The 243,793-nt window shown below is 43.4% G+C and overlaps 3 protein-coding genes and 1 long non-coding RNA gene across 17 annotated transcripts; 1 reads left to right on the forward strand and 3 right to left on the reverse strand.

The window, feature by feature from the left end:
- Positions 1 to 27,988: 27,988 nt before the first annotated feature.
- Positions 27,989 to 35,338, reverse strand: LOC132404276 (uncharacterized). Its single transcript, XR_009515483.1, has 2 exons — positions 35,288 to 35,338; positions 27,989 to 28,729 (listed from the first exon to the last, which is right to left on the reverse strand). It is a non-coding gene; the product is annotated as an uncharacterized LOC132404276 (long non-coding RNA).
- Positions 35,339 to 38,133: 2,795 nt separating this feature from the next.
- On the reverse strand, positions 38,134 to 69,286 carry tcn2 (transcobalamin II). Its single transcript, XM_059988429.1, has 10 exons — positions 69,116 to 69,286; positions 62,789 to 62,872; positions 61,280 to 61,463; positions 59,447 to 59,592; positions 55,598 to 55,732; positions 54,194 to 54,390; positions 50,712 to 50,883; positions 48,637 to 48,832; positions 47,035 to 47,156; positions 38,134 to 39,341 (listed from the first exon to the last, which is right to left on the reverse strand). The coding sequence occupies exons 2-10, from the start codon at positions 62,844 to 62,846 to the stop codon at positions 39,280 to 39,282; spliced, it is 1,272 nt and encodes a 423-aa protein (XP_059844412.1). The 5' UTR covers positions 62,847 to 62,872; positions 69,116 to 69,286; the 3' UTR covers positions 38,134 to 39,279.
- A 3,750-nt stretch (positions 69,287 to 73,036) lies between these two features.
- ccdc117 (coiled-coil domain containing 117) lies at positions 73,037 to 149,322 on the forward strand. 4 transcript variants are annotated; one of them, XM_059988432.1, is made up of 10 exons: positions 73,037 to 73,340; positions 74,206 to 74,325; positions 98,495 to 98,928; positions 103,143 to 103,261; positions 113,338 to 113,448; positions 128,417 to 128,769; positions 131,802 to 131,855; positions 138,035 to 138,283; positions 144,350 to 144,487; positions 148,471 to 149,322. In XM_059988432.1, exons 6-10 carry the CDS (start codon positions 128,465 to 128,467, stop codon positions 148,676 to 148,678), a joined length of 954 nt encoding a protein of 317 aa, XP_059844415.1. In that variant the 5' UTR covers positions 73,037 to 73,340; positions 74,206 to 74,325; positions 98,495 to 98,928; positions 103,143 to 103,261; positions 113,338 to 113,448; positions 128,417 to 128,464; the 3' UTR covers positions 148,679 to 149,322. The 4 variants fall into 4 exon arrangements, with proteins under 4 accessions (XP_059844415.1, XP_059844416.1, XP_059844413.1 ...); XM_059988433.1 differs by lacking the exons at positions 73,037 to 73,340; positions 74,206 to 74,325; positions 98,495 to 98,928 and having other exon boundaries at positions 103,128 to 103,261; XM_059988430.1 differs by lacking the exons at positions 73,037 to 73,340; positions 74,206 to 74,325; positions 98,495 to 98,928; positions 103,143 to 103,261; positions 113,338 to 113,448 and adding an exon at positions 121,824 to 122,174.
- On the reverse strand, positions 122,470 to 243,555 carry si:ch211-102c2.8 (uncharacterized). Of its 11 annotated transcripts, none has more exons than XM_059988427.1 (18): positions 243,476 to 243,555; positions 216,141 to 217,709; positions 215,204 to 215,285; positions 209,850 to 210,012; positions 206,156 to 206,268; positions 204,085 to 204,202; positions 201,172 to 201,288; positions 199,804 to 200,052; positions 198,366 to 198,467; positions 197,487 to 197,669; positions 195,530 to 195,661; positions 194,406 to 194,647; positions 187,639 to 187,750; positions 183,732 to 183,818; positions 180,797 to 180,996; positions 171,796 to 171,868; positions 170,170 to 170,389; positions 122,470 to 122,607 (listed from the first exon to the last, which is right to left on the reverse strand). In XM_059988427.1, exons 1-17 carry the CDS (start codon positions 243,492 to 243,494, stop codon positions 170,195 to 170,197), a joined length of 3,756 nt encoding a protein of 1,251 aa, XP_059844410.1. In that variant the 5' UTR covers positions 243,495 to 243,555; the 3' UTR covers positions 122,470 to 122,607; positions 170,170 to 170,194. The 11 variants fall into 11 exon arrangements, 10 of the variants coding, with proteins under 10 accessions (XP_059844410.1, XP_059844406.1, XP_059844409.1 ...); XM_059988423.1 differs by lacking the exon at positions 243,476 to 243,555 and adding an exon at positions 236,198 to 236,468 and having other exon boundaries at positions 206,156 to 206,265; XM_059988426.1 differs by lacking the exon at positions 243,476 to 243,555 and adding an exon at positions 236,198 to 236,468 and having other exon boundaries at positions 204,109 to 204,202.
- Positions 243,556 to 243,793: the final 238 nt, after the last annotated feature.

Genomic DNA, 243,793 nt, shown 5'->3' on the forward strand with positions numbered 1-243,793 from the left:
TCGCTCTGCTATGCTACCAGAGAGGAAAGAGCCTATCACTGTGCCCGGAGGATGTTGCCCAGGTTTCCTGCATTGTGGATGTGGACTTGGACTGTGGACTTTTATCAGTCTTATTGTCTTTCGTATTCTGTGTTTTTCACCCAAATCTTTTTCATGTTTATTTTGTGTGGTGGGGTTTGGATTTGGGGGGGGGGGTCAATGTGCCTGTTTCATTTTTGTTTGTTCTTTGTGTGGGAGGGATCTGGAGGTCGATGTTCCTGTTATGTTTTTGTTTGTTTTTTTAGTGGGAGGGAGATGAGGGGTTGATGTTCACACTGCCTTTCCTTTCTTTCTTGGTTTCATGGCTACCCGGAGAAGAAGAATTTCAGAGTTGTTTACTTTGATAATAAGTGAATCTTTGAACCTTTAATGCATTGCCTAGGAATGTTTGAATGAAAAGGCATTCAGTCTTGATGAAGGGTCTCGGTCCGAAACGTCGACTGTTTGTTCTTCTCCATAGATGCTGCTTGACCTGCTGAGTTCCTCCAGCATTTTGTGTGTGCTGCTCTGGATTTCCAGCATCTGTTGAATCTCTCGTGTTAATGGAAAGGCATTGCATGGTTTATTATTGTAATTTTCTCTTATTATCAATAAAGTTTATTTTGATACAGTTCATTTAAAAAAAATTACACTGGAAGCATTTCCTCACTGTGGGGTGAGAGTGGTGAGTTTTTGCCCTGGTCTCTGGAATGAACGTTGAAAGCTTATTAAGAATCTATCCATATCCACCTTAAAAATCTTCGCTCTGCTTCCACTGTTCTTTGAGGAACAATTGCAAAGACTCCCAACAAAAAATAAGCTCTTCTGTGTCTCAAATGGGCAAGTCCTTATTTTCAAACAGTGACTCCTGCTCGAAAACTCTTTCACCCTCACCTGTTTGTACTCTTATCTCCCCTCCATCTTTTTCAGTTCAGGTAAGGACCTCTGCCCTTTTTTTCTCTGTTAGTATCTTGTTAGTGTGCTGAGAATGGGTCCGGAGGTAGAGTTACGTTCTGTCAGAGAGATATGGGAACTTTGGGCGAACTCTGGTCTTCATGATAACTACGTCTCTACAAAGTACATCTGGCTGTAGCTCCTTAAAGTCCGTGTTATGGAACTGAAGCTGCATCTGGATGACCTTTAGCTCATACGAAGGTGATAGATAGGAGCTACAGGGAGATAGTCACCCCTAATTTGCGGAGGCAGGAGAGGGAAAGGGAATAGGCAGTCAGTGCAGAGAACCCCTGTGGCTGTACTCCTCAATGATAAGCATAACACTTTAGATGCTATTGGAGGTCGTGGGGGGGGGGGGCAGGGGAAGCTGCAGCAACCGACTCTCTTGTACTGGGTCCGGCTCTGCGGCTCAGAAGGCAAGTGGAGAGAAGAGGTGTGCAGTAGTGAAAGGGGATTCCATAATTTGAGGAGCAGAAAGCAGATTCTGAGAACATGAAAGATACAGACAGATGGTATGTTGCCAGGTTCAGGGATGTCTCCGATCAGTTCCATGCCAATCTAAAGGGGAAGGGTGAGCAGCGGAAGTCGTGGTACATATTGGTACCAGTGACGTAGGTAGGGAGAGGAAGGAAGTCCTGAAGAGAGAATTTAGGGAGTTAGGCAGAAGGCTGGAAAGCAGGACTTTCAGGATGGTAAACTCTGGATTGTGCCATGTGCTAACAAGGGAAAGAAAGGATGGTTTGGCAGGTGAATGCATGGCTGAGGAACTGGTGCAGCAGGCAACAAGGCTTCACATTTCCGGATCATCAGCATACCTTCTGGGGAAGGCATAACTTTTACTGAAAGGATGGGTTACACCTGAACCCGAAGAGGACGAATATACTAGAGGACAGGTTTACTAGAGCTGTTGGGGAGGGTTTACACTAAACTTGCAGAGGGATGTGAACTGGAGTGGATAGGGCCGAGGATGGGGCATTTGGTATACAACTAGATTCAGTGTGCAGTGAGACTGTGAGGACAGATGATAGAGCGATATTGCAGTCTGTGGGCGCATACATCAAAAAAGATGATGAATACAGAATGGAAGGTGTTATATTTGAATGTATACAGTAAACAGGATAAGGTAGATGATCTTGTAGAGCATTTAGAGTTGTGGCTGAAAGAAGATCACAGTTGGGAGCTTAACATCAAAAGATGCACATTGTATTGAAAGGACAAGCAGGTAGACAGAGGGGGTGGAATGGCTGTGTTGGTAAAAAATGAAATCAAATCCTTAGAAAGAGGTGACATATGATTGGAAGATGGAGAATTCTGGTGGGTAAAGATAAGAAACTGCAATGGTTAAAAAGAACCTGACAGGAATTATATACAGCTCTCCGAACAGTAGCCTGGATGTGGACTACAAATTGCAGCATGAGACAGAAAAGTCATGAAGTAAGTGCAATGTCAGGTTAGTGAAGGACTGCAAGAGAGGGAATTTTTAGAATGCTTACAAGATGGCTTTTTAGAGCATCTTGTGGTTGAGCCCACCAGGGGATTGGTCATTCTGGATTAGGTGTTACATTATGACCCAAAATTTGATTAGGAGGATTAAAGTAAAGGAACTCTTGGGAAGCAGAGATAGAATTCACCCTGCAGTCTGAAAATGAGAAGCTAAAATCGGTTGTATCAGTAGTACAGAGGAATAAAGGGAATTACAGAGGGATGAGTGAGAAACTGGTAAAAGTTGATTGGAAGGGAATACTAGCAGGGATGATGGCAGAACACCATGGCTGGAGTTTCTGGGGCAAATTCAAAAGGCACAAGAAGATACATCCCAAGGATGAGGTATTCTAAAAGGATGACGCAACCATGGCTGGCAAGGGAAGTCAAAGACAGCATAAAAGCAAAAGAGAAGACATACAGTATTGCAAAAATTAGTGGGAATGTAGAGGATTTGGAAGCTTGAAAAACCAACAGAAGGCAACCAGAGGAGTCATAAGGAGAGAAAAGATGAAATATGAATGTAAGCTAGCCAAAAATATCAAAGAGGAGACCATAAGTTTTATCAGATATACAAAGAGTAAATAGAGATCAGACAGCTGGAAATTAACACTGGAGAGGTAGTAATGGGGGACTAGGAAACAGCAAGACAAACTGTAAAAGTATTTTGCATGAGTCTTCATTGTGGAAAACACTAGCAGTATGCCAGAAATTCAAGAATACCACAGGGCGGAAGCGAGTATCATTGCTATTACGAAGGAGAAGATTGTTGGGAAGCTGAAAAGTCTGAAGGTAGAGTAAGTAAGTCACCTGGACCAGATGGACTACATCCCAGGCTTCTAAAAGAAGCATTAGTGATGATCTTTTAAGGATCACTAGATTCTGGAATGGTTCCAGATGACTGGAAAATCTTTAAGAAGCAAGGGAGGCAGAAAAAAAGGAAATTTTGATCAGTTGGCCTGACTTCAGTGGTTGGAAAGATGTTGAAGTCTATTATTAAGGATGAAGTTTTGGAATATTTGGAGGGACATAATAAAATAGGCCAAAGTCAACGTAGTTTTCTATAGGGGAAATCTTGCTTGACAAATCTGTTGGAATTCTTAGAGGAAAGCATGTTGATGTTGGGCCAATTTGAGGTAAAGACTCATGGAGTTACGTAGCACAGAAACAGGCCCTTTGACCCAACTCATCCACGTCAATCATGTCAACCAGCTTGCTTCCCTGAGCTAATCCCTTTTTTCATGCAGTTGGCCCATATCCCTTTAATAAACCTTTCCTATCCACAATTACAAATGCCTTTCAAACATTGGATTGTGCCCACTTCCTCTGGCAGTTCGTACCATATACCAACCACCCTGTGTGTGAAAAAGTTGCCCTCAATTCTCCTTTAAATATTTCCTCTGTCACCTTAAACTTCTACCCTCCAGTTTTAGATTCCCCTATCCCGGGAAAAAGACTGACCCTTCACCATTTCCATGGCCCTCACATCTCATCTTCCTATTATACAGGGAAAAAACAAGCCTCTTCTTATAACTCAAGTCCTCCAGTCCCAGTAACACCCTTGTGAATCTTTATGGCACCGTTTTGAGCCCAGTGACCTCCTCCCTAAGGTTGGGCGATGATCTGCACATGGCATTCCTAGTGTGGTATCACTAACATCCTGCACAGTTGTAAAATGGCATGCCAACTCTTGTAGTGAAAGTTAGTCAAAGTAAATTTATTACCAAAGTATGTACATTATATCACCATATACTACCTTGAGATTCATTTTATTGTGGGTATATACAGTACAGGAAAATCAAGAAATGCAATAGAATCTATGAAAAAATCTATATGTAAGCAAAGACTGAAGAACAGCCAATGTGCAAAAGTCAAATTGTGAAAATTAAAAAAAAAGAATACTGAGAACATAACTAGTAGAGTGTGTGAAACTTTATAGCTTGTGGAATTGGTTCAGAGTTGAGGTGAATGATGTTATTCACACCTGTTCAGGAGCCAATGGGTGGAGGGTATTAACTTCCAGAACGTGTGGTGTGGGACCTCCCGACTAAGGGTAGTAGTGAGAAGAGAGCATGGCCTGGATGGTGCAGGGTCCCTCATGATTGATGGCAGCACTCCCTGTAAATGTGCCTCGCCTCATTTGGGAAAATGGAAAATGAGGAGGTGATAGATAGGATCTACAGGGAGCTAGTCACCCCTGAGTTGCAGAAAGCAGGTACCTGGGTGACTGTCAGGAGAGGGAAAGGAAGTGGGCAGGCAGTGCAGAATGCCCCTGTGGCTGTTCCCTTCAATACCATTCAGTGGGAAGAGCTAGCGGATGGGTGGGCACAGTGATCGGGTCTCTGGCACTGTGGCTGAGAAGGGAACGGAGAAGAGAACTGCAGTAGTGATGAGGGATTCAATAGTTAGAGGAGTAACACAAGATTCTGTGGACGTGAAAGAGATACCCGGATGACACGTTGCCTCCCAAGGGCCAGGGTCAGGGATATCTCTGATCGGATCCACAACATTCAACATGTCAATAATGACATAGGTAGCAAAGGGGAAGAGGTCCTGAAGAGAGAACTTAGGGAGCTGAAAAGCAGGATCTCAGTGTGGTAATCTCTGGATTGCTGCCTGAGCCACGTGCCAGTCAAGGTAGGAATAGGCTGAGTCGGAGGTGAGGAAGGCAAATGCAATGTTAGTATTCATTTCAAGAGGAGTAGAATAGAGAGTCATAGAAAGTATAGTGCAGAAACAGGCCACTCAGCCCAGCTAGTCTGTTCCGAACCATTTCAACTGCCTACTCCTACTGAGCTGCACCAGGACCACAGCTCACCATATCCCTACCAAGCAAGGATGTGATGCTGAGGCTTTATAAGGCACCGGTTTTCGACTCCTTATCTCAGAAAGGATGTGCTGGCGTTGGAGAGGGTTCAGAGAAGCTTTACAAGAATGATTCTGGGAATGAAAGGATTATCGTATGAGGAGTGTTTGATGGCTCTGGGCCTGTACTCACTGAAGCTTAGACCGATGGGGGGGGGGGGATCCTATTGAATATTGAAAGGCCTTGATAGAATGGATGTGGAGAGGATGTTTCCTGTAGTGGGAGAGTCCAGGACCAAAGAGCACAGACAGCTTCAGATTAGAGGGATGGCCATTTCGAATGGAGATGAGGAGGAATTTCTTTATCCAGGGAGTGGTGAATCTGTGAATTTCATTTCCACGGGCAGCTGTGGAGGCCAGGTCATTGAGTGTAGTTAAGGTGGAGATTGATAGGTTCTTGATTAGTCAGGGCATGAAAGTTTACTGGGAGAAGGCAGGAGAATTGGGCTGAAATGGAAAATGGATCAGCCATGATGAAGTGGCAGAGCAGCCTCAAATGGCCAAATGGCCTAATTCTGCTCCTATATCTTATGGTCTTATGACATTGCCTGTACTGGACTGGGCTGTAACCACCTTGTCCACCTGTGTCAACTCTATCACTGAACAATGAACTTGTATCTTCAGATCTTTGTTGTACAACACTCTCCAGATCTTGCTCCCCCCCTCTCTCTCTCACACACACACACACACTCAATCACACATATACACCACACACACATACTCTCACACACACACACACACACACACACAAACACACACACACACACACACAAACACAAACACACTCACACACACAATCACACAGACACACACTCACACAATCACACACACACACACACACACACACACTCACACACACATTCACACACACTCAATCACACATATACACCACACAGACACACACATACACACACAGACACACACACAAGGCACTTGCATGAACTACACACATACATACCAACATTCAGTGCACATACACACAGAAGCACGTGCAACTGTAAACATATTTGCAGACACACACCATCATGGTATACACACTAACACACAAGGTATACTCACGTACACCTGTATCCAACAAAGACAAACTTTTAATCATATCAGAGGAACGCGATAAAGACAGGTCCAAGCAGACAGTGAGCACTGCAGAGACAGAGAAACTGTGAGGTTGTGTGTCCCTGGCTTCTCTGTAACGTGGCCTTTACTACCCTATATCTAAAACATGTAGGGCACAAGCCTCCATCAATAAGACTACCAGTTAACTTCACACTGGGACTGTGGGGGGTTTCAAGAATCTGCAAGCCCAGTTCACCTGGGGCATCATGCTTTGGAATGGGAAACTGACTGCTCACCCTTCAGGGCCGAGGTGAGTGTGGGGATTCATCGCCGGTGAGTGGGCATATTTAAAGAGGTTTTAAGGTTTAAGGTTTTAAGGTTCTTGATCAGTAAGTGAAAGCAGGAGAATGAGGTTGAAAGGGATAATAATTCAGCCGTAATGGAATGTCAGAGCAGACCCGATGGGCTTAATGGCCTAATTCTGGTCCTATGTCCTGTGATGTAAAGCTCAGAACCATCAATGTCTTGCTTTAAAACTGATGGTTTGGCTATAATTAAGGAAACACAGCAGCCAGCAGACAGACAGAAAAGGATCTCAGACCACCATGTGGGGGTGGGGATGGGTTTCACTGTGTTAGCCGGACGACCACCATGGGCCTGTACCTTTTGGTTGTCTGCCGACTATTTTCCACTCACCCAACTGAGGGACAACTTGGGGCTGTCTCAATATCTCAAAGCTCAGCTCGGCTGATGTTGTGGCCTCCAGCTCTGGGATTGGCACCGAAAGGCACAGAAAGGCCATACAATATTGGAGCAGAAGTAGGCCATTAGGCCCATCGAGTCTGTTCTGCCATTTAATCATGGCCGATTTTGTTTCAACCCCATTCTACTGCCCTCTCTCCATAACCCTTCACTCCGTTATCAACCAATAACCTCTGCCTTAAGTACACCCAGTGACTCCCTGTGTGTCACCAAATTCCATAAACTCACCACTCTCTGGCTGAAGAAATTCCTCCTCCTGTCAGTTTTAAAAGGACATCCCTTTATTCTGAGGCTGTGTCCTCGGATCCTAGATTCTCCTCACTACATCAACTCTCTCAAGGCATCTCAGTATCTGGAAGGCTTCAATAAGATTGGGGAAAACCTCTTAACTCACTTGAGACCAGGCCCAGAAACACAAGCACTCTCAGAATGGTATAGCATGGGAACAGGGAGTAGCCATCGAGTCCCTGCTGACCAGCTACAACTCCCCCTGCACTGACCTCATTCACTCGACGATGCCCTCAGCTTCCCCCGTTTCTCCTACTTATCTCCACGAACTTCTCCCGAGGTCAGGATCAAGCCTGAGCCGTGGGATGTGTGGGGCAGCAGCCCTACCTTTGTGCCACTGAGCAAACCGGAATATCCACGGGACACAAAGCGGAAGGCAGGAACGCACAACATTCTTATAAGCTGAGTGATCTTTTTTATGGGAGTCCCATCAACTCTGGAGACTTCCCACAACCTTCAGAGAGAGTCAGGGGCCAGGGGCCAGCCCTGCGGCCCTCTGCTGACTAGATGAATTTGGACCGGAATCTTCTACAGTCAATCCATCATGGTTATAGAGCACAGAATCTGACATATTACACCACACTACAGGCCCTTCGGCCATGATGTGCCAACCTTTCACCTACTCTAAGATCAATCCAACATAGCCTTCCATTTTTCTATCTTCCACCTGCCTATTTAAGAGTATCTGCCTCTACTAGTAGCCCTGGCAGGGTGTTCCATGCACCCACTGCTTGTTGTGTAAAAACTTACCTCTGACAACCCCCGTATACTTACTTACTGCCCATTACACTGCTGGTGCTGAGGGCAGCAATGAAGGTCCTCCGTCTCTGGTTGTGGAGAAGGATTCTACACTGCTGTTTCCATAACACTTGTTTCAATAGGTTCATTTAACATCAACGAAATGGAAACAATATCCACCCTGTTTTTTTGCCCAGTCAGGATTGTTAGCCCTGAGCTGAATCCATGAACCTGGAGACATGGTGGACCACTCTTAGTCTGGCCTCTACCCTCTGACCTGTTTGGCATGGGTGACCCTACCAAGTGCCAGAGCACAAGGTCCTGACTCCAGACAATATATCTCTCTGGGTCGTTGAGGCACGTAAGCCTCCAAACCCCACGACAAGGTAGTGGTCCTTTTGGAGGAACCTCCTCCCCGTACTTTCCTCCAATCACCTTAAAATTATGCTCTCTTGTGTTAGCCATTTCCACCCTGGGAAAAAGACTCTGAGTGTCCACTCTATCTATGCTCTTATCTCCTTGTACACCTCTATCAGGGCACCCAGTCTTAGCCGACATTCTCAATGAGAGCCCCTGAGGCAGGGGTACGTGCCTTCAAAGCTTTTGTATCTTCTGAGGGGCAAAAAGAGAAGGTCCCTGATTGTACTGGCCATTTTCCAGAAGCATGAGGAATTGTAAACAGAGTCCATGGAGGGGAGGTTGGTTTCCGTGATGCACTGCGTTCACAACTCTCTGCAGTTTCTTATGGTTTTGGGCAGACCAGATGCCAGATCCAGCTGTGATGTGTCCAGATAGAATGCTTTCCATGGTGTATCAATAAAAGTTGCTGAGCAATATCAGATAGTAACTACAGTCAATATAGGTGGTAGGAGAGGAGAGCAGAATGCAGAATACAGTGTTAAAGTTACAAAGGTGCAGTGCGGGTAGATAAGTAAAAAGCAAGGGTCACAACGGGGTAGACTGGGAGATCAAGAGTTCAGCTTTACATGTACGGGACAGAGGTCATTTAGGAGTCAGAGGATTCAATGCTCATTGTACGTTCCTGTACAAATCATCGATGTCACTCGTGTTTCTTCCTTACACAATACACCTGTGAAGGGTTAGAGAGGCTGTTACACAGAACCCAGCCCCTGAGTGTCCAGTGACATCAGCAACTTAGACTGTGGCAAATGATACACACAAGAGCTTCTGCAGATGGTGGAAATCTGCAGCAACAACTGGCTGTTAACGTAAATGACACATTTCAGTTCATGTTTCGATGGATCCTGAGCTTGAATCTTGAATCTTGAAAATGCTGAGCAGCACACACAACATGCTGCAGGCCAGGCAGCGTCTGCAGAAGGGAATAGTCATCATTTTGAGCTGAGATCCTTCGTCGGGACTGGCCTGTTCAGTTCCTCCTGCATTTTGTGTGTGTTACCTCGGACTGTGCTTCTTTTAACCCCTTGCAGTGCCTGCACTGAGCTTCAGCGCGTGCTCCTTCACCCCTACCACAGTAAGTCCCATTACCACAAGGCTTCTCCTGTGCTGTGTGAAGGAGGGATGGCTGTGGTTACCACCCACTGGAAAAATATTCCTCAGGTTTGAAGGTGGGTTTGTGTGTGGGCTGCTGGTTGTACTTGTCCCCTGACCGAGAGGAGGGAGGAAACTAACAAATACGCTGTTGGATTGGTGAGTCATAGAATCAGTTGCATTTGTACAGCACCTTCAATACAGCAGAACATCTCAAGGTGCTTCAGTCTTATTGCAATCAGATATCTGCTGACACCCAGCCAGAGCAGGTGAGCAAATCTTGGGTTCCTGAAGGAGAGATAAGCAGAGAGATGAAGAGAAGGTTAGAGGAGGGGATTGCCAGGCTTTGGATAGAGATAGCTGAAGGTTAGATCAGGAATAGTACAGTATTGAGGAAATGTTCGAGGTCCAAGAGGCCAAGTCTAGAGAGACACAGAGATCCCTCCACCCACCCTCCTCCGCCACACTCAGATAAAAGGCTGAAATCACATATCACTGGGGTCAAGGACAACTTTGGATTCTGCTGTTATAAAACATTTCCCTAGTGCAATAAGATGGACTGTTGACCTCACAGTCTGACCATGCACCCTACAATCTCCCTCCACTATACTTCCTCTGGAGCTGTTACACTCTATTCCATACACTGATATATTTTACCTTGTTCAACGTTAATCCACTGTTAGTAATGAACGGTATGCAAGACAAGCTTTTCATTCTATCTCAGTACACGTGACAATAATAAACCAATTCCAAAATGGCATGGGGAAGTGACTGTGTTGAAATGGAGGACTGGGAGCTCTGCCCAAGCTGATTCCCTGCCCTTCCTCCAGGGTTACGTCCGTGCCCGGATGTCCCCAGAGAAGGAGTGAGTACACCCCACCCACGGGTACAATAAGAGATTTCCGGGAACAGACTGCTTGAGAAGAGTCCCTGAGAGCCATGCTGTGTTCTCCCTACTACAACCAGGCAGGAAGTACAGGAGTATTAGGTTCCACACCACCAGGTTAAGGAATAGTTATTACCATTCAACCAGCAGGCTCCTGAACCAGTTTAGATAACTTTATTCACCTCAATGCTGAAATGATTCAACAACCTACAGACTCACTTTCAAGGACTCTACAACGTATGTTCTCAGTATCATTTATTTATAATAAAAAAAATATTTGGACCTTAAGACTTTTAAGACATAGGAGCAGAACTAGACCATTCAGCTCAACAGGTCTGCTCTGCCATTTGATGATGGTTGATCTATTTCCCTCTCAACCCCATTCTCCTGCCTTCAGCCTGTAACATTTTAGACCCTGATTTATCAAGAATCTATCAACCTCCACCTTAAATACACACAATGACCTGGCCTCCACAGCTGCCCATGGCAATGAATTCCAGAGACTGACCACCCTCTGGCTAAAGAATTTCCTCCTAATCTCCAATCTAAATGGATGTCCCTCTGTTCTGAGGTTGTACCCTCTGGTTCTAGTCTCCTCCTACAGGAAACATCCTCTCCACACCCAATATTCAATGAAATCCTCGCTCATTCTTCTAAATTACAGTGAGTAAAGGCCCAGAGCCATCATACGCTCCTCATATGATAAGCCTTTCATTCCCAAAAAAACTCTTGTGAACCTCCTTTGAACCCTCTCCAATGTCACCACATCCTCTCTGAGATAAGGGGCTCAAAACTGCTCACAGTACTCCAAGTGAGGCCTCACCACATCCTTGATTTTTATATTCTAGTCCTCTTGAAAGAAATGCTAACATGGCATTTGCCTTCCTCACCACTGACTCAACCTGCAAGTTAACCCTAGAGAATCCTGCACAAGGTTCCCAAATCCCATTGTACCTCGGATTTTTGAGCTTCCCCCCCATTTAGAAAATATTCTTTTCTTTTAATCCTTCTACCAAAGTGCATGACCATACACTTCCTGATACTGTATTCCATCTACCACTTCATTGCACATTCTCTAAGTTCTTCAGCAGCCTCCCCCCTTCATCAACACCACCTGCCCCTCCACCTATGTTCATATCAGCTGCGAACCTGGCCACAAATCCATCAACTCCATCATCCAAATTATTGACGTACAACATAAAAAGAAGTGGTTCCAACACCAACCCCTGTAGAACATACTAGTCACCAGCAGCCAATCAGAAAAAGCTCCCTTTATTCCCGCTCTTTGCCTCTTGCCGATCACCCAATCCTCTATCCATGCCAGCATCTTTCCTGTATTACCATGGGCTCTTACTTTGTTTAGCAGCCTCATGTGTGGCACCTTGTCAAAGGCATCTGAAAATCCAAGGACACAACATCAACTGATTCTCCTTTGTCTATCCTGCTTGTTATTTCTTCAAAGAATTCCAACAGATTTGTCAGGGAAGTTTCTCCCTTAAGGAAACCATGCTGACTACGGCCAGTTTTATCATGTGCCTCTGAGTACCCTGAAGACTCATCCGTAACAATCAACTCCAACACCTCCCCAACCACTGAGGTCAGACTAACTGGCCTATAATTTTCTTTCTTCTGCCTCCCTACCTTCTTGAAGAGGGAAGTGGCACTTGCAATTTTCCAGTCTTCTGGAACAATACCAGAATCTAGTCATTCTTGAAAGATCATTACTAATGCCTCCAAAGTCTCTTCAGCCACCTCTTTCAGACCCTGAGGAATAGTCCATCTGGTCCAGGTGACCTATCCACCTTCAGATCTTTCAGCTTTCAAAGCACCTTCTCCTTAGTAGTAACAGTGGCACTCTCCTCTGCCCTCAGACACTCTCTAATTCTGGCACACTGCTAGTGTTTTCCACAGCAAAGCTGATGCAAAATACTTATTAAGTTCATCCACCATTTCCTTGTCCCCCATTACTACCTCTCCAGTGTCATTTTCTCATGCTCCAATATCTACTCTTTTACTCTTTCATTCATTTGTTATGTTTATATTCATTTGTCATATGACTGTGATTGTTCTTGGCAATTTTTTCTACAGAAGTGGTTTGCCATTGCCTTCGTCTGGGCAGTGTCTTTACAAGACGGGTATTCAATACTCTTTAGAGACTTTCTATCTGCTGTTAGTGGTCACAAAACCAGGACTTGTGATATGCACCAGCTGATCATACGACTATCCATCACCTGCTCCCAGAGCTTCGCATGACCCAGATCAAGGAGTTAATCAGGTGCTACACCTCGCCCAAGGGTGATTTGTAGTGTAGCGGAGGGAAGAAGCATCTTACACCTCCTTCAGTAGAGATGTATCTTCATCTCTGTGTTACCTCTTTTACTCTTTACATATCTGGAAAAAAGTTTTGCATCCTCTTTTATATTATTGGTTAGCTTACTCCCAAATTTCATTTTTTCCCTCCTTATGGCTTTTTAATTGCCTCCTGTTGGTTTTTAAAAGCTTCCCAATCCTCTAACTTCCCACCAATTGTTGTTCTATTATATGTCCTCTCGTTGGCTTTTTTGTTGGCTTTGACTCCCTTGTCAGCCACGGTTATGTCATTCTGCCTTTAGAATACTTCTTCTTTGGGATGTATCTATCCTGCACCTTGCAAATTGTTCTCAAAAACTCCATCCATTGCTGCTCTGCTATCATTCCTGCTAGCGCCCCCTTCCATTCACCTTTGGTCAGCTCCTCTCTCATGCCTCTATAATTCCCTTACTCCACTGTAATACTGATACATTTGTCTTTAGCTTCTCCCTCTCAAATAGAAGGGTGACTTCTATCATATTATAAACACTGACCCCTAAGGGCTCCTTTACCAAATCTGGTTCATTGCACAATACCTCAATCCAGAGGTCGTAATCCCAAACTGCTCCAAAAGCCAGCTCGTAGGCATTCTACAAATTCCCTCTCTTGGGAAACAGCAACAACTTGATTTTCCCAATCTACCTGCATATTGAAATCCCCCATGACTATCGTAACATTGCTCTTTTGACAAGCCTTTTCTATCTCCCACTATCATTTGCAGCCCACATCCTGGCTACCGTTAGATGCCTGTATATAACTCCCATCAGGGTCTTCTTACCCTTGCAGTAGCATAATTCTGCCCAGAAGGATTCTACATCTTCTATGTCCCCTCTTCCTAAGGATTTGATTTCATTCTTTACCAACAAAGCTACCCCACCCCCTCTGCTTACCTGCCTATCCTTTCAATACAATGCACAACCTTGGATTTTAAGGCCCTAACTATGATATTCTTTCAGCCATGACTTAATGATACCCACAACGTCATACCTGCCAATCGGAAACCCTGCCCCTGCACCAATTCCTCAGCCACATATTCATCTGTCAAATCATCCTCACTGACTCGTGGCATAGGCAGCAATCCAGAAATTACTACCCTGGAGGGCCCACTTTTCAACTTTCTACCTGGCTCCCTGAGAACTCTCTTCAGGACCTGCTCCCTTTTCCTGCCTCTGTCATTGGTGCCAATACGTACCAAGATTTCTGGCTGCTCACCCTCTCCCTCTAGAACGCTGTGGACCTGATCTGAGATATCCCTGACCTGGCACCCAGCAGGCAACACACCATCTGGGTGTCCCTATTGTGTCCACAGAATCTGCCTTCTGCTTCTCTGATTATGGAATCCCCTTTCACGACTGCAGTCCCCGTCTCCCTCTTTCCATTACCATGATTTGTCTCTTTTTATACATTGATTATTTGTCAGTCTTTGTTATTTATAGTTTTTCATAAATGTTATTGTATTTTTTTAATTTCCTGCAAATACCTGCAAGAAAATGAATCTCTCGGTTCCTTATAGATATATATATGTACTTTGATAATAAATTTACTTTGAACTTTGAGTGCATGGTAGTTAGTAATAATCAGATTTTAATTTGAAATTGTAAAGAGATATGATGGCTTGATTATTGTATGGTGCTTATTGCTAGGGAATGAACTTTTGTAGTAGAAAATGGGTGACTGTTGAATTGGAAACCAGCTTGGGGTGGTGATCGTTGGGGTGAAGTTAATCATCTAATGAAAATCTCTACTCAGGTTTCCAATCGGGTGCAGGTATCAATGATAACCAAATCCCTGATGTAGAGATGGAGTTTGTCATCAAACCATCAGTTATAATCGAATTGAATTAATTTTATTACTTACATCCTTCACATACATGAGGAGTAAAAAATTTCATGTTACATCTCCATCTAAATGTGCAACGAGCAATTTATAATGAATAGTATGTACAACAGGATGGTCCTGAATAGTGGGAAGTTTACATCTACATATACAGATGTGCTGGGCTGTCCACAGATTCCTGTGATTGAGGGAAGTACAGTTCCCATACCAGGCAGTGATGCAGCCAGTCAGGATGCTCTCAATTGTGCCCCTGCAGAAAGTTCTTAGGATTTGGGAGCTCATCCAAACTTATTCAACAGTCTGAGGTGAATGAGGTGTTGTTGGGCCTTTTCACCAGCCATGCAGTATGTACAGACCACGTGAGATCCTCAGTGAGGTGTATGCCGAAGAATTTAAAGCTGTTCACTCTCTCAACCACAGATCCATCAATACTTGTACCCAGCTGGAAGCCCAAGAAGAGTTTATTTGTCGTATATGCCAGGGATCCTTTTTTGAATCATCTAACATTTGCCTTCCACAGACAAGCAGATGCAGTAACCTCTGCTCACACCTGATCACATGAAGATGGAAGGGTTACAGTCAGAGGACCCAGGGACAAGGCATAGATGCTGTCACAGGGACATGGGTGAAGAATTGTACTGGAAATGGCTTGTGAAGCTCTTGGACCAAAACCGACTGAGGTTTATAGGATGATTGCCTGTTCTGTTTGGAGACGGACCTGAGGCCTATATTACTGCCTAGTGGTAGTGGAGAGGTAAGGGGTAAGTGATGCTATCAGAATGGTTTGTGCAAAGAGTGCTGTGGGATTTTACAGATGCTTTCTACTGAGGAACCAAATGAGACTTAATAAACATCTAACAACTATCTAAATTCTTCCGGGTGGGTGAGGGGAGATGTCTCAGGACACACACCAAGCGCCTGCAACCATCCAAACACACTGGGAGCCCAGACCTTTGGCTTGGTCACTGCAGCTCCAGTCAACCTGGGAGAACACCACTGCCCTCTGGTGGGAAATGTAAGACTCCTCATCCATCGGGTGGGTCACTGAGGAATGTGTCCTCCGCTCAATTGTTTGCCCTGCTTCCCCCCTCCGGAATTCCTGCAAATCTCAGCCCAGTGACTTGAGTGAAACTGAATCTAACCCACCCACCCCCCACTCCACCCTCCTCATTCCTCACAAAACTCTTACCGACTTTTTGAAACATTCTTAGCAGAGTGGCCCAGAATTGACCAGGAATGTTTGGATGTAGGGAAATTTATTGCCAGTCAGAAATGGATATTAAAGAAGCTGTTTCTCCCCGACTTCCCATGAACACTGTGACCTGCCAGAACCTGAAAGAATTGGAGGGGAGGCAGGACAACAGAGTGAGGGCAGGGAGCCCTAAAGTGAGCCCTCGGCCGATGGAGCCAGTGAGCTCCAGTCCCCTACACGCCCCTCATAACCACCCTTCCTCCCCCGTCACCCCTCCAGTCCCCTACACACCCCTCATAACCACCCTTCCTCCCCGTCACCCCTCCAGTCCCCTACACGCCCCTCATAACCACCCTTCCTCCCCCGTCACCCCTCCAGTCCCCTACACGCCCCTCATAACCACCCTTCCTCCCCTGTCACCCCTCCAGTCCCCTACACGCCCCTCATAACCACCCTTCCTCCCCTGTCACCCCTCCAGTCCCCTACACGCCCCTCATAACCACCCTTCCTCCCCCACCAACTTTCCACCGGCCCACCATTCAGATTCAGATTTATTTATCACCCGTACAATGAAACAGATGGTGAAATGTGCTGTTTGTATTAACAGCCCAACACCATTATGGCCAGCTCCATCATGAGCAGTAGCCTCCCCACCATCGAGGACATCTTCAAAAGGCGATGCCTCAAAGAGATGGCCTCCATCGTTAAAGAGCTTCACCACCCAGGACATGCCCTCTTTCCATTTGGAGATGCAGGAGCCTGAAGACCCACATTCAACATTTCAGGAACAGCTGCGTTCCCTCCACCATTATATCTCTGATCGGGCATTGAACCCGCTAACGTTCTGCACTACTTATTTAATTATATATACGGTGTCCATTTGTCTATCTATCTATCTATTTATTTATGGTAATTTTCAGCATTGCAATATATCGTGGCTGCAAAACAAATTTCACAACATTATGCTGGTGTTTGTAAACCTGATCTGAATCACTACCTGAGGATATGCTGGGGGCAGCCCACAAGCGTGACCACACATTCCATCAGCGTGTTCTTACTACCTTCTCCGGACCACAGGAGTCTGGAGAGCCTTAGAACAGTACATCTCATCCAGCAGGCCATTCAGCCCACGATGCCAGTCTAACTAACCCCATCTGTATGTACATGCTCTGTATCCCTCCATGCCCTGCTTGATCAAGTCTCCATCTAGTGATGCCCGCACATTGTTGGCATGTCTACTTCGACCTCAACCCCTGGCAGTGCATTCCAGGTACCTACCACTCTCTGAAACATTTGCCTTGTAATTCTCCTTTAAACTCTCTCCTTCTCACCTTAAGCCAATACCCTGTGATATTTGACATTTCCACCCTGAGAATGTAACAGAGGGGCACTACCTATGCCCCTCAGAATTCTAAATAATGTACTTCCATCAGGTTTCCCTTTCGTCTCTGATGCACCACAGAAAACAATCCAAGTTTCAATAGGTACATTTAATATCAGAGAAATGTGTACAATATACACCCTGAAATTCTTTTTCTTCACAAACATCCACGAAAACAGAGGATTGCCCCAAAGAATGAATGACAGTTAAATATTACAACCACAGAACAACCCCCCCCCCACCACAGACTGTTCAATCTCTCCTCATAATTGACATTCTCCAATCCAGAGAAATCCTAACAAACATCCTCGGCACCCTCTCCTGAGCCTTCATGTTTCCTGTTTTGCAGCGACCAGAAGCCCCCTGTTGGTCAGGGTCGACCATGGACGTTGCTATAAATTTGCTGATGATACAACCATTGTTAGCAGAATATCAGACGGATATCTGACATACAGAAGTTTTGAGGAGTGAGATATACCAGCTAGTGAGTGGTGCCGCAGCAACAACCTTGCACTCAACATCAGAAAGACCAAAGACCTGGCTGTCAACTTCAGAAAGGGGAAGATGAGGGAGCACAAACCAATCCTCATAGAGGGTGAGCAGTTTCAAGTTCCTGGGTGTGAATATCTGTAAGGTCCCAACCTGTTCACAACATACCAATGCAGCTGTAATGAAGGTAAGACAATGGCTCGATTTCTTTAGGAGTTTGAAGAGATTTTTTGGTTTGTCACCTAAGACACTCGAAAACTTCTACAGATGTACCATGGAGAGCATTCTGACAGGCTGCATCACTGTCTGGTATGGGGGTGGGGGCAGATCTGCACAGAATTGAAGGAAGTTACAGAAGGTTGTAAAATTAGTCAGCTCCATCTAGCCTCCATAGTATCCAAGACATTTTCAAGGAGCAGTGCTTCTGAAAGGCAGCATCCATCATTAAGGACCTCCAGTCACCCAGGACATGCCCTCTTCTCATTGTCACTATCAGGAAGGAGATACAGAAGCCTGAAGGCACACACTCAATGATTCAGGGACAGCTTCTTCCCGTCTGCCACCTGACCCCTAAATGGATAGTGAACCCATGAACACTACCTCATTTTTATTATTTCTGTTTTTGCACTATTTTTAATTTAACAATTTAATACACATATATACACTTCCTGTAATTGATTTACTTATTATTTTTCCCTATATTTATCAGTCCACTGCTTTTCACTCTGCTGAGCCTACTGGGCCTGAACACCTCCCTCTGCAACTGGATCCTAGACTTGCTGACTGGGAGACCTCAGTCAGTCCAGATCGGGAGCAGCATCTCCAACACCATCACACTGAGCATGGGGCCCCCCAGGTCTGTGTGCTCAGTCCACTGCTGTTCACTCTGCTGACCCACGACTGTGCTGCCACACACAGCTCGAACCACATCATCAAGTTCGCCGATGACACGACCGTGGTGGGTCTCATCAGCAAGAACGATGAGTCAGCTTACAGAGAGGAGGTGCAGCGGCTAATGGACTGGTGCAGAGCCAACAACCTGTCTCTGAATGTGAACAAAAGAGATGGTTGTTGACTTCAGGAGGGCACAAAATGACCACTCCCCGCTGAACATTGATGGCTCCTCAGTAGAGATCATTAAGAGCACCAAATTTCTTGGTGTTTACCTGGTGGAGAATCTCACCTGGTCCCTCAACACCAGCTCTATAGCAAAGAAAGCCCAGCAGCATCTCTACTTTCTGCAAAAGCTGAGGAAAGTTCATCTCCCACACCCCATCCTCATCACATTCTACAGGGGTTGTATTGAGAGCATCCTGAGCAGCTGCATCACTGCCTGGTTCAGAAATTGCACCATCTCGGATCGCAAGACCCTGCAGCAGATAGTGAGGTCAGCTGAGAAGATCATCGAGGTCCTTCTTCCCGTCATTATGGAGATTTACACTACACGCTGCATCCGCAAGGCAAACAGCATTATGAAGGACCCCACGCACCTCTCATACAAACTCTTCTCCCTCCTGCCAACTGGGAAAAGGCTCTGAAGCATTCAGGCTCTCACAACCAGACTATGTAATAGTTTCTTCCCCCAAGCCATCAGATTCCTCAATACCCAGAGCCTGGACTGACACCTTACTGCCCTATTGTCCTGTTTATTATTTATTGTAACACCTGCACTGTTTTGTGCACTTTATGCAGTCATGGGTTGGTTTGTAGTCTAGTGTAGTTGTTTTTTTCCCCTCTGTATTGTTTTTTACGTAGTTCAGTCTAGTTTTTGTACTGTGTCATGTAACAGCATGGTCCTGAAAAATGTCATCTCATTTTTACTATGCACTGTACCAGCAGTTATGGTCGAAATGACAATAAAAAGTGACTTGACTTATGTACTACATTGTAGTGTTGCTGCTAAGTTAACAAATTTCACGGCATATGCCGGTGATAATAAACCTGAGTCTGATTGTGTCCTAGCTGTCACATGAAAACCAATACACAAGCCAGGGCAGTACGATATGGAGAGCAAGCTGGTGCCCACGCAGCTGAGGTTTGGGATCAGAGATTTCCTTCACCCAGATGAGCTACCAGCCACAGCTGACGTACTCCATCTGCATAAAGCGATTGGTTGTAAAGTGCCAGAAACCCACCTCGGCCCCTCCGCCTGTTGGTAGGAGTGGTTCCACCAGGCTCAGCCGCACATGAAGGCCAGGAGCTGGACTTGGTTGTCAGAGGCTATTTGGAATGCACGTCATTGAGAGCTTTATTAGGTAGTGGGAGCTATTCCCACTATACCCCATCCCACCCCTGCAAATGGGATTAATCCCCATCCCACCTATCCTCCGCCCCCCCCCGCCCCCCACTTGACTATGACAGCCTTAAGGAACTGCAGTGACTGGAACTACACACAGATGTGGACTGACTAACACTTTATCTTGCTGCAAGATGACTTCCTGACATTCGTGCTCAATGCGTCAACCACTGAAGCCAAGCATACCACATGCCTTCTTCACCACTGTACCCTTCTGTTTTCCCAGTATCAGGGTGTACTGGACCTTCACCTCAAGATCCTTCTATACGTTAATGCTCCTCAGCACCCTGCCATTTACCGTACACTTTCCTCTTGCATTTCACCTGCAACACGCCACACTTTTCTGGATTAATCACATCTGCCTCAATTTCCAACTGATGTATATCCTGACACCCACAGCTCCGTCAACTTTCGTGTCATCAGCAAACTTACTAATCAGACCACCTATCTTATATATGTTTATTGACTACAGTCCAGTAAGTTATGTTATGTTGGTGTCACTCGCAGGCTACCCCCAGCACATATTTGGACAGCATTGGTTGTTGATGTATATAACACATTTCCCTGTATGTTTTGATGTTTTGTTGTACATTTAGCAATTGAAGCTAATCTTTACCATTATTCCATGCAAACTCATCATCAAACTCCAGACCCTCAGAGTTAATGCCTCCTCCCTCTACAAGTGGATCCTTGACTTTCTGACCAACAGACTGCAACACCTCTGCCATGATTATTCTAAACACTGGTGCACCACAAGGCTACATTCTCAGCCCCCTTCACTACCAGTAAACTCACAATTGAGTGGCCAGTTTCTCCAACGCCAGCAGGAGGTGATACCACTTGTAGTGGGCCACATCTCAAATAATGACGAGTTGGAGTACAGGAAAGGGAAAGAGACTTTAGTGACGTGGTGTCATAAAAACACCCTTTCACTCAATGTCAACAAAAGACTTGGTCATTTGCGTCAGAAAGAGGGATGGTGCACGTGATCCTGAAAACTGTATCTCAAAGGTGTTGAGGTTGAGAGCTTCATGTTCCTAGGTATTAAGATAATCAATAGCATGTCCTGTCCAATTATGGTGATTTTACAGACAAGAAAACTCACTAACTTCTCTACTGACCCAGGAAGCTGAAGAAATTTTGCATGTCACTGTCCAGTCTTGCCCATTTTTATCAAACATTATTCCTGGATGTATAACAGATCGGCATGGCAACTGCTCTGCACGTGAGCACAAGAAACTGCAGTGTTATGGACAGTTCAGGAACAACCTCACTTCCAAGTACACTCTCTATACCTGTCACTGCCTCGGTACAGCAGCCCGTGTAATCAAAGACCCCACCCACCCTCGACATACTCTTTCTCCCCTCTCCCATCAGACAGAAGATGCAAAAGCCAGGTTCAAAGATAGCTTCTATCCCACAGTTATCAAACTCTTGAATGGAGCTTGTGTGAGGACTCTTGGCCTTACCTCATTATGATCTTGGACGTTACTGTTTCTCTGCACTGCACCTTTCCGTAGCTTTTACATTTTATTCTGCATTGTTAACTTTATTCTAGTTCAGTGCACTGGGTACTGATTTGATCAGTATAAACAATATCTTGGTATATGTGACAATAGTAAACCAATACCACTACCAAATAGTTTCAGTTTATATTGTGCGCAGTACCTTGTTACAGTGCCATTAGGCAACACTTCACTTCACTGGCATGTTCACTCAGATCTGTGCTATCTCGTACATTATACAGATTATATTACCCTTTTGAAATTTGAATTTGGAATTGGTTTATTATTGTCACGTACTGAGATACAGTGAAAATCTTCATCTTGCATGCTATTCATACAGGTTAATTCATTACACGGTGCTTTGAAGTAGAACAAGGTGTTGGACAGGATTGTAGAGTTGTTATTTTTCTTGTAGTTGAACATTCCTATGCTTCTTATATTTTCATATAATCCTCCGGATACATGTGAATTCATGATACATGTGAATTCAGTGAATTTCTCAGTAATTATGGTCCAGTTGCTTCTGTATTTTTCTAGAAATGTCGTTTTCAGAAGCAGATGTCACGTCACTTGAATCTGGCTATCTTGCAGGTTAATTGTTATCACTGGAATTTTTCTTATTTCTAATCTGAGGGTGAGACAACAGTGACTGCTTTTCCCTTTTTCTTTTTTGTGCTCTCTCAGCTCCTCTTTCTTGTTCGGCTCCCACTCTTGTGACACAAGGTAAAACAATTGTAGACAATGCCTTTTATGCCTCATTCTTGACTTCCAGCTCTGGAGGACAGGCACCAGAAAGAGGTGATGGGCAGGCCATGAGGGTGGGGAGGGGAAGAGTATGGGTGAAAGGACCCCCAGAATGAGGGAGAACAAAGGGGACAGGGAATCAGAGGGGCATGCTCTATATATAGAGATAGATAGATATAGAAATCTATATGTATATGCAGATAGGTACGTACAGATGGATATATAGATATAAATATACAGTGGATATATAGATACAGATATATGGTGGATATATAGATATACAGTGGATATATAGCTATATGGTGGATATATAGATATAGGGTGGATATTTATAAATAGATATACGGTGGATTCCAGTTAACATCGAGACAAATACATTTTGGCCCAATTAAGCAGCTGCCAGAATTAGCCAAAGTTTCATGGAACTAGTTAAAAAGACAAACTGAGTAACAAATTATGTATTTAAATGAAGCACAGAACAAATTATAAAACTACCAACAGTACTACAGTAGTTTAAAACTGTATTAGTTCCTTATAGTTATTGACGGAGGAATTCATCCAGTACACCCAATGAGCAAAATCAGCACAATCCATGGTGCAGATAATGGACTGGCTTCACACAATGATATCATCGATTGCGTCCTCTAAACCTTCATTTTCATTGTAACATTGTAAATTGACATACACACAGACAGTGTGGCCATCTTCGGCAACTCCCTGTGGGATGGAGAGAATTGTTCCTCTTTTGAATTGCTTTTGCTGTACTCTGCAGCTTGTAATTTCCCTCCAAACAATGGACTAATAAATCACCTCGATGATCCTCAGATCTCACGATCGACTGAAGAACCTGGACCAGTCAGGCATGTTGCCATGGCCTGAAGTGTGGCAGAAGAGGGGAATCCATGCAGAGAGGTAAAACCCCCTCTACCCAGCATCTTGTTGGCAAATGGAAAGATACTGGAGAATCAAACTAAGGATCTGAGGGCAAGACTCTGTATCAGAGGCAGATGAGAGTCAACTCAATTGTATGGTTTATCAAAACTTGCTTATATGTGGACACAACAGTCAGACCAGAAGGATTTACGATTTACAGAATGGACTGAACTGCAGATTCAGGGAAGAGCTGTGTGCTTTATGCTTAATTCTCATTGGTGCTTTGACATGGTGGTTTGGTGGAGCATGTGTTTCCCCAACTTGGAACATTTAATAGTGAAATGCCGTGCATTCTATTTACCTTGGGAGTTCTCAAGGTAATCCTGACTACAGTGTGTATACCACCAGTGTCCGACTATCATCAACCACGCCATGATGCCATCTCTAAACAAGAAACATCCCATCCAATGCATCCAAATTATAGTCAGAAACTTCAACTAAGCTTGTTTGAAAAAACCTGCCTAATTATCCACTGGTCCCAACATACTGGACCACTGCTATATTAAGATAAGGAATGCCTTACCCAGACAGATTTTGGTAAATTGGATCACTTGGCTGTCCTTCTCCTCCCTGCATATCGACAGAGCGGAAAAGGAAAGGTTCCAGAGGTTAGGACAACTGAGAAGTGCTCACGGGAGGCAGAGGAACAATTATGGCATTGATCTGAGTCAGTAGACTGGACCGTGTTGAAGCGCTCATCTAGATAACTGAATGAATACACCATGGTTATAGCAGACTTTGTTAAAGCAGCTGTAGATGAATGTGCCCCCACAAGCCCTGGATGAACCATCTGCTGAGGGCCAGATCAGAGAGGCTCAAGTCTGGAGACCAAGAAAGCCACAAGAGGAGCAGGTCTGATCTCCAGAAAGCCACCTCATGGGTGAAGTGGGAATTCAAGACCAAACTTGAATCAACGAAGGATACTCATCAGCTGTGCAGGGCTGGAATGCTATCACCTCCTACAAGGTTAAATGGGGTGACATGGCGGATAGCAGGGCTTCACTTCCAGATGAGCTCAGTGGCTTCTAAGCTCACTTTGACCATTAGAACATAGAGAAACCATCACAAACCCCCACATCCCCTGATGATCCAGTGATCTCAATCTCTGAGACTGACGTGTGGGCTGTCCTCAGGATGGTGAATCCACGGAAAGCATCTGGACTGGATGGGATAACCTGGCCACAAACTGAGGACCTGTGATAACCAGCTGGCTGGTGTGTTCTCTGAAATCTTCAGCCTCTCACTTCAGCAGTGTGTGCTACCCACCTGCTTCGAGCAGGCTTCGATTATGCAAGAGCTTGGTGACCTGCCTCAGTGACTATCTCCCAGTTGCACTGACAACCACCAAATCAAAGCAAGAGACTGAAAATTTGGCTGAGTGGTGTCATATCAACAACCTCTCTCTCAATGTCAGCAAGACCAAGGAACTAGAGAGGGGAACGAGAGGTCCATGAGCTAATCATCATCAGAGGATCTGAGGTGGAGAGGTTAGCAATTTTAAATTCCTAGGAGCTACCATTTCAGAGGACCTGTCCTGGACCCAGCACATAAGAGCAATGGTGAAGAAAGCGCAGTGGGGCCTCTACTTCCTTAGGAGTTTGCAGAGATTCCGCATGACATCAAAAACTTCGACAAACTTCTATAGATGTATAGTGGAGAGAGTATTGACTGGCTGCATCATGGCCTGGTATGGAAACACGAATGCCTTTGAACAGAAAATCATACAAAAGGTAGGGGATTTGGCGCAGTACATCAGAGGTAAAGCCCTCCCAACCATTGAGCACATTGACATAAAATGCTGTTGTAGGAAAGCAACGTCCACCATCCAGGTCATGTTCTTTTTTCATTGCTGCTATCAGGTCGAAGGCACAAGAGCCTCAGGACCAAACCACCACGTTCAAGAACAGTTACTACCCTTCAACCATTGGATTCTTTAATAAAAATGGATAATTACGCTCACTTGCCCATCATTGAAATGTTCCTACAGTTAATGATCTCTCTTTAAGGACTCCTTAGCTAACTATCTCATGTTCTCATTATTTGAACTTTGAGCATTCAAAATTATTGTGATACCTTCAAATTCTTTGTAGTTTCTAACTTGTAGTGAAATCATATCCTTTTCACTCCTGGTCATTTCTGGTATCTCCAAGCCTGAATGCTTGAAACCACAGTGAGCAAAATGGTTCCGAATTGCCTTACTGCTTACTTCTCGACAGCTATCAAAGGTTCAAAGTTTCATTTATTATCAAACCATATATCCATATACAACTCTGAAACTCATCTTCTCCAGATAGACACGAAGCAAAGAAAGAATGTGAAAGTCATTCAGAGAGAAACATTGAAAGCCCACCCCCGATCCGCACAAAAAAGAATGACATCCCAATCATCAACCCCCAAAATCCATCCCCTCACACAAAATGGAACAAGAACATTGATCCCCAAAACAACCCCTCTCCCACAAAAAAAAGCACTAACACAACACAGAAGAACATCAATCTTCAACCCTCCTTCCCTCACACAACAAAACGGAAAAGGAACGGGCAATAAAAGCACAGAATATAAAAACCATAAGTCAGAAAAAGTCCGTGGTCCATAAACGCAGTAGTCCAATCCGTAAACACGGAACCACAATACCATCCTCTGATATCACCGACATTCATTGAAAGAGAGGGACACCACACGAGGCAGAGGGGCCTACCTGCCTGCCACACTGAGCCACACAGTGATTAGCCTCTCATAGATTCCTTCTCTGGCAGTGACCAAAAGGAAGGCAGTTGGTGCTGAACTCTTGCTCACCATCTACATCATCTTGATGTCTCAATCTTCTTTAGTGTTTTAATTGGTAAGGAATGGATGCTTTAATCAGTGAAATGAGGTTGAACATTGGCTCACATCCTGTCTCGAAGTTTCTTTGCCTCAAGGCTGTACGAGTACACGTTCACTTTTCAAGTCAACTCATGTTGCTTTTATTGTCATTTCAACCATAACTGCTGGTATAGTTCACAGTAAGGATGAAACAATGTTCCTCCAGGACCATGGTGCTACATGAAACATAGGAAACATCCCAGAGACAGGAAAGCGCTGATTACTCAAACCATCTCCAGTCTGTAAATAACAGGCTCTAATACTCTTAGAAACACAGTTAAGGTGAACAACAGACATTAAGAAAGTAAAATTGACACTTTTGTGGCAAAACTATCAGTGACAAAAATCACCGCGTTTTAAACACAATCACGTGTAACTTGTGCTGTTTAAAAACTGTTTTTTTAAGCATGGCTTAGCATCTGATGGCTGCACAAGTGGGGGCGAGACTGACGCTAGTTAGAAAATATTCGGCAACAGTTTCTTGCACCACCTTTTCCTTCTCTTTCCTCTTTGTTCATGCTACTCTCCATTTCCAATTCCTTTGTTCTGTTAACACTTTAATAAAATGATCATGAAGCAATGCTTTATGCCCTGTTCAACTTCTGAAAGGACCTTATAGCAAAAACATCAGAATACAAAAAAACTTGGCGTAGTCAGCAGGATGTCAACGAAGATTTAACAACTCAGAAGAATCCCAGCTGATATGGGAATTTTTTGTGCAAACTTAAAAGAAGGTAAGAACTTCCCCTGATTCTAAATCACCTAAGGAACACTGCTTAGTCCTGCTTCAATACACCATCTGGTGAATGTAAAAGAGTGAAGAAACTACTATGCATTGCTGTTCTAGAAAAAAAAACAGATCTGAATTATGCTTGTGGAACACTAAATTTGTACATACTTTTACCCAGGTAAAATATTTCAGTTTGATAACATTAATGAAAAATTCTGGATGAAAAGTATCAGAATGGGCAACTAATACAAGAAGTTATGGATGTCAATAAATTGTTGTCAGTAGTTGCCCAGTTAGAATGTAAAAAGCACTCCAAAATGGTTTAAATGGAAAGCCATGGAAATGCATTCTCAGATAAAAATTGTGAAAGGAAAGATGTGAAAAAGTAAAATAAGTTAAAAGGGTCAAAGAATTAAAAGTACCAAGAACATATGCAGTGGATGTGACAACTGAAATCATGGAAACCAAGTTGGACAATCATAGAGGATGTTTGAGAGATGCAAGCTCAGTGCTCTAACCAGGAAAATTAATTCTGGATGGGGAATGGTTGGAGGTTACGCAGTGATGCAGCATGGAGTTATGGCACTAGTTATAGACTAGCAGCTCCACTATGTTGCTTCCTTATCTGGCACAGCCGATACACTCCCCAGGACACATTGGAGTTAAAAAAATAATCAACATATCTTCTCAATAGTGGTGGAATCCAAAGTTCAGGGCACAAGCTCAACAAATGTTTGAATGTTCTGATAGAACCTCAGATCAAAAACATTAGAACATCCAACATTCCCCAGATCATTCTCGTGAACCTCCTCTGGACCTTCTCCAATGCCAGCACATCCTTTCTTAGATATGGGACCAAAGCACAGGAGTGTATGGCATAGAGCAGAGTGCACCTTCTGCAAAGTGAAACAAATTGGTCCTCTTCCAATTCTGGTGCATCCTCAGCACAATGCAGATAGGCACAGAGCGAATAATCTACATAGCCTTTCCTTTCTTTTGTCTTTCAACATGCTGCTTAGAACTATCTCGTGAATCAAGCTTTCGGTCTAATATCTCCTAACATGGCTTGGTGTTCATTTTTCTTTGGGAATGCTGGACATTTTCAAGATCCAAGATTTAAAAATCAAGTTTATTTATGAAATGTACATGGAAATATACAATGAAATGACTCACTGGCATTAACAACCAACACACCTAAGGGTGTGCTAAGGGCAGCAGGCAAGTGTTACCACACATTCTGGCACCAACATAGCTTGCCCTCTGAGATGAGCAAGATCTATTAATGCTATTAAAGTAAAGGATCAAAGTCAAGGTAAATTTATTATTGAAGTACGTATCTGTCACCATATAGTCCCTTGACATTCATTTTCTTGCAGGCATTCAGATGAAAATAAAGAAATACAAAATATTTTATGAGAAATTATATATAAACGAGTTTGAAAAAAATCAAAGTGCAAAAGAAGATGAATTGTGCAAATAAAAAATAAGTAACACTGAGAACATGAGTTGTAGCATCCTTGACAGGGAGCCTGTATGTTGTGGAATCAGTCAGAGTTATGGCGAGTGAAATTATCCCACTGGTTCAGGACTCTGATGGTTGAGGGGTAATAACTGTTCCTAAACCTGGTAGTGTGGGGCCTAAGGCTCCTGTGCCTCCTGCCCGATGCTAGAAGTGAGAAGAGAGCTTGGCCTGGGAGGTGGCAGTCCTCGCTTTCCGGTTACAGCAGTGCATGTAGATGTGCCCAATGCTGAGGATGGCTTTTCCTGTGATGAACTGGGCTGTATCCACAACATTTCCATCTCTGGGCATTGCCGTTCCCTTGTCCAGTTAGGAGACGCTCCACTGTGCATCTATGGAAGTTTATCAAAGTTTTAGATGACATGCCAGATCGATGCAAACACATTCTCCAGTTTCCTGATCCATCATCCAAGATCATCTTCTGAGGAAATGTTAGACAGACTAAGCTTATACTTGCTGGAGTTTCAAAGAAAGAAAATGGACCCTGAAAGACTCTGGAATGTACTGACAAGATGGATGTGGATGATTCCTCTTGTGGGAGAACCCAGAACTATGGATCATTGTGTTATCACCAGTGAAAGATGGAAACATGATGGAAGCAGTTCTGAAGAAACTTACCGGACTAAAACCCAGAAGGGGTTATAAGCAAAGGTCAGAATAAGACCATCAGATATTGGAGAATTAGGCCATTTGGCCCATGAAGTCTGCTCCACCATTTCATCATGGCTGATCCTCTCAACCCCAATCTCCTGCCTTCTCCCTGTATTCCCTTATGCCCTGACTAATCAAGAATCAATCAGCCTCTGCCTTAAATATACCCAATGCCTTGGCCTCCATAGCCACCTGTGCAACAAATTCTACAGATTCACCACTCCCTGGTAAAGAAATTCCTCCTCATCTCCATTCTAAAAGGACTCTCCTCTATTTTGAGGCTGTGTCTCTAGTCTTAGACTCCTCACCAAAGGAAACAACCTCTCCAAATCCACTCAATTGAGGCCTTTTAACATTTGATAGGTTTCAATGAGGTCACCCCCATTCCTCTGAATTCCAGTGAATACAGGCCTGGAGCCATCAGACACTCTTCACTTAACAAGCCTTTCAATCCTGGAATCATTTTTATAAACCTACTCTGAAACCTCTCCCGTTTCAGCACATCCTTTCTTAGATAGATAAGGGTACTCCAAGTGAGTCCTCACCAGTCCTCAACATTACATCCTTGCATTTATATTCTAGTTCTTTCAAAATGAATGCTAACATCACACTTGCATTCCTCACTTCCTCACCACCAACTCATCCTGCAAATTAGCCTTCAGGGAATCCTCTATGAGGACACCCAAGTCTCTTTGAACCTTAGCTTTTTGGATTTTTTTCTACGCTTTAGAATTAGTCTACGCTTTTATCGTCTGCCAATGTGCATAACCATGTATTTCCCAACACTGTACTCCATCTGCCACTTCTTTGCCCATTCTCCTAATTGGTCTAAGTCCTTCTGCCTACTTCCTCAAAACTACTTGCCCCTCTACTTGTCTTCATATCGTCTGTAAACTTAGACACAAAGCCATGAAGTAGTCATCCAAATCATTGACATATAACATAAAAAGAATCAGTCCCAACACAGACCCCTATGGAACATCACTAGTCACTAGTAGTCAAGCAGAAAAAGGTCCCATTACTCCTATTCGGTCCCCTGCCAATCAGCCAATGTTCTATCAATGTGTGTATCTTTCTGTGATGTCATGGGCTCTTGTTATCACTGACGTCTGTCATGAAATGATAATTGGATTATAATTGCTGTGTGTGAAAAGCCTGCCTCACATACTGTTAGTAGAGATCAATGCATTACACAGTGCTTTGAGGTTTGGTAAATCAACAAGGTGTAGAATAAAGTGTAATAGCTACAGAGGAAATGAAGTACAGCTAAGATATACAGAGCAAGATCATAATAAGGTGGATTGTGAGGTCAAGTGTCCATCTTTCAGTTCTAGGAAACCATTCAGAAGTCATATAACAGTGGGACAGAAGCTGTCCTTGAGATATTTGTAGTCCTGCCCTTTGCTCTGCAGAGGCAGTGCAGGGCAAAACATGAAAATGTACAGTGCCTATAAAAAGTATCCACCACCCCACTCCCTTGGAAGTTTTCATGTTTTATTGTTTTACAACATTGAATCACAGTGGATTTAATTTGGCTTTTTTGACACTGATCAACAGAAAAGTGAAAATAAATCTCTACAAAATGATCTAAATTAATTACAAATATAAAACACAAAATAATTGATTGCATAAGTATTCACCCCTTTAATATGACACACTAAATCATCTCTGGTGCAGCCAATTAGTTTTAGAAGCCACATAATTAATTAAATGGAGATCACCATGTGCAGTCAAGGTATATCAATTGAATGTAGTAAAAAATACACGTCGTACATTGTCTTTTGCCTCTCTTTTGGCCAGATGTGCAGTCCTTCTTAGTTCGAGAGATGTTGTCTCACCCACTCATGCTGAGAGACATTAAATCCTGCTTAGACCTTGAAAAGATTCATTATTCACTTCTTAATTCGGACATAAAGTTCCAAAAGGTGTGGGAACCTTTTCTTGAATATTTTCATAATTCCCGTTTAGATTAAGGGTTCATCCGTCCTTTTTTTATTTCGCATTTAAGTCCCTTCCAGCTTTTTGCAGTTAAGATTTACGGTTTGTTTTTGATGTGTAAACATATTATAGCTCAGGTAGGAGACAATATACCTTCTTTTTATAAATACAGCTCTGTGGTGATAAAAGTTCTGATTAACTTTTCTATATATCGTAAGGCTGGCTTGGAGTTGGGTAGTGGGAGGGTGGGGTGGTAACTAACTTTATACGATTCTACTACAGGTGCTTTTCCTTAACTGTTACGAACTGTACATTTGATACGCTTGTTTTGCACTGTTTAAACCTCTTTTTTTTTACTTTTGTTGTTGCATTGTAGAAACATAAAAAAATTAATTAAAGAAAACACCTGTATCTGGAAGGTCCAGCTGCTGGTGAGTCAGTATCCTGTAAAAAACTACACCATGAAGACAAAAGAACACTCCTGGCAACTCCACAAAAAGGTTATTGAAAAGCACAAGTCAGGAGAAGGATACAAGAAAATTTCCAAGTCACTGAATATCCCTTGGAATACAGTTAAGTCAATCATCAAGCAATGGAAAGAATACGGCACAGCTGCACAAGAGCAGGCCGTCCCCAAAACCTGAGTGACCGTGCAAGAAAGGGGCTAGGGAGGGAGGTCACAAGAGACCTAGATAACTCTGGAAGAGTTACAAGCTTCAGTGGCTGAGATGGGAGAGATAGCACATACAACAACTGTTGCCTGGGTGTTTCACCAGTCACAGTTTTATGGAAGAGTGGCAAAGAGAAAGCCACTGTTGAAAAAAAGCCTTACACGAAATCTCAGCTAGAGTTTGCCAGAAAGCATGTGGGAGACTCTGAAGTCAGCTGGAAGAAGGTTTTATGATCTGATGAAACCAAAATTTTATGGCCATATGACTAAATGCTATGTTCAGCATGAGTCAAACACCACACATCATCAAAAACACACCACCCCTACCGTGAAGCATGGTTGCGGTTGCATCACACTGCAGCAGGCCCTGGAAGGCCTGTGAAGGTAGAGGGTAAAATGAATGCAGCAAAATACAGGGAAATCCTGGAGGAAAACCTGAAGCAATCAGGTTTTCTGAAGAGAACTGCAATTTGGGAGAAGATTTGTTCTGCAACAGGACAATGACCCCCAGCATAAAACCAAAGCTACGCAGGAATGGCTTAAAAGCAACAAAGTTAATGTCCCGGAGTGGCCAAGTCAGAGTCCAGACCTCAATCCACTTGAGAATTTGTGGCTGGACTCACAATCCCCATGCAATCTGACAGAGCTTGTGCAGTTTTGTAAAGAAGAATGGGGAAAAATTGCAGTGTCAAGATGGGCAAAGCTGATAGAGACCTATCCACACAGACTCAAGTCTGTATTTGCTGCCAAAGGTGCATCTACTAAATACTGACTTGAAGGGGGTGAGTAATTATGCAATTAATTGTATTGAGATTAATAATTGTAAGAAATTTAGACCAATTTGTAGAAATTTGTTTTCACTTTGACAGAAAAGAGTCTTTTTCTGCTGATCAATGTCAAAAAAGCCAAATTAAATTTACTGTGATTCACTGTTGTAAAACTTCTGGGGGGGGGGGGAATACTTTTTATAGACACAGTAAGTTGCTAAAGTAAATAAATGGTGCAAACAAACGATAATGAGGTAGTGTTATTGTAGTATGGGTCACCACGCTGAATGACAAGGCACCTGAACTGTTATGGGTTTAGAGATGTCCCTTTTACAACAACCTATGGTCTCACCAATCTACAACCTGACCAATGTCTACTCCTCACAAGAGTGATGTCCAGGCTGCTATGCTTTCAACTTTAGAATCATCAGGTACATAGATCATGTGATTTTAAGGAAGCCGTTCAGAGTCTCTGACCTCAGAGAACTATCTCGCTGAGCTTCAAGCAGATTCCTGTCTCATTGGATCCACCTGTGCCTTGAACATTGATGAGACTTGTCCCTCAGACAGACTCATATTATACAGAGTGAGTCAAACTGGAGAAAATCCAGCATAGGATCATAACTATCCCTCACCACAATTCATCAGCCACACCAAAAATTAACAGAGGCATTTTTCAGGAAAATACCTGGCATCAAGCCTCAAAACGAGAGGATGAACAGCCATTTAACATATTGGAACCAATGACATCCATAGATGGGAAGAGGGATGAGGCCCTGAGGAGGGAGTGTAGAGAGCTAGTAAAAAGCTACAAAACAGAGCCTCAAGGATGGTAATCTCTGGATTACAATCTCTGGTACCAGTGTAAGGTTGATTTGGCAGATGAGTGCGTGGCTGATGCTAGTACAAGGTGCAGGATTTCAGATTTCTGAACCATTGGGATCTCTTCTGGGGAAGGTATATCGTTTACAGGAACGATGGGTTACACCTGATCTCAAGGGGGACCAATATCCTTGTAGGTAGGTTTGCTAGAGCTGTTTAGGGCATATCCCAGGAAATAACATCTGGCACCCAGTCACATAGCAAGATCAGTAGGGGCAGATGACCAAGTGATCTATCACTGAGTTGATCCTAAAGGTGGTGATGGTTAATGAATTTCAGGAGTTTGGGGCCGGGCTTGGTGAAGGTCGCGCTGTCAATGCTGAGGTGAAGGGAAGTTGAGCAAGAGGGCTCATACTTGGAGGAATGAATGGATCTGTTGTTGGAATTGGAAATGGTAAATTGGTTTATTATTGTCACTTGTACCAAGGCAGATCCATGCAGATCACTTCAAAGCACAAGTAGGTTGAGTTACTGCAAGGGAGGAGCGATAACAGGATGCAGAACATAGTATTACAGTTACGGTTAAAGGAAAGTGCAGCTAGATAATAGACATGCTGAGCTAGATTGTGAGGTCAAGTTCTCTTTTTTAATGTACAGGTCATCCAAGAGCACGGTAGAAGCTGTCCTTGAGGTTGGCAGGATGTGTTTTCAGCTTTTTCTGCTCGATAGGAGAGGGAGGAGAGAATACCTGAAATGCGAGGGCCTTGATTTCGCTGGCTGCTTTCCTGAGCCAGTGACAACTGTAGACAGGGGCTGCAAAGGGGAGGCTGTCTGGTTCTTGTGATGTATTGTAACCGTAACAAGAGGCAGCGAGCTGAGGTATGGGGAGTGAATTAACACAAATGGCCTGTGTGGCACAACCCACGTCTGGAAATGAAAGAAGGCACCACAGGACTCCTATCCAGAAAAGGGGTAGCCCAGGTTCAGCTGGAGGAAAGGTTTCGGTCTCTGGCTTCTGGCAGCTGCTATGCCCTGCAAGTAACTGGCTCCTGGATCAGCTTAGTGATGACTGGCTTTGTGGCTTTAGTTTGCAATGTTATTTGCTTACTTTTATTGTTTGCATAATTTATTTTTTCCCTGCACATTAGGTGTTGGATGGTCTTTTTTTAAACTGGGTTCTATTGGGTTTCTTGTTTTGTGGCTGCCTGTAAGGAGATGAATATCAAGGTTGTATATAGTATACATATTCTGATAATAAATGTATTTTGAACTTTTTTTAAGATTAAAGTTTTTGTTATACACAACACCCTATCAAAGGGACATCACAAAACTGAAGAAAATGCAGAGCATCAGGTTTCCCTTTGATTTCACAACCCACAAGCAAAATCTTATTAACGATCCTCTTCATTCTGCAGACTCAGTGATAGTGGCAGGAAACGTGTCTTTACAATCACCAGGATCTCCCAGCTTCACTCTAACCATCACAACAACCAGGATCTCACAGTGGCCACCCGTTTCAACTTCCCATGCTCATTTTAACATGTCTATCTACGCTTCCTCTACTGCCATGATGAGGCCAAATACAGACTGGAGGAGCATCACCTCACGTTCTTCTGGGTAGCCTCCAACCTGATGTCACGAAGGTCGATCTCTCTGACTTCCACGAATCACTCTCACCCGTTCTCGCTTTTTCCATTTTACCCTCTAAGCCCTCCTCTTCACCTTCTCCGCCCTCATGGTGTTCCTGTCACTCCCACCCGTTCTCGCTTTTTCCATTTTACCCTCTAAGCCCTCCTCTTCACCTTCTCCGCCCTCATGGTGTTCCTGTCACTCCCACCCGTTCTCGCTTTTTCCATTTTACCCTCTAAGCCCTCCTCTTCACCTTCTCCGCCCTCATGGTGTTCCTGTCACTCCCACCCGTTCTCGCTTTTTCCATTTTACCCTCTAAGCCCTCCTCTTCACCTTCTCCGCCCTCATGGTGTTCCTGTCACTCCCACCCGTTCTCGCTTTTTCCATTTTACCCTCTAAGCCCTCCTCTTCACCTTCTCCGCCCTCATGGTGTTCCTGTCACTGGATCTGGATCTGCTCCTCTTCCCCTTCATCCATTCTCCTCTCCTATTGGATTCCTTTCCACCTATCACCTCCCAGTTTCTTACATCCTCCCCCTATCTCCCCCACCCACTCACCTTCCTTCTTACTTGGTCTCACCTATCACCTGTCAGCTTGTACTCCACCCTCCCCCTCACCTTCTTAATCTGGCTTCTGCCTCCTTCCTTTCCAGTCCTGATTAAGTGTCTCGGCCTGAAACGTCAACTGTTTATTCCCCTCCATAGATGCTGCCTGATCTGCTGTGTTGCTCCAGAATTTTGTGTTTGTTGCTCAATACAACCCCATTGACAATTGTGCTTCTTCATTTTAATTTTGTTACGTATTCTTAAAATGACTGTAAAATAGTAATTGCAATGTGATGTGTAATGAAGGTTTAAGTATAACCATTTAAATTCAGTTAAGAAAAATATATTAATCATTAAACAAAAACATTCCAAGCATTTTCCAAACTCACCAAGTGCTTAGTTCTCAGCTCACAGGTCACCAGGGTCCTCAGCAAGTGTTGTCTAGCTTGCTGCCTGTTTAAAAGTCAGGAGGCTGCCTCGTGCCCGGGACAGAAACATTAAAGGGGAGCACAGGGGCCAAGATGGATCCCTGACCTGGAGCTCATGTGAAATCCCTGGAACATCGGTCATATCTGGAGAGTTCCCAGCCTGGATAGGGCCATGGCTTGAAACTGGTTCCAGTTCAAATCTGAACAGAGTGAACCGAGTGTGTGGATTGCTTCTCGGAACTGGGATATTGTGGCCATCACAGAAAAGTGGCTGAGAGGAGACTGGCAGCTCAGTGTCCCTGATGCTTCAGGTACGATAGAGGGACAGGTAAGAGTGGAGGGGAGTTACCATTTAGATATGGAGGACATTATTGCTGAGCTTAGAGGGGATATGCTTGAAGGTTCATCTAACAAGACAATTTGGGTAGAAGTTAGAAATAAGAAGGGAATGGTCACTTTTATAGGGTTGTATTATAGACACCCCCTCCACAAGCAAAAGCTGAAGAGCAGATGTGTTGAGGAAGTGCACGTACTTGAGAGAATAGTAGGGTAGTGCTTGAGGGAGATTTCAATTTTCCTGGGCCACCCAGAATGCAAAGGGTCTGGATGGGGCACAGTCTGTACCGGGCATCAAAGACAGTTTCCTTACGCAATATGTGGAGAATGACGTGGGCCAAATTACCCAAGTAGCAATTGGGCAGCACATTGGGTCTGGTGACCACAGTCCTATTAGATTTTAAATAGTTATGGGAAAAGATAGAACAGGTCCACAGTTTGAAGTCCTGAACTGGAGCAGGGGCAACTTTGAGGGCATCAGGCAGAACCTAGCTGGCATCGACTGAGTGACTCTATTTAAAGGCAAGTGGGAGGCTTTTAAAAGGGTCACATCACTGTTAGGAAGAAGGGTAGACATACCAAGTTCAGGGAAACCTGGCTGTTCAGAGACACCATGACTTTGTCAAGGAAAAAGAAAACAAGCATCACATTAGACAGCTGGGTACAAATGAATCCCTTGACAAATATAAAGAGTTTAAGGCCAGGCTTAAAAGGGAAATCAGGAGGGCAAAAGGAGAGTTGGAGATGAATTTAGCAGGCCGGGTAAAAGAAATTCTCATGAGGTTCTTCAGTCATATTAACATTAGACGGGTGACTTGAGAAAGACCAACTCCCCTTAAAGACCATCGTGGCTGCCTATGTATAGAGCTGCAGGAGATGGCTGATATATTTAATGCCTATTTATCTTTGATGCCAAAGAAATGAGGACAATAAATAGTAACGTCTTGGATCTTATGCAGATTACAAAGAAAGAAGTAAATAGGTACGGGAAACCCCAGAGCCTGACCAGATACAGTCCTGCACATTATGGGAGGCCATGGATTAAATTGTGGAGGTCCTTGTAGAGATAATTTCTCCATCATTAGCACTGTTGAAGTTCCAGAAGACAGGAGGGTGGCTAACACTGTGCCATTGTTCTAAAAGGGTAGCAAGGGCAGACCAAGGAACGAAAGGCCTTTGAACCCAAGTTCGGTTATAGAGAGTTTACTGGAGGTAATGCTGAGGGGCACGATCTGCCATCACCTGGATAGTAATGGCCTCATTGAGAGTTTATGTGACATCATGGTTTTGTGTGTGGGAGGTCACAATGATGAGTCTTTTTGAGGTTTTTCGGGGACAGGTGAATGTAGGACAGTGTATGTTGTTTAATATGGAGTTCAATAAGGCCTTGCGTGGAAGGCTGATCTGAAAGGTCAGGGTTCATGGGATTCAGAATTGCCTTGATAGTAGGAAGCAGAGGGTGATGGTTGAAGGTCAGTTCTCCAACAGGAGGCCTGTAATGAGGAGTGTGCCTCAGGGGTCAGTGTTGGGACTTTGGTCATACCTGGGGGATGCAGAAAGTAAGAGGCATTGGAGGAAACACGTTAAAAAATTTATGGTCGGGGGGGGGGAGCAATAGGATTAGGTCTTGGATTGCTGGATGGAAAAGAAGTCTATGTTCATTTATTTCATCTTCTACCAGCTTGGGGCTACATTGCACAACCATAATACAGATTATTGAAAGTGTACCTCATCAGCCAGAGACCTGGACCAGTTAAGGGCAGCTTTGGAGACCAGGCACCTTCACTGACCACCATACTGATTTGGAGATTAACGTGGTGTAGATGCAGGGGAAGTGAAGATGTCAGCACAGCATTGTGGGCCAAAGGCCTGTAGATTTTATAAATCATGGAGATGAAATAAGAGCAGAGATATAGTCACAGGAACATGGCAAAAAAAGGTAGTCATTCATAACACTTTAGTATTTAATATTACAAAAACGTGATGACAATATTTATCAATAACAGTTAAAGCATCAAGCCCTCAGTTAAATCAATTTCCCTACCTTCTTTGCCAGTATGCTATTCAACATAATGCTCATGGCTCAACAGTTCTTTTTATTTATACATTTGCTAATATTAACCAAAAGCAGGTTATTGAAGAAAAATCACTGAAGGAGAATCAATATGTAAATATGGATGCTGTGTGGAAGTGAGGAAGTGGTTATAAACTTGGTTGTTCTGTCTGCAGGCCAGAGCAAGGACACAGTAGGCGGAGCTGCTGCCCCTGGGCTCCAGCAACCCAGGTTCAATCCCCACCTCTGCTGCTGTTTGTGTGCAATTTGCAAATTCTCCCTGGGAACAGGTGAAGGGTAGAGTTGTGGGAGAGTTAATGGAAGTAAGTTATAGGGAAATTTCATGGGAGTGCAGAGAGCCGGAATGGACTTACTGGCCAATTAGCTCCCTTAACGCTGTGTGGAAATACAGCCTCGAGTTCCATCCTGCACCCTGGGCTGCAGACAGCAGAGGCAGTGGGAGTATTAGAGATGGCACAGAGCTAAAGGCCAAAGGGCATATGCTGGATCGGTAACCAGGTACTCCTGTACATCACACCGATTGGCAAGGAGACCTCCTGTCTCGGCTTGGTGCAAAGGATGAAGGGAACCACATCCCGGTAAATTCCCAGACAGCAGCGGGAATAATCAAGCGTGGTAAGATTGGTTTGAGTGGCCATTGGACAGACTGTGGGCTGGTGAATCACAGACCGCTCCAGATGCATTAACGGGCTCAGTAATGGCCAAAGGAAAGGAAGTGGGCAACAGAAGAGAAGTGTACTCAGTGTCTGGGATTTTACTGGCAATGATAAGGCGAGTATCTGCCTCTTCGTCCATTTGCCCTTCGGTTAGGCTGTGACAGCCCAGGAATGACGGTTTTAGGCTTTAAAAATCCCTTATTAATTCCTTATTGTTTGTTTCTTGCCACAGACGCTCCCTGACCTGCTGAATGCCTCCAGCGTTCTGCATGTGCCCCTTAATGATTAGCCTGCTTTTCAGGGCTCTGAATTAACTCATTAATGATCAACCGATTGGAAGACGGGAGCTGCGGATGGCTGAGCTGGCTAGAAGCTGCTGGGCTGCAGGAGGATGTGTTCGCCTTGATGGGGGTGATAATCCTGGATTCCTGCAGGGAGAACACAACGTGAGAAAAGTACATTCTCCCCTTGACCATGTGGATTTCCCCCATGTGCTACGGTTTCCTCCCACATTTCAGAGATGGATGAGGGTTAGTAGGTTCTGAACGTCCTACGTTGGCTTGCGGACTGCCCCCCCCCCCAGAATATCTCAGACTATGTTGGTCATTGGTCAAACAATGCATGAAACTGTATGTTTTGATGTTTCGATGTGACAAATAAAGCTAATCTTAATTGTGAAGCAGTTCTGCATTTGGAAGTTACTTGCTTGCAACAAGCACCAGTTATTTGCACTGTGCAGAGTAATGCAGTACACGTTGTCTTCGGTGCGTGACCAGTACTAGTGTTCCTTGCTGGCTTTCCGCTTCACCACTACAAATACTGAGCGTTAAGTCCATCCTCTGAGCACTTAATGCAAGTTCATGCAGTTCAGAAGGAAAAAAATCACCTGGTCAAAGGAGTAACCTTTCCAACACACCTCCCAGGGCACCATTTTGAAAAAGGCAGGTCCATTGTCTGCAACCAGTATCACAGAGAACAGGAATCTCACGTTGCTGTTCGGCTTGGTGTGTACTGGTTGCTGCATTTTATGTTAGAATGCCTTCTTCACCCATTCGCTTCCTGAACTGAGTAGCACGACCCTAATCACCACAGTGTAATTACACTGCGATCATTTTGCACAGACATGGGCTGCTTTTTAAAAACCCTGATTGTGTTCTTGTAAAACCGGTGCATAACATATCCCATTTATGTTTTCCTTGTGAATGCTGCTCCTCTATTGCCACGTGCCAGTGATGTTGCTGCAAGTACGATTTTTTTATACTTGGACATAGGACAGCAAACTCGACTTTGACTGTAAGTCGGTCGGGACAGCCTGTGGATGTGATGTATAGTGCAAGTGGGGGTCAGTGCCTACTCCGTGCTGTATCAGTCTTTAGTCATAATGCAGAAGCAATGATTTCTTTCCGGAACAGCTCACTTGGGGAAGGTCAGTGCGCCGGAGTTTCATGCCAGTTGCGGGGCCGGCAGCTCCGAGCACCCCGGCTCTCTGCACTCAGAACGGGCAGGGACCAGCTGAGGGCCCGCTGCTCAACAGCGACCCCTGCAGGAAGGCGCGCGTACTGCAGGCCATCAGGCTGAACTGCGACCAGTAAAACCACTGGGCTGAGTTTGCAAACTGCCATCGATTTTCAACCCAGCTGCCGACTGGGAACGCAAGACCAGGGAACCATTATTAAATTCTAAGGGAGCTTAGGATAAACCATAAGACACAGGAGCAGAATTAGGCCACTTGGCCCATTGAGGCTGCTCCACATTTCAATCATGGCTGATTTATTATCCCTCTCAAACTCATTCTCCTGCTTTCTCTCCATAACCCTTGACACCCTTACTCATCAAGAACCTACCTTTCAAATTCAGCTTAAAATATAATCAACACATTCCACAGATTCCCCATAATCTTGCTAAATAAAATTCCTTCTCATCTCTGTTTTAAAGGACATCCTTGTAATCTGGGGCTGGGCCCTCTGGTCCTGGACTCTCTCTATAGAAGGGTGCCCGCTTTGAATGGGAGAATATAACTACAGCTGAGATCCCTGCTGCACCTGGTGACCCTGTCATCTCTGTCTCAGAGGCCGATGTTAGGCTGTCTTTCAGAAAGGTGAATCCACACAAGGCTGAAGGTCCCAATGGAGTACTGGGTAAGGCTCTGAAAACCTGTGCCAACCAACAAGCGGGAGTATTCAAGGACATTTTCAACCTCTCACTGCTATAGTCAGAAGTTCCCATCTGTTTCAAAAAGGCAACAGTGTAGTATAATGTGCCCTAATGACTATCGTCCAGTAACACAGTGATGAAATGCTCCAAGAGGTTGGTCCAAGAGACTGAACTCCTGCCTCAGCAAGGACCTAGACCCATTGCAATTTGCCTATCGCCACAATAGGTCAGTGGCAGACACAATCTCCATGGCTCTCCACACGGCTTTAGACCACCTGGACAACACAAACACCTACATCAGGATGCTGTTCATCAACTATAGCTCAGCATTTCATACCATCGTTCTCACAATCCTGATTGAGAAGTTGCAGAACCTGGGCCTCTGTATCTCTCTCTGCAATTGGATCCTCAACTTTCTAACTGGTAAAACGCAATTAGTGCGGGTTGGTGATAATATCTCCTCCTCACTGACGATCAACACTGGAGCACCTCAGGGATGTGTGCTTAGCCCACTGCTCTATATACCCATGACGGTATGGATAGGCATAGCTGGTGATACAACTGTTGTTGGTGGAATCTGAGATGGAGATGAAAGGGTGTACAGGAGAGAGATATAACAACTAGATGAGTGTTGTTCCAGTAATAACCTTCCACTCAACGTCAGTAAGACAAAAGAGCTGATTGTGGACTTCAGGAAGGGTAAGATGAAGGAACACAAACCAATCCTCATAGAGAGATCAGAAGTGGAGAGAGTGAGCAACTTCAAGTCCCTGGGTGTCAAAATCTCTGAGGATCTATCCTGGTCCCACATATCGATGCAGCAAGAACGTGGCTCAATTTCATTAGAAGGTTGAAGAGATTTGGTTTGTCACCTAAGACAATGGAAAGCTTCTACAGATGTACCATGGAGAGCATTCTGACAGGCTGCATCACTGTCTAGTATGGGTGGGGGGGGGCACCGAAAGAAGCTACAGGTAGTTGTAAAATTAGTCATCCCCATCTTGGGTACTAGCCTCCATAGTATCCAAGACAGCTTCAAAGAGCGGTGCCTCAGAAAGCTGACGCCTGTTATTAAGGACCCCCTAAACCCAGGTCATGCTTTTTTCTCAGTGTTACCGTCAGGTAGGAGGTACAGAAGACTGAAGGCACACACTCACCGATTCAGGAACAGCTTCTTCCCCTCTGCCATCCGATTCCTAAATGGATATTGAATCCTTGGATACTACCTCACTTTTTCAAAATACATCATTTCTGCTTTGCTCTATTTTAAATCTAACTATTTAATATACATATATACTCAGTGTAATGGATTTAATTATACATTGCATTGTACTGCTGCTGCTGCTAAGTTAACAAATTTCACGGCACATGCCAGTGATAATAAACCTATTCTGATTCCACAGGAAACATCCACTCTATCTGGGCCTTTCAGTATCTGCTAAGTTTCAATGAGACCCCTCCTATTGGAAAACAGGTTACCAGGGTAGTGACAACCTTCAAGAGGTTCAACTCTTTTCCAATGTTTATAACTCTGCATACACATGGTTCCATAGTTGTATTTGCATAATATTGGCAGACGCCTTTACATGTGTAATGTCAGGGCATAGGTCACATCTGCACAGAGACACACGTACACGTCTGTGCATGCTGGTTACAGGGGTTGAAGAGAGTGTAACAGAGTTGGGGTACTTCAAGGCCGGAAGCTGTAGAGGCAGGATTTCAGGAGGAAACGAGGTCTGTGACCACATCAGAGTCACGTACCGGGAGGAGGTATCCGAGGGCTGCCGTTTGCTCTCTGCAAAATGCAGGTCACTTTGCCAGACCCCAACTGCACCTCCTTGTTGGGAGTTCTGACTACAATATTAGGCCGAGTTCTGAATGAGTGGAGGGGCTGCAAGTTCGGACGGGGGCAGGTCAGAGCCAGGACAGCAAAACAAGGAAAACAACTAATTACTTTGCTAATCATGATTTTTCTGGCAAATGATCATTGCAGGTGAAGGTCTGTAACTTCCCTTTGGACTCGAAGGCAATTTGATGTGGCAGAACTGAGGCGAGGACGGCCCGAGGTTCAATCGATTTAACGCCGTGCTGAAGGCTGAATTGGGGCGGCAAGGTCCAGGCACCAGAGCATTTCGATTTGACTGAACTCGATGTTCGGCTGGGGACTTAAATGCCAAATCGGAAAGGTCAGTTACAGGCCGAATCAAGGGGGCGACGTCCAGGCACCAGAGCATATCAAGGCAATTGTACCTGATATATGGTTGTCGATTTAGGTGCGGGGCCAGATTGAAAAGGTCAGAGTATCGGGGCCCGAGGCAAGGGCTGGGCCGGTTCAGACCGCTGCTCCACAATGCTCTGCGCTGAACTACTGGGCTCTTTTGGTGAAGGGTCTCAGCCCGAAACGTCGACAGCGCTTCTCCCTATAGATGCTGCCTGGCCTGCTGTGTTCCACCAGCATTTTGTGTGTGTTGTTGTTTGAAATTCCAGCATCTGCAGATTTCCTTGTGTTTACTGGGCTCTTTTGCTGACTTCAGCTCAGAACTCTATTTGCCTGCGTTTTCTTCTCTGCGTATCGGGTGTTTGATGGGCATGACATGTCTTTTTCCTCACTGCACAATAGGTGTTCTACAGTCTTTTTTTGGAGTTTCTTTGTTTCATGGCTGCCTGTCAGGAGACGGATCTCAAGGTTGTACAGTGTATACACACTTTGATAACAAATGTACTTTGAACTTTGAAAATCAATGCAATTAGCAATATAGAGGGTAAAGAGGACAGAGGTGCCCTAATTTGGATTTATACATCTGTACTATGTAGGAATCAGTATGCACCTGGAACCCACTTCACACAGTGTCTGTTTTCCACCTACACCTCTCTTGGTCTCTGCTGCTCCCATGGAAGAGCAAGTTCGCTGGGGCTTAAAAGTGTAAAGTTTATAAATCTCCTTTAGCAAGGGAATTTGTAGTGCTTAAAATTGCTCTGCTGGGGAACCACTCCCTCTGGCGGTGAAGGTGGGAAGTGCAGGATCTACTCCTGCAATTGTCCAGTTTACACACAAGAGGCAAAGGAAAAGAGGAACTGTGCCTCAGAGAGACACAAGTGCTAGGCAGGAATCTGCAGGAACTCTGTCCTTCAGAGAGATACAGGTGCTGGGCAGGAATCTGCAACTGCAAAGGAACAGATTTTTAAAAATTCAGTCAGGTTATCTGGGATATGACATGTAAATGAAAGTTCTCATATTTTGTTGGAACACAGAAGGGTCATTCAGTCCACTGAGACACGCCAGCACTCAACAATCCCACTTCCCCTTTATTTCATCCTAACCTATCCTCTCTCCCCACTCACCTACACACAAGTGACAATTTACTGTGGGCAATCAACCCACCCAGCTGCACATGTCTTTAGGATGTTGTGGGGGGAACTGGAGCCCAACCCCACCCAGGCAGAACATGCACATTCCACACAGAGAGCGTCAGAGATCAGAATCAAACCAGGGTTATAGAGTACTACAACACAGAAACAGGCCCTTTGGCCCATCCAGTCCATACTGACCTGATCACCAGACAAAGGAGCAGAAGTAGGCCATTTGGCCCATCGAGCCTGTTCCACCACTCCACCATGAGCAAAACTATTCTCCCACCTAGTTCCAATTTCTGGCTTTTTCCCCATATCCCTTGATACCCTGACTAATTAGATACCTATCAATCCCTTCCTTAAACACCCTCAATGATTGGGCCTTGATTGATTGATCTTCCAGATTGATCTTCAGTCTAGTCCAGCCTACCTGAACCCAGATTATTTCTCACCAAACCCTACCGATCCTTGCCCCTTTCCGAACTTCCCTTCAATGTTACAATTGAACCCGCGCTCACTACTTCCACCGGCAGCTAATTCCACATTTACAACACCGAGTAAAGAACCCCACCTGATTCTCCTGAAATATTTCATCTTTTACCTTCAACCATGACCTCTAGTTCTACTCTTAGTCTTCACTTACATTCATTTTCATAAATTCTATTGTACTTCTTTATTTTCTTGTAAATGCCTGAAAAATTCATCTCAAGGAGATGCTGGCGCTCAGCAGGGAGAAGGAGAAGGAGAAGCTGATGCTTGGGTTGAAGGGGGAGCCGGCGGACAGCTGGAAGAAGGTTGGGAGGAGTGACCTGAGTGCGGACCCTGTTGCTGCCAGCTACTTGAAGGCATCGGAGCTGGTGCATGAAGGCAGCGTGCAGTGTAACCATGAGTGACTGTCTTTGATGTTTCTCTTACAATCACAAGATCCTGTTGGACATTGGTAATGTGAGATGCTGCAGCCTGTTTCCCCTGTTTGGTGGAGAGAGACAAATGACGAGGCAGCAGCGTGGCTTTGGCTGTAGCAAGGACTAGGCCTCAAGCTGCGGGCTTGCCTGCTGCTGCAGTCCAGATGAGAAGACGCTGGAGGCGGTGTAGCGTGGAGTCTGTGCTTGGCTGAGAGCTGGTCTCTCCTGTCAGTGCTGCCCTCCAGTGTTTGATCAATAGAATGACAGGCTAGATTGCCATCAATTTGCACGTCTGTCAGGGACTTGGACAAAATTTCTGCTTTCTTGCATAACAATGTGCTTTTTTTCTCTCTTGCTATTTTGAACTATGCCCCAGGGAAACACTGTCTTGTTTGACTGTACACCCTATCCTCATTACACGCGTATTCAGACTGCGGATTCACAGTTATGTGAGGAGCACCCGCCTTCCCGCCAATACAAGTCACATGCGCACGCCTCACAGTCTCACTGTTGGGATGAGAAGCACCCGTCTTCCCACCAATACAAGTCAGGTGCGCGTGCCTCACAATCTCACTCCCGCCAATCTCGCATTGGTTTTGGCAACTCTTATTGGTTTTACCTACGGCACAGTGATTTTGTGCTTGAAATATTTAACGATGCCTCCTAAGCGTCCGATGTCACATCCTGGGCCATCAGTCAAGCGGCAGAGAACAGCTTTAACACTTGAAAAAAAGTTGGAAATTATAAACAGCGCGGCATCAGGTGAAGGTAACACAGCCCTGGGACGCTAATACCGGGAACAGAATCTTGCCTTCAAAGATCTTTTGTTGCTTGAGAATGCACCAGCCCATCCGAAACATTTGGACAACATTCACCGTAATATAACAGAACGTTTCCTGCCACCGAACACAACATCGCCGATTCAGCCACTCAACCAGGGTGTGATCCATATTCATTTCTTTTTTATGGCGAACTATCTCCCAGATGCTGCAAGCAACAGATGATTTTGAAAATCCCGGAAGTTTACCAACGTTGAGGGAATGGAGGAAGTTGGAACACTTGGTACAAATGGCGATGGACATGGACTCAAGTTTAGAATGGAGTCAGCATTTCCGTCATTCCCTGCCGTCAACCCTTCTTCCCTACGAGGAAATTCATGCTGGAAAAACAAAATCCTGCCAAGCAAACAACCCTCACCACTTTCTTCAAACCGGTGTCATCTCCTGCTGCCGGGAGTTCTGTGAGTCTTCCTTCACCCCTTGCCGTGCTCGATATGATCCCGACGCCACAACAACCACTCATCTCCCAGAGCGAACACACCTGCCACTGTTGGTGAGTACTGTAATCCATAGTATGTTAACTTTCTATGATTTATTACATTGAATATTACCTTAAATTGATGAAATATAATACGAATGTGCCTTGTGGTACTGCTTTTGTGTCGTATTAGTATGAAAATGTGAATAAATTACATATAAAGCACATCTGGAACCTCTGGAACGCATCCCTATTTTCTCCATTTAAATAATTTATTCACATTATGCGATTTCACATTATGCATCGACTGCGAGGAATGTATCCCCACATATAACGAGGATAGGGTGTATCGTGTATGGCTTTAATAATTAAACTTGATTTGATTTGTTCTGTTCGGCTCCCCAGCCTAACTAACCACATAGCTCAGTGCCTTCACCACCCAATGACCTCTCACCTTGAATCAGTGGTGTGTGTGTTTCCGAAAGCAGAGTCCAGTAGGTCCTTGTGCTATCCTGTCCTGCTATGTGGTTCACTGAGGTCAGGAAAGGTCCCCACAGGGTTGGCACGGTCTCAAAACTGGAGCAAAGAGGAGGGAAACAGAACAGATTGAGATTTACTTATCAGATGCACATCAAAATACAGTGAAATGCGTCATTTGGGTTAACAACTTAACGTAAGGCTGTGCTGGGAGCAGTCCACAGGCGTCACCAAACATTCCGGCAACAACAGCACGTCCACCGACACAAGCAACAAAACAAATGCCTCAACACACACACACACACACACACACACTCACACACACACACACACACACACACACACTCACACACTCACACTCACACACACACACACTCACACACACTCACACTCACACACACACACACTCACACTCACACACACACACACACACACACACACACGTACACACACACACACACACACACACACGTACACACACACACACACACACACACACACACACACACACACACACACACACACACACACACACACACACACACACACACACTTCTTCCCCATTTGCAGAGGACATCCCAAAGACATGTGCTGGTAGGTGAACCCGTCCTCAGTGTGTAGGTGAATGGTGGAATCTGGAGGAAGTTATGGGAACATGGGGACAACTCACTGAGCTTGGGGAGAATGATATAAATGGGTGTTATGCTGGTCAGTGTGGATTCAGTGTGCCAATGGGCCTCGTTCCATGCTGGGAGACTCCGTAACTTTACCCTTAAATCATGACTTATGTAATTGTTTATATATTTCTTATTATAACTTAAAGTATATTTTATTTATTGCACTGCGCTGCTGCCACAAGTTCTGAGAACTCAGGGAAGCATTCAGACTTCAGGGGAGAAGGTGCCACATGAGCCCTGCAGGAGAGAAGGTGCCATCGTAACCTGCAGGGGAGAAGGTGCCACCCGTAACCTGCAGGGGAGAAGGTGCCACCCGTAACCTGCAGGGGAGAAGGTGCCACCCATGCCCGGGAGGGGAGAAGGTGCCACCGTAACCTGCAGGGGAGAAGGTGCCACCGTAACCTGCCGGGGAGAAGGTGCCACCCGTAACCTGCAGGGGAGAAGGTGCCACCGTAACCTGCAGGGGAGAAGGTGCCACCCATGCCCGGGAGGGGAGAAGGTGCCACCGTAACCTGCAGGGGAGAAGGTGCCACCCATGCCCGGCAGGAGAGAAGGTGCCACCTGTAACCTGCAGGGGAGAAGGTGCCACCCATGCCCGGCAGGAGAGAAGGTGCCACCGTAACCTGCAGGGGAGAAGGTGCCACCCATGCCCGGGAGGGGAGAAGGTGCCACCGTAACCTGCAGGGGAGAAGGTGCCACCCATGCCCGGGAGGGGAGAAGGTGCCACCCATGCCCGGCAGGAGAGAAGGTGCCACCGTAACCTGCAGGGGAGAAGGTGCCACCGTAACCTGCAGGGGAGAAGGTGCCACCCATGCCCGGGAGGGGAGAAGGTGCCACCGTAACCTGCAGGAGAGAAGGTGCCACCGTAACCTGCAGTCACACGTAGGAAACCACAGCCTTACTTGAAATTGGTGTCATTTCGTTTAGCTTCACGCAGGACTTCAAGGAGGGACATCCCGCTGTGCAGCGGCACCGTGGCCCTGTAAATCGTCTGCAGGCTCTTATCTTTCACACTGAGATAGACCACTCCTGGCGGTGGGCTCGGTTCAGGTTCATCGGCAGTGCCGAGCGCTTCCAGATCATTGCTCCTCAGGTCTCCTGTCAACAGAAGAATAAAGTTTCTTGGTTTCCCGTCTAGAAGTGGAACATGCTTTGTACAGAACCTTTGGGCAGTTTTGAGGAAGGCCGATCCCTACAGAGGGAGCATTGTGCTTATCGGTTTTTTGGAAGCGTAGCATGGAATAAACATTTTGTAAATGATTTGGATGAGGAAGTGAAAGGATGGGTTAGTAAATTTGCTGATGGAATTGTGGATAGGGTGGAGGCCTGTTGTAACCTTCAGTACAATATTGTCAATATTGCGGAGAAGTCGCAGATAGAGTTCAAGCTGGAAAAGTGTTCGCTGATACACTTCGGAAAGTGAGTGAGATGATTCTTAGAGTAGCCAGCACAACATCGCGGTTTGAAGGGCCTGTCCATGTTAATGAAACAGAGTGTTCTCAGGTTGGTGGACAGCAACTAATGAGGCATTGCAAAGATGGGTCTAGGGGCCCATCTCTTCACTACCCGTATTGTTAGATTAGGGTGTAGAATTACTACTTTTCATGTAGTTTAATTTTCCCATGCTTGCCTGTATTCTAATATAATTATTTATCATATACTTCTGGTAAAGATGGCATTGACAAGACATGGCAACACTTCACAGGCAGCAAACAAAAGCACTGACTGTTCTATTAAACACACTTTTTCTGGACTATGATCACCACAATCCACCACCTGGAATTTCCCTTTGCAAGTTGTGCCTTTGAACCGTTTCTATGGACTGACATTTTTACGGCATCCTGAAGGATTCAGGGAACCGGGCTGTCAAGAACACCGATACAGCCGCTGTGGCCATTGTTGAAGCAGATCGAAGCAGCAGGGCCCAAGCACAAGAGCGAAAATCAAAGCAATATTTGGCCGATTTAAACACCTGGCCAGATTAAAAAGAGGAGGCCAAATTATTGTGTATATTTAAGGCAGAAGTTGATAGGTTCTTGATTGGTAAGGGAGACAAGGGTTGCGGGGAAAATGTGAGAGAATAGGGATGGAAAAGAATCTGCCAATATTAAATTGCAGAAGGGTCTCGATAATTATGTTCCTATGTATTATGGTCTTATGGGATAGAACGTGGAAAGATATGAGGTCTTCAATTTTGGTGCACAGCATTGTGAGAAGTTGAGAGATGGAGAGAAGTTCTTTGTTCATTGATCAAAGAGACCCAGGTACGTTTGAACACAAGTAACTCAAGGCCAACTTGTAGATACATTAAGTGATAATGAGGGCAAATTAGAGGGACATGATAGCATTTACCATGAGAGATTCAAGAGCAAAGATGTCTTTATTGCAGTTATACTGGCCCTAGTAAAATCTGGAGTTGGGCCCACAATTTTGGACTCCTTAGCTAAAAAAGGCAGGCAGAGAGCTGTGAACAATCACTGAAGGTTTACTGTGCGGAGGAAGGCAGAGCAGGGCCTCATTCTATAGAGCTTAAGGGTCTGAGGGAGATATCATTGGGACATAGAAATTTCCTAAAAGGTTCAAAAGCCAGAAGGAGGGAAGATGTGTTTCCTTACTGAGAAATCCAGGGACAGGGACAGTTGAAGTGAAACATGCAGTAATTTCTTCACTCGGGGGTGGCAAGTGTTTGGAATTCTCTACAGAACTGTGGAAGTTCAGCCATTTTCATCCAAAACAGGGATTTCTGGGCAGTAAGGGAGTCAAGGGAATATGGGACAGTGCAGGGAAACAGCACCAAGAGGAAGTTTAGTCACTATTGCACTAAATGGCAGATTGGTGACTCCTGCTCTTATCTCCTACATTATTAACATGTTGCACACACTTGGAGATATCTAGTGGATCTGCTGACTGCCACTATTTGCTGGGCAACCAATCACTCATATCCATCATCACTACTGTAGCAATGGAGAGCCCTTACCAGTCTCGTTGTGGCAGTCCATTTGGCCAACATCTAGGTAGGTTTTCTGGTAGAGAACAGGTAGCAGCTGAGACAGGGCCATTGGATTCTGAAAGGCTCCTTGTTTGGCTTGTTGCAGTAGATAACTTCTTCCTTTCAACCATTGTTCCTTGTCTCCAGTGGCTAAGAGAGCCTGGTAACGACAGATCGTCAGAGCTCAGTGATACATTGCAATTACTTTTACATCTTGCATTGTAGTGCTGCTGTGCTCTGTGACAAACTCTGTGATAATGAACTTTAAAGTTCAAGACATGGGTGGCATGGTAACATAACAGTCAGTGGAACACTATTACAGCGCCTGCAACCCGCGTTCAATTCTGCTGCTGTCCGTGAGGAGTTTGCACGCTCTCCCTGTGACTGGGTGGGTTTCCTCCTGCTGCCTCGGTTTCCTCCCGCAGTCCAAAGACACACAGTTAGAGGGTTAATTGATCACATGGACGTACGTGGGCGACGCAGACTCATTGGGCCTGTTACTGAGCTTATTTCTAAATAAATAATAAACCTAATTCTGATTCTGACACCATCAAATCCCGGCAAACATCATCAGGTTAACCGTAGACAACGGACTATAACCTACACGCTTTGAACTTGTTCACTGTCACAGGATGAAAGGTGAGAGGATGAGCCCAGGTTGTGGGACACATCGGTCTAGGGAGGGAACTGTCAATCAACCTTTCTACAGACATACCAAGTGACACAGCCACCGCCAACTCTATTGATCTTGCATTGAGCCAGCATCAGACTTGATGAACCAAATGGCCTCCTTCCCGTTTGTAACCTCTTTGGAAATGCCCAGTGTGACTATTATCATTTCCAAGGGCCCTGAGGCCAAGAATGAGGAAGCAATGGCAAAACACCTCGACCCTGGTCGTGGTGCCCAAGGGAAGCCACTAGATTCAGCATGTCCCTGCTGTTTCATAGAGTCCATCGTCCCACTTGTCCACTCTTCCCATATGAGGTCCTGACACAGGGGTTCAATCTTCCCCTTCCCTCAACCAGAGAGTTCCTCCAGCAGATTGTATATTGCTACAGAAAGGAAATTCAAAAGCCAGAGAATGTCTGGGCCGTATGTGAGTTTGTAAGGTCTTGGGGTCGAGGTTTCAGTGATAAGTGGTTAAAGCAGGCAGGATTATGAATGAGATGGTGGTGACAGTAAGGTGAGCTGTGGCCTCGGTTGTCCTGGGAAAAGGTGGAGGCAATGGCTAGAGTGGAAAGGCTGTGCCAGGAATAAGCTGACAGCTTTGACCTTCTCTGTGCTTATGCAGCCCAAGCAAGCCAACGTGAGGGGAACATGCCGACACCACAGGGATGATGGAAGGGCTGAGAGAGCTGGAGGGGAGGTAGAGCTGGGCAGACCTCACAGATGATGCCAAAGCTTACACAAGGAAATCTGCAGATGCTGGAAATTCAAGCAACACACACAAAATGCTGGTGGAACACAGCAGGCCAGGCAGTGTCTATAGGAAGGAGCACTGGAAGAAGTCAGGATGAAGGATCTCGGCCCGAAACGTCGACAGTGCTTCTCCCTATAGATGCTGCCTGGCCTGCTGCGTTCCACCAGCATTCTGTGGGTGTTGCCCAAAGAGAAGCTTGTTGAGTTTGAGAAGGAACACAAGGTTATAAAAGACCTCTGAGTAGATCTTCAGGCTCTTCAGCCTGTCCTGTGTTTCAGAAACATCACAGCATGTCAGAGGTAGGCTTTTTTTTTACATTGAGAGAGTGGCGAGTGCTTGGAACACACTGGCAGAGGTGGTGCTGATGCATTAGGGACATCTAAAAGATGCTTATGGATGAAGGAGAAGGTTATGGACTATGTAGGAGGGAAGGGTTGGATTGATTTTAAAAGGCTGGCAGAGCATCCTGGGCCGAAGGACCAGCACAGCCATGCTGTGCTGTCTTATTCTCTGTTCTATGTCTTCAACACCATTTTCCTGCCTTTCATCCCTTAAATCACAAAATCTATTGATTGCAGTTTTAAATGCTGTAGATGACTAAACTCCCACAGCTCTCTGCATTGGAGAATGCCAACAATTCACCATTCTCCAAGCAAGAAAATCTCCTCTTAAATTTTAGACCCCCAGCTCTAAACTCCTCAACCAGGGGAAGCAGCTCCCCACATCTACCCCACCAAGCCCTCTATAGATAGTATTTGTTCACTTTACTAAGGGCACCCCTCCTTCCTCTGAGGGACCAAGAGTGAATCATTGGGTGGAATCACTGAAAAGGAAGCCTTCATTTGAGAGCCTGCATTTGGGTGAGTTCAGCGTGGGGACAATCCCAGGAGAGGTATTAGAGATAGTCAAGCAGAAGGGAGGACAATCCCAGGAGAGGTATCAGAGATAGTCAAGCAGAAGGGAGCTTGTCACAGGAGAAGGTTGGAGAGCACGGAGCATTATAGCACAGTACAGATTCTTCTTGGGCCAACTTTTTAACCGACTCTAAGATTAATCTAATCCTTCCTTCCTACAAAACTCTCCATTTTTATATCATCAATCACACACCTAAATTCAACTAATGTACCTGCCTTTACCACCAACCCAGCAAGATGTTCCATGCACCCACCACTCTCAGTCAAAGACTTGCCTCTGACATTCCCCCCACCACCATACTTTCCTCCAAACACCTGAAAATTATGCCTCCTTGTATTAACCATTTCCACCCCTCTGGCTGTCCACTCAATCCATACCTCTTATCATCCTGTACACCTCTATCAAGTCACCTCTCATCCTCCTTCACTCCAAAGAAAAAACTTATCCTCATAAGACATGCTCTCTGATCCAGACAGCATCATGGTAAATGTCCTCTGCATCCTCTCTAAAGCTTCCTCCTTTCCTATAATGAGGTGACCAGAACCCTAGTGTGGTCTAACTACGGTTTTACGGAACTGCAACATTATCTTGTGGATCATGAACTCAATCTCCCATTAACAAAGGCCAATACAACATACTTAACAACCCTATCAACTTGCATGGCAACTTGGAGGGATCTATGGACGTGCACTCCAAGATCCTCCACACTGCCAATAACCTTATATCTTGCCTTCACAGAGACAGGAAGAGGCCACAGATTCCCCACCAACACCTTTTTGTCACCAGTTGTGTGAACCCTATTTATTGTATGCCACTTACATCTAAAACTAGGAAGACACTGCACCCAATAGATACACCTGGAGGAAATCTGTTCAACAGGCACTCCGCTACGTGGGAATGGCCTCTGCTGCGCTACGTGGGAACAAGTGGCAGCTATGGAAGCAGAGAATGAACACCAAGAGACTCAACCACTAACCACAGCCACCACTTACTCTTGCCCACACTGCACCAGAATATGTGGATCCTGGATCGGCCAACAGACAATGCCTTAGGATAACGTCATACTCAGCTCCAGTGATCACACTTCTACTGCTTTGTACGTCAGAAACACAAAGCCAAAAAGCTTTTAAGTACCTGCAGAGCGAGTGGTGTGCTGTAGGTGTTCCCAATCACCCCAGTGCTTTCTTGCTTTCTCCGTATCATTTCCATTAGCTCGTTCACTTCATTCTGTGCCTTCTGCCTTCTGTGCTGACTGTACATCCAGCGATTACTATTGGGCGCTTTCGACTCCAGTACACACTTCAGTGCCAACACCACCAAGGCTGATGTGTCTGCCAGTGAAAGAGACACTCATGTTAACCATTAGCAAAGGCTGCTGGGACGTCATCAGGGATTTCATGAAATGATCTGATTGCACTCTTCATAACATTAGAGTCAGAGTCAAAACACTACAGCACAATTAGATCTCACCAACATCTTATACAATTTCAACATAACATCCCAACTGCTGTGCTTTAATTTATGAAGTTCACCACATTATTGTCCAGATCGTTGATATAGGTAACAAACAACAATGGACCCAGCATCAACCCCTGCAGCACTCCTGAATCGCTGAGTGTGTACCTTCAGGCTTCTGTACCTCCTACCTGATGGTAACAGGGAAAAAAGGACATGCCCTGGGTGCTGGAGGTTCTTAATAATGGACACTGCCTTTCTGAGATTTTACTATGTCTTCGCCTTGCCCCCACTCTCCATTTTCCACAGGGATTGCTCCCCCATGATTTCCTTGTCCATTCATCCATCCCATAATCTCTCTCTGGGCACTTGGCCTGCAAACAGCCAAAGTGCTACCCACATGCCCATCACCTCCTCCCTCACCTCCACTCAGGGCCCCAAACAGTCCTTCCAGGTGAGGCAACATTCACCTGAGAATCTGCTGGGGCCATCTATTGTGTCCGGTGCTCCCAATGCGGCATCCTCTACATTGGTGAGAGCCATGATAAAATGGGGGGGTGGGGGTGCATCATCGAACGTCCACACCAGCACCACAAGTGGAACTTCCCAGTGGTTAAACATTTTAATTCCAATTCCCATTCTGACATGTCAGTCCAAAGCCTCTTCTTGTGCCTCGGTGTGGATATTTTGTCTGGGTAGCTTCCAACCTGATGATGCAAATGTTGATTTCTCTTTCCAGTAAAAAAAATGTTTCCCTCCTGCTCCCCTTTTCTTCCATTCTGCACTCTGGCCTTTTACCTCTCGACACCTGCCCATCACCTCCCTCTGGTGCCCCTCTTCCTTCCCTTTCTCCCATGGTCCACTCTCCTCTCCTATCAGGTTCTTGCTCTCCTGCCCTTTACCTTTCCCACTCATCTGGCTTCACCTATCACTTTCTCATCATCCTCCTTCCCTACCCCCAGCTTTTTATTCTGGCATCTTCCCCCTTCCTTTCCAGTCCAAAGCGTCGACTCATTGAATGTTGCCTGATCTGCTGAATTCCTCCGGCAGTCTGTGTGTGTTTCAGAGAATAAAAGTGCTCACCGACTGAGTGATGGAGGTGGCGGTGATGTGGCACCAACCCAGAGAAGACCATATGATGTATCCGTATGTTGTTCACACAGAGGGCCAACACTCCCAAACTGTATTGGTAGTGGCTGCTCAGAGGCATGTGGTGATCTGCAATTCCCAGATAAAACGGGTTAGTGACACGGCAGCAGTGACTCACCCCAAACCCACAACCTGGACCTTTCAAAGTTTCCTTTTAGATTAACGCTTCAATTAACCATTGACAAGCAGTCAGCGTCAACTGGGGCTGCCCTTACTGTATTTTTCAAACTGCAAAGCACAAATTATAGTTTAGAGTGCTTTATACTTGCACATTTGTACAGAGAACCCACTCGATGCACAACACCCACACACCACAAGACACAGGAGCAGAATTAGGCCATTCAACCCATCCAGTCTACACTGGCATCCCTCCATAATACTCAAGCAATCCTACAATCCACACAAGCTGCATCGTACCGCAAGAATACGCCATGGCTGGGCAGTGGCGGTACTGATGAACCGTGTTTGCTACGACTGTCAAGAGGCTGCGGTGACTCCTCGCCCCTCCACCCTCCATCTCCAAAGCCTCAATATCCTCCATCAGAAAGTATGTGGAGGGCTTGAAGAGGCTGCAGAGGAGGTTTATCAGGATTCTGCCTCGATCAGGGAGTGTAAGCTATAAAGAGGTTGCACAAGCTTGTGGAGTGTCACGGACTGAGGCCTCATAGAATTTTACAAAATTACGAGAGGCTTAGATAAGGTAGATAACCAAAGTCTTTTTCCAAGGGTAGAAATGCTGAATACTAGAGGGAATAGCTTTAAGGTGAGCAGGAGGGGATGTACAGGACAAATTTTATTTTACACAGAGAGTGGCAGGCCCCTGTAACACACTGCTAGTGGTGGTAGTGGCAGCAGATATGACAGTGGTATTCAAGAGGCTTTTAGACAGGCAGATGAATGTGTTGGATATGGGCTAAGTAGGCCATGTCTAGCAGAAGGGATTAGTTTAAATTGGCATTATGCTTGGCACAGGCATTTGTTACGTGTAGGCCAAGCAAGAACGACGACGAGGTAGCAGCATTAGTTTCTACTGTGTCACGTTGGCCACGGTACACAATAGCCAACTTACACTGCGAGAGTGACAAACTGGGCCCGCCAAGATGAAAAGGAATATGCGCACTCAAAAGCCCTTCGAAAAGGAGAAGGCCTTCCGTAAGTGGGAAGCCCAGTGAATTCACCATGTGATCAATCGGCTGCACATGCAAACGCCATATTCTCGCAATCAATCCAATACGGTTCAACATTGTTGGCCCGAGGTCCTGTCTCTGTACAGTGCTGTAAACGCCGTCAGGTACCTGTAGGGCTACTTGTGCAACGGTGGGGTTTGCAATCCAGAAATCCTCATGCTTACAGTTCATTAACCCTTCAACATCCGGACATTCTCAGCTACTTCTTCGTGGAGGGAGAAGTCTCTTCACGGGTACCAGTACGTCAGACTTCAGGCCCTCCACACGTTGTAGACCCTTGGTGATTCCTGTGCCCCGGTTATCTGAGAGAAGAGCCAAGTCCGGTTCACAGAGTGGTTTGACACTGATCTTCATGTGGCCCCTGTCCTGCTGACACTGATCATTTAGGCCAGGTTAACGGAAATAATAGAGCAGATCAGGTGGCGGTTAGATCTGCAGCCACGGGCGATGCAGATGGCTCTGCTGACCCATGCTCAGGCAATGTGCCAGTTCCTGGATGGGGCGTTGCCATGACATCTTGTACTTGTCTCTCTAGTGAAACGAACTGTAGATGAGGATAAGTCTGTGCTGAGGAGGTAGACAGTCTGCCTAAGCTGACACACCAGCACTGTACCTAGGGATTCAGCATTGTTGAACATTGCCACCCTAGGTGTACGTTAGGTTCCAATGGCAACATTTGAACAGAGGCAGAAATGTGCACCCAGTATCTATTCTGTAACTTGTCATAAAACTAATGATGTCGCCACCAACCTGATAGCATGCACATCGATCTCTCTAACTTCTGGTTAATTCTCTTTCCATTTTCAATTCCCCATTATGGCTCCCCTCTTACGCCTTCTCTTCTGCTCAACAGCCTATCCCCTCTCTCTGGAGTCTTCCCTCCTTCCACGGTCCACTCTCCTCTCCTATCAGATGCATCCTTCTTCAGCTCTTTACTCTTCCATCTAGCACCTCCCCGCTTCTTATTTATCCCCATTACCCACCTATATGGGAGGCAGGGTTTGAGGGTTGGCACAACATTGTGGGCCAAAGGGCCTGTACTGCGCTGTATTGTTCTAAATTCTACCTACGTTCCTCCACCTATCACTTGCCAGTTTGTGCTTCTTCCCCTCCCTCCAAACTTCCTGTTCTGGTTTCTTCCCCTTCCTTTTCTAGTCCTGATAAAGGGTCTCAGCCCAAAACACTGGCTGTTTGTTTGTTTATTTATTGGGATACAGCTCAGATTAGGACTTCTGGCCCTTTGAGCCACACTGCTCAGCAATCCCTAATTTAATCCTGGAACAAGTTACAATGACCAATTAACCTACCAACCAGTACAACTTTGGACTGTGGGAGGAAACCAGAGCACACGGTCATGGGGAGAACATACAAACTCCTTACAGGCAGGGGTGGGAATTGAACCCGGCTCCTCTGTAAAGCAACATGCTAATCACTATGCTACTGTGCTGCCCCATTTATTCCTCTCTATAGATGCTGCCTGACCTGCGGAGTCCCTCTAGCATTTTGTGTGTGTTACCATTTTCAGATGTCAAATCTTGTTGACAGTTGTATTTTTTTTCGTGACAACCATACCTAGTTCCCAGGTGTTTTGGTGTCTATAAAACATAGTAAGGCATCTTAAGATAGCACAACAGTGTAGTGATCAGCACAATGCTATTAAAAGCTCAGGGTCAGAGGTTATAGTTCAATTCCAGAGCTGTGTGCAAGGAGTTTGTACCTTCTTCCCGTGAAAGTGTGGGTTTCCTTCAGGTGCACCAACTTCCTTGCATAACCTAAAGATGCAGCACTTAGTAGGTTAATTGGTAATTGTAAATTGTCCTGTGACCAGGTTCCTGTTAAACAGGTGGGTTGCTGTGTGCAGCTCGTTTGGCTGGGAGAGTCTGTTCAGTGCTGTATCTCTAAATAAAATGAAAAAAAAAGCAAAAAGCAAAAAGCAAAAAGCAAATGCAAGTCCTTTTCGTTTTGTCTTTCTTTGTCTGTGTGATAGAACAAAGTGCCTAATCATCAATGGTCCATTTTGCAGTCAGAGACAGAGAGAATCAGCACATTGAGGATGGTCTGTACTGCATCCTCCTCACCACCAGATGGCAGAGGAGGCAGTAACCAACAATAATCCAGGTGTAAGAAGTTCCCAATGATTGGACATGACGTTTGTTGGGTTCCTTGAAATGTTCCCGGTCTGTTTCTCAACCTCCGGGCTCACTGGAAACTCTATGGTGCTGGATAGGGTAGGAAATCTATTAGTACAGCACCCAAGTACTGAGTGTGGCTAATTAACAGTCTCTTACAGAATTATGAGTAACACACACGTGCCCGAAGATATGCATACACACGCACAGAGACACTGATCAAGTATACTGCTAGGGAGCCAGAGGTAACTCAGACCCATTCCCCTCTCTGTAAGCATGTTAGGTTACATACAGAGTCACTATACAAGCTGTTAGTCTGATTTAATTCAATTAACAGGAATTTTATACCTCTACGTTGAGATTTGAAGTCATGATTTCAGAGAGTTAGTTCAACCTGAGAATTAGATTACAAACCAAGCAACATGAGGACTGTGTGAATATACCCCAAGGGAGAAGAGAGCACGTACATTTGGTGTAGTTTCCTTCAGCATCAAGTTTGTTCTTCAGGTAGAGCAGTGCTGGCTGTTGTGCTCGCATATTCTGGCAGGACGCACGCAACGCCAACAGGTACAGAGCTACGAGGCCAGTGGAGAGCTTAGAATCCAGCCGTGATCTGGGGGAGCCAAGGGAGAGAACCATGAAAGTCGGGCAGACTTAGATTCTGATTTACTTATTTATTGAGGTACAGAGTGGAATAGGCCCTTCTGTCTCTTCGAGCCACGCTGCCCAGCAGCCCCTGGTTTAACCCCAGACTAATCATGGGACAACTTACAATGACCAAGTAACCTAGTAACTGGGACGTCTTTGGACTGTGAGAGGAAACCAGAGCTTTTGCAGAAAACCCAGGCGGTCACGGGGAGGAGAGATTCCTTACAGATGACGTGGGAATTAAACTCTGAACTCTGACAGCCCAAACTGGAAAAGTATCGTGCTAACGACTGCCCCACTGTGCTTTTCCCTCTGGAGTGGAGGAGGAGGAGTGATAGAGGTGCACAGAGGCATTGATGAAGTGGACAGTTAGCACCTTTATCTCAGGGCAGAAACAGCCAATAAGACGCAGCATAATTTTAAGGTGATTGGAGGGAAGTACAGGGGATGTCAGAGGTACATTTTGTTTTTTACCCATAGAGTGCTGAGTGCATGGAAAGTGTTGCCGGCTGTGTGCAGAGACAGATACATCAGGCACTTTTACCTCATTATGTTCTTGCACCTTACTGTCTACCTGCACTGGAGTCTCTCTTAACACTTATTCTGCACCTGTTATTGTTTCATCTTGTACACTTCAACACACTGTGTAATAACACATCCACAAGGATGGTATGTAAGACAAGCGTTTCACTCCATCTTGGAAAATGTGAGAATAATAAAACAATTCCAGCTCCAAACTAATTCCAATTCTAAGTTAAATGTTAAGGTCCAACACTGTTAGAGAATAGGGGAGAACAGGGAGGGAGGGAGACAGAGAGAGAGTTAGGATGGGAGTGAGAAGGGTGGGGATGGGCATGGAGAGAAAGAGAAAGAGAGAGAGAGAGAGGGCTAGAGAAGTTGTTTCCACATCTGAAATTAGTGGCACAACTGTAACAATATAAAAAATAAAATCTGAAATAAAAACATGAAGTATTTGAAACACTTGAAAGATCCAACAGGTAGAGGCAGCAGCAGGTCAGTCAACCCCCATGAGAAATGAGAGAGGAAGTGAGGGTAGGTGAGGGGGAGGCTCTCTCTAAACCTTTGGTTAGAGGGGTAGGCTGAGGAGGGCCAGCAGTCCTCGAGGTGAAGTCATGGTTGATAACAATGAATCAGAAATATTCATAGCAGAAGCACAGATTTTGCAGAAGCTTGTATCGTTGGAGGGGTTCAGAAATAATGAGGGCAAGAGACCATGGAGAGGTTTGAAGAAGAATAAGCATTTTCAAAATGAAGGTATTACAGGAGCCAAGGTAGATCAATGAATAAGCAAATTAACATTTGATGTAAGTCACAAAAGGGAGTTTTAAATGAGCTCCACGGTACAGAGAACGACATTTTGACTAAGAGAACTCTTGACTTGTTGGGTCTGGAAGTTGTAAAGGGATTGAGTAAGGATGGCAGTATCATTTTCCCACATTGGCACGAAACTGGCTTTAATGCAAAATAAATTCAACATAATCCCAGGGTTATCTTGCTTAAATCCTTCAGACTGTCACCAGCCCTGCTTCCTTCACATATGAGGCATAATTTACAAGTACTAGGTGGAAGGGTTGATGCCTGGTGCTCTGGGGAGCAAGCTGGCCGGTGTACAGAGCAAGTGGGGCAATTACCTGAAAAGCTTCCTGTGGAGGTCAGACTTCAGCCGGTGAAGGTATTTCCGTTCAAAGCCGAGGCCATGGTGCTCCGACAATCGCAAGGCAATGTGGATACTGGGATTGGCTGGCAACGTACCCGTAGATCTAAGGAGACGGGAGTTCAAGGCCACGATGGTCTTCTCGTGACTGGCTTCCAGTTCTGACATAGACAGAGCAAGTTGTTGACAATGTTGTTTATTTCTTTATTTAGTGACACGGCATGGTAACAGGCCCACACACCCAATTACACCCATGTGACCAATTAACCTACCAACTCGTACATCTTTGGAACATGGGAGGAAACCAGAGAACTGGAGGAAATCAACTCAGTCACAGGGAGAACATATAAACTCCTTTCAGACAGCAACAGGAATTGAACCTGGGACAGTGATGCTGCAGAAGTGTTACAGTAACTGCTACGCTACCATGCTGCCTGAAGTGTTCTAACACTGCCCCCCCCCCACCAACACAGAGCACTCATTGACAAGACAAGATAACCCTCCGCCCCACACATGTCAGAAGGGATTCACCCCGGAGTGTGAGCTTTGGGATAAAGTTGGTGCAGGATAGGGGGAAAAGTCTCCTGTAGAACAAATTCCCCCACAGTTTCCTCTGGATATCAGTCTAAGATCTCAGCCACAGCCACGTGTATGTTTGCTACATGCTGGACATTGAGATCCAATAGCCTGCCGGTGACCACTCAGACATATCAGAGTGGAGGATGTGTTCCTTGAAACTACCACAGAGCTGGGGGCACAAAAGAGCATTATTTTGTGTAGCAGCAAACATTCAGCCCCTCAAATCTAATTTGTTGTTCAAAAAGATCATGGCTGACATCGTCTTTAATTCCATTTACCTTTTCACTAAAGTCATAGGGTTGCAGCGAGGACAGCCCACCAGTTCCACCTTGACCATCCAGCATCAGTTTCAGTTTACACTAATCCCACTCTAACTTGGGAGCCCACTCTGTGTCTTGTCATCTCTAACTGCCTACCCAGACATCAACCACCAACTTTCTTCTCTCCTGTTCAAACCTCAATGCCAGTCCTGATTAAGTGTCTTGGCCTGAAACTTTCACTGCTCATTCACAGATACCACCCGACCTTCTGAGTCCCTCCAGTGTTTTGTGTACGTTGCTCTGGATTTCCTGCATTGACGAATCTCGTGTTTATGTGTTGCACCAACTGCTTCTGTCTCATTTTGACACAGAACAGCCTCATCCTATCCCTTCTATACACTAGACACTCTCTGCAGATTTCCAAATGTCCAACAGAGACTGCAGAAATGTACATCGCCTGCTTTGCTCCTGATCAAAGGCACAGGAGACTCACAAATGTAACAAAGCAGAAAAACAAAATCAAATCTGCTACAAATTCTAGTATCAATACACACACACGCTCGCTCGCTCGCGCGCACACACACACACACACACACACACATTAAGCATGGGGTGGGGTGGGGGGGGGAGAGAACAATAATACTTACTGACTGTGAGGAAAAGAATCCCCGTGCAGGATATCAACAGCAACAGTCTGGGCTGCATGATGTATTTTACAGAAATGCAGTGTTCTGGGAAAAACAGGAAGGGAAATATTTGATAAAATGGAAAAGATATTGAAACAATCATAGAAAAAAATCTGGACCTAAACAAATTAGTAGCAGTGTTTCTCATTTCCCAGAAAACATAAGTACATAACGTCAATGTACAGATTTGAAACTGGACCCTCGACTCTATAGTTCAGTTCTGCCCTTAGATAACCTCACCACTATCACCGGGTGAAATCCACATCCTGATGAACTCTTTTGACATTTAACCCCTTGCTTTTCAAGAAGATCAGATACAGCAGGAGATGGTCAGTCAGTCCCTTGAGCTGACTCCATCAGTAAGGCCATGGCTGATCCAGTCATAATTTCAACATCACTTTCCTGCTCTCTCTCCCATTACTCAGAATCAGAATCAGACTTTAATCGCCAAGTACCTGTGCACATACAAGGAATTTACTTCCGGCAGATGTTGTCTCAACTCTTTTGTATGTTAAATGTGAATTTTCCATAAATATATTTGTAAGGGGGTTTCTTTTTTTGTTACTGCGTATGTTAATCAAAATGGCTTCTTTGTTTTGTTAAAAGTAGGAATGCTTCTTTGTTATGATAAGTGCTTTCTCTCGCAGTTTGTTTGGGTTTAGCGTTGCTAATAACGAGAATTGTATTCCTTTGTGAACCAGTTGGAATTAATGTTATTCTCTCTTCTGAGTCTGTAAGCTATTGTTGGTGGGCTTTTGGGGAGTCGGCGTGAGAGGGTGAGAGAGAGAGGGCGTGATGCTGTAAGCTGGGCAATGGAACGGACCCCGAGCGGGAGTCCGAGGCCAGAAGGTTCAGCGAGGAGAGGAGACGAAGACAGAGATGCAGGTTGATCACTTCGGGTGGTCCTGAGCTGCAAGTCGAGGAGGTCTGAGGGGATTGAATGGTGGCCAGAAGACATCGTTAACTGAGCTCCAATGGTTGTGCACAAAATGGTTTGGACTTTGATACGTTTTGGCACCTTTTCTTCCCCGCAGCCTGCATAATTTAAAGAGGGTGATCACACAGAATTCCACAGAATGCAATCCCGGACAGAGCTCCCCCAATGTAACCCCCTGGGTCGCCTCAGGCTCACTCAGCTCACTTCTGTCTAGGGGCTGCAGCCTTCAGCCCCGACAAACTGGATAATCAGTTTGTGTGGATGCTGTGTGATGTCAACCACCTCACCAAATAACAGGCAGTATACTCCATGCGATTAAATGATTACACTTTATAGAGATTACTAGAACTACGTGATTAATAATGATACAGTATATATGAAGGAAATGAAAATAAAGAAAAGGCGCGAAAACTTATCAAAGTCCAAACCACTTCATGCACAACCGTTGGGAGATCAATTATCGATGTCTTCTAGCCACCATTCGATCCCCTCAGACCTCCTCGACTCACAGCTCAGGACCTCCCGAAGTGATCAACCAAGCACCCCCGGCACATCTGTCTACGTCTCCTCTCCTCGCCTAACCTCCTGGTCTCGGACCCCCCCCGCTTGGGGTCCTTTCCGTCACCCAATTTACAGCATTGCGTCCTCTCCCTCTCACCCCCTCGCGCCGACTCCCCAAAAGCCCGCCAACAATAGCTTACAGACTCAGAAGAGAACATAGAACATTGAATAGTACAGCACATTACTGGCCCTTCGGCCCACGATGTTGTGCCAACCCTCAAACCCTGCCTCCCATATAACCCCCCAAGAGAGAATAACATTAATCCCAATTGGTTAACAAATGAATACAATTCCCGTTATCAGTAAATTCTAAACCCAAACAATCTGCGAGAGAAAGCACTTATCATAACAAAGAAGCATTCCTACTTTTAACAAAACAAAGAAACCATTTTGATTCACATACACAGTAACAAAAAAGAAACCCCCTTACATATTCAGTAATGTCACCTCACATTTATTCTTTTAACCAGATCCTTAACCTATCTTTCTTTGCAATCTCCTGTTGTCCTTTCCACAAACTACTTCTCCCACCCTTCAGCCCATTTATCAGTTGGAGCTTTGGTACCTTCATCCAAGGCATCTGTAATGAATAATGTTAAGGCACTCATGGGATGCCTCGCCTTGTGTTCTGCCAACCAAAAATCCATTGATGCCTATTCCAGTTCATCACCTACGTCGATCTGCAATCTCCAACACAATAATGTTCCACAGCTGGAAGAAGTCTTTGAAGAACTACCACCAACACACCACCCGTGGAACAAGGAGAGCCAACACACTTGACCACTGTTATACCATCATCAAGAATGGTTACTGTGACATCCCACGCCTGCACTTTGGGAAGTCCAATCGCCTGGCATAGAGGCAGAGGCTAAAGACCACAGCATCAGAGGTAAGGACAAAGAAGGTAAGGTCAACCGAGGCAGAGAAGCACTTACAGTATTGCTTTGAATCAGTGGACTGGACAATATTCAGGCATTCATCTTTGAATCTGAATGAAAACGCTACAGTTGTCGGATTTCATCAGAACCCGTGTGCATGAAGATACCCAAACCAAAAGCCATGGATGAACCAGGAGATTTGTGGCCTGCTGAGGGCTACACCTGCGGCAGTCAAGACCAGTGATCCAGAATTCTACAAGAAGCCCAGATGTAATCCTCGGAAGGCTATTTGAAGAGCAATAAATCAATTCCAGGATGCGTGTCAGTTCTAACAGGCTATTACTTCCTACAAAGCAAAACTTAACATTATAAATAGCCATGACGTTTCACTCACAGGTGAGCGAAACACCTCTCATGCACACTTCGAAAGGGTGAATAAAACTACACCTGTGTGAATCCCTGCAGAATCTGATGACCCCACGACCTCTGTCTCAGAGGCTGAAGTCAGAACATTTTTCAAAGGGTGAATCTTCGAAAGGCATTAGCCTCTGATGATGTACCTGTTACAGGGCACTGAAAACCTGTGCCAACCCGCTGGTGGGAGGGCAATTGCTGCAGATGAAGGTTCCCACCTGCTTCAAAAGGACAATTGTACCAGTGCTCAAAAAGAGCAGTGTGAGCCACCTCAATGACTATCGCCCAGTGTTGGCAGAATCAGCTCCTAACCAAGCAAAGAACTGGATCTGTTGCAATTTGCTCATCGCCAGGACAGATCCCACTGGGTCTCCAGTTGGCCTTGAGTCAAGTGAACTACAGCGATACCTACATCAGCTGCTGTTTGTCAATTACAGCTCAGCATTCAACACCATCATCTCCTCAGTACGAAACAACAAGCCCCAAAACCTGGGCCTCTGTACCTCCTCACCGGGAGACCACAGTCTGTGTGGATTGGAAGAAGGATCTCCTCCTCACTGACAATCAACCTCAGCCCACTGCCCTACTCTCTCTACACCCACAACTGTTGGATAGGCACAGCTCAAATGGCATCTACAAATATGCCAATGACACAACTGTTGTTGACAGAATTCCAGATGGAGTGTACAGGAGTGAGGTAGAACAGCTGATTGAGAGCCTCGCACTTGTTAGAAAGACCAAGGAATCGATTATGAACTTCAGGAAAGAGAAGTCAAAGGAACACACACCCATCTTCATAGAGGGTGAGCAGTTCCAAGTTCCTGCGGGTAAACATCGCTGAAGATCTATCCTGGGCCCAACAGATTGTAACACTTCATTCTGTACTCTTACTGTTTTACCTTGAATTACCTCAGTACAAAGCAAGTTTTTTCACTGTACCTCTGTACCTGTACAATATAAACCAATGTAAATTTACCAGCATACAGGTGAACCTTCTCTGCATTCTCTCCGGGCAATCATCCCCGCTACTGCGTGGCAACCAGAAATGCACACAATACTCTCAGTGCACCTTAACCAGACATGGTGTCCCACCTACCGAGTCTGGCATGCCAACACTCTACCTGAGTTGCCAATTTCAGTGCACAATAGACAAACTCCCAAGTCTCTTTGCTCAACAATAGTCCTTAGCACCTTACAATTCACTGTGTATGTCCTACCCAGATCTGCCTTCCAAAATGCGCACTTCCTACTTGTCTGGATTGAGTTCCAGCTGCCTAGTACAGTACATACAGTACTCCACATACAGTACTCTACATACAGTACTCCACATACAGTACACAGTACATACAGTACTCCACATACAGTATAGTTCATACAGTACTCTACATACAGTACAGTACATACAGTACTCCACATACAGTATAGTTCATACAGTACTCCACATACAGTACTCTACATACAGTACTCCACATACAGTATAGTTCATACAGTACTCTACATACAGTACAGTACATACAGTACTCCACATACAGTATAGTTCATACAGTACTCCACATACAGTATAGTTCATACAGTACTCCACATACAGTACTCTACATACAGTACTCCACATACAGTATAGTTCATACAGTACTCTACATACAGTACTCCACATACAGTATAGTTCATACAGTACTCCACATACAGTATAGTTCATACAGTACACAGTACATACAGTACTCCACATACAGTATAGTTCATACAGTACTCTACATACAGTACAGTACATACAGTACTCCACATACAGTATAGTTCATACAGTACTCTACATACAGTACAGTACATACAGTACTCCACATACAGTACTCCACATACAGTATAGTTCATACAGTACACAGTACATACAGTACTCCACATACAGTATAGTTCATACAGTACACAGTACATACAGTACTCCACATACAGTATAGTTCATACAGTACTCTACATACAGTACTCCACATACAGTATAGTTCATACAGTACACAGTACATACAGTACTCCACATACAGTATAGTTCATACAGTACTCTACATACAGTATAGTTCATACAGTACTCTACATACAGTACTCCACATACAGTATAGTTCATACAGTACTCTACATACAGTACTCCACATACAGTATAGTTTATACAGTACTCCACATACAGTACAGTACATACAGTACTCCACATACAGTATAGTTCATACAGTACTCCACATACAGTATAGTTCATACAGTACTCTACATACAGTACAGTACATACAGTACTCCACATACAGTATAGTTCATACAGTACTCTACATACAGTACAGTACATACAATACTCCACATACAGTATAGTTCATACAGTACTCTACATACAGTACTCCACATACAGCACACAGTACATACAGTACTCCACATACAGTATAGTTCATACAGTACTCTACATACAGTACTCCACATACAGTATAGTTCATACAGTACTCCACATACAGCACACAGTACATACAGTACTCCACATACAGTACTCTACATACAGCACACAGTACACAGTACATACAGTACTCCACATACAGTTCATACAGTACACAGTACATACAGTACTCCACATACAGTTCATACAGTACATACAGTACTCCACATGCAGCACACAGTACATACAGTACTCCACATACAGTATAGTTCATACAGTACTCTACATACAGTACTCCACATACAGTATAGTTCATACAGTACTCCACATACAGCACACAGTACATACAGTACTCCACATACAGTACTCTACATACAGCACACAGTACACAGTACATACAGTACTCCACATACAGTTCATACAGTACACAGTACATACAGTACTCCACATACAGTTCATACAGTACATACAGTACTCCACATGCAGCACACAGTTCATACAGTACTCCACATACAGTACTCTATTTGACCTTTGTCACTTTCTGCCCCACCCACCACCAGTTCTGGTGTCAGAGGCCAAATTCACCAGATCCATGAGGAATGGGACCTCAGGATTAAACTGATTTTTGCTGCAAGGAAATCTTTAAAAAAGCTTTATTTTGTTTAATTTCGGACTGGATAAGTACATCTGCTTACTAAAACACAAACCCACCCTGCCTTCCTATGAAACTCAGAGACCAATTTAGATACACCAAGACCCCACGATGACTAACAGGTTACCTGATAATTATAGCAGGGATAACCCGGATCCTCTTGTGCAAGATCTTGCACACTAAGGATTAGTTTGTTGTCCCATCGAAGAGGGGCGGGCAGGCGGGGATCACGGACGGAGCAACCCCCGGCACATACCCCGTCCCGATCCCTCTCCGCCCTCCCAGTCGGCGGATTAGAGGAGGAGAGCAAACCCTTGTATGGGGTGAGAAGCGATAAGTCAGAGCTAACCCACCCACCGGGACCCAGACCGTACTCAGCACTCCTCCGGTTCGGGCAGCCGAGTTGGGATCCACGGGACTGACTGGACTGAGCCCACTCCGTACTCACCCTGTCCCGCACCGTGAACCGGCAGCAAACTATTTCGCAGCGAAAGTTGACACAGTGCGTTGTTATCGCCCCGGCTGAGACTGCCCGATGTAGCGGGGCTGCTCGGTTGGCGGCTGGTCAGCAGGTCAGTCCGCTGCCCTGTTCCCTCTGTTCCGGTTGGAGGCGACTGCTGTCACTCAGCCGGTCATGTGAGCGCTCAGCTGACCGACTGTCAGCAGGAATGGAAACAGGGAGGGGAGGATCGAGGATGGAGCAGGAAGGAAGGGAGGGAGCGGAGGATGGGGGAGGACGGGGCCGTCGGAGAGGCGGGGCAACTAGCGGTGCGGGGGAAGAGAGGGAGCCGGTAGGGTAACTGGTTGTGGAGGGGTAGGTAAGGAGTGGGAAGAAAGGAGAGAAGATGAAGGCTGGGGGGTAGAGGGGGAGGGAATGCGGCAATGGAGAGGGGGAAAAGGATCGGTCAGCGGGACTGGGAAGAACGTGGATGTCCCTAAAGGTTAACTTGTAGGGCTAGTCTATAGAGAGAAAGGCAAAAGGTGGGATTTGTCTCAAGAGGATTAGAATATAAAAGCAATGGTATTAAGCTAAGCAAAAACACGAGATGCAGATGCTAGAAATCTTGAGCAACAGGCGCAAACTGCTGGAGGAACTCAGCAAGTCAGGCAGAATCTATGGAGGGGAAGAAACCCTTCAATATTTCGAGCTGAGACCCTTCATCGGGACTGATGAAAGGTCTCAGCCCGAAAAAGCAACTGTTTACTCCCAAAGAAGCTGCCTGACGCGCTGAGTTCCTCCAGCATTTTAGAGGCTTTATAAGACATTGTTCAGATCACATCTCAAAGTTCAAAGTAAACGTATTATCAAAGGACATATATGTCACTATATACAACCCCGAGATTAATTTCCTTGCTGGCATACTCAATAAATCCATAATAGAATAATGATAACCACAATAGCGTTGATGAAAGACCACACCAGCGCGGGCGTTCTACCAGTGTGCAAAAGACAACAAATTGTGCAAATAAAAATTAAATGTAATAAATATATCGAGAACGTAAGCTCCTGTACTTTCTTCCTGCAGGCAGCCACCAGAAGAGAGCTTGAGGAGGGTGGGTGGGGTCCTTGATGATGGATGGTGATTTCATGCAACAACACTCCATGTAGATGCGCTGGATGGAGGGGAGGGCTTTACCTGCGATGGACTAGGCTGTATTCACGAGGAAATCTGCAGATGCTGGAAATTCAAAGAACAACACACACAAAATGCTGGTGGAACACAGCAGGCCAGGCAGCATCTATAAGGAGAAGCGCTGTCAACGTTTCGGGCCAAGACCCTTCATTTTTTGTAGGATTTTGCATTCAAGGGTTTTTCCATACCAGTCTGTGACACAGCCAGTCAACATAGTCTCCACTACACATCTGTAGAAATTTGTTGAAGTTTTACATGTCATGCTGAATCTTCGCAAACTCCTAGGGAAGTAGACATGCTACCATGCTTTCTTTGTGATTGCACTTCCGTGCTGGGCCCAGGACAGGTCCTCCAAAATGATAACACCGAGGAATTTAAAGTCGCTGAACCTCTCTGCCTCTGATCCTCCGATGCAAACTGGCTCATGGATCCCTGGTTCCCTTCTCCTGAAGTCAGTAATCGGTCTTGCTGACATTGAGTGAGAGGCTGTTGTTGTGACACCACTCAGCCAGATTTCCAATCTCCTCCTTTCTGCTGAGTCACCACCACCTTTGACTCAGCCGATGGCAGGGGTGGTGTCAGCATACTTGAATATGGCATCGGAGCTGTACTTAGCCTCACAGTCATAAGTGTAAAGTGAGCAGGGCAGGGGACTAAGCACACAGCCTAGTGGTGCACCTGTGCTGAAGGAGATTGTGGAGGAGATGTTGTCGGTCTGAACTGACTGGGGTCTGCAATTGATGGAATCCAGGATCCAATTGCACAAGGAAGAACTGTGGGCAAGGTCTTGAAGCATTGATTAGTTTTGAGGGGGGGATGGTATTAAATACCAAGCTGTAGTTATTAAGAGCATCTTCATGCATCTTTCCTATCCAGATGTTCCAGTGTTGAGTGAAGAGCCAATGAGATTCCACCTGCAGTAGACCTGTTACTCCAGTAGGCAAATTGGAGTGAATCCTATCACTTCTCAGGCAGAAGTTGCTATGTTTCATCACCAGCCTCTGAAAACATTTCTTCACTGTGAATGCAAATGCTATTGGATGATAGTCATTGAGGCACCACGTTCTTCTTCAGCACCAGTGTAAGTGGAGTCTGCTTACAGGCGGTGGGTACCTCAGACTGCCCAAGCGGAAGGTTAAAGATGTCAGTGGACAGTCCAGCATAGGACTTTGGTACTTGACCAGGTACCCCGTCTGGGCTGGATGCTTCTTGTGGGCTTATCCTCCCGAAGGCTGCTCGCAGGTCGGACCTGAAACAAAAATCACAGGGACTGCGGGAATTCATGATGGTTCTGACGGTCAGAAGGAGCAAAGGAGGCATTGAGCCTTTGAGACATTTGGAGAATTGTGAGCAGTATTGAGCTCCATACCTAAGAAAGACTGCGCTGGCTTTGTAGATGTTTCAGAGAAGATTAATGAGAATGATCCTGAGATTAAAGAGTTAACTTATGAGGAGCTTTCGATGGCTCTGGGTCTGGAGCTCAGAAGAACAAGGGTGGCTCTCACTGAGACGTACAAAATATTGGAAGACATGGAGAGGATGTTTCCTATAGTAGGGAAATTAGCACCAGAGAGGACAGCCTCAGAATAGGAGGACATCCCTTTAGAACAGAGATGAGGAAAAATTTCCTCAGCCAGACAGTGGTAAATCTGTGGAATTCATTGCGCACACATACAGCTGTGGAGGCCAAGTCATTGGGTGGTCCATAGGTTCTTGATTAGTAAGGGTGTCAAAGAGTTAGGGAGAGACAGTAGAATGGAGTCGAGAAGGAAAATTAATCAGCCGCGATCGAATGATGAAACAGACTCGATAGGCTGAATGGCCCAATTCTGCTCCTGTTTCTTATTATGGAATGTTGTGTGTTTGGAGAAGAGAAGGGGAGAAGGAGGGGAATGTTACTGGATAGAGGATGGAGGGGAGGGATTTAGGGTCTGGGGATAAGTGTCCCACGTTTTAATCTTCCACACTGGTCTTTTATATGGGATTTTACCAAAAGCCTTTTGAACATCCATGTACACCACACCCACTAGTTACAGCTTTATTCACCTCTGTCTTGGAAATAATGCTGTAGTCCAGATATATAACTGACCATTGGTCCTGAGTCTGCAAGCCATCATTATAAAAAGATTAAAATGTTTTTCAGTATGATACATTGATAAAATTCAACCTGTGAGACGTCCAATATGAAATAGTTCGCTACTGATATTTAACTATAAAGCTCAAAACACAGCAGAGATTAAATAAACCATTAACAAAGGAAGATTAATTTCATTGGGAGATTTTAAGTTTATCATAGAATTGGATGCCTCGTAAATTTAGAAATGTAATGGTTTTCTTGAGCACATTTAAGAGTTTACTGCAATCTGTCCTTGAATCCACAAGGAGACAATTTGTATTTGAATTTGTATTTGTAACGAATAAATTGAACTCTTAATGATAATCATATGATCAAATTAAGTACAATATATAGTGTTAAGAGTTGAGAAAAAGGTAAGATTCTCCATCTAAGATTTCTCCCCAAGGAATGAGGAAAACACTGTCCACAATAACCTTATTACACTCTGAGGTGTAAAACAGTGAAGGATCAGGGAAAGCATTTCATGAGTTTATAAGTTGTGTTATGAACCGCAGTTTCAATTCCTGGGACAGGACGTGATGTACTGGGAATCTGTGACTTGGTTTCCTGTAGTGTCACGCGATGACCTACCCCAGCAGTATAAAAGCAGCCACGCAGATTGCTCCAGAGACCAGACATTCCGCCCCGCCACCGATCCCACCTCTCTCCTGGAAGGCTCCCACAAATTGATAGCGGCTCCCTGACGCCCGCAAATCATATACAATATCCTGGAAATCAATTTTTTTGAGAGGGAGAGGGAGCATCCCGATTGGTCTCTCTTCGTGCTAAGTAGAGCTATCAGTTCTCTCTGCGGGCGGGCTTTACAGTCGATCTCAAAAATAATGAGTGTTGCTCGCTGCACTGTTTGCAACAGTGACTTTTCTATTGCCCACGGTGGGTTAAAATGTAAAAGACATGTTGAGGTGAGTTTAACAGGTGTCATTCCTTTATCAGCATAGCTAATGTTATTTAAACTAGCTGGCCAGCTGCTAAGAAGCTACTCTATTGGTGTCCTACATGATGAGGCCAAACTCCCTGTAGACTTGCTTAAGTTGTATTGGCATAAAAACGTGATAAAATACTACAAGTACATATTTTAATGTCACATTTTCTGCATATACCCAACTTGGTTTTCAGATTAGACAAAATCTCTAAACAAAGTATTACATACACCCTTGGAGGTCGACGACGGGAGGGGGGGCGGGGGTGCTACCTCCCTGAAATGATTTTTTGCAGGGTGGGATGTCACTTTGGTGGCGAGTCGGTGTGTTTGGACAACAGAGCTGTCACTGCGGGTGAAGATCGAACCCAGAAGGGAGAGGCTAATCGATAACGCTGTGCTTTTCGGAGGTGGCTGACATTTCGTAATCCAAACGGGGATTTTTGGCACCCACTTTGGTAAACCCTTGCAAAGTTTGGGGTGTGTGGTAAAGGGACTTGTCCCGTCAGTTACCTGGTGAAATTCCCACTTCGTGCGGACTCTTCGAAAGAGAGCGCATGGGGAACACGCTTCCGCTGTGAGGCCGCTTTGTGAGACCAGCCTTCGAGATCGTCACTTCGCTACACTTCGAAACTAAAAGTCTGTCCTGTCACTGCCCCCGCGAATCCCTGAAACTTTCTGAACTGACATTCTGAGACTCTGCTCCAGTCAGACTCTTAACAATTGTTTCTAAGTTTGATCGTTTGGGTGCTATAGACGCATAGCGCTGTTAATTTCGTTTTAAGTTAATCGCTTCTTTAATTTTCTATGTTTCTGCTCGAGTGTTAATAAATTCTGTTGTTTTGCAGTAATATCTTGACTCCATTCCACATCTATCATGGCTGGTTCTACGTCACAGTTGCATGCAAGTAAAATCAAAATCACCTCATTCTTATACAATTTTCTCAAGGAAAAAGCTTATAAGTATGGTGAGATTCCATAAATTGATAATTGTAAATGAAATTAAATTTAAAAAGTAGACGTTAAGAATGATTTTAGACATGGGAGCAGAATCGGGCCATTGAGCTCATGGAGTCTACTCCACCTTTCCTTCATGCCTGATTTATTATCCCATTCTGCCTTATTCCCATAACTTTTGATGCTCTTACTATTCAAGAACCTATCAATTGCCTCCTTAAATGCAGCCAATGACTTAGCCTCCATAGCCATCCATCTGTGGCAATGAATTCCACAGATTCACCAACCTCTGTTCTGAAGAAATGTCCTTCTATTCTGAGTCTGTGCCCTCTGGTCATAGACTCACCCCCTAAGAAAACTAATATTGAATCAGAGGATTTATCTTTATATGATTAGTAAGTGCAAAATAATAGTAATTAATAACATTAATGAGATATTACAAACAAACTGACATTTTTCAGTTGTGTTACTCTGATTAAATTCATAGGCAGGCTCTTAATTAATTTCTAATTGATGGTGTAAAACTGAAACACATAATTAATGGAAATTATATCATGGCTTAGTAAGCATCATAATGCATCCAGTCCATTTCTGTGCCTACAATTAATCCTTGGTTGCTTTGGGTAAATTGGCTTAAGTCACTAATTTCATAATGCTGACATGAAAGCCAGGAGTTAACAAGTGCAGAGCGTTAAACATGTGGAGGCAGATTCTAATTAAACTATGCATTAATTGGAAGTTGCAGTCAGATAAATGACTGACTATAATAATTCAATATTAATACATTCCAGTAGTACAAAATCCTCTCTCCTGAGCCTATCTGCAGTATTAATCAGTATGGTTTTGATGTACCAAGAGAGACCTTAATAATGGCAAGAAATTACAGCTGGAAAATACCTCCACATATTATGTTCAGCTCATGAACAAGAACACAAGAAAATGGAAGCAGAAGTAGGCCCTTCAAACCTGCCTCACCTTTCAACATGGCTGATCTGCAAAGGCAAATGAGAAAATCTGCAGATGCTGGAAATCCAAGCAACACACACACGATACTGGAGGGACTCAGGGGTGTGTGTGTGTGTGTGTTGATCTGCAAAGGCTTCTGTTCTACATTAGTTCCCCAATAGACCTCCAGAACAGAAGCCTGAGCAATGAAAGGGTTAACATGTGAGGAGCGTTTGATGCCTCTGGGCCTCTACTCACTGAAGTTTAGAGGAATGGGGGGGGGGGGATCTCACTGAACCCTGTTAAATAACTGTAGGATGTCTCCAATAATGGGGGAGTCTAGGACCAGAGAGCGCAGCCTCAGAATAGAAGGCCATCCCCTTTAGAACGGCCTTTAGACTCCATGGTAGAGTAACAGTTAGTAGGATGCTATTACAGCCCCGGGCGTCGGAGTTCAGAGTTCAATTCCAATGTCACCCGTAAGGAGTCTGCATGTCCTCCCTGTTCTAAGTTAAAAGTGAATTTATTATCAAAGTACATATATGTTACCATATACAACCTTGAAATTCATTTACTCATGGGCATTCACAATAAGACAGCAAACACTATAGAATCAATGAAAGACTGTCTCCAATAGGATGGACAACAAACAATGTGCACGGGGCAACAAACTGTGCTAATACAAATGAGAAAAATATAACTAAATAAATAAATAAACAATAAATGTTGAGAAAATGAGTTTAAAGTTATTAATGTGGTTGTTGGAAAACTCAGTGAACCCATGAACGCGTGCATTTCCCCCGGCTGCACCAGGTGTTCCTCCCACTGTCCAAAGGTTAATTGGTCATTGTAAGTTGTCCTGTGGTTAGGCTGGGGTTAAATTGGTTGGTGGCTGGTGGCAGGGCTCAAAAGGGCAGAAGGGCCGATTCCACACTGTATCTCTAAGTAAATAAATATGCAAACAGACAGATAAATAACTGAATAAACAAACAGATAGATAAATAAATAAATGGAAATAAACAGACATGACGAAGAATTCCTTTGCTAGATGGTGGTGAATCTGTGGAATTCGTGGCCACAGAAGGCTATGGAAGCCACATCATTGGGTCTGATTAAATTGGATGTTGATAAGTTTTTGATTAGTAAGGGCATCAAAGGTTATGGGAAGAAGGCAGAAGAATGACTTTAAGAGGGATAATAATCCAGGGAGGGGGTGGGGTTGTTACCTTACTGCTGCTTATGTGGGGGAGCTGTGGGGGGCTTTGGGGTTCTAACATTTAACTGTCATTCATTCTTTGGCGTACTCCTTTGTTTTCGTGGATGATTGTGAAGAAAAAGAATCTCGGTGTATATTGTATACATTTCTCTGACATTAAGTGTACCTATTGAACACGAACTCACACACACACTGCATTTGCATTCAGATTTGTAATCAGATGTAATTGCATGTTGTGGGACAGGAGATGATAAGGGTGAATTAGTGTTGCAAAGGCTTTGGCAGGGCTCTCATAGAAAGTTATATAACCAGTGTTATTCACAGAGTTGGAACAGTAGATAAGATAGGGTTTCAGGTTATCTTTGGATAAAGAGCAATAGTGTCATGAGTCTAGACTTTGGCTGACACTAGAAATATTGCACAATGGCGCCAGAACAATAGGATAGCTCTTTCCTAAATCCTGCCCAAAGCAATAAACCTCTTGTAGGAGGGCTGCTCACACATAAATGTTTTTCTATGCTACAGAGGTGGCTGTAGATCAACAACTGTGGACATTAATATGAAAAAAATCATCCTGACCCAGACAATGCACTTGACAAAGTCTGAATTCATACCCGACCTGATAAAAAGCCAGTCCAGTTAGTTGAGTTCTATCAAGCTCAACCAGGGAGCCAGGATCTGCTTTCCATTAAGCTAAACCTGCTAAATATCCTCTATTAATTTCTTTAGGAGAGGAATCCCAAACATTCACAACCCTCTGAGAAGAAATTCCTCGTTATTTTGATTTCAAGAGGTGACACGCTAACCTCAAGCCTATTTACTAGATTGAGGTATTCCCTCTAGGAGAAGCATTCTTTCACCACCTGTTTCATCACCTCTCGCCCTCCTGAACTCATGGAAAATGTCTGCTCTAGACAGTGTACACGGCTGAGTACTGAAGACCTGTTCTAATCAATTGGCCGGAATGCTTATGGACATCTCGCTTCGGCAATCTTCAAGCAGGTTTCATTCATACCGATGCCCAAGAAGAACGTGGTAACCTGCCTCAATGCCTCAATCCACTGTGATGAAGTGCTTTGAGAGGCTGGTCATAAAGCATATTAACTTCTGATTGAGGAGTGACTTGGATCTGCTCCAATTTGCCTTTCATAACAACAGGTCAACAGCAGATGCCATTTCATCAGCTCTTCACTCAGTCCTGAACCATCTGGACAGCGAAGATGTATACCTCAGGATGCTCTTCATTGACTACACCTCAGCAATTAATACCATCATCCCCTCAAAACTAATCAGTACGCTCCAAGACCTAGACAAATACCTCCTTGTGCAACTGGATCCTTGATTTCTTTACTTGCAGACCCCAGTCAGTATGGATTGCTACAACATCTCCTCCACAATCACCATCTGCACAGATACACCACCAGGCTGTGTGTTTAGCCCACTGTTCTATTCACTTTATACTTATGACTGTGAGGCTAAGTATAGTTCCAATGCCTTACTTAAGTTTACTGATGACATCAGTCATGTCCAAATTCAAGGTAGTGATGAGTTGAAAATCTGATTGAGTGATACCACAACAACAATCTCTCACTCAACGTCAGCAAAACCAAAGAGCTGATCATTGACTACAGTAGTGACACTTGCGGGATACCCAGCACAATCCTTATGTGAATATGTGAATAAATGTGAAGTTATGTGAATAAATGTGAAGTTACCCGCTTTGGAAGCTGGAACAAGAGGGCAGAGTATTGTCTGAACGGTGTCGAGTTAGGTAAGGGAGAAATGCAAAGAGACCTAGGAGTCCTAGTTCACCAGTCAATGAAGGTGAATGAGCAAGTGCAACAGGCAGTGAAGAGGGCAAATGGAATGTTGGCCTTTGTTACAAGGGGAATTGAATACAAGAGCAAGGATGTTCTTTTGCATTTGTACAGGGCCCTGGTGAGACCACAACTGGAATATTGCGTACAGTTTTGGTCTCCAGGTTTAAGGAAGGACATTCTGGCAATTGAGGAAGTGCAGAGTAGATTCACTAGGTTGATTCCTGGGATGGCAGGGCTGTCTTACGCAGAGAGATTGGAGAGATTGGGCTTGTACACACTGGAATTGAGGAGATTGAGAGGGGATCTGATTGAAACATTTAAGATAATTAAAGGATTTGATAGGATTGAGGCAGGAAATATGTTCCAGATGTTGGGAGAGTCCAGTACCAGAGGGCATGGATTGAGAATAAGAGGTCAGTTATTTAAAATAGAGTTGAGGAAGAGCTTCTTCTCCCAGAGAGTTGTGGAGGTGTGGAATGCACTGCCTCGGAAGACGGTGGAGGCCAATTCTCTGGATGCTTTCAAGAAGGAGCTGGATAGATATCTGATGGATAGGGGAATCAAGGGATATGGGGACAAGGCAGGGACTGGGTATTGATAGTGAATGATCAGCCATGATCTCAGAATGGTGGTGCAGACTCAAGGGGCCGAATGGTCTACTTCTGCACCTATTGTCTATTGTCTATTGTCTATTGTCTTACTGATCTGATGTAACACAGAATGTCTTATTCACTGTACGGTTCATAGTGACCTATAAAGCTAATCTTCAAATCTTCCTAAGAGTGTTATACTTGCACTAAAAACAGTCCCCTACTAGATCCTTGCACAGTTCCATATCATAGCTTTATTTTTGCAGAGTTTTATTAGAAACTCATTCTTATAAAATAACGAACCCAGATATCCCCTTGTCTCACATTACCCAATTTGCACAATCCCACCCCAGACTGACACTTTTCTACAATCCATTACAGACCACTGCACTTCCCCAGTGTCACTTTGGGGATATCACTGATGCAAGACAGAAGTAACCACATTTATTTTATGGACAGTACAAACCATAGATTGAAAGCCAAGTTTTAGGGAAGATATAATCGATGCGGGGGTAAGGTGATGGGTCTGGTGAGAGGGTAAGAAGCTGCCTAACTGATTATGCAACAGGAAAATGTGTAATTTTCAAAAGCAGGACAAAGAGAGTAAAATTGCAGAAAGCTGCAGCAAAGGAGAAATTAGGTGTCCTTGTGCATGAGACGCATGTGGGGGTGGGGGTGTTTATAGAATGTTGGTCCTTATTTCAAGATAGATGGAGTATGATAGGAGGGAAGTCTTTCTATAATCATACAAAGACCAAGTCTAGAGTACTGTAAATATTTTTGGCTCTCCTCTTTCAGAAAGATAATATTGCATTGGGAGTGGTTCACAGAAGGTTCACTGGGATGATTCCTGATTAACAATTAAACAGAGTAGGACTCTGCCCATTGGTGTTTAGAACATTGAAAAACAATCTTACTGAAACATACTGAATTTCTAGTGGCCTTGACACAGCAATTGCTGAGGAAATACACACAAGAACTCTATCATATACATATGGTCTCAAAATAAGAGGGAAACCATTTAAGACTGAGATGAGGAAAATTGTTTTTCTCTCAGAGAGAACTTTTTGCCACAGACAGCTATGGAGACAGAGTCCTTGTGTATATTTAAAGTTGAGATTAGATAGATTTCTAATCAGAAGGGGAATGAGTGATAATGGGGAAAGGGCATGAAAATGGACTGGCAGAATGTTGAAACAGTCATGATCCAAATGAATGACGGGGCTGATTCAAGTACCCACTGCTGTTCCCATTTCTGGAGGTCTCATCCTCACATAGATTCAAAATGCTTCACGTCAAAAGAGCAACACTGGTTAGTAACATCTCTCTGATTGCTGAGATTTTACAATTCTTCCCTCTCCAAAATGGACAATTCATGAGCTGTACCTAATGGAAATACAACCCTGTCATTCAGTTTGTTATGAATCTGGGGTGGATTTCATGCCCTGAGTTCAAAGAGTTAGGTTATTTGAAGGAAGGAATCAGTTTTACAAAAGAACCATAATGAAAAGATCACCTGATATACAATGAAGGGAGCATGCCCTCATTACCTTACATGTCTGAAGGGTGAATCTCTTCACTGGACATCTGAATAGATAGGCTGCCTTTGCTGGAACAGAAAATAAGACAGTTTTACCAGTATCTTTCATCGTTTCCTCAACAGCTGCTCTGCACAAGAAACTACGGAGAGTTGTAGACATAGCTCAACTCATCATCAAAACCAGCTTGCCCTCCATGGAGTCTGACTATACTTCTCACTGTCTTAGTAAAGCAGCCAGAATAATGGAACCACCCACCTCGGACATTATCTTTTCTCCAACTGGGCAGAAGATACAAAAGCCTGAAAGCATGTACCACCAGGCTCAAGGACAGCTTCTGTGCTGCTATTACCAGACTTTTGAATGGACTCTTCTACGATAAGATGGACTCTTGACCTCACAGTCAACCTCACTATGATCCTACACTCTATTGCCTACCCACAATGCACTTTGTCTATAGTTCTTACATTTTATTCCACAGTTATTGTTTTTCCTTGTTCTTCCTCTATGTTCAGTGTAATCTGAATTGTATGAACAGTACGCAAGACAAGATTTGCACTGTATCTTTGCACGTGACAGTAATAAACCGATACTTCTCAGAATAAGAATCGTTTATTATCACTGACTTATGTCATGAAATCTGTTATTTTGTAACAGCAATATATAAAATTGTTAATTAAGAAATATCAAAAAATAAATTAGAGTACAAAAACAAGCTAACCGAGGTAGTGTTCATGATTTGATGGTTTGTTTAGAAATCGATTAGATTTAGTCATCTTATTTTAGTAACCTTACAATTAGATTTAGTACCACTGACATGAAATTTGTAGTTTTGTGGCAGCAGTACATTGCAATACATTGTAATAAAAACTATAAATTGCAATAAGCAGATAAAAAATAAATTAAATAAGTAGTGCCAAAAAAAGGGAAAAATACTGAGGAAGAGTTCATGGGTTCAGCATCCATTCAGAAATCTGATGGTGGAGGGAAAGAAGCTGTTCCTGAAATGTTGAGTGTGTGTCTTCAACCTCCTGTACTTCCTCCTTGACGGTAGAAGAGAGCATGTCCCGGGTGATGGTGGTCCTTAATGATGATGCCACCTTTTTGAGGCACGGGCTTTTGAAGGTGTCCTAGATGCTAGTGCCCGTGATGAATCTGGCTCTGTTTACAACTTCCATAGCTTTCTCCAATCCTGTGCAGTGGCCCCTCCATACCAGACAGTGATGCAACCAGTTAGAATGCTCTCCACGCTACATCTGTAGAAATTTGCAAGTGTCTTTGGTAACATACCAATTCTCCTCAATCTGCTAATGAAGTATAGCCACCATCTTTGTTATTACATCGATATGTTGGGCCCAAGATAGATCCTCGGAGATATTGTCACCCAGGAACTTGAACTGCTCACCTTTTCCACTTCTGATCAAATCTGATGGCACAGTGGAAGAAACTGTTCCTAAGTCATTGAGTGTGTGTCTTCCTCCCTGATGGTAACAATGAGAAGAGGGCATGTCCAGAGCCTCTGTTGGAGCAGCCATTTTGTGAGTGGACAGTGTTAAAGTGGCTTTGGCTCAACAGGCTTGAGCGAGAACAGGCACAGGCTAGAACTTAAGTTAGAGATGTTAGATGTATAATAGGTGTAGGCAGGATGGTAGTTCAGGCATCCTCCTGTGAGATGTGGGATGTCTGGGTACCTAACTGTCTTCCCGATGACTCCATCTGCAGGATGTGCACCCAACTTTAGCTCCTGTGTGACAAGGTTACAGGACTGGAGCTGGGTGCACTCAGGACTACCCAGAAGGCTGAAAACTTGACAGATAAGTCTTTTGCTGAGGTGGTCACATCCCAGTGCAGGCTTCAGATAGCAGATGGGTGACCACCAGGAGAAGTGAGGGGAGTAAGCAAAGAGTTCCCCTGTGGTCATTCCCCTTTGAATAGTGCAGGGGGTGCGGTGGATGACTTATCAGGCCACAACAGCAGCAGCCAAGGCAACGAGACTCTGGCCACAAAAAAAAAGCCAGGATGGTGTGTTGCCTTCCATGTGCTAGGGTCCAGGATGTCTCAGAGTGGCTGCAGAAGATTCTCAAGAGGGAGGGTGAGTAGCACGTTGGCACCAATGACATCGGCAGAAAGGGAGATGAGGTCCTGTGCAGTGAGCTGACAGTAGGGAGTTTGGGAGAAGGCTGAAGAACAGGAGCTCCTGGGTAGTTACCTCTAGATTATTCGCAGTACAACATGCAAGGCATGGCAGGATTAGGATGACGGTACAGATGAGTGAATTGCTGAGGAACTGGTGCAGAGAGCAGGGTTTCAGATTTCTGGATTGGGATCTCTTCTGGGGAAGGTATGACCTGCACAAAAAAAGCACGGGTTACAGCTGAATGTAAGGCAAACCAATGTCCCTGCAGGCAGGTTTGGTAGAGGATTTAAGCTGTCAGCAGGGTGTGGGACCTAGAGTGATGGGGTACTTGGTTTACAAGTCAATGCACTGTAGTGAGACTGTGAGGATGGATAAGCAGATGATAGGGCAAAATCGCAGACAGTGGGATGAGATGAAGAGTAACGGGGGTCGAAATCAAAAAGGATGATGAATACAGGGGCAAAGGTGTTATACCTAAATGCTTGCAGTATACAGAATAAGGTAGATGATCTTGTAGCACAGATAGAGATTGGCAAGAATGATGTTGTGGGTATCTGAGACACGTTTGAAAGAAAATAATAGTTGAGAGCTTAACATCAAAGGATACATCTTGCATTGAAAAGACATGTAGGTAGGCAGAGGGGGCTGGGTGGCTCTGTTGGTAAAAAATGAAATCAAATGCTTAGAAAGAGGTGACATAGACTAGAAGATGTGGAATCCTTGTGGGAGCAACAGGCAGGATCAACAAAGGAGAGTCAGTGGATGTTGTTCACTTGGATTTTCAGAAGGCCTTTGACAAGGTGCCACACACGAGGCTGCTTACCATAGTATCACAGGAAAGTCCAGGGATAGAAGATTGGCTGACTGGAAGGAGGCAAAGATTGGGAATAAAGGGAGCCTATTCTGGTCAGCTGCTGGTGACAAGCAGTGTTCTGCAGTATTGGGGCTGTTTCTTTTCACGTTGTATGTCAGCAATTTACATGATGATATTAATGGCTTTGTGGCCAGGTTTGTAGATGGCACAAAGCCAGGTGAAGGACAGGTAGGCTTGAGAAAGCAGGGACTCTACAGAATGACAGATTTGGAGAAAGGGGAAAGAAGCGGCAGATGGCATAGAGTGTATGGTCATGCTCTTCAGAAAAAGAAATAAAGGCATGGGCTACTTTCTAAACAGGGAGAATTTTTAAAAAAATCAGAAGTGCAAAGGGACTTGGGAATCTGTGGGCAGGATTCCCTAAAGGTTAACTTGTGGGTCGAGTCGGTGGTAAGAAAGGCAAATACAATGCTTCATTTCGGAGGTCTGAAATATGAGAGCAAGAATGTGATGCTGGCTTTGTAAGGCATTGGTCAGACCACACTTGGACTATTGTGAGCAGTTTTGGGCCCATTGTCTAAGAAAAGATGTGTTGGCACTGGCGAGAGTCCAGAGGATGTTCACAATAATTATTTCAGGATTGAAAGGGTTGATGTATGAGGAGCATTTGATGGCTCTGGGCCTGTGTTCACTAGAAATCAGAAGACTAGGGGTGCAGGGGAATCTCACTGAAGCCTATTGAATATTGAAAGGCCTAGATAGAGTGGATGTGGAGAGAATGTTTCCTATAGTGGATGAGCCTAGGGCCAGAGGGCACAAGCTCCAAATAGAGGGATGACCAATTAGAACAGAGATAAGAAGGAATTTCTTCAGCCAGAGGATAGCAAGGCTGTGAAGTTCATTGCCATAGATAACTGTGGGGGCCAGATCATTGGGGAATTTTAAAGCAGAGGTCAACAGGTTCTTGGAAAGTGAGTCCATAGGTTATGGAATCAGTTCAGTGTTGACGTGAGTGAAGTTATCCATGCCAGTACCGGATCCTGAAGCTTGAAGGATAATTGCTGTTCCTGGACCTGGTGGTGTGTGACCCAAGGCTCCTGTACTTCCTTCCCAATGACAGCAGTGAGGAAAGAGCATGGATGCTGCTTTCTTGTGGCAGCACTCCTTGTAAACATGCTCAGAGGTAGGGAGGCCTTTTCCTGTGAAGGTCTGAGTTTTATACAAATACACTTCTATATATTTTAATGTCATATGGTAAATAAATCTGAACCTGAGTCTGAATCAATGGGATTATGTTTTAAAGAGTTGAACCCCATAGGTCTATCAGGTAATTTATTTTCAGCTACTACAAGGTCATTGCCCCTTTGGGTTGTTGTGGTTGCATTTCTACAGGGACAACGTCAAGGGGAATGTTGCTGCCACTGGAGGAGCAGGGCCTGGCAGAAGCAGGCCTGTACCTTTAGTGTGATGGGGCATGATACGTATTCATGAAATTAATCACTGCTCTGCATGGACAACTGTTGAAGACCATAACTGTCCTATGCCAGAGATGTGGATTAAGAAATTCATCCCTAGCCTAACATATACACAAAGAAAAGAGATTCTGCAGTTGCTGGAAATCCAGAGTAATGCCAAAATACTGGAGGAATTCAGCAGATCAGAGATGAATAAACATTTGATGCTCTGAGCTGAGACATTTCATCCGGACTAGAAAGGAAGGGGGAAGATGAATATTGACTCTCTAACTTCTGATAATTCATTCTTCTCCCACTTCTTCCTTTTTCTTTTCCCCATTCTGGCTCCCCTCTTACCCCTTCATTCTCCTCTTCTGCCATTACCACCCTCTGGTGTCCCTCTTCCTTCCCTTTCTGCCATGGTCCACTGTTCTATCCTATCAGATTCCTCCTTCTTCTGTCCTTAATTTTTTCCACCTTTTACCTCTCAGTTTCTCACTTCACTCCTCTCCCCTCCCCACTCAACTTCCCCCTCACCTGGTTTCACCTATCACCTGCCAGCTTGTACTTCTTCCCCTCCACCCACCTTTTTATTCTCCATATAACTATATAACCATATAACAATCACAGCACGGAAACAGGCCATCTCGGCCCTCCTAGTCCGTGCCGAACTCTTAATCTCACCTAGTCCCACCTACCCGCACTCAGCCCATAACCCTCCACTCCTTTCCTGTCCATATACCTATCCAATTTTACCTTAAATGACACAACTGAACTGGCCTCTACTACTTCTACAGGAAGCTCATTCCACACAGCTATCACTCTCTGAGTAAAGAAATACCCCCTCGTGTTTCCCTTAAACTTCTGCCCCCTAACTCTCAAATCATGTCCTCTCGTTTGAATCTCCCCTACTCTCAATGGAAACAGCCTATTCACGTCAACTCTATCTATCCCTCTCAAAATTTTAAATACCTCGATCAAATCCTCCCTCAACCTTCTACTCTCCAATGAATAGAGACCTAACTTGTTCAACCTTTCTCTGTAACTTAAGTGCTGAAACCCAGGTAACATCCTAGTAAATCGTCTCTGCACTCTCTCTAATTTATTGATATCTTTCCTATAATTCGGTGACCAGAACTGCACACAATATTCCAAATTTGGCCTTACCAATGCCTTGTACATTACATCCCAACTTCTGTACTCAATGCTTTGATTTATGAAGGCCTGCATTCCAAAAGCCTTCTTTAGCACCCTATCTACATGAGACTCCACCTTCAGGGAACTATGCACAGTTATTCCTAGATCTCTCTGTTCCTCTGCATTCCTCAATGCCCTACCATTTACTCTGTATGTTCTATTTGGATTATTTCTGCCAAAATGTAGAACCTCACACTTCTCAGCATTAAACTCCATCTGCCAATGTTCAGCCCACTCTTCTAACCGGCATAAATCTCCCTGCAAGCTTTGAAAACCCACCTCATTATCCACAACACCTCCTACCTTAGTATCATCGGCATACTTACTAATCCAATTTACCACCCCATCATCCAGATCATTTATGTATATTACAAACAACATTGGGCCCAAAACAGATCCCTGAGGCACCCCACTAGTTACCGGCCTCCATCCCGATAAACAATTATCCACCACTACTCTCTGGCATCTCCCATCTAGCCACTGTTGAATCCATTTTATTACTCCAGCATTAATACCTAACGACTGAACCTTCTTAACTAACCTTCCATGTGGAACTTTGTCAAAGGCTTTGCTGAAGTCCATATAGACAACATCCACTGCCTTACTCTCGTCAACATTCCTCGTAACTTCTTCAAAAAATTCAATAAGGTTTGTCAAACATGACCTTCCACGCACAAATCCATGCTGGCTACTCCTAATCAGATCCTGTCTATCCAGATAATTATTAATACTATCTCTAAGAATACTTTCCATCAATTTACCCACCACTGATGTCAAAACAGGTCTATAATTGCTAGGCTTACTTCTAGAACCTTTTTTAAACAATGGAACCACATGAGCAATACGCCAATCCTCCGGCACAATCCCCGCTTCTAATGACATCTTAAAGATCTCCGTCAGAGCTCCTGCTATTTCTACACAAACTTCCCTCAAGGTCCTGGGGAACATCCTGTCAGGATCCGGAGATTTATCCACTTTTAAACTTCTTAAAAGCGCCAGTACTTCCACCTCTTTAATTGTCATAGGTTCCATAACTTCCTTACTTGTTTCCCACACCTTACACAATTCAATATCCTTCTCCTTAGTGAATACCAAAGAGAAGAAATCGTTCAAAATCTCTCCCATCTCCCTCGGTCCCACACATAGCTGATCACTCTGATTCTCTAAGGGGCCAATTTTATCCCTCACTATCCTCTTGCTTTTAATATAACTGTAGAAACCTTTCGGATTTACTTTCACCTTATTTGCCAAACCAACCTCGTATCTTCTTTTAGCTTTTCTAATCTCTTTCTTAAGATTCCTTTTACATTCTTTATATTCCTCGAGCAATTCCTTTACTCCATGCTGCCTATATCTATTGTAAACATCCCTCTTTTTCTGAACCAAATTTCTAATATCCCTTGAAAACCATGGTGCTTTCAAACCTTTAACCTTTCCTTTCAACCTAACAGGAACATAAAGATTCTGTACCCTCATAATTTCACCCTTAAATGACCTCCATTTCTCTATTACATCCGTCCCATAAAACAACTTGACCCAATCCACTCTCTCTAAATCCCTTCTCATCTCCTCAAAGTTAGCCTTCCTCCAATCAAAAATCTCAACTCTAGGTCCAGTCCTATCCTTCTCCATAATTATATTGAAGCTAATGCTATTGTGATCACTGGACCCGAAGTGCTCCCCAACACATACTTCTGTCAGCTGACCTATCGCATTCCCTAACAGGAGATCCAACACTGCCCCATCTCTAGTCGGTACTTCTATGTATTGTTGCAAAAAACTATCCTGCACACATTTCACAAACTCTAAGCCATCCAGCCCTTTTACAGAATGAGCTTCCCAGTCTACGTGTGGAAAATTAAAATCTCCCACAATCACCACCTTGTGTTTACTACAAATATCTGCTATCTCCTTACACATTTGCTCTTCCAACTCACGCACCCCATTAGGTGGCCTATAATACACTCCTATCAGTGTTACTACACCTTTCCCCATTCCTCAACTCCACCCAAATAGCCTCCCTAGAGGAGCTCTCTAATCTATCCTTCCAAAGCACCGCCATAAGATTTTCTCGGACAAGCAATGCAACACCTCCTCCTCTGGCCCCTCCTACTCTATCACACCTGAAGCAACTAAATCCAGGAATATTTAGTTGCCAATCACACCCTTCCTGCAACCATGTTTCACTAATAGCTACAACATCATAATTCCAGGTATCAATCCACGCTTTAAGCTCATCCACCTTTCTTACAATGCTCCTAGCATTAAAATAGATACATTTAAGATACTCTCCACCTCCTCCTCTCTTTTCATCCCTAACAATGCATTCAAATTTATTATCCTTTTCTTTTTTCTCCCCTACATCTTCGGGCTGAGCGCATCCCTTCTCCATCACCTGCCTTTCCTCCCTCACACACCGTCTCTTTACTTGCTCTACTGGTGAACTAACCTCCTCTCCCATAGTTTCCTCAAATTGATTCCCACCCCCCCACCATTTTACTAGTTTAAAGTCTGCCCTGTAGCCCTAGCAAACCTCCCCGCTAGGATATTGGTCCCCCCAGGATTCAAGTGTAACCCGTCCTTCTTGAACAGGTCACACTTGCCCCAGAAGAGGTCCCAATGATCCATAAACTTGAATCCCTGCCCCCTGCACCAATCCCACAGCCACGCATTCATCCTCCACCTAATTCCATTTCTACTCTCACTGTCGCGTGGCACAGGCAGTAATCCCGGGATTACTACCTTTGCGGTCCTTCTTCTTAACTGCCTTCCTAACTCCCTATACTCACGTTTCAGGACCTCTTCTCCTTTCCTACCTATGTCATTGGTACCTACATGTACCACGACCTCTGGCTCCTCACCCTCCCACTTCAGGATATCTTGGACGCGATCAGAAACGTCCCGAACCCTGGCACCAGGGAGGCAAATTACCATCCAGGACTCCCGATCACCTCCACAGAACCGCCTGTCTGAACCCCTGACTATCGAGTCCCCTATTACTATGGTCCTCTTTCTTCTATCCCTACCCTTCTGAGCTACAGGGCCGTCCTCTGTGCCGGAGGCCCGGCCACTGTCACTTCCTCCAGGTAGGCTGTCCCCCCCAACAGTACTCAAACACGAGTACTTATTGTCAAGGGGTACAGCCGCTGGGGTACTCTCTAGTACCTGCCTCTTCCCCTTCCTGACTGTGACCCACCTATCTGCCTCCCGTGGCCCCGGAGTGACCACCTGCCTGTAACTCCTCTCTATCACCTCCTCACTCTCCCTGACCAGGCGAAGGTCATCGAGCTGCAGCTCCAGTTCCCTAACTCGGTCCTTCAGGAGCTGCAGTTCGGCGCACCTGGCGCAGATGTGGACGTCCGGGAGGCTCGGAGACTCCAGGACCTCCCACATCCGACACCAAGAACAACAAGCTGCCCTCACTCTCATACTTCCCAAATAACTGAAAATAACAAGAACTAAAAGATAAGCCTACTGTGCCCTCTTCCGCCTAAGCCCCCTGAGCCCAAGCCCTACACTCTGTTCCCGGCTCACTCCGCTGCCCGCTTCTTAAGACTGCGTTCTTTTTATATCTTCCCGCCTTCCCGGGCCTCCTCATGCGCCTGCGCAGTCCCGCCTCTCAGAACTCCGATCTGAGACGCAATTGGACAATTTGAAAATGGCCGCCGCCGCACTTCCTCTCAAGCCTCGCTGTCCTCTTCCAAAAGACTCCCTCTTTATTTTCCATTCCTTTCCAGTCCTGATGAAGGGTCTCAGCCCAAAACTTTGACTCTTTATTCCCCTCCATAGATGCTGACTGATCTGCTGAGTTCCTCATTGTTTTAAAGCATAGTAGAATGAGAGAAGTTTTTCATTTCACCCACCAATACAGGATGAGGTTTGGTTCATTTGTTGGTGCATGCAATTAATTTATAGGTCTGTCCACAGTGAGTTATATAAGGGCAGTTACTTTACCTTCATGAAATTAAATTGCATCATGATACAGCAATCAACTCCATGAACTGGATTATCTTGTTATTTCATGCTCGTTATTTATCGCTACTTATTTATATTTGCATTTGCACAGTTTTTTGTCCATTGATCCTGTTTACAGTTACTGTTCTATAGATTTGCTAAGTATGCCGGCAGAAAAAGAAACTCAAGGTTGTATGTGGTGACATGCATGTACTCTGATAATAAACTTTACTTTGAAGAAAGCAGTAAGAGTGAGGTAGTGTTCATGGGTTCAGTGTCCTCTCGGAAACCTGGTAGTGGAGGAAGAGGAGCCTTTGCTAAAATATAGAGTGTATGTCTTCAGACTCCTGTACCTCCTCTGCAATGGTAGTAATGAGAAGAGGGGACGTCCTGGGTGGTGGGGGTCCTAATGATGGATCAGATTCAGAATCAGGGTTAAATCACCAGCATATGTCATGATATTTGTTAATTTTACAGCAGTGGTACACTGTAGTAGTGAGGTAGTGATTAAGGGTCAATGTCCGTTTAGAAATCCGATGGCAGAGGGGAATGATGCTGCTATCAGTAAGGTCTCCTCTGTGTTTTAATAAGTCAGATAAGGAACACAATGACATCAAGTGGTAGTGAGATGATATAATTGCAACACTTGCTTACCAAATAGAGAACAAACTCCCAACCATTTTACAGAGCTGCTTTATAAGCTTTTGACTAACCTTATCTCATGTCAAGCTAATGCAACTGTTTCGATCAACTGCTGTATCTGGAACAAGGACAATCAAGAGATTACCATCTTGAGTCATACTATGAACCTTCCAATGAAATTCATTTACTTAATTAAATCTTTGAGGTGAATGGCCCTCTCCAGTGAAACAAACAGGTCAATAATTTACAGCAGCACATGATCGAATGCTCCAAAGCAGCTTACTCTATTTCCATTCATAAGCCTGTTGAGTGTAGAATTTAATGAGTGAAATATTTAAAAAATATTTTTCAAAATATGTGGCAAAGCAAATTGTCATTTCAAAGTTTACAAATAACACCATACAGCAGAGATAATTAATTTAGTTCAAGAAAGACAATTTAAAATAAGCAAAGTCCTTTAATGAGTTATAAAATTTTAGAATCAAAAGAGAAAGCAACTGAGGAATTTATAGGAGATAAATTCTTTAAAATATTAAGCTAACATGTAGGTGATTCAATTGTTCATTATGTGCCTTATCATATGATGTAGGTGATCATGGACTTTGACCATGATTGTTCTTGGCAAATTTTCTACAGAAGCAGTTTGCCTTCTTTTAGGTAGTGTATTTACAAGATGGCTGACTCTTCAGAGATTGTCTGCCTGCCGTCAGTGGTCACATAACCAGGACTTGTGAAATGTGCCGGCTGCTCATATGACCATCCGCCACCTGCTCCCATGGCTCCAGGTGACCTATCAGTGGGGGGGGGGGGGCGGAAACGGGGACAAAGCAGGTGCTACATCTTGCCCAAAGGTGACCTGCAAGTCAGCAGAGGGACGTAACACCTTCCACCTCCTTTGGCAAAGATGTATCTCCACCCCACCAGAATTGATTGCTTAAAAGGAAGTTAAAGAAAAATAAGGACAGTTAACAGAAATGATCCTATTCGTATGTTGCAGGTTTGGGTTTGTTTTTAGAATATCTATTAAGATGGTTGCTAGGCATAATATAACCATATAACAATTACAGCATGGAAACAGGCCATCTCGGCCCTTCTAGTCCATGCCGACCGCTTACTCTCACCTAGTCCCACTGACCCGCACTCAGCCCATAACCCTCCATTCCTTTCCTGTCCATGTACCTATCCAATTTTACTTTAAATGACAATACTGAACCTGCCTCTACCACTTCCACTGGAAGCTCGTTCCACACAGCTACCACTCTCTGAGTAAAGAAATTTCCCCTCATGTTACCCTTAAACTTTTTCCCCCTAACTCTCAACTCATGTCCTCTTGTTTGAATCTCCCCTACTCTCAATGGAAAAAGCTTATCCATGTCAACTCTATCTATCCCCCTCATAATTTTAAATACCTCTATCAAGTCCCCCCTCAACCTTCTACGCTCCAAAGAATAAAGACCTAACTTGTTCAATCTTTCCCTGTAATTTAGGTGCTGAACCCCAGGTAACATTCTAGTAAATCTTCTCTGTACTCTCTCTATTTTGTTGACATAATTTGGTGACCAGAACTGTACCCAATACTCCAAATTCGGCCTTACCAATGCCTTGTACAATTTTAACATTACATCCCAACTCCTATACTCAATGCTCTGATTTATAAAGGCATACATACCAAAAGCTTTCTTCACCACCCTATCCACATGAGATTCCACCTTCAGGGAACTATGCACCATTATTCCTAAATGACTCTGTTCTACTGCATTCTTCAATGCCCTACCATTTACCATGTATGTCCTATTTGGATTATTCCTATCAAAATGTAGCACCTCACACTTATCAGCAATAAACTCCATCTGCCAGCCACTGTTGAATCCATTTTACTACTTCAATATTAATACCTAACGATTGGACCTTCCTAACTAACCTTCCGTGCGGAACCTTGTCAAAGGCCTTACTGAAGTCCACATAGACAACATCCACTGCTTTACCCTTGTCAACTTTCCTTGTAACCTCTTCAAAAAATCAATAAGATTTGTCAAACATGACTTTCCACGCACAAATCCATGTTGACTTTTCCTAATCGGACCCTGCCTATCCAGATAATTAATCCAGATAATAATATAACTTGTACTATGGTATTAGTTAACTAACATAGTTACCTATTAACTCAGCAGGCCAGGCAGCATCTATGGAAAAGAGTAAAGAGTTGATGTTTCAGGCCAAGACTCTTCATCAGGACTGGAAAGGAAGAGGAGCAGTCAGAATCAGAAGATGGGAGGAAAATGTACAAAGTGGCAGGTGATAGGTGAAACTGGGAGAGGAGAAGAGGGGAGGTAAAGAGCTGGGAAATCGTTTCATGAAAGAGATAAAGGACTGGAGAAGGGGATATGATTGGAAAGAACAGAAGGCCCTGGAAGAAAAGGAAGGTGGAGGAGCACCAGAGGGAGGTGATGGGCGGACAAGAAGCAAAGGTATGAGAGGGAAACCAGAATGAGGATGGTGAAGGACGGAGGGGGGTGTGGGCAATTACAGGAAGTTCAAGAAATCAATGTTCATGCCATCAGGTTGGAGGCTACCCAGATGGAATATAAGGTGTTGGTCCTCCACCCTGAGAGTGGTCTTATCATGGCAGTAGAGGAGACCAACCAGAGGCACTCTGTTAAGAATAAACTACATGCACGATACTTGAACTCCTTGTGTGTACAGGTCTGTACGTTCTGCAATGCACTTTGTTAGAAGAGAAGAATCCACCTGGCATACAGGAATATTTTTAGATGAGGAGTTCAAGTTGCAATAGATTTCAGCATTGGGGTAAGGAGTTGTCAGCTGGGAATTATTAGGATTAGGAATGGATTATTTTAGAAATGGATTTGAAAGGTCTTACTGCAAAACAGAACCTTAGCTTAAATTCGAATTCCAGTTAGACTAAGTCAGTGTTAAGGTTAGTAGTGTACGTTTTTTAGCACAGGAAAATTCTTTTTGGGTTACAGTTTAAGCTCACGTTCTACATTTCCACTGGTTTGAGTCAAGTTGGTGTATTGTGAGACTAGGATAAAAGGTGAGGTAGGCTCTGTTTTGGACAGCAACTTCTTTGCAACGAAAACATAACATCGATGGGATGAAGGATCTGGACCCAACATGTGGACAGTTCATTCCACTCCACAGTTGCTGCCTGAATTGCTGGGCTCCACCAGCAGTTGTGTGTGTTGTTCAAGATTTCCAGCATCTGCAGAATCTCTTGTGTTTACAGTAGCTTTGAATAAATAGTTTAGCTGCCTCTCTCAAATAATGTGCGCATGCTGTTTCAAGATTGTTTAATGTCATTTCCAGTACACTAGTGCAAAGGAGAAAAAATTGTTACTTTAGATCTGATGCAGCATTAAAAAAACAGAATAAAGAACACAATAATGAAAAAGACACAATAAACATAAATATATAAGATAGCTTATATACATAGATTGACTGTATGTACATAAAGTGATGCCAGGCACAGGAGTGTCTCCAAATAAGATGACATTGACAGGAAATGATAAAGTAGTGGTGGTTGGGGGTGTGGAGGGGTGGGTTAGTGGGTGGAGGTGTTGATCAGCCTTACTACTTGGGGAAAGTAACTGTTTTTGAGTCTGGTGGTCCTGGTGTGGATGCTATGTAGCCTCCTCCCTGATGGGAGCTGGACAAGCAGTCCATGAGCAGGGTGGGTGGGATCCTTCATGACGTTACTGGCCCTTTCAGTATATACATCCTTGATGGCAGGTAGGCTAGTGCTGATCTGTAGACAGTTTTGACCACCCGTTGTAGAGCCTTCCCGTCTGCTGCAGAGCATTTGCCGTACCGAGCAGTGATGCATTGTTTCTTCCAAGTCTGTAATTCTCTTATCCATTTTGTCCTGTCTTTTTATCATTTTGTCGAACATAATCTTCATATTTTAAATATTTTTTATTGCTTTTAATGCATTTAATTTTTCTAATTTATGCATTATTTGCATCAAAGTTTTTCCTTTATCTCCAGAAACTTTATCATTGATGAAAGATTTAAATTTGATTGATATATGCAGAAGAATGAATCCAAAAGAAACAGGTTATTCATTTTATTCAAATGGACACAAAACTTATTCAAGGATAGATTTTTTCCTATTATCAATGAATATTCAAGACAGAGTGAAAAATATGGAATATAAAGCAAGAATATTGTCAGATCATTCTCCCTTGATAATGACAATGATAATGATAGATAAAGAGGAATCGATTTACAGATGGAGATTTAATTCAATATTATTAAAACGTCAAGATTTTTGTGATTTTATGAAAAAGCAGATTCAGTTTTTTTTAGATACGAATTCACATTCAGTTGATGATAAATTTATATTGTGGGAAGCAATGAAGGCATATTTGAGAGGCCAGATAATAAATTACACTTCTAAAATTAAGAATTATGATAGAAATAGATCAATTGGAAAAAGAGATTACAAAATTAGAAAAAGAATCTCAAAGATATATGACAGAAGAAAAACGAAGACAAGAAGTTACAATATAATACACTTCAGACATATTGAACAGAAAAAGCAATTATGAGAACTAACCAGAGATATTATGAACTAGATGAAAGATCACATAAGGTTCTTGCCTGGCAGTTAAAAACAGACCAGACTTCCAAAACAATAAATGCAATTAGAACAAGTGTAAACAAAATTACTTATAAACCTTTAGAAATTAATGAAATTTTTAAGAATTTTTATTCTGAACTGTATCAATCAGAATCACAAAATGATCATGTCAAGATAGAAAGGTTTTTATCACAAATAACTCTTCCAAATTGAATTCGGAAGAACAGAAGGGATTAGATATGCCTTTTACATTAAAAGAGGTCGAAGAAGCTCTAGGATCTCTTCAGAGTAATAAATCCCCAGGAGAAGATGGTTTTCCACCCGAATTTTACAAAAAGTTTAAAGATTTACTAATTCCTCCTTTTACGGAGTTAATACATCAAGCAGAAAGAATGCATAAACTTCCAGAATCTTTTTTGAGAGCTATTTTAATAGTATTGCCAAAAAAAGATAGAGATCTTCTAAAGCCAACATCATAGAGACCTATTTCTTTGTTAAACACTGACTATAAAATAATAGCAAAAATTTTATCTAGCTGATTATCTAAATACCTACCAAAATTAATACATATGGAACAAACAGGATTTATCAAAAATAGACAATCGGCAGACAATGTAACCCGGTTACTTAGCATAATTCATTTGGCACAAAAGAGGGAGGAAATGAGTGTGGCAGTTGCTTTAGATGCAAAAAAGCATTTGATAGATTGGAATGGGATTTTTTATTTAAGGTATTGGAAAAATATGGATTAGGAGTATCCTTTATAAAATGGATTAAAACCTTAAGTACCAATCCCAAAGCTAAAGTAGTGACAAATGGTCTAATTTCAACACCATTTCAGTTAACAAGGTCAACTAGGCAAGGTTGTCCATTATCACCTGCTTTATTTGTGTTGGCGATAGAACCATTAGCTGAATTAATTAGAATGGACCCAGATATTAAGGGTTTCAGAGTTAACCAGGAGGAATACAAGATTAACTTATTTGCTGATGATGTTCTGCTTTATTTAACAAACCTATTGTACTTGCTGCGTAAATTATTTTCTAGGTTGGAAGAATATGGGAAAATATAAGGCTACAAAATAAATTGGGATAAAAGGGAAATTTTACCTCTTACTAAAGGAGATTATAGACAATGTTGATTAATAACTCAATTTAGATGGCCGTTAAATGGTATAAAATATTTAGGTATAAGAGTTGATAATGATATAAAGAACCTATATAAATGAAATTATTTACCATTATTGAAAAAAATTCAAGAAGATCTTGATAAATGGATGATATTACCAATAACATTAGTAGGCAGAGTAAATGCTGTAAAATTGAATATTTTCCCTAGATTACAATACTTACTCCAAACACTACCAATACAACTACCCCAGAAGTTTTTTCAAAAGTTAAATAAATATGTGAGGAAGTTCCTTTGGAAAGGTAAGATGTCAAGAATATCGCTGGAAAAATTGACATGGAAATTTGATCTAGGAGGGTTACAACTTCCAAACTTTAGGAATTATTATAAAGCAAATCAATTCAGATTTATTGCATCCTTTTTTGATAAAGATAAGCCGGCATGGATTAGAATAGAACTAGATAAAAAAGGAGAAAATACACCAGAAGATTTTATATATAAATGGGAATCTAGATGGATACGGGAATAGAAAGAATCTCCTGTATTAAAACATTTGATTGTTCTATGGAATAAAATAAATGTTGATGATGAGATAAGGAAATCTTTATTAGCAAAGAGATCTTTAGTTCAAAATAAACTTATTCCTTTTACAATGGATAATCAACTTTTATACAATTGGTTTCAGAAAGGGATTAGATATATAGGAGATTGTTTTGAAGGAGGTATATTAATGTCATTTGATCAATTAAAGAATAAATACAAAATATCAAACAACACTCTTTTTTGTTATTTCCAATTAAGGGCTTATTTAAGAGATAAACTGGGTCAAACAATGTTATTGCCAAAACCTAATGAAATAGAAATTTTAATTCAAAAAGGAAAAATTAAAAAAATTATTTCTTGCATGTATAGTTTGATTCAAAAACAGGCAATTAAACTAGGAATCCATAAGTCAGGACAAAAATGGGAAACTGACTTGAATATTAAAATTGAAGAAACAAGTTGGTCAAGACTATGTCTTGACAGTATGACAAATACAACAAATGTCCGGTTAAGATTAGTGTAATATAATTTTTTACATCAATTATATATTATATCACAAAAATAAATAAATTAAACCCAAATTTATCTGATTAATGTTTCCGATGTAATCAAGAAATTGGTACTTTTTTACATTCTACTTGGTCTTGTTCTAAAATTCAATCTTTTTGGACAAATTTAAGAATTTTGCTGGAACAAATTATTGGAATACAACTTCCACATAACCCAATATTATTTTAATTAGGTGATATTGAAGGGATAAAACCGAAACCCAAATTGAATAAGTATCGGCAAGAATTCATAAAAATTGCATTGGCAGTAGCCAAAAAGGCTATTGCAGTTACTTGGAAATCAGATTCATACTTAAGTATAGATTGTTGGAAGAATGAAATTTTCAGCTGTATTCCACTTGAAAAAATTACTTACAATTTAAGAGATAAATATGAAACATTTCTGAAAATTTGACGCCCTTATTTACAAAAGACAGGATTAAATAATAGGTGCTCCGAAGATAAAATTATTGGTTATTTGGGGAAATAAATAAATATATATACTAAAGCTATTATGAACTCAGTGGAGCATGTGGGGATCTTCCGATATCCAGGCATTCTTTCTTTCTTTCTTCTTCTCTTTCTTTTTCTTTCTTTCTATAGCGATCTGTTAGGGGGGAGGGGAGAAGGGTTGATAATTTTTTTCTTTCTTTCCGTAATCATTTGAAAACTCAATAAAAAAATTTTTTTAAAAAAGAAAGTTAATTAACATTGTCTGGTTTGCAATCAACTTCAGTGCACAGCCCCAGAAAAATTATTATTCAAGGCTATTACTCAAATTACAATCCACATTCATGCCTATGAATTGGTTGCTGGTAAAATTAACATTTGCTATATATCCTAACTCCAGAATATGCCCTAACAGGCCTCCTAGCCATAAACAAATCTGTTCCAGGAAAGTCCAAACTTTAGGAAGGATCTAATCAAACTGAGCAGTAGAAATGCCCTGTACTTTGTGGGCAGAACTAAAGGTGGCACTAGAGAGCAACTTCTCCCAGCTCATCAACAAAACAGTTAAATAGTTCCTATTCTAATGTCCCTATTTTCCTTTCAGGGTTGCTGGGTCCTATCGGGATGTTTGATCAACAGCAGGAATCAAGGACTGCAGTTCTGCACGACAGTCTGTTGCCATTCTTGGGGCTCAACAATCGGCTGCATTTCGGCATGTCCAGGGTCAGCCTGAAGTCGGACGTCTTCGGGGCCTGTGCGGCCCTGTGGACACAAGTTCTCAACTGTGTCACGTACTGAAGCATAGTGGGAGCAGGAACATCGAAGACTGAACAAGTGATTATCAGAGGGCTCTACAGTCAGTAATCGATTTGCCAATTCTCAAGTCAGGGAGCTCAAAGAAAAAGCAATTCTTCAGACTGACTGCAACATGGAAATAGCAACTGTTGTCTCCTCTGTCACTGTGGAAGGAGCAATATCTGTCTCTACCTTGTTAGTGAGAGAGAGTGTCTGAAGGATGACGAAATGTCGGAGTGAACAGTGAGTTTTCGATGGACTGTCGACCATGATCTCTCTTTGGGGACTTTGCCTTTGGTTTCATGGTGGGTGGTGGGAATGCTGATGCTTTATGCTATAACGTGGGGGGGGGGGTGCAGGGGGCTTTGCGGTTCTAGTGTTTTTTCTGTCATTCATTCTTGGGTATTCCTTTCCGTTTCAAGGATGTCTGCAGAGAGTAAGAATTTCACGTTGTATGTTGTATACAATCTCTGATATTAAATTGAACTATTGAACTAACCCCTTCCTCAGTGACCTATCACCTCCCTATGTGCACCTACATCTACGCTATCATCCCTAATTACTACCTACAAGACTCTAAGCAGAGATTGTTCCAGAAATTTGGCCAGCATTATTTACAATGCAACTGTCATTCATATGCCTGATGTCTCCTTCCCTGCTGGTCAATTGCAGTTTTATCTCATTCTTTATCTTCACCCCTTCATTCTCTGATAGCTAGAGCTCTAGCCAGGGACACCAGCAAAGTACGTCTATCAGGCTCACATGCCCTCTCATCGACGTACAGGAGAGTTTGCAAGGACCTCAACCCAGCAGCATCCCAGTCCGGACTGTCTATTCGATCACTGGCCCAACCTTTCAGGCTAGAGTGACTGCTGTCAGATGCTGTGTATTCTCTTTTCTTGCCACACCATCAAAGTTGTGGAACCTGATGTCTCTGCTGTAACTCAGATCCCTTCCCATCTATTTTCCCCAATGTTTTTTCTATTCTGAGCTATACAACTAATCATCTATCTGCAGCAACCAGACTTCATTTCAGAGCACAGTTACTGTTATACTTTAATATGCTATCCACGGCTTCCTGCCACTCTCTCGGTGTGCTGTGCCTTTGTGTTTGCTGTGGGTCTGCTTCCATCAGCTGTGGTCAGCGCTGATGCAGCCGGCTGGTGTTCATCGTGTCAGTTCTCTGCAAAGACACTGTTATCATGTACTCTTGATCTCTTGTGAGGGAGACAAGAAGGTGGGTCCAGTGTTTTCACTGCCTGCCTCGCTGGGACTGTACGCCAACATGGACGTCGTTCATCTGGAGTACCACCTGTGGTTCTATCCAGCTGGCAGTGAAATCTGTCTTTTCAACCAGCTCCCTCACCTTGACTCGATCATCCTGGCAGTGGGAGGTCTACCTTCTCTCCCTCTGGCTCCTTCTGATCCGCAATATGTCAGTGCTGCTTTGCTTGATCACTCTGTGTTACCCTGGTTACAGTGGCCTTCACATAGTTTCTTCCTGAACACTTGGAATTTCGGTTACTTCATGTTCTTCTGCTGCTCTCCCTGTACTGACATCTGCCCACTTGTTCACTTCCTGCTCCTTACTGCTGAGCCTTTACTGTAATCACTGCTGCCTCTTCAGGCAGCTGCACTACTTCAAACAGCCCCTGACTGTGCTTGGCTCCTACTCTTGGGATCTCCTGACATGATTCCCCCACACCGCCCTGTCTCTCCTCCCTGCCTCGGGCTGCTGTCCCTCAGTGGGCCATGTTAGCTGCTTTGTGGGTCACACATGTTTGCTGTCCCTGTCTTGTCCATGTTATTTCTCCTTTTCCTGAGTCTATGATCGCACCTGCCTTACTCAGTGTGTCTTTCCCCAGGATAGAACCTTCATTGTTTGGGCCCACCCAAAAATCCACAGGAAGCTGCACTCTCTCAAAGTACCTGGAGCTGACTTCCCTCCACTGGTACTGCACTGGTAATGTTAATCTCCTCCACAGTTGTGGTGAAGGGTAGATCAGTTATAATTACTGACAACCCTGTGTCACGATGCTGGCCCCCTAATAAACCTCTTGAGGCTACAGTCAGGTGTTTGTCTAACCTCACCACCTCTATAAACGGGTCAGCAGTCATATCAGAAAGAGAGGGCACTGCTGTGGATTCTGTCTATTTTGGTGAGTGATTTTCTCTGTTCTCAGGACACTGCGATGACCATGACCTGAGATGCCACACCAAATACCAAATATCTCCTTCACCCTCCCATGTCTATTCAACCAGTTCCTTGCTACGTGCTGCAGTTGCTGCACAAAAAATCAAGTTCTCTGTAACGTCACAGCAGCTACATTCACTGCTGCCACTTTATGACTTCTCTCCCCCTCTTCTCTGATCTATCTCATTGGCTGATGATACTATCACAGAGTAGGCCACTATTCTCAGATCTAAAACTTCCTGGTGGGCTCTGCACAGGCTTTCCTTCAGCATCTCAGGAAGACTGGTTCATCCTCCCTGGATTATCTGACCCTAAGTACTCCTCATATGCTTGATATTTCCATTCTGCATAATCCAAGGCAGGCACATCAGCTCTCTGAACCACTGGCATTATTACTCCGCCCAGTCGCTGCCTCACTTCCCCTTTAAAATCTTTCTTCATTGCTGGCATTCCTGGTAGTTGCCCATGTACCATCCTGTGCCACGTATTCCTCGGGCACTTCACTTTTACCGAACATGTATATCTTTAGGGCGCATTTGGTGAATTTCAATCATTTCCTTGAATTTGCACCAGAATTCTGCATTCCCGCCAGTAACCTTCAATGAGAAAAACCCTGATAAAATGCTTTTCTTCTCCCCAGGAGTGAAGGGCTTATGGATGGTCATGATCAAGGTCAAGGGCTGGCTAAGGTCATCAGGGTTCTCAACCTGACACTGCCTAGACTCAATCGATGCCATTCCATCAGATATATCTGAGTATAACCTCTCCCTCACTAATTCCCAAACTATGCAAAATATGAATAATAGATGAAAATTAAACAGTGCATACTGAAAGCCATAGAGGACATACTCTGCACCTGCCACTTAGGTGCGTCTGAACTCATAATGCCTGTTGTATTCTTTTGCATATAAAAACCATTGCACCAAGGTTACAGACTTATTTTAAGACAGTCAAACACATTTGCAAATGAGTTTCCTTGAACAAATATACACACAACCCACTGCTGACCTTGTCTCACCAAATTAACACAAAAATATCTACTCCTACATAAACACATGCAAGCACCCAGACCACACTACTTTAATATCTACCAGTCCAGCTGTCCATCATATTCGTGATACATATTACCAACCTGAACAGAACCAAGTGTCAGTGCTAATTTTGAAAATACTCACCTGCTTAGACAGCTGAGATCGCTGGCCACATGATGGGTCACAAACATATCCTGGATGAGCCCCCAAATGTTGTAATGTGAACAAAGTCACCAGAGAGACACTGAAGCGAGAGGATATAGAAGTGTTTTGTTCAACAAAAAATGAGCAGCAGGCATCATATTGAGCCATTCTTGCTGGAAGAGGCCTCCTGACCCAATATTTCATGACGTTTTATATGCTAAAGATCAAAGTTAACGGCAAGATAATTCTATAGTTACCATCTATCTACAGTGCTTCCTTTGAATTACATATAATTTTCGCACCTCCTTCACATCCACACTTCAGACACCCAAAATGAATGTTCATCAGCATTGTCTGGTTTGCAATCCACTCCAGTCCACTGCTCCAGGAAAACTATTGTTCAGGGTTGCATTTTAAATTCAACCTACAATTTACATTCATGTCTGAAGATTGGTTGCTGGGGCCATACCCCAGTTGGTTTGGAGACTAAAAAGAACTGAGACAGAACAAAAACATTGAACCGTGAGAGTAGAATTTGAGGCACTGGTTAAAAATTAGAGAAAGTTAATTTTAGGATTGACATTAGGAGATTCTACACATAAAATAGTTAACAAAGGAACAATCTTTCAGATGGAATAATGGGATAAAATACTGTAATAATTTAAAATTGCATTCTGATTAGGATCTCTACAAAAGGGTGAATTAATTTGGATTTTAACAGTCTTTCTCATCTTAATTAACTGGCAAGTGAGTAAGTGGATTAGGTGCAAGTATTTAAAAGATAGGATGTACTGGCAGGCAATCAGTTTCTTATTTAGCTTACTAAAAGAGTTTAAGTACCTTTGATCTCTTCACGATCTAATTGGACATATGTCTTGAAGGAAGAGCTTCAATTTTGTTGATCTTATGGTTCACTCTGCATAAATCAGCCAGGATATTGCAGCTGAGCCAGTGGGAGACTGGTGGTGGAGTGGAAGTAGGTGCTCTCATAAGCTTGATTACTTTGAGGAAATAAGTCAGTTTATTTGTAGTGTTAGCAATGGGATAGCAATTTACTAATTTAATTTTTACACTTTCTATTGCAACAGATCTGATCTTTTGGAATAGGAGGAATTTCATTGTAACTACGTTGTGTCAAGATTGCCAATCCTGGAATTTGATCTCGCCAACCTATTATCCTTAGCAACGGAGGATGAAAAAACGTCAGGTAGGTAATCGATACAACTCCAGTCTAGAAATGCAAAAGTTTCCACCCACTCCAGTACAGATGAAGGAAGGGTTGGTGGTCTAATTTTCCTTTTCAAATTCCCATGGAACTCATATGTGATAATTGGGGATTGGTTTGTATTTTTGTGAGTATTAATCACCAGCCAAGGCACCATAGCTACAGCTATTGTTGAGTGCTTACATAGAACACAGGCCACAGAACATTACAGCACAGTGTAGGTCCTTCAGCTCATAAATTTGTGCCTATTTTTAACCTACTCTAAGATCAATCTAACCCTTCCCTCCTACAAAGCCCTCCATTTTTCTCTCATCCATATGCTTATCTACGAGTTTTTTAAAATGCCCCTAATGCATCTACTTCTATCACTACCACACATTCTGTTCTCTGTGGTTAAAAAAAAACTACCTCTGACAACTTTCCCCTATATTTTGCTCCATTCACCTCAAAATTATGACCCTTGTATTAGCCATTTCCACCTTTGGAAAAAGTCTCTGGCTATCCATTTGTTCTATGTCTCTTATTATCATGTACATCTCTGTCAAGTCACCTCTCACTCTCCTTTGCACTGAACAGAAAACCTCAACCTGTCCTCATAAGAACATGCTCTCCAATCCAGGTAGCATCCTGGTAAATCTCCACTGCATCCTCTCTAAACCTTCCACATCCTTCCTAGAATGAGGCAATAATAACTTGAACCAATAATTCTGATCGTAAGGTAGCTGTTTGTGCATACGGTGTCATATATATGGTATCAATGCTTTCATATGGAAAATCAGTGGAGGTGGATGCTACATATGGTAAGAGTCATGCATTTTGCTCCCCATGAAGGAAAAGAAGGTGTCCCTCACATGCAGGTCATGGCAAGTTAGGTAAGATACACCTTTTAATTAAATTAAAACAGAAAATGCTGGAGGAACTCGGCAGATGAAACGGCATCTGTGGAGAAAGAAACAGTGTTAATGGTTCAAGTCAAAGACTCCACTGGAACTGGGAAAGAGCAAAAAATAAGTTACATTTAAGTTGCAAAGAAGATTAGTGTGGGATGGACACTGAAATTGCCCAGTATGTCTATGGAAAGAGAAAGCTATATTAACCATTCATTACATGTGGGTAGTCTTACAGCAGAAATTAACAGTTCTGATGCAAAATGAAAAAGTGAGTTACATAAAATTATTTGGTTTGATGTTGGAAAGGTTGCAACATGCCTAGGTGGAAGATGAGTTGCTGTACCTCAAGCTTTCAGAAGGCCACAGGCAAATGGGTCAGAGAATTACAGCAATAAGCATTTCGAAGCTCAGGAGCATCCCAGTGGCTGAGTGGAGATGTTCCACAAAGCATTTGGTTCAGCTGCAGCTCTGACCTGCATTTCACATGTCCCTTTGTTTACTTCCTCTCTCTCCAGATGTCTTTACAATCTGTTAACCAGATATCACTGTAAATATTGAAATCACATGGGCAACTACAGCCTTATCTAAGAGATATTTCTTTTGTCTTATCTGAGGTATTCCACTTTTGACCTATTCCCCTCTATCTTTTTACAACTTAACATTTACATTGATGGATCAGTTTAATTTGACATCACGTTCGGCACAGTTTTCCGTGTTGTAGCATGCTGCGCTCTATGTCTATGATATCTCACCGTAAATTAAAATTAAAAAGGTGCACTCGCTGGGAGTCTGAAATAAGAATAAAAACTGCTGGAAACACTCAGCAGGCCAGGCAGCACAAATGGAAGTTAATGTGAACTCACTGATGCTACCAGACCTGCTGCATTATTCCAGCATTTTCTGTTTTACTTCAATTTGTTATCATCCACAGTTATTTGATTTCCAGCTTTTAATATTTGTGTTTTTGTACAATACATTTAAAATTTGTTTAAAGCATCACGGAGGGACCATTTTTTTCTTTTAGAAGCCAGTCAGGTATGTGTTGACATGAATTCTCATGTTTGGTTTTCCCAACCATTTTGGTCGGTTGGGGAAACCATTAAAGATCCCTTTGACAGAATTTAAGTTAAAATATTTGTGATGTAATCTGTACATGATAATCATTTTTCCCACCGCAATACACTTTAACAATACATAAACCAGGACATTAATGTCATAATGTACAGTGCAGATGGAACATTCAATTTTATGATAAGGATTCAAAATATTATTTTTTTCTTTCATTTTCATTCCCTGAGAAAATTTTCTGAAACAAAACATTACTTTCTTTACATTAAAACTTCCAGATTGAGATAAGGAAGAAGTGGACAACCCTCTGCATTCATAACTAACCTCAACCTAGAGGCCAGTTCCAGATGGTTCTCCCATCTGTGAGGTCACTTTTAAATCAAATTTGAAAATATCAGGTTAAGAACATTAGAAATAGGAATGTTAATAAGACATCCAGCTGCTTGAGCCCACTTGACTATCCTTTAAAATCCTGAACATTGCTTCACTTTCTTGCCTGGTCCCAACACCACATGTAAACTCTAATGCCAAAATCTATTGATCTTAATCTTGAGTAAACTCACTAACTGAGCGTTTACTGTGCACACACATTGGAGAATTCCAACTGCTGCAATGATTTATGACCTGCTAAGCCAAGTAATTCCTGTCTCAAATATTAAATGGCTGATCTATTATTTCAAGACTTGCCAGTTACAGGGATTTTCTTATTCATTTTCTGCCCATTGGGCAACCTGCAGACAATCACAAGTGGCAAAAGGGCGTGATCAGGAATGAATGAATTGTGTACGTTAGAATCCTTAGTGAACACAAGATGGTAAATAAGTAATCTATTATGGACAGATCTGCAGAGTCTCCATGTTAATATTTAATTGACACCTTGAGAGCTTTTGAAGAAAATAATCCTAGATGTTGCCTTTCACAAGCTCTGAATATCGCTGAGTTCTGTAGTTGAACAATACTGAAATCAATTTGTACAAGTCACCCAAAAGGAAATACTATAATAACCAGAGTTATTTTAGTGATAACTATTGGTCTAGATCATGGCAGAGAACTCTGCAATTCTTCATTGTAGTGCCATTAAATCTTAAATTTATGCACTTGAGAGAACGAACAGGGTCAAAATTCTACAGCACATTACAGGCCCTTCAGCCCACAATGTTGTGCCGACTATGTATCCTTCATGGAAGAGGTAAGAAAGGGAATATCATGGAGGAGGTCGGAACCAGAGGGAGGTGACAGGCAGGTCTTGAGAGAGGGGGAATTGTAGAGAAGGGGTGAGAGGGTAGCCACCCACCTTCTTATTCTGGTTCCTGCTCCCTTCCTTTCCAGTCTTGATGAAAGTTCTTGACCCAAAACACCTATTATTTATTCCTCTCCATATATGTTGCTTGACTTGCTGAGTTCCTCCAGTATATTGTGCATATTGCCCTCATCTCTTTATCTGTAAGGTCACTAATTGCCTACTACCTAGTCTTTGCAAAAAGAATAATGACCAAACTTCACTAGCTCCTGAGGAACAGGGAGTTCAACCAATTCCTGCAAACTCTTTGGACGAACATTTCCATAACTCACTCTAAGCTCTCAATCATAAGAATAGTAATGCTATTTGGTTACCACTTCAAAGTTCAACAACTGATGCAGCTCCCCAAACCCATTTACCTCGTGTGCAATCCTTCGGCAGAATATCTGTTGAAAACACTGTGATTTTGTTGCTTTGGAACGTGTTACTCTCCTCACAATAAACAATTTATAGCACAGCAAACAAAGTCAAAGTTGAGTTCGCCATTATATACACAAGTACACATGCAATTTAAAGCTTACTTGCAGCAGCATAACCGGATAAACAGCAATCACATGGAAAACCCTCAATGTGGACTGCTGTGTGCCCCACTTCCCCTTACTGAAATGCACAGTCAATTCCTTGGTCTTGCCGACATTGAGTACAAGGTTGTTGTTGCAACACCACTCAACCAGTCAATCTCTCTCACTCCTGTATGCCTTCCGGTTGCCATGTGAGATTCTGCCAATGACAGCACAATCAGTAGGGAATATGCACTAGCTGCATCCTATGTCTAATGAAATGGACACTGAGTGCTTGTTCCTGATCTTCTGCTGTTCTAGCCCATCCCCTTCAAGGTTCAACATATTGTGTGTTCAGAAATACTCTTCTTCACACCACTGTTGCAATTCATGGTTACTTGAATTACTGTCAGCTTAAACCAGTCTAGCCATTCACTGACCTCCCTCATTAACAAGGCATTTTTGACACAGAATTGGTGGTTTTTAGGTTTGTTTTGCACCACTCTCTGTAAACTCTAGACTGTTGTGTCTGAAAATTGCAGGAGATCAGCAGTTTCCGAGATGCTTAAACCACCCCGTCTGGCACCAACAATCATTCCACGGTCAAAGTCAGTTAGATCACATTTCTTCCCCGTTCTGATGTTTGATCCAAACAACAAAGGTTCAAAGGTTCATTTTATCATCAAAGTATGTCTCAGAATACAACTCTGAGATCTCTATAAAATACAGAAAACCATCGAAGTAGTTGAAAGACATCTTGCATGAAAAGAAACAAAAACTCGCAAATCTTAACCTCCCCCAACTCCTCCCTCACACAAAAACTAAGGGATCACCCAAACCCCCCAAACGTTTCTACAGATGGCTGTGGAGGCCAAGTCATTGGGTATATTTAAAGCAGAAGTTGATAGGTTCTTGATTAGTCAGGGTGTCAAAGGTTACGGGTAGAAGGCAGGAGAATGGGGTTGAGAGGGATAATAAATCAGCCATGATGGAATGGCAGAGCAGATTCAATGGGCCAAATTTCCTAATTCTGCTCCTATGTTTTATGGTCTTATAATTATGCTGTCCATAATTTCATATCTCCAGAACAGTTATAAAAATCAAACTCTCCTCTGAGAATGATCAGAAATATTCAGGTGTCTGTAGCGGTGTGCTACAAGCAGCGCTAAAATTACGACACGGAGTCGGTAACTGCAGTCGAAGGAAAAAACTTTATTCGAAAACTTCAGCCTCACTTTTAAGCCTCTGTCAACCGGCCCCCCATGGCGAAGAGGCTCCAAAGCTCTGTGCTCGCAAACCCCCGTAGGCTATCTAATTGTGAGTCGGTTCGGATACGCTAGGAAATGAGGCGCTACATAACCCCCCCCCAGAACCGGCGATACACCCCCCAATGTCCACAGCCTGGGCCAGAACCTGCTTGGGAGGTCGGCCTCTGCGCCGAGGCGCCGGAAACTCGGCCGGTTGCGCCAGGTCCACATGGGCCGGCTTGAGGCGGTCCACCGTGAAAACCTCCTCCTTCCCCCCAACGTCCAGCACGAACGTGGACCCGTTGTTCCGGAGCACCGTAAACGGCCCCTCGTATGGCCGCTGCAGCGGTGGCCGATGCCCGCCCCTTCGTACAAACACAAACTTACAGTTCCGTAGGTCTTTGGGTACGCAGGTCGGGTGCCGCCCATGCTGTGAAGTGGGTATGGGGGCCAGGTTACCGAGCTTCTCGCGAAGTCTGCCCAGGACTGCAGCGGGTTCTTCCTCTTGCCCCCTCGGGGCTGGTAGGAACTCCCCGGGGACGGCCAGGGGCGCGCCGTATACCAACTCGGCCGACGAGGCGTGCAGGTCGTCCTTGGGCGCTGTGCGGATGCCGAGAAGGACCCAGGGAAGCTCGTCCGCCCAGTTGGCTCCTCGCAGGCGGGCCATGAGGGCCGACTTCAGGTGACGGTGGAAACGCTCCACTAGCCCGTTCGACTGTGGGTGGTAGGCAGTGGTGTGGTGCAGCTGAGTCCCCAAAAGGCTGGCCATAGCTGACCACAGGCTGGAGGTGAACTGGGCGCCTCTGTCGGAGGTAATGTGGGCTGGTACACCAAAGCGGGATATCCAGGTGGCGAGCAGGGCTCGGGCGCAAGATTCGGAGGTGGTGTCGGTGAGCGGGACCGCCTCTGGCCATCTTGTGAACCGGTCCACGATAGTCAGGAGGTAACGCGCTCCGCGCGACACTGGCAGGGGGCCCACGATATCCACATGAATGTGGTCGAAACGCCGGTGGGCGGGATGGAACTGCTGCGGTGGGGCTTTGGTGTGCCGCTGAACCTTGGCCGTCTGGCAGTGCATGCACGTTCTGGCCCATTCACTGACCTGTTTGCGGAGACCGTGCCAAACGAACCTGCTGGAAACCAGCCGGACAGTTGTCCGGATGGAGGGATGCGCCAAGTTATGAATGGAGTCGAAAACACGTCGCCGCCAGGCTGCGGGGACGACCGGACGGGGCTGGTCGGTGGCGACGTCACAGAGTAGGGTCCTCTCACCTGGGCCCACGGGGAGGTCCTGGAGCTGCAAACCAGAGACTGCAGTCCTGTAACTCGGAATCTCCTCATCTACCTGCTGTGCCTCTGCCAGTGCCTCAAAGTCTACCCCTTGGGAAAGGGCATGAACGGTAGGGCGAGAGAGCGCGTCCGCCACGACATTGTCCTTACCCGAGACGTGCCGGACATCCGTTGTGTATTCAGAGATGCAGGACAGGTGGCTTTGCTGGCGGGATGACCAGGGGTCGGATGCTTTCGTAAACGCAAAGGTAAGCGGTTTGTGGTCCGTGAACGCGGTGAAGGGCCGACCTTCTAGGAAGTACCTGAAATGCCGGATTGCCAGGTAGAGCGCCAACAGTTCCCGGTCAAAAGCACTGTACTTGAGCTCGGGTGGCCGCAGGTGTTTGCTGAAAAACGCCAGGGGTTGCCAGCGACCTGCGATGAGCTGCTCCAGCACCCCACCGACTGCCGTGTTTGATGCGTCCACTGTGAGGGCGGTAGGGGTGTCCATTCTGGGATGTACTAGCATTGCGGCGTTCGCCAAAGCTTCCTTCGTTTGAACGAAAGCGGCGGCGGACTCCTCGTCCCAGGTAATGTCCTTGCTCGGACCCGACATCAGGGCGAACAGGGGGCGCATGATCCGGGCAGCTGAAGGGAGGAAGCGGCGGTAGAAATTGACCATACCTACGAATTCCTGAAGGCCTTTGATCGTGGTGGGTCGGGGGAAGTGGCGGACCGCATCTACCTTAGCGGGCAGAGGGGCTGCCCCGTCTTTAGTAATCCTGTGGCCCAGGAAGTCAATGGTATCAAGTCCGAACTGGCATTTGGCAGGGTTGATTGTAAGACCGTACTCACTCAGTCGGGCGCAGAGTTGACGGAGGTGGGACAGATGCTCCTGACGACTGCCGCTGGCTATGAGGATGTCATCCAAATAGATGAACGCGAAGTCCAGGTCCCGTCCCACCGCGTCCATTAACCGCTGGAACGTCTGTGCGGCATTCTTCAGGCCGAACGGCATGCGGAGGAACTCGAAGAGGCCAAACGGGGTGATGAGAGCCGTTTTGGGGACGTCGTCAGGATGCATCGGGATTTGATGGTACCCTCGGACAAGGTCGACCTTGGAGAAGATCCGAGCGCCGTGCAGGTTTGCCGCAAAGTCCTGAATGTGCGGCACAGGGTAGCGGTCCGGTGTGGTAGCCTCGTTCAGCCTGCGGTAGTCGCCGCACGGTCTCCAGCCCCCCGTCGCTTTGGGCACCATGTGCAGGGGGGAAGCCCAGGGGCTGTCGGACCGCCGGATGATCCCCAATTCCTCCATTCTCTGGAACTCCTCCTTCGCCAGTCGGAGCTTGTCCGGGGGAAGCCGCCGAGCACGGGCATGGAGGGGTGGTCCCTGTGTCGGGATGTGGTGCTGTACGCCGTGCCTGGGCATGGCTGCTGTGAACTGCGGTGCCAGAACCGATGGAAACTCCGCCAGGACCCTGGTGAAGTCGTTGTCGGACAGCGTGATGGAGCCGAGGTGAGGGGCTGGCAACTGGGCCGCGCCCAGGGAGAACGTCTGAAAGGTCTCGGCGTGTACCAGTCTCTTCCTGGGCAGGTCAACCAGCAGGCTGTGAGCTCGCAAAAAATCCGCACCCAGAAGCGGTTGGGCTACGGCGGCCAGTGTGAAGTCCCACGTGAACTGGCTGGGGCCGAACAGTAGCTGCACCTGACGGGTGCCATAGGTCCTTACTGTGCTGCCATTCGCGGCCCTCAGGGGGGGACCCGGTGCCCTGCTGCGGGTGTCGTAACTCGTCGGAGGTAAAACGCTGATCTCAGCCCCAGTATCGACCAAAAACCGGCGTCCCGACCTTCTATCCCACACATACAGGAGGCTATCCCGATGGCCAGCCGCCGTAGCCATCAGCGGCGGCTGGCCCTGGCGTTTCCCGGGAACTTGCAGGGCGGGCGGCAACGGCGGGCTTCTGCGCCCCACCGCTGGTGGTAGAAGCACCAGTGGTCATTGGGCCGGGGGTTAGTGGGCTCTGCGGCCGGGCCTGGACTGGTTTGCTGCCGGGAGCGTGGCTGGGAGATCTGTGCGATGGACGCCCCGCTCACCTTTTTGGCGTTCCACAGCAAGTCCGCCCGGGCTGCCACCTTCCGGGGGTCACTGAAATCCGCGTCGGACAGCAGCAGGTGTATGTCCTCGGGCAGCTGCTCCAGGAATGCCTGCTCAAACATGAGGCCTGTGTGTCCCTCGGCCAGAGACAACATCTCATTCATTAAAGCCGATGGAGGTCTGTCGCCCAAGCCATCCAGGTGCAGTAAACGGGCAGCCCGCTCGCGCCGTGAGAGTCCGAAAGTCCTGAGGAGCAGGGCTTTGAATTCCGTGTACTTGCCGTCTGCCGGGGGCGACTGTACGAACTCCGCGACCTGGGCAGCTGTGTCCTGGTCGAGGGAGCCCACCACGTAGTAGTAGCGGGTGTCTTCTGAGGTGATCCGGCGAACGTGGAATTGGGCTTCGGCTTGCTGGAACCATAGGTCCGGGCGCTGTGTCCAGAAACCCGGCAGTTTCAACGAAACCGCATGAACAGAGGCGGCGTCGGTCATTTCTGGTCCAAAAATCGTTTGGACCGTCGGGGTCACCAATTGTAGCGGTGTGCTACAAGCAGCGCTAAAATTACGACACGGAGTCGGTAACTGCAGTCGAAGGAAAAAACTTTATTCGAAAACTTCAGCCTCACTTTTAAGCCTCTGTCAACCGGCCCCCCATGGCGAAGAGGCTCCAAAGCTCTGTGCTCGCAAACCCCCGTAGGCTATCTAATTGTGAGTCGGTTCGGATACGCTAGGAAATGAGGCGCTACATGTCAGTGTTATTCGTGTTGCCATTGAAAGATTGTTTTTAAACAGTGCATCAGGAGGCACAGTAGTGTAGTGGTTACAATAACTGTATCATAGCACCAGCAACTCAGGTACAATTCTGCTGCTGTCTGTAAGAAGTTTGTACATTCTCCCTGGGTTTCTTCCAGGTGCACAGGCTTCCTCCCACATTCTAAAACTGTACAGATTAGGGTTAGTAAGTTGTAGGCATGTTACGTTGGTGCCAGAACCCCCCACCAACTGTGTTGGTCATCGACATAGATGATACCTTTCACTGTATGTTTTAATGCACATGTGACAAATAAAGCTGATCTAATCAGCCTCAAAGGGCATTAGATTCAAGTCTCTTGCCTGCTGTGCAATTACTTCTCTATGTGTCTAGCTCAGGAATAACCACCAAATTGGAATATTGAAAAAAAATTCAATGCCTTAAGATCTGACCTCAAGTTATTTAAACATATAACATATAACCATATAACAATTACAGCATGGAAACAGGCCATCTCGGCCCTTCTAGTCCGTGCCGAACCCTTACTCTCACCTAGTCCCACCTACCTGCACTCAGCCATAACCCTCCATTCCTTTCCTGTCCAAATACCTATCCAATTTTTTTTTAAATGACAAAATCTAATCTGCCTCTACCACTTCTACTGGAAGCTCATTCCACACAGCTACCACTCTCTGAGTAAAGAAGATCCCCCTCATGTTACCCCTAAACTTTTGCCCCTTAACTCTCAACTCATGTCCTCTTGTTTGAATCTCCCATACTAATTCCAGTATGTGTTGTAATTATAGCCTAACAATTTCAACAACCACCAGAAGGAAGCAAACTGATAACCCCCCCAAAGTTCAAAGTAAATTTATTATCACAATACAAATATGTCACCATACACTACCCTGAGACTCATTATCTTATGGGTGTTCACAGGAAGTCCAAGAAACACAATTAAATCAATGGAAGACCACAACTAGCAAGAACGATGAACAACCTGTGTGCAAAAGTCAACAAACTGTGCAAATACAAAAAGAAAGTAAACGAGTAAGTAAAAATAGTAAAGAAGCAAAAAATATCGAGAGCATGAGATAAAGAATCATGGAAACTGAGCCCATAGCTTGTGGGAGAAGTTCAGTGATGGTGTGAGTGAAGTTGAGAGAAGTTATCCCCTCTGGTTCAAGAGCCTGATGTTTGAGGGGTAATAACTGTTCCTGAACCTGATGATATGAATCCTGAGGCTCTGGTACCTCCCTCCTGATGGCAGCAGTGAAAAGAGGCATGGCCTGGGTGGTGAGGGTCCCTGGTGATAGAAGCTGCTTTTCCTGTGACAGTGTTCCATGTAGATGTGCTCAATGGTGAGGAGGGCTTTACCCGTGATGGATGGAGCTGTATCCACTATTTTTTTATAGGCTTTTCCATTCAAGGGCTTTGGTGCATCCATACCAGGCCATGATGCAGTCAGTCAATATACTCTCCACCATACATCTATAGAAGATTGTCAAAGTTTTAGATGACATGCCAAATCTTCACAAACTTCTAAGAAAGTGGAAGTGCTGCTGTGCTTTTTTCGTAATGACACGAACATGCTCGGCCCAGGATAGGTCCTCTGTCAAGATAACACCAAGGAAATTGAAGTTGTTCCTTCTGTATCTCTGATCCCCCAATGAGGACTAGCTCATGGACCTCCGATTTCCTCATCCTGAAGTCAATAATCAGCTCCGTGGTCTTGCTGACATTGAGTGAGAGGTTGTTGCTGTGGCACCACTCATCCAGATTTTCAATCTCCCTCCTATATGCTGATTTGTCACCACTTTTGATTTGGCCGACATTACTGATGTCATCAGCAAACTTAAATATAGCATTGGAACTGTGCTTAGTATCACAGTCATAAATATAAAACAAGCAGAGCAGGGGGCTAAACACACAGCCTGTGGTGCACCTGTGGAGGAGGAGAGCCAATCCAGACTGACTGAAGTCTGCAAGTAAGGAAATTGAGGATCCACTTGCACAAGGAGGTACTGCCGACTGACACTGATACCAATCATTCTGAAGCGCTTTGAATGGCAGACAATGGCACACATCAAAAACTCTACTCCTGACACATTGGACACTCATGAATATGCTTACTAACAGAACCACTCTACAACAGATGCCATAGCATCTGTCATCCACCTGGCCCTGACATGTCTAGAAAACAAGGGCACTTATGTCAGAGTGCTGGTTCTGGATTCCAACACGCTTGTCCCACAGACCTTGATGAACAAATTCCTGCTCCTTAGTTTAATTACACCATTATGTAACTAGGTGTTGGACTTCCTAATGAACAGACTTCCGACGTTCACAACTACTCCTCCCTCCCCGTCATTCTCAACATGGGTGTCCCCCCCAGCTCTGTATGCTGAGTCCATTGTTGTACACTCTGCTCACACATGACTGCACAACCAAACACCCAAGCAATCACAGCATTGATGCCAATGAGATGACATCACCAACAACAATCAGACGGCCTATAGACAGGGGGTAGAAGAGCGTGAAGTCGGCTGCCAGGCGAATAGCCTCTTCCTTAACATCAACAAGCAGAAGGAGATGGTTATTAACTTCAGGAGAACTCATACCCCTTTACATCGGCAGCACAACAGTGAAAACTGCAAGCGGTTTCAACAGGGTGCATCTACAGAAAAATACACCTATGGTAAGCACTGAAATTGCACCCCTGTCCAAACATCTGACACCCATCTTTTAGATAACTATACCATAATATCAGCTCAAAAATAAAAGTCAAACTCGTTAATCTTTTAATTAACGAACTATGGCACTACATGAAAATTATAACTGCACCTTCCTTGCTTTTACTGATCCAAATTGGTCTATGATATGATCAAAATCAGTTTTTTCAGTTTCTTCTCTTTCTACACTCAGCAGAGCAAGATCACAGAGTCTGCCGAGACCCATGGAGGCTCTCAAACACTAAAGTATTAGTTTTAACTTGCTGAATGATCTCTCATAGCTGGCGATAGAAACTGTTAACATTATCTGAATAGCATTAAGAAGATTGAGGAAGAAGCTCTCATCTCCATACTGAACAATAAATTCAAGAAGCTCCTCAGGTCTTGATATTTTCATGTTGACCAGCCTTGATAGCAACTTTCTGCAATCCAAAATTTCTTCATATAGCTGCTGTCCATCAACATAAGCGCTGTACAATTCACCTAAATTTTTGCACTTCTTCTTTAAGTTGTTACTGTCGGTGCTGTAACACAATCCCTCGACATCGAGAAGGAACCCAAACTTGGTGTCAGTGTTGGGCAAATGAGTGAACCTTTGGTCCATTTCTCTCTGAAGACGGTCAAGTGTTCCCTTCATGACTCTTTCTGTTTCCTCCGTAGCTGTTAACCCAGCCTCTCTTGAGTTCTCATCAGCCATTCGTTTCTTTCGTCTCTGACATCTTTGAAATTCAATATTCCATTCTTGACAGAGACTGACTCCTTCTTCGAATGACTCACTGACCAACACCTGTCTTTCATCATAAAAGTGATCTCGAAGGGCTTTCAAATCCAGGCAGCATCGTGGAAGTTCATGCTAGGATCATGCAGCCTCTTTTGAATACGGTCAATGCAAATGAGTATTTTGTTCCAAAATCCTAGCAGGTTCAGAAAATTGTAACTCAACATGTGGTTGTACAGCTGCCTTGCGTCACTTCTTGTTTCACTGGTCTTGTTTTCATTGTCTATAGTGTCCTGGAGAACTTGAAGTATCTCCTCAAGGTACTTGTTGACGGGCTTCACTGCTTCTGTGCTTGCACGCCACCTGGTTTCAGACTCCAACTTAACAACCACAGGCACGGCGTTTTTGAGTTTTTCCCAGCGCTGTGTTGAACGGGAGAAAAACACATAGAGAGCTTCGATGGATCCAAAAAATGTGACCATCATTGTATCCTGCTTGGCTGCATGTCCACCCACCAAGCTGAGTGAGTGATTGTCGCAATTCACAAACACTGCCAGGTTGTTTTTCTCACTTATTCTTTGATGAACACCACTTCTGTGTCCAGCCATCACAGCAGCATTGTCATAGCACTGTGACCAACAATCTTATAGCTCCATCTCGTCCTTCTTTAGCTATTTCAAGATGTCTTCAACCAAGCTCTCAGCATCCTTCTGGCTTATCTGGATAAAACCAAGGAAGGACTCTCTAACACGGACTGTTTTCCTCTCAAAATCAACTTCCACGTACCTCACTACTTCTGACATCTGCTCATGGTGTGCCTGATCAGGAGACGAGTTGAACATGAGACCATAGTACTTGCCTTTACAAATGCTTCTCAGTAAATTCTGACGAACAGTGGATGAATTTGTTCTGGACACCCGGTGAAAGATAAGATGTGGATCCAGGATGACTTTCCAAATGAGTGAGGTTTTCTTTTATTACAGGGTCAAAGATGGCCAGTAGTTTCAGTAAGCCAAGGAAATTTCCCACATTGGGGTCATTGTTTAGCTGAAGTGAATCTCTATGTCCTCACAAAGGCAGGTTCTGAGTCGCAAGGAATTTTATGCAGCATTCTCGTTAAGATATCACGCCACTTCTGCTTTTCCTTCTCAATCTGTGACTGAAATACCGTGTCAATAACTCCTCTGTTTCCAGCTAAATTTCTTTCCATTTCTTTCCACCATGTGAAGCATTCCCGATGTTCCTTGGCATTTTCATGAACGCTAATACTTTCAGGTGCTTTCCACTGGTTGAATCCACTTTCCTGCTCCATTGAGGATTGATGGTCTGACCGAGAATAGAGAAGACAACAGATACAAAATGCAAACTTTTTAGGAGGGGAATAGACCAGCCATGAGCGAGTCACTTCCTCACCACGACCTTTTCCCAATTTCCTCTTGAACCAAGTTTTGTTCATTGAGCGGTTATTTGTTGGTAGGAAAGGCCCCTCACTGTTCTGGAAATGCTTAGAAACTAGCTTTATTATTTCTGTTCTCAATGCGTCAGGCAGAATTGCTTTTCCAGTATCTTTAGCGAACTTCAGAAGTCCAATGTCATGCTGTTCAATCACTTCTGGTATGACAGTTTGAAGCTCTTTGACACCATCCAGTTCACTAGGTTCAGTGTTGTCAGGTTCAATCTTGTCAGGTAAAATCTCGTCAATAAACTCAACATCACCACCACCACCATTGTCTTCCCCTCCTGTCATGTCCACGTTCTCTGTGGCAGCCTCACTCTTAATCTCGTCATACTCGGATTTATCTGACTTGACTTCCTCCTCGGCTTGTGACGCATTTGTACTTGATCCATCTTCAGATTCTAACAAACTTGTAGCAGGTGCAGGCGACTCCATGGATCGTGTCGAACTACTTGTTCTGGGCTTTTCAAAGAAGGGAATGAAGAACTTGCTTGACTTCTTGGCTTCCTCCGTCTCCAACTTTTGTCTCTTCCATCCTTCAGGTCCACTTTCCTTCTTCTTCATGAAGAAATGTTTCATGGTCTTCTTACACAATGCTCTGAAATAAGGCCATCCTAGTGCTTCTCACCCATGATAATCAAAGACAGATCATACACAGAACCATAGAACATTACAACACAGAAACAGGCCTTTTGGCCCTTCTTGGCTGTGCCGAAACATTTCTCTGCCTAGTCCCACTGACCTGCACCTGGCCGATATCCTTCCATACACCTCTCATCCATGTACCTGTCCAAGTCTTTCTTAAATGTTAAAAGTGAGCCTGCATTTACCATTTCACCTGGCAGCTCATACCACACTCCCACCACTCTCTGTGTGAAGAAGCCCCCCCCCAATGTTTCCTTTAAACTTTTCCCCCTTCACCCTTAACCCATGTCCTCTGGATTTTTTCACCCCGAGCCTCAGTGGAAAAAGCCTGCTTGCATTCACTCTATCTATACCCATCATAATTGTATACACCTCTATCAAATCTCCCCTCATTCTTCTATGCTCCAGGGAATAAAGTCCTAATCTATTCAACCTTTCCCTGTAACTCAGTTTCTCAAGTCCTGCCAACATCCTCGTAAACCTTCTCTGCACTCTTTCAACCTTATTAATATCCTTCCTGTAATTCAGTGACCAAAACTGCACACAATACTCCAAACTCGGCCTCACCAATGCCTTATACAACCTCACCATAACATTCCAAGAAAATCTGAAGAAAATTCTTTTTTCACTATCCGAGGATGGCTCGTCTGACTTTTCTATTGAACTGCTCAGTGGCGCCCTCCTTCAAGTGGCCCCTAAGGCACGTGCTATACCTGCCATACCTTAGATATGCCACCGATTTTCAATCTCCTGGGAATGTACACCACACACAACCTCTCACGGTCCCAGAACATATCCTACACTGTCAAGAAAGTTCACCAATGCTTTTACTTTCTGAGGAGGGTTAAGAGAGCTAGACTTTGCACATCTATACTCATGCTATTCTAAAGAGCATCCTAACAGTTTGCATTACTGCTTGGTACATCTGGTGGATGGGAAGGCTCTACAATGGGTAGTCAAAATGGCCCAACATGTTCCTGGCACCAGCCCACTCGCCATCAAGGACACATATACAGAAAGATGCCCAAACAGGGCCAGTACCATGATGACAGGTCCCACCCTGTTCATGAACTCCCATCAGTGAGGAGACTACACAGCATCCGTGCCAAGACCACCAGACTCAAAAACATCAGTCAGGTTGATCAACAACTCCACCACTACTTTATTATTTCCTGTCAATCAGCTTATGTGCAACCTAGTGTCACTTTATGGATATACAATCAATCTATGTACATAAGCTACCTTATGTATTTATATTTATTCTATGTTTTTATTATTGTGTTCCATATCTTTGTGGGGTTTTTTTTGTGCTGCATCAGATCCGGTGTAACAATTACTTCAGTCTCCTTACACTTGTGTATAGGAAATGACATGAAAAGATTTTGAATCTTGAGGCATAGATCTTGAAACTTATTGATTAGATTTGAGAGGATAATAGTATTGAATGCCAAGCTGTAGTCAATGAAAAGCATCCTGATGTATGGATCTTCTTTGTCCAGATATTCCAGTGTTAGTTAAGTGCGAATGAAATGACATCTGCTGTTGACTTCTTGTGACAGTAGATAAATTAGACCAGATCCAAGTCTTAACATTGTTGTAACATTGGGGTATATAACATGTCAGCACTCTTTCATAATGTCTGAGGGCATCACTATGATTTCATGTCCACTGACAGAGACAATACATTGCAAAAATAATTCTTGTGTGTGGCAATAAGCATTTCTGGAATATCTTTCAGCAGCTTGTGGAACAGTGGGCTTTTGTAGAATGAAAGAATGCTGCAGATTCTTTAAGATACTTCTCAATGACATAAATAATCTGTTATAATTGGCAATGCCAATGAGTTGGCTGGAAAGTATTGTTGTGCACAATTAAGAGAGCCTGTGATTTATAATACAATCCCTGGCGGTACCATGGACCAGTGAAGTTCTGCAGGGTTATGTCTTGGGACCCCTGCACTTTGTGATTTTTATAATTTTTTGGATAAGGTTGTGAAAGGGAGGGAAGTTAGGAAGGTTAGGAAGTTTGACATAAGATGATATAAAGGCTGATGGAGTTGAAGATAGTATGGAGGGTTGATGTAGGATATAACAAATGCAGAGGGGGGCTGAGAAGTGGCAAATGGAGTTCAACCTGGAAAAGTGTGAAGTGATTCACTTTGAATGGTTGAATGTGAAAGCAGAATACAGAGTTAATAGCAGTGTGGAGGAACAGAGGAACTTTGTCCATTTCCATAGATCCCTCAAAGGTTCCCCACAAGTTAATAGGATTATTAAGAAGGATTATGGTGTGTTGGTCTTCATTAGTTGGGTGATTGAGTTCAAGAGCTGTGAGGCAATGTTGCAGCTCTATAAAACTCTGGTTAGACCACACTTGGAAATATGCAGAATAAAGTGTAGAAGCTACAGAGAAAGTGCAATGGAGGTGGACAATAAGATTTATGATTATAACAAGATAGATTGTGAGTTCAAGAGTCTTATTGTTCTAGAGAACCACTCAATAATCTTATTAGAGTGGGGCAGAAGCTGTCCTGAAACTGAGTGATTTCTTTCAGGCTTATTATTATTATTATTTCTTTCAGGCTTTCATGTCCTCCACCCAGTAGGAGAGGGGAGAAGAGTGAACACCTGGGGTGGATGGCATCTTTAATTATGTTGGCTGCTTTACCGAGGCAGCTAGAAGTATACACATGGAGGGACAGCTGATTTCCATGACATGTATGGCAACAACTCTCTGCAGTTTCTTGCAGACATGGGTAAAGTGATTGAAATACCAAGCCATGATGCACTCAGACAGGATGCTCCCTATGGTGCATTGATAAAAATTAGTAAGGGGCAACAGTGACATACCAAATTTGTTTTAGTGTTCTGAGGATGTACAGGCATTGATGAGATTCCTTTGCCTTGTCATCTGGGTGGTTGGACCACAACAGGTTTTTGGTGTTGTTCACATGTAGGAATTTGAAGCTTTCAGGCTCAACATCGTTGATGTAAACAGAAAAATAGTACCACTCCCTTTCCTGAAGCAGATGGGAATCTCAGACCGAAGCAGAGCAACGGTAAAGATCTATGCAAATACCTCTTCCAGCTGCTCTGCATGGATCTAAGGACATGGCCAGGAACATCATCCAAGCCAAATACTTTCCATGGGTCCTTTCTCTGGAAGTCTGATCTTATCGGGAAGGGATGTGCTATCATCAGTGACGCTGCTTATCTTGGTTTTGTAGCTCGTTATAGCACGTAAGTCCTGCCACACAGATGGCTGGTAAGAAACATGAGATATATTAGTAAGTAGATTTGGTTCTTCATTCTTATCCCTACTTGTCCATGGTGACCAAGATACCTATCTAATCTGGACTCATCTGCAAATTTTTCATGTGAACTTTGCGAATCCTGTCCAGGCAGATTTTGAGTGACATCTGTAAACTAGTATTTTTTACCAGGAGGAAAATGCAACACACTGGTTTAATGTGTTGATGCAATTGAACAGTGGAGAAATGTCCAGAAGTTTCCAAATTAATGATAGTACTCCTCATCTTTCTTTCTCCAGTACTGCTGAATGGTCTCAGCCCGAAATGTCAACTGTACTTCTTTCCATAGATGCAGCCTGGCCTGCTGAGTTCCTCCAGCATGGTGTGTGTTTATAAAATGTTTGATTAGTTTTGCAATGACTTTAACTGTGTTGAGAATATTATTGCTTTGTGATTTAGACATGTTTAAAAATACAACTATGGAATCACCGAATTTGTTAAAAGAAGCTGTTTAACGTATGTTATCGTCGTAGTGTTTTGGGTTCACATCTTTCCTCTGAAATAAATGGTAACTTGAACCTTGGTTCCTGAGGAACGTTTATTTCATTTTGCTGTATACAAGTGAATGGTTGAATGGCAATTTGAACTTGAAAAGATCCGGATCAGGGAACAAAAGACCAATTGCATTGACAACACGGACGACGACAACAACAACCGAGGAAGCCTGCCTCCACCGCCTTTCCGCCCCCAACAAAGGTGGCGATCGCCACCTCTGCCCCTCCCGTCGTCGCAAAAACGCGCATGCTCAGTGCAGCCCGGCAACCAATCGCAGCATGCGCTCCGGGAAATTCTGCGGACGACCGCACAGGCGTGCGAGTTGAGGCGGAAGGTGGCGATAATGGAGAGTAACGGGTGAACGGGACTCTGGCTTGGAGGCGGAATAAATAAAAAAAATAAACCTCAGCGTTGCTTCCCGTAAGCGCCGACGGTTTCTATGTCTGTGGCGTTGGGGGGGGAGGTGTTTGTGTTGACTGTTGGTTGTGACCTGCGCGAGCGAGGTCGAGTGACAGCTGCTCGCCCCCGGGGGGAGGGGAGGGGAGGGGACGCGCGCTCCCGTCGCTGCGGGTCATCAATGAACAGCCAGCGTGCGTGTGTTGTGTTTGTGACATGGGCCCTGATGATGTTTACAGCCCGGCCCTCATTTACCCGTGCACGCTGCTCGGCTGCACGCTTCTGTCTCACTCCTCTTCCCCGGCACTCCCGTTCTTGTCCACCCGTGACGGACTTCAATGTTTACAATCCGGTTCAGCTCCGAAGGCGCAGACTGGCTGGAAGGGCAGAATCGTTGTGGCGTTTCCTGTAACTTGGATGGTTTGTTGCACGATTTAGGTTAGTGAGAATTGATAATCTGTGGGAGAAAATAATATAGAATAAGGCGACTGAAGGAGAGAGAATAGGACCGTTTCCCTTGAGAGTGCGCATAGATTAATAGTTTACATCAATCTAAAGAAATTTCCAGAAGAACGTGGTGCGGACTACGAAGTCAGGGCAGTGGGCGTGCTATCAGAAGTATCCAGTTCCATTTGAGAATTGTAGTTGCTTTTTTGTAGTATTTTAAGCTCTTGCTTAAAAGCTGTTTGGAGAACATTGATATCTGTGTTACATGTAATACTTAAAACGTAACACTCCCTTCCAGCGAATGTGTGCAGAATCTGCCTTTAACTTTTAAAGTGATATCCAATTGGAACCTCGAGAGAAACATTTGATTAAGATTCCACGCTAAAAGCAAACTTAAGCCATACGTGCATCAGTGATAAAGAAGAGAAAATGCTGGAAATGCTCAGGCAGCATTTATGGAGGGTAATTAGTTATTGACGTAAATCATTTCAACAGAACTGAAGGTAGCAATGAAACAAGTTGCAAGAAAAGGGGGGACAACAAAGGGCAAAAAGTTTGTTTTTAGGATAGAGACCAGTAATTGAATAAATTAAATTATGTCTTAGTCTTACCATGATGGGTAAATTAAGTACTAAATATACAACTTTTATGTAAAGCTGTAAGCAGACAAATGAAATCTATAATTTCAGAAGTAAGGGTGGAAATAAACAAAGTATGGACTCAAGGCTGTAGTATACCTAGCTTGAAGATATGTGCTTTCCCTTGAGCTTTAAGCTCCATTGGAAAAATCGATGTAGGAGGCCAAAGACAAATTGGAGTGTGTTGGAGAATTAAAATCACAGGCAAATTGTCCACCTTTATGGACTGAACAAATGCTTTTCTTAAAGTAACTCAATTGTAATTTGGTTTCTCTAATGTAGAGAGATCATATTGTGAGCATAGAATGCAGAATACTACATCTAAAATACAAATAAATGGTTGCTTATTGTTGGGAATACTGTATTCAATAATTCAAGCAGTATCTGTGGAAAGAGATACAGTTAGAATGTTTCACATTGAAGAAGTTTTTTTCAGAAATGGGAAAGAAAGTATGTTAGTGTTACGTTGCAGTAGGGTAGGGAAGAGATAGGATAATAGGAATCTTTGATGGAATGGCCAGGATCAGCTATTGATAATCTGTAGATGTCACCTAGTTAATGGAGGCAAAGAGGAAGAGATCTGGAGGAGTAGAGTATGTGAACAGACAGTGGAATGTAGGAGTTGTCAAATCCACAATGTGTGTGACATGTCATATCATCCTTCACAAGTTCCACCATCAGCTGCATTCCTCTTCCCTTTCAGTATTTGATAGAGACTATTTCATTTGTAAATTCTTGGTCTGCTTTTCTATCTCCACCAACCATTGTACTTTGCAAAGCATCTGGAGGAGATGTAGTAACTGCCCTTTCACCTCTTGAAATTGTGATTTACTTGCACTTCCTGTCAGTTCATTTCATTAAGTGTTCCAAATGAAGGGTTATCTTGAGCTTTGTGTTTCCCAAATTAATTCAGCATCTCTGAAATGAAGAATGCAAATAATATGATGTGGGTTGTCCAAACATGAATCGGGAATATTGTTGAGAAAAAGATATCTGAAGCTTTGTTGGATAAATAGCATAATTTAAAAAGATGCAGACGAGTTGGAGAAACGAATGAATTCTTACAGAGTGCAGGATGGGAAGGGGTTTCTACAAGATAGCTGTGTGGTTGCTAATGATTTGAAATGCTCAAGGTAAAGTTGAGAAGGGAAAGTGCCAGATCTGGATTTTGAAAATGACACCAGGGTGAAAGGAGGTAGCAAATATGAAATAATATTCAAGTTCTGTATGAGAGTAGGGAGCAGTACCTCTTAAATCTTAATCTCAAATTTTAATCACCATTTCATCTTTACACCTCCCCAGAGACATGCTCTTTTTTCTTCACTTGAAGTTCATGAAATTGAGCCAGAGAGGAAATTGGTGAGGCGCCAAAGAAATAGAGATATTTTCATGATGTGAGCGTGGTGTTATAATGGAGTCTGTATTGTAGCTTCAGCACTCTGCTTATTAGTGATTTAGATGATAGAGTAGAAACATGCATTTGCCAGTGTGATTCCTGTAAAAAGTGTATGCAGAAGTACTAAACTAAAAAGATAGTAAGAAGCAGCCCACACAAAATGCTGGTGGAACACAGCAGGCCAGGCAGCATCTATAAGGAGAAGTGCTGTTGACGTTTTGGGCCAAGATAATAAGAAATAAAGTGAATGGGCAAAACTATGGAAAATGCACTTCAATAGAAGCAAGCATGAGATTATTCACAAATTTAAAAAGTACTTGAGATTTCATGTACATGTAGGAGGTCAGTAAAGTATACTGGCAAGACTTAGGAAAAGAAGCTTGGTGCAATATTTAGCAAGGAAGAGTTGTGGACAGAAGACAAAAGTGGCTGCAAATTCTGGGATGTAGAATAAATAAATGTTAGAAGAACTTGTTCATTCAGCAAAAAGTGTAAATTGACATTTTGGTGCAAGACGTCAGCGCTGAGAGGGATGAGGAAATATTACTAGTAAATAGCATTACAGGGATGGGACGGAGGTGATAGGGGAACTAGATGGGGAGCGAATGATAATGGATGGAACTAGTGGGGAGAGTGTGATCAAAGTATTCTGTTCATTTCTGATTGTCGTAAGTGCTTGCTATTCATTTTAAACTGTTTGTGGAAACCAAAAACTTGTCCATAGCAGAAACAAAACAAGCCCCTGTAGTTTTCTGTTGACAGCTTTCTGTGCTCATTTAAAGAGGCAGTCAGGGTGAAATTGCACTCTTGACTCTCTGGGACAAATTACCTTTATAAATTTTTGTAAAATTATGATTAGACCCTTTATCAGGTCTTGAGGAATGGTCTTGGCCCAAAATATCATCTCTTTATTCCTCTCCATAAATGCTGCCTGACCAGTTGAGTTCCTCCAGCATTTTGACTATGTTGCTCTGTGTTAGTAGCATCTACAGAATCTCTTGTGTTTACAATTAGACCCCTCAACTGGGTAGATGGGTTGCCTTATAATGAACATATGCAGCTGGCTCTCACACTTAGAGCTGCTCTTTAAGTGCCAGTCAAGGCAATAAATGTTAAAGAGCAAATAATAAAACCTAAGTGGTTTATGCAGTATTAATTGGTCCAAAATGATAAATTATCAAATATTCAAGTATGGATTGTGTGTCAAGAGCAGGGTGTCACGAAGCATAAATTGGCTGCTATCTCTGTGACTCGGAAGTCTGAGCTGAACGTGAATTGTTTCACCAGTGTTCTTCCATTTTATTGTCTGCTTGCACTGCACTTTCTGTCTATCTGTTGCACTTTATCCTGCATTCTGTGATTTGATCTTGATGAACAGTATGCTTTTCACTGCACCTTGGTACACGTAATAATAAACCTATTCCAAAAATGAGGTTTACACAATATTTGTATGGAATAGATGCATAAGATTGCACAACTTGCCTGCCTGATAAAATGGAAAAATGAAGTGTTTAACAGTTAACTCCTCATAATAGCAGCTTGCACTATGGTAACAAACACTGTGGATCTAAGATATCAGGTCACAAGTTAAATTGCTGTGAATAAAGAATGTGGGAATCTGATCAGGTTCCAATGATGTGCAAATAAATGGTTGGGATAGTGCTGTAGCTTACATATACTTACAGTAGCTTACTAGAAAGAATTAATTGAGAACATGTTAAAATTTGTTCAGGAGTAACGCAATGTTATCTTGTGTGAAGATGGTAAAGCCAACTAACTAAAGAATCAGGACATATGTAGTGTAATATGTAGTGCAAGGTTGAATTCTTTAGTTTAATCTTGTTACCCTTTTCAGCATTTATTCAACAGGAGTTATGGTATTAATTTTTGGCTTAATTCATTTGGTATCCCAACTGTTGAACTTGTGGGTTGCTCAGTTGTTCTGTAGCACATCACAATACACTTACTTGTCACTCAAGCTACACTATCCGCTGTCTAAACCATCCAGGACAAAGCAGCTCAGTGGATTATCATCTCTTGGATCCACTAAACAGTTATTTCTTTCACAACCAACCAACATGGCTAGAATGCATACCATTAACTTGTTTACATAAACTACTCTAATGGCGCCTTCTGTACCCACAGCCTTTGCTGCAAAGAAAGACAAGCACAACAGCAAGGAATTCTGTTTCATTGCTGTCTAATTCCTGAAATTTCAAGGGCAGATGGGATGAGAAATAAACAACACCCATGTCCAAAAATATGATTACATTATAAATAGCTGAGTATACATTAATTTGTTTAATGTATAATGATAAATATGCTACACCCAAGTTTCCTGATGCAGAATCTGGTGGAAAATTAAGCTGAGGAGAACATGAATCTGCAAAAGACCAACAAGAGCTGATGAGAAGATGACAGTTGCCTTTATTTTGGTAGGAAGAATAGAAAAACAGTAATCTTTAAATATGAAAATGTTGGTTTTCAGAGAGATTTTGTTGATCTTTTACAAGAAATGTGCAGCTACAGCAAGTAGTCAGGAAGGCAAATAGTTGATCTTTATAAAAATTAAAAATCTACAGTGTTTTGATAAATTACACTATTAATTGTGTAGCTTCTGTCTTGATCTCACACCTAGTGAATGATATTTCAAAGCAAGAGACCAGGCCAACAATGGAACTGAAGCAAATGACTAGATTTGTAATTAAATAGAATTTTTGATTCATTAAGGTCTTTTTTTGCTTACTTGGAACTAGTATAATAAAGGCTTATTTAATTAATTCCTGGATGGGGTGGTTGTCTGAAGAGTGGAGAAGTGGGATGAGTTTGTAGTCTGGAGTTTAGAAATGGATGATCCTTTTGAGACACAAAGCTAAATGCTTGACAGAGTGTATGCTGAGAGGGTATTTAAGATGGCTAACAATTCTAGTATGAGAATGCATAATCTATGGATAGAAGCTGAATTGAAAACAGGAGAAATTTCTGATTTTTGTAAATTGTATATTCTTGGATTGCTTATCAGTCTCTTTATATGCTTGGTTGTCAGTTGAATCCAAGGCTGATTAATTTTGGAGTCCCAAGAGAATAAGAGATTCATGACAATTTGCAGAATGTTAAATTTAAGAATTAGTACGGAATTTAAATGACAAACGATCTCTCGTGGTTAAATAAGTTGCTTCTCCCTTTGTTGTGTTCAAATTTAACCTTGAGCGCATAAGATAAGATTTACCTAAACTAAGTCCGAGCAGCGTTCTTATTGCAATATTGGGTCAAATCCTATTGATTGTAAGTGGTTTAGAGTGGGCAGTAATGCATGCTAGGTGAAGGTACATCTAATGCACTGTGAAGTGTGTGATGCCATTGGTGTGTATCTTGATGGATACAATTCCTTGTACTTGTGTATTGGGTCCCTGGAGGTGAAATACTTGAAATGTGCTCATGAAAGTAGAATTCTACCTGGTTTAGTGGGAATGAGTGTGTCAAAAAAACAAATTGCTTGAGTAAACAGTGCAGTCATCAAAGCTGGAGTAGAATAAAAAGGAATCTAATGGTATAGATTTTATAAGCTGTTCTGTAAAGTATCACACTCATTATTTGGGCTCCAGTATATTCATGTTGCAGTGCTATCAAGAAAACAATGAAAATGAACTGGTGATTCTGTAATGGCTTAATTAAATCAGCAACTTATTTTCTTCATGTGCATTATCTAGCTATTCTGGCTGAGTCTTGCCTACAAAAAGCATCATTCTTTATTTATTCTGACATTGTAATTTTGCTTTTTACAGGAACTGGTATTTATTTAAATATCTGAACTTCAGAGTGGATTGCTTGCTATGGTGATGGCACACAGTCTCTGTTACAGCTCATTGGCACCTTCTGGCAGACAGCTGTGTCAGTCACCTGAACTGGAAGTATATGGGAGAAATGCATCGCAAATGGCAGCACACATCCAGAATGCAAAGCAGCAGTCAAATTGTTTCATATCAGAGTATTGTGATCCCAATTTCCAACTGAATGGAAGTGGATTTAGGCAAGTGGAAGTTATAAATGAAAATATGGATGTTACTGTGGAGACTCCGTTATGTAATCCTTTGAATGGAATGAGAGCTACTGCAAATGAACTTAAGCACATGCCTATGTGAGTATGAGGAATCTCCGTCTGTTTTTGGATGGAAAATGGTTCTGCTTAGCGCTGTGAAAGTAAAAATAAAGTTTGTATATCTTCTGTGTTGCAGTTTTTTAAAATTGCCTTCTAGTTGTCTGTTAGATCCAGTGAGAAGGTGACACATGTAGGTTGCATTAATACTCCTACACATTGATTCTGTATCTAATGCTATTGGATTCTAATATCTCACTTGCATTGACTTGCTCAGGGCTGTTATAATGGTAGACCTCAATGAAGAATTTTTCCTGTTAACTCAGTATGTAGTGAGGGAATGCAAAAGACATAAAAAGAAACAGTAAAATTTTAATTTGGATGAATATATTTTTCCTAGAGACCCAAATGAACACACCAGGATTTTCAAACAAGAATGTCTCCAATTTTAGCATTTGACTGTTTTGAACTTCAATATTGACTCATTGCTTCCTTAATGCTGTTTTTGCTGTGTTTCTTTTTCGAAAAAAATACATACTGTGATAGTCAATAAGTACTCTATATCCCTGAAGATAGGAAGAATTCTTTACAGATAGAAAATCAGAGAACACCTGTCATGTAGCCTGAGTCTTCCATAGGCAGAGAGGTTATAACTTCTTCCTTATATGAGTAAATGTTTCTTGGTTATTTGGGATTCATTCCACTGGGAGCTTTCCCTTGCACTTGAGATACATGAGATGCAAGTTCTGTGCTTGATTGATACAGTTGTTATACTTACTGAGTTGAAAGGGCTGCGAAGATTCATGTTATAATCATGAGCATTTCTTCAGATGATATGTTTTGTGATTACTTCAATTTCTGTCAGCTTATGGAGGGCTTGGATACTTTCTGATCCCATTGCTTTGGTATTTACAGTAGGTGAATTTTTGTACTTTATTGTGATAGAGATTAGTGTTAACACTATATATTTTCCATGTATTTTCACCATCCATTAATAGTCAATCACACAGTCAAATGTAGCTTGCGTTGAGGAGAAGGAACTGACTCTTTAGTAGAAGATATTTGTGTGCCTGTTGGGTTTATGTGGTAGTCTGGCAGATCACCCCTTCCTGCGGTGATTGCAAGAGTGAGTTCTAAATTAATCTCTAGCACAACAGCTCCAGTATTTTAATTAAGTTATATAGAAACAGAAAATACTCAACAGTTTAGAGTCAGGCTGTGGGAAGAGAAGCAGAGTTAATGTTTTGGGTTGAAGATCATTCCTCAGTAACAGTGTTTATGTTAATTATGTTTCTTTTTTCAATGCCTGGGGATTATTTGCAGTGTTGCAACGGCCTATATTTATTCTCTTTCTATCCCAGCTCAACGCTATTCAAAGTATTAATATGCTGAAGGACAATTTCACTGATGGTCAGTTGTCCTCTAGTGCATCTTTCAAGTGTGGCTCTTTGACCCATGAATCTTTATTAAAAGTAATTGGCATTTTTCAACTGTAGGAGCAAATTCCTAAATTAGATTTCAACTGAGCATGGCACACCTGTGCTGCTAGTTTGAATTCACTGCAGTACAAAAGTGCTTGCTGATTATAGCACAGTGTTAATATGACTATATTTTGTAAGGTATTTTTCACCTGATGCCAGAAAATATACTCCAAACCACGGAGTACTGAAGTGATTGCCAATTCATATTGTATTTCAGAGATCTTCAGACCAGAGGAGTGGTGATACAGGATCTAGGAAAATGAAAACACAGAAGAAAGGCATCTGCCCACAACATTAACTGTTTACTCTTTTCCATAGATGCTGCCTGACCTGCTGAGTTCCTCCAGCATTTTGTGTGTGTTGCTTTGGATTTCCAGCACCTGCAGATTTTCTCATAGGGTAGAATGGAGGATCTTTCTGGATAGCAGAGTTGGTTGAGGTGGCTTATACCAATAAAGGTAGACTGGAGAGTGAAATACATGTAAGACTTCAGAATTGTAAGTGCTTTAACCCTTTAGCCCCTCTGCTACTTTAACTTGCTCAGAATGGTTCATTCAGTTGCTATGGAAATCTTGACTTGTTAGCATTAAACTGAGACAAAAGTGGCCTAGAATAAGAGAGAAATTTTCCATTTTATTTCAGGATGTGGACTTAATCCTTAGCAGAGCTAGTATTTGTTGTTCATTCCTAATTGCCTCTGAACTGTAGTAATTTCAGTGGGCATATTAAGTCATCTCCATTGTTGTGAATCCAGAATCCTGTATAGGCCAAACTGGGGCAAGGATAGTAACTGTCTTCACATGAAATGTAGATTCATAATGAATGAGGTACTAGACTACAACTGACCTCCTGAGAAATTGTTCTTCAGCCAATTTCCGGTGAACTAGATGAGTTATCATGACAATCTGCAAATTTTATGAGCATCATTACCAAGTCTAATCTCTTTCAATTTGATACTTACTGAATTTTTTCAGATCCTTTTGAGACCAGACCTTTTGAGTTACTAGTTTGGTAAGTGTTAGCATGTGTTAACCACTGTGTTAGCATGGTATCCTCTTTTCCTTCAGTGCTAACAGAAGCCAGTAAGTAAACACTTTGTAATATGTAGATTCTGAACATTACTGTGTCACTGAGTTTAATGACTCCTCATGACACTCTTTATGATGTCAGTATGATGGCATTATATGGCTGTATTCGCCCTAGTATCTGTTACTTAGAGATACCATTTTTACCTACAGTGCTCCTTGGGTTGTAAAAGCACACACAGCACACACTCTATAGTGACCATTGTCCATTAATTAAAAATGGTGTGTATCTAAAGTGAAATCTGCAGCACTGTGTTTATGCTGTCAAAGAAAAGTGACATGCCTGTACGTATTTCAAAACGAAGTGTTTTGGAGGTTCTTCAGGACTTGGATTACCAATGGTACTTGAGTCTAAAGGAATTCTACAAAATCACCCTACAGTTTTATAGAAAACTCACTTTCTTAAGCAGGTAGAATGACTTTGGTGTAATTTTTAGTCAAAGTGCCAAATCAATAATTAATTATTGTTGTAAAATTTTCCTAACATTGATTTCTCCTTTTTAAACAGGAGGAATGAATTTTTTTCCAGGAGGAAGCATAAGCGGGAGCACGAGGAAGATGAGTAAGTGAAATTGTAGGGCCCTATTGTTTTGCTATGATACTGGAATTTTGGAAAAATAGTTGAAATGGGATGTTTGGTGTTCATGCTCACCATTGAATGTGTTCTATTATGGCTTTATAAATAGTTGGAATATTGAACTTCTGCTATAGTGATGACTGTCTTCATCCAAGATCTCAAACATTGTGTTCTACAACTGAACTTTGCTCAATAGAAACAAATTGGATGATTTAAATGTACAGAGAAAAAATGACAGTTGTAATACATTTGAATCTGTGGGGATATGGTGTGGCAAAGGAATTTTATTTCTTTTATTCTGCAAATTGCTCTAATTTTCTGAACTAGTAATATCAACTAAGGCTACATCCACAGTAGACTGGATAATTTTGAAGACGCCGCTTTCACGTAAAAACGATCGGTGTCCACACTATGCGTTTTTAAAAATATCTCTGTCCACATTGAAATGGATATTTCGGCCAATCTCCTCCTCCTGCATGTGCACGGGACACATCTACCAAAAACAAGCAACATGTTTGGTGTTGAATCTCACCATGAAAGACAGTGCGTGATTGTTCAGTTACAGACTAGAAAAACTTAAACAACGGGCAGCTGTTGGCTCTTGAGCAAGAGGACTTAAAAGTGAAAAAACAAATACTGGAACGTATGGAGGCAACCAACGGAGTTCACGGACACTATGACCCAGCTGACAACCAACATTGAAAATCTGACTAACTCTGTTGCTATAATAAAGCACTTTGTTGAATATATAAAACATCAGTGTTATCTTGTATTTCCATACAATGTTACACCAGGCTGTTACATGTCTGTTGTCAGAGAAGTACTTGCATAAATAGGTAAACCACCTTCATACAAACAAGGACAGAAAACTGGGCAAAGTGAGTATACTTATTTATTCAGTAAGTTAAGGGTCAAAGTATTTGGTGAGTACATTTCTAACTCTTCTGGCTTCAGTCTCATTGCCATTTGTTCTGAAATTGTTAGGTTGTGTTCAAGAAAACACTGAAATGGCATGCTGTCGTCTGACAGCATTTTCAGATTTCTCCGGTTACCATGTCCACATTGATCTGCCCAAGTGGCGTTTTCAGAATTACACACCTGGACAGCATTTCTGAAAAGCTCCGGCTTCCGAGGACGAAAACGCCGTTTTAATGTGGACAGAGGGTAAAAACGAAGAGAAAAAGCTTCGGTTACGGATTTATCTGGTGTAGTGTGGACGTAGCCTAAGGCAAATGCATTGTTCCAGTGTTTGAGTAGTTTCTGGCTGAGTGCCTTTTGTTTACTTAATTGATCTGTTGTTGTTAATGCTGGTGTTGAATTGATTTTATTTCTTACATCCTTCACATACATGAGTAAAAATCTTTGTTACGTCTCCCATCTAAATGTGCTGTGTGGAATCATAGTACTTTTATAATAATTTATAATAAATAGAATGGTCAGTGTAATATAGAGTATACTCAAATCAGCGTAAGTTCATCAGTCTGATGGCCTGGTGGAAGAAGCTATCCCAGAGCCTGCTGGTTCTGGCTTTAATGCTGCAGTACTGCTTCTCAGATGTAGCAGCTGGAATAGATTGTGGTTAGGATGACTTGGGTCCCCAATGATCCTACAGACCCTTTTTACACACCTGTCCTTGTAAATGTCCTGAATCATGGGAAGTTCACATCTACAGATGTGCTGGGCTGTCCGCACCGCTCTCTAGAGTCCTGCAATTAAGGGCGGTACAGTTCCCATCCCAGGCAGTGATGCAGCCAGTCAGGATGCTCTCAATCATGCCCAGAATAAAGTTCTTGGGATTTGGGGGCCTATACCAAACTTGCTCAACCATCTGAGGTGAAAGAGGCGCTGTTGTGACAGACCACGTGAAGTCCTCTGTAATTTGGATGCCGAGGAACTTGAAGCTGTTTACCCTCTCAATCCCAGATCCATTGATGTCGATAGGGGTTAGCCCTTCTCCATTCCTCCTGTAATCCACAACTAGCTCCTTTGTTTTGTGAGATTGAGAGGGAGGTTGTTTTCTTGACAACACTGTGTCAAAGCAATGACTTCTTCCCTGAGGGCCACCTCATTATTGTTTGAGATAAAGCCAATCAATTGGTAAATTTAATTAACAGATTGGAGCTGTGGGTGAGGATACAGTAATTGGTATACAGGGAGTAAAGGAGGGGACTCAGTCACAGCCCTGAGGGGCTCCTATATTGTGAGTCAGAGATGTTGCTTATGAGGATAACTTTAAAACCTATATTTCACCTTATTACCAACAAAAGAACTTTGGGGAGAGCTTGTGTCATTTTGCTAATTTCCTCATTCAAATGATGGCAAACCCAGTGGCCAGTTGTGTGAGTTGCATGGATGCATTCACATTTTGTGCATTGACCTATTAATACTCTGAAGACATTCTGGGCTTTCTGAAGTTGAAATTTGAAGTTTGGGTCTTGAATTTAATTTGAAATGACTGCAGTTTTATATTTGATTTGCTGACATTCTTCATGATCTGGGTAAGATTCTAGGATGGAAATAGTATTTTTGCAGAAGGGCTTTTGGGGCCAGTTGACATTGTACAGAACTGAAGATTTAAATGATGCATATACAGTCGGCCCTCCTTATCCACGGGTTCTGCTGGCGTGGATTCAACCAACTGTGGATCGGGAAAACCCAGAAGTTCTCTCTCCAGCACTCATTGTTTGAGCATGTACAGACTATTTTTTCTTGTCATTATTCCCTAAAGAATACATTATAGCAACTGTCTACTTAGCATTTACAATGTTTTAGCTATTATAAGTAATCTAGAGATGATTTAAAGGTATAGGCAGTCCCCGAGCTATGAACGAGTTCCATTCCTGAGTCCGTCTTTAAGTCGGAGTTGAAGTCGGAACAGGTACATCCGGTATTATTTAGCATCAGTCAAACATTTGTCTTAGTATATAGTATAGATTTAATCTCTTAATATCTTTCCCTTCATTTAGTCCTGACGAAGGGTCTTGGCCGGAAACGTCGACAGTGCTTCTCCTATAGATGCTGCCTGGCCTGCTGTGTTCCACCAGCATTTTGTGTCTGTTGTAGTATATATTTTACAGAAACATTGTGGATTCAGAGATGCACCGGGTCCTAAAGTCTACCACACTGAGACAGGTTAAATAAGGGATTTGAGCATCCATGTTTTTTGGTATCCACGGGGGGTGATCCCAGAACCAATCCCCCGCGTATAAGGAGGGCCGACTGTATAGGTTGTTATTGGTAAGGAGAGGTTTAAATTGCTATGTATTTGCATGTTGAGACAAATGGCATTAGTTTTGATGCCACTGTTGTGATGTGCAACATATATGCTTGCATCTAGCAATTTAGTATACTTGCTGCTAAATCAGATGGGCATGGTTCTGTATCACAGTGCATGTGTTAGGATTGCTGCAGTATGCAAAGTTTGGGTGAAATGAGTAAGTTAACTGACTTAGTTAAATTATTCTTGGGAGAGAAGTGCTGAAGTAAAAATTTACATGGAGAATAAAGTTTTTTTTTCTGTGGGAAAAGAGTGAAGAATACACTTTTTCCACATTGACAGATTATAATTAATAGGGATGCCGCAGAAATCAATGTGTGGTTCTAAGATATTTATAACCTGCATCACTGATAGTGGAATTGCATCTAAGTTTGCTGCTGTTTCAAAGCTAGAAGGGAAGTAAGTTGTGATGAATGAGGGGGACAGATATGTGCCAGGAAATTTGAGTGCAAAATGTTTATTCCCTCCCTCCCCCCTCCAGCATTTTGTGATTCAAATAATTGCTTTCTATATGAATCAGATTTAATATCGCCAACATGAGTCCTGAATTTAGGGCAGCAGTACAATAAAATACATGATAAATAAATAAAGAGGAAAAAACTGAGTTCTATTAAGTATGTCTATTAAATAGGTAAACTTTAAATAGTGCAAAATAACAGAAATAAAAAAATAGTAAGATAATGTTTATGGGTTTAATGTCCATTTAGAATTTGGATGCAGAGGGGAAGAAGCTGTTCCTGATCACTGAGTGTGTGTCTTAAAGCTTCTGTACTTCCTTCCTGACAGTAATAGTGAGAAGGGGGCATGTCCTGGGTGGTGGGGATCCTTAATTATGGACGCAGCCTTCCTAAGGCACCGCTCCTGGCAGATATTTTGGATACTATGAAGGCTGGTACCCATGATGGAGTTGACTAATATTACAAGTTTCTGCAACTTATTTTGATCTTGTGCATTACCCCTCGCCTATACCAGACAGTGATACAGCCAGTCAGAATGCTTTCCACAGGTACATTTGTAGATGTTTTTGAGTGTTTTAATTCCAAAACCAAATCTCTTCAATGAATATAGCCATTGTCTTCTTTATTGTTGCATAGATATGTTGCATTCCAGGTTTTGGTCCTTGGAGATATTGATACCCAGGAACTTGAAATTGCTCGCTCTCTCTCCACTTCTGATCCCTCTGAGGATTGGTGTGTGTTCCCTCATCTTACCCTTCCTGAAATCCACAATCAGCTCTTTGGTCATGGGTGTAGAGAGACTAGAGCAGTAGGCTAAGCACACACCCCTGTGGAGTGCCAGTGTTAATTGTCAGCGAGGTGGAGATGTTATTTCTGATCTGCATAGATTGTGGTCTTCTGGTTAGGAAGTCAAGAATCCAGTTGTAGAGGGGGGTATAGAGGCTTTAAGTCCTGTAGCTTTTTGATCAGGACTGTAGGAATGATGGTGTTAAACACTGAGCTGTCTGTAATCAATAAACAGCATCCTGACATGGGTATATGCATTGTTCAGGTGATCCAAGGTTGAATGGAGAGCCATTGAGATGGTGTCTACTGTAGATCTAGATGAAACCACAAACACAGCCAATCCTAGGATGTTTGGAATCACTTTGGGAAAGATATGACTGGCTATTACAGTTTTGGCAATATGCTGCATGATTTAAGGCCTTCTACCCAGTTTTATCTCTTCTTTTTTCCAAAACTGCTCAATTCACCTGAACAGTATCACTGACACAAAGGTGGTCTTCTACTAATACTCTTTTCACCTGCACGCCTTCAGTCCATAGAGTTAAATCTGGAATTGTTTTGCTCTGGCTTTTGGCTGAGATTGATTCTGAAGCTATTTTACAAACTCTACACTGGTGTTATTTTGAAAAACATTGGGGCAATTGAAGTATCTTATTACTGTCCTTGCAGTTTTGCTTTTGTCAGAAATGTATTGACATATTTGTTCTTCTGTCTCCCTCAGGTGGGAGGAGTAACATATTCCTTTTCAGCCTTCAGTGCTTTTAATTTAATCCTAATATTCATCTCTTCTCATAGTTATATTCTTTTACCGATATTGACAAATGTCTCTCGTCTCCTTTGCTGTTTTTTTTAATGGTAACCCTGTTAATTGGAAATATTGGATTAGCATTCATTTTCTCTAAGCTACATTTCAATAACTGCCAAAACATAAATTTTCATCTGCTTCACTAATGGAGAGCCATAATCAGCTCTGATGTCATACTCCCTTTTCACTGTGGGTCATTAAGAGATTGAATGGTAAGTCTAACTTTCTTGTTTGTCTTTCCTTCCATCCTAAGGGTAGGAATAATCTCTTCATGCCATCTTGGGAATGATTGATAAATCAGCCCAATTTTGGATCCTGTTTGATTGTACAGTGTACCACATTAGCCGTTTTGGAAATTATGGAGATTTTCTAAATGGTTGTTTAACTGCTCTGTCGATTGATTTTCAGTCTATCTCCACTGAGTACTTGCTGCTATCTGAAGCAGTCGAACCTTTTTGCTTCCCATTTCACCCCACACCCTAATTTTCTTCCCTTGTCATTATGTTCATCATAATCTGTTCCAGATTTTGTAAAGGGATGATTTATTCAGAAGTAGCACCATGGCATTCCTCTTCAACACCTTTACAGCCCTAGACAATGGAGGTCAATTGCAATGATCCTGCTGCTCCCTCAGTGATTATTTAACAATGCTGTATGTAGACATGTCACCTTATTGGAGAACTAAACTACATGAAGGGTTAACTTTGGCCAAATTGTGTAACATGCACCTTTTGGGTAATGGTCTTGTACATAATTTCTTAAGATTTTTTTAGTTTCTATTTAAATGAATGGCATTGCTTCTTTAAATAATATATCCCATTGATATTTTGTCTCACAGAGCTCCTGCTCAAAAGAAACGTTTAACGGAAAAGATGCTGGATTGCCTGGTAATTTCAGGAAACAGTTCATATCCCTCTGGGCCTTACTTTCCATATCCCCAAGGAAATGGGGTACCTGATGTTGCCTCCACTTCTTGGCAAGATGAATCTACCTCTCAGGAATTTGTCGCAAACAAAGAGGGCTGCATGGAGGTGAAAACTGATTCAAACCAAATTGGACTGGAAAAGCTGAAGGAAATTGAAAATCGGTAGGTGAAATCTGTTCATGCAATATCTGTATTCTGCTGGATGTTTCACATGGATGTTAATGGCCAGAACCATCCAAATCTCTTACTATCTTTCCTTTCAGTTAGTCCTGACGAAGGGTCTTGGCCCGAAACGTTGATAGTGCTTCTCCCAATAGATGCTGCCCGGCCTGCTGTGTTCCATCAGCATTTTGTGTTTGTTGCTTGAATTTCCAGCATCTGCAGATTTCCTCGTGTTTACCTTCCACATAAACTCATTCTGTCCTTGGTGTGCTTTATCATAAAGTAGTATTGCTGCCTGTGAGAAGTTTAGAAATTACATTTGGTAATCTGGAGCTATCATATACTTGCTGCCATCTGTACAGTATCAATTCTATGAAGACAATGGCTTGAATTCCATGAAAGTTTCCAATAGCATTCCTGAAATCTTTTTCAGGTAATGATCTGATTGAAGAACAGTTAGGTGCACAAAATTGTTTTGGTGATGGTGAAGGAGTGTGATAAGGGAATTGACCAAAATTAAAGCTAATTCTTACTACTACATTTAAACACCTGATGATAGTGTGTGCAGTTATACACAAATAGTGTATTGCCTAAATTCTACCTTTGCTACGAGAGGTGAGAACACATTAGACCCTGGTCTATACCAACATCCCTGGTGCATACAAAGCTGCTTCCTATACCCACCTCATATACTTTGACCACTTTTGTTAGAGCTGTGGGGGAGGATTTAAACTAATTTGGTAAGGGGATGAGAAATGGAGTGATAGGGCTGAGGATGGGGCAGTTGGTATGCAGCAAGAAGCAATGTGTAGTGAGACTGAAGGTGGACAGGGAAATGATGGGGGCAAAATTGAAGTAAGTGACATGAATTAAAGTGTAACGGGCCTAAGTCAAAACAGGTGATGAACACAAGACTGAAGATATTACATTTGAATGTATACAGTATACGAAATAAGGTATATGATCTTGTAGCTCCATTCAAGATTGACAGGTATGATGTTGTGGACATCTTTGAGTCACGGCTGAAAAAAGATCGTAGGGAAGCTTAACATCCAAGGATACACATTGTACTGAAAGAACAGCTGGGAAGGCAGAGGAGGTGAGATGGCTTCGTTAGTTTTAAAAAAAGTAATTCTTAGAAAGAGGTAACATAGGATCAGAAAATGTAGAATCCTTGTGGGTAAAGTTAACAAATTGCAAGGTAAAAAGATCCTGATGGGAGTTATATACAGGCCTCCAAACATAGCTGGGATGTGGACACTACCAATTACACTGGGAGATAGAAAAGGCATATAAAAAGGATAATTTTGTGATAATTATGGGAGATTTCAATATGTAGGTTGATTATTGGCAAAATCAGGTTGATTCTAGATCCCAAGAGAGGGAATTTATCGAATGCCTATGAGATAGCTTTTTAGAACTACTTCTGATTGAGGCCTCTAAGGGAAAAGCAATTCTGGATTGGGTGTTATGTAATGACCCAGATTTGATTAGGGAGTTTAAGGTAAAGGAACCTTAAGTGATTATAATATGTTAGAATTCGCCCTACATTTTGAGAAAGAGAAGTTAAAATTGGATGTATCATTATTACAGTGGAGTAAAGGGAATTACAGAGGCATGAGAGAGGAGCTAGCCAAAGTTAATTGGAAGAGGACACCAGCAGGGATGATGACAGAACAGCAATAGCTGGTGTTTCTGGGGGAATTTTGGAAGGCACAGGCTAAATACATCCCAAAGATGAACAAGTAATGTAATGGGAGGATGAGGTAACTGCTGAAATGAAAGAGAGCATGAAAGCAGAAGAGAAGAATATTGCAAAAATTAGTGGGAAGGTTGTGGATTGGGAAGCTTTTAAAAAAGCAATAGAAGGCAACTAAAAAGTCATAAGGAGATAAAAGATGAAACATGAAGGTAAGCTGGCCAACAATACAAATGAGGCCACAAAGTTTTTTTCAGATACAGTATATAAAGAGCAAAAGAGGATATGGGACCACTGGAAATTGATGCTGAAGAGGTCGTAATGGGGAGAAAAAAAGTAGTGGACGAACTGTATAAATATTTTGTGTCAGAAATTTGAGTGTGTCAAGAGGAAGAAGTGAGTGTTGTTGCTGTTACTAAGGAAAAGGTGCTTGGGAAATTGAAAAGTCTGAAGGTAGTAAGTCACCTGGACCAGATGGACTACGCCTGGGCTTCTAAAAGTGGTAGCTGAAGAGACTGTGGAGGCATTAGATTCAGGAATGGTTCTGGAGGACTGGAAAATTGCAAATGTCACTCCCATCTTTAAGAAGGGAGGGAGGAAAATAGGAAAAAGGAAAATAGAGGCCAATTAGCCTGACTTCAGTGGTTCAAAAGATGTTGGAATCTATTTTTAAGAATGAGGTTTGGGGGTACTTGGAGCATGATAAGATCGCCAAAATCAGCATAGTTTTCTCAAAGGGAGATCTTTCTGATAAATCTGTTTGAACTCTTTGAGGATGTAACAAGCAGGATAGATAAAGATGCGCCGGAGGGTATTATTTATTTGGATTTTCAGTAAGCCTTTGACAAGGTGTTGTAAATGAGGCTGGTAGAGATTGTTAGACAGATAAGAGTGTGGTATTTCAGGAAAGGTACTAGTATAGAGAGAAGATTGGCTGTCTGGCAGCAGGCATAGACTGAGAATAAAGCAGGCCTTTTCTGGTTGACTGCTGGTGACTAATGGTATGTCGCAGAGGTCAGTGCTGGGACCACTTCTTTTCATGTTATATGTCAGTGATTTAGATGGAGGAATTGATGGTTTTGTGGTCAGGGTTGCAGACGATATAAAGATATGTTGGGGGGGGGCAGGTAGTGTTAAGGGAGCAGGGTGTCTGCAGAAGAATTTAGACAGATTGGGGGAATGGGCAATAAGAATGTAGTGTAGGAGATGGTCATGTACTTTGGTGGAACAAATAAAGATGTGGGCTATTTTCTAAATGTGGAGAAAATTCAAAAATCAGAGGTGCAAAGGAATTTGGGAGTCCTCGTGCAGGATTCCTTAAAAAGTTAGCTTGCAGTTTGAATTGATGCAATGGAAGGCAAATGAGATGTTAGTGTTCATTTTGAATGGACTAGAATACAAAAGCAAGGAGGCTTTAATAAGGCTTTGGTCAGATTGAACTTGGGAGTATTGTGAGCAGCTTGGGCCCCTTATCTTTAAAAAGAGATGTGCTGGCATTGATGAATATCCAGAAGAGGTTCACGAGAATTATCACAGTTGTGAAGAGGTTAATGTATGAGGAGCTTTTGATGGTTCTGGGCCTGTGCTTGCTAGAGTTTAGAAAAATGAGGGGGTGGGGGGAATCTCATTAAAGCCTATAGAATATTGAAAGGCCTAGATAAAATGGATTTAGAGAAGATGTTTCTTATAGTGAAGGAGTCTAGGACCAGAGAAAACAGCCTCAGAATTGAGGGACATTCATTTAAAACAGGGATGAGATAAAAAGTATTTTTAGGCACAGGGTGGTGAATATGGAATTCATTGCCATAGCTGTGCAGGCAAAGTCATTGGGTACATTTGAGGCAGAAGCTGAAAGATTCTTCATTAATCGGGGTGTCAAAGGAGAATGGGATTGGGAGGGATAATAAATTAGACTTGATGGAATTGCAGAGCATACTCGATGGGCAGAATGGCCTAATTCTGCTCCACTGTCTTATGGTTTTAACTTGATGCTAATTCCTGCATTCCTAATTAAATGAGCCAAGCCAGTTGAAAGAGAGATAAAGATCTGGCCAGAAGGAGCAAACTCAGCTTTGCTGGTCTGTTGAAAATACTGATCGGACATGTTCAGGAAGTTGGCAAGTTACAGCCATCGCATTAACATCAATCAATATGGGACATCTGAGAGCTATTACACAGAAGTGCTTTGGGGACGTCACTGTTATTTAATACATCTTTTATCAGAAGCTATGGCTGACAGGTGAGGCCTGGTTATGGTTGAGAGATTGGTGAATAAGATGGGTCTCAGGTCAGCTGTGCTTTCCGGCTCCCTCAGGAAGGCAAAGCAGGATTATTCACAGAGAATATACTGTACAGCCATTTCTGTGACACCAGAGACGCAAGGTGCATGTGGCAGGGCATTCAGACCATAACAGATGTCAAGTCCATCTTAATGATAGTGACACTTCTCACCCTGATAAACTGAATGTCTCTTACACTTGAGTTTCTGCACAGTATGATGTGCCAGTGAGGAAGGCCCCCCTTCCCCTTTGAGAGAGGCACTCAGTCTGGCTGCAGCTAATGTGAGAAAGACTCTAGCAGGGTCAGCCCACCTAAAGGTGCGGTGCTTGATAACATACCTGCTTGAGTGATGAGGAATTGTGCAGCGCAGTTAAGAGACATCTTCAACAACTCTTTGAAATAGTCCACTGTCCCTTCTTCATGATACATTAGACCCTTTCCATTTGACCCCTGCTTAAATTAATCTACTGATGAAGCCATAACCTCTGCACTCCATTCTGTCCTGCCCCACCTGGAAAATGGTGCCTCACACTCCAGGCTGCTGTTTATTAACTTCTGCTTGGTATTTATTATATCGTCCCTTAGAAGGATAAACTGTCCTCGTTGAGTCTCAACGCCGCTCTCTGCAACTGGATCTTGGTCTTCTTAACAGAAAGGCCACACAGTCCAGTTGGCAGTAACATCTGTAGCTCCAGCATGCTGAGTACCAGTAGCCCCGAGGGCTGCATGCTCAGCCCACTGTCGTTTGTGCTGCTGACACTTGACTGCACTGCTAGATTCAGTTTAAACCAAGTCATCAAGTTTGATGATGATACAACAGTGGTTGGTCCCATCAACAATGATGAGGAGACAGTATGGAGAGAGGAGATACATCAGCTAGTAGAATAGTGTGAGCACAACTAGAGTCTCAACATTAACAAAAATCAAGGAGATGATTGTCAGCTTTAGGAAGATGCGGCTGACCATTCCTCACGACACATAAATGGCTCCTCCATCAAGAGGGTTAGGAACACCTGTTTTCTGGGAGTGAACATAACGAACAATCTCACCGAGTCCTTCAGCACCTCTGTGTATTTGGTCAATAAAGCACAGCAGCATCTCCACTTACTGAGGAGACTGAAGTGAGTGATGCCCCCCAGCCCCACCATTCTACGAGTTTTTATAACAGCATCATCAAGAGTGTCTTGACCAGCTGCGTCACTGTCTGGTATGTGAATTGTACAGCATCAGACTTCATGTCCATACAAAGGATTGCGAGGACTGTTGAGAGGATAATCAGGGTCTCTCTTCTATCATCAGAGATGTTTATCAAAAGCACTGCACGGACATGGACAGCCCTTGGCATTGTCATTGATCCCTCCCATCTGCCTAACAATCTCTTTGACACCCTACCATCAGGCAGGAGGTACCATAGCATCAAGACAAGAACTGTTAGAATGGAAGACAGCTTCTTACCCCAGGTCATAGGGCTACTAAACTCCCTGCAATCATCCAGGTCTCAGCACATACGAAGCATGAGTGATGTTATACTGTTAACTTTTTAACTTTTGTCATAAATGAACCTTATTATTAATTTATTTGTGATAATATTTGTGTTGTGCACCTTGGTCCAGAGAAAGGTTTGATCATTTGGCAGTACACATGTGTAGGGTTGAATGACAATAAACTGAATTTGAGCTTGAGCTGTTAGTGGCTTTACCTGCTATTGATATTGTGTTGATTTTGATGTAACTTTTTGAAACATCTGTCAGGAAATGTCAAAAGAAGAAAATAATCCTGGAGACCCTGAAGCCAACAATTGCTTTCAAGTTACAGAAATTGACATTAGAGACTATCATATTCCCTCTGAAAATTCCAATTTAATAAACATGTTTAAGACTTGGCAGGGCTTGAAAAAAAGGAATTGGTGAGAGGAAAAATATATGCATGGATTAAACATGTAGGATTTAGTTGCTAGGGTGTCCTTGAATTCCATTTTAGGAACTGCAGAATTCCATTTCCTAGAAGTGATGGGTTGAATTGTTGCTTAGCAGACAGATATAAACCAACTTCTTGTTAACTCCTTATATTGTATTTAAATTTCACAGGCTAGTTACAAGAGATGATCCAGAAACTGACACAGTTGAGATTTCAGATATGCCAGTGCTGGTCTTGTCTGATTCTCTCCGAGAAGAACTGAAACATGGTCTGGAAGAAGTTTTGCCTCGTACAATAATGGAATCCCTGTAAGTATAACATCAGAAAGAAGTGTAATGTGTTGCTAATAGTCTAATGAAGGGGGATTATCACAGGTGTATGATTTTATATTAGCAAAAATAGTTATTTCTGATTCTGAAAAAGCAAGTTATAATACGAGGGGTGATTGATAAGTTCGTGGCCTAAGGTAGAATGAGTCAATTTTAGAAAGCCTAGCACATTTACTTTTCCTTCATTTACACACTTAGTCCAATAGTCATGGAGCATACGGATCCCTTCTTTGTAGAAGTTGGTGTTTTGGACCTCCAGGAGAGGTCCACAGCAGGAGTGATTGATAAGTTTGTGGCTTAAGGTAGAAGGAGATGGGTTATTAACTTCAAACTTTCTGCATTTTCACTCAGAGTTGGTGTATGTTTGTATAATGAGAGTTGTATAACTCATCTCCTTCTACCTTAGGCCACAAGCTTATCAATTACCCCTGTTGTGGACCATTTCTACAAAGAAGGGATCTATATGCTCCACAACTGCTGGACTAAGTGTGTACATGTAGGAGGGGACTATGTTGAAAAATAAATGTGCTAGGTTTTCTAAAATTGACTCCTACCATAGGCCACGAACTTATCAATCACCCCTCATAAATCCAAGAATGAGTGCTATCTCACAAATTTGTTTTGGGCCTCTACAGCATAACTGCAGAAAGCTTAAAGGTAGAAAGGTGAATAGGATGGGAGAAATAATGTGGCAGTTAAAGGACCAAAAAAAATTGGATTTTCTCATCTTTATTTCCCTGTTTGTATAATCCATGCCCCTGTGACCTCCATACAGCTTGATTTCCCAGCCATATTTCCGAAAGTAAGAAATCTTGGCTCCGGAAAGTTGAATGAGCTTGGGCGGAGATGAGAAAATAAATTAATTAATTATTGGAGGGTTTGGAACATAAGCCTCCTAACCATGGCTGTACTGTTGAGTGATAACAATCATGAAGAAAGGGAACTTGTAGCAAGGGTAATGAAATAATTGTTGACAAATTTAATCTTCATGGACATTGGGCAAATTAAACTGATATGTTATCAGCAGATATGGGTAGAATACACTGAGTCTCTTCATCTGCAAGTCGTGTGATAGAGTAGGAGGGGCCAGAGGAGGAGGTGTTGCATTGCTTGTCCAAGAAAATCTTATGGCGGTGCTTTGGAAGGATAGATTAGAGAGCTCCTCTAGGGAGGCTATTTGGGTGGAATTGAGGAATGGGGAAAGGTGTAGTAACACTGATAGGAGTGTATTATAGGCCACCTAATGGGGAGCGTGAGTTGGAAGAGCAAATGTATAAGGAGATAGCAGATATTTGTAGTAAACACAAGGTGGTGGTTGTGGGAGATTTTAATTTTCCACATGTAGACTGGGAAGCTCATTCTGTAAAAGGGCTAGATGGTTTAGAGTTTGTGAAATGTGTGCAGGATAGTTTTTTGCAACAATACATAGAAGTACCGACTAGAGATGGGGCAGTGTTGGATCTCCTGTTAGGGAATGCGATAGGTCAGCTGTCAGATGGATGTGTTGGGGAGCACTTGTGATCACAATAGCATTAGCTTCAATATAATTGTGGAGAAGGACAGGACAGGACCTAGAGTTGAGATTTTTGATTGGAGAAAGGCTAACTTTGAGGAGATGCGAAGGGATTTAGAGAGAGTGGATTGGGTCAAGTTGTTTTATGGGAAGGATGTAATAGAGAAATGGAGGTCATTTAAGGGTGAAATTATGAGGGTACAGAATCTTTATGTTCCTGTTAGGTTGAAAGGAAAGGTTAAAGGTTTGAAAGCACCATGGTTTTCAAGGGATATTAGAAATTTGGTTCAGAAAAAGAGGGATGTTTACAATAGATATAGGCAGCATGGAGTAAAGGAATTGCTCGAGGAATGTAAAAGGAATCTTAAGAAAGAGATTAGAAAAGCTAAAAGAAGATACGAGGTTGGTTTGGCAAATAAGGTGAAAGTAAATCCGAAAGGTTTCTACAGTTATATTAAAAGCGGGAGGATAGTGAGGGATAAAATTGGCCCCTTAGAGAATCAGAGTTGTCAGCTGTGTGTGGAGCCGAGGGAGATGGGAGAGATTTTGAACGATTTCTTCTCTTCGGTATTCACTAAGGAGAAGGATATTGAATTGTGTAAGGTGTGGGAAACAAGTAAGGAAGTTTTGGAACCTATGACAATTAAAGAGGTGGTAGTACTGGCACTTGTAAGAAATTTAAAAGTGGATAAATCTCCGGGTCTTGATAGGATATTCCCCAGGACCTTGAGGGAAGTTTGTGTAGAGATAGCAGGAGCTCTGACGGAGATCTTTAAGATGTCATTAGAAACGGGGATTGTGCCGGAGGATTGGCGTATTGCTCATGTGGTTCCATTGTTTAAAAAGGGTTCTAGAAGTAAACCTAGAAATTATAGACCTGTCAGTTTGACATCAGTGGTGGGTAAATTAATGTAAAGTATTCTTAGAGATAGTATTAATAATTATCTGGATAGACAGGATCTGATTAGGAGTAGCCAGCATGGATTTGTGCGTGGAAGGTCATGTTTGACAAACCTTATTGAATTTTTTGAAGAAGTTACGAGGAATGTTGATGAGGGTAAGGCAGTGGATGTAGTCTATATGGACTTCAGCAAAGCCTTTGACAAAGTTCCACTTGGAAGGTTAGTTAAGAAGGTTCAGTCATTAGGTATTAATGCTGGAGTAATAAAATGGATTCAACAGTGGCTAGATGGGAGATGCCAGAGAGTAGTGGTGGATAATTGTTTATCAGGATGGAGGCCGGTGACTAGTGGGGTGCCTCAGGGATCTGTTTTGGGCCCAGTGTTGTTTGTAATATACATAAATGATCTGGATGATGGGGTGGTAAATTGGATTAGTAAGTATGCCGATGATACTAAGTTAGGAGGTGTTGTGGATAATGAGGTGGGTTTTCAAAGCTTGCAGGGAGATTTATGCCGGTTAGAAGAATAGGCTGAACGTTGGCAGATGGAGTTTAATGCTGAGAAGTGTGAGGTTCTACATTTTGGCAGGAATAATCCAAATAGAACATACAGGGTAAATGGTAGGGCATTGAGAAATGCAGTGGAACAGAGAGATCTAGGAATAACAGTGCATAGTTCCCTGAAGGTGGAGTCTCATGTAGATAGGGTGGTGAAGAAGGCTTTTGGAACGCTGGCCTTTATAAATCAGAGCATTGAGTACAGAAGTTGGGATGTAATGTTAAAATTGTACAAGGCATTGGTAAGGCCAAATTTAGAATATTGTGTGCAGTTCTGGTCACCGAATTATAGGAAAGATATCAATAAATTAGAGAGAGTGCAGAGACGATTTACTAGGATGTTACCTGGGTTTCAGCACTTAAGTTACAGGGAAAGGTTGAACAAGTTAGGTCTCTATTCATTGGAGCGTAGAAGGTTGAGGGGGGATTTGATCGAGGTATTTAAAATTTTGAGAGGGATAGATAGAGTTGACGTGAATAGGCTGTTTCCATTGAAAGTAGGGGAGATTCAAACTAGACATGATTTGAGAGTTAGGGGGCAGAAGTTTAAGGGAAACACGAGGGGGTATTTCTTTACTCAAAGAGTGATAGCTGTGTGGAATGAGCTTCCTGTAGAAGTAGTAGAGGCCAGTTCAGTTGTGTCATTTAAGGTAAAATTGGATAGGTATATGGACAGGAAAGGAGTGGAGGGTTATGGGCTGAGTGCGGGTAGGTGGGACTAGGTGAGATTGAGTTCGGCACGGACTAGGAGGGCCGAGATGGCCTGTTTCCGTGCTGTGATTGTTATATGGTAATACAAATTGCAAATAGTCAAGGCCCCAGTACTAATCTTTTATTATAGCTTGCAAACTAGAAAATTCTCATTCATTGTTTTCTATCAGATCAGTCCTCTTTTAACTAACCATGTAGATTCTTGTTACTGTGCTTTGGCCTGCTCTGTACGTTGTCCCTGAACCCTCTAATAATTTTTTTCCTTTCTTACTATCTTAGGAATCGTCCATGCATGGAACTTGTTCTTTGGAGACCCCCATGTGAACCTCTTTCAGATAAACTTGCAGCATTAACAGAGCAAAGGAAGTCCAAGCATAGGGAGCTACAGTGTGATCCTGATTTATACAAGAGCACAAAACTGGATTCATCCTTAATGTGTGGTGATATGAATCAAACCAACACACTTGAAGAGGACATGGAGCTTTAGAGACAGCTTGCAGCACAGATCTGTGGGGTAAAAGCATTGTAACTTGCCGAGATTCTCCATCAGCAGGGAATGGAATATTTTGTTAAAGTTTAAAAAGTTTTAAGTGACATTAAGATTTTGATGGCCCAACTGTTCTTGCATAAACCAAACACTGAAACTAGTCCTGGCTGCAGTCTATATAGTGTCTGTACTGCACATGGATATTCTTTATATATTTTTGAAGTCTGTTCCTATTGCACCCAGTTTATCTTTGATCGCAGATCTGGGATAATCAGCCATAGGCTGTCCAGTGTCAAATAATTACTTGTGGTTAGTTTTGAGAAAGTAAGTACCGTAATTTATAATGCTCTTGAAATGCTATTTGTTATGTAATACATGAAGAGATAGGGAACTAGTAGAAGCATTCCAAGGAGTATACAAGAGAATTTTATGCTATATGGATGTTCATTGAAGCATTGTTTCACTCTTGGCTGGAAAAGTTTTTAATATGAACTTTTGTTATTGAGCTTAAGATAAAAAATAGCTTTTCTTGCACTATAACAAATGAAGAGAAAACTAAATACTAGCTGGGGAATTGAATAAAAAAAAAAGAAACTGAACCTTTTACTTAAGGATCTCTTCTTGTTATAGCCATTGATCTTTCAGTATGTACTTGTTTTGGGGAGGAAAAAAAAATAAAATACCTAATACTTAAGGTAGCAGTGCTGTGGGAGTGTTGAGCCTGAGTTCACTCTAATATAGTGCAAGCAGACAATGAGGAATTGCTCATGGTGGATCCTATTTATCTCTCTATTTTTAAAGGTTCTGATCTTAGTAGAAATTTGCGGTCCTTTCTGAGGTGTCATACATGTATTTTGCATCTTTTGTAAAGCTTTTAGGTGTTCTTGGAATGGTCTTGGTAAAAATTTTGCTTTTGAAATTTTTCATTTGATCATACCACCCTTGCCCATCCTGCATTTCTTCTCACTCTCACACCCTTTCTTCTTCCTCTTCTTCTCCTTATCTTTCGCCAGTAATACAGGAAGAAGAATAAACCTGTTTCAAATAATACCTCTCTGTAACATTGGGGTAAATTTTCTAATCATTTGCTAGCAGATTCTCCTCAAATTATTGTCAGTTGTGCATTTCTTACTGGAAGATTGGCCACCAGCTGAGAACCTATCATCTGACTGGTAATCGATCAATCCAACAAGGGCTTCAGCTACACCACTGAGTTCTCTACAGGTTTGCAGAAGCTTCCAGTCTTTGTGCATCACTTCTTAAAACCAATTCTTACAATGGATTTGTAATGTTTGTTACCTAAAGCTGAGTTGAGCTTTGGTTATAGTTTTGGATTCAGCAATGATATCCTAGTTTTTGCATTTTTGTTACATTTTAAGCATCTCCGTGTTTGCCTTCAGAGACTTCTCCCACACCCAAATATTGCTTATGGAAAAAGTGTAAACCAGTTTCACAAAAAATTATCGATCAACTCGTAGCATTCAAACTGTCAGTATGGAGCTGACTTTGGCTGCATGAAGTAGGTCTGAGATGCTGAGCTGTTTCACTGGGTATTAGATACCTGTGATCCTTGGGTAGACTTCTGTCAAGCCATTCAAGAGTAGAATTAGTGCTTGCAATTCCAATCAGCTGGAGATCAACCTGCCCTTGGTAGAATCATCATGCTTATTGTGATGTAACCGGTCAGCTCAGGCAGGTGGATGGCTGTTGAAAGATATTTTGGCCATTTTGTTTTGCTCTTTCAATCGGATATGAAGTCTGACATTGTACTTGTCTTGGAGATTTTTAAAAATGCCAGTGTGAATGATCCAGGATTTGGTTCCCTACATAGTATTGATTCAGATTAATTTATTTATCAAATGTACATTGAAACTTGCAGTAAAATGCATCATTTGTGTTAACAGTTAATACTAATACATCATCAGGATGTGGTAGGACACCTGCAAGTGTCATCATTCATCCTGGTGCCAACATAGCATGCCCACAATGTATGGCAGAGCTATACAATAACAATAATAGTACAAATAAAACAGAACAGTAAAACAAGCCTCCAACTTTCAGTCCCTGGCTTGGGGCTTCGACCATTGGTTCTTGACTTCCAGATTCACTGGCTTCAGTTTTCAACCTTCGACCTCTAAGCCATGAATTCCAGACTTGCAAAGACCTCCAATCCCTTGGGGGCGGTGGGGGAGTAGTCTCACCCTCGTCCACAGAGCCTGCCAACCCTACATCCACCTATAGGTATACTGGCCTTCTACCATGGAATGCTGTGATCTGGACATCAGCTCCTGCCCTGACTCTCCATATATTTCCCCTGATCCCTCATTCCCCTCATCAATGGACCCAAAGCCATCTTTACAAATTAACAAGAACAACTAAGTCTGAGCCATGACCTCAACAGACATCACAACTTGGCATCATCTATTGACCAGAGTAATTTGATTCACTCATGCTGAGATAATCATGATAATAGTTCAAATCTTGATGGGAAGATGTTGCATTTCCCTTAGCAGAATGTAGTGAAACCTATAATCTGGTATGCTTGGGATTTAGGGGACATTGGCAGATTTTTGAAACTTAAATGTTCTATTATTAATACCAATGTTAATTCACATTTATAATGCAGTGTTATATCAAATAAAAAATCTTTACAGGTAAGAGGAAACGGAGTTCAGGAACCAGGGCCTCACTGAATGGAGAGGAGGGTAACTTATGTCCCAGATGCTGGGTCATTGGGAATTATGAAGCTCTAAACAAGCTGCAACTTGAGCAGCATCTGTTGGGAGTGGGAAGAAATTGTCTGTGTTTTGGGTTGAAATCCTGTATCAGGACTAAGTGGAGAGGCGAGATGGCCAGTATAAAGAGGAGAAAGGGTGGTGAGGCAGGAGCCCGAAGTATTTGGTGGAATGAGGAACGGTGAATGAGGGGCAGGATGAGCTAGGGAGGGATGGAGTTGAGAGATGGAGGCAGGTTGGACAATGGATTGCCTGGGTGGATGCTGTGAGAAAGGGAATGGATATCGGTGAAAGTGAAACCAAACCTGCAAGATATTAATGGAGAGTTTCCTTTGAAATGCTGGGAGTAGAGGGCATGCTATCTGGTGCTGGCATTTAATTCAAGGTGCCAAAAATCATAGCAGATCAGTTAAATGTGGAGGCTGCTGGATGAGGAGGAGAGAAAACATCCTTTTTGCAAAGTGTTTCATGCACAATTGTAGGAAGTGGAACAAATATGGCTGAGAGTCTGTCAGCTGTGGTGGAGGGTGCAAAGCATCACTGGCCCAGCCTACTTGCCATCAAAGATATAAATACAGGAGGTGCTGGAAAAGAGTCAGTAGCATCATGAAGGATCCCACCTTGCTCATGGACTGTTTACCCTACTTCCATCAGGGAGAAGGCCACGTTGCATCCACACCAGAACTACAAGACTTAAAACTTCCCCAATCAGTAAGGCTGATTGACAGCTTCTCTTAATAACTCCAATTACTACTTTATTATTTCTTGTCATCTTACATACAGCCTACTGTCACTTTACAATCAATCTATGTATATAAGCTATCTTCTGTTTTTATTGTGTTCTTTGTATTTTGTGTTTTGGATCTGGAGCACCAATAATTTAGGTCTCTTTTACACTTGTGTACAGGAAATGACATTAAACAATCTTGAATGGACAAGGAGAAAAGTAAATGACATAGTGACTAGTGACATAGTGACTAGTGCTCTGCAGGGTTCGGTGTTGGGAACGCTTCTTTTAATGCTGTTACAATGCTTTAGATGATGGATTAGATGGCTTTGTTACCAAGTTTGTAGATGATACAAAGATTGGTGGAGGGGCAGGTAGTGTTGAGAAACAGGTAGGCTGCAGAAGGACTTAGATTTTAGGAGAATATGTAAGAGAATAGCAAATGAAATATAATGTTGAAAAGTACATGGCCATGCACCTTGGTAGTAGAAATAAATGTGCAAACTATTTTCTAAATGAGGAAAAAATCCAAAAATCTGAGATGCAAGGGGACTTGGGAGTCCTTGTGCAGAACACCCAGGTTAACTTCCAGGTTGAGTCAGTGGTAAGGAAGTCAAATGCAATGTTAGCATTAATTTCAAGAGGTCCAGAATACAAGAGCAGGGATGTGATGCTGAGGCTTTATAAGGCACTGGTGATGCCTCACCTTGAGTATTGTGAACAGTGTTGGGCTTCTCATCTAAGAAAAGATGTGCTGGATTTGGAGAGGGTTCACAAGAATGATTCTGAGAATGAAGGGGTTATCATACGAGGAACATTTGTGGCTCTGGCCCTGTACTTGCTGGAATTTAGAAGGATGAGGGGGAATTTCATTAAAACCTTTTGAATGTTGAAAGGCTTAGACAGAGTAGATGTGGAAAGGATGTTTCCCATGGTGGGGGAGTCTAGGTCGAGGGCACAGCCTCAGAATAGTGGGGCGTCCATTTAAAACAGCTGCGGAGAAATTTCTTTAGCCAGAGCGTGGTGATTTTGTGTAATTTCTTACCACGGGCAGCTGTGGAGGCTAGGTCATTTGGTGTATTTAAGGCAGAGAGTGACATGTTCTTGATTGGACATGGTATTGAAGGTTACAGGGAGAAGGCCAGAGGTGGGGCTGAGGAGGTGAGAAAAGGGTCACCCATAATTAAATGGCAGAGTAGACTCGATGGACCAAATGGCCTATTTGTGCTTCTATGTCTTATAACAAGTCGAATGAGCTAAACTAATTAACTGAAACAGAAACGTGTAGAAGGAATCATACTGGGCGAAGGACAACCAAACTAAAAGTGAGGGTGTTGCAGATGTAACAGTTTACCCTTCAAATCATCAATTCTTATACCATGGTAGAGTGAGCATCACAAGAAGATACAAGGAAGTCATCCTGCATCAGCAAGGTCTCTTACAAGCAGAAATTTCGCAGTAGGCAGGTGTTTCAATATGTGTTATCCAAGCATTTTTGAAGAAGAACAAAGAAACGGGTAAGGTTGAGGACCAGAAAGGCAGTGGTCAGCTATAAAAACTTGAGTACAGCAGATGGGAGACGCATCAAACTGAATTGGAAATTGGAAGAAATCAGCACTGCTATCAACTCTGAACTCACAGAAACCACAGGAACCCAGGTACACTGCTCTACAGTCCAGAGGTCTTGTCAGAAGTGGCTTTCATAGAAGAATTGCTGGCAAAAAAAAACTCCTCAAAAGTAGAAACAAAGCCAAGAGACTCAACTACGCACAAAAACACAGGGAATGGGGTACTGAACAATGGCAACAAGTGCTCTGGACTGAGGAGTCAAGATTTGAAATTTTTAGCTCAAACAAGAGGTAGTTTGTAGAAAAGCTGGAGTGTGTTACATGGATGGGTGTCTGCCGCCAACAGTGAAGCACAGAGGAAGTTCTCTGCAGGTTTGGAGCTGCATTTCTGCAAAAGGAGTTGGTGATCTGGTCAGAATTAACGGGATCCTCAATGCTGAGAAATACAGGCAGATTCTTATTCATCACACAGTACCATCAAGGAGGCATCTGATCAATCCCAACTTCATTCTGCAGCAGACCCCAAATACGCATCCAAGGCCATCAAAAGCTATCTTCAGTGAAAAGAAGAACAAGGAGTTTTGCCTCAGAGTAGCCTCCAAAGTGTCCTGATCTCAACATCATGAAACTGTCTGGGATTACCTGGGGGGAAAATAATTGAGACCTCGAATGTCTGCAGAAGAACTTTGGTAAGTTCTCCAAGATATTTGGAACAACTTAACAGACGACTTATTTTTGCAAAACTGCACGACAATGTACCAGGTGAATTGATGCAGCTTTAAAGGCAAAGAGTGGTCATATAAAATATTCATTTGATTTAGTATTTTACTGTTTATTGTTCTTTATAGTAATCTTTTGATACTTAGAAACTTTTCATTTAATTTTTTTGAAAGCTTCTTTGCTTTACAGATTTTTTTTACACACGCCCAAGACTTTCATACGGTACTGTACACTTTTTAATTGGTCGCCTCTGAGGTTGCGACATTATGAATGATGCTGTCTTTAAATATAACATCGGAATTCTTGCACCAACCTTAAAAATATGAATGTTCTTAGAGTTTAATCTATCCCTGTAATTGCTGCTTGATATAAACACTTTTTAATGCCAAATTTTTGAACATATTCATTTTTAATATTTATGTATATTAGAAAAATCTACAGAAATTACCATTTTGCCTATTGTTTAGAATAATGTACATGTATGTGCATACAGTGCAATCTCAAGTATATTAAATTCTTATTAATCAAAGGATACTTGAGAGTGATCACCTGAAACTAACTGTGTTAATAGCCTTTGCTTTATCAGAAGTTGCAGTCAAATGCAACAACTTGAATTTCTACAGTCTATTCTTGCTTCAATCCCCTGGTAAGCATGTAATAAATTAATTCTGTCAGTAGAGTTTTACAGCTTTAGTTAATCCAGTGCAAGGCTCTTAGCTGTGCCATTTTGTAAAGAATTAAGGAGCTCAACATTAAATAAGAGCTTTAAAAATATATTCAAATAATTTATGCTGTATGGTACTCAATCTGGCTTTCCTCATAGAATTGTTTTGCTTCTGGCCTTCTCCATGTTTGCCAGATGTACTCCAGTCTGAGCTCAATATGTTGGAATAATGAGTGGCTCGGATTGCATGTAATCTCACTCTGGAAAATGGAAGAAGCTGAGTGAAATGATTTTCTCTGGAAGTAGTCTTCTGTTCTGATTAGTTCTTAAGCAGATCCTGGAGAGAAGGAAGAAAAGATGCTACTGAACTTGCCACATCTTTCCTTCGGAATCCATGAACCATAGAACCATAGAACACTACAGCACAGTACAGGCCCTTCAGCCCTCCATGTTGTGCTGACCCATATAACCCTTAAAAAAAGTACTAAACCCACACTATCCCATAACCCTCCATTTTTCCTTCATCCATGTACCAATCCAAGAGGCTCTTAAATACCCCTACTGTTTTAGCCTCCACCACCATCCCTGGCAAGTCATTCCAGGCACTCACAACCCTCTGTGTAAAAAAAAACCTACCCCGATGTCTCCTCTAAACTTCCCTCCCTTAATTTTGTACATATGCCCTCTGGTGTTTGCTGTTGGTGCCCTGGGAAACAGGTACTGACTATCCACCCTATCTATGCCTCTCATAATCTTGTAGACCTCTATCAAGTCCCCTCTCATTCTTCTATGCTCCAAAGAGAAAAGTCCCAGCTCTGCTAACCTTGCTTCATATGGCTTTTTCTCCAATCCAGGCAACATCCTGGTAAATCTCCTCTGCACCCTCTCCATAGCTTCCACATCCTTCCTATAATGAGATGACCAGAATTGAACACAATACTCCCAAGTGCGGTCTCATCAGAAATTTGTAGAGTTGCAACATGACCTCTCTACTCTTGAACTCGATCCCCGTTAATGAAGCCTAGCATCCCAAAGGCCTTCCTAACTACCCTATCAACCCGTGTAGCGACCTTGAGGGATATATGGATTTGAACCCCAAGGTCCCTTTGTTCATCCACACTCTTAAGTAACTGACCATTAATCTTGTATTCAGTCTTCTGGTTTGTCCTTCCAAAATGTATCACCTCACACTTGTCCAGATTGAACTCCAGCTGCCATTTTTCTGCCAACTCTGCAGCCTGTCTATATCCTCTTGTAATCTTCGACCACCTATAGCTCCATCCACAACTCCTCCAATCTTCGTGTCATCCGCAAACTTACTCACCCATCCTTCCACTTATACATTCCGGTTATTTATAAAAATCACAAATAGCAGGGGTCCCGGGACAGATCCCTGCAGCACTCCACTAGTTACTGACCTCCAGGCAGAATACTTTCCTTCCACAACTACCCTCTGCTTTCTTCCTTTAAGCTAATTTTTTATCCAAACAGCCAAGGTTCCACTTATCCCATGCCTCATGACTTTCTGGATGAGTCTCTCATGCTAAAGTCCATGTAGAACACATCCACTGCCCTACCCTCATCAATTTCTTTTGTTACCTCTTCAAAAAACTCAATCAGGCTTGTGAGGCACAATCTTCCCTTCACAAAGCCATGTTGACTATCCACGAGTAGACTGGACCTCTCCAAATGCTCATAGATCCTATCCTTAAGAATCCTTTCCAGTAGTTTGCATACCACTGACTTAAGACTCACCGGTCTATAGTTCCCAGGTTTCTCCCTATTACCTTTTTTAAACAAGGGAACTACATTTGCCATTCTCCAGTCCTCCAGCACTTACCCTGCAGCCAAAGAGGATTCAAAGATCATGGCTAGTTCTCCTGCGATCTCTTCTCTCAATTCCCACAACAACCTGGGGTGTATCATATCTGACCCTGGGGATTTATCAATCTTAATGTTTTTAAGAAGATCCAGCACTACTTCTTCCCTAATCTCCACATTGTCCAGCACACAGGCCCGCTCTACTTCGACCTTATCCTGATCAAGATCCTTTTCACTTGTGAATACTGATGCAAAGTATTCATTTAGGACCTCCCCAATCTCCTCCGCCTCCAGGCACATGTTGTCCTCTTTATCCTTTAAACGTCCCACCTTCATTCTCGTCATCCTCCTATTCTTCACATATGCATAGAATGCTTTGGGGTTCTCCTTAATCCTACATGCTAAGGCCTTCTCATGCCCCCTTCGAGCTCTCCTAAGTCCTTTCTTTAGCTCCTTCCTGGCTACCCTATATTTCTCATAAGCCCCTCCTACTTCCTGCTTCTTATATCTAACATATGCTTCCTTTTTCCTCTTGACGAGTTGCCTCACATGTTTCGTCAGCCATGGTTCCCTTTTCCTACCATTTTTTCCTTGCCTCAATGAGACAAACCTATCCTGATCCCAGCTCAAGTGGTCCCTAAACTTCTCCCACATCTGTGCTTTCCCCTTTGAACACCTGTTTCCAATTTACTCTTGCTAGTTCCTGCCTCATCCCTTCAACGTTAGCCCTTCCCCAGTTATGCACTTTACCATTTCATCTGATTTTATCCCCTTCCATGGCTCTGCTGAAGCTAAGGGAGTTGTGGTTTATAACTTTTTTTGAGGAAAGTGAAGTCATCAGCCCTCAGTTACTTTGGGTGAGTGGGCAATGTTTACAAACTTTAAAAAGTTCTTCTAATTGTATTTGTATGGACAACATAACTGAACATATGTAAAGCACATTTACACACCCACCCTGCCCTTCTCAATACAATACAGTACTGATCCTTTGGCCTTTCACCATGTTCCATCAGTGCTTGGAATGAAACATCAGCCACTGGTGTGCCTGAGAGGGTAAGTGAACAAGCTGACAAATCTTTCTTGGTACTAAACTATTCCAGGGTGTGGCCCACTATAGTTCATCAAGGATATACAAATGTTGATTCTGGTTTGCTTTCCCCTGATTCATGATGGTCTTTTTGATGTCATTTGGTTCTGGAAAGGAGAATGATTCAAATGCTTTTGATAATAAAACTAATGGACATACTATGAAATGACTGCCAGTTTTTATCATTGTCAGGAAGTCAAGTGAACAGTTGGAAATTGTGAATTCATCTTTCCTTCACCCCTTAAAAGCAAGATTTCCATGAATATTGCTATCTGGGACATTAGTTAAGATGATGAAAAAGGAACTTGTAGTTTGGGGAACAGATGTGAATCCAAGTTGTTTGTTGCCCGAGAGCAAAACATAAGAGAGAAAGGCAATTTTTCAAAACCAGATTAAGCAGGGCTAATAAGGTATTAACCGTAACATTGATGCAATTACCATGTGTTAAAGGGTAAGAAATAATATGGAGGAATGTGTGGTTGGAAAGTGTACTGGAAGGAAGTCCTGGGGTATCAGAACTAGACTGGAGTCCCATCCCTACTGAGGTAAAATGTTCTCATGGAGAGCTTGGAGGGCGGGGTTGTGGGCTTAAGGTCTGACTCAATGGGGTAGGAGAATATGCTCTAGGGTGTAGGAATGAAAGAGAGAATATGTAACTATAGTCATTTGCTTCTACCGTGCCCCAACTACCCATAATATATGCACAACTCAAAATACATTATAGACAGAAAATAGCTGCACGGCTTACATTGTTTAAATTTATTTATTTATAAATAAATTTTATTTATCTTTTCCAATTGTTTTCATTCTCTCTTTCTCAGTTATTTCAGTTTAGTCTAGTTGAGAGTTGGACCCAGGGATTGAGCCACGGGGTGACTTTTTTGTTGTTGACCACTTAAATATGTTACTTCCTTTATTACACTATTAGAACTCTTAAATGCTCTAATTATGTTCAGTTGTGCTAAATAGTAACATAGAAAACCTACAGCACAATACAGGCCCTTCAGTCCACAAAGCTGTGCCAAACATGTCCTTACCTTAGAAACTACCTAGGCTTACCCATAGCCATCTATTTTTCTAAGGTCCATGTACTTATCCAGGAGTCTCTTAGAAGACCCCATCATTTTCGCCTCTACTGCCAGCAGCCCATTCCAAACACTCACCACTCTTTGCTTAAAAAACTTACCCCTGGCATTTCCTCCATACCTACTTCCAAGCACCTTAAAACTATGCCCTCTTGTGCTAGCCATTTCAGCCCTACGGAAAAAGCCTCAGACTATCCACTCAATCAATGCCTCTCATCATCTTGTACACCTCTATCAGGTCACCTCTCATCCTCCATCACTCCAAGGAGAAAAGGCCCAGTTCACTCAACCTATTCTCATAAGGCATGCTCCCTAATCCAGTCAACATCCTTGTAAATCTCCTCTGCACCCTTTCTATGGTTTCCACTTCCTTCCAGTAGTGAGGCGACCAGAATTGAGCACAGTATTCCAAGTCCTATATAGCTGCAACATTACCTCTCGGCACTTAAACTCAATCCCACGATTGATGAATGCCAATCCACTTTATGTCGCCTTAACCACAGAGTCAACCTGCGCAGCAGCTTTGAGTGTCCTATGGACTTGGACCCCAAGTTCTCTCTGAGCCTCCACAATGCCAAGAGTCTTACCATTAATACTATATTCTGCCATCATATTTGACCTACCAAAATGAACCACCTCACACTTATCTGGGTTGAACTCCATCTGCCACTTCTCAGCCCAGTTTTGCATCCTATCAATGTCCTGTAACCTCTGACAGCCCTCCACACCCCGAACCTTTACGTCATCAGCAAATTTACTAATCCATCCCTCCACTTCCTCATCCAGGTCATTTATAAAAATCAGAAAGAGTAGGGGTCCCAGAACAGATCCCTGAGGCACACCACTAGTCACCGACCTCTATGCAGAATTTGACCCGTCTACAACCACTCTTTGCTTTCTGTGGGCAAGCAAGTTCTGCATCCACAAAGCAATGTCCCATTGGATCCCATGCCTCCTTACTTTCTCAACAAACCTTGCATGAGGTACCTTATCAAATGCCCTGCTGAAATCCATATACACTACATCTACGGCTCTACCTTCATCAACGTCTTTAGTCACATCCTCAAAAAACTCAATCAAGCTTGTAAGGCACAACCTGCCCTTGACAAAGCCATGCTGACTATTCCTAATCATATTATGCCTCTTCAAATGTTCATAAATCCTGCCTCTATGGAATATTAATTTCTCTAGTTTTAGTTTTGTTTTTTATTGCTGCACGTTTGTTCAGCTGTGCTGGTTTTGTAATAAAGGATCAAATGTACCTTTTTCAACTTTGGAACTTTGTTATTGTGGAAAGCATGTCATACAGTACCAGCTCTCATACTCTGAATGGTTTTGGTTTGTTTTCAAGTAGCTGCTACATTTTGTCTAAAAAGAAAAGTTATACCAAACGAACGCCGGTCCATGGCAAATGATTGCTTGGACCTGTTAGCAAAATTGGAATCATAACTCCAACAACTTGCAGCAGGTAAATTAACTTTTGTTGATTAATGCTATGTGTTTATGGTTTGAATACAGTTTTGAATGGTGAATGCCACTTGTCCATTGGGGACCATTGCGCGAACATGTGTTTGCCGAAGGGTTCATTGCTTTGTTTTATTAAAGTGCTGAAATACTCCAGTTGCCGATGCTTGATTTGAAGGTTGTTTGGTCTGGTTTAAAAACTGTGGATGTACAGACAGTTTGACTGTTTATTGAATGGAATATCACTGGTACTTCAGGCAAACAAAGAGTTAATTAAGGGCAACAAGATTGCACATCTAAGGCATTTTCCTTATCTTAAGGACTTGACTAATCTCTGTGAAGTTGTTGTTAAGCAACATCACGTGCTGTTGTCACTACTTGCCAAGGTCGAGCAAGACATACAGAAGCAGTATTTTTTTATACTATGTAATAATATAGAGGATATGAAACAATGGTTGACCCAAACGTGTCCCATTGAAGGTCATGTTGCTACAACAAGTGAAAATGTTTCTCAAATTTCAAGGCTTTTTTTTGACTACGCATGTAGCAGAGGACCCACAGGATGACGTCAAACTAAGCACCAGTGTGTCAAATGTCACCACTCTAAACTGCACTAATTGCATGACAAGAGTTATTGAAGGACAAAGATGCTCTGGTAGAGGAAAAGCTATGGAAAAGGAAGGAGCAGCTTAAGTTGCAGGAAAAAATTTCCACAGTTAACGTGGCCAAAGTTAATGTGCTGAGGGCTTCAAATGAGGCGAGTGCTAAAAGTGCTCCAGCTGGACAGTCCTATGGTCTGAGTTCCTATATTGATGAGGCACGAAGGAAAACCAACACAGTCAATGTCAATGTTGATTCATTTGTTTAAGTGTCTGAAACATAATCAAGACCCCCAAGAGGTGGCTCAGCTTAAAGGGTTCATGGGTACATTCACTTACAGCATGGAAGCATCCTTGCCTCACATGATAGATGTAAGAATAGTGTTATTAATATTATGAAGAAGCAAAATGAAATAACAACCTTATTGGCACAACAATGCATTTCATCTTTGCCTAAAAGAGAGATTCAGGTCTTCGATGATGATCCATTGCAGTATCATGCATTCGTGAGGGCTTTTGAGAATAGTGATGAAGGAAAGACTGGCAGTTATGATGACTGCCTCTATTTCCTTGAACAGTACACCTAAAGAACTTAACAGAAGTTGCCAACATATTGACCCTAAGAGAGGATATCTAAAGACAGAGGCTTTATTACAGGAACATCTTGATAATGAACATAAAAATTGTGTATTTCTACAGGCTCTTCCTTGGGTGCCTATCAAATCTGAAGATGCTCTTCAAAATTAGTCTTTTTCTTAGAGGCTGTTGCAATGCCATGGAAGAAGTGTAGTAGATACATGATTGTCCATTGTTATAAAGAAATTGCCTTGAAATCTTAGGGATAAATGAACAGTGGCCTGAACTGCAAAAAGGGTATAACCATAAGATTAATTTCGCTGACATTATTGATTTTATTGAAAGGCAAGTAAAGATTGCTATACAAAGTACACTGCAGATGCTGTGGTCAAATCAACACGTACAAACAAGCTGTATGAACTCAGCAGGTTGGGCAGCATCCGTTGAAACGAGCTTGTTTCAACGGATGCTGCCCGACTTACTGAGTTCATCCAGCTTGTTTGTAAGATTGCTGCACACCCAGTGTTTGGGTATATTCAGGATGCTACTTTACCTGCAATAAGCAAGGGTGTAAACAAAACTAAGTCATAACTTCATTCTGACGCTAAAGGAATCAGCATTGCCCCAGTACCATGTAAATCTAAAACTGAACCTGGAACTAATGGAAGGGTTTGTTTGTTTGTTCTGCGAGGGTGAGCATACATTGGAATTGTACCCTTAACTGAAAAAAAGGATTCATAGTGAGAAGATTGCCTTCCTAAAATGAAAGTGGTGTCTGCTTTAACTGTTTATGTACAGGACACAGCAGCAAGGATTCCAGGAAGTATCTTTTATGCAAGGTGTGCAGTGACAAACATCCTAGCATACCTCATATTCATTCTTAACAAAGAGGGTGCAGAATCAAAACAAGTTGTGAAAGAATTAGACTCAGCAGTGAGTGGTGCCCTGGCATCTTAATAGCCTTAGAAAGGCTGGTGATATTGATTGTAAACTTCCCATAATCAGAACCAGGTTTAATATCACTGGCATGTGTTGTGAAATTTGTTGATATGTGGCAGCAGTACATTGCAGTTCATAGTTTTTGTTGTTATGTATTGCGGTAACTGTGTGTGTGTATGTATATGTGTGTGTGTATATATATATATATATATATATATATATAAATAAGTAGTGGGAAAAAAGAGGTAGTGTTGATGGTATCAGTGAGAAGAGGGAATGCCATGGGTGATGAGGATTTTTAATGATGGAGGCTGTTTTTTTTAAAGGCCGTTGCTCCTTGAAAACGTCTTGGATGCTGGAGAGGCTTGTATCTATGATGGAGCTGACTGAGTTCACAGCTTCCTGCAGCTTATTTCAATCCTGCGCAGTGCAACCCCATCCCCGCCCCTCCAATATCAGATGGTAATGCAACCTGTTAGAATGCTGTCCATGAGACATCTGTAGTAATTTGCCACTGTCTTTGGTGACATAGAAAATCTCAAACTCCTAATGAACTATAGCCGCTGTCGTGCCTTCTTTGTAACTGCATCAATATGTTGGGCCCAGGATAGGTCCCCAGAGATGTTGACACCCAGGAACTTGAAATTGCTCATTCTTTCAACTTCTGATCCCTCTATGAGGACTGGTTCCCTCATCTTACCCCTTCTGAAGTCCACAATCCATTCTTTGGTCTTGCTTACGTTGAGTGCAAGGTTGTTGCTACGACACCACTTAACTAGCTGATTTATCTCACTCCTATACATCCTTTGTCACATATTGAATTCTTCCCACAATAGTTGTGGCAACAAATTTGTAGATGGCATTTGAGCTATGCATGGCCATACAGTCATGGGTGTAGAGAGAGTAGAGCAGTGGGCTAAGCACATATTGTTGAGGGGCGCCAGTGTTATCACTGAAGCAGAGATGTTACCTTCGATCCGCACAGATTGTCATCTTCCATTAAAGAAATCGAGGACCCAGTTGCAGAAAGAGGTACAAAGGCCCAGGCTTTGGAGTTTTATGATCAGACCTGTAGGAATGATTGTGTTAAATATTGAGCTGTAGTCAATAAACAGCAGTCTGACATAAGGATTAGTATTGTCCGAGTGATCCAAGGACATATGAAGAGGCAATGAGATCACATCCGCTGCAGATCTATTGTGGTGATAGATATATTGCAGTGGGTCCCAGTCCTTGCTGAGGTAGAAGTTGACTATGGCCATAACCATTCTCTTTTTTATCACAGAGGTGAGTGCTACTGGATGATAATCATTAAGGCAGCTCACCCTGCTCTTGGGCATTAGTATGATTGTTGCCCTTTTGAAGCAGGTGGGAACTTTTGACTGTAGCAATGAGAGACTGAACACGCCCACCAGTTGGTTTGTACAGGTTTTCAGAGCCCTACCAGATACCCCATCAGGACCTATCACTGTGCGAGGGTTCACCCTCTTGAAGGACAATTCCATGTCAGCCTCTGAGACGGGTCACTGGGTGCCACAGGGATCCTCATAACTGTAGTTTTATTCTCCCTTTCAAGGTGTGCATTCCAGTAAAAATGAAGTCTAAGAAGGGAAACCGTACAAGAGAAAGGACACACATTCTTGTGCACCACGGGTCACGAGAAAGTTTTGAATAGCTACATTGTTTCAGGATTTGAAGTGGCTGACGTGATGATATGCAGAAGAATATGCCTGTCCACAAATGGAACATTCCATGACAGAGGGATCTCCAGGGATAGTCTCACCTGAGATGGATTCGGAAATTGAGCTGTTGATAGTGACAGATGTGCCTAAAGCATTGGAGCTGTTGCAAGTGATTCGCAGTGTTGATGATGGATCCTATGCAATTAAAACAATGTCGGGTGCATTGTGAATGGACCACTGGAAGGAGACCATGGTGATGGAAGAGACTGTACACAGCCAGAGCTACCAGTTAACAGGATCTCAGTTTTGAACTTGGATGAGCTTTGGCAGCAGCAGTTTATTAAGGCAGACTTCAGTGAATGCAGTCAGGATATACAACCTGATTTGTCAAGAGAAGATCACGTTCATGGAACTGGTTACAAATTCTGCAAAACTAGTCAGTGCTGCTACCAGATTGGTTTACCTTTGAGAAAGGAGATTAATATGCCATATAATAGGAAGATTGCTGAACAGTGTGTTCTAAATCTAAGAGGTTTAAGAAGGCTTTTCTCACTGACTACACAGTTTTCATGAAGGAAGAAAGCTCCTGCTAACACAAGATTTGGAACACAGTGATGGGAAAGTCTAATATATTCCACATTCTGCTGTTTACCACCCCAGAAAAGGGAAACTTAGTGTTTGACAGGGAAGCAACTTTTCAGGGAGTATCACTTAATGCTCAGCCTTTACAGGAACCAGATCTTACTAGCTCACTGACTGGAGTCATAACCAGATTCAGTAAAGAACCAGTGGTGATCACAGCAGATATTGTATCAAAGTTTCATCAGGTTGAAGTATCAACAGAAGATCCAGTTCTGCTGAAGTTTCTGTGGTGGCCTGATTGTAACCCCAGCCAAGGTGAACTTTAAAATGGTGCTACATCTCTTTGGAGCAACTTCATCTTTATTGAGCCTTGCAAACTTTGTTCTGAGGAAATGTGCAGAAGACAATGAAGAGCAGTTTAGTCGCGAGACAGTGCATAGGGTTTTGCATTGCTTCTACGTTGATGACTGCCTTGTGTCAGTATCCCCTGAGGAAGAAGTGGTGTGCCTCTATTATGATCTTGTATCTATTTGTGTTAAAGGCAACTTTTGATTCACAAAGTGGATAGGAAGGGCTTGGCTGGTATGATGGCCTATTGTTGCACAACATATGCTCTTATGCACACAATGCTTTTATCATGGGAAAATCTAGGGTAGCCCTGTTGAAATCAGTTTGCATCTCTCATATGGAGCTCATTGCTGCTACAATGGAGGAAGGAGTTGAACATGCAGCTTGAGGACTTTTTTGGACTGATAGTACTTCTGTGCTGAAGTACATCAAGAATGAAACTTCCAGCTTCTGAACCTTCATTCCACACAGAGTTTCAGAAATTCTTAAGGTCTCAAAAGCATCTCAATGGAAGTAAGTAAACACTTCAAGCAACCCTGAAGATTTGTCCTCTAGAGGGTTGAAGGTGAAAGCATTCCTGAAGAACGGGTGTCAGGGCCTCAGTATCTTCTTCAGCCCGAAAGGGAATGGCCTGTGAATCCCAATTTGTTCTGGAGAACTTGTGCTAGATGATCCAGAAGTCAAGAGGTGTGTGCAATTAAAGATATGTTGATTGAAGAGAAGATGAACATGGCAACATGCATAATCCATCACTTTTTGTCTTGGATCTGTTTGAGGAAGATACTGGCCTGGATTTCTAAATTTAAGAACTTTCTCTGGTTTCTTAGAAGATAAAGCAATTGAACATCTCTTTTTTGTAGTTTGACTTGGATGAAGAACAACAAGAGTATTTTTGGGGGACAGAGAGAGAGATTGAGAAAGCCAAAGATCAAATCAGCCAAAATTCTCTTTCAGTGGAGGAACGCAGAAAGGCTGAAATAGACGTCATTTGGGTTTTGCCCGAGAAAGAGATTTCCAGATGAATTCTCATAGAACATAGAAGTTTGCAAAGGGTAAAAAGTCTGGAAAGGAATCGCCATATTTCCACAGTCAGATAAGTACTTGAAGATGATGTCTTGAGAGTTGTTGGATGACTTAGTAGGGCAGCCATGGCTGAAAAGTTTAAACATCCTGTAATATTGGCATGTTTAGACCCAAGATCTGACTTCTACAGGTCGGTAGAGGTTTGAGAAGCTTCATGACTTTGACTTGTAAAGAGTGTTGGTAACGATCACTCTTACTGAGCGAAGTCCTGAAAGCTTCTGGCCTAGATGACTTGATTGTAAGAGAAAAAAAAGAGCACGTTTGCATAAATGTCAAGATATTTATCCTTGAAGAATTCATGTCTCGTATTTTGGTAGTATGTGGTTGCAATTATTATAGTGTAAAGCTTTTCTATATTCTAATTGTGTTGCACATTTATGGGTAATTTGACACATAGTTGGGATGTGGTAGAAGCAAATGAGTGTAGTTACGTATTCTCGCTTTGTCACCATTAGTTCAGTTTAGTCTAATTGAGTTAGAGCCTGAGAGGAAGCCACGGGGTGAATTTTTTTGTTGACCTTTTAAATACATTAATTTCTCTGTATGCTTTTAGAATGCTTAAATACACTAGTTACACTAATTGGAATGTTAATTTCAGCATATCACTAGTTTTAGTTTTGTTAGTTTCTTAACACTACAAGATTGTTCATCTTTGTTGGCTTTGTAATAAAGGACTGAATGTACCTTTTTTGACCTTGGAACTTCATTACTGTGGAAAGCAGTGTCAACCCCTGTACTCAGTCTCTGAGCGATTTTAGTTTGTTTTCAAGTAACCACTGTATTTTTGGATAGTGAAGATAAGTGTACAGAGCATGTGTGTGATAGCATGCAATTCATTAAACAAAACTGGAGCATAGTTCATCATAGGATTACAATGTTGTGGTCATAATGAAAACCTATTTTAAAAGGGAAAATTGGGTACTAAATATTCATTGATTCAAGGTTTTTGGGAAAGATAAGGAAATGGGATGTGAAAGGGCTGGCAGCACTAAGTAAACATTGCAGTCCCAAAGCAGTCAAGACAGCATTTATTTAGTCAAGACTGAGAATTGCATAGTATGGTTAAATTGACTGGTCCTAGGTTGCTGAGAGAATTAAAATGCTCATAATCTTCCAGCTTGCTGCCCATTGTTGGGCGTGTGTATGGACTTTGCAAATAATTATATATAAAAAAAGGAGTACAAGGATAAACTACAGGCCCTTTTAACTAATACATCTTGGAAGTGGGTGGCAACATTTAGAAACAATTGTCAGAGACAGAATTAGTAGACATCCACACAATACAGAGTCAAACAGTGTGGAAATGGGCCCTGCAGACCACCAGATCAGCACCCATTTACACTGATCCCTTTTTAAATTTAATTCTCCCACTGGAAGTATGGATTGATTGGGGGAACCAACATGAGTTTGTCTATGTTACAAGAAAAAAAATGTATTAATTAGTATTTATTTTTCAGAGTGGAGGCAAAGGAGCAGTGTTACCCAGAGATTAATATAAGGATCACTTATTTACTTAATGTATATTAACAATTTTTACTTGGTATACAAACAGTTTACATATTTGCAGGGAGCCCATCTGATTGAAACATAGACAACCCTGAAGACTATAGACGTCAAGAGACTGCAGAGAGACTAATGGAATGGACAGATAAAATATGAAAAATGATGTAGTTCATTTGAAATAATAGGAAAAACAGTATAAACTTGGATGGCACAATTCTAAAAGTGATACCAGATGATTTAGATATGTATGCATTGAAAGTAGTGGCAAGTTTTTTAAAAAAGTACTTAAAAGGAGCCTATATGTTAATGGGATTTATAAATGGAGGTATGTGTACAAAAGAAAGATGTTGTAATGACCTTTCGTAAAGCAACAATTTGGCCACAGTTTGAATATTGTATCCAATTGTGGGCATTATACTGGATGCACTAGAGTAATTCCAGTGGTGAAAATGGGCAGCTGTGATTCTCCTAGGAGCAGGGCAGGCTGTATGGGATTAAAGCTATCCAAATTCACTAAGTGTCCAAATAATAGTTGGAGGGAGGAACATGCACAAAATGCTGGAGGAATTCAGCAGGCCAGGCGGCATCTATGGAAAAGTGAACAGTTGACATTTTGGGCTGAGACCATTCATTGGGACTGGAAAAGAGATGAGAAGACAGTAAGAAGGTGGGGGGGGGGGAAGAAGGAAGAAGTACACGGTGGTAGCTGTTAGGTGAAACTGGGGGAGGGGTGAAGTAAAGAGCTGGGAAGTTACATAGAAACATAGGAAATATACAGCACCATACAAGCCCTTCAACCCACAAAGCTGTGCCAAACTTGTCCCTACCTGAGAACTACCTAGGCTTTACCCATAGCTGTCTATTTTTCTAAGCTCCATGTAGCCACCCAGGAATCTCTTGAAAGACCCTATCGTTTCCGCCTCCACCATCGCCGCTGGCAGCCCATTCCACGCACTCACCACTCTCTGTGTAAAAAAAACTTATCCAACATCTCCACTGTACCAACTTCCAAGCACCTTAAAACTATGCCCTCTTATGCTAGCCAATTCAGCTCTGGGGAAAAGCCTCTTGACTATCCACATGATCAATGCCTCTCAATATGTTGTACACCTCTATCAAGTCACCTCTCATCCTCTGTCACTCCAAGGAGAAAAGGCCGAGTTCACTCAACCTATTCTATTGGGAAGGTGATTGACGAAAGAGAAGGCTGGAGGAGGGGGAATCTGAGAGGAGAGGTCAAAGATCATGGAAGAAAAGAAGGAGGAAGAGCATCAGAGAGAGGTGATGGTTAGGTCAGGAGAAAAGGAGCGGGGTAAACAGGAATGGGGAATGGTGAAGGAGAAGGGGGAGGCATTACTGGAAGTTCGAGAAATGGATGTTCATGCTATCAGGTTGGAGGCTACGCAGAAGGTATATAAGGTGTTACTCCTCCAACCTGAGTGTGGCTTCATCACAGCAGTAAAGGAGGCCATGGACTGACATGTTGGAATGGGAAGTGGTATTGAAATGGAGGTCTACTAGGAGATCCCACTTTTGTTGGCAGACGGAGGGTAGGTGTTCAGCAAAAGGAGACTGTTTTCACTGGCAGAAGAGTCAAGAACAAAAGACCTAATTGGTGATTAACAAAAATAGCCAAAAAATACATGTATAAAAACATTGTGTAGCAAGTAGTTAGGATCTGAAATGTAGTGGAGAGACAATCAATTGAAGTATCAAAGAGAATAAATGGATAAGTACTTAAGAAAACATCTTCGAGCCATAGGACATGCTGGTTGAGGGGTGGGAGGGGAGGACTCATTGAATTCTTTTGCATAGAGTGGTCAGGACAAGATGGGCCAAATGACCTCTTGGTATGACAGGTTGAATCTCTTTGGTCCTACATTTTGTCCAGCGTGCTTTGAATCTGTAATACAGATCTGTATTAATTAACTAATTCTAACTCAGGTCTGTACTGATCTGTAACCTTTAACCTTTCATGGACATTTCTGACTTGCAGAAACTTAGATAATGGACAGTTCTCAGAACACTGGTATAACCGAGGTTGTGTCTACACTTAATGTTCTCCTGTTCAAAGGAAAATAATTAGAGGGTAATTGCTGAGGTCTGGCATCAGTCATGTCCTAACAATTCTGGAGAAGAGTATATAGTTTCAACATATTTGAAAGAAGTAGAGAGTTTTAAGTATTGTCATTCTGTACACTGATCTTGCATACAGTTAAAGTCCACAAAGTTTTCTATCCCCAGACCAGCATTCTGTTAGTTGCTGTCAATTTAATGAACATGCTTTACAACCAAGGACCAAACTCACCATCTTTTTGTATGAGCTTCTTGATTCAGTGTGCAGTGTTCATATCTTTCAGGCCACTTCCATGGTAGATGCGGTTTTCTTCCCGGAGCTGCTTCACACGACTTTGCAAATGTTGTAGCAGTTTCAATGTTCCAAAGTTCTGCTGTCTCAAAGAGACAATTGCAGAGGAAGTCAATGATGGAGTGGGTGTGGATTGCAAAAACAAGTTTTCACTGTGTCCCTATTAAGGAATAAAAAGTACACAAGGGTTACTGTACTGCAGAATTCTGGTTGCTCTGCAATATAATGATCTATCAAAGTTCAAAGTAAATTTACTACAAAGTATGTACATGTGACTATGTCCTACTCTGAGATTCAGTTTCTTGTGGACATTTATAGTAGATGCAAAGAAACAATAAATCAGTGGAAAGCTACAACACAGAAAGACGGGAAAAAAACCAATGTGCAAAAGAAGACAAACTTCACAAATGCAAATAAAAACAATTGAACTGTTTATACTATCAATCCATTTCTCTACCAAAGTCAATGCTTGCATTTTTTCACTGCTTCACCTACAACTTCTAAGGAATTCTTAGAAGTCTAGTTGTCTATGGAATGTAAACTTTGCTTACTAAAAAAACATTGAGATAAAGGTGAAGGTGCAGCTTTTTTTTGGAAAATTAAGTGCCAAAGCTACACAACATCAGATCTTAAACACGAAGCGTCTGCAGATTCTTGAAACCCAAAGCAACACACAAAATGCTGGAGGAACTCAGCAAGTCAAGCAGAATCTAAGGAAATGAATGAACAGATGATGTTTCGGGACTGGAAAGGATGGGGAAAGATACCCAATTTTAAAAGGTGGGGCAAAAGGAAGGAGGACATCTAGAAGGTAAAGCCAGGTGGGTAAGAATGATCGAGGAATGGAGAGGAAGGAATCTGATAAAAGAGGAGAGTGGTCCATGAGAGAAAGGGAAGGAGGTGATAATAGGCAGGTGAGAAGAGTTAAGAGGCCAGAGTGGGAAATAGGCAAAGCGAGGGGGAATGAATTTGTTTTTTTACCATAAGGAGCAATCCCTGTGGAAAGTGAGGGGGAGGTAAAGATATATTTGGTTGTAGAATCCTTTTGGAGATGGCGGAAGTTTTGGAGGATGACGTTTTGGAACGTCAGTTCTATTGCTAGATCAGTAACTCCATTCATATCAACAGAAGGAAATGGATGAGTTTCAGATCATTTACAGCTTTTTGTACTTAATTGTTTTTAAAGTATTTTTATTATTTAAAAATTACACTAACAATTTCAATTTTTATTAGTTTGAATGTAAATTGAAGAGAGATTCAATTTTCAATGAAAATCTTTGATTTTGAGAGTTAGTTCGGCCAGTGGATATAGTTTGACCAGATGCTTTTGCTGATTACGGACCAGCTTCAGGGATCTGGCTGGTGAGTCAGCATTCGTCTTTGTGAAATAACCAAGCCGAGACATTTACCACCCCCACCCCTCCAAAAATGATGTTGCAAGTAAATATGGCTATAGAAACAGCTCTCAACTCACACAGACCCAGTCAAACAGGACACATCAGACAGTGTGGCTTCAACCCAAGGTCATGTGTTATATCTATAGGGTTAGATTAAATCAAAATTTACCAAAGATAGTTGTTGGATTTCATTTTCCAGTTTTTCTGTCTTCTTTTCATGTTCACCTTTCTTCAAGAAACCGCTAAAGTAAAGGAAACTGGTTTGATAATTATGACCCACAAAACAGATTACTCTCTTATGCTTTGATAGTTAAGTCCAACTCATGGCCAAAGTTCAAGTGACTGTTCTTAATTAATTGGATTTTATTAAATTTCTGCACAAAAATCTTCTCCTGTGGCTAAGCTCACTAAATCTGCCAAAGGACAAGAGCCATCAAATATTGTACAAGAAGCATGTCTTTTTGCATACTGAACTATTTTGCCACTTGTAATATAACTGTCTTGTCAGCCTGCTAAATGACTAAGGAGCCTGTCACAAGCTCACTGGACTTACCATGGTATATCTTTGCATGTTCCAAATATTCTCACTAACTTTTTTTTTGAACAATTAAGTATTTCCTCAATATTAAACAAATCCTGTCCAAAATTCCATTAAGTGGTTATTAACTTTAAAAGCCTGAAAATCTAAACTGCATATGCTGGAGATCTGAAATTAAAAGATGCTGGAAACACCCAGCAGATCAAGCAGAATCTATGCAAAGAGAATCAGCCTTAACATTTCAGATCAAAGATCCTTCATCTGCCGAGAAAAACAGAAAAACTGTAGCTTTAAGTTGCATGGAAGGTGGGGGAAACAAAAGGAACTGATCTGATAGAGTGAGTCCAGGTTTGCTGAGTGGATATCCCCATATTGACCATGTCCTCATTTCCTTTGCAACTTTTGACTAATTTGATTTCTCTTTCCTAGTCAACTCTACTTCTCTTTCCACACTGCCGAGTGCTTCCAGCAGTTTTGGTTTTTGAAACTGACCTTTGAGGTCTGCTCGCACATCCAGTCTTTTCAGACCATTTGTCACTCAACTCTTCGTTTTTTAAAAATTCCTATTGTTATTTTTAAATGTTGCTAAAGCTTTGACATTTCATTATCTTACTAATTTCTTCCAGCCCAAAAGCCTTTTATCTGCATTTTTCTATTTCTTGCCTCTTGAATATTCCTCATTTAAGTTGCAATTTGTAGCCATGGTCTTCAACTGCCTAAGCCTGAAATACTCTCCCTAAGTTTTGCCTTCTTCCTTCCTCTTAAGGTGCTCGTTAAAATTCTTTGTCTTTGGTTATCCATCCTAATAGCTTTTCCCTTGGTGTCAAATTATTTGATAATGTTTCTATTTTTTTTTTGTAATTTATTTTTTATTGAAGTTCATCATCAAACATTTCCATAAGATGTATTTCAGACATTGTACCTATATATCATATATATCACAAATCTCCACTAAGTATATATCTGAGGTATACACTCATAGAAAAGAGTGGAAAGAAAAAAACAAGCAAAAGGAAAGAACTATGTACAAGTAGGGAGTGATCTATAATGTTGCTATTTAAATGTCCTAAAATGTTTTATTATCTTAAAAGCCAATGGAAAGAAATGATAATCCACTCAAAACATACTATCCTTCCTTTAATACCAGCTGGTAGTTGTACTAATTGGAATAGTTAAACACTGAGAACAGTTCTGTAGTCTGTTGTATTTTCAATGTACCAAATCTCCATGTAGTTGGCGAAAGTAGAACAGGGGTATTGAGAGATCGGGATACACATTGGCACTGAGAAAAGCCAGTGGAAGGTTGTTCAGCAGTTTTCTGAGATCTAGAGAAGCACCCGAATAGGGAAAATAAAACCCTCATGTTTTCATCTCCGCAAAAGCAGCCAGAGAAAATGGACAGAGTTCAAAGATTCAGTCAGGGAAATTAGTGTTAGAATTATTTCAGTGCAAACAATGCTGTTTATCGCAATGTGACAGTCACTATTCCGATTGGTTCCTATGCTGGGAATTTTGATTTGGAATCTTTTCACTTTCTGCCTTGTAACATTTTGCTAAAGCATTGACGTTTCATTTGACATTGTAGCATTTGATAAAGTCCCACATAGGAGATTAGTGGGCAAAATTAGGGCACATGGTATTGGGGGCAGAGTACTGACATGGATTGAAAATTGGCTGGCTGACAGGAAACAGTAGTGATAAATGGGTCCCTTTCAGAATGGCAGGCTGTGACCAGTGGGGCACCACAAGCTGGGACCGCAGCTGTTTACAATATACATCAATGATTTAGATGAAGGGATTAAAAGTAACATTAGCAAATTTCCTGATGACACAAAGCTGAGTGGCAGTGTGAAATGTCAGGAGGATGTTATGAGAATGCAGGGTGACTTGGACAGGTTGGGTGAGTGGGCAAATGTATGGCAGATGCAGTTTAATGTGGATAAATGTGAGGTTATCCACTTTGGTGGCAAGAACAGGAAGGCAGATTACTATCTAAATGGAGTCAAGTTAGGAAAAGGGTAAGTACAATGAGATCTAGGTGTTCTTGTACATCAGTCAATGAAAGCAAGCATGCAGGTACAGCAGGCAGTGAAGAAAGCTAATGGCATGCTGGCTTTTATAACAAGAAGAATTGAGTATAGGAGTAAAGAGGTTCTTCTGCAGCTGTACAGGGCCCTGGTGAGACCCCACCTGGAGTATTGTGTGCAGTTTTGGTCTCCAAATTTGAGGAAGGACATTCTTGCTATTGAGGGAGTGCAGCGTAGGTTCACATGGTTAATTCCTGGAATGGCGGGACTGTCATATGTTGAAAGATTGGAGCGACTGGGGCTTGTATACACTGGAATTTAGAAGGATGAGAGGGGATCTGATTGAAACATATAAGATTATTAAGGGATGGGACACACTGGAGGCAGGAAGCATGTTCCAGCTGATGGGTGAGTCCAGAACTACAGTTTAAGAATAAGGGGTAGGCTATTTAGAACAGAGATGCGGAAAAACTTTTTCACCCAGAGAGTGGTGGATATGTGGTATGCTCTGCCCCAGAAGGCAGTGGAGGCCAAGTCTCTGGATGCATTCAAGAGAGAGTTAGATAGAGCTTAGATATTGGGGTCAAGGGATATGGGGAAAGGGCAGGAATGGGGTGCTGATTGTGTATGATCAGCCTTGATCATAGTGAATGGCGGTGCTGGCTAGAAGGGCCGAATGGCCTACTGTCTATTGGCTCTGACTTGATAGGTTTCAAAAGGGCACAGTTCCCTTAAAGATTCTAGCATTTGTTAAAATCACTGGAAAGACTTTTGTTAAATCACTGGCAACTGGTGATTAACAAGGGAAGCGATTATTATTGGACAAACCACTAAGAATTTATTAATTATTGAGTACAATGGGTTATGGCGGGGCCAGTGTTGCTGGTGGTAGAGGCAAGGATGGTGGTGAGTATGACTGTATTAAAATCTACAGATGGCACTGTAGATTTGTATCAAGTTAAAGATTATTTCTGATGGATTTGTCGCAAGATTGTCCGTTCATCGTCCAATCCCACATTTGCTTTCCAAATAGAATGAAGTGTTGTTAATGGAAAACACTGACAATTTAATTAATGGGAACTGGCTTGTTAACACTGCAACTTCAAAAAACAATACAGATAGAGATATTTGGTCCGTTGGAAATGGGCTTAGGCATTCTTTGTCCCAGAGGTTGTAGACTTCATAAAGTTTCTTTCCCATGAACAAAATTCCAAAAGGCTTTAAAATCCCAGTGAAAGATGCCAATAAAATGGTGAAGCCAGTGGAAGATGATATCTTCTATTATGAGCAAAAAGCAGCATAAAGTCATAGACTACAAGTAGTTTTTTTAAATTCTAAATGGCTTTGGCAGTTTAGGTAAATGATGTTTTATCTTTCAGTGGATTTGTGGTGGTTTGCAGAAATAAGGCTGATTCCCATTAATAATCATGTAATAGCAATGAATACTAAGAACAATGAAATCAAGAAGAGGAGTTTGCTAGTGGAAGAAAATCAGATCAACTGCAGGCAGTATTTCACAAAAAAAACTTTTATCTAATTGATAAGTCATTGTATAACCTCATTCACTGCCAGAGGTCATTGCCCCAGGCAGCCTGAAGCACCACTTTTTCATTAACTTGAGAAGTTGGGTAGACTATTTGATTAAACAGAAATCTGAATTTGACTATATAAATCAAAACTGCCCTGGAAGGGAAATTTGAATGAGGTATAAAGAATTATGAGGGGTGTTGATAGGGTAAAAGTAGGCTTTTTCCCTCTGAAGATGGGTGAGACTAGAACTGGAGGCCATAAGCTAGAGGTGAAAGGTGAAAAATTTAAGGGAAACCTGACAGGAACAAACTCAATCATAGCTGCGAGTATGGAACAGACTGCCTCCAGAAGTGGTAGATGTGAATTCAATTTGAACATTTAAGAGAAATTTGGAAAAATACATGGATGGAAGGGTTGTATGGAGGACCTATGGTGCAGGAGCAGATCAATGGGACAGGGAATACATCAGTTTGGCATGGACTAGGTGGGCCAAAAGGACTGTTACTCAGGTTGTGAGTGCTGTTTCCCTTTAAGAAAGGGGAAGCAAGGAAGGCTTGCAGGGCTACGTATAATTGAAGCGTGGAGCACTGAAACCACCGTTCCTGCACGCAAATGTACAGTTTCTGTAAAATCAAATTGAAGACCTCGGACCAAGATTGCTGTACCAGAGGTACACCAAGGACAGTTGTGTACTTTATTTCACAGAAACATGGCTCATCCCTGCTGTAATGTATGGATCTATTTCTCATGAATATATTGAGTGATAGAATTTGGGTTAAGTTTATAGAAACATAGAAAATAGGTGCAGGAGTAGGCCATTTGGCCCTTCGAGCCTGCACCGCCATTCAGTATGATCATGGCTGATCATCCAACTCAGAACCCTGTACCTGCTTTTTCTCCATACTCCCTGATCCCTTTAGCCACAAGGGCCATTCTAACTTCCTCTTAAATATAGCCAATGAACCGGCCTCAACTGTTTCCTGTGGCAGAGAATTCCACAGATTCACCACTCTCTGTGTGAAGAAGTTTTTCCTCATCTCGGTCCTAAAAGGCTTCTCCTTTATCCTTAAACTGTGACCCCTCGTTCTGGACTTCCCCAACATCGGAAACAATCTTCCTGCATCTAGCCTGTCCAATCCCTTTAGAATTTTATACGTTTCTAAATCCCCCTCAATCTTCTAAATTTCAGTGAGTATAAGCCTAGTTGATCCAGTCTTTCCTCATATGAAAGTCCTGCCATCCCTGGAATCAATCTGGTGAACCTTCTCTGTACTCCCTCTATGGTAAGAATGTCTTTCCTCAGATTAGGGGACCAAAACTGCACACAATATTCTAGGTGCAGTCTCACCAAGGCCTTGTACAACTGCAGTAGAACCTCCCTGCTCCTGTACTCAAATCCTTTTGCTATGAATGCCAATTATGTGAATGTAACGGGGGGGGGGGGGGGGGGAGAGGAGTTAAAAATAGAGTATGATTAGTATAAACAGGTGCTTGATAGGTAGACAAATTGCTGAAGGAATACAGGTTAATCAGTAAACACTGATTATTCAGCTCTCTCTACAGATGCTGCTTGACCTAAGGACCTCCGGCACCCAGGTCATGCCCTTTTCTCACTGTTACCATCAGGTAGGAGGTACAGAAGCCTGAAGGCACACACTCAGAGATTCAGGACCAGTTTCTTTCCCTCTGCCATCTGATTCCTAAATGGACATTGAACCCATGAACACTACCTCACTTTTTAAATGTATATTATCTCTGTTTTTGCACAATTTTTAATCAATTCAATATACATAGATTGTAATTGTTTTACTGTAATTGGTTTATTATTATTAATTATTTTCTCTTCTATATTATGTATTGCATTGAATTGCTGCTAAGTTAACAAATACATGCTGGTGATAATAAACCCGATTCTGATTCTGACCCACTGAGTTCCTAGGCAACTTGTTTGTCACTCCAAATTCCAGCATTTATATTCTCTTGCATGGACCTGTTTCCATGTTGCATGATTCATAATTCATACGGCAATCAAGCAAACTCAACACTCTCAAAAGGGAAATCATTGACTAGATTTACTAGAGCCCTTTTAAGATGTAAATACATGCTGTGGATTAAAGGGAACTAATAGATTTGGATTTCCAGAAATATTTTAATCAGGTGCCACATAAAGCAGGGGTTCTTAACTTTTATTTTTGCAGGTCTGTAACCTTTATAGAAGACCAGCAAAGCCTGTGGATCCTTTCTGAGAATACTGTATTTAAATAAATAAAATAAAAACATAAGATCACAAAAGAAACCAATTATATTGAAATAGTTATCAAAATATAAAAAATACAAATTTCTGATCTAGTAATATGAGTTTCTTTAATAAGCATTAAATAACTACCATAATTTCAAATTAGTAATGAGTGTGCTGTGAACGATATTCTGAGCTATTTGTAAAAACTGTAATGTGATTTTTATTGGTGACAAGGTCACAGGTACTGCTAATACTATTGTGGCTTGTTATCTACATGCATAATGGAAGGAAATGCTAAATTTCCAGTTAGAGTTTAGTCAAAATTAAGATGTAAATTTTTTCCCCATCCAAATTCACAGATCCCTGGAATCTATCCACAGATCCCCTGTTAAGAACCCCTGACATAAAGGGTTACTGCACAAAATAAGAATCCAGTCAGTAGCTTGGCAAATTGTGAGGGCAGCCCCAAGATCTTGCGAAGGACATATTCAGTGAGTGGCCAAGAAGTTGACAGGTGGAATCTAAAGAGAGAAAATGTGCCATTGTCCATTTTGGAAGGAAGGTTGTAAAAGCAAATTATTTGCATGGAGTAAGATGACAAATAGTGCAACACAAAGAGATCTAAGTACACAAAATGAAAAGAAATTAGGTTCAGTAAGCAAGTAAAAAAGCCAAAGACATGCTGATTTTTATTGCAAGAGGTAAAAACGTGGTTTCGAGGAACTTGGAGGCACATGAAAAAGTAGGACAAAGCCAGCATGGTTCCCTTCAAACAAAATCTTGCCTGACAAATCAGTTAGAATTCTTTGAAGAAATAACAAACAGGATGGACAAAGGAGTATCAGTAGATGTTGTATAGTTGGATTTTCAAAAAGTTGGATTTTCATGTGCAGTAAGGTGCTGCACATGAGGGTGCTTAACAAGTTAAGAGCCCATGGTATTAGAGGAAAGATACAAGCGTGGGTAGAGCATTGGCTGATTGGCAGGAGGCAAAGAGTGGGAATGAAGGGAGCTTTTGCTGGTTGGTTGCCAGTGACTAGTGGTGTTCCACAAGTGTCTGTATTGGTATTGCTTCTTTTTATGTTATACAGTATGTCAATGATTTGGATGACAGAATTGATGGCTTTGTGGCCAAGTTTGCAGACGATTTGAAGATAGGTAGAAGATCGGCATAGTGTTGAAACGGGGAGACTACAGATGGACTTAGACAGATTAGGAGAATGGGCAAAGAAGTGGCAGATGGAATACAGCATCAGGAAATGTATGGTCATGCACTTCAGTAGAAGTAAAAGCACAGACTATTTTTTAAATGCAAAAAAAAGTTCAAAAATTCAAGGTTAAAAGGAACTTGGAAGTCCTCATGCAGGATTCCCTAATGGTTAATTTGCAGGTTGAGTTGGCAGTGTGGAAGGCAAATGCAATGTTAGCATTCATTTTGAGAGCACTAGAATATAGAAGTAAGGATGTAATGTAAAGGCTTTATAAGGCACTGGTAATTGTGAGCAGTTTTGGAACCCTTATCTAAGTAAGGAAGTTCATGAGACTGCTTCCAGAAATGAAAGGGTTACCATACGAGAACTGATTGATGGTTCTGGGCTTGTACCCACTGAAATTCAGAAAAATGAGGGGGATCTCATTAAAACCTATCAAATGTTGAAATGCCTCAATAGAGTGAATTTAGAGAGGATGTTTCCTATGGGGGGTGAAGTCTAGGTCCAGAGGCTACAGCCTCAGAATAGAGGACGTCCATTTCGAACAGAGATGAGGAGGAGTGTGGTAAATCTGTGGAATTTGTTGCCACAGACAGCCATGGAGACCAAGTCATTGGATATATTTAAGGTAGAGATTGGTAGATTCTTGATCAGTCAGGACATGAAGGGTTACAGGGAGAAGGCTGGAGAGTGGGGCTAAGAGGGAATGGATCAGCCATTTTGAAATGGCGGAGAGATTCGATGGGCCAAATGGCCTAATTCTGTTCCTATAATTTTTGGTCTTATGGTATGGAATATAAAAGTAGGGAGTTTTGGTGCAGCTTTCCATTATGGCGGGACTGCACCTGGAGGGAGGGAGGTAGGTGGGGTGTGTGTGTGTGTGTGTGTGTGTGTGTGTGTGCGTGCGCGTGCATATGTGTACGTGTAATGTTGGCACATGGCCAAGTGGTTAAGGCGTTCATCTAGTGATGTGAAGATTGCTAGTTCGAGCCTTGGCTGAGGCTCTGTGTGTCCTTGAGCAAGGCACTTAACCACACATTGCTCTGTGATGACACCGGTGCCAAGTTGTATGGGTCCTAATGCCCTTCCCTTGGACAACATTGGTGCTGTCGAGAGGGGAGACTTCCAGCTTGGGCAGCTGACAGTCTTCCATACAACCTTGCCCAGGCTTGCACCCTGAAAACTTTCCAAGGCGCAAATCCATGGTCTAGCGAGACTAACAGAGGCCTACACACATATATATAGAATGAGAGGTGATCTTATTTAAATAACTTGTTCTGAAATGGACTGACAGGGTGAATGTTCAGAGGATATAATGGCAGAACTGGACAGCATGTTTACAGAAAAAAGGTTTATCAGTTAAGGCAAATTTCTCAGAATTCTGACTGTAGTTCTCTGTCCCCAAGTGCTATGGAGATGGAACCATGTGTATGTTCAAGGTTCAAACTGCTAGACATTTAAATGAGAAAGCAATGAAGGGTGATGGAGAGAGAATGGGAAAGTAATGTTGGATCAGTCATCTTATTGAATGGCAGAGCAGGCTTAAAAAGCAGATTCCTGCTACCTGCTCCCATTTCTTTTATTTCTATTGCGTACTTGCCCACATTTAAGGTCATGTTACATACTTGTCATATTCTTCATTCAATTCTTCCCTGAAATTGTGGGTGAGCTTGCAGACAGTCTCATCTTTCCACTTGGCCCTGTTCCTTTGGACTGTTTGTAACTTGGTGCCCTTCTCCAAAATCTGCTGCTGCAGTGTGTGATCCTCTTCACTCCCAGACTCCTTCATTGGTGAATTCTTCAACCTGCTGTCTTCAGTGTGATTCTATACAATGGACAACATAGAACTATGATACTATCCTAGTCATAGATGCCTCAGTTTGGCAGCATGTTCAGCACCAGCTTATGAGCTCATATCTATCTCCCGGGGATACTGTATGTGATGTTTCCCAGTTCTGAGTTGAAGTAGCTCCCCTTCAGTGGTAGGAGACTTGACTAACAGAGGTAAAAGACAGAAAATGGTTATTACAACCATGTCTGATACTTAATTCCCTGCAAGGTTTTGGTAGAGGCCAGTCAAGAGGAAGCAGCATTTGTTCAGCCTAATCCCACATTCAACCCCCAGTTCCTGTAAATTATGACTCTTCAAGTACACATCTAAATACAGTTTAAATGTGGAGAGGGTTTCTGTCTTTATCACACTTTCAGCCATTGAGCTGTAGATCTCCAAAACTACTGAGCTGATTATAAGATACTTCAAACTAGTTCTAGTATACCCTTCCTTCTAAAAGAAATTTTCTGGTATGGTTTTTGTTGCATTTAAGGCCCTGTGGACAAGCACTCTAAAGTCCTGTTCTTCCTTACCATTCAGTAGCCCCCTTATTACTGTATATTCTCTTAACAGCTTTCCATGTCAATTCTTTCACATTCACATACATTCAATTCACTTTTTGACCCAAATGCTACGTCCAACTCTGAAAGTCTGACATTAGCCTTTTTTTTTGCTTCATCTTACCCTGAGCACTTTGTTATTCAGGTTGTCTACCCTTAGTTACTCAACCATTTTATTCATAAGATCCTAATACTCCACTATACTTTCAAATACCCGTAAGTGCCCCAGTTCATTTAACTTAGTCAAGATAATGCATCACATTTAGCTACACATAACCAAAACCCTTTAGTCTATTTCCTATCTTCTGTTTTATTTGCCTTTCAAACATTAATTTTCTTCTTTCCATTTCTGCTTTTCTTCCTTTTAGCACTTTTACATAGCTTTCTACCTGCTGGCAAACTCATCCCACCCTAACAGCAAGAGTAGACCTTTCTCTAAGACTCTGTCGAAGTGCATTTACCCAGACAGAGGGAGCTACTGAGATGAATTAGAATTGCTTTGATGATAGGAAGCAGAGGGTGATGGGTTGAAGGTCAGTTCTCCATCTGGAGGCCTGAGGTCAGTGTTAGTACCTCTGTTATTCATTGTTTAAGTAAAAAAAATGACATGTGAAAGTATATGGCACAATCAGCAAGTTTGCTGGTGATACTAAATTAGAAGATCTTGTTGATATTGAAGCAAGTTGCAATGAATTGCAAAGTGATCTTGACCAGGTAGGGAGATAGAATGAGGTATAGAAAATGAATATCAACTCAGATAAGTGTAAGGGGATGCATTTAGAGCAGTCAGCCGAGGTTAGGCCTTGTACAGTGAATGGCAGGGCACTGTTGAGTGTGGTGGTACAGAGGGACATGGGAATGTAAGTGTGCAATTTGTTGAAAGTAGCCATGCGTTGAGACAGAGTGGAGGAGAAGGTTTAGCATCAGTCTTCATCAGTCAAGGCATTGTGTTTTTGAACAGGGACATTATGTTGTAGTATTGTGTACCACCATGTCCCTGGAATGTAAATTTTACTCTCCAGCTACAGATTAATCTGTACTCTCCCATTTCTGCAGTCACAGTGTGTGGCACAGAAGTAATCCAGAGATTACTACCTCAGAGTTCCTTCTTTCCCAACTTCCACAAATATCCTGGTAGGAGGACATCACATTTTAGGAGCAAGAGTAACCATTCAAGCATTCCATTTCTGCTTTACCATTCAGTCCAGTTATGTCAGATCCTGTATCTCTGTAGCAAAGGATATCAGGGTGAAGAAACCATAGTTGACGAGATGTGCAAAGGTCTAGACACGAGGAAGATAACATACTTGAGGCTTCAGAAGCAAGGATCAGGCAGGGCTCTAGAAGGTTACAAGGTAGTCTGGTAGGAGCTTAAGAAGGGACTTTGGAGAGCTAGAAGGGAACAAGAGAAGACCTTGGCAAGTAGAATTAAGGAAAGCCCTAAGGCATTCAACACGTACATGAAGAGCAGGAGGATAACAAGAGTTGAGGTAGGACCAATTAGGGATTGAAGAGGAAACATGTCTGGAGTTGGAGGAGGTAGGGGAAGTCCTTGATGAATAATAGGAATGGAAGGCTATGTGGAGGGAAGGGTTATATGGATCTTAGAGTAGGTTAAAAGGTCAGCACAACATCATGAGCCGAAGGGCCAGTAATGTGCTGTATGTGTTAGTACCACTACCATGTAACCGTGAATCAGTAGGACATGGGTTCAAGCTGGTTCCACACACTTGTGCACAAGATCACTGTAGGCACTTCCAGTGTTGCACTCCGTGAAAGTGTCATCTCTCAGTTGAGAAGTGAAACTCCTCAGGTGTATGTGAAAGCAAAGAATAGAACATTTCTGCCAGTATTCTGATCAATATTTTCATATCAGCCAGTGCCGATGAAAGCAAATATATTTGTTATTACCTGATTGTCCTCTGGACCTTGGGTACCAAATTTTCTACACTATAAAACTGATAACTTTGCAAAAGAACTTGGGGACACTGCAAGATCATGAAGGGTACTATATAATTGTGAGGTCTTTGTTTTCTTTTACAGCACTTTCAAGAACTCAGGCCAATCACAGAAGAAGTTGTGTTAAAGTTATATTCTACTCTCTTCTGAAATACCTCATCATTCATGAAATTGAAGAATAACTCAGAGCTGAAAAATGGATAGAGTTACCTGGATCAACCTGTCCTCCAAGGCAGCCAGAGCCTTTCCTTTATCCAATGAAAACTGTTCTCCTTGTTGCTGTTTGAGGTCTTGTTCCTAAAGACCAAAAAGAATAAAATTGGTCTGCAATACTTTGATGAGTTGATGATTAACACAATGACTTTACTGAACAACTAAAGGTATTAAGTACTCCATCACCCAGGGTCCATATCCTCATTGGACCTCCTTTGCAACACAGTTTCAGTACTTTTGATGCATGAGTATCTTAATTTGCCTCTTCAAGCAGAAGTATAAATTTGCTTGGCACACACAGCTGTCAACCAATTAGAACAATTACATTGTTTTAATTGGCCTGTTAAAGAGCAATATTGCTGTTTTGAATGGCTTGATGGAAATCCTTACATCATTGTCTTCAAATCCATCCATGAGTTTGTCACTCCCTAATGCTTTAACTTCTGCCCTATTGTCAGCTAATCACTGCACGTCCTGGATTTCCTATGTTCCATTATGTGTCCAAATAGTCAATTATTTTGGGTGTAGTCACAATAAGTTTGCATACTGAGAGTTTTTTTTTAAATGAGATGAGAAACTGCAAGGGAAAGAAGGGAGGAGCAAAGTCTAGTTAGGGTCTTTATATCCCTTAGTCTCCACATCCACATATGGGAGAGTGAGGCTGATGGGGTGAGGAAACCAGAAAACCAAAAAGGGAGGAACGTACAAAGGCTCCTTACAGATCGGCATCAGAATAGAACTCCTCTTCTTTCCCTTAAGCTCTTTCTCTCCATCTCTATTTCCCTGTAACCTTTGGGTCTACTTCCACCCTTACTTCCTCCTAACCTCTATTTCTCTCTCCCTTCTCACCACATCTCTCCCTGCATCCATAAGCAGTTTGGTTGGCTGAGGAGTATGGTTTGCAATTCTCCTCTGTCACGCACCTAATCTCTCTTCAATGGTTTCATTAGCTGGGTTGGCATCTCCAAATAGTGGGAGGTGGAATGTGTACAAGTTCTTATGCCAGGGGCAGTGTAGAACAACATTGCACCAACATCTGCTAACTGTAGTCTAGCAAATTTTGCGAAAGACTAGTATTAATGTGCCCCATTAATAGATAACTGGAAGTAATCTGGGTTAATTTGCAGAAATATTAATCATAGATGTTAATACTGGTTAATGAAATTGTATTGAAGATGACCCTATATCTGGGACAATAATAATCTGTCAACCTCAACAAAAAGCAATTAGCTGATCATTGTTGTGCAGTATCATAGCATAATTGCAAACCTCTTTCTGCAAAGTGATTCTTTCTCCAAATCCTTTACATTGGAACAATGGTTATAAAAATTCCATGGGGTAGGGAGAAATTCATGTGTGGAACTAATAGTTTTTGGAAACCCAATATTACACTCTGTTTGAGTTTCTCTTGGGTCAGTGGTATTTTTGTCAAGATTTAGGAAGTTTACTGCTTTTCTCCCTGTTGATGTGTTCAACAACAGATAATTTTCATCCCTAACTTTTTCAGTACATACGGCTTGTGTACAAACAGCTCATTCAGTTGTGTATTAATTGTACATTAAATTGGAACAGAAGAGGTGTGTTATAATGAACAACCAATGCAATTGAATACAGTTGCTTAAACTGGTCTCATGCAAATCAGCCATTTCCATTTCCACAATGGAAGGGTGTAAAAAATGCTGACTCATTATCATCCATTTTGCATTGTGCACAGGTAAAATTTACTACAGCATTTCTTCCTATCCCAACCTAGTCCTGGCACTCATTTATGTTTGTGTATTTTAGATCGTATGGGCAGAGAAATGTGCTCACTGCAACAGATTCCCTTTTCTTTAGTGACATAATGCAGAGTAGGTCCTTCCGGCCCTTTGAGCCATGCCACCACAGCAACCTATATAACCTCATCACAGGTTAGTTTTCCAATGACCAATTAACCCACCCAATTCATCTTTCAACATATGTGAGGGAACTGGAGAAAACCCGTGCGCCTAACGGTGACTCCTTTGCTTGCATCTTCAGAAACGGCTCTATTTCCATCTTCAACATTTCTATGTTTCCCTTTCAGGGTTCTTTTAAAGACCCTGACCTGGAGTTACATGCGGACTATGGTTCTCTGCGGGAATGGGACCCGCTCTTGGCGTTTCACGACTGGCCGTTGTTTGGCATCTGGGCAGGAGAGCGCTGTGTCACGGGACCCTGACCTGGAGTTACATGCGGACTATGGTTCTCTGCGGGAATGGGACCCGCTCTTGGCGTTTCACGACTGGCCGTTGTTCGGCATCTGGGCAGGAGAGCGCTGTGTCACGGGACCCTGACCTGGAGTTACATGCGGACTATGGTTCTCTGCGGGAATGGGACCCGCTCTTGGCGTTTCACGACTGGCCGTTGTTCGGCATCTGGGCAGGAGAGCGCTGTGTCACGGGACCCTGACCTGGAGTTACATGCAGACTATGGTTCTCTGCGGGAATGGGACCCGCTCTTGGCGTTTCACGACTGGCCGTTGTTCGGCATCTGGGCAGGAGAGCGCTGTGTCACGGGACCCTGACCTGGAGTTACATGCGGACTATGGTTCTCTGCGGGAATGGGACCCGCTTTTGGCGTTTCACGACTGGCCGTTGTTCGGCATCTGGGCAGGAGAGCGCTGTGTCACGGGACCCTGACCTGGAGTTACATGCGGACTATGGTTCTCTGCGGGAATGGGACCCGCTCTTGGCGTTTCACGACTGGCCGTTGTTCGGCATCTGGGCAGGAGAGCGCTGTGTCACGGGACCCTGACCTGGAGTTACATGCGGACTATGGTTCTCTGCGGGAATGGGACCCGCTCTTGGCGTTTCACGACTGGCCGTTGTTCGGCATCTGGGCAGGAGAGTGCTGTGTCACGGGACCCTGACCTGGAGTTACATGCGGACTATGGTTCTCTGCGGGAATGGGACCCGCTCTTGGCGTTTCACGACTGGCCGTTGTTCGGCACGCCAAGGGCTCGGCCTGAGAGCTCAGCTCGCCTTCGGAGGGCCGAGATCTCGTGGCTCTGGAGACGGGATCGAAGGTCGGCGTCTGGGCAGGAGAGCGCTGTGTCACGGGAGATGGAAGATCTAAAGCTGTGTGCCCAGAGACCCAAGATCTTTGGGCACAGAGCTCGGAAAAAGTGACGCAACAGACTTTTAACATCATAAACCAGTGAGCTGTTTATGTCTCTCCTCTTATTGTGCAATGGAGACATCTCTTTCTCCCCTATTAGGGAGAGAGAGAGAGAGAGAGCCTGTGGTATGTTGAATACTGGTGAATAATGAAGTCTTTGGGGTACTGCAAGTCTGAGACTTTGCTGTTGCTTTGCACATGCTTGAGTGCTCGATGGTGGGTGCCGACGTTTTTTTTTGCCAGTGGGGGAAGGGGGGATTGTTGCTTGCTGTCACTTATGCATGGAAGGGAGGAGCGCTGGTAGAGACTTTAGGGTTCTAACATTTAACTGTCATTCATTCTTTGGGGACACTCCTGTTTTCATGGATGGTTGCAAAGAAAAAGCATTTCAGGCTGTATGTTGTATACATTTCTCTGACATTAAATGTACCTTTGAAACCTTTGATTCCACAGGAGGTAATTACAGAGACTCCCTACAGAATGGTACCAGAACTGAACTCTGAACTCCATAATGCCCTGAGCGGTAATAGTGTCGAGCCAACTGCTACACTACTGTGGCATTTTTAAAATAACCTTTAAAAAAATGAATCACCAACTCTAACATTACTTGGTCAATTAAGTTCATTTGAATGACACAAATGGTGTGATTAAACCTCCGAACAGAATTCAGTCCAAAATTCCACGCCTGAAGCAACCAACCTATTTTCCACCACATAAATTTAATTTGGGCATCCAGTACTTTGCCCCTCTGGGAATAACAACCTACCTGCTGCTGGGTCTCCAATTCCTGACGCAGGTCCTTCACAAGTCTATGTATATCCTCACCCACTCTGTGCAGTGTGTGAAGAGCTTCCTGCAGTGTCATCTGCGATGGGCTTCTGAAAAACAACAAGAATTAATGGTTTGCAGGGATGATTTTCTTCCAAGCAACCCCTGGTGACGTGTGGGTGGGAGGAGAAACCAAGAAACTTCTTTTATCAGCCAGTTTTATTTGCCAAGGTTTTGAAAGCAGGTCTGGGAACATGAAAACGACAAAAGACAACACCGACGACTGGAAGGTGAACAGTGAGATAGAGATATTTTTAACCCTGATCTGGGCTTCTCTTCCATCTTCACGCTGCTTCATCAGTATTCATTGTAACCATAGCATTGTCTACTTTGGCTGCTGATCCAGTAGAGAACCAACCATTAGAAAACAGGCAAAAGAAAAGAACATATACCCTCTGCCTCAGTGGGTTATCTTGGTCTTCTAAACGGTCTACACCTAGGACAAGAGCCAGCCGTCATCAGAACCCAGCATACTGCAGCAGAATGGACTAGGGATTGATAGGAAAAGAAGATAGCTTTCCCTTCTATGCTGTTTCTGGGACTGGAGCATTCCAATAATGTGGTGAGAAAAGTCTTACAGTTATAGTTCCATATAATAAAAACTATCAGACAGCCAGCATAAACTGATAGCCCTGCACAGCGTCCTGTAAATGTCACTTTGAGTCAAACTAGAGTCAGGAACAGTTTTTACCTTCAACCGTCAGGCTTTTGAACCAAGGGGATAACTTCATTTGCACTTTAGTTGAAATGTTCCCACTACCTATGGCGGGGGTCGGCAACCTGCGGCTCCCGAGCCATTTGTGGCTCTTTCACCTCTGTGCTGCGGCTCCCTGTGGCTTTGGGAAATAATTGGTCAGTATTTAATTAAAATGTATTTTATGTTAGTTTGTTAGCTTTTGAAATGTAATTCTAAATTTGAAGATTATGGTGATCTTGTACAATCTAAGTGTGGCGACACATTTCCTGGCACATCCGAAACGGCTCACAATTAGCCAGCATTCAGGCTAAGGGAGATAGCCTACGGGGGTTTGTGAGTACGCGTCTTTTGCAGCATCTGCGTCCATGGGGGCTGGGTTGAGGGAGGCTTAAAAGCAAGGCTGTTTAGTTCGAATAAAGTTATTCGACTGCAGTTTACTGACTGCGTGAGCACACCGCTACAACGTGTTTTTATCGCTATTAATATACGTCACCACTGCCAATACCTGACACCCGCCAGTGCGCGATTTCTTTAATTTTTCGATCCAAGGTAAGCCAACTATGGAGAATTCTAAAAAAAGAAAAGTGACTGAAGAAAACAGAACGTTTAATGATACGTGGACAGATTCATTTGCTTTCACTGTTGACGAGACTGGTTTACCGGTATGCTTAATATGCAATGAGAAACTAGCAAACAACAAAAAGTCAAATGTCGCAAGGCATTTCCAGAATAAACGCGCAGCCTTTGCTCAAAAATATCCGGATGGAGATGAGAGAAAAAAAGCCGTTTCGGAACTGATGCGGAAGGTTGATCTGAGCAAAAATCATTTCCAGAAATGGATGAAGTCTGGAAAATCAACGACATACGCCAGTTATATTGCCACTCAGGAAATAGTCAGGCACGGGAAGCAGTTTACAGATGGTGAATATATAAAAGAATCTTTCATTAAGATTTCAGAACATCTATTCACGGACTTTAAAAACAAGAGTGAAATTGTGCAGAAAATCAGGGATATGCCCCTCTCTGCAAAGACTGTCAAAGACAGAACCATAAAAATGGCAGAAGACATCACAAGACAGCAAATTAAAGACATCAATTCAGCTGTGGCCTACTCGATTGCCTGTGACGAGTCTAAAGACAAAGGTGATATTGAACAAATAGCGTTGTTCTGCCGGTATGTAAACTCTGCCGGGCCACAGGAAGAACTGATTGAGTTGATACCTCTAAAAGACCAAACATGGGGGGAGGACATCTGTGAGGCTGTCTTGAATTGTTTAAGAGCCAAAGGAATAAAGACCACCCATCTGGTGTCAGTAGCTACTGATGGGGCACCGAATATGACGGGAACGCACAAGGGATTTGTGGCTTTACTGCAGAAGTCGCTGGACAGAAAGCTGCTGACTTTTCACTGCATCTTGCACCAAGAGGCACTGTGCGCTCAAACATTTCCTCCGGAATGCACAGAAGTAATGGATGTTGTCATTCAGATTGTCAATAAAATAATGGCAAAAAGTTTAAATCACCGTCAATTCCGTTTGTTACTGGACGAGCTGGAAAGCGCATATTCTGATCTCCTGCTGCACAACAAAGTCCGGTGGCTGTCCAAAGGGGAGGTGCTGAAACGCTTTGTCGCGTGTCTGGAAGAAGTGAAAACTTTCCTGGGCAGCAAAGGGCTCAACTTTCCTGAGCTGGAACAGCCAGAGTGGCTGGAAAAGCTACACTTCATGGTAGACATGACAGCGCACCTGAACACGCTGAACACAGCTCTTCAACGGGGTAAGGACGTACAGCCCTGCACATGTTGGAGGATGTTTTGGCATTCGAGCGCAAGTTGACGTTGCTTGCCAGAGATTTACAGAAAGGCACATTGTCTCACTTCCCCAATTTGAGAGAGTTCAAACAAGGTCACGACATGATAAATTCGGAGTATTTACATTCTGCAATCATCGCAATGCAAACATCATTTGGGAAACTCTTCTGTGAGTTCAGAGAGGAAAAAAACACATTATCCTTCCCGGTCACTCCCCTAAGCATCGATCCATCCCTACTGAATACGACTGCATTGTCAGGTGTGAGTCAACCTGAACAAGTATGATAAATATTTTAATTGCCTATTATTTTACGTATATTCATATGTTTTCATCGTTCAGTGAAATAGTCCTTTTATTTTTCAGGTTGACAGCTGGCTGACGTTATTTTTGGTTTGCTGCTGGCGGCAAATTTAAGTTTGGCATTTTTCATAAATACAAGAAGGACCCAAATAGACGTTGAGTATTTTACTTAAAAGTAACCTTCAACCCAACGTCTTTTTTTCGGAGTTCAAAATGTTTTTGTTGCATGCAGAAATGTAATTTCATTTTCTCTGCAGGAGTTCATCAATTTCATAAATGCAACACATTATAGTTTGTTTATACATAGCATAAAGGCAAAACAAAACGTTGTATGCGGTGTTATTTCATTTTAAATGTCAAACGGGTTTTGCGGCTCCCAGTGTTTTCTTTTCTGTGGGAAACGGGTCCAAGTGGCTCTTTCAGTGGTAAAGGTTGCTGACCCCTGACCTATGGATTCACTTTCAAGGACTCTTAATCTCATGTTCTCAATATTTATTGCTTATTCATTTATTATTATTATTTATTTTTGTATTGCATAATCTTATCTTTTACACACTTTTGAACACCCACGTTGGTACATTCTTTCATTGATTTTATTATGGTTCCTATTCTATTATGGATATATTAAGTATGTCCACAAGAAAATTAATCTTAGGGTTCTCTGGTGACATAAATGTACTTTAATAATAAATTTAATTTGAACTTTTGGACCTTGACCGTCACCACTATTCACATGATACCTTGCAAACTAGAGCAAAGGTCTGAATTAAACTTCGATGTTCAGATGCACATCTTAGCATTCAACCACCCTCCACGTACCCAGCCTCAAATAGCTGCAAACTTTGAAGTCAAATTAAATGATGGCAGAAACTTTCAAAAATATCTCAGTTTATTATGCAAAACTTCTGAAAGCGTTCTCTCCTGAGGCGGCTCTGAGATTGGATCCCTGTATTTTCTGTTGATTCAGTGATCTTCAGAGCTTCTCTTGGAATTCTGTAGATTTGTTCAATCTCAAGTGTCCTGTACTTCGAAATTTATTTTGCTTTTACATTAATAGCATTTGTTTTTTTCAGCTCAACAGGGAGATCGTGCAGATCATATCACATGCAGCTAATGGTTCTTTTTTTAGACACCTCCCCCCAACATACCGTGTCTCTCTCCTCTTCAGTCCTTTATTGCCACTCAGTAAGTGTGGTACATTAAAGACAGTGAGGTACATCTTAGCACCAACATGCAATAGCAGGTAGGCAGCCCATTTATATTTCACATAGATTTTATCTTCATTGAAGCTAATTGGGAAGGATGAAAAAACACATTTCTGATTGGCTACTGCCTTCTCAAGTTCATCATATAAAAAGCATGATTTACCCAAGCAGCACTTTTCACAGGAGACAACTACATATCTGCAATCACAAGGGCTTTAACTGCTGGCCTGCAGCAGATGCCCTCCTGTGTTAATGGTTGGCCTGGTCACACCTACAAACTACAACTCACTGTTTTTAGTTGAAAGATATCCTTCAGAGTTGGTTTTTATCCTAGTTCAATCCTTGGGTGCTCTAAACAGTACTGCAATGAGTGCTGAGACCCACATGGATCTCCTGAAGAAATTCTGTGAAATTGGGTAAGATACTGGCATTTTGTACAGCAGCTCAGGCATGTTGGGAGCTGTATGCACAGCTCACTACTGAAAACTTATTGTCATGCTGCCCATTGGGATGGAACTCAGCCTTTACAGAACTTTAAATTTGTATGTGAAAGCCATGGTCTAGCTGGAGAAAAGGCTGGGATAGTGGGGAAAGGAAAATGAACGGGAGAGTGAAAGGGTTTGTGTGTGGGCATCTTCACTACAGCCCAGTGTATTGATCAGATCAGGTGTTCATCCACAGATCCAAGCTGATCAGAATGGCAAACATCACAGCAGAAATGGGGTGATCATAGAGATGCTTCTGCATACAGACTGAGCGACGGAGAATGGGTGTGGCAGAAGCTACAAGTGGCACATAATGTCATATCAGAGACCCTTCAGTTCACACCTTTTCTTTTTATTGTGACCAATCAACAAACCTTGTACCTTTATGTGGCTTTTTAGTTCAGTAATCACAGAACTAGACAGAGGTCATGGCACTTCTCTCAATAGTCACATCTGGTAGAGAGAGAGGAGGAGTGGTTACCTCAAAGAGTTAAATTCAATATTAGGTTTTTGAGGACCTGAAAGATGGGATACTCAAGCTTATGTTGGGCATTTATGGAGCAGAGGTAGAGGCAAAAGCAGAGAGCTCAGAGGGGCTATGGGACAGAGGAGTAAAGAGGCACCTGGAAGCTCAAGCTATTTGGTCAGACCGAACTGAGGTGTTCTGCAAAAGGTCTGTGTTTGTATTTCCCAATGTAGAAGAGGCTACATCATGAATGTCAAACACTGTATACTAACTGGAAGTAGAAGTGAATTGTGGCTTCACCTGGAAGCACTATTCGTGGATGATAGCTAGAGAAGAGGTACAAGAGAGCAAGTGTGGCATCTCCTATGGCGTGGGGAGAAGTGCAGTGGTTGGGGAGACTGAAGAGTGGACCAGGGAGCTATGAAGAAAACAGCCTCTTGGAGTGTTGAAAATGGAGTGGAAGGGAAGGTGTCACTGGTGGAAGTGGTGGAAAATGATCCACTGATTGTGGGTATGGTGGGATGGAAGATGAAGACAAGGTGAGCCACATGCATATTTTGGTCAGGATGAAACTGGGTACAAACAGATGTGTGGAAATTTTACATGACAAGGTTGAGAAACCTGTCTGCTGTGGTAGATGGAAAGCTATGTTTAAGGATGAAGGAGTGCAGCTTTAAGGCATTGGTGTGGAAAGCTTTGATATCAGAGCAAACGTGACAGAGACTAGAACTGGAGAATGGAATGACATCTTTACAGGAAGCAGGGTGGAGATGGCTGTGGGAGTCGGATTTATATTGGGCATTGGTCATAAATCAATCCCTTGAGATGGAGGTAAAGACGTAAAGAAATGGAAGAGCTAAATATGGACAATGGAAAAGTAAGTGGGTGGAAATGAGGAGCAAATTTTCAAATTCTGTCATTGATGTAGCAATAGCAGAGAGAGAATTGAGGGAGTCTAAACGATACTGATACAAGTAACGGTCCATCTATGCAAGGAAGCCACAGCAAAGCTGAGGCCAGTGGGAGTTTCCAAAGCTTTATCTATACCTTGCAGGAAGTGACTGGGGTTGATGGAGATGGTCAGAGAGCAACAGTGTTAGGGAAGTGGGTGACTCTCTGAACAGAAGGCCCTTACATTATCCTCATGTGGAATGAAATTAAGAATATCTTTCACTAAGACGAGCTGGTTGGCACCAAGAAACTGAAAACTGCCCACATCATGGAGGGTGCAAGATGGGAGAGGGAAGGGGAGAAAGAAGAGCCATGGTAGGAAGAAACATGTTCTGTGGGACAAGGACAGGCTGAAACTGAGGGTCTATCGGAACAAGTCCTGCTGTAGGTCTTTTCCCACTCTACCATAGAGGTGACTATACCAATGTTCCATGTCTACCTTTTTTATCTCCAACTGTCACTCTGTGAAATCATTGTTAGCTGGACAATTTGCTCCCTATCTGTTCTCTGTCATTCTTCTCTACAACTTAACACATTTGCTTTCTGGCCTTTCCCAATTAACATGAAGGGTCCTTGACCCAAAATATCAAGCCTTTATCTGCCCACAGATGGAGGCTGAACTGGTGAGTGCCTGCAGAATTTTCTGCTTTTCTTTCAGATTTCCAGCATCTGTAAATTCTTACTCCGACTATCAAAATTTGCCTCGTGTGTCCTTCACCATCATTAACCCTGAGGATCAGACACTTAGGGAGGGGTGCAGGAGTTTTCAGAGAATGTTCAAATGACCTACCTCAGTTTAGTGGATGGTAGACTCTCCCCCAGTGCAAGTTCCCTTGTGTTTCGTATCACTGCATGGAGGCACTCACACTCCTTCCTGATCTCGGTCACAAAGTACCTCTCCGTTTGTTCCCTCTGCTCCCAGGTTTCCCTCTCTCTCTCCGTAGCCTCCCTGATCAGGGACTGCAGGGTAGCCAGCTCACCCTCCGTCTGTGCTATCTTCTGTTGCAACCTCTTGACCTCGCGCTCTTTTTCCTGGACACGGGGGTAGGGGGGTTATATTCAGGTTGGCAACATGAAAATCACATCCATTTCACACAATTGGAGAATGTGCCACAATAACCTCCCCCACCCACTATCCCATCCTCCAGGAGTCGGGTTGCTCTGACTGGCTGAAACCCCCTCTGATACTTAGACAATAGACAATAGGTGCAGAAGTAGACCATTTGGCCCTTCAAGCCTGCACCGCCATTTTGAGATCATGGCTGATCAACTACTATCAATACCCGGTTCCTGCCTTTCCCCATATCCCTTGATTCCCCTATCCATAAGATACTTATCTAGCTCCTTCTTGAAAGCATCCAGAGAATTGGCCTCCACTACCTTCTGAGGCAGTGCATTCCAGACCCCCACAACTCTCTGTGTGGACCAAACCCCTTTCATAGAGACTCAAATGGGACTTAAGTCAGCCAAGGCTCATACAAGGTCAAATAAACTCACTCCATCCACCCCTTCCCCAATCTCACATACCACCCTCCCTACTCACACACTCCTCCTTCCCCATTTATACCACCCCACCCTATCCTATCATACCCTACCCTATACATTCTCACACAGTTCTGCCTTTTCTACTCCCACATCCCTCACAGATCCATTGCTTCCATGGCCATCACACTACCCAGGGCTCCACCACACTACTGTCTGGACTCCTGCCAACATTACTGGTTCTACTACCTCCACCACCAAAAGGGATTTTCTCTCCATTTCTCAAATAAATGGATCCAGCCGCCACTTCCCAGAGCTTCAGGCACCAGAGTGGCAGAACCACATGTTGCCTGCTATAGAAACTCCCTTCCCTGTACCGGAGAATCTGGGACTCAACCAGCAGATGTAAAGCCCATAGTTCCCTTGGCGTACCAGCCCCATCTCCTCCCTGAGCCGCTGCAGCTCCTCATTCTTCTCCGCAGCCAGCTGACTCCGCACATCTCCCACAGCTTGTTCCTTCTCCTGTTGCAGGGAGTGATTCTGGAATTTCAGCTCCTGGATTCTCTGCCAACGCAAAAAGAACAGAGAGTGACTGCAGGATGACCTCATGGACTGTCAGTGTTTATGTTAGTTGTAGAACTAACTCCTATAGGTTCCTCTTCCTGGGAAATTACTTGGGCCATGATCTTGTCACAATTAACACCCTAATCTATCAAGGAGCCAAGGCCTTGTGGCAACATTGCCCTTCTTTGCACTTGAGCCTGCTCTGCCATTCATCATGGCTGATCTACCTCAGCCCCATTTCCTAGCATTATCTCCACATCCTTTTGATACCCAAAGATCTATTGGTCTCTGTTTCAAATGAACACACTGACTGAGTCACCACGGGCCTCCACATTAGACAATCCCAAAAGTTCACCATCCATTGAGTGAAGAAGTTTATCATCACCTCATACTAAACTGCCTACCAATTACTCTGGCACTGTAACACTCGGCGCTAGACCTCTCAAGCAGGAGAAACATTCCTCCCCACTCAGTTCACCTTGCATTTCATCTGTCAAGCCCTTTGAGAACTTTGCAAGTTTCAATGAGATTTCCACTCATTCTTTTATGAGAAGACAAATCTGCTCTTCCTTCAGTAAGACGACAAAAATGGTGGACAAAACTCCAGATGTAGTCCCACCAAGTCTTCGTACAAATGTAATATAACTTCCTTACTCTCATCATAAATTCTCTCATAATAAAAGCTAATAAGCTATCTGCTTTCCAAATTGAGTGCTGTCCCTCCTTAGCGGCCTTCAGTGACCTCTGTTAAAGCACACCAAGTCACTTTGAACATGACCTCTATTTACTCTCACCACTTAATAAACCACTACCTTTCTGTTCCATATTCCATATTTCACCCACTCAGTCAGCTTGTTCATATCCTCTTGAAGCTTCATTACATCCTTCTTCCAAATTACAATACCCAGTTTCAGATCATCAGCGGAGTGGTCCCTCAGCCAAATCATTAATATGCACGGAGGCAGCATGATAATGGAGTGATTAGTGTCACACTTTACAGCACCAGCAACTGGAAGATCAGGATTTGATCCCTGACATTGTCCGTGAGGAATTTGTACATTTCCCTGTGACCGCATGGATTTCCTCCCACATTCCAAAGATGTATGGGTTAGAGTTAGTAGTTGTGGGCAGGCTATATTGGTGCTGGAGGTATGATGAGACTTGCGGTCTGCACCCCACCCAAGATCAAACATCCCTGAACTATGTTGGTCATCGATGCAAACAACACATTTCACTGTATGGTTCAATAATTCAATGTACACATGACCATTAAAGCTAATTTTGAATAGCTGAGGCCCAAGCATCGGTTCTTCTAGAGTCCCACTAGTCACAGCCCAGTTAGAAACTACTGTTAATTCACACTGTTTTCTGTGAAGCGTTCAATTTGCAATCCCTGTCAGTATGATCCCTAATTCCCTGTGACTTAACCTTGTTAACCAACTTCCTGTGCAGAACCTAATCAAAAGACCTCCAGAAATCATAATACACTGCATCCACTAATTGCCCTATCTATTCTACCAGTCACATTCCAGCAGATTATCTGCGCAAGAGTTAGGAGATCTGAACTAACTGTCTCCTCCAGAGAAGGTCTCCTCTAGTGAGGCACCATCATCAGAGAGGGCCTCCTCGAAGAGGAGAAGATTGCAGTTGAAGATTAATTTGAAGTTACCTGCAGCATCTATTTCTCAGAGAAGAACAAAACAAACATTACACCAACTACATTTTGATGCTCTACTTCTAAGACCCACACAAACTGACTGGGTATAAGGTTTGCATTGTTCAACTGATTGGCTACCTATTCATCTTTGTATTTTTATGTGCTAACCTTCTTCAACTCAATAATTTTATCTTGTAATGCCAGTGAATTCCTTTGTTCCTTCTCCAATTCCTCCTTTGCCTGAGTAATGACTCCTTCATTCTTCTCTCTCAGGGATAACTGCTGTTGTTGGAGCTGTTCCTCCCGATCCACTTCCCATGTCTTGTATTCCTGGGCCAGGGCATTCTGGACCTGAGGGGAGACACACACACCACATGAGTATCTCCCACAAATGACTATCACTGACAGGCTTGAAAATAGTTGTTCTTAAATTTAAAATGAAGGTATGATATGAAGATTTTGTCTATAGAAGGTACGAAGGTATGATGGTACCTATCAAGGGAAATTTAGCCTCAGAACCTCAGTGGAGAAGAGAAAGACAGCCAGTCAATAGAGGTTAGATTGGATTAAAGATCTGATATCATTCATGTTACTAGCAGCTAACATGCAGAACAGTAAAGAATCATCATCCAAGTGTGAAATGGCCACATGGATGAGGTATGAAGGAACATTATATTTCTGAAGTATTGCTGCACTAGCACTTTAGGAGAGGACATACAGTCCCAATGAGCAATTACAGGCTGGGGGGGGGGGGGGACATTAAGAGAGATTTACAAATGGGCATATTGAGTACAGAGAGGAGCTCCAGGAGAAGGAGGAACTCCAGTAAAAACAAGTCGTGGAGTAGTCAATTCATTTTCCTCACAGTATTCCCCCCCACCCCCACACTTCACCCCAGGTGGTAGAAGCAAAAATCTACCTAACTGACAATATAGGAAAGTAGTCTGAAATATTGTCACCAACTGGAGCTTGTTATCAGTTTCTTGCAGCAGACAACTGTGCTCACGTCTCAGGGGGTTGTATTCCTGCCACAAAGATGTTGCTCACCATTGTCTTTGCCTCCTGCTTCAGTTCCTCACTCAGTTTCTTCATTGCCTCTTCTAGAGGACAAACCAGTTCTCTCAAGGTCAGGCTTTCTTCATGCTGGGCCTCAGAAAGACAAGAGTAAACATAACAGCAGCACCACCACAATGTTCCCATCTCACCGTCTACTTCCACTCACTTCAAATCTATCAACAATGGGCATGGTGTAACCTTATTTTGTATACCAGGTCTTCATTCAGTCTTTCCCCAGGATAAAAATGGGCCATCTGTGAACTGATAACTTGCAGATATGTCTAGAATTGTGTATGAATGTATTGTAGGGAGTGTTTCATTTTGAAGTCAATCTGCATTACAAATGAAGTAAACATTTTATACAAAACACAATGTCCAGGCACATCACAATGCCAAGTGAAGACCATTAACAACTTTTTAATGGGCATGTTTTTACTCATTGTAATGGCATTTCCAGTAAAGCTACAATCACATTTATACCATCTGAGAGGCACTGAACCTTCTTGAGCCACTGTAATACAGTGATTTAAAGTTCAACTCGAGCACTTGGCTTATTGCGTTACTCCACTGGGCATTTAAGAATTAACCTCACTGATGTGGACCAGAGTCACAGATGGAAAAGCACAGCAACTCTTTTACCCTCACTCCTGAAACTGGTAGGTTCTTAACTAATCTGAACTAGGGATGGTCAATAAAGGCTTTCACCACAATGTTGTAGGTCACAGAGAGATTCCAAAGGGGAAAAAATGTAATAAATCCACGCAAAATACTGAAGAAACTCTGCAGGTCAGGGAGCATCTATAGAAGTAAATAAACAATTGATGTAACACGAACAAAAGCTGGATGAACTCAGCAGGTCAGACAGTATACGTGGAAACGAACAGTCAACGTTTCGGGCCGAGGCCCTTCATCAGGATTGAAGAAGGAGGGGGCAGGGGCCCTATAAAGAAGGTGGGGGGAGGGTGGAAGGTGCCAGATGAAAAACCAATCAGAGGAAAGATCAAGGGGTGGGGGAGGGGAAACAGGAAGGGGATAGGCAGGAGAGGAGAAGAAGGAATGTAAGGGGAAAGCACTATGGGTAGTAGGATCATGAGAGAGATGATAGGCAGCTAGAAGAGGAGGCAGAATGAAAGTGGGATGGGGGAAGGGAGAAGGAGGGAATTACCGGAAGTTGGAGAATTCGATGTTTATACCAAGGGGCTGGAGACTACCCAGACGGTATGTTTTGGGGGCCAAGACCTTTCATCAGGACTGGAAAACAAGGGGAAGATGCTAGAATAACTAGGCGGGTGGAAGGGAAAGAGGACAAGCAAGAAGGTGATAGGTGAAGCCAGGTTGGGGACATCCTCCTCCCCCTTTGCCCCCCACTCCTTACGGGATGAACAAATATGAAGAAGGTGAGGCTAAACTGTAACCAGAGTCTCATTACCTGCCTCTGCTGCCCTTCTTCTGCATTTGACACCTGTCTCCACACATGCTCCTTCCTCTGAGTCTCCATGGTGGACAGCTGGGCCTCCTTCTGTGCCTGCAGCATCACCACAGCCTCCATCAACCTCAGCCTCTCCAGCTCCTTCTCTGACAGGATCTTCCCCAGAGAGCTGACCTTCAGGTCGCGTTCTGCCAGCGGTGCCAGGAACTCGAGGAAACGATCCAAGTGCCAGGAGCTTGGGTTGGCCTTCTGTCGAGTTTGGAGAGAAAGTGTGACCTCATGGCGAGGGAGATGCACAAGTGTTGATGTGCTCGCTGGAGTTTAGAAGAATGAGGGGGGATCTCTTTGAAACCTATCGAGAGTGGACATGCAGCGGATGTTTCCCATAGTGAGAGAAGTCCAGGACCAGAGGGCACAGCCTCAGAATAGAAGGACTTCCTTTATAACAGTGATGAGGAGGAATTTCTTTAGCCAGAAGGCAATGAATCTGTGGAATTAATTGCCACAGGTGGTTGTGGAAGCCACATCTTTGGGCATATCTGAGGCAGAGGTTGACAGGTTCTTGATTAGTAAGGGTATCAAAAGGTTATGGGGAGAAGGCAGAAAAGTGAGGTTGAGAGGGAAGATAAATCAGCCATGATGTATTTGCAGGGCAGACTCGATGAGCTGAATGGCTTAATTCTGCTCCTATGCCTTATGGTGTGAGGTGCCAGCCCTGAGCTGCAGCAGCCAGGAGCTATGACTTGCTTGGGAGCTGGTGGGCAGGCCCAGGGAAGTGGGCCATGATTAAGCTAATGGGTCAAGGGGAAAATAAACAACTTCAGACGCTGAAAATCGGAAAGAAAAACCAAAGATGATCAAAATACTCAGTGCAACACACACTAAATGCTGGAGGAGCTCAGCAGCAGGTCAGGCATTTGCCGTGGGATGTCTTGTTCTAGCAAATGGCAAAACATCAGAAGTAGGAGTGTGGAGATATCGGCGATCAGGAATGTGAGTAGGTGTGTGCCAGGAGTCACAGTGCTCATTTCTTACAGCTTGTTCAGATATTCCAGCTGAAACAGACAGGGGTGTAGGAGTGGAAGGATCAAGGGGGATGTGAGGGGTAAGTTTTTTACTCAGAGAGTGGTGGATGCCTGGAATACACTACCTGGTGTGGTGGTAGAGACAAATACATTGGAGGCTTTTAAGAGATGTTTGGATAGGCAATGGATGTGAGGAAGATGGAGGGATATGGGCATGTGTAGGGAGGAGGGGTTAGTGTTTGGGTGTTTTTGATTTGCTTTTTAGCCGGTTTGGCACCGCACATACCCGGTGAGATAGTGGCCATTAATTCAGCTGTGACTTTCTCCACATCACCAGACTCACCACAGATTCCAGGCTCCTCTCCAGCTCCCTGACCCGCGCTTCCAGCTGGCTGTTCCTATCCAGGAGTTTTGTGAGCTCGGCTGCCCCTGGCTCCTGACTCACCTCCGACCCGTCTGGCTACCGTGGGGATAAAGAGAGGGAGAGGGATGAGAAGCCTGCAGAGTGGCAGAGCCAGTTAGGACTAAGGGGTAACAGCATGCTGAGAGAAAGTCTTGGCCAGGCCACAGTGAGAAGATTTGGGAGCCAAAGTGTAGAGAGGTTACCTGGATGACCTAACACCAGGGCTTTAGATATGAGGAGTTTGCTTATTCAGACAGAGAAGGTTGAAAAAATGTGGTAGAGGGACTCCAGATTTGGGGCAGCATGGTAGTGTAGTGAGTAGTGTAATACTATTACAAAATGAGCTACCCAATTTCAATTCCCATCACCGTCTGTAAGGAATTTGTACGTTCTCACCATGATCGTATAGGCTTACTCTGGGTGCCCCAGTTTCCTCCCACGTCCCAAAGTCATACGAGTTAGTAGGTGAATCTGTCACATGGCTTAAACAGAGGGGCACAAGCTCATGGGCTGGAAGGTGCTGTATCTCTAAATAAGTCATTTCTTGGAGTAGATGAAGGAGGAACAACCACCTCCTTTGGCTTTATTGTTAGGAAGAGGAGACAAGAAGTCCGTGTCTATACAACAGCTAAATGGTTTAGGAGCCAAACTATAGAAAGGGTATAGTTGAGTTTGGCAGAGACTGTGGAGGTGATACCAGGGTTTGCTTATTCAAATAGAGAAGTCCAAAAGATTTGATGGAGGCACTCCAGATCATCTGTGTTTTTGATGGAGAATATGAAGGCAGGGACATAAATAACACCAATAAGACCAGCAGTAAATGAACGAGATTGTCATTAGGAAAGAAACTGTGATGAATAGATCAGATTGACATTTGGAAAGAAACTGTGATGAGTAGACCAGATTGACATTAGGAAAGAAACTGTGATGAGTAGACTGGTAGGACTGAAGGCTAATAAATCCCCGGGTCCAGATGGTCTGCATCCGAGGGTTCTAAAAGAGGTGGCTCAGGAAATTGCGGATGCATTGGTAATCATTTTCCAATGTTCCTTAGATTCAGGATCAGTTCCTGAAGGTTGGAGAGTGGCTAATGTTATCCCACTTTTCAAGAAGGGAGGGAAGGAGAAAACGGAGAACTATCGCCCTGTTAGCCTAACGTCAGTCGTGGGGAAGATGCTTGAGTCCATTATTAAGGACGAAATAGTGGCACATCTAGATGGCAGAAATAGGATTAGGCCGAGCCAGCATGGATTTACCAAGGGCAAATCATGCTTGACTAATCTGTTGGAGTTTTTTGAGGGTGTAACAAGGATGTTAGATGAGAGTAAGCCAGTGGATGTTGTATACCTAGATTTTCAGAAGGCATTCGATAAGGTGCCACATAGGAGATTGGTGAGTAAAATCAGAGCTCATGGCATTGGGGGCAGGGTTTCAACATGGATAGAAAACTGGTTGGCAGATAGAAAGCAAAGGGTAGCAGTGAATGGGTGTTTCTCGGACTGGCTGGAGGTGACTAGTGGGGTACCACAGGGCTCTGTATTGGGACCACAGCTCTTTACAATTTATGTCAATGATTTAGATGAGGGCATTGAAAACTATATCAGCAAGTTTGCTGACGATACTAAACTGGGTGGCAGTGTGACATGCGAAGAGGACGTTAGGAGAATACAGGGAGACTTGGATAGGCTGGGTGAGTGGGCAGATACTTGGCAGATGTCATTCAATGTGAATAAATGTGAAGTTTTCCACTTTGGAAGCAGGAACAAGAGGGCAGAGTATTGTCTGAACTGTGTAGAGTTAGGCAAGGGAGAAATGCAAAGAGACCTAGGAGTCCTAGTTAACCAGTCAATGAAGGTGAATGAGCAAGTGCAACAGGCAGTGAAGAGGGCAAATGGAATGTTGGCCTTTGTTACAAGGGGAATTGAATACAAGAGCAAGGGTGTCCTTTTGCATTTGTACAGGGCCCTGGTGAGACCACACCTGGAATATTGTGTACAGTTTTGGTCTCCAGGTTTAAGGAAGGACATTCTGGCAGTTGAGGAAGTGCAGCGTAGATTCACTAGGTTGATTCCTGGGATGGCAGGGCTGTCTTACGCAGAGAGATTGGAGAGATTGGGCTTGAACACGCTGGAATTGAGGAGATTGAGAGGGGATCTGATTGAAATGTTTAAGATAATTAAAGGATTTGATAGGATTGAGGCAGGAAATATGTTCCAGATGTTGGGAGAGTCCAGTACCAGAGGGCATGGATTGAGAATAAGAGGTCAGTTATTTAAAACAGAGTTGAGGAAGAGCTTCTTCTCCCAGAGAGTTGTGCAGGTGTGGAATGCACTACCTCGGAAGACGGTGGAGGCCAATTCTCTGGATGCTTTCAAGAAGGAGCTAGATAGATATCTGATGGATAGGGGAATCAAGGGATATGGGGACAAGGCAGGGACTGGGTATTGATAGTGAATGATCAGCCATGATCTCAGAATGGCGGTGCAGACTCGAAGGGCTGAATGGTCTACTTCTGCACCTATTGTCTATTGTCTATTGAGAAGGAGAAAAATACTGCAGAATAGTGCCTAGAGAATAGAATGCCCACAGAAGCAGTGCTAGGAGTAAAACCGGGATATTGTTCACCAAGGACGTGGACAGATACTTGAAGGAGACCATTTCAGAATAGATTGATGAATGCTAAGGTGGACAGCTCTTTCACTGATATTCCCAATGTGTTGGTAAATTCAGTGAGGACAGCTTGTGTCTGTGCCAGTGAAACAACAGGGCAGTTAACATCAATCCCATTTGACCCACAGTGAGGGGGTCAGAATTCATGAAGCTCCAATAATCATCCAGAATGTTCTTCAGTACCTGGTGTTGCACCCCCTCAGTGACCTTGTGCTGCCTCCAAGTGCTGCAGAGGTCACTCCTACCCCTGGGGTCTTGCTGCCCGCTATCTCCATCACCCTCTGGTAGCACCAACTCCGTCCTGAGGAAGATGGAAAGATGGGGTGAAGAGGGGACAGTGGGGGTGATGGGGGGGGGTTGGGAGAGAGAGTTCATTACTGTGTTCCTGCTGTAAATACAATTCCCTGCCATCACAACAAACAACTGCAGAAGCATCAGCTCCCTCCTCCACCCTAATGTAAATGCTGTGGTCCCCAGGAGCACATTCTCTATGAATTCAAAACCCTTCGCAGTGAGCTGAACCCAGCACTGTCAGAGATGCCAGTGTTTGGATTGATGTTGAACTAATGCATTGCCTGCCCTCTCAGGTGCAATGAAGATTGCAGTGCACGTTTCTAAAGTGGAGACTGCTCTCGGTGCCCTGTACATGGTGACGGAGGGTCATGAGCAAGAAACAGACACTTTGGCTCAGCTCATCAATGCCAGCCAAGGTGCCCACAAAGCACGTCCCATTTACCCACATTTGGCCAGTATCCCTTTTGCTATCCATGTACCTCTCCAATGCGTCTTTAAAATGTTGTTATTTTCTTGTCACAGCCACTAACTCCCTCCAGTAGCTCATTCCATATATATACACACCACCTCATCAGTGAGGAATTTGCCCCTCAGGCTCCCGATAAATCTCTCCCTTCCCACCTTAAACTTAGCCCCTAATTCTTGATTCCCCAACCCTGGGAGAGACAGTGTGCAATCACCCTACCTATAGTCCTCGTGACCTATACACTCACTCCCCCAGCTGTGATGTGACCTGAATACACCCCTGTGAATACACTTCACTGACTGTAAACAGTTGTGGGGCTTCCAGCCACTTTGAAAAGTGCTATCAGAATTGGATTCAGGTTGATTAACATTGACAAATGTTGTAAAATCTGTTTTTTGCTGCAGTAGTACAGTGTACTACATAAAATTCACTGTAAGTTACAATATATAACAAATTAAATAAGCTGGGCAAAAAGAGAATGAAAATAGTGAGGTACTGTTGATGGGTTCACGGACAGTTCAGAAACTTGATGGCAGAGGGGAAGAGGCTGTTCCCAAAATGTCAAGTGAGTGCCTTCATGCTCCTGATGGTAGCAGTGAGAAGAGGGCATGCCCTTGGTGGTGGGGTCCCTAATGATGGATGCTATCTCAATAAACCCTTTTTTTTAAGCTGGCCGCATTGTCTCACCTCAGAGACAACACTGCACTCCCTCTGTGCTGCTCTCTAGCCTGGGACTTGGACCCAGAGCCCCTGAATGTGGGAGAGAGAGGAGAGGGAGGATCCTCTGACAAAGTGGCACTGAGGGTCCACAGCAGGTTTGCTGGAGAGTTTTGTCTGGGGTGTACAGCAGAGTGCTACTGCCCTGGGTGACACCGTGGAATAGCCAGTGACCTCTCCCTCCCACGTGCCCGGTCAGCTTCAGAGAAAGGGGCAGCAGATCCCTGGGAACGCAGGGAAGGACTGGCACACTCTGGCCAAGGGGTACAAGCTCAGCTGCCTCTTGCCCAGGATCTGTGTCAACCTGTCCATGGGGCCCAGGTAAAGACTCGATGTGAAGTTTGCAAGGGGTTGGGGGGGGGGGGGGGGGGGTGGAGGGGGGTGGAGATGGACGGCCGGGGTTTTAGGCTGAGGTGGTAACAGAACGCACAACTGTTGATCATCTGCTGGTTAAGGCAGCTTCTGGTAACCTTTGAGCAAAGACGCAATGTTCTGCCTTTATAATGAGAACTGTCACCACTACCTTGCTGGGGCTAAACCCTCTGAACTCCTACGGAGGAAAGGTTTCCAGCCATTGCCCCCTCCCCAACCCCCGAGGTCTTCTGACAACTGGTTGTTCAAGGTTTGGACTCCGCAAATACCCCAATACAAAATGCAGTCAAACTTAGGCCCCTTTATTCTTTTGCTTCTCTAAGTTTCCCTCAATTTCCACTTCAAATCATTTGCAAACTCAGCACAATTGGGCAAAGTTTTGGCCCAACGCAGGTACTCAGTCACCTGGCCTGATGAGACCCATTCTGCGTCTCCTTCCCTGGGACCTCTGAGGATCTTGTCTCATGTTGACCTCTCTCCGCTATCTTCCTCGGGGACTGATGGTCTCCCATTGCCTGCTGGAAGAAAAGAGAAAGGAGGAGCTTCTGTTAGGTCATGAGGGCCAAGGTCTCTCTGCACCACCCCAGCAAGGGCCCACAGTTTCATCCTGTCTGGCTTCAATCAGCACACCCACTGGGCATGCTGGCTGTTGGTTAAACCACCCCTGGTGTAGGAGGTGATAGGTGAATGGGGTTGGGAAGTAGATGGGTATGTGAGAGGGTGATAAATAGGGTTAGACTAAGTGGGTACTTAATGGTTAATACAGAGTTGATGGACCAAATGGCCTGCTTCCGTGCTGTATGACTCCATCAGAGGCACCCCTGTTAACAATGCTTGTGTGTAGGAAGCACTAAACGCTGGCTGACAGTGTTGGCTAACTACCTTTGTGCATGTACAGTACGGATCTTTCACAAAAATCGGGGATTGGTTTGCTCAGTATCTGGAGGAGGGCAAATGGGGGAGTGGTCCGTGGGGGTGAGAGTGGGGGTATCCACGATAACATGGCAATTAGTCCTGACGCAGTTATACGGTGGGAGATGCGACAAGCCGTTAGTTGGTCTAATAAAACGTAAATTTGTTGTTTTGCAGCTGTAGTACAGTGCAATACTTAAAATACACTATAAATTACAACTAGAAATATATAAAAATTAACTATATAGTTCAAAATGAGAGGAAAAATAGTAAAAAAAAAATCTTCAAGGAAAAACAAATTCACTGGAAATTGGCAAACAGGACTGGAGAGCAAGTGATGATATTTGCAAGGCCATGTTCAGAGGTGCCTCTCCCAGTGGCTAGAGGGCTCGGCATTTCTACAGACACTGGGCAGATAAAGACTCAGTGGAAAGTGGACAGAATCCCTTGTGAATAAGTGGGCTATTCCACTGATATGACACCAAAATTATGACCCACTCTCTCACGAGTTCAGCACTCTGTGTTCCACCCAAGAACCACAGGTCTCAGTATAATTATAGACACAGGAGCCTGCTGGATCTGAAATCTGGAACAAGGGCTAAGAAGCTGGAGGAAGTCAGCAGGTCTTGGCTGGGTGGGGAGAGGTGGAGGTAACAGGTTGCAGAGGCTGGAATCTGACGGGAAAGGGAGTAACGGGCAGTCGGAGAAAGGAGGGTGAGGGGGGGGTGCTGGATGATCGTAGTGGGGTTATAGTAAACAACTGGATACCCTGCCACTACTGTTCCCACCTGGCCTCATCACCTTCTTTATTTAATTTCATGCTCCCCCTTCCTTTCTTATCAGATTCCATCATCTACAACCCTTTCCTGCTTCCACCTGCCACCTCCCAGCCTTCGTCACTATTTCTCCCCCCCTTCTCTTTTTCTATTCCCCTTTCTTGCTTCCTTCTTATCCCTACTCTTCGCCTCACCTGTCATTCACTTCCCTCCAATGCCCCTCCTCCTGTCCTTTCTCACTTGGTCGACTGTCTTTTCCTATCAGATTCCTTCTTCTTCAGCCTTTTGCCTTTTCAACCTATCATCTCCTAGCTTTTCACTTTATTCCCCACTCCTTACTACTCTCTTGCTAAAATGTTCCGCCTCACCTCTGTTCTAAAGAGATGCCCCTCAATTTTGAGGCTGTACTCTCTAGTTCTGGATTCCCCCCTCCATAGGAAACATCTTCTCCACATTCACCCTATTTAGTCCTTTCAACATTCAGTAGGTTTCAATGAAATCCCCTGCATTCTTCTAATTTCCAGTGAGTACAGGCCCAAAGCTGCCAAATGCTCCTCATAGGTTAACCCCTTCATTCCTGGAATTATCCTCATGACTCCGGACTCTCTACAATGACAACATATCCTTTCAGAGATATGGGGCCCAAAACTGTTGACAATACTCCAAGTGCAGCCTGACTAGTGTCTATTTATAAAGGCTCAGCATTATCTCCTTGCTTTTATATTCGATTCCCCTTGAAATAAATGCCAACATTGCATTTGTCTTCTTTACCTGTAAATTAACCTTCTGGGAGTCTTGCACAATGACTCCCAAATCTTGTGGCATCAACACTTGTATCACTTCCTGGGATTTTGAGAACTTGGACTCTAAGTCTCAAGTCTGAGTTCAAGACCCACCTTCGCACATCGTGGAATACTGGAAATACTAAGCAGCTTAGGTCACAACCGTTGAGTCCTGGTGATGGGCCTTCAACCGGTGATCCTACCTCTGTTTCATCTCCCTGTGTTTGCACTGGATTTCCAGCATTTGCTGTTTCATTTTTGTTTCTGCTTTACGGTCTCACCTTTGGGGTGCTCCATCTGCTGCCATCTTTTCAAACTATTAGATACATTCTGAAGTGAGGGTGACTGAGTGAGGAAACACAGCCAGTTACTGGCCAAATGGGTGTCTTCTACACACATCGCCCCCCCAGTAGCAGGCAGGACACCAGAAAAGGAGAGGAAACCCCCACTCCCCTATCACCTTCTCCAGTCACAGAGCCTCAGATCCAGTATGCCCAGACACCTGGAGCTGATGTTGGTTCATGATTAATTTTTCCTCATCCATGAAGAGACCCTAAGTTAAGGACAGAAGTTACAAGCCCACCGACTACGTAAAAGTGACTCTAACTGAACAAGTACCCACATTCCATCCCTGATCCAGAGTGAGAACGGGCTGTTCTTTCCCAACTTGGTTAGATATGTGCAGTCCCACAGCAGAGATGAAGTGTATAAAGGGACAGAATCAGCTGTAAGGCCTCCATGGTTGAATGTTTCCTGTTGCTATCTTTCCTTTTCAAACAAAATTATTCTCAAAGATTTTCTATCAGTGCCCACTTCAGATTTCTTTTCATTGGAATTTATAAATAACTTGCTGTTCCCCGATGCCGCCTTTCCCACATACCAATGGCAATTTGAAACTACCTTCCAGAAAGTCAAAGTTGACCCTATTTAGGAATCATCCTCTTGACTTCTGCTGCTTTTCATAGACCAGTGAAATGTATCTGGATTCAGACCATTCAGATGTAGTTTACTGTAGTGTCACTGTGCCTGGTATTGTGTCTTTGAGCCTACACTCACTACATGTCCTATGTGACAGACAACATTCCCTCTAAGGTGTGCACACACACCTTTTCCTATTAGCGCACAAAGGAATTTACACTATGCACAAACAGTTGTCATTGGCATGTTAAGTATACTTCACGATCGTACACAGTCACATTTCCTTTTCCATTTTCTGATGCGAATGGTGTTGACAGCATGGAGTTCGCAGGTTTTAGAACTAGCTTATTTATTCTGTATTTATGAAATGATGATTCCCTATGTCGAATTCTAAAGAAGCAAAAGACGTGAAGTGCAAATGAACGGCTAGGTCACTTAAAGTGGAATGGCTTAATGAAACAGTAGAAACTGCTACACTGAAAGCTCATGATGAGTATTATTTTATTTCTTTTAAACAACGAACAACAAACTGTACTTGGTAGTTTGTTATTCTAAGGATATCTTCAAGTTTTCTTCCACTTAAAAGTTCAGTGCGCACATCATGTTGTCACTGGGCAAAAAATTGCACAGCACAAGACTTCTACGCACACTGGTCATTACAAATTAGAGGGAACTTGGTGACAGAGTTTCTGAGGAAGGAGTATACTGCACCCTCTTTGTGCTGGACACCTGAGGACTTCTGTTCCACTTCCAGGAACGGTTTGGACCTTCATTCAAGCTGGAATCCCACTTGGACTTCATCTGCTCACTGTTCCATTCTGCAAACGGCCTCCCGAAATTTTCACCCACTGTCACTTTCTGTGAGTTTCCATACCTGGAATCACCGGAGCAAAGTCACAGTCAGGGTCCAGTTTACCCTTCAATGCACAAGTATGTGTATGCCTTAGCAGCAGCATCACAGGCACATACTGTAGCACCACATAAACAGCAATCAAAAGAATCAAAACTAACAACAAATAAATACACTCACACCATCCCAGGAGCCTGTCTCCTTCACTTCGGCAAGCTCAAAGAACCAAGATAAACTTGCAGACAGGTTCATTGGCTGAGGCAAGGTACAGGACACTCTTGAGAAAGGAAGTGAACGGCCAGAGGTCATGGTCCATAGGGGTAACGACAGAGGCAGGAGCAGGGACGAGTTTGTGCAAAGGGATTTTAGGAAGCTAGGTAGTAAGTTAAAAACCAGACTTCAAGGGTTCTAATCTCAAGATTTAAGTGGAGCTCCAAAATAAGAAAGGTGCAATTACACTGATGGAATTATACTACTGGCCCTCCAATAGCCATTGAGAGGTGGAGGAACAGACATGTGGACAGATTATGGAAAGGAGCAGGGTTTTCAGAGTGAGGGACTTGATTGGAATATCCTTAATACAAGAAGCTTATTTGGGGCAGGATGTCTTCAGTAAATTCAAGAGGAATTGTTGAGATGTATATTGAAAGTCCAACTGGAGGAACAAACAAACTGGACCTGTTTTTGGGAAATGAGCCATGCCGGATGACAGGCTTAATAGTGGGTGAACATATTGAAAATAGTGATCACAACAAGTTAGTTAGGGGTAAGGATAAAAATCAGATCTTGCAGTCAGGTACTAAATTGGGGGAGGGCAAATTACTATGGATTAAGGCTGTAGCTAAGGGGCATTGATCAGGAGCAACTGTTGTCAGGCAAGTCCATCTGACATGTGGGAGTTGAGGATTGGTATGTTCTTGTAAGGGACGGGAACTTTGAACGACCTGAGAAGCCCTAAATTTAGTCTGGAAGGAAAAAGAAGCACGTGTAAAGTTTAGTAAGCTAAGATCAGACTGGACCTTTGTGGAAAATAAAGACTGCAGGAAAGTGTTGAATCAGGTGATTACAAAAGCCGAAAATGGACCATTAAATGTCCTTGGTGAACAGGGTGAAGGAGAACCCAAGGCATTTTATACTCAAATTAAGGAAGAAAAGGTAACTAAGAAACAGGAGGTCCACTTAAGGATAAAAGGAAGGAATTTGTGCTTGGAGTCAGAGCAAGTAGCTGAGGGACAAAATGAGTACTTTTCATCAGAGGATAATGAAGGCAGTGTGGGGCACACTAATATGCTGGGAAATTTTCAGATTAAGGGGAAGACAGTGCTGGATCTTCTGAAAAACATTAAGTCCCAAGGGCCTGATGCATATATAGATATATAAAAAAGCAAATGAGGAGATTGCTGGGGCTTTGACAAAGGTCCTTGTGTCCTCACTAGCTACATGAGAGGTCCCAGAGCCCTCTGTTCAAGAAAGGAAATGGGGATAATCCAGGCAATTATGGGCCAGTGAGCCACACATCAATGGTAGAGAAGCTATTGGAGAGGACAGTCAGGAATAGGATTTATGCACATTTGGAAAATAAAGGCCTGATTAGGGATAGCCATCATGGCTTTGTGCAAGGTAGGTCATGCCTTACCGACATGATCGTGGTTTCTGAGGAACTGACAAAGGAGCTTGATGAGGGCAAGGCAGAGGACATTTGCTACATGGATTTTAGTAAGATCCCTCGTGGTAGGTTGATTCAGAAGATCAAGATGCGTGGGATCCAGGGTGATCATGTTAGGATCCAGAATTGACTTGCCCACAGAAGACAGAGATTAGGGGTGTACAGCTGTTGTTCTGGCCTGAGATACATGTCCAGTGGCATTCTGCAGTTGGTATTAGGACCTTAGTTGTTTGTTATACATATCAATGAATTGGATGAAAATATAGATGGATGTTCAAGTTTGTTAATGCACCAACTGTGGAATTGAGACAATGTTAAGGACAATCAAAGAATATAGTGGGATATAAATCAGTTGCAGACATAGGCAGAGAAGTAGCAGATGGAGTTTAATCCAGGTACGTGGGAGGTTTTGCACTTTGAGAAATCAAATGATTGGAGAAAATATACCGGTAATGGTGGATTGCTTAATTGCATTGAAATACAGAGGGATCTTTGGGTCCAGGTCCATTGTTCGGTGAAAGTGGCTATGCAAATAGAAACAGTGATAAATAAAGCATATGGCAAGCTTGCCTTCATTGTTGAGTATAACATTAAGGAAGTCGTGTTGCAGCTAAAGTAAAATTTAGTTAGACACACTTGGAGTATTACATGCAGTTCTGGTTGCTTCATTATAGGAAGGATGTGGGGTGTTTGGAGAGGACGCAGGAGAGGGTCACCTGCCAGCATTAGAAGGTAAGAGCTTTAAGAAAAGGTTGAACAACCTCAGGTTGTTCTCTCTAGAGTGTTGGAAGCTAAGGAGAGACCTAACCTAAGTTTTCAGAATTGTGAGGGACCTAGACATGGCAGACAATCGGAATCTTTTCCCAGAGCAGAATTATCAAACACCAGAGGACATGATTTTACGATTGGGGGAGGAGGGGGGTGAAACGAAAGGCAAGTTTCTTTTATTCAGAGAGTGATAGGTTCCTGAAATAGATTACCAGGGACAGTTTTGACAGTTTGTGGACTTTAAGAGGCTTTTTTAACATGGAGGGAATAGCAGAGGGATGATACACGAGGAGGACAGTTAACGTAGGTTGCCATCAAGATCAGCCCAACATTCTGGGCCAAGTGGTCTGTCTGTCCAGTGCTCAACTGTTTAATGCTCCATATTCTCTAAGGCTTCGAACTGTTTTATGGGATAAATTTTGAAGTTACGAGGAATGTTGACGAGGGTAAGGCAGTGGATGTAGTCTATAAGGACTTCAGCAAAGCCTTTGACAAAGTTCCACACGGAAGGTTAGTTAAGAAGGTTCAGTCGTTAGGTATTAATGCTGGAGTAATAAAATGGATTCAACAGTGGCTAGATGGGAGATGCCAGAGAGTAGTGGTGGATAATTGTTTATCAGGATGGAGGCCGGTGACTAGCGGGGTGCCTCAGGGATCTGTTTTGGGCCCAATGTTGTTTGTAATATACATAAATGATCTGGATGATGTGGTGGTAAATTGGATTAGTAAGTATGCCGATGATACTAAGGTAGGAGGTGTTGTGGATAATGAGGTGGATTTTCAAAGCTTGCAGGGAGATTTATGCCGGTTAGAAGAATGGGCTGAATGTTGGCAGATGGAGTTTAATGCTGAGAAGTGTGAGGTTCTACATTTTGGCAGGAATAATCCAAATAGAACAGAGTAAATGGTAGGGCATTGAGGAATGCAGAGGAACAGAGAGATCTAGGAATAACTGTGCATAGTTCCCTGAAGGTGGAGTCTCATGTAGATAGGGTGGTGAAGAAGGCTTTTGGAACGCTGGCCTTTATAAATCAGAGCATTGAGTACAGAAGTTGGGATGTAATGTTAAAATTGTACAAGGCATTGGTAAGGCCAAATTTAGAATATTGTGTGCAGTTCTGGTCACCGAATTATAGGAAAGATATCAATAAATTAGAGAGAGTGCAGAGACGATTTACTAGGATGTTACCTGGGTTTCAGCACTTAAGTTACAGGGAAAGGTTGAACAAGTTAGGTCTCTATTCATTGGAGCGTAGAAGGTTGAGGGGGGATTTGATCGAGGTATTTAAAATTTTGAGAGGGATAGATAGAGTTGACGTGAACAGGCTATTTCCATTGAAAGTAGGGGAGATTCAAACTAGACATGATTTGAGAGTTAGGGGGCAGAAGTTTAAGGGAAACACGAGGGGGTATTTCTTTACTCAAAGAGTGATAGCTGTGTGGAATGAGCTTCCTGTAGAAGTAGTAGAGGCCAGTTCAGTTGTGTCATTTAAGGTAAAATTGGATAGGTATATGGACAGGAAAGGAGTGGAGGGTTATGGGCTGAGTGCGGGTAGGTGGGACTAGGTGAGATTAAGGGTTCGGCACGGACTAGGAGGGCCAAGATGGCCTGTTTCCATGCTGTGATTGTTATATGGTTATATGGTTAAATTTTATCGATGGTAACCTCAAGGCTGCACTTCAGGATGAAAGGGAACATATGAGATTTCCACTTGGCTCCACATATTGGTTCTGCAACAACTTCCTGCTAGGGAGAGTGTGGATGTCACGTTAATGGACTGCACTGTAGTCTCACTTGTTGGGGGAGTTAGTTTAGAACCATTCAGTGCCTAGTCCTGCATGCCAAACACATTCAGTGGCGTTTTTTAGGTAAACCTATATTCCTGATTAATGCAAATATCAAATCAGTCACTCATATACCAGCAAGTCAATGCATAAAAGCATACAAACATGGTCATAAGGTTCACTTGTTACGCAGCTGGGGAAGAAATGTGACTTTAACCATGGAATGATTGTTGGTGCCAGATTGGGTGGTTTGAATATCTCAGAAACTGCTGTACTTCTAGAATTTTCACATACATCAGTCTGTAGAGAATGGTATGATAATCATAAACTATCCAATCAGTGGCAGTTTTGTGGGTGAAAACAGTGTTAATGAGAGCCGTCAGGGATTTGGTTTAAGCTGACAGGAAAACGACAGTAACCGTAAAACCACACATTACAACAGTGATGTGCTGTAGAGTATCTCTGAATGTAAAACACATTGAACCTTGAAGTGGACGGGCTACAGCAGCAGAAGACAACAAACATACGCTCAGTGGCCACTTTATCAGGTACAGGAGGTATCGAATAAAGTGGCCATTGAGTGTACATTTAGTTTAGAGAGTAAGAGCAGGGACTCAATCCACCCAATTTTAGCCCACACCAATCATCAAACACCCTTTTATACAAATCTCATTTTATTCTACATTCATAAATACACAGCCTCCCTATGCTGACTAAGATGCTTCTCCAAGTTAATCTCAATTCTTCCAACATTCCCATTAACTCCCTCCAGATACCACTACTCATGTACACAAAGGGGCAATTTAACAGTAGCTAATTCACGTGACAACCTGCACACCTTGGGATGTGGGAGGAAACAGGGGGAATGTGCAGTCTCCTCAGATACAACACCGGAGAACAGGATCAATCCCAGTTCTCTCCTGTTTTGAGCAGCGACACACTCAAAGGATGTAAACTTTTCTGGAGTGAGATAAAACTGTGCTGCATTTCTCTAACCTGCTGGTCTCCTTCGTGGGGCTACAGCACGTCCTCGCACTGTAGGACCCGCTCACGTCAGCGATGGCCTGGAGTCCCCCACCTGTAAAATGAGACATTAATGGTGACGTTCTCTCAGCCACTGCAGTAATCCCAACAGTCTTGAGCTGCTCCACCTTACATAAATGGGAATAGAAACACCAAAGCATGGAAAATAGGACAGTTCCACCAGATGGACGAGGATGGTGGGGAAGGGGAACTGGTTAGGTCTGTTGTCCAGAAAGAAGCAGAGAGCATTAAGGCCTTCCTGATGAGGATAGAAGTATGCAGAGAAAAAGATGTTCAGAGTGAAAATAAGGCAATCTGGATTGATAACTTGAAGTGATTGATGAAGCTGTAATTATACTGAAACGTCAACTGTTTATCTCCCTTCACAGATGCTGCCTGACTTGCTGAGTTCCTCCAGCATTTTGTGTGTTGCTTTAGTTCATCCTTGCCCAAAGGCTGTGTGGTTTCTCCTTTCTTACTATTCTGAAAGGCTATTCCCTCACCACCACTGAATTTACTGCCTGCAACAGGCCAGCTGTTTTCTTCTCAGCTTTAGCAAAGAAAGCATCTACAACCCTTCGGTCCCTGCAGACAAAGTGCATTTAAAATTTGCAGAGATCATGTTAGGTGAAGGGAGACTCGAGTTTCTGGACATTGCACATCACGCTTTCTCCATGAGAGGGAGAGAGGGAGTGAGGAACAGGAAATGCAGGAAGCTGCTTTTTCCCAGCCGCTTCCCTGTTCTCTTCCTGAACCAGCAAGGATACTCTCTGAGGGTCACGTTGAAAGCTAAGGTAGCAATACTGTCATTTGTCAGGTAAATACTGAGCAATGAATGAAATGTTAGATACAATTAATGCAGTTTTATTGACAAAGGCACAAGAGCGATTTTTTTGAAGTCTGAACTTACCTGAAGTAAGTTTATCTTGGAGGGAGCAGAGACCCTCGCTGTAAGCCCCCTGGGTGATGCTCCGTGAATGTGCCAGTTTTGCTTTGGCCACATTGCTGGAGCCGATCAGACCGTCGCGTGGTGGATCCAGGGACCTCATCCTGTCCCTGGAGACACGCAATGGGTGGGTAGTGACAGGGCAGCAGTCTGCAGAGCCTTCACTGACACCACTGCCTCTCCAGACAGGGCAAATTGGAGGAGGGGCAGAATCCAGTGACCGAACTGGCCGGTTCCTGCAAGGGTAGGAGGGCCGCAACTTGGAATTCGAGCCTCCTAGACTACTGTTCATTCTCTTCCACTGATCCAAAATGATGGGTTTACCTACAGTTCCCTCACCTGGTGCAGGGCTGGCATTCTCTGTACGGCAAAAGGCTGGCATGGGTAAGATGTGGTACGGTGGGCGGGACCTGTTCATCGCCTCTTTATCCAGTTGAACTTCCCCTCGGTAATGTGGAGGGACTTTGGGAGCTGTGTTCCCTTGCTGCAACGGGACAGGTTCACTGATACACCCAGCGGAGAAGGCCTGAAGTGCTGGGCAGTTAACTCCACCTCGTTTCTCTTGGTTGTGTGACTGTCTCCTTGGAGCCTCGGTAAGTCGTAATCCAATACCATCACGATCAGTGATGAGACCTCCACAGTTCATCATGCCTGGGGGGTAATCTGCCACCAAAACACTGCCTCTCTGGGGACTGGAGTTCATGGGTGCCTCTATGGTGGAGTTTGGAAGGTCAATTTCGTACCCAGCAGGAGGGTTTTGTTGCAGTGAAGTTTGCCCCAACATATTGTCCTTGCTGAGCTTCGAAATCCTGTCACCTAAAGACTCAATGCTTCTGGATCTACGGGTCCGGCCCTGGGGCACAGCCTGTTCCCAATCACACACAGCCCGTGACTGGGTCCCGGTCAGAACTTGCTTCAACTCCTCCTCAAACTGTTGGACAATCTCTTGATCCTGGGCCGCGGAGTTAATGATAGCCTCCTCATCAATGTGCCCAACAAGCTCACCCTTCCCTATGGTTTTGGATGCCCAAATTCTTCTTGAGGTTTCCTGAAGAGCTGCTCCACTACCTTGCCCACACACCCGGTCACACCAAGCCCTCTCCTTCCTGGACTCTTTGCAAGGAAGTTCCCTGGCTTCACTTCCCAGCAGCTCTGGCTGACAGATGGTGGACTTGTGAGATGGTTCTCCCAGGGAGGCCTGGCTGCAGAATGAGAAGGTGCTGTCCGACCCAGAGTCAAAGCTCAGCTCAGGGTTCACCATCCCTTCGCGGAAGATGGAGGCGAAGTCCTCCGTGCACACACTGTTGGAGTCGCTGTAGTGGGCTGCCTCCTGAATCTGCTGGGGTCCCAGCAGGCTCTGAACTCTCCACTCATACTGCCGCTTCCTGGACTCACAATCCGCCCCTCGCTTTCCAGGCCCAGCCAAAGAAACTTCAGGAATGCTTCGGGGATCCATGCTCTGACTGCACATTACCTTCGCATCTCGAGGGCCAACTAAACTCCGAACTTCCATCTGCCCAGGGCAACCTGCAGCTGAGAGACAACAGCAGAGTTTGAGTGAGAGCCCCAGTTGCCCCTGATGTCCCTATGCAGTAGACACTCTACAAAACCCCAACCCAAGAATTTAGCTCCACTGAGAATGTTGTGACAACAGTGGAGCCCAAAGCAACATGCTGAGCACCAGGATTTGCACACTTTGCACTGGGACGATACACCAGGAGGAGCTGCTCTTTGACTGATTCTCCATGGCCTCAGAATCAAAGACAGCAGGGGAGTCGCTGCTTCATCTTCAGTCCCATCCTCCTCGAAACCAGCCAGATGTCCGTGCCTGACTCAGTGACCTTTGAACCTGAACCATCTGGGGAAACAGGCAGGACATTCCACTTCCCCACTAGTATTATCACTGAATGATGCTCAGTGCCGAAGACTAAGGAAATTTGGCAGGTCCCTGTTGCTCCTCATCAATTTTTATAGATACGCACTCCACAATAAGCATCTTATCTGGATGCATAACAGCTTGCTATAGCAACTGCCCTGCTGCTCTGTCCAAGACTACAGAAAACTGCAGAGACCTGTGGACACAGCTTAGCATATCGTAGAAATCAACCTCCTCTCAATGGACTCTATATACACTTCTCACAATCTCAGTAAAGCTGCAGACATTATCAAAAACCCCCATATACCACAGACATTGTGCAGAAGATGTAAAAGCATGAAGGCGTGTACTACCAGGCTTAAAGAGCTTCTATCTCACTGAATAAGACTACTGAATGGTCCCCTAGTACAAAAAGACTGACGTGTCCTAACAATCTACCCCGTTATAGCCTCAAACTTCCTCTGTAACTGCAACACCTCATTCTCCCACAGCACAGAAATTGTTCCTCATCCCACCTGGTCCATGCCGTCAAAAATACCCCATCCAAACTAGTCTCATTTGGCCCATAACCTTCTAAACTTTTCCAATCCATTTACCTGTCTCACTGTCTTAAAAAAATTGTTATCGTACCCGTTTCAACCATTTCCTCTAGCAGCTGATTCCACACAGATACCAACCTTTGTATAAAAATGTTGCCCCTTAAGTTTCTCAAAAATCTTCCTCTCTCTCTTTAAACCTGGGTCCTTTAGTTTTTAATATTGCAACCCTGAAACAATAAAGACTGGGTGTACTCACCCTGTCTATGCCCCTCATGATTACCCTTCAGTCTCATATGCCTTAAGCAATAAGGGCTTCGCCAATCTGTAACTCAGTCCCTCAAGTCTTTGTGAATCTCTTCTACACTATTTCCAGTTCTAATGCAGCCTCACCATGTCCAGTACAACCACTCCATGACATTCCAGCTTTTGTACTCAAAGCACTGACTTAAGAAGGCCAGTGCACCAAAAACTTTCTTCTTCACTCTGTCTACCTGTGACTACACTTATAGGGAACCATGCACTTTTACCCCAAGGACCCTCTGTTCTACAACACCCCTCCGAACATTGCTGTCCACTGAGAAAGTCCTACCTCAATTTGAATTTCCAAAATGCAATACACCACACTTATCCAAATTAAACTCCATTTGCCATTCCTCAGCCCACTTATTCAGCTGAACGAGAGACTCCTGTAATTTTTGATTCTTCATACTTCCTAATTTGGAGTAATCTGCAAGCTTGCTAACCATGGCTAGTAATTCTTAACCAAATCATCAGTATAAACGATGAACAACAATGGGCCCAGCACCGACCCTTGAGGCACACCACTGGTCACGGGCCTCCATGAAACAATCTTCTACCATCACCCTCTGCTTTCCACCGTCAAGCCAATTGTGTATTCAATTACCCATCTCTCCTTGGATCCCATGCAATGTAAGCTTCCAAATCAGCGGACCAAGTGAAACCTGATCAAAGTCTTCAGTGAAGTTCATATAAACCACAGCCTACCCTCATCAACCTTCTTGGTCATCTTACCAAGAAAACTCAACTAAGTTCATAAGAAATAATCTTCCACGTACAAAGCCATGCTGACTACTCTAATCAAGGGTAGGTGCATATCTTTTCCCTCAAAATCCTCTCGAGTAACGTACCTACCAGAGATGTTAGACTTATTGGCCTGTGGTTTCCAGTATTTCTTTGCTGCCCTTCTTAAAAAAAGGGAAAAGGGGCTATGATGTTCAACTTGGGAATGTTGTGTCAGCCAGTCAGGATGGTGGAATTGGGAGAAGGTTCTAGGGAAAGCTGGGCGGAGATAGAATTGTGACGGACTCTGGTGAGGTCCGTGGTCTTTTTGGGGGAAGATGCAGAGAAAAGAAGATTGGGAGAGATGGCTGTAGGATTTGATCAGATGTGAAGATGTGATTGCAATTAGTGCTTCATGAGCTGGAGTCCAAGATGGGAAGTTCTACCAGTGACTGGTGATGAGAATTTGGTGCTGTGAGCACAGTCAGCTTTTGGAAGATACAAGCTCCAACGCGGTGTACGTTTAGACTGGTTTAATTGTAATGGGCCCTTTTAATTTTTTCTTTTCCTCTTAATAACTGTATGGTAAAGCTGAAATTAGCAAATACCCTTTCTGTATAATTGTATGCGGTGTACCATCTGTTATTTCTTGCCAATGGATAATTGCGTTTGGGTAGTACTTACACAGCATTCGCTCAAATTGAGATGCAGTTATCAAAACCTCTCAACTTTCCTGTTTGGTTGGTCCCAGGTTATACAGACCCCAGTTGTTTATTGTTTAAGAAAAGTGGCTTTCTCACGGCCGAGTCCATTGGCTGTTGGCAGAGCTGGCTAGTGAGCTGAGTTTCTATACAAGGCCGGTGAAGGGGCTTCAGTTAGCCCGGATATTTGTGATTTCATTTGCTATCCCCTAGAGCTCAGAGAAATAATGACCCCCAGGGTTCAGAGACAGCCTGGGATTACACTTCCCCAAACCCATGACCTCTAGACCAGGGCTATTTTAGGTTGGTACTGAGCGACAAGGCTCAGGGTCATTGTGAGCTTAGTCCAGAATGTTCCGTGCTGTTTACTTCAATCGTTTTGCCAACAAGGCCAGCATTTATTGCTCATCCCTAACTAGCCATGAGGAGGTGGCAGAAGCTGACCCCATGAGCATCTGGCAAAGACGCTTACACAGAGCTACTAGGGAGGGAATTCCACGGCTTAGATCCAGCAACAATAAGGAGAAGGGCTGTCAGTTGCACGTCATCTGACTGTGGACATATATCATAAGCTCAAAAATAAAATAAAATTAAAATGCATGACCGTTTGGGACTGAGGCTGGGATATCTCATGTCTGAGCCTTGTCAGAGAATCATACAACATGGAAAGAATGCCTTCTGCCCACTACGACTATACCAGCCATCAGCTTGTTGTCTATGCTCATCCCAGTCACTCTAGCCTAAGAATTAGATCGTCCAGATCTAAATCCAGGACACTGGAAACCAAGGCAAGGGCAGGCCCATTGCTGATGGGCAGAAGGTACTCAGGTGCCTCACACTTTTCAGAGATGACCAGCAACAAGGTTTTTCTACCTTCAAAAAGGTCATGACATTTACCTGGAACATTGGGTTCAAAGGGGAGCTGGTGATCCGATTTGATTGAGGGGAGGAAGACCTTTTGATAAGGAAAGCCAGTGAGTGCTAGGGTTTCTAGGAAGTTACCAGAGCAACTAACGAGATACTTCCTGTTAACAGTGCACGAGCTGGGGAGCCTCATGCTCCAGCGGACCCAATAACATTTAGTGTTGGTCACTCATCTCTCTCACACAAAAACATAAGGTCCAGATTAAAAATGCATCAGCCTGAATGGAATGAGATGGTTAAACTCTCTAATGGTGGTCACCTCTGTCTGAACTAAACACATTTGCAATCAAATGCTAGGACAATCCTGGTTCCAAGTCAAGCTGGTTTTAGATAAGATGGTGATAACTTGGTCTCTGCTTTACCTGCATCTGACTGAGCTGAACGTCAATGGACTCCAGGAGATAGTCACAGTGGTCTTTCAGGGGATGTGATGTGGTCTCATTTCCAACCTGACTCTCTGTGCAGGGATGCAGACAGCAAGTTAAACTGGTTAGACTTAACCGTTTATTTTGAACAAGCAGAATCTTTGCACTATCTGGTAACATCTCCCCCAACTTGAAAAAGGACAGGAATACTTCCCAGTGATTTCTTTTTTAACCCTCCTTTGAAATTTTGTCAGATTAAATTCTGATCTTGGTTTTAGTGGTTCCACAGATCAGAATCCTGATATTCCCCAGGAAGGACTGGAATGAGCTGAATGGAGGACATCCAACCTCCTCTATAGATAGTACAAAATTGCTGAAATGTTTAGCATTCAGAGGGAGGCCATTTGGCCAGCTGAGCCATGCTAGTTCTCTATGAGCAATGCAGTCACTCCCAATCCCCATCTCTCTGAACCAGTAGCCCTGTTATTCAGAGAGTTCCCTTTTGGAAGAAACAATGAGTGTTTTCCAGATTGAGTTCATTTGCTGTAAGGAAGGTTTTCTTCATTTCTTCTTCAATTCTTTGCCCATTGCTTCAAGCCTGTGCCCTCTGGTTCCTGACCCTGACACCACTGGAAACAGTTTGACTGTCTTAACTTCGTCCCATTTGTGACTTTGAAAATCTCCTTCAGATCAACCATCTCTATTTTACCACCCCCTCCCACCTATACACCAGTCTTAGAACATAGAAAACCTACAGCACAATACAGGCCCTTCGGCCCACAAAGCTGTGCTGAACATGTCCCTACCTTAGAAATTACTAGGCTTACCTATAGCCCTCCATTTTACTAAGCTCCATCTACCTATCCAAAAGTCTCTTAAAAGACCCTATCGTATCTGCCTCCACCACCGTTGCCAGCAGCCCATTCTACACACACCACTCTCTGAGTAAAAAACTTACCCCTGACATCTCTTCTGTACCTATTCCCAAGCACCTTAAACCTGTGCCCTCTTGTGGCAACCATTTCAGCCCTGTGAAAAAGTCTCTGACTATCCACATGATCAATGCCTCTCATCATCTTGTACACCTCTATCAGATCATCTCTCATCCTCCGTCATCCCAAGGAGAAAAGGTCAAGTTCACTCAACCTATTCTCATAAGGCATGGTCCCTAAATCCAGGCAACATCCTTGTAGATCTCCTCTGCACCCTTTCTATGGTTTCCACGTCCTTCCTGTAGTGAGGTGACCAGAACTGAGCACAGTACTCCAAGTGGGGTCTGACCATGATCCTATATAGCTGCAACATTACCTCTCGGCTCCTAAATTCAATTCCATGATGGATGAAGGCCAATACACCGTATGCCTTCTTAACAACAGAGTCAACCTGTGCAGCTGCTTTGAGTGTCCTGTGGACAAGGACCCCAAGATCCCTCTGATCCTCCACACTGCCAAGAGTCTTACCATTAATACTATATTCTGCCATCATACTTGACCTACCAAAATGAACCACTTCACACTTATCTGGGTTGAACTCCATCTGCCACTTCTCAGCCCAGTTTTGCATCCTATCAATGTCCTGCTGTAACCTCCGACAGCCCTTCACACTATCCACAACACCTCCAACCTTTGTATCATCAAACTTTCTAACCCATCCCTCTACTTCCTCATCCAGGTCATTTATAAAAATGACAAAGAGTAAGGGTCCCAGAACAGATCCCTGAGGCACTCCATTGGTGACCAGAACTAGGACCAGGACCAGGAATAGTCACCAGGACTATTCCAACAAATCCCGTCTTCACATCCCTCTTGTGGTGACGTGACCAACAACGCACAAACTATGGCTGAATCAGTGTTGTATGGAGGTTCAACATAACCCAGTAGTTTCATTCTCTATATCTCTAACAGGGGTGTCTTTAAATCCAGTCTCTCAACCTGCCCATTCAGCCACTAGCAGACTCTGTTCCTTCACCCCTTTTCAAAAAGTACCATTTACACATTGCTCTTCTTTGCTCCTCCAATCAAAATGTATCATTTGAATTTCACCATGTTGTCACAACATACATCTCACTCTTGATCACACTTGCAAGTTTTATGATGTCTACAAGTCAGTTATGATGTTCTCTATGCGTGAGCCTACGTAATTAACGGTTGTACCAAGAAGAGTAGAACTCCTGGTATAAAGTCCTAGGTCACACCAGGGTGTTGCTCATTGGGCCCATAAAAATGTTTATCACAACACATTGCACATCAGCTCTTTTATTTCACAGGCTTTGATCATGTTGACAAATTTCTTTATTAAATGGCTTTCGATATATCAACATTTTCCCTCATTAACCCCCAGCAATGCCTCAATGGTTATAATCACAATTTGTCTTTAACAAGTCCCTGACTATTATTTCTAGTAGCTTCCCCAAACTAAACTGTAGTTGCTGGGTTAATTTTTACATTTTTTGAACAAGATTATAATATTTTCAATCCTCTGGTCACTTGACACTTTCCCAGTTTCTAAAGGAATTGGAAAGTTTAATTTAATTCATCCCCCCTGCATCCCATCTGGACCTGTGGATTTATCCATCTTAGACATGTAGCTTTTCTACTGTCTCCTCTTTATCAACTTCTGGCCTAAGCTACTTCCTGTTCTTTATTTTGGCAGCATTTCCTTCTTTTTGCTAAAAACAGATGGAGTTTACAACATCATCTCCCTGAAGCACGAAAGCATCGGGTTGTATTTTATAAACTACGTTATGAACTAGTCATTCACGACCCTCACGATCCTATACATGCCCCCTTCTCATTACTATTGCAGGGCAGAGGTACAGGAGCCTGAAGACCCACACTCAATATTTTAGAAACAACTTCTTCCCCCCCAGCATCAGACTTCTGAATGGTCCATGAACCCATAAACATAATCTCACTATTCCTCTTTTGTGCTCTTTCTCTCTCTCTCTCTCTCTCTCTCTCACAGTAAGTTTATTGCAACTCACAGTAATTTTTTTATGCCTTGCACTGTAGTGCTGCCATAAAACAATAACTTTTATTATGAGCCTCATTCTGATTTAATGAGTGAGCCCTTTTTAATGAGTGGCCCCAGGTCAAGATTCACCCACATGAAGAAACATCCTCTCCTCATCCTCCTTAGAAGTCCCCTTGGGATATTCTATGTATAAAAGAAACATTTCCATATACTCAACATAGAAGCATTGCTGAGAGCTTCCAATACGAAGAGATAAAGTAGCCATCTTCTCTTCTTTGGATCCTACCATCATCAAAAGCGATGGTATCACCTGCAGCATAATGTTTACCCACTGCTTCAGTCCAATGAATACAAAGTTTTGCAAACCAACTACCAATGTGGTCATGACCCATGCGCATTCCATGTGTGAACGGCACCAGTACAGCATTTAAGAAAGTGCTAGAAGAGCACCAGAATCACGTAGCCATGAAGGGCTCCGAAGCAAGTGCTAGAAGCTGGCATTCATGCTGAAAGGCCCAAATAGAATGGATGTGGAGAGGATATTTCCTATAGCAGAGAGTACAGCCTCAGAATATAAGGATGTTTCTTTAAAATAGAGACCAGGAAGAACTTCTTTAGCTAGAAGGTGGTGCAACAGTGGAATTCATTATCACAGATGGCTATGAAAGCCAAGTCACTGGGTATATTTAAGTTAAGGGTGTCAAAGGAGAAGGAGTTGAGAGGGATAATAGATTGATCATGATGAAATGGCAGAACAGAATCGATGGGCCAAATGGGCTAACTCTGCTTCTATGTTTTACGGTTTTATGATCTTATATCTTTATTTTCCTGTAAAAGCCTGCAAGAAATTGGTCTCCATGTAGTTTATGGTGACATATACATACTTGGATAATAAATTTACTTCGACCAGCAACAAATATCAGTGTTTATTAACAAGCCCCAGTACTGAACACTAAAATGAGAACATGTTATCCCAATAAGGTCCTACTGACTGCTCGTGTTGCTGTTAATATGCCAAAGTAGGATAATGACAAGACTCAGTCGTCCAAAAGGTCCAATATACTGCATCTACTTCCATAGTACAGGTAGAAACTCTCAGTCCAGCACCCTTGGGATCTAACAGGTGCAGGACCACAGAAATTGGTCCCAATCACCTTCCTTTGAGCAAGAGAACTGTTCTTTTTAAGTACAAACACTCTCCAGATTATACAAAGATTCGGAGAACCGACCATAACCTGAATTTCTCTAAAGTCAGAATACTGTCCATAAGATCGCAGAAGTTACAACGGTAAGTTAGTTTGCCACAGGTTAGTACAGATCTTAGTTAGAATTAGTATGAACATATACTACAGATTTAAAATATACCATAAGGTGGGATGTCAGACTTGAGATTTTCAACTTGTAGTACTGAGGGGTGATCTGACAGATCTATAAAACCATAAGATGAATGAGCAGAGTCTTTATTCCAGAGTAGAGAGCTCCAAAGGGAACCTGAGGGACATGGTTTTTCATACAATGTGGTGTGCAAACAGAAAACGTTTTCAGGACAAGTGTTGGACATTGGTACAGTTACAGTGTTTCAAAAACATTCAGCATGTACCTGGAATGGGAAAATTTACAAGGGATATAAGTGAAATGCAGGAAAAAGAGATCAGCTCAGGTAGACAAATTGTTGAGTTGGGCTACAGTGCCCATTTCTCTGTTCTGTAACTTCATAATAACTAAGGCTACCTCTTCCATCCCATCCAGAACCATAAACACAGGGGATAACCCTTCACTTGAAGCTGTTGGTAGTGGGTGGTTTGGAGTGTACAATGTGGGGAAGGGAACACATTCAAATTGTGAAAATGCTGCCTTTCTATGGAACTGGTGAACTCACGGCACAGAGTCCTTGGGAGACAAATTAAAATTTACTTCAAATTTTTGAGGCATGGTGCACAAGCAAATTCAGACTCAGTGAAGAAGGATGATTTTGGACTAATGCTTGCTGAAGCCCTCCCCTGCCTTGTGTCAATGTCAGTTAGAGACTGATGGCTACTCTGCTGCAGCTGGTCAACACTCTTCTCCTATGGAATTAACACTGGGACAACTGAAGCTGAATTGGAAAGCCAAGTTTTTGACCAAATAAACTGTGTGTACTTGTTAATCTCATAACAGGTACAACCAAGCACGAACACTCAAATCCCTTGTAACACTCATAAAAGGGGTTCCCAACCTTTTTTATGCCACCATGGACCAATACCATTAAGCAAAGGGTCTGTGGATCCCAGATTGGGAATCCCTGGTCTAAATCTTTCTATTCCAGGTATCTGTCTAAATGTTTTTGAAATGTAATTGTACCCAGCTACAATAATCCATTCTATACACACACCACACTGTGTGGAAAAGTTACCCCTTTCAATCCTTGCCTTTCACCTTAAAAAACCCACATCTTCCTTTTTTAGATCCCCCTACACTGGAATAAACGCTGTGGCCATTCAGCTTATTGATGACAATAATATCATAAGGCACAGGCCATTAGGCTCCACCGTTTGATCATAGCTGACCATTCTCAGAAAATTCCTCTGTACTCTCTCCAATGTCTTTCTTAGATATGTTCTCCAAAACTGCTCACCACATTTTAAATGTGACCAATGCCTTATAATGCCTACACGTACAAACAAGCTGGATGAACTCAGCAGGGCGGGCAGCATCTGTTGAAATAAGCAGTCAATGTTTTGGGCTGAGACCCTTCATCAGGACTTAAGCATTATAAAGCCTGCCTCTCGTGATTTTATAGACCTCCATAAGGTCACCCCTCAATGGTTGCAACTCAGATATTGTAGACACAGGATTATATCCAAATGAGACTGCAGGTCAAAGTTTAAGGTAAATGTATTATCTAAGTACATATATGTCACCATATACTATCCTGAGATTCATTTTCTTGCGGGCATTCATAGTAGAGACACAACAGAATTAATGAAAAACTACACATGAAGACTAACAATCAACATGCAAAAGACAAACGGTGTAAATACAGAGGAAATAAATAGATAGATAAATAAATAATACTGAGAACATGAGTTGCTGAGTCCTTGAAAGTGAGTCCATAGATTGTGGAATTAGTTCAGTGTTGAGGTGAGTGAAGTTATCCACACTGGTTCAGGAGACTGATGTGTGGAATTAGTTCAGTGTTGGGGTGAGTGAAGTTATCCACACTGGTTCAGGAGCCTGATGTATGGAATTAGTTCAGTGTTGAGGTGAGTGAAGTTATCCACACTGGTTCAGGAGCCTGATGTGTGGAATTAGTTCAGTGTTGAGGTGAGTGAAGTTATCCACACTGGTTCAGGAGCCTGATGTGTTGAATCAGTTCAGTGTTGAGGTGAGTGAAGTTATCCACACTGGTTCAGGAGCCTGATGTGTGGAATTAGTTCAGTGTTGGGGTGAGTGAAGTTATCCACACTGGTTCAGGAGCCTGATGTGTGGAATTAGTTCAGTGTTGGGGTGAGTGAAGTTATCCACACTGGTTCAGGAGACTGATGTGTTGAATCAGTTCAGTGTTGAGGTGAGTGAAGTTATCCACACTGGTTCAGGAGCCTGATAGCTGAAGGGTAGTAACAGTTCCTGAACGTAGTGATGTGGCAACTAGTGCATCTGTACCTCCTTCCCATAGTGTCCACAGATAGGTAAGAGCTAATGTTTCTGATCGACCATCTCTCCAGAAAACCAGGTACAACACTGAACATAAAAAATGAATAAAGAATAGGCCATTTGGCCCCACGTGCCTGCTCCCCCATAACCGATCATTTACCGCAGCCTCGGGTCCCTGCACTAGCCCCGTATGCCATGATGGACTAGGCCGTTTCCACTGCTTCCTGTAGGATTTTCTATTCAAGGTGTTGGTGTTTTCATATCAAGCTGTGATGCAGTCAGTCAATACACTCTCTATAAATTCTAAGTTCGTCGAAATTTTAGATGGCATGCTAAATCTTCACAAACTTCTAAGGAAGTAGAGGTGCTGCACTTACATTCTGGACACAGGACAGATCCTCTGAAATAATAACACTGGGGAATTTAAAGTTGCTGACCCTCTCCACCTCTGATCCTCCAATGAGGATTGGCTCATGGATCTCTGGTTTCCTTCTTCTGAATTTAACAATAAGCTCCTTGGTCTTGCTGACGTTGAGCGAGAGGCTCAGCCAGATTTTCAGTCTCCCTCCTATATGCTGATTCATCACCTTTCATTCAGCCAACAGCAGTGGGTCGTCAGCAAACTTTGTTAGAGATGTAAGCTTGAACTAAGACACTAGAGGACTTAATGCGTAAGTTTGCAAATATGTAAATTTAGATTCAATTTGAATCAAACTTTGATAAACTCTGAAACATTTTATTTGAATCAGAAGAGTCTGCTGGGGAAGTCTGACTCCACGTGTCTGCTGGAGGATGAAGGCCAGAGACAGACTGTTTAGGAGTTAGAGAACTGTATGTGCTTTGTCGCTTGATAGGTTGTTTTGTTGTGTTGTGTCTTACTGCTGAGCATTGTGGGCACGCTGTGCTGCTGCCCCAGCACATCCTTGGACATGTCGGCTGTTAAGTGAGAATAAGTAAACCTGAATCTGCAGTCAATCCATGGTGATGTAGTACCCCACTACTGCCACTGGAGGGGCTCAGCGAGCCATTTTTAACAAGCAAAAAGCACAAGAATGGGATAGGAAGCAGAGTTCATTGTCACATGAACAGGTAAGTGGGGTACAGGTACAATGAAAAACTTACTGACAGACACATAGGTTTAGACTGATGGATTTCCTTCTTACACTGCGGCCCAGTACCAGCAAGAGCTGCCGCTTGACCACACGTTACAGGCAGTGTAACTCCCCAAAATATAAAGCAAATCTACAGAGCCTGCAAGTATGAGGTTGATAAATAAAGAGAGCGGTTGAAATACTCAGCAAAAAGGCAGCCCTCATGGAGGGAGGGAGGGAGAGAGAGAGAAAGAAGTGGGCTTTATTCAAGGAATGCCAATTAAACTCCAGTATCCAGCATAGCCAGGACTTCAACTTGAATAGACTGGCAGATTTTTTGGACTACCGGATGTTATTCTGACATGCATTTAATTCATCTTTGTAAATACACAATTACACAGTTGATTATTTTTTTCCCCCAATGAACCTGGGGGGTTAATAGGGAAACAGGAGATAGATAACTCGGTAGGAACTGGGACCCCAGTAAATGGAAAGGAGGTGCAGGATCAGCAGAACTCAGTGCCCAGTTCCAGCGTTAAGCGGACAGTGGCTCAAGTGCCAAGTGGGTGGTGCCACTGTACCCTGTTTACTGATCTCCCTGAACCTACCCCTCAGAGCCATTGGCTCTCTAGAAGGTGAGGGGCAGTGATGGCTTTCCCGAGAACGAACAAGTGGCCAGCACACCTTCAACAGGAAGGAGCCTAGTGACCTCTCACCGACTAGTTGTTGCCGGACATCACGGCCTTCCTCCTCAGCGAGTCCCCATGGACGGCGGCGGGTAATGTTGGTGTCGGTGTTGTAACCGTTGTTGTCTAAATTCCAGCACCCACACCACTGGTCAGCACGACCCCCCAAAGACTCTCCACAATGTTCCGTCCAATCAGCTAGCCCCTTCACCCACGTGACCAACCATCCGCTGCGAGTAGACTATGTCACTGCTAGGAAACAGGCCGTTCAGTCCATCTAGTCCGAGTTGAACTATTATTCTGCCTGGTCCTGGTCCTGCCTGTTCTACACCCTTTCCATCCAAGTATTTATCTTAAATGTTGAAATCCGCTGCTGGCAGCTCGTTCCACGCTCTCCAACCTCTGAGCAAAGATGTCCCCCTCAGGTTCTTCTAACAATTTCAACTTTCACCATTTGTGGGAATTAATTAACAGTTAAAATGTGTGCTAACCAAACAGCGCAGACACTTTGGATGATGTTGGATCAAACATTTTGGTTCAATATTTGTCTACAACTAACAATTTCTGTGTAAAAATAAAATTTATTTGTTCAAATTTCAGAGCAGTGTGGCTGCAGGAGCCAGGCTGTTCTTGTACAATAGTAAATTCAATGGGAAATAGAAAGGGCAATAGTCATGGGAGATTTTATCATGTAAGTTGGCTAGGAAAATCAGGTTGGTAATGGATTTCCAGAGAGTGAGTTTGTTGAATGCCTACAAAACGGCTTTTTAGAGCAGTTTGTCATTGAGCCTACTAAGAGATCAGATATACTGGATTGTGTGTTATGTAATGAACCAGAATTGATTAGGGAGCTTAAAGTAAAAGAACCCTTAGGAGGCAGTGATCACAATATAACTGAGTTCAAATTGTAATTTGATAGGGAGAAAGTAAAGTCTGATGTAACTGTATTTCAGTGGAGTAAGGGAAATTACAGTGGTATGAGAGAGGAGCTGGGCAGAGTAAATTAGGAGTTGCTGGCAGGGAAGACAGCAGAGTAGTAATGGCATGAGTTTCTGGGAAAACTGCAGGATAGATGTATTCCAAAAACAAAGAAATTCTCAAATGGCAAAATAATACAAGTGTACCAGACAAGGGAAGTCAAAGCTAATGTAAAAGCAAACGAACAACAAAGCAAAAATTAGCGGGAAGATAGAGGATTAGGAAGCTTTTAAAAACCTACAGAAAGCAACTCGAAGAATCATTAGAAGAGAAAAGATGAAATATGAAAGGAAGCCAGCAAATAATATCAAAGTGGTTAGTAAAAGATAATAAAAGAGAAGTGAGAGTGGATATAGGACTCCTAGACAATGAGGCCAGAGAAATAATAACAGGGGATAAGGAGATGGTAGATGAACTAAATGAGTACTTTGCACCAGTCTTAACTGTGGAAGATATTAGCAAAGTACCAGATGTTAAAGGGTGTGAGGGAAGAGAAGTGAGTGTAGTTACTATCACAAGGGAGAAGGTGCTTAAAAAGTTGAAAGACCTAAGGGTACATAATTCACCCAGACCAGATGAACTGCACCCTTGGGTTCTGAAAGAGGTAGCAGTAGAAATGGTGGAGGCATTAGTAATAATCTTTCAAAAATCATTGGACTCGAGCATGGTGCCAGAGGACTGGAACATTGCAAATGTGACTCCACTCTTTAAGAAAGGGGGAAGGCAGCAGAAAGGAAATTATAGACCATTTAGCCTGACCTCAGTGGTTGGAAGATGTTGGAGTCAATTGTTAAGGATGAGGTGATGGAGTACTCGGTGACACAGGACAATATTGAACAAAGTCAGCGTGGTTTCCTTAAGGGAAAATCCTGCCTGACAAACCTGTTGGAATTTTTTGAGGAGATTACAAGTACAATAAAGGGGATGCAGTGGATGTTGTATATTTGGACTTTCAGAAAGCCTTTGACAAGGTGCCACACATGAGGCTGCTTACCAAGTTGAGTGCCCATGGTATTACAGGATAATAACTGGCATGGTTAGAGCAATGGCTGATTGATAGGGGGCAGCAAGTGGAAATAAAAGGATGCTTTTCTGTTTGGCTGCCAGTGACTAGTGGTGTTCTGCAGGGGTTGGGAACACTTATTTTTATGCTGTGTATCAGTGATTTAGGGATTGAATAGATGGCTTTGTTGCCAAGTTTGTAGATGATATGAAGATTGGTGGAGGGGCAGTTAGTGTTGAGGAAACAGGTAGGATGCTGAAGCATTAAGACAGATTAGGAGAATGGGCAAGAATGTGGCAAATGAAATATAATGTTGGAAAGTGCATGGTCTTTGGTAGTAGAAATAAATATACAGACTATTTTCTAAATGGGGAAAAATCCAAAAATCTGAGGTGCAAGGGGATTTGGGAGTCCTTGTGCAGAACACCCTGAAGGTTTACTTGCACGTTGAGTCAGTGATGAGGAAGGCAAATGCAATGTTATCATTAATTTCAAGAGGTCTTGAATACAAAAGCAGTGTTGTGATGCTGAGGCTTTATAAGGCACTGGTGAGACCTCACCTTAAGTATTGTGAACAGTTTTGGGCCCCTCATCTAGGACAAGATGTGCTGGCATTGGAGGGTTCAGTGGAGGTTCACAAGGATGATTCTGGGAATGAAATGGTTATCATATGTGGAATGTTTGATAGCTCTGGATCTGTACTTGCTGGAATTTAGAAGGATGAGGGGGAATCTTATCGAAATCTTTTGAATGTTGCAAGGCCTAGACAGAATAGATGTGGAAAGGATGTTTCCCATGGTGGGGGAGTCTAGGACAAGAGGGCACAGCCTCAGAATAGAGGGGTGTCCATTTAAAACTGAGATGAGGAGAAATTTCTTTAGCCAGAGGGTGGTGAATTTGTGGAATTTGTTGCCACAGGCAGTTGTGAAAGCCAGATCGTTGGGTGTATTTAAGGAAGAGAGTGATAGGTTCTTGATTGGACATGGCATCAAAGGTTACAGGGAAAAGGCCAGGGAGTGAGGCTGAGGAGGGGAAAAAAGAAACAGCCATGATGAAATGGCAGAGCAGACTCGATGGGCCAAATGGCCTAATTCTGCTCTGATGTCTTATGGTCTAAATAAAGTGTGATTAAGGAACGAGTGCAAGTTTGTTTATTGATTGATTGATTGAAATATTGTGTGGAAAAGGCCCTTGTCAAGAGTCCAGTTAAAATATGACGTCACCTTAACCCAGTGATTCCCAACGAAAAGTCATCGGGGGAGGGTAAGCGACACCCTGACTTGAGGCATGAGACCTGACTGACCATGTCAACCCACTGCCGTCGTCAACATCCGACTGGCATTCTCAATTTGTGTTAATTTTTTATTTTAATTTAGCCCCTTTAATGATGGATAAATATGTACGGTGCGACCTCTGCAAGTCTGAAGGTCATGAAGCCTTGAATTTTAATCTTGCTAAGAAACAGGAACTACAGAAAGTGTATCAGTACAATGTTACATACCAGGAGTATGGTTTTATTCTGTTCACATCAGATCAGTGACGCCCCAGGTGTCTTATTTGTAATACTGTATTAACAAAGACATAAAACCATGAAGAACATTTCTGTAAAAGACACCCTGAAAAGGCTACTTATGGTATTACTCAGTTCCAGAAGATGAAAGAAGCATTTGAGAAGCATTGCACACGTTGGTCATTTGCCAAGAAAGCTAAAAATGACGTTGATAGTGGTCTCACTGCTTCTTATAACATTTCCTAAATGATAGCAAAGTGTGGAAATCTCATAGAATTGGTGAAAGATTAATAACGCCTGCTGTATCAGAAGTGCTCAACATTGTTCTCAAAATGGATACCAGTATTTTAAAATCAATTCCTCTGAGTAATAACTCTGTAGCTGGTCATATTGAGGAAATGAGTGAAGACATTGAGTATCAACTATGCAGAGAGCTACAAAAAACAGAATTTGGGATGCAAATGGATGAGTCAACTGTGCGAGACAACGAGGCATTGCTAATGGCATATGTATGGTTTATCAAAAATGGAAAAGTTTATGAAGAGATTTTTTTGTAAAAAAATTAAAAACAAATATCAATGGAGAATTGTTGTTACAAGCTCAAATGTATATTGAGGTATTCCGATTAGAAACATGATTTCTTGAGCAACAAATAGAGCACCATATCTGACAGGTTGCCATGCTGGTTCAGTGGCGTTTATGAAAAAAGAAATTCCAAGTCTGTTTGTAATCCATTGTGTAATTCGTCGTCAACATCTCATAGCCAAAAACCTCAGCCAGTGACTTTTTCAAGCATGACTCCTGTAATATCTACCATCAACAAAATTAAATCTCAACCATTAAATAGCAGAATATTTTGCCAGTGATGCCCCATAAGGATGAAGAGTTTGAACACTTGCTTCTTCACACTGAAGTGTTGGCTGTCAAAAGACTGTCACCTAAAACATTCCTTTGATCTTTCTGACACTGTAGTTGAACTTTTGCTCAAAGTTGACAAGAGCGTGGGAAACAAGATTGAACTTCTATGTGGAGACGTGGCATACCTAGTCAATCTGTATATCAAAATTAACATTCTAAATATGAAACTGCAGGACCAGAATTTCAATTTAATCCAGGCAAAAAGTGCACTGTCCACTTTTATCAGAAAATTGTAAATATATAAGCAAAACATTGGGAGAAGGATGTTCTCACAGTTTCCCTGAAGGGAATGTATGGCACTCTCTTTCACAGATGGTGATTTGCAAGAGTACTGCTTACACCTGCAGCCACTGAAGAGGGATTTTCAGAATCGCTTCAAGGATTTCAATGGTCTGGAAATTCTGGACTGGGTAATTAACTGATTTCTTTGCAAGGTGGAAGAACAGGAAGAGAGCTTACAAGAAGAAATTATTGAAATTCAGAATGATGAATAAGCAAAAATTATTTTTAAAATAGTCAGCTTTTGTGGCATGTGGCTGCACCATCATATGAAAAGTTTTTGGAAAAGAGACAAACTGCTCTTCATTGCATTTCCATCCTCCTACCTTGTTGAAAGAGGCTTGAATGCAGTGAACCACATACTCACAAAAGCAGAAGCCGCTAGGACATTGTTACCAGTGGGGACTCAAGGTTTTTGCTGTCACAACTTGAACCAAATATTTCTCTTGCTAAAAACCATCAAGGTCAAGGATCACATTGATATCCAAGGTGCTGTGTAGGCTAGGTTTAAATACAAATAAAAATTTAAAGCAGAATCATGTGTGTCATGTTAGCATATAATAAACATGTTTTACACTATGGAAAGTATATTGTGCCTAAGAGGGGTGTTGGCAAGTAACAAGGTGCTTTGGGGGGCATGGGGCTAAAAAAGGTTGGCAAATCTGTCTTAATCTATGAGTTCTAGTTCTAAAACCTCGGTGGAAAAAGCCTGCTTACATTTACTCTATCTATAACTCTCATGATTTTGCATAGCTCTATCAAGTATCTTCTCATTCTCCTATGCTCAAGTCCAGGGAACGAAGTCCTAACCTATTCAACCTTTCTTTATAACTCAGGTCCTCAAGTCCCGGCAAAGGTATTGTAAATTTTCTCTGCACTCTTTCAATTTTATTGATATATTTTCCTGCAGGTAGGTGACTAAAACTGCACGTAATATTACATAATTCGTCAACCTTCTTGGTTACGTATTCAAAAAAAAGTTCAATCGAATTTGGAAGACACAATGTCTCTCACACAAATCCATTTGGACTATTCCTAGCCAGCCCTCCCAATGCTGGCAGATCCTGCCCGACTCTCAGAATCACCTACAGAAACTTTTCCACCACGGACGTCACGCTCATCGACCAGGAGGTTCCCTGGCTCGTCCATGAAACAAGGCGCAGCGTTACCCCCCAATTCTCCCGCCGTGTGGGCGGAGAAGCTCACTTACAGCACCGAGTATCAGTGACCCTCCACTTCCAACACCCCTCCCCCCAATGCTGGCAGTGAGCTCAGAAACAGCACCCTGGGGTGGTCCTAAGACCGGAGTGAGAGCTGTGAAGGTATGTTAAACAAGGCTACGGATTTCTGCGTGAGCCAAGCGGACGGCGGCCCGGCCCTCGACAGCAAAAAGAAAGCTGGATGATGCGTGAAGCTCATCAGATTGACCCTGCGGACTACTGGCACCTGGGTGGGTTTCACTCCCGAGTAAAGAGCCGGCTAACACCACAATCTGACCAAAGGACGAAACGAATATTTCACTCACAGGAGCGGAGACACCCACAAACGGGAAGAAAGTTGCATCTCTGTCGTTTCTTTGAAGGCCACGTGAATGAGAGGGTCCTCACGCCACTGAAACTACTCAAACTAATTGTGCCACATAACACCATATGCAGATTTCCAAAGAGCACAATTTGCGTGAATTCGTTAAAAATTATGACGATTGCAGTTACATGGCAGGAATCTGTTACAATTTGGCTGGGACTAGACAGGTTGTCCTCAGCACCTGTTCAGCGTAAAGCAAACTGAAATCTAAAGAACCGGTAAGTAACTTCCTGGCTTCTAGCTAGAATGGCCGTTGCCCTGGTAACCTGTACCATAAAACTCTACAAAATCTGACCTCATTCTTTTCTCGGGTCAACGACAAACAATTTCTCTGCTCTCCGTTTAGGGTTTCTAAAGCGACGACTTCAAAAGAAAGTTGCACGCAGGACGCGATACAAAAAGACGCAGGCGTGAAAACTTCTGGTTATCCCGGGCCACTGGGAGACGAGCTGATGAATTGTCCACAGGTTCCAATAGAAACAGCCTCGAACATTAGTCACGAAGTGACTTTGAAATTAATTTCTCCTAGAAAAAATGTTTTTACATATGGAAACGAAATAATTTGTGGCAGGAAATTAATATTTACAACCATGTTCTACTTCAAAGTCAAAGTATATTTATTAACTAAGTACATACGCTGTCTGTCACCATATACTTGTAATTCATTCTTGCAGGCATTTACAGGAAAATAAAGATTTATAGCTTAAAACGAGAAAATCTGCAGATGCTGGAAATCGGAGCAACACACACACACGCACAGAATGCTGGAGGAACTCAGCAGGCCAGGCAGCATCTAGGAGAAGAGTAAACAGTCAATGTTTAACCTATGAGTACTGTCCATTCCTCTGATGAGAACAAATGGCAGCTACAAAAGGAGAGAGTGAACAACCAAAAGACACAGTCCACTAACTACAGCCACACCCACACTGACCCTCACACACTCTGACCCTCACCCACACTGGTCCTCACCCACACTGACCCTCACCCACGCTGACCCTCACCCCTCTGACCTTCACCCACTCTGACCCTCACCCCTCTGACCCTCACCCACACTGACCCTCACCCACACTGACCCTCACACACACTGACCCTCACCCACTCTGACCCTCACCCACACTGACCCTCACCCACACTGACCCTCACCCACTCTGACCCTCACCCACTCTGACCCTCACCCACACTGACCCTCACCCACACTGACCCTCACCCCTCTGACCCTCACCCACACTGACCCTCACCCACATTGACCCTCACCCACTCTGACCCTCACCCACTCTGACCCTCACCCACACTGATACTCACCCACACTGACCCTCACCCACATTAACCCTCACCCACACTGATCCTCACCCACTCTGACCCTCACACACTCTGACCCTCACCCACTCTGACCCTCACCCAAACTGATACTCACCCACACTGATCCTCACCCACTCTGACCCTCACCCCTCTGACCCTCACCCACTCTGACCCTCAACCCTCTGACCCTCACCCCTCTGACCCTCACCCCTCTGACCCTCACCCACTCTGACCCTCACCCACTCTGATCCTCACCCAAACTGATACTCACCCACACTGATCCTCACCCACTGACCCTCACCCCTCTGACCCTCACCCACACTGACCCTCACCCACACTGACCCTCACCCCTCTGACCCTCACCCAAACTGATACTCACCCACACTGATCCTCACCCACTCTGACCTTCACCCACAATGACCCTCACCCCTCTGACCCTCACCCCTCTGACCCTCACCCAAACTGATACTCACCCACACTGATCCTCACCCACTCTGACCCTCACCCCTCTGACCCTCACCCACTCTGACCCTCAACCCTCTGACCCTCACCCCTCTGACCCTCACCCCTCTGACCCTCACCCACTCTGACCCTCACCCACTCTGATCCTCACCCAAACTGATACTCACCCACACTGATCCTCACCCACTGACCCTCACCCCTCTGACCCTCACCCACACTGACCCTCACCCACACTGACCCTCACCCCTCTGACCCTCACCCAAACTGATACTCACCCACACTGATCCTCACCCACTCTGACCTTCACCCACAATGACCCTCACCCCTCTGACCCTCACCCACTCTGACCTTCACCCACAATGACCCTCACCCACTCTGACCACCCACTCTGACCCTCACCCACACTGACCTTCACCCACTCTGACCCTCACCCACACTGACCCTCACCCCTCTGACCCTCACCCACACTGACCCTCACCCACACTGACCCTCACCCACTCTGACCCTCACCCACACTGACCCTCACCCACACTGACCCTCACACACTCTGACCTTCACCCACTCTGACCCTCACCCCTCTGACCCTCACCCACACTGACCCTCACCCCTCTGACCCTCACCCAAATTGATACTCACCCACACTGATCCTCACCCACTCTGACCTTCACCCACTCTGACCCTCACCCCTCTGACCCTCACCCACACTGACCCTCACCCACACTGACCCTCACACACACTGACCCTCACCCACTCTGACCCTCACCCACACTGACCATCACCCACACTGACCCTCACCCACTCTGACCCTCATCCACACTGATACTCACCCACGCTGACCCTCACCCACGCTGATCCTCACCCTACTCTGACCCTCACCCACACTGACCCTCACCCACACTGACCCTCACCCACACTGATACTCACCCACACTGATCCTCACCCTACTCTGACCCTCACCCACACTGACCCTCACCCACACTGATACTCACCCACACTGATCCTCACCCACTCTGATCCTCACCCACTCTGACCCTCACCCACACTGACCCTCACCCACACTGACCTTCACCCACACTGATACTCACCCACTCTGATCCTCACCCCACTCTGATCCTCACCCACTCTGACCCTCACCCAAACTGACCCTCACCCACACTGATCCTCACCCACTCTGACCTTCACCCACTCTGACCCTCACCCACACTGACCCTCACCCCTCTGACCCTCACCCACTCTGACCCTCACCCACTCTGACCCTCACCCCTCTGACCCTCACCCACTCTGACCTTCACCCACTCTGACATTCACCCACACTGACCCTCACCCACACTGACCCTCACACACTCTGACCCTCACCCACACTGACCCTCACCCACTCTGACCCTCACCCACTCTGACCATCACCCACACTGACCCTCACCCACTCTGACCCTCATCCACACTGATACTCACCCACACTGACCCTCACCCACTCTGACCCTCACCCACACTGACCCTCACCCACACTGACCCTCACCCTCGCCGACCCTCACCCTCGCCGACCCTCACCCACGCCGACCCTCACCCACGCTGACCCTCACCCACGCTGACCCTCACCCACATTGACCCTCACCCTCGCCGACCCTCACCCACGCCGACCCTCACCCACACTGACCCTCACCTACTCTGACCTTCACCCACTCTGACCCTCACCCACACTGACCCTCACCCACTCTGACCCTCACCCACACTGACCCTCACCCACACTGACCCTCACCCACTCTGACCCTCACCCACTGACTCTCACCCACACTGACCCTCACTCACACTGATCCTCACCCACGCTGACCCTCACCCACTCTGACCTTCACCCACTCTGATCCTCACCTACTCTGACCCTCACCCACACTGACCCTCACCCACACTGATACTCACCCACACTGACCCTCACCCACGCTGATCCTCACCCTACTCTGACCCTCACCCACACTGACCCTCACCCACGCTGACCCTCACCCACAATGACCCTCACCCACTCTGACCCTCACCCATGCTGACCCTCACCCACACTGACCCTCACCCACATTAACCCTCACCCACACTGACCCTCACCCACACTGACCCTCACCCACTCTGACCCTCACCCACACTGATCCTCACCCACACTGATCCTCACCCACACTACACAGATTATGAGTATCCTGGATCAATCTCCACAGTCACCAGAGAACCCGCCAACAGACAAGCCCTTAGAGAACAGGGGTGTAATGCTGTGACATTATGAGGCATTAGTCGGTCCACATGGGATAAGTTCTGGGCCCCTTACCTAAGAAAGGATGTTCTGGCATTGGAGAGGATCCAGAGGAGGTTCACGAGAATGATCCCAGAAAATACAGGATTAATACTTGAGGAGTGTTTGAAGTCTTTGGACCTGTACTTACTCGAGTTGAGAAGAATGAGAGGTTTTTTTTGAACTTGACTGAATATTGAAAGGCCCAGATAGAGTGGATGTCGAGAGGATGTTTCCTATAGTGGGGGAATCTAGGACCAGAGGACACAGATAGAGTGGATGTGGAGAGGATGTTTCCTATAGTGGGGGAATCTAGGACCACAGATAGAGTGGATGTGGAGAGGATGTTTCCTGTAGTGGGGGAATCCAGGACCACAGATAGAGTGGATGTGGAGAGGATGTTTCCTATAGTGGGGGAATCTAGGACCAGAGGACACAGATAGAGTGGATGTGGAGAGAATGTTTCCTGTAGTGGGGGAATCTAGGACCAGAGGACACAGATAGAGTGGATGTGGAGAGAATGTTTCCTGTAGTGGGGGAATCTAGGACCAGAGGACACAGATAGAGTGGATGTGGAGAGGATGTTTCCTGTAGTGGGGGAGTCTCGGACCAGAGGACACAGATAGAGTGGATGTGGAGAGGATGTTTCCTGTAGTGGGGGAATCTAGGATCACAGATAGAGTGGATGTGGAGAGGATGTTTCCTATAGTGGGGGAGTCTAGGACCAGAGGACACAGATAGAGTGGATGTGGAGAGGATGTTTCCTGTAGTGGGGGAGTCTAGGACCAGAGGACACAGATAGAGTGGATGTGGAGAGGATGTTTCCTGTAGTGGAGGAATCTAGGACCAGAGGACACAGATAGAGTGGATGTGGAGAGAATGTTTCCTGTAGTGGGGGAATCTAGGACCAGAGGACACAGATAGAGTGGATGTGGAGAGGATGTTTCCTATAGTGGGGGAATCTAGGAGCAGAGGACACTGATAGAGTGGATGTGGAGAGGATGTTTCCTGTAGTGGGGGAGTCTAGGACCAGAGGACACAAATAGAGTGGATGTGGAGAGGATGTTTCCTGTAGTGGGGGAGTCTCGGACCAGAGGACACAGATAGAGTGGATGTGGAGAGGATGTTTCCTACATGGGGAGTCGAGGACCAGAGGGTGTGGCCCCAGAATGTGTTTGAAAGGGATGATAAGTAAGCCAGGCTGGAATGGCAAAGCAGAGTGAAAGGCCGAATTCTGCTCCAATGTCTAATGGACAGCATCATACTCAGCTCAAGTGATCACACCATCACACTTACATCCCTCCACTTGTGATCCTACAGTCTTGTATTCTCCTTTGTGTGTTCAAATCCTGCCCTGGCCTCACCTTCCTCCAGACCACTGACCCTCCAAGATCTCTAGACCACCAAACCACATCCCTGTCCCCAGCCCACCTCAGATCACTGACCCTCCAAGAGCTCCCATCTGGACATCTCAGAACGCTTGAGCACCACCTCGAGATTTCCAGGCCACAAGCACTCCTACATCAGCGACTCAGCACCACACAGTTTTGGCCTCTTGTCCACCCCCATCTCCTTTGCCCCACCGCCAGCAGCCAAACCTGCTCCACCCAGTGCACAAGTCCTGGAATTCCTTCACATATCCCCAACATCTGTTCACCACTCCTGTTTGAAGCGTTTTATTACATTTAGTACTTTACAGAACAATGGATCACCGAAGACATTAGTGGCATCAATAAATACATTTTTTACCTCCTGCAAATTTACAGAAATTTCCCGTTTGACAAGCCTGAGAACAAAACCTGGAATTACAGATGATAAAAATAAAACAAAGATGTATTTAATTCTCGAAGTAAGAACTTAGTATCAGAATAATGTCAATTGTTAGACCGTGAGAGCATTTGCGGAGATTGTGGAAAGATTTATCAGACACCGTTCCTAACACTAACCGCATTTGATGATATTGCAGATTTATCCTGAACAAGCTGAGAAACTGAGTCATCATTTCAAAGTGTGGAGGTGGAAGTGCAGAGGGCAAATGTCTTCACCCTGGTCACTAGGACATGATTTAATTCACCATAAATCACCGCTGGGTTTTGTTACAGACCAATCCTACTCCAGCACAGCTGAGGTCAGGCAAAGAGCTCATGTGTGAAGCAAATGGGGAGAGGTCCTTGATGATCCTGGGGTGAAGGTTATGTATGAATCTCCGAGACACTACAGGCTAAAGGAGACAAGAGTGCTTATCCAAGAATTCTAGATTTTTATTTTTGCCTTTTTCAGTGGACACCGCAATCTGTGCACGTTCGTTTCTCACTCTGTGAGCTTCATTAAAACAAGGAAATTACATGATAATAAACAAATCTAATCTAGAAATATTGTATGTTCTAGTTTTCCTTTTAAAAGTATGCTGTGTGAGAGTAGTGATGCACTTTGTTATTCAAACGCGTGAGATGTGGATGTTGTTCCCTATTGATTCAATACACGGCCTGGGGCTGTGATCCCAGATAGGAAACAATCTCTCGTCCCCAGTCCCTTCACCCATGCTCCCAACAACCTCTGACCCCTCAGTTCGTCCCCTGACCCTGTCCGCAATGACCACACACCTCCCCCTCTGTCTGAACCCGCCCCTCACCCTCTGACCCTGTATCCTACTCAATCAGCCTTTGCCCCTCACTCCTGACCCTGTTTCCTATTCTGTCTGACCCTACCCCTCATCGTATCCCACAGGCTGCCAGTACATGTGAAAGCGGCCGACAGGCAGGGAGCGACCCGTTTTTACTTCAAACCGTGACATCTGCGGACATGAACAAAGTCGGGAAGACCCAACGCCTCCCCCGACTGTTTTCACCCAACCATCAGCCGAATCGGTCCTGAAATTGCGGGGTCACCGGGCTGCGGAACCAGATTCCCAACAACCCGAATTCAGCATTTAAACCGGCAGGACGCTGCAGTGACTTGACTGCAGAGATTGTGCCCGAGTCAATACCACAACCGACGAGCTCGCTGCTTTAACCCAGTTAACAAGTTTCACGGTGTTAAGACTAGAACAATAATGATTAATGTGTTTTAACATTCTAGAATTAAATTACAACAAATTGAATGGACGCTTACAGCTTAGTAATATACATTCTATTTTCTATTAATACATTATTTATTGCATTGCTTGTAGACATGTTATAAAACACTAACCAGTTGGAATTGTGTCCATTTACAATTTTACGAAGTTTTGCAAATTAACCGCAAGCGGTATCTCCTGCTCTCCGTGTGGCTGCACCGGGAGATTGACAGCATCCAGTCAACTGTCGCCTAGTAACCAGCACACGCCGGAAGTCACTGCCTGCTTGATTGACAAGTGCGGTCATGGTTACTAAGTGACAGTACCTGTCGGAAGAAGCGAGGCGGGAATTTTAGCGCCGATTGTAGCGGAGGGAGGGAGGGTGAAAGTGAGAGGAAATGAGGGTGAGTGGTAGGATGGGAGGGTTGGGGGAGAGAGAGGAGGGGAGGGGG

This window comes from Hypanus sabinus, chromosome 13 (assembly GCF_030144855.1).
Source record: "Hypanus sabinus isolate sHypSab1 chromosome 13, sHypSab1.hap1, whole genome shotgun sequence".
Classification (NCBI taxonomy): domain Eukaryota; kingdom Metazoa; phylum Chordata; class Chondrichthyes; order Myliobatiformes; family Dasyatidae; genus Hypanus; species Hypanus sabinus.

Coding starts and splice junctions, on each gene's coding strand:
- tcn2 (XM_059988429.1), bottom strand. CDS start 62,846: ATGCAGCCCAGACTGTTGCTGTTGATATCCTGCACGGGGATTCTTTTC. Junction 54,391..55,597: donor CCACCTCCATCACTCAGTCG/GTGAGCACTTTT, acceptor TTTCACTGGCAG/ACACATCAGCCTTGGTGGTG. Junction 50,884..54,193: donor GCACACCACTCGCTCTGCAG/GTACTTAAAAGC, acceptor TGTCGTTACCAG/GCTCTCTTAGCCACTGGAGA.
- ccdc117 (XM_059988432.1), top strand. CDS start 128,465: ATGGTGATGGCACACAGTCTCTGTTACAGCTCATTGGCACCTTCTGGC. Junction 128,770..131,801: donor GAACTTAAGCACATGCCTAT/GTGAGTATGAGG, acceptor CTTTTTAAACAG/GAGGAATGAATTTTTTTCCA. Junction 144,488..148,470: donor CGTACAATAATGGAATCCCT/GTAAGTATAACA, acceptor TTACTATCTTAG/GAATCGTCCATGCATGGAAC.
- si:ch211-102c2.8 (XM_059988418.1), bottom strand. CDS start 236,321: ATGGTGTTATGTGGCACAATTAGTTTGAGTAGTTTCAGTGGCGTGAGG. Junction 204,203..206,155: donor AATGGGTCTCATCAGGCCAG/GTGACTGAGTAC, acceptor CATCTTCCTCAG/GACGGAGTTGGTGCTACCAG. Junction 183,819..187,638: donor AATTGGAGACCCAGCAGCAG/GTAGGTTGTTAT, acceptor TTTGGTCTTTAG/GAACAAGACCTCAAACAGCA.